Source organism: Lithobates pipiens, unplaced genomic scaffold (genome assembly GCF_037356315.1).
Source record: "Lithobates pipiens isolate NorthernLeopardFrog02 unplaced genomic scaffold, aLitPip1_a1.2 Scaffold_16, whole genome shotgun sequence".
Classification (NCBI taxonomy): Eukaryota; Metazoa; Chordata; class Amphibia; order Anura; family Ranidae; genus Lithobates; species Lithobates pipiens.
Window position 1 is genome coordinate 376,324,348 of NW_027507748.1, and position 243,342 is coordinate 376,567,689.

Here is a 243,342-nt window from a genome sequence, read left to right on the forward strand (position 1 = left end):
ATAGGCAGACAGAAACGAGCATGAGCCTGGTGTGTATTCAGCAGCATCCATCTTACAACTACCACAGCCCCCCCAGATCATATGACTAAAACTGTTAACTGTTTCCTAACATGCAAAAGGAACTAGGCATAACAATTGAACTTGAAGTATAACATAAAGCCTACACATCATTACAAAATACAGTATAAATTGCTCCCTTCTTTTACTCACACTGGCTAATTGACTACTAAATCCCAAAATCACACTGAATGACAGGTAGCCTATATGTACAGAGCAATTGCAATTACCTGACAGATTTTTATTTTATTTTTTTAAGCAAAGCCGTCACTGGGGTGGCAACAGTGGTCATTATAACATGACAAGAGCACTGCCAGTCCTTATATAAGCATCTCATCTGTTTGTAATGTTTGAAAATTTGCCATTGAAAGAAATGTTTTCACATGTGAAAATATGCAAGGTATGACATTTGCCATGCAAGTGATATTATAGCCTTTGTAAGTTTTCTCAGGATCCTATCGTGATCTCAGGATGTTGTACCCTACCACCTTTTTGTTTGTCTTGGTGTGAGGTTCTCTGGTGGTCTTCACTACACTTTTTTTCTGCTGCTTCACTTTCCAATTGACCCCATCACTATAGGCTCTAGTTATACCCCACACTTTCCATTGAGCATATTCATTTTACACAGATTGGAGCTGTTTTCAGGCATTATCATGCAGCTCACCATGGACACTTTCCATCTCTCCCCTCGAGTGTGGTGTTCTCCGCTTTGGCTGCCCGCAGTTCTACACCCCCACAGCTCCCAGCAGGGATATTTCCCAACTTTCCTCAACTATCAGGTTTTAGTATTCCATGACCAACTTTAGAGCTGATATGTAAGTAATTTTGGGGTGTTTGGTTCTCTCCTCCCCCTACATACTTATTTAATTTATTGGTGTAATTTGGATTATGTTTTATAGATACGCATTCTGCACTTGCTTCTGAAGAAATGGAACTTCATCCACAAAACGCATCAAGCTTTTAAATGCAGTTTTTTTATTCAATCATGCGTTTATATTATCAAACTCTTGGAAGTCTATAGAACTGTGCACCAGCACACTCACTCCCCTAGAGAAGGAGGTGTGTGTGGAATGGTACACCTTTCCCACCCAGGAATACTTTAGATAGATCTGAGTCTCTGCAGTCAGATGCATTTCCTGGAAACACACTATGGCTGGATGAAACTTTTTCAAGCAAGTGGAGATCATCATACGTTTAAGTGGGCAGCTTAGCCCCCTAACATTCCAGGACATTACATGTACTTCAGCCATTTGGAACAATAATATCTGGGAACACCAGGGTGCATAAAGACAATACAGGAATTGGTCATCAGGTAAAATAAGGTTAGGTAGCCCCTAGTGGGGAAGTCGGGCCGGCACGGTACAATCTGGGTTTGACCCCAGTTAGAGCTATTTAATGTGAGCCATAAGCTAGATGCATCAAATATGCCATAGTTTGCATGGTAACAGTTCCAGATTCTAATGTGCTCCATACAAAGCCTGTGGATAAAAAGGACTAAACAAACAAAACAAACCTATGTCCAGACCATCAACAGGACAGGCCAATATGATCCAACTTGGAACAAAAACATGTAAGGCACTTTTTCTCTACATCTCACATAGAAAGATCAAATTTTTTCTTGCAACTTCACAAGATAGCTCAAGGTTCACATGTTATTATGTCTCCCAGCAGAACACAGCATAGCATAGGTTTCCCCTCCTATTAAGATCAATCTGTCGTAGGATCAAGAAGATTGGTAACTTATAGAACCAAAAAAGGAGGGGGGGTGGAGAGCACAAGAGAACATAAAGTGAGCTTTCCATATAAAACTTGCAAGTAAACCCAGTGTATCAGGTATTCGGCGTGGTGGCTGCCAGCAACAGTTATCAGATCAATCACCTTCCTCCTCTGCTCCACAGTGATGTAAGGCCTGCTCATTGAGATCCAGCCATAATGCAGCATCTTGGGCTGATTAAAAAAAGTGGGTTTGTCGGTTAGCAATAACTCTCAACTTGGTAGGGTAGTTGCAATGATCTCAGATGCCTTTTTACATCCGAGAACTTAGCCCGGCGTCTCTGCACCTTCACAGAAAAGTCTGGGGAGAAAGGACACCAGGACCCCATTCACCTGGACATTGGCCTTCTCTTTGGCTTGTCTCAGCGCCACTTCCCTGCCCCTGTAATGCAGGAGACGAGGAAGGATGGGCTTGAGGGGGCACCTGGTTGAGGTTGTGCATGCGGTGAGCCTGCTCAACAGTAAAAAACGGGGAAAAAGCCTCTTTTCCAAAGACTTCCAGCAGCCATCCTTCGACAAAGGTGGTGGGGTCCCTCCCCTCAGTTTTCTCCGGCAACACTACAATGCGTATATTGTTCCGTTTCAACCGTCGTGTCGTCTGCTCTGTTATTAGTGTCTTTAGCCAGCTGCTGTGCTACATGGGCCTCCTGAGCAACTGGGGGCAGCTTGTCTTCAACATCGCTCACCCTGCTTTCAGCTGCGGTTGTGCACTCATGGATTTTTTGTGAATCCTGTCTCAGCAGGGGTACATCCTCTCTGTCCCCCAAACTGCTCCTTAAGGGTATTCACTGAAGCCTACTGGGCACTTAAACCCCCTTCCTGCCAGGCCAATTTTCAGCTTTCAGCACTGTCGCACTTTGAATGCAACGCTGTACCCAAATTCACCCTTGCAACCAACTTTGACCTACAGATAAGCCTAGCTGAAGGCTTACTTGTAGGTCCAAGAAATATCTCCTAAACCTATACGGTTTAGGAGATATTTACCCGAAGACAGCCACCACTGTCTACGGTGCATGCCGTAGACAGCGGTGTGCAGGCGCACTGGGCAGGCCGCAGATCGCGGCGATATGCCGCAAGTGTCGGCTCCCGTGCGCATGCGCGGGAATGACGTCATCGATGCTGCGGCGAATCACAGCGCAGGAACAGTGAGACCCGGAAGTCACTCCGGGATCCATGGCAGCGGCGGACATGAAGACGGAGGACCGCTTCGGGGACTTCGCTCTCAGGTAAGTTATTCATAATGAGCTAGTATGCTATCATTATGCCTTTGCCTTGCAGGGTGTGTTTTTTTTTTTATTTATTTTTTAGCCTTTACTTCCTCTTTAATCACTGCTGAGCTTTTTATTTTTTTGCAAAAAAAAAAAGAAAAAATACCGAAATTAAAAAAAAAAAGGTTTCATAGTTTGTTATAAAATGTTGAAAACAGGTAATTTTTCTCCTTCGTTGATGTGCGCTGATGCAGCTGCACTGATAGGCTACACTGATGGACACTGATGAGGCGGCACTGATGAGCACTAATGAGGTGACACTCATCGGCATTGAGAGGTGGCACTGATAGGCCACACTGAAGGGCACTGATGGGCACTGGTAGGTGACACTGATAGGCAGCACTGATCATGGCACTGATGAGGCACTGGGCATTGATTGGCAGCATTGATAGGTGGCACTGGTGTGCAACACTAGGGAGCACTGTGGGCACTGATAGGTAGCACTGGTGGACACAGATAAGGCAGTGGCAGCTCTCTGTGTAAGGGACCGATGTCCCTCTTACTGAAGCCAGTGATCGACTTTTTTTTTTCCTCACACTGTCAGCATTAGGGGAAAAAAAGGTTTAGCGATCTTCTGTTTACATCACATGATCAGCTGACAGCAGATCACTTGGAAAAATGTACACCTTTATTTCTCTAGCGACAAGAAAAACATTTGCCAAGGCAGGGCAACAGTGGCCACTGAGCTTTCGTAAAGAGAGCCAGTGGCACTTTTTTTTTTTTTTATCCAGAAAAAAGTTTATTAACCACTTTCAGACCGGACCAATTTGCTGGTCAAAGACCAGACCACTTTTTGCGATTCGGCACTGCGTCGCTTTAACTGACAATTGCGCGGTCCTGCGACGTGGCTCCCAAACAAAATTGACGTCATTTTTTTCCCACAAATAGAGCTTTCTTTTGGTGGTATTTGATCACCCCTGCGGTTTTTATTTTTTGCGCTATAAACAAAAATAGAGCGACAATTTTGAAAAAAAACGCATTATTTTTTACTTTTTGTTATAATAAATATCCCCCAAAAATATATAAAAAATCATTTTTTTTCCCCTCAGTTTAGGCCGATACGTATTCTTCTACATATTTTTGGTAAAAAAAATCGCAATTAGCGATTATTGATTGGTTTGCGCAAAAGTTATAGCGTTTACAAAATAGGGATAGTTTTATAGCATTTTTATTAATAATTTTTTATTTTATTTTTTTACTAGTAATGGCGGCGATCAGCGATTTTTATTGTGACTGCAACATTGTGGGGGACCCATCGGACATTTTTGACACATTTTTGGGACCATTGTCATTTATACAGTAATCACTGCTATATAAATGCAGTGATTCCTGTGTAAATGACACTGGCAGTGAAGGGGTTAACCAGTGGGTGGCAGTGTAGGGGTTAAGTGTTACTAGGGTGTGTTACTAACTGTGGGGGGGGTTGGGCTTTCATTTAGTGAACACTGATCTCTGCTCCAATCACATGGAGCAGAGATCAGTGTCACTAGTTGCTAGGCAGAATGGAGAAATGTTGTTTACAACGGCACTTCTCCATTCGGCCGCTCCGTGAGACGATCGCGGGGATGCCCGCGGCGATCGAGTCCGCGGGTCCCGCGACCGGACTCACGGGGGTCCCAACCAGCGATGGCAGGGCGGCAAATTCAAAGGGACGTACATGTACGCCCATTTGCCTGCCCGTGCCATTCTGTCGATGTACATCGTCGTGCGCTGGTCGGCAACTGGTTAAAGTAAACATATAAATACATACCAAAGCCACATATATTCAAGCACATGCTCAAGCAACAAGGGCATTAAACTTGCTTAATTCAGCAAACTGCACAATTTTTGATCTCGCCTGCATCATATATTATTTTATACATTTCTTGACCATCTTAGTTATTTCTCCAACCTGTTCCTTAGTCAGGGTCTTACCATCAACAAAGAATTAGCTCAATTGGTCTGGTATTTAGAGACATCAAATGCCCCTGCCCATTAAGCTGCCCATGACCAGATCCACTGGGGCAAGCCCGGTACATCCAGCCACGGTCCCCAGAGTTTATCAAACTTTTGGGGGCAACCCCTGTGTTGATAAATTATTTTTTCTTTCCTAAGTATTTCTCCCACTGCATTTATCCACTCTTTTAGAGCAGGAGGATCTTCTGATATCCAGTGAGGCATTATAAGTTTGCGTGCCAGGTATAAAGATCAGGTTACTGCCACCTTAGCGTTCTCTTGCCATTTTAACTCATTAAGAATGCAATGTTTCCGGTTCGTAGGCATCGAGAGCCGAAACACCCTGTTTATGGTGTCCACCATTCCCCTCCAATAGGGGTGGCGTTTCGGGCACCTCCACAGTAGGTGGATCAGGTCACCATGATCTCTCTTGCACCTGGTACACAGTAGGGTGGGCCTAAGCCTCATAGCATACAGTCTGTGGGGGGTTTAATATACTCGTAGCAGTATATATATATATATGCGTCAATCTTTGTGATACATTCAAGGAGCAAGTATGCACCACCTGTAGAACCTCCTCCCACTGATCTCCATCAATCGGGCCCACATCTCCCTCCCACTTGGCCAGCATTCGCAGGGGATGTTTACCTAGAAAGCTCTGTAGTAACATGCTATAGCATTGCGATATAAAGCCCTTAGTGTTGACAGGTCTTCCAATCAAATTAAACAGTGGGGTTGGTGAAGGGGTCCATTCCGTGGACCTGCTCTGGGCCATTATGGCCTGTTTCAGTTGCATATAATAGAACCGCATGGACTGAGGCAAACCAAAAAGTTTCTGCAGGGTTTCAAATGTATGGAGTTTCCCATTGTGAAAGATCTGTCTGAGATATACCACCCCGTATCTCTTCCACAGCTTTTCATGCTGCAGTTTGGCCAGTTCAGGATATGTATCATTGAGCCAGATTGGACTGTAGTCCGTATATCCTGTCAGCCCCTGCACGTATTTAGTTTTGTTCCAAATTTTTTGGATACGTTTGTAGGTCGGCTGTTTATCTGGTTTGCCAAAGTCCCCTCCAAGGCTGTTGGTACCAAGTCTTTCTTTACTGTGTGTAGTAGTGACACCTTTCTTAAATTATGGCCCTCCTGGTTGGATTACCACCAACAGGTAAGAGTGGAGCTGATTATTGGTGGTGTTACCACAATATTAACCAGAAAATGACCACTCCTCATCTGGGTCCTAAACACTTCCTTAAATTTTCCCCTCCTGACATCCTCTCTGCCTCCGTTTTCCCAACCCACCTTCCCATTTCCTTCATAACCTTGATATTATGACCCTAAGCCCACCATTTTCACTACCACCTCTCCCCTTTTTCTTCGTATTCACAAACTCTTTAAAACTGCTACCTATCTTTATTCATGTTAGGAAATTCCTACCTACCATGCTGTACATACAGACTCCATACACCCACTATGAAACAACCCTAGTGAAAACAACATTTTGAGTTGCAACAGCCTTCTCACAAAATTTTACATATACATTATCCTTTAGTATACTAACACATCTATCTTCTCTATTGAGAACTGTTGAAAAACTAGTCTTTGATCTTTATTTGATTTCTATCCACTGTTTAGTCTACAAGCTACTATAACTTTTATTGAAACACAATAAAACCTTTGTAAAAGAAATCAGAGTAGGCATTTGAAATGAAGACCATTCCACTGTTCCCTCATTGTTCTCTTGGCTTTCACAAAAGTGATTAAAAAAAAGATAATAAATATACCTTAAAGAGGAACTGCAGTCTGCTCACATAATTTCTAATAAAAACATCTTTGCCATTCTGAAGCTTCTCTGCAACCACTTAGCATATTATTTTATATAAACTGTCATTCTGTACTTGTCAAATATGCTGCAGAAATCTCCCTCCACTAAGTCTGGCTGCAATCATTTTAACTGTGGGCAGCTGTAGCTACTGCCCGTTCACTTCCTGGATTTACTCAGAGGCACACCTCCAACTCTGCAACTCTGTGGCCCTCTTATAACTCACCCCCTCCCTTCTTGGCAAACTCTCACCAGAGTGAGAGAGAGCTGTGCATGATGTCATAAGCCTAGGCTAATGACTAGACAATAAACAGGAAGTGAGCTGTATAAGGTATTTACTGTCTGAAAAAAAATGTTTTACTATCCAACGTTAAAACAACAAGGGCAGAATATTTAATAGATGAAAGGTTGAAAAAATTACTGAAGGTCCCCTTTAAACTATAAAAAGAGGCAGTCTAGCAAATGTGTTTTATTTTATTTTATTTAACCTCCCTGGCGGTATGATTATTTCAGAATTTAGGTGCTGAAAGCGGGAACAATTATTTTGCGTGAAAATTTGGCGTTTTATGTTGTAGTCCTGTAATTCTTAGGAATAGCTCACTTAAATCTGTCCAAACCAGAGTCTAGCAGACATCCCGGGTATGATAAAGTTTGAAAAATGAAATCATAAATTATAATAACTATAAATATACCAAATAATATAACAATAATAAAAAATATTCAATAATGTAATCAAATCAAAAACATTGAAATTTGCCCAGTTGCAGAATTGTCACTGTCATTACTTTTCAGTATTTGATGATGGATCTCCCCACAAATCGGTATCGCTCAATTCTGCGAGTGATTCTAATTTATTATCACTGTTTTGTAGCTGGTCTAAAACCATTTTTGATGTAAAGGGACAGTTTTAGTTGCTATGGACAATCTCCAGTTTTCAGGCATAAAGACAAGTTTTTGTATTCTAAAACTGCATGCAGGACACTGGGCAGACCACTAGGGACAAAGGGGATGTGAAATAATTACATACAGCAATGTAATCTGTAAGATTACATTACATACAGTATAATGTGTGTGTTTTATTTTTTGAATTTGGCGCCATTCTCCGTCCCCGTGCGTAGCAACGCTTGCAGGGTGCGGAGCTCTGTGATCTGATACATCCAGCGGAGCGCGGCTCGCTCGTACAGCGGGGGGACATCTCTGGATACAGGGGATAAGGTAAGTAAACTCATCCTGGATCCAGCGATGTGGTCCCGAGTCTGGCTCGGGGTTACTGCTAATGGTACAAAATTTTCACCCCGAGCCAGACTCTGGATTACCGCTAGGGGGGTTAAGCTATAGTTGCACTCTTTCCACAATATACATTTTACTAAGATCTGTTTAATTTGATATTTAAAAAAGGCAGTTTATGACATAGTAGACAATGTTGCCACACAGTATTCATGATAGGTCCCTTCTACAATGTCTCAGAATACTCAATTAAAGTTAACTTTTTTTAATTTAAAATGCATATTGTTAACTAGTTACTTCAACTTCTTGCAACATGTTGTTCTACTTTTCTGGATATCAGGATACAGGAGAAATGTTCCCTATATCAACTTGTAAATTCCAGATTTAACCAGAAGCAAGAGGTTTCTAGATAAGTCATGCCAACTGCCATTCCACTTTGCAATTAGACCACCTCAGTTCCCAGTAAGGGCATTGTGTAATTGCTGTTGAAAAATGTTAACCATGAAGTCCGTCTCCAATAGCAAAGTAAAAGTAAATCAAAGGGAACTCAGAACAGTGTTTTCCAGGTTGTACCTTTACAGTAACAGTGCATCTCCTATCTCTTAGCTCTGAAAAAGAACGTGTCATTGTAGATTGACTTTTACATCTATACACATACTGTATAATTTAAAACTGATTTTATTTTAGTTTAAAAAGAATATTCAAATAATTGATACAAATGCACTTTAACAAACTTTTCATAAATACATTTGTCTATACAATGAATAAAAATATTTGAACAAAAACACACCAAGATCAAATTTCCTAGTAACTGTGACAACATAAGTAGTATGATAAGTCTGACCACACACATGCTTAATTACAAGGAGCTTACAATGCAAACTTTCTAATTTCTGTTATGCTGGCCAAGCATGTGGTTATGGGAGTTTAATACATAATGAATGGGCTCTTAAATAATTCTCAATTCAATGACGTGCGCATTAAATATTCAGTACGTGTCATGCTATCTCTGCATTATTGCCTATTCCGTTTCTTAATAAAAAAAAAAAAAGTTTTGCTACAGCTATTCATAGTAGGGACTTATGCCCCAATCATATTTGTCCAAAACTAAACTTCTCATCCCAAAGCCTGGTTATATGCTGCACATAGGCTGCTGATCGCTGTACAAAAAATCAGCAGTGCAGAAGAGAGTACAGCTTTACTCTCTCTCTCTGCATTATAGGTTATTTCACCTGTGGGTGTGACGAAGGCAAAAGTCACAGCTTGCATACAGTGCACCCCAGTGTTTGTTTTAGAGGTAACTGCAAACATATCTGGGCAACATTGAGTATCTGCTATCACACATTATAGTAAAACTGAGTGTTAAATGTACTGACAGGATCTATTTAAATGTATACCAATATTTTAAATCACTGTGAATGAGTTTTACATAACATCTGAACTTAAAGTAGATCTAAACCCCTCAAATTGTGCCTTATGAAAAAATACTATTTGAACTTCGAGGGTGTTCCAAAAATACAAAAAAAATTGGGATGTCTGGAGTTCTTCCATTCTGACTGTATAAAACACTGTTAAGTTAATGGAACTCTCTTCCCCCCCCCCCCCCCCCCCCCCAGACATTGTATTTGGCATTGCCTTGATTTTAGCCACTTTATGACTTTGTATAAAGCCATTGACTTTGGGTGTTGACATGACTGATCCAACAAATGTTTGCTTGTTCTCTACATTTTTAAGACAGGATGTTTTGTTACTTTGCATTTTGTTGCAGTATCCTATATAGCTGATTATAAAAATCACATTATTTTGTAATACTGTATTTACATATTTTGCCATAAAATAGAGCTAAAAAAAAATAGATCTAAACCTATCATGCCCTATTCTGTAAAAATAAGGTTTTTGTATTTACCATAAAATCCTTTTTTAACTGCATTGCGTGACACAAGGACTAAAAATAATCATAGACAAATGGGTTATCCTGCTGCCTCCAGAAGGTTGGGACACTGGGAAAAAAATGGTAAACCAGCCCACTATAGAACCCCACCTCCAACCATCATGCCTCAGTTTTGTGAGAAAGCAATATATAAGGCCAAGAACTCAGGAGGGCAGGATCCTTGTCCCTCTGACAACTTCAAGAAAAAGATTTTTCGGTAATTGCAAAATCTTAATTTTATTTATTGTACATTGAGGAACACAAACAGAAAAGAATCATAGATATAAGGGATGACAAAAGTGGTCAAACTGAAGGGGGGAGGGACAAAAGCTACTGAGAGATCCAACAGCTTTGAAATAAAAATATACTTAGAAGCAAACAATGCTTAGGTATAGAAGGCTATGTATGAAAAGCCAATCAGAAGGAAAAAGCCACCACGATGGTGAGAACAGCAAGACAGAACCAAGAGCTAAAGAACAGAATAGAAACCTATATCAAGGGAAAGCGCTGATCTAAAAAAACCATGGTCCTGAAACAGGAAATGAAGAATCAAGTAGCAGTCTATGAATTATATAGAGAGTAGTATAGCATCTGAAAAAGCAGACAAATCTAGGCCTGGTCAAATCAAAGGAAATAAAAATGTCAAATAATGAAACTAAGTTTTATAGATCAGTAAAATTATGGCATAAGCCTAGCATGCCTATTTTTTGACTTCATGGAAAAGAGAAAGCTAGATAAAAATCAATGAGAGCTGAAATCTCAGTAGGATATCTCTGAGGAGTAAAACAATTAAAAGGATGGGAAAGGGTAGGAGAATCAATGCTAAAGGAATCTGTGAAGACTAGGAGTGCACCGAATAGGGTTTTTATTTGTGCCGAAACCGATACCGAAAATGAAAAATACTAGAAACACTAGGCCGAAAACAGATACCGAAAGTGACCGATACCTAAACGTATTTTAAAAAAATATATTTTTATACAGGAGATGGTCAGAGACTGGGGACATGGTACAGGAGATGGTCAGAGACCGAGGACATTGTACAGGAGATGGTCAGAGACTCGGGACATGGTACAGGAGATGGTCAGAGACTGGGGAGATGGTACAGGAGTTGGTCAGAGACTGTGGACATGAGATGGTCAGACTGGAGACATGGTACAGGAGATGGTCAGAGACTGGAGACAGGATACAAGAGATCAATTCAGCCTGCCTGTGTCCCCAGTGCAGCCAGCCTGTGAACCCAGTGCAGCCAGCCTGTGTCCCCAGTGCCAGTGCAACCAGCCTGTGTCCCCACTGCAGCCAGCCTGTGTCCCAGCCTGTGCCCTCAGTGCAGCCAGTCTGTGTCCCCATTGCAGCCAGCCCGTGTCCCCACTGCAGCCAGCCTGTGTCCCCAATGCATCCCCATTGCAGCCAGCCCGTGTTCCCACTGCAGCCAGCCCGTGTCCCCACTGCAGCCAGCCCGTGTCCCCAATGCATCCCCATTGCAGTCAGCCCGTGTTCCCACTGCAGCCAGCCCATGTCCCCACTGCAGCCAGCCCGTGTCCCCACTGCAGCTAGCCTGTGTCCCCAGTACATCCCCACTGCAGCCAGCTTGTGTCCCCAGTGCGTCCCCACTGTAGCCAGCCTGTGTCCCCAGTGCGTCCCCACTGTAGCTAGCCTGTGAACCCAGTGCAGCCAGCCTGTGTCCCCAGTGCCAGTGCAACCAGCCTGTGTCCCCACTGCAGCCAGCCTGTGTCCCAGCCTGTGCCCTCAGTGCAGCCAGTCTGTGTCCCCATTGCAGCCAGCCCGTGTCCCCACTGCAGCCAGCCTGTGTCCCCAATGCATCCCCATTGCAGCCAGCCCGTGTTCCCACTGCAGCCAGCCCGTGTCCCCACTGCAGCCAGCCCGTGTCCCCAATGCATCCCCATTGCAGTCAGCCCGTGTTCCCACTGCAGCCAGCCCATGTCCCCACTGCAGCCAGCCCGTGTCCCCACTGCAGCTAGCCTGTGTCCCCAGTACATCCCCACTGCAGCCAGCTTGTGTCCCCAGTGCGTCCCCACTGTAGCCAGCCTGTGTCCCCAGTGCGTCCCCACTGTAGCTAGCCTGTGCCTGTGTCCCCAGTGTGTCCCCACTGCAGCCAGCCTGTGTCCCCAGTGCATCCCCATTGCAGCCAGCCTGTGACCCCAGTGCCAGTGCAGCCATCCTGTGCAGGGGAAGAGAGGAGAGCCGCCGCCACCTGGTTGATTACAGCGCCAGGAACATAACAGCTTTCATTTCAATAGCTGTGTGTTCCCTACCACGTGCCGTCACATACAGCCCCTCCCCCTTTTCTGGGGAACTTTGATAGAAAGGTCACCCGTCCAATCCTGGGATGGGTGATCTGTCTATCAAAGTTCCCGGACAAGGGGGAGGGGCTGCATGTGACGGCGTGTGGCATGAAAGCTGTTATGTTCCTGGCGCTGTAATCAACCAGGCGGCGGTGGCTCTCCTCTCTTCTGCGCTATAGGACACCCCCATGATGGGTGGTACCAGGGGCAGGGGGCGGGGCCCGACCCATTTTTTGGCTCCATTATCAGCCATTTTTCTCTTGGCAAATTGAAGATGCCATTTTCGGCCGATATGTTTCGGCGGCCAAAATTGCGCTGCATCGCTAGTGAAGACAATAGCAAAAAGTAAACAGTTTATTAGACACCAGCAAATTTGCATTGGAATAACAGTATTTGATTACAAAATCTCCTCAGATTTTAGTTGAAACAGTAAGAACTTGAGGACAATGAGGAGGAAGGGGCAGGAATCCTAAAGTTAGCGCTAGGAAAATTCCTGTTCTAGAAAAAGAGAAGAAAGGAGGAATCAATGAGTCTACTGCAAAGAGCACAATACTCAAACAGAATACATTTTACCTTAGTGGAACCCAGAAAGGGCATATGGAATTACACTGTAGCCTTACGTAAATCGTAGAAGGAAAAAACAAGACTTGTCTATTGGATTAGACAAGTACAGGGTAATGATAGATAAAGGCTTATTTGGATTTGAAATTAAATCCATCTATCATGAAAAAATTGTGAAGGGAAGACAATCCCCCTGTGCATAACAAAATCATCTTGAGAGAACAGCGAGGATTTGACAAATGCAGTGCAGGATAGGTCAGATCAAGGAACGACCAAGAAGGCTAAGATAGAACATGAAAGAAACATAGTGGAGGAGAGCAAAAAAAAATAACAAAAAATTCTTTAAGTATATATAGAGTAAAAAAGGGAGGACAGACCACATTAGCCCAATAAAGAATAAGGAAGGACAGCTGGGGAACGGATCCCCATTTGTCTGTTTTCTGTTATCTGCCTGCTCAGCAGGGAGCAGCGGACAGACCCCCCAGCTAAGCAGGCGGAACTTGGGTGGACAACACCTGCTCCAATGGTTTCCTGTGCTTTTTTTTCTTTGTTGTGCTAGTTGGGTTACCAATCTCTACCCCATTGTAACTTAATAGCCTACTAAATAGCCTAACAATTGTCAGAGAAACAGTCAGTTAAGAAGCTGTGCCATAGCTATAATAGCGTTACATAACACAATATGTAAAATGCAACAGAGATGTTATATAGAGTGAACGTGTAGATGCCAGGTTCCAGAAAAGCTGTGGCACTGCTCTAAATGTGGAAAATTGCAGAGACAGGTATCCAACGGATATATTTATTAAGATTGTTTAGCCTCAATACAAGTTCACTTGCAAGGTGAGAGGGCCCACCAGGAGCTGTGCCACTGCTCAAAAAATGGGGAGCAGTCTGCAAACAGGTAGCCCATATACCATTTTTTAAAAGACCATAATGTAAAGTTAAGCACCCACATGCACTGGAACAATAGGCTAGTTAGTGAGTCATCAAAGACTGGGGCACACCAGGCCCTGTGCCATGCCCCTGTACTATAGACTTGGCAACAAATGATTTGTCAGGGACTGGGTCACATCAGTGTAACACAGCTCTAGAGCTGAAAGGTACTCTGTGGCTAACTGACATAATATACAATGGTCTAGAGAGTACAATAGTGAGTTTAGAGCCTGATGGTCACATACCAGGAATCTTTGTCATGTTCATAGTAGCATTCACAAGTGAGTCTTGAAAGACTGGCTTATGCCATGGCTCTGGACCTAGAGTGCACTCAGTGGCTAACCAGCACACGATGTGTGCTTCAAAGGCCAACAGAAAACAATCCAGGTACAACCCAGGAGCACAAATGAGAGTTAATAAGTGTCTAAACAATGACTATCATGTCATGATCACCAGGCATTATTTTAATCAAAACTGCATATTTAAAAAGACTAAAAACAACTTTTGGAATTACAGTAACATGTTACAATTTATATATGAAGATTCAAGGATTGCATTTAAATATACTTTAAATTGCATATTTTAATTTTCAATTTTAATGTTAAATATTGTATTATATTGTTATGACACTTTAGGTTTTAGGCGGTCTGCGGTGAGAAACAACAATCTTTAGAGAAAGCCCACTTATAGTATATTGCTGCAGGCTTTGCACGATCTCTGGAGTAGGTGGATACTGAACAACAACACTGGTGACAGAACAGCTACAAACTAAAAAAAAAAATAAGGCTTTGAATGATAGCTAAAAATGTCATGGAATCTTAGTTTCTGGAAATAAGTATGTTTCACATAGATAATTGCAACTGGTTTTATAAATCTTTGACATTACGTTTTTAGGGGCCATCATAGATATCTTTAAGTACAGATATATATGGGCTAAATAAAATATATAATATGTATGATAAATGCTAGCTTTTCATGGCATTGTCTGTCCAGACTCTGAGCTAAACTGTGTATAATCAGCTAACTGCATGACCTGGGAGGACTACAAGGAAATGCTATAAAGCAGTCTGTAGTTTGACACAGACTTACTTGCTGGTTGTTTCTTAAAATTGCACTTTTTTTTTTTTTATTAATTTCTTACAAAGCAATATTTTTAGATACCCTTTGAGAGCTTTTTTTTCTCTGACTTCCAGACTACATCCTAATCTGACACTATAAACGTATTTAGCTTTACAGCAATTAAGACGATGGTAAGAAAGTGGAGAGACAGAGACTGCCAGGTTCAATCATAGGCTTTTCTGACAGATTCCTGTATAAGATTCAGATCTATATTCATAAAAGAAACAAGCATGTGCTTTCAATTTGCAAATTTAAGGTTTTACCCAATTGTGTTCCTTCATTTTTTTTTAACAATTGTGCTAAGATTGTGAATACTTGTGGATCTCAGGGCTTTAGCTATACTCTTGCACAAGATCAGTTGAAGTTTTTTTTATTTTTGCATCAAAAATTGGATGTCTTAGAATGACATTCTAGTGTCTTAAATCCATGTCTCTTCTTCACTTTTGCTTCCATTATTTTCATCCCATAATTGATTTAGCTGGGAACCAGAAGCTTCCAGGGACAAAGAAATTTCCGAGACTGCTTCATCGGTATCCACATCTCCTGTACTAATACCTGCGCTGTATGATTCACTCTGACTCCTAGCGCTAGAAGGAATTGCTGTGCTGTTTTTGGGGTTTTTAGTTTTCTTTTTTGTCTGTTGATAAGAAACAGGGGTTGGGATCTTGGATGGCTTCTTTTCCGGTCTGTTATCTCGTCGGGGACGGATTTTGGGGCGTAGCTTGAGTTTGTATATTGATGGCACTCTTTCTGGCTTTTTCAGGGATCGTTTTGGCTTGGATGATTGTGGTAACTTTGATACTTCTGGGGTTGCTTCTGCTTTAGGACATTTGGCTGATGAATCCAGGTTATCAGCTGCAGCCTCCAAACTCTTCTTGGCTTCCATTGCTAGTTGTCTTGCTCTCTGAGATGGCAATTGCTTGATTTTCTTTTCCTGGTTCTCTGCAGAGCTCAAATTAGTTTTATCTGTTTTCTGTACCAATAATCCTGGCTTACTTTTCTCTTGACATACTAAATGCTGAACAGTTACATCTGTTTCCACAGCCACAACAGCTTTTGGAGTTATTTTGGAAATCCAGTTTTCCACATCAACCCTATTAAGTTTTAACTGACCTTGAGAAAGTTCTGTGATAACATCATCAAAACTTCCTCCTCCAGACTGCCATTTGGTATTTATATACACTCCACTTCTGGGTATTTCTACTTCCCTATCAGGTGTCTTTAAACTATTTCTTACTGAGACAGAAGATACTGAAGTCCTTTTCATGTTAAAATTGTGAACAGCAACATCACTTGCTATGCTAGATGTAAAGTTATTGCACTTGTTTTCTTGGTTGCTGTTCTCATCAGAATCTTCCTCTAAAGCCTTGATGTTCGATTGGATTTCATCTTCTAGGCTCTGATACAGTTCTTGCTCTTGGTCTGGGCCAATGGGTTTTGGTGTGTACCTGTAATCTCGTTCCATATTATCTGACATAATTGAAGCTTCCAAAGCACTGGTTTGCCTGATCTGCGTTTTCATACTATAGCTGGGGGCCTTGTCCAGTGTTAGACCATTTTTGTTAACATGCATTGTTGGAGTGGACCTACCAGTCAGTATAACCTTGCTTTGCTCATTTTGAGCAGGCACGCTTCTCATTGCTATTAGTTTATTATGAGACATAAAATCGCTTCCTACAGATTTGCTTCTATCTCTGTTTGGAGATTCACCTTGGTAATATCTGCTTGGTGTAGATGGCCTACTATATATAGGCATCGTCTTGACACCATTCAATTCTTGCTTAAATGGCTGACTAAGCTGCTTACTTGGAGACATTGAACGTGTAATAAGTTGTTTAGGTGGTGAAGAAGACTGAGTAAGTTGCTTAGATGGAGAAGAAGGTCGAGAATTAATTTGTTTTGAAGGAGAAGAGGACCGTGTGGCGATTTGTTTAGTGGGAGAGGAAGGTCTTGTAGTAAAATCAGTACTGACCTTGGGTTGGTATTCTGATATTTTGTTTTGCTGATTGTGGAGGGACTTGGAGGGACTTGGTGGTCGTAAAAAGCGAGAAGGTGTTTTAGGTCTTGATTCTTGCTGAATACTGTGCTTTTCTGATGCTGCTTGTGCTCTTACATTTGTAGTATGTATCTGGCTGTGGTAGGAATTTGTCATTGTTCTTTCTTTATGTCCAGGAGCAGGACTCTTCATTATTTGTCTTCTTCTGTGGTTCTCATAGAAGACATCTGAAGAATGAGAGTTTTCATCTTCACTTCCAGTCAGTTGGGACCCAGTGGAAGATGTAGATAGTCGAAGACCATCGTGGGAAGACTGTGGACACAGAAATTGTTGACCAGAATGACCATCTACAGTGAATAGTTGTCTCCTTGATGGGGTTGCAGGTCGTTCATGTCCTCTGGCAATATGAACAAAATCAAAAATTAACAGAGAGAGGTTTATAAACAACATTGCTCTTTGAACTCTTAGTTAAATAAAAGGGTCTAAAATACATAAAGACATCTGTTTGTTCATGTATAAATGCTCAGATCCCCAGTGCATACATTTTTTATACATTGCATGTCCATATATCCCTCCACAGGCTGTAATATATAGCATCTACTTCCATCTATGCCAAAGGCAGAGCAAAATGGAAGCAATTAATAGCATAATGGACAATCTTTTACGAAACACTGAATTAATCATTTGGTGATTGGAGATGATCAGTTGGGATATTTTCACAATTGTACAGTTACACCCAAATCATTTACAGTATATAATATGATAGTACGCCTACTTCTTTGTGTACTTTTAACATTAAAAACTTACAGTATCCATTACATTTTCAATAAATATAAGAAAAATCCAACCAAAGAGCACAATTTAAGTCAATCGATTTAAAAAGTAATATTTATGATGAACTTATAATGATCCTCAAAATGGTAATTTTTTTAGAAGCACATTGGTCTTCACAATCTGATTTACTTAATAAATCATATATTCTAAAGTCGTTTAATAGAATGATGGTGATAAAATACTTAAGAATATTAGAAACCGCTTATCTTACTTCTCCTTTAAGCCAACAGGTATTCTTCATGAAAGTCCAAACGCACAAAAGACTATAATCACAAAGTCAAATAGCTATAGAACAAACGGAAGAAACTCTTCATAAAGTGTTAAGAAAGGTGAACTTGAAAGGGGAATCCTCCCCCTTAATAGAGCCACTGACACACAGGTTAAGATGTACTTTTACAGCAAAAGAAGGACCCTCTAATTACAGAAGGTCACATAAGCCTTAGTACATCCACCATTGATGAGGTCCAAGGAAAACAGCGGCGATGGTGTGCAACCCATAATAGAAGGTCCTATCATAATAGAGGTGGAGAATTCCCCTTTCAAGTTCACCTTAACACTTTTATAAGGAGTTTCTTCCATTTCTTCCATAGACATTTGACTTTGTGATCATAACCTTTTGTGCATTTGGACTTTACAGAAACTCTTTTCAAATTACGGAAGGTCACATAAACTTTAGTACATCCATCATTGGTGAAGTCCAAGGAAATCAGTGGTGATGGTGTGCAACCCATAATAGAGGGTCCTTGTTTTGCAGTAAGAGTACATCTTAACCTGTGTGTTGTGGCTCTCTTAAGGTGAATTCCCCTTTCAAGTTCACCTTTCTTAACACTTTTTATGAGGAGTTTCTTCCATTTGTTCCATAGCCATTTGACTTTGTGATCATAGCCTTTTGTGCATTTGGACCTTATAGAAACTCTTTTCTACACTTTTATGCACATTTTAAACAATGTAAGCGCTTTTAGCGCATCTTATCTTTCTTTGTCATATTTTTGTTGTGTTTTTTTTAATCTCAGAATATTTGTTGCTGCTTTTATATTTATATTTATTTTCAACACAAGCGCAATATTGCTTTACAGTTTTTTGGACATTCTTCATAAAAGCCTTCTATGTAATCCTATTTGCCTTTTTTAATTTTTAAACATATTAAAGTGGAGCTCCACCCTAAACTGAAACTGCTGCTCATGGGATTCCTCCCCCCCCCTCCAGTGTCACAATTGGCACCTTTCAGGGGGAGGGGGAGACAGGATACCTGTCTTTGACAGGTATCCTTTCCCACTTCTGGGAGTCCGGCTGTGGCCGTGACGTCACCGCGGGGCTCCCTCCTCCTCCCCCGGCCGCCTGGCTAATAGGAGAGAGGAGCAGGGCCTCGCGCATGGGCAGTAGGGTTCCCGGCGTGAAGCTGAAAGGCTACACTGCTGGGTTCCCTTCCCCACAATGGTGGCGGCAGCACCCGACAGCTGATGGAAACATCAGCTGCGGTGCCAACATCGAGAGACTGCAGGACAGGTAAGTGTCCATTTATCAAAAGCCAGCAGCTGCAGTATATATAGCTGCTGGCTTTTCATTTTTTTTTTTTTACCGGAACACCACTTTAACTCAGGTTTAATCAATTAAATGGAATAAAAAAAGTAACTTTTGGATCCACACCAATGATATGATACATTATGTGCATTGGTCCACTGTGGTGCATTTATTTCGAATGGCACCTTAATGAACCTTGTTTGCAGCACATGGTAATGCTGTCATGGGCTGTGGTGCTCTGAGTTGGAAAAAAAGAAGGCATTCATGGCTGAAACATGTAAGCTATTTTGAGCCGCTTTTAATGTAGCCTAATAAAGAATTTGGAATGTAATGTACCGAGTTGCTGGTTTATTTCTTCTATGGATTGATGCCTTGGGAGCATACACTCCAGCCATGAGCAGCAGCCCTCAGCAATCTATGTGGTAACAGACCAGTTGAGCTTAGGTAAAGTTTCTTCAGGTGAGAAAAAAAGGTACAGATATGTTTTTCTGTCTGCTCTGATGCATTGGAAACCCATTCAAAATTAATGGATTGCCGAGTGCAATGCCTGTTAACACCTGATATAATGCACATGCTTTTAGCAAAGCACCAGAGTGGACAGCTGTGAATAATGTGCCTGATCTGTGGGTCCCGTTTACACTAGAGCATTTAAGGTGCACCAAAACTGCCAAGGTGTAAACTGGCTAGGAAGTGAAAATATGATCACTAATCTTTGTGCAATCATAAATAATGAAATCCATAATTCAGATGCTAGTTGATGTATTACTATGTTCATTTTTTTGACATGAACATATGCTGCATGTACCTGAATGCAAAACTCCTCTGGAGGTCACTGTGTACATTAGGCGTTCTAAACCCAGGCGATTTATCAACACTTTCAGCGGAGGTAGAAGATGAATGGGTTCTGCCATTGCCAGGTGAGTAGGTCTTCCAGTCTACCGGAGGCAGTGGACTTTGGGAACGGTTTACTATTAGTGTGGTTTGAGTTTTGTTGGGATTGTCAGACCTTCCTGTTAAACGTGCTGTTATCTCATGAACTGGGTGTGCTGGCTTCCGATTGCTGACTGATGCTGAAGCTTGCTTATGAGCTGTAGGAAAAGGAGTTAAAACATTTATTTTGCCATTATTAATTACAAATCTATAAAATGAAATCCATCTCATAGTTTGAAACACTTTTAAACTACTTTCCAAATATAATCTTGAAAAAAACAGTTTTAGTCTCCTGTGAGACATATACCTACATTCCCAATTTGCGTGCTTACACCAGCAGACTTTCTATAAATGTGTGGTAAAGAGATAGTTAACGTCTCACGTCTCACAATAATCCAAAAATAGAAAGCTGCAGACACAATGTCACAAATATCAGGGACAAGTGACATAATAGTAAGAAGGTAATGGACCATGCAGAGACGTGATTGTCTCTCATACCTTTCCTTCAGAATAGAGTCTACTAGCTGGCAGACTTCCAAGAGATACGTGAGTGACAGTGATGGTGTGCATATAAAACTAGGTATTTCAAATGACTAATACTAGAAAGCAGCTAGATGGGCTCACTCAGGCAACCTGTCAGAATTTTATAACCACCACTAAACAATGACCTCGCCTGGGTAATTGATTTGCACATACTTTGACAGGTAATTGCTAGGTCTGTATAACAGATTCATGTTTTTCTTAAATATATTGCCAGGATAAAAAAGTGGCTTCTTTGCCATCAGGATGCATGCTGCAGACTTTTAATGTCATGTCATACTTATATGACATATATAGATATGGGTAAGGCAGGACTATCCATCTACAAACTAGTGAACGATCAATTCTTGCTGGAGATAATACAAATTTATTTGAAAAAAAATTTGATAAATTGATATACAGTACAGACCAAAAGTTTGGACACACCTTCTCATTCAAAGAGTTTTCTTTAGTTTCATGACTATGAAAATTGTAGATTCACACTGAAGGCATCAAAACTATGAATTAACATATGTGGAATTATATACTGAACAAAAAATTGTGAAACAACTGAAAATATGTCTTATATTCTAGGGTCTTCAAAGTAGCCACCTTTTGCTTTGATTACTGCTCCACACACTCTTGGCATTCTTTTGATGAGCTTCAAGAGGTAGTCACTTGAAATGGTTTTCACTTCACAGGTGTGCCCTGTCAGGTTTAATAAGTGGGATTTCAAGCCTTATAAATGGGGTTGGGACCATCAGTTGTATTGTGCAGGAGGTGGATACAGTACACAGCTGATAGTCCTACTGAATAGACTGTTAGCTGCTTTTTTCTTGCCATAATACAAATTCTAAGAAAAACGAGTGGCCATCATTACTTTAAGAAATGAAGGTCAGTCAGTCCGGACAATTGGGAAAACTTTGAAAGTGTTCACAAGTGCAGTGGCAAAAACTATAAAGCGCTACAAAGAAAATGGCTCACATGAGGACCGCCCCAGGAAAGGAAGACCAAGAGTCACCTCTGCTGTGGACGATAAGTTCATCCAAGTCACCAGCCTCAGAAATCGCAGGTTAACAGCAGCTCAGATTAGAGAACAGGTCAATGCCACACAGAGTTCTAGCAGCAGACACATCTCTAGAACAACTGTTAAGAGGAGACACTGTGAATCAGGCCTTCATGGTAAAATAGCTGCTAGGAAACCACTGCTGAGGACAGGCAACAAGCAGAAGAGACTTGTTTGGGCTAAAGAACACAAGGACATTAGACCAGTGGAAATCTGTGCTTTGGTCTGATGAGTCAAAGTTTGAGATCTTTGGTTCCAACCACCGTGTCTTTGTGCGACGCAGAAGAGGTGAACAGATGGACTCTACATGCCTGGTTCCCACCGTGAAGCATGGAGGAGGAGGTGTGATGGTGTGGGGGTGCTTTGCTGGTGACACTGTTGGGGATTTATTCAAAATTTTAGGCATACTGAACCAGCATGGCTACCACATCATCTTGCAGTGGCATGCTATTCCATCCGGTTTGCGTTTAGTTGGACCATTTATTTTTCAACAGGACAATGACCCCAAACACACCTCCAGGCTGTGTAAGGGCTATTTGACCAAGAAGGAGAGTGATGGGGTGCTGCGCCAGAAGACTTGGCCTCCACAGTCACCGGACCTGAACCCAATCGAGATGGTTTGGGGTGAGCTGGACCGCAGAGTAAAGGTAAAAGGACCAACAAGTGCTAAGCATCTCTGGGAACTCCTTCAAGACTGTTGGAAAGCCATTTCAGGTGACTACTTCTTGAAGCTCATCAACAGAATGCCAAGAGTGTGCGGAGCAGTAATCAAAGCAAAAGGTGGCTACTTTGAAGAACCTAGAATATAAGACATATTTTCAGTTGTTTCACACCTTTTTGTTTAGTATATAATTCCACATGTGTTAATTCATAGTTTTGATGCCTTCAGTGTGAATCTACAATTTTCATAAATGAAAATAAAGAAAATTCTTTGAGAAGGTGTGTCCAAACTTTTGGTCTGTACTGTAAATAGTTTTATATAACTATTTTTAGAACCTTTATCAAGTGTTTTGAAAGCAAACATATTTAAGTGGCTATTTATCACTTTAAAAGACTAATGTTGAAAAGATAAGTAGTTGGATTTAATGCTGTAATGATAGCCAAACATGACCACCTGACATATCATCTGTGGCATTCACATTTCTGTCTAAATCTAACAGATATGAGTATTATTAGGCTATTTACTTTTCAATAGAAGTAGCATTTTGCAAGAGATGTTCCCCCAAAGTTTACTAAAGAATACCCAATCATCTGCAAGGGAAAAAAAAAACTGTATTTTTGTTTCCACATAATTGGATGATGGGTGTCAACAGAGCTTCACCTCATTCACTAAACTCGGAAGCAAATTTCTCTCCAAAGTGCAACTTCTCTTGCAAAATAAACAGCCTATTTGCCTTTAGTTAATCAACACCACTGTGTAGAGGAGAAAATATATTATTTCATTAGATCCTCATGCACTACACAATGCAACCCTTGTAAGTTGAGTTTGCCTTTTAGGCCATTTAATATCGAAGTTGGTAGTTGTTGTTCCTGAATCTCAATGGGGGTCCACACATTTCTTTTTAATTTCTATAGAAACTCTGCAAATTATTGCCTCCGTTTGGACACCTTCAAACAGCTTGGTATTCACCAGACCTTCTTGGAAGTGGCAAGAATATTGTGTGGTTCCCAAGATAAGATGTACAGGCACTGATAGGTGCGTGCCAGGAATAGTAGATCAGGCTTGTTCTTATAGGAGAAAGCAGTGTTTTTTTCTGAATACAGTTCTTGGCCACAGTTAGTAGTATTTAATTATGATTAAAGCAGTATTAAACCCAAAAGCAAACTGGTATTATATTGCAGCTTGCCAATGCTTAGATGTGACGGCTGTATTAGTTTCCCTTTTTAGGCTTTCTTTCTTTAATTTGCATCTGGTGATCCAGCCAGTAAGTCTGTTGTTTTTCAAAAGAAAAGCTCTCTTGCTGTAACAAGGATGAGACAGACCATTTAACACTGACAGGGGTGTTTAAGATGATCAGCTTTTATTTATGTAAAACCTTTATCCCAGATGAAAAACAAAACTGTTTTCTGTAACAAATTATAAAGTATTTGAGTTTGGCATCAATTTATTACTGTATTTAAATCTGCCGGTACATCAAACACCCCCTCCCCCCAGATGGACAATGCTGCTGTCAAAATGTGTTCCTTTATCCAGTGTGGTGTCTGTATAATACAAGAGGTGTTCCTGGATAGATCACCAGGTGAAAATTGAGGGAAAAAGCCTAAAAAAGAAACCAAATACAGCTACTACATCTAATGATTATCAAGCCTCAATATATTACATTGTTAGTTTTGGGTTTAATATCACCTTAACATAAATTGTTCTGTAGTATTGAATATGTTTTCCTTCTTATCTAAGCAGCTCCTTCATGTCTAATGAGTTTCAGGAACATATCTAGTATTTAAAGCCACAAGGTTATCTCACCATGTCAGTAACTCACCATGGAGTGTGTCAAGGCAGATGTTGATTGTCAGTGAACATTATGATAAGTGTGAAAAGTGGGGCTGAAGGTGTGAATTGTAAAATTCTAGGGGTATGGGTTTTAAAATGGCATTAAATGTGGATTACAGATGGTGTTAAAGGTTTGAGTTTTAAAATGGTATTAAGTTTGAGATGGATGGCCTCTTCCACGTGACTTGCAAATCAGTTGTCCAAAATGTTCACCTTACTAAACTTGAAAAACCTACAGTAAATGCAGAATTGTTAGATCTTGCAGTTTACCAGTTATTAGATGTGTTCAAGGCTACAGTGGAAGACACTGGTGATACCATTCCAAGCCAATCTGTCTGTAGAAGTTATCCTTGTGCTTGAAATAGGTGGTGTTGGGGCAGCAAGGAACATGCTTAGTCTGACTTAAATTCTGTTTGGTTTTGCATTTCATGGTGATTGGATTAATGGGACTCAGTCACCTGTGTGGATATATGTTCTGGGGTATGTTCTTGACTTTCATTAGAACTGAAGAAGCTACTTGGCTTGGTAGCAAAAGTATTCAACATTACAGAACATGATCAATTGTTGACATGACTACCACTAGCTATACCATGACTTGGATAAGTAAGAACCTTCCCAGACATTCTTGGCCACACATTTTTCTCCTAATCATTAACAAAAACAAGGAATGTCATTTGAGATTACCACCAGTAAAAAAAAGAGACAGGTGATCATAGCAAAGAGGTGTTTCTTAGGATGCCGAAGGTGGTGTACCTAGGGCAGCTTTTCTCAACCCTTTTTCCACAGAAGAACCCTTAAAATACCTTCCAAGTCTCAAGTAACCCCTGCTAGTACCTATTCTATCTGTAGCCCATTGTACATTAGAATGGACAGTAAGTTAATACATAAGAATAAAGAAAAAGATAAGGAATGTGGCATAATTAGTCAGTTTGACACCCAGAACTTTTTAATATGACAAAACTATTTTCAGTAATAATGGAAATTTAGCAAATGATAAAGTCAAGAAGAAAAATGCAGACACAAAAGATGTTAGTGTTCCCTCAAATTGGTGGTCAATAAAGAAGTGCTCAATTAAATTGGTGGTCAGTGGGAAAAGGACTCACATTGATGGTAAGTGGAAGACGGGCCTCCTTACATTGATGGTCAGTGGAAGAAGGATGCTATTGGTGGTCAGTAGGAAAATGACCGTTCACTTACAGATAACTGGAAAGATTATTGGTGTCAGGGGTTTCTAATCTGGAAGGCAGAAATTGATACTTGCTTAAAGAACCCTTGGTAACCTCTAGAGGAATGGGACCCTTGAAGTCCTGATTGAGAAAAGACTGCAAGGCATAATTTTAAATGTTCCCAGAGTTAGTCTTTAACCACTTGCTTACTGGGCACTTAAACCCCCCTTCTGCCCAAACCAATTTTCAGCTTTCAGCGCTGATGCACTTTGAATGACAATTGCACGGCCATCCATAAAACACTGTACCCAAATGACATTTTTATCATTTTTTTCCCACAAATAGAGCTTTCTTTTGGTGGTATTTAATTACAGCTGGGAGTTTTATTTTTGCTAAACAAACAAAAAAAGATGCAAAATAAAAATTCATGTTTTAAATAGTTTGTTATAAAATTTTGCAAACACGTGATTTTTCTCCTTCATTGAAGTGCGCTGATGAGGCGGCACTGGTGGGCACTGATAGGCTGCACTGGTGGGCACTGATAGGCATAGTTAAGGTGGCACGATAGGCACAGATAAGGCAGTACTGATGGGCACAGATAAGGCGGCACTGATGGGCAAAGATGGGCACAGATAAGATGGCACGGATGGGTGGCACTAAGGGGCACTGATAGGTACCACTGATAGATGGGACTGATGGGCACTGATAGGTGGCACTGATGGGCACTGGTAGATGACACTGATGGGTACGGATATGTGGCACTCGGGTGCAGCACCGTTGTTGAGGCAGATTGTGGGCACTGATGGGTGGCACTGTAGGCACTGATGGGTGGCACTGTGGGCACTGATGGGGGCACTTTTTAATTACTGAGGTGGCACTGGCAGGGGGCAGGTGGGCACTTTTAAGCTGGCCGTGATCGGGACTGATGTCCCGATCACGGCCGCCGGTGATCGGCTCTTTTTTTTAGCCGATTACCGGCTCCGTTGTATCACATGATCAGCTGTCATTGGCTGACAGCTGATCATGTGGTAAGGGGTCGGGATCGGTGATCCGTGATCAGGAGAGTCTCATAGACTCGCTGATCACAGAGAGCGCCCCTCAGGGGGCGCGCAGGCCGCTCGTGCACTGGACGACGTCAATAGACGTCGTCCCGACAAAGGAGGTCCGCGCTGTAGCCGTCATTTGGCTATAGCGCGGATCTCTAGTGGTTAAACAGGTGTGGAGTGTAATGACCATACTGATCATTGCTGAAAGTTTTGCATACTACCCTCAGAAATCATCAGTTTGGTTAAAAGAAACAAAATGGTCTTATCTGTTAGGGTGAGTTCACCTTTGTGCTCTTTTTTTTTTTTTTTCTTTTTCTAAATTCCAGCTACCCTATGCACCAATATAGCATTCATGTATTTTTATTTTTTTTTGCAAAAATATCAAAGCTTTCCATTAAATCAGCAGTCACTTACTTTTCTTGTCCTAATCGACTTTTCCATTAGTAATGTCTTCTTCCTGATCAGACTATAGGTCAGTGATGGCGAACTTTGGCACCCCAGATGTTTTGGAACTACATTTCCCATGATGCTCATGCACTCTGCAGTGTAGTTGAGCATCATGGGAAATGTAGTTCCAAAACATCTGGAGTGCCAAGGTTTGCCATCACTGCTATAGGTCATGACACAGGAAGGAGTTGACCAGCTGACCTCATTAGCACACACCCTGCATCATCCACCCTCCCATTCCCAGGTGCACATTTTTAAAGGAAATTCAATCAATCAGTGATCACCCTTCACATTAAATCCACAATCAGATTGCACAGTGTACGGCCATCTTTATACAAGTGCATAGGAGGGAGTGGACACAAACACTCAGCTGTCAAGCCCTGTTCACAACTCTGCATAGTGGGAACTCACGTTCCCACATGCGTCTTTTTTTTTTTTTTTTTGTGAGGGGGAGGTGGTTTGGAGCATTTTTACTCATCACACATAGGGCAGTCTATCCCCTGAATGGGCTGCCCTACACACAGCACACAGCAATCGCCCTAAAGAAGCTTGATGCCCCTTTCACACAACTGCAAATTCAAAGTTGCACGATTTTGACACCATTTTGACGCAATAGAAAGAATGTGTAACTCGCATCAAAGTCAGACCAAAGTATTACAGGGACTACTTTGAAGTCGGTGCAACTTGAAGTCGCACAGATATGAATGGCACTCATTGGAAATCATGGGGTATGACTTGAAATGTGACTTTGCAGTCCCAAGTCACAGGACAAGTCGTACAAGTGTGAAAGGGGTCTTATAACTTTTTTAGAGTGGAGGTTGGTGCGTTTTTACTGCAATTTATGAAATTCAAGGAAATGTGAATGGAGCCTCGTTGTGTTATCGCTCCAATTTTACTTTCAAGCCCCATTCACATCTAGCATAGTGGGAGTGCACATTTTGTGTCTCATTTTTCCTGTGATGCATAGGGCAGCCTGTTCATTTCAATTGGCTGCACTACATGTGGTTAATGGGACAATTTAACATTTTGTGGGGGGGTTTTTACTGTGCGTTTTGCAGCATTTTCCCCTTGTTTTTTCACATGGCAAAATGTGTGTTTGCTTCTTTGTTTTATGTGCCATTAACAATTAATAGCACTGAAAGTGCAACTAGTAATTTTAGATGCAGAAACATGACCATACACTAAGCAATCTGATTGTATATTGTGTATTTAGTGAGAAGCGTGATCACTTGTTGATTGCATTTCATTTAAAAAATGTGCACCTTGGAATGGGACGGTGGATGATGCAGGGTGTGTGCTAATGAGATCAGCTGGTCAACTCCTTCCTGTGCCATGACCTAAAGTCTGATCAGGAAGAATACATTACTAACGGAAACATCTGGAAATGTGGATTAGGACAAGAAAAATAAGTAACTGTAGATTTAATGGAAAGCTTTGATATTTTTGCAAAAAATGTACATGAATGCTAAACTGGTGCATAGGGGAGCTGGAATAAAAAAAATTAAAAAAAAGTATACAAAAAGGTGAACTTATCCTTTAAGGGAAATTCACCTTGCATGTCATCATTCCAAGTTGCTATGGTTTTTAAAGTCAATTTTCTACTGTACATTTTGAAAAGGTTTGTTCAATTTAATTTTAATTAACGCAGTGTTTACTGTAAATATTCATAGCAGCTTTCTTGCGCTGTTTAAGATGTTCTGTTTTGAGAACCCATCAGTCAAGGTATTATTGCATTAACTAGTTAATTGCTTTTGAATATTTTAATGTTAGAGGTGTAAAGCTGGCCATATACTAGGCAATCTGATTTTACAATCTGTTCTAGATCTACTATCAACCATGTTGTACAAGGGCATTTCTGACTGGATACAAATTGAATGGATTGTTTAGGTTTGTACTTATCTTGCATAGTTTTGGTAACTTCAAAGAAGATCGTACAGGGTTTGTACATTCTGTATAATGTATAGCCAGCTTAAAATTCAAGGCAGATAATGACAGTGAACCTACAAGAGAGTTATATCCCTCTATCAAATAGAAAGTACGATAGACTTAAAGTGGTTGTAAACCTCTGAAATGAAAAATGAACAAAGCATACACATGCTTTGATCCAAAGCACCTATTATGATTTCTGTCTGCTCTGCTATTTCTCTACTATTCTGCTTGGCTCACTTCTGGTAGTGTATGCCAACACTAGGCATTCTTTAAAGATGGCCTTTCGTTCCCCCCCCCCAGCACACAGCAGGTGAATGACAGCCTCAGGTGTGCATGTTTCCCCATGAGACTGGGTAGAGGAAGTGAGTTCATTCCCTACACTCAGGCCTCAGATTACACTCAGCTCCCTGCTCTGTGTTGTGCTGTGTGTGTGTGTGTGTCTGTGCTGCGCCTTCTAAAGTTTAGAAATGCTGTGTAAAACCTGGGCTTTAGGAGGCTGTAGAGAAGATAAACAGGTGGATTTTACATAGGAGGATTTATTTAATCTCAGTGTATCACCTGAGGCCAATTACTTCACTGGGTATATGAGAGGGTTTACAACCACATTAACAATTTTCAAATCCTGGCCAGTTCTGACATTTTTCTTATATGTGTGTAGCGCTGGCTCCTGACGAGCAGGCGCTATATGTTTTTCAAAGTAAAATTTTCCTGAAACCACAGTTGGGTTTTGGGGCTAATTTTCTAAATTCATGGTTTCAGTACCAGTCTAGCTGGGTTGCACTGGGTTCTCCTTGACCGCAGGTGTCGCTGTCACCGCCGGCAAGAGTAAGAACGCAGTCTAGCTGGGTGTATTGAATGCCACTGTTCTTTCGGAACCAGCCCAGTGGGAGTGTTCTCCTGCTGTGCATTCTGGGAGGTGGTATTTAAGGTACTGACATGCTTCGGGGTCTGTTCAGGAGAATATTTCTGCCTGTTTGGTTCTGGTCCTCCTGACCAGCCCAATGGCCCTCCTGGCCTGGGGTGCGGAACCATGCACTTCAAGTCTCGGGGCTGGCTAGCCCGAGGCAATGCAACTGCAGGGACAAGCCTGAATGGATTTCAGGGCCTATTGATTCAAAGGTGGTCCGGTGCCATCTCATCTAAGGGAGAGGCCCAGCAACTGGAGAAACCCCAGGGGCGGACTCTTCAGGAGAAGGCCTGTGTGCAAGGCTGGCTTCTCTGAAGGAGCCTGGAGGCTTAGTTGAAGGACACTACATGGATCTACACTCATACGGTATTTCCAGATCGGCTGAGAGATACTGGTACCATATGATAGCTCTTTAAATTTGTCTATGTCCCTCAGTGATGCTCAAGTCTGTGGCAGAGACTTTTTCAAATATTCTACACTCAATTCTGTGGCAGAGACTTTACTCAACACCTTAACGGCTGCTAGGCCTAGTGAGAGGAGGTCTATCCAGGGGTTGTAAAATCCAGCTGTGAAATGGTTGCCATTCTCTGGATTTTTCCTATAAGACTTTTCATTTTTGCAGTCTAAAGTACCTGAACTTACTCCTAACCCTCTACCCTAAACTGAGAGACTCTGTTTCTGTTTGAAATAAATAAGCCAAAATAAGATTCAGTGTCAGTTTCCACATTTCTTTGGGCCATCTACTACAAGAACCCCTAGACGGAGAAGCAGTCAAGAAGGTAACGGTAAGCCCAATAAAACCAGCAGCTCTATCCGGCGGTCAGTGCTACACATGTTAGAATAAGCATTTTGTTGCTAGAAAACTACTTTGAAGCCTCAAACAATAAATGTTTTTTGAAAGCAATGGCCCTGGAGAATAAATTGGTGTTTTCTTGCAATTTTTATCTAGTACGACATTCGTTCAGCTGTTTATCAAACACAAATTTTCCGGAAAAAAAAAAAATTTAAATGCACAAACACAGTAAAATACCCAATTTTATGATCAAATATAAAAGATGATGTTGCACTGAGTACATAGATACCAGACATGTAAAATTATACATGCCCAGGAGATGGTAACAAACAATGGTACCAAAAATCTCCATAGGTGATGATTTAAAAGCCTTTACAAGTTACAAGTTTAGTGTAAAACATGAGCTCTGGTGTTAGAATTATTGCTCTTACTGTAATGTGTGGTGTAATCACCATTTACATATGCATGCAGGATGTCAGTGCACAATTGCATTTGCACATGAGCACGGGGATGGGGCCACTTTATATATTTTAAATTCTATTATTTATTTTATTTAATTATTGTTATTATTATTATTTTTTGCATTGCTTCTTTTTGATATTTTTTATAATCAATTTTATTGCTATCATCAGGGATGAACAACATCTCTGCATGGCCAGTGACAGGTACTCTTTATAAAGAAATCAGGAGAATATCTTTCTCCTGCCCTCCAAGGCAGATCAATTTAATCAGCTGCCTGTCTGGCCAGTACAGGTCAGTAAACAAAAAACAAAACAGGAAGTTACGTAATACATACCACTTCCGGCTTCATGCGTCACAGAGGAAAGGGAGGAACCAATCTTTCTCCCTGTGCGCTGTCTGTAGCCAGCCGACAGCTGCTGCCATGATCCTGGTATTACTACTTGTTCCCAAGGACATATGAGTATGTTCTAGGGACAGGAATTGGCAGTCCACAGCTAAAGCATTACAATAAGGATCCTTATTTTCAATAAAGCAACAGTTATATATTTTAAAATTACAGTGGCATCGCTAAAATAAAGATCCTTTTACTTCTGATAAAGCTTTGTGAATTGAGCCTATTGCCTTTTCTTTTTCACTAACTAGGCACAGGTATAAATAATGCCCTGTTTAAGGATACATACAGAGAGAGGTACAGCGGCAGGGGTCGTGCTTGTCCAAATAATGCTCCAGCGTGTCCCAGCCCCCTCCTACTCTGACCATCACATGGTTACGAAGAATCTATAAAACAGAAACCTGCTTACTAAGAAACGTTTGATAATATCAATGTTGAGTCAATTTTATTAAATACAGTAGATAGGCAAATTATTTCTTTAGCGCCCAGAATATCAGAACAATAACTAACTGAAAACAATAGGCTATTCATGTAACATTTAGCTGCAAATCATATATCTGCCGGTTGGTAACAACATTACAGATTACTAAAAGACTATGGGGTGGTTTACTAAAACTGAAGCGTGCAAAATCGATTGCAGCTCTGCACACAAACCAATCAGCTTACTTCTTTTTTTGTTTGTCAAAGCTTACTTGAACAAGCTGCAGGTAGAAGCCGTTTGGCTACCATGCACAGTTGCACCAGATTTTGCACTCTACAGTTTTAGTAAATCAACCCCTACAGTGAGGGAAAAAAGTATTTCCTGACAGACTCCATGGCAGCAACATGTGGGTTAAGTCCCGCCTCCATTACCCTATAGGACACTACTCCCATAAATCTTTGCTCCCTGCCCATGGCTGTGTTCTTTTTTTGTCCTCCTCCGTAGGACCCATTATGGTCTGTCTACCTGAAGATTGCTCCCACACGGTTCCTTTATTGGTTTGGCCGAATAGCGACTGTGGACTGGATTGTCGCATGGCTCCGCTAAGCCCTAGCTACTAGCGGAGTATGGAGTGGGCACTGGATATAAGCGCTGGAGGAAGCCAGGATCCTAGCCATTGGCAAGCAGGCTGCGCATTTGGTCGAACAGCCCAGCTAAATAGCAGGTGACCTATTTTGCCCTGAAAAGTCCGGTGTGTTTTCCTTACCTTCGGGCCAGAGACAATTGTGTGGGAGCGGTAAGATTGTTCCTCTTTTCCATGGCAGCAGTTTGTTCCTTGCTTGTTCTTCATTTCCCTTCATTTCTCCTGTATGTAAGTTTGTAGTTACAGGCATGGCGGCTGGTTAATCCTGCGTTATAGCCGTCGCTTACTTCCTGTTTTTTCGTTTGTATGATGGTTCTGCTCATGCGCGAGTGCGGCGCAAGAACGAGGCTTGGTTCGCGCATGCGCGATAGCAGAAAATGGCACTAATCGCGCATGCGCAGTGGCGCCGCACATGACGCTTTGATGAGGTCACTAAGTCCTGTTTTAGTCAGTCTGTTATCTTTTCTTATCTATATGTCTCTTCTATCTCTGTCTTGCACTAGCCCATCTAGGTCAGAACAGCAACGCAGCTCTCACAGAGGAAGCGATTCTCCAAAGTCTTACCACCGGCATTCATATTCTAAATCTAAACATCACGGCTCACCCTCAAGATCTGGGCACCGTAGCGAGGATTGATCTTGCTCCTCTACGGCTCATTCCAGCCGTTCAGTTGTCAGTACCTGCTGGGGATGCAGGTTGCAAGTTCCTACTGGGAAATCCCTGTGTGACCCCTGATTTTCCAAAGCCTCTAGTGAGAGAGGGGGTATGGACCAGCAACTAAGATCCCTTGTGGAAAAGGTGAAAGAATCCCTCAAGGGGATTGGGGCCAGTCAGACTCTTGTGCCTCAGTCAGAGTCACCTCAGTCAACAGTGAGGGAGTCGCAAGTTCAAGAGAACGGGGAGTCCTCTCTACCAAGCCACCCTTCCGATGCTGCGTCAGACAGAGAATCTGAGGAAGATAGTCCCTGTGTGGGGTTTGAACTGGGAAGATGAGGTGGCTAATCCTTCCAAACAAAGGAAGTATTTTAAACAACTTAATAAGGAGCGTCTCAACTTTCCATTCCTGTCTGAGCTTGGTGAGATCATTACGGATGAGTGGAGTAAGGTTGAGAAGAAGAATAGTATGCTTTCAAAAGTCTTAAAGTTATATCCCTTTGAGGAAGATGAGGTCAAGTATCTGGAATCGGTTCCGCTAGTGGATGCAGCGGTGATGAGACTAGTAAAGCATGTGACTCTTCCACTGGAAGACACCGTTTCATTCAAGGATGCCTTAGATAGGTGGATTGATACCGATTTAAAGAGAATTTACCTCACTGCTGGTATGGCCTGCAAACCAGCGTTCGCTTTAGCAGCAATGTCCAAGGCCATGGAACTATGGACGGACAGTGTGGATGATACCCTCAGGAACATTTCGGTTGAAGTCGCAAAATGTTCTATCCAGGAGTTACGGCTTGCATCGGCTTTTCTGGGGGAGGCCTCGATTGACATCATCCGCTTGGTGTCTCGGGTTATGCTTTCAGCTGTCACCGCCAAACGTGCTCTTTGTCTCCGTCCCTGGCTGGCTGATCCAGCCTCAAAACAGGTATGGTGCCATATCCCCTTTGAGGGCTCTTCCCTTTTTGGCAATAAATTGGATAATGCCATAACCCGGGCCACTGGCGGGAAATCGGGGTTTCTCCCTCAGGATAGACGCTTAAAAAGCCAGAGAAGATTTTTTCCTAAGAAGCAATATCAGGAGCAGGCCAGGGAGGCCCGTAGCTATAGACCTGGTCGGGAATGTTCCAGGTCATGAAAGTCAAGGCAGTCTTCCTTTAAGAAATCCGCCAAGAGCAGTGCGACAGGAGAGCGTGAACCAACTAAATCTTTGTGAGATTGGGCCCGCTCAGATAGGCCAGGTAGGGGCTCATCTTCTACGTTTTCAGCATGTCTGGGCGGCCTCAATCCAGGACATTTGGACTGTCAGAACGGTCTCTTCAGGCCATTCTTGGACCTTCAGCAGGTCCCCAAGACTCCGGTATGTTCCCACCTCCCTTCTGGCCTCCTGAGGAAAAAAGGCAGATCCTGTTAGCTTACGTGAAATCTTTATTGGCTCAAGGCGCTGCCGTTCCCGTGCCAGATGATCAACGAGGGTTGGGAATTTATTCTCCTCTTTTTATGGTCTAAAAGAAAAACGGAACTTGGGGCCAGTTATAGACCTTACACATCTGAATTGCTTTATCAAAAGGGAGAGGTTCAAGATGGAAACGTTGTCAACAATATATCAATCAGTCCAGTCAGGCGATTGGATGATTTCAATAGACCTAAAGGACGCTTATTTTCATGTCCCTGTGGCAGAAGATTTTCAGCAGTTTCTGCGATTTTCCGTGGGCAAACTACATCTTCAGTTCGTATGTCTCCCGTTCAGGCTTTCAACATCCCCCCCCCCCCCCCGAGTTTTCTCAAAGGTGTTGTTTGCTGTAGTGGCTCTATTGAGAACCAAAGGAATTCATCTTCACCACTATTTGGACGATCTTCTGCTGCTAGCACAAGGGTCAGGTTATCTCCACTCTTCAAGAATTCGGTTGGATCCTGAATCTAGAGAAAAGTCAGTTAATTCCTTCTTAGTCTCTTGTATTCCTGGGAGCCCTCTTCAATACAGTAAAGGGTACCATCTCATTACCCGAAGAGAAGGTGTCGGTAATTCGGGACAGAATTCGTCCGGCTCTCTCAGCCTTCCATCTCCAGGCTCTTCAGTGTCTGAGGATTATCGACACCATGGTGGCCACGATTCCAATGGTGAAGTGGGCCCAATGGAAGATGAGACCTTTCCAAAAAGGGTTTCTTCACCAATGGCTAGGCGCCAAAACTCAGCTTATCCGGATCACATCCTCAATGAGAAGCTCTCTGCCCACGTGGCTTCAGAAGGAGAATCTGTTCAATTGTCATTCCATTCTCCCCATTCTCATGGATAGCAATAACTTCGGAGGCCAGCAACAGGGGCTGGGGCGCCCACTGTTTGACAGAAGTAGCACAAGGCACCTGGGACTTCCCTTCCAGGAGGATGGTGTCGAACGTTCTAGAATTAAGGGCAGCTTTCCGGGCGCTCCTAGCTTTTCATCATCTGATCTCGGGAACCTTGGTTCTACTCAGACTAGACAACACGATGGCAGTGGCATATATAAGGAGACAAGGAGGTACTCAGAGTCTGTCTCTACTTTAGGAGGTAGAGCCAATTATGTCTTGGGCTCAGAAGAACCTGGTCAACATTACAGCAACTTATGTTCCAGGGATGCAGAACGTTCAGGCAGACTTCCTGTCTCGAGTCCGTCTGGACAACAACGAATGGTCCCTTCATGAGGAAGTCTTCAGTTGGATTCTAACGTTGGGGTTCTCCCCATGGGTCGACCTGTTTGCCTCCCCTTGCAACAAGAAGCTGGCAAGGTATTATTCCAGATTTCGGGATCCTCAGGCTTACGGGGTGGATGCACCGACGGAACAAAGGTGGTTCAACAGAGCTTACGCCTTTCCTCCAACTCCTATTATTCTACAGTTCCTGCGGAGACTCAGATCATAAGCAGTAGAAGTGTTGGCTGTAGTACCTTACTGGCCTAACAGGCCATGGTTTCCACTACTAATGCTCCTCAGTGTCTGAGACCCGATTCCCTTACCTCTCAGGCCCGATCTTCTATCCCAGGGCTCGAAGCTACATCCCTGTCCGGCCCATCCATGTCTGAGGGTCTGGTTTTTGAGAGGGGAAGGCTAGAGGCTCTGGGTTGCCCCAAGGAGGTCATTCCTACTCTCATGAGTGCAAGAAGGAAAAGTACCAACCAGGTGTATGAAAGGATTTGGTCTAGATTCACAAGACACATGTCCTCCAGGTTTAGTTCTGACAGTAATCTGACAGTTCAGGATGTTTTGAGTTTCTTACAGTCTGGATTAGACATCTCCTGGATTAGCGCTCTTCGTGTACAAGTGTCTGCGATTTCGGCTTTTTCTGGAGTTTCTTTGGCTAAACATCCCTTGGTTCAGCAATTCTTTAAGGGAGCAATTAGACTTAGACCACAGAGGAAAACTAGATTCCCCAAGTGGGATTTACCGTTGGTTCTTGACTTCTTCTCACAACTGGACAAACCATTTTCAAGCAAAGAATTGTCCCTAATGACATCTTTTTTAGTAGCCATATCTTCGGCAAAGAGAGTCTCTGAAATACAGTCTCTAGGATCAAAGGAGCCTTTCCTCACGTTCTTCCCTGACAGAGTGGTCCTAGTGCCAACGCTAGGATCGAATCCCAAGGTTACGTCAGTCTTCCACGAAAATCAGGATATTACTCTTCCTACCTTTAATTCTGCTGGGAGTCAGGATTCTCATCCTCTTGACATGGGAGTTATTTTGAAGCGATACTTGGAGGCTACAGCTTGTTTCCGGCAATCGGATTACCTTTTTGTTCTTTTCCACGGTAAAAGCAAAGGCCTTAGGGCTTTGGTCAGATCCATCTCCACGTGGGTGGTTCAGGCGATCCAGTGGGCTTATAAAGAGAAGGGTTTGGCTCCTCCTGAGGCGGTTACAGCACATTGCACGAGAAGTCTCTCTACTTCTTGGGCAGCTTCACGTCATGTGGCTCCTGAGGTTATCTGCAAAGCAGCTTCTTGGTCATCCATTCATACATTTATGGCTTATTATTGTGGTGAACCTGCCAGTTTATCTTCTGTTGATTTTGGTTTAAAGGTGCTGTCGGTCAACAGTGTTAAATAAATCTTTGTTCAGCATTTTGTCCACCCGAGTGTGTTTGGCGAGTTATTTCCCACACGTTGCTGCCATGGAGTCTGTCAGGAAAACGGAAAATTCCTATCAAAATACTTACCGTAATTTTCCTTTCCTGATGGACTCCATGGCAGCAGGAGTTCCCTCCCAAAATGGCTGGAGTAGGCTAGTTACTGAACACGGCCATGGGCAGGGAGCAAAGATTTATGGGAGTAGTGTCCTATAGGGTAGTGGAGGCGGGACTTAACCCACACGTTGCTGCCATGGAGTCCATCAGGAAAGGAAAATTACGGTAAGTATTTTGATAGGAATTTTCCGTTTTTATCCCCTGCTGATTTTGTACTTTTGCCACTGACAAAGAAATGATCAGTCTTTAATTTTATTGGTAGGTTTATTTCTAACAGTGAGAGACAGAATAACAACAAAAATATCCACAAAAACACATTTCAAAAAAGTTATAAATTGATTTGCATTTTAATGAGTGAAATAAGTATTTGATCTCCTATTAATCAGCAAGATTTCTGGCTCCCAGGTGTCTTCTATACAGGTAATGAGCTGAGATTAGGATCACTCTCTTAACGGGAGTGCTCCTAATCTCAGCTTGCTACCTGTATAAAAAACATCTGTAAACAGAAGCGATCAATCAATCAGATTCCAATCTCTCCACCATGGCCAAGACCAAAGAGCTGTCCAAGGATGTCAGGGACCAGATTGTAGACCTACACAAGGCTGTAATGGGCGACAAGACCATCGTAAAAGAAGCTTGGTGAGAGGGTGACAATAGTTGGTGAGATTATTCACAAATGGAAGAAACACAAAATAACTGTCAATCTCCCTCGGTCTGGGGGCTCCATGTAGGATCTCACCTTGTGGAGTTTCAATGATCATGGGAATGGTGAGGAATCAGCCCAGAACTATACAGGAGAATCTTGTCAATGATCTCAAGGCAGCTGGGACCATAGGCACCAAGAAAACAATTGGTAACACACTGCATTGTGAGGGACTGAAATCCTGCAGCCCCAAAGTCCCCCTTCTCAGGAAAGCACATGTATAAGCTTATTTGAAGTTTGCTAATGAATATCTGAATGATTCAGAGGAGAATTGGGTGAAAGTGATGTGGTCAAATGAGACCAAAATCAAGCTCTTTGGCATCAATGCAACTCGCCATGTTTGGAGTAGGAGGAATGTTGCCTATGACCCCAAGAATACCATCCCCACTGTCAAACATAAAGGTGTAAACATTATGCTTTGGAAGGAGGGGGTTGTGCTAAGGGGACAGGACAACTTCACTGCATCAAAAGGATGATGTATTCTCAAATCTTGGATGAGAACATCCTTTCAGCCAGGGCATTGAAAAGGGATCCTGGATGGGTATTCCAGCATGATAATGACCCAAAACACAGGGCCAAGGCAACAAAGGAGTGGATCCAGAAGAAGCACATTAAGATCCTGGAGTGGCCTAGCCAGTCTTTAGACCTTAATCCCTTAGAAAATATGTGGAGGGAGCTATGAAATGTCTGACCTCTGTGATTGCCAACGAGGGTTTTGCCACCAAGTCCTAAGTCATATTTTGCAAAGGTGTCAAATACTAATTTCACTCATTAAAATGCAAATCAATTTATAACTTTTTTGAAATGTGTTTTTCTGAATATTTTTGTTGTTATTCTGTCTCTCACTGCTAAAATAAAGCTACCATTAAAATTATAGACTGATAATTTCTTTGTCAGTGGGTAAACGTACAAAATCAGCAGGTTTGGGGGAAGCACTGCTCCCCCCAAAAAAACTAAGGGTCTCACTCTGCAACATGCTGACAGGACACAGGCTTTTCTACTCAGGCTACAGTGGTGTACTTAGCATATATGGCATCTGGATGTTATCCCTTTTTTAACATCTACCCTACAAAAAAGAAAGAAAAATGCAGTAATAAAGTAATACAGTGCGCTGTGCTAAATTGTGGGTGTATCTAATTATTTTTTACACTCATACCCTCCCTCTTATTTACAATAGCACTGGTATATACCTGAGTGCAAGCAGTGCACAGCCATTTGTGTCTAAGAGAGGTTGTATGGGGTTCCTGGGCAGGGGAAAAGTGCCTGCATTTACACTGAATGGGCTCAGCTGCCTCTGTGCAAGAGCCTTAAACAAAAAGTCATAAAACGGTCTGCTGTCTAATACAGTGATGTACAATGTAATGTCCTACTGGTTTACAGTCTACTAACTGAAGATAGTAAAAAAGATCAGTGGACAGTTATGATCTGACTTTTGCATTATAGGGCTTAGTACACCAAAGCTTGCCAGGCACATTATCAACAGCTGTGGAATGGATTGTTTAGTTAGGGGCTCTTGCCCTGGTTTTGGATAAATGTTTGAAAAATTAATGGACATTATGAAATCTGATGGTAACGTGTAGTCAGCTGAAGCTAAAATGCATGTGTGATTTGCCATAGCAATCGTTATCTCCAGAAATACGATTCTTAGGTCCCTCTCCAAAAAACCCAAGTTGGACCCAATGAAATCTTCCATTGGTCTTGGAAAAATAATGAATGTGGGGCTCTCCTTTTCTGTTCTCCATAAAAAGCCTGCATAAAATTTTATGACAATATGGAACATCTCTGTGTGCCATAACCTGCACTTCTGAAGCTCAGGTATTTGTTGCATTCCATACACATAATATTTTACAGAGTTCCATGCAACTAATATTTTTAAGGGCCAATTCATATCAGCAGTGTGTTCCACTGTGAGGAGAACAGGGTGATGCACTAATTACAGAATGCCACAATGTTTAGATTTTTTTTTTAAATGTTTAACTTTGTTGCAATGTCACAAAGTAACATTCTATTCATCTTTATTCACCACAGCATGTTGTGATGCAATGTAGTACGAGTTCATGACTTACCTTTTTAAGGGCAATCCACATGGCTCAGTAGTGCGAACTGAACACATAGGACTCAAGGCAAATTGCCTTGTGTATGTGTTGGGACTGCATTGGACAAGGCTGTCTCGTGCAGCTCAACACATATAGCAGGGATATGCAATTAACGCTCTCCAGCTGTTGCAGAACTACAAGTCCCATGAGGCATAGCATAACTGACAGCCACAAGCATGACACCCAGAGGCATGATGGGACTTGTAGTTTTGCAACAGCTGGAGGTCCGCTAATTGCATATCCCTGACGTATAGTATGAATGGACCCTAAAAGCTGGGGTTTTACTTTACCAAGTGGTCTCACATTGATGGTGACCTAAATTCTGTTGTAAGGCTTCTGTCAAGGTGGAAAGATTAGTTTGTGGGAAAATGTCCAAGCTGCAATCCCAATTTTGCTTACTTCCATTGCAACTGTGGCCTACAACTATGCCCAGGCTGGTATAGTAGTAAATTTCAGCATCATAATTACATAGCCAGTGTAATAGGGCACATAGTCATGTGCAAATGTTGCAGCTATCAGCTATAATATTTTATTATTATGTAGAAAGTATATTGGGCTTAAGTGTCTCACTCTTGTTATTTCTTCCATTCAATGGGCATCTTTCAAAGTAGATGATGGAGGACATCTTGTGGTGGAGAAGAGGTACTTTAGGGCAGTGGTTCTCAACCCTGTCCTCAAGTACCCCCAACAGGCCATCAGAGGCAATGGCTTGATATTTTGGACAGCTATTTTTTCTAAGAGAAATTCCCAAAACACGGCCTGTTGGGGGTACTTGAGGACAGGGTTGTGAACCATTGCTTTAGGGGAAAGCTTTAAGGTGAGTACTTCAGCCTGAGCTGTTTTTCTTTTGTTTGTTTTTTTTCATGTACAGGAGGAGTCTTCTGAGTTGGGTTTTAATAAAATAGAGAGACAACTTTACTTTTCTGAACACAATATCTAAGGTCTCAAGCTACAGCTAAATATATATTTTTGCACACTACATTTAATATACCCATGTACTTACCCTAACGAAAATTAGAGTGTTTGATTCCCCTACTTTGTATTTTCCTTCCGAGACTTTGATCATAGAAAATTGCTCAGGACATGTGCATCTGCTCACCAAATGCTGCACCTGGTGAAAAAATATTGAGTAGATGATACATTTGGGTATAGTAGCAAAATGTCATATCTATTCATCTGGTTCTAATATAACTGTTTAATGTCAAGCGAAAAACATAGACACTAAAACTCTTCAATTAATTACCTTTGTATACAGCAAACAGATGTGAGCAATATTTCAATATCTAATTGTAAACTTTGAGAATCAAATGCAGAAATACATATTAACAAATGTAAAATTGTTATACAGTAGAACTATAGCCTTCCATTAAAAAAATACCCTTTAGCACCTAAAGCCTAACTCTGTGCATAAACTCCCTTTCATCTCTCCCACCTTTCTTACCTATTTTGCCAGTTTTTTAGATTTCCTATCTCGTAAAGCAAATTATACTCACCTGAATCCCCCATCTAGGTCTTTTGCTGATGCGGTTTCATTTTTGAGGACCGCTGATCCAGCACCGCAGATTAACCCTTGATGTCCAGTCCCCTTGACTCCACTCAGGCTGACGTAAATAGTCTTCTGGATCCTAAGAAGATCGTTTTTGTGGACAGCCAATGGGTATTGTCCAGGTAACTCAAGCAGGGATGTAAACATCCTTATGAAGGACCCCATCAGAAAGTAAATAGAGGTGAGAAGCCCCCGGCACTGGAAGATGACGTGACCACAGCTTACGGTAAGTGAAAGGGGGTATTTCAAAAGTGATCAGTGGGAGGGGGCTAAGGGGTTTATTTTATCCCAGAGTTTGCTTCTAATTAAAGTTCATCTGCACTTACAGTTTTCTCTTATTCCCTTTTAAAGTCACACAAGTACCTGTTGATCCTGCCAGTGAAGTCCACCTAATGCAGCTTTCTGTGATAGGGTGTAAATGATGCTGCACTGCTTCAGAGCAGAGTTGCCACTCTAGTAATCTATGTCTGCTTGTACTACATTGGGATGAACAAATGATGCAGGGAATGTGGCTATGAGCGTTGTCACCAGGACCGCTGATAGAAATCATGGGACCCCGTACAGCCTACCTGACGGGGCCCCCTTCAGCTCTGCCCCTGGTCTCTCCTTCAGCCCCACCCCTGGCCAGACCCCGCCTTGAAACAAAGTGCAGGTTTATCTACAAGTGATATTTAATTTTCTCCAGCCAGTTATAAGTTTGATTATCCAAAAGAAATACTGTTTTCAGGTGAGAACAGACCTCTTTAATATGTAATAAAAAAAACATTAATTAATAAATTAAGTGGTATTTTGAAAAAATTAGGGAGATTAAACAAATGAAAAAAAACAGCAAGCCGGGTCTCGTTAAAGATAATTTACTATAGATCGTTCTCAGGTGTTTTTCAAAGTAGGCAACAACTGGGTAAACATAAGTGCGCCAACAGGCCCAAAAACAATAGGAGTCAAACGACCCAAGTTCAGAGTGCTGCTGCAATACTCTTGAAGCCAAAAGCTGCATCAGCAAAAAATTGAACATCAACATGTTAAAACTAAAAAAGTTTGACCAATCACTTCCATGCAAAGGTGGTAATGTCAGCCTCTCATGTGGCCATAAAATGTACAGGTTCACAGCCTGCATATGTACACATATTTATGGCTTTACCCAAAAACAATGTGAATGTTATAAGGAAGTGTCCAACTGCATAAAGTTAACATTGTCCAAAGAAAAATCACTTTTTTTTAAATAGATTGGGCCATAACGCATGTGTTACCTGCAGTGCCACCCATGTCGCCAATGCCATAATGTATAAATGCTGCTGCAGTAGTTGCAGATCTTGAAGCCTCCCCCCCCCCCCAAGAAAGCACACACTTGTGTAATTGTTAGCTGGGCCCCAGGAGTCACTTCTTTCCTGATCCTGCTGCTGCCTGGACTTGAGAGTCCACAAACTATTCCAGTTAGATGGGATGCCTCTGCCGATGTTCTCTGCCTCCGCTGCTTGCCTGAGTCACCTCACTGCTACTTCTGCTACTTCTCACGCCGAGAGTGAGGAATCACTCCACGGCACCAGGGGGACGGCACCACAGAGGACGTGCTGGAAGGGACTTGAGCCAGCATGAGGAGCGAGCACGGAAGAGACATTCTTCCGCACCCGAAATACAAGAAATAGTTCCTCCACTAATCATGCACATAGCTATCAGCAAAAAAAGTACATTAAAGTACTTATCTGTACAGGTTACCCGGGCCCCCCTGCTGGCCGGGCCTGGTACAACAGGGCCAGTTGTACTGGCCTATCAGCAACCCTGATTGTCACCGCTAATTCACAAGCCTCCTGTAGCTTGTCAGTCAGAACCTGTCCACACCCAGTCTTGCCTGCTGCTTTCGGGATTGACAGCACTGCCTGTTGCTGAAACCCTCCCAACTGTGGGCTGCAGTGTCTGGAAGGGAGCATAAGGCCGCGTACACACGGGCGGACTGTCTGACGGACTTGGTCCGCTGAAACGTGTTTCAGTGGACAGTCCGCTCGTGTGTGGGCTTCAGCGGACTTTTTCAGCGGACAGTCTGGCGCACTAAGTCTTTCTGAATTTCCGTAATATTGTCCGTCCAACTTTGGTTTCAGCGGACAGTCCGCTCGTGAGTAGGCAAGTTGGACGGACTAAGTATGGCGCATGCTCAGAAAGGATTTACACGGCCGAAGGTTGCATTGCAGTGTATTGGACGTCGTATTTCTAGTCCCGTCGTACGTGCTGTACACGTCATCGCGCAAGCTTTCAGCGGACTGTCTGTTCATCGTGTGTGGTCAAGTCCGTTCATTCAAAAGTAGGACGGACTGTCTGTCGGATTGTCTGACGGACTTAGTTGGCCAGACAGTCCGCCCGTGTGTACGCGGCCTAAGACACAAATAAAAAATGATTTAGCTCAATCAGGGTAGGAGGAGGACGTTTTTTGGAGGAATTTTTTTGTTACTTTAAAAGGCGTGTGCATCACATGGTAGCTGAATTTGGTACTTGCTTAGATTGTTATATAGGAGATTTTAGTTGTACATAATGCTCAAATTTAGGCAAAAGTCAAATTTAAACTATGCAATGACATAAACTATGCAGTGGCTCATATATCTTGCCCATCAGTGTTACTTGCAAATCCATCCTCCTAGCACAGCCTGCATTTCATTGGTTGAAAGTGAGTGTTTCCTATATCCTGAATCATAGTTTCCTGTTCTAGGGACTTGGACATTTTTACCTCTCCTCCTCACATGATTCAGGATGATAATGGAATATGTAATGCTTACAAACTTTCTCTTCTGAGAGCAGTGCACTGCTGACTAGATGGATGTTTCTTTTATTAATGAGGTGGTGGAGAAAAAAAATACCCACATTCATGAACGGATCTCACCAGAATGCCATGTACTGGAAAATGTAGTCTGATATTATGATTGGATAGTTAATCGAAAGTGATGTACAGCTTACTGCTTTATCCTACCATCAGCGCTGGGATACTAGAAATATCTTGGGTTCACACTCTAGTGATTTGGGAACCAGTGCGATTCCAGCGCCAGTTCCTGCATTGCATCTCCCCTGCAGGCAGTTCACACTGCAGTTCACACTGCAGGGGATGGATCTATACTAAATTAATACATAGTAAACATCTATCTAAGCTAAACCAGGAATGGAACCTTAGGATTCTGAATTCAAATCTCTAGGATAGTAGATGACTAAATTATTTCTACAGTACTTTGCACAATATGGATGTTGTGTGAGATGCAGTAAGTCTGAATAATATAGATTTGTTTATACACTTACATATACTTATTACAGACTCAAAATTTACCAAAGCCATAGGAGGAGTATGACAGCCAGGCAGCTAGTATTTTCAGAACATGAGGTTATCATTTGCAACCTCCATATTTTGGTCATAAGAGGTTTCTTTTAACTCCATAGCCATCTTAACACAGAAGCCTTAGATCCGCTGCCATCTGCAGTCCACCACTGGTTAATACCAAAAGAATTGTATTTGTTGAAGGTGTGACATGAAGAGATACTCGGATTTTTACATGTGACATCATCAGTTGACAAGCTGTTGGCTAGGAGGAATATCCGTTGTGTAGGACCATAGCCTTGGTTACTACAATCAGTACACCACGGACTGGCTACTTAAAAGAAAAACAACGAGCAAAGTTGTTTGCTGCAGGCTGTCACACATCTTCTAGAATGCAAATAAGATACTATCAATATTGAAGTTGCAGAGTGTTGCTAGGGTTAATTAGAAACATAAATTGCCACAACTCTACTCTGCTATTCAGATTTAAGATACTGTATACTCTACATTTTTGTATATTCACTGAGGATAATTAGGACTTTTATATATTTTTTTGTGTCAGCTACAAAGCTGAGCATAGGAAATCAAGAACAATCAGATGTACAAGCATATACTAACAGTCCTCAGAACAGCAAATATTCAGACCACCGTTGGTTGGTAGACATGTGCAAAAGGAAAAAATTTGTTTAGTTTTGTTTCGTTTTAATTCGTTAATTAATTTAGTTTAGTTACATTTGTTAAATTCGTTTTCGGATTTCGTTTAGTTTTCTACTGAATTCGAAAAATCGGTAGCATTCGAAAATATTTCAACTGCAAAAAGTCGCAAAATGTCAAGCACTTTTCTGCAGCAGAGAATTACATTTTGCGACCCGATTTGGGGCCCCGTAACTCGGGGTCACTTGGAGCTAGAAACCCCAAATTTGATATGTTGTAGTGCTAGTTCTACTGCATTTGCATACCAAATTTGGGGTTTCTAGCTTTAAGTGGCCCCAAATTCGGGTTGCAAAATGTAATTTTTCGAATTTCGCTTGAATTCGTTACCCCGTTTCCCCTAAAATAAGACCTAGTGTGATTGTCGGTGATAGCTGCAATATAAGCCCTACCCCCCAAATAAGCCCTAGTTAAAGTCCTTGTAGGTCTTCTTTTCAGGGTTGGGCTTATTTTTGAGGAAACAGGGTAGGGCTTATTTGGGTGGTAGGGCTTATATTACAGCCAACACCGACAATCAGGCTAGGTCTTATTTTAGGGGAAACAGGGTAGCATTGTAATTCGGATGCATCCAAATGTCCGAATAATGAAAATTCGTCCAAATTTCGATTCAGAACGAAATGAAATGCACATGTCTATTGGCTGGCCTTCATAACTATGGGCTACCTTTGCACCACCTTGTAAGTTACCTTGTACTTGGACTACCTGGTAAGCAATCAAATGTCTATGTAATACATATTTTTCATGGAATAAACCTCTCTGTTAGAACAAGTATTCTAGTTTGTATAAATAATTGATGCCCAAGTAGTTGACTTGGACAGGGGACATGTACAGGACCAATATACTTTAGATTGTCACCTGCTGGTTATGCCTTTACTACAGGTAGGTATGTTTACATGAATGATTTTTCTGCACCTTCTGGAACATCTCTTGCATTGCAAAACAACTAGATAACCACAATATCTTTCTCAAGTCTTTAAATATTCTTTCTATGCTTTTCAGCATATGCATATACAGTATATAAATATCTTTTTGTGATGCAAGATTCAGATACACTTGGTCTATTTAGTTAGATTTCTGAAGAAATCTGTCCTTGATAACTGACTTCTTCTAACAACCTAACTTGTAGCAGAATCAGTGGTGGCCTGTCCATTAAGGGCACACAGGCGCTGCCCCCTCTTTCACACCACCCCCCTATATGAGTAATGGATAGATTCATGCATAGCATGAATCTATCCATGGCCGCCGCGGCCACCCCTTATTCATGCGTCCAGCCCCATTCAGGATGCAGGGCGTGTGAATTACATTGGTGGGGGTGTTTTTTTGAAGCACCTGATTAGAGCTATAGGCTCTAATAGGCTTAAAAATAGAGTGGACTCTGAGCACAGAGCATTGCTCTGGTCTGATACCTGTCACCTGATTGGCTGAAAGGACAGGTGATCCTATTGGACACCTAGCAGGAGGAAAGAATAGATGTACGAAGGAAGCATGGAGGACACAGGAGCCTCCGTCTGACCCACAGCTCGCTGCTACCTGACCCACTGTCCATCCCAGAGCTCGCCTCCATCACCCGCTGCCTGACCCGCCACCAAGGTGGGGTAAGTGCTGGTCAGACCATGAGTGGGCAGGCGGGGGTGCTGGTTAAATGCCACCAGGAGTGTCACAGTGGCTGTAATTGGTGGGCACAGTGGCTGCATTTGATGGCACAGTGGCTGCATTTGATGGCACAGTGGCTGCATTTGATGGGCACCGTGGCTGCATTTGATGGGCACAGTGGCTGCATTTGATGGGCACAGTGGCTGCATTTGATGGGCACAGTGGCTGCATTGACAGGCACAGTGACTGCATTTCATGGGCACAGTGGCTACAACTGATGGGTACAGTGGCTACATTTGATGGGCACAGTGGCTGTAATTGATGGCACAGTTGCTGCGTTCGATGGGCACAATGGCTGCAATTGATGGCACAGTGAGGCTGCAATTGATGTTTTTTTCAGTATGTTTCTGAATTTTTCAATTTGTTTGCAGCCCCCCAAATATTTGGAGCACCAGCCGCCACTGATGTTGAGGCAGGGTCTCACACTAATGATGTGTAGCACGATTGGCAGCACACAAGGGGGTTGATTTAATAAAGGCAAATAGGATGTTTTCTTTTATGGGGAAGTTGCACTTTGCAAGGAAATTGGCCCCAGAGCTTGGTGAATGTAGTGACCTTTCATTATGCAAATATAGCCAGGTACTTGGCCAGCTACAGAGACTGGGATGCTGAGTGTTGTGAATCCCTGGGCATTGCTGTGCAGCAAGCTGGGCAGAGTAGGTTGTGTGTGTTTGACCACTTCTCCCCCCCTCCCTCCTGGCTCTACAGAGCGGTGAGCCCATAAGCGTTAAAGAGACTGGCTAATGCAGCTGTCCCTTCCTGCCTCCTTGGAGGATGCAACTGCAAAGAACACTGGAAGGTGTGGTTGATGCTGAACACTGCACTCTGAAATTGAATGTGTCTGTAAACTACTGTATATGTGCCTAGGACAGCTTATAATAGGAGAATAGTTGGGCATATTTTTGAGAAGAACTTGGTCTTGCAGTGTAGAGACTGGAGGAATACAGACCTGTTGCTAGTGAATGTCTGTGTTTACAGAGAGGGAGAGCCCCTGAGAACCTGAGTGTTGAGCCTGTAAAGCTCTGATTGTGAGGACTGAGTTATTCGGGACCGGGTTTCTGAAGACAGAAGACTAACCACCACTAAGGACAAGGTTCGCTGTGTGCCAGAACTAGTGCACGTGTTCAGCTGTGCTTACTACACCACTGTTAGCAGTTTAGTACAACAGAAGACTGCCTATTTACCTAGCAGCCCCCCAAAAAAAATCACTGCATGCAGTCCTAAAGGGTCAGAATTAAGTGAACCACCATACAAATTGGGCCCCACCATTAACCACTTAAGGACAGGCCTATTTTTTACACTTGATGTTTACCAGTTAAAATATTTTTTTTTGGTAGAAAATTACTTAGAACCCCCAAACATTATATATATTTTTTTTTTCAGATACCCTAGAGAATAAAATGTCGGTCGCTGCAATACTTTGTCACACGTATTTACACAGCGGTCTTACAAATGCAATTTTTTGGAAAAATTACACTTTTTAAATAAAAAAATAAGAAATCAGTAAAGTTAGCCCAATTTTTTCTATATTGTGAAAGATAATGTTATGCTGAGTAAATTGATACCCAACATGTCATGTTTCAAAATTGCGCCCGCATGGAATGGCAACATAATTTGACCCTTAAAATTCTCCATAGGTGACGTTTAGAATTTACTACAGGTTACCAGTTTTGAGTTACAAACGAGGTATTTTTCTAGAATTAAATTAAAAAGGATCAAAAATCCTTAGAATTAAAATGAAAGGATTGGATCGTCTCCGCCACTACCGACGGCTCCAGTAAGCGGCGGAGACGACCGGGATGTGACGGGAGGGGGTCACCTCTCTTGTCGCCAGCCGTTAAAAAAAATATCGGGGTTATATTCTGCCATGACAATCGTATTTAACGTCAAAGTAGCAACATATATTGACAGTGGTCAGTCCATAAGTGGTTAACCAATTAAGCTTACAAGTCATACACCAAATACTATACAATTGTCTCACAGGGGTACCCCTTTTTTCAGGAAAATATACACATGCCTATACTCATACTCATACACTGTCTGCTCCCTATTTTATGCAGTTCTTTGGTTATGTTTCTCTTTACCATTACTGCTGATACTATTTGCTTAACCACTTGCTTACTGGGCACTTAAACCCCCCTCAGTCCCAGACCAATTTTCAGCTTTCAGCGCTGATGCACTTTGAGTGACAATTGCGCGGGCATACAACACTGTACCCAAATGAAATTTTTATCATTTTTTTCCCACAAATAGAGCTTTCTTTTGGTGGTATTTAGTTACAGCTCGGAGTTTTATTTTTTGCTAAACAAACAAAAAAAGATGCAAAAAAAAAAAAAAAAAAAATCATGTTTTAATAGTTTGTTATAAAATTTTGCAAACGGGTCATTTTTCTCCTTCATTGAAGTGCGCTGATTAGGCGGCACTGATAGGCTGCATTGGTGGGCACTGATGGGCTGCATTGGTGGGCACTGATGGGCTGCATTGGTGGGCACTGATGGGCTGCACTGGTGGGCACTGATAGGCATAGTTAAGGCGGCACTAATAGGCACAGATAAGGCGGCACCGATGGGCACAGATAAGGCGGCACTGATGGGCAAAGATGGGCACAGATAAGATGGCACGGATGGGTGGCACGGATGGGTGGCACGGATGGGCACTGATAGGTACCACAGATAGATGGGACTGATGGGCACTGATAGGTGGCACTGATAGGTGGCTCTGATAGGTGGCACTGCTGGGCACTGATGGGCGGCACTGCTGGGCACTGATGGGCGGCACTGCTGGGCACTGATGGGCGGCACTGGGGTGCAGCACCTTTGAGGCAGATTGGGTGGCACTGTGGGGTGGCACTGTGGGGTGGCACTGTGGGTGGCACTGTGGGTGGCACTGTGGGTGGCACTGTGGGCACTATGGGCACTGACAGGGGGCACTGACGGGGGGCACTTACTTTTTCTTTTATTTTACTTCAGGATGGCACTGCGGGAGGCAGGTGGGCACAGGCAGGTGGCAGGTGGTCCCTTGTATTGATGGCCGTGATCGGGACTGATGTCCCGATCACGGCCGCCGGTGATCGGCTTTTTTTTTCTCTCCTCGCGCTGTCAGCGCGAGGAGGAATAATAGCCGATTACCGGCTCCGTTCTATCACATGATCAGCTGTCATTGGCTGACAGCTGATCACGTGATAAGGGGTCGGGATCGACCCCTTACACGGATCGGTGATCAGGCGAGTCTCACGGACTCGCCGATCACAGAGCGCGCCGCGCGCGCCCCTCAGGGGGCGCGCAGGCCGCTCGTAACCAGGACGACGTCAATAGACGTAGTCCTGAAAATGTAGGTCCGCGCTAATGCCGTCATTTGGCAATAGCGCGGATCTGAAGTGGTTAATATCGCTGTGGTCTAGATTAACTGCCATATTAAAGCCCAGTATAAGTCAGTTAGTTTATTGCAATCAAATGGACTTCTTTTCCTGTTTATTGCTTATTTATTTAGCCTAGAAATAATATACTCACTTTATTTTAAATCAAGTAGTATCAAGCCTGTTTCCTATGTGCTAATATAGTTGTGGTAGTATACCTGTACTTCAGCTCACCAGGTGTGTCAGAGGGGATGGGGCACTTCACAGAGCCATGGGAGAACAGAGAACCTGCCGTACCAAGCGGCTAATCTGTGGGTGAGCGCTACACAAAGAATACCCAATCATATACAGGGAAAAGTTAAAAACAGCATTTTTGCTTGCACATGATTGGATGATGGAAATTGGCAGAGGTTCATCTCATTCACTAAGCTCTGAGAAAAAATCCTCCTGCAAAGAACAATTTCCCTGCCAAAGTGAACAGACTATTTGCCTTTAGTAAATCAATGCAAATGAATGATTTTTGTTTGCTGGGCCTAAACCACACACAATTTTGTATTAAAGTGGTTGTAAACCCTTACATACTGTATACCCAATGAAGTGACTAGTCTCAGGTGATACACAGAGATTAATTAAATCCTCCTACATAAATTGCACCTGTTAATCCACAGTCTTCTCTTATCTACATCCATTCAAAATCCAGACTTTATCAAGCTTGTCTGAGCGTTCAGAAAAAGGGGCGTAGAGTTGAAGTTTTACTCTGCAGGGCTCAACTTGGAGAGCTCTGAGAGCTGATTGGAGAGAACGAACACACACCCCTTCACACAGGAGCAGAGCTAAGACTGTCAATCAGTTGGAGGTCCCTCCCCTGTCCCCTTTTTTTCTCTTGGTGTCAGGAAAACTTGTCAGAAGTGACTTGGGCTGATAGCAGAAGAACAAAGCAGCAGACAAAAACAATGCTTAGTGTTCTTAATTGAGACATGTACACACTAAAGATGAATATGATTTGTTCATATTTCATGTCTGGGGTTTACAGCCACATTAACATGGAGGCATTACAAAACGAAAAACCAAAGCAGCCAGTAGTACCCCCTACTCCTCATTAGTAGATACATGACTCAGGGCTCATTCCTTCTACTAAGACACAGACAAGGTAAAGTCCTCTCTATTTGTATCAGTGGTTATTAAAGAAAAAACACAAACTTCTAATGCATAGATATCAAGAAACAGTCATATCCACTACAGCCAACACATTGATCCAAAATGTATACTATTTTATATTACAACACATGAATTATACATTTATACCATTTTTTAGTGCAGTTTATTTATTGTGGGTGTTTTTTTATTTGGCTTACCATTTGGTCCAGATTCTTAAAGTCACATAGTTTTTTTTGAGGTTGTGGTTTAGGTAATGGGATTTCGACTGGAGGCAGTTCTAGTTCCTCCCGGATCTCTTCTTCTATCTGCTCCTCCATTTGAATAAGCATGGGGGCACTCATACCGAAGCGCGATGCTCGTCGGGCCAGCTCCAGCAGGCACAGGATAAAGTTTTTCTCATTTTTCCTTAGAACTAGATCCTCTGTCTCAAACATCAGGACTTCTGAAGGAAAGCAACATTGTCATTTTAAGATGTCAACCAATGTGGACAGCTACATACAGTTCTGTCAATTGTCACACAACCAGGGGCATGCGTGGTAGGCAAGTCCAGCTACTTGCACCCCCCCCCCCCCCCCGAAAAAAAACCCTTCAAAATGAATTCAATTCATGCATGTCACTTCCTGGTCTTTGCTCAGGAGGGAGGCTTAGTGGACGGACGTCCATGGAGCTTCTGCTGTCCTTTCCAGGGCCCCCCATTACCACACCGGGCCCGCAGGTGGGATAGCGGAGTCCGGTTAACATAGCGGGGAGGTCTCACAGGGGAGGGCGGCACATTGTGGAAGTGATCATTAGATTAAGAGCCGCTTTTATCACTTCCACATTGAAAGCCGATAGTTGGCTTTACTGAAGTACACACGCTTCCAGCCAGTATGGTGGCTGAGTGTGTTAAAAAACACACTGCTGCAGTGCTGCCTAGTGGTAGCGCAGGCCCTGCACACAACAGCAAAAATATGTTTTATTAAAATTTAACTGAATCCTGTAAGTTGCAATGATTACTTTTTTGGGTAGTTTGGCTCTATGCAATTTTTGTTGTTTAATCAGATATGTTGCCTAATCAAAAGCTGAATTTGCTAAGAAGAAGTAATAAAGCCACACACAAGGAAAATGCTGCTGTAAAGGAGTTGTAAAGGCAGAAGCTTTTTTATCCTCATGCATTGCAAGCATGAAGATAAAAAGCCTTCTGTGTTTAGCAGCCCCCCTAATACTTACCTGAGCCCCATCTCTATCCAGCGATGTCGGCCGTCCGGGACTCCCCTCCTTATTAGCTGAGACACAGCAGCGGCACCAATGGCTCCCTCTGCTGTCATTCAAAGTCAGTTAGCCAATGAGGAGGGAGGGAACCACAGCTCTGTGTCTGAATGGATACATGGAGCTGCAGCTTGACTCAGGTGCCCCCATAGCAAGCTGCTTGCTGTGGGGGCACTCAAAGGGAGGGAGGGGCCAGGAGAGCTGAAAAGGGACCCGAGAAGAGGAGGATCCAGGCTGCTTTGTGCAAAACCACTTTACAGAGCAGGTAAGTATAACATGTTTGTTATTTTTATTTAAAAAAAAAGAGACTTTACAATGACTTTAATATAACATTGAAGGAAGTCATGGGTGTCCTGTGGTTTCACTTAGAGTTTTAGTCAGGCTAAAGACACATTTGTCCTTTAACCTTGGGATAATTTTGGATGAAATGTCAAGGTCTGCTCTCGAAAGCTGTGTACTAACGATCATATTATCGCACGATCGATTCAAAAGCGGTATTTTTCGTCCAATTTTCTGATCATGTGTACTAATGTTAAGAATTTTTCATTTAGCATTCTCTTTGACCTATTACATTAAAGTGGTTTTACACCCTATACAACCACTTTTACCTACAGGTAAGCCTATATTAAGGCCTACCTGTAGGTCCTGGAAATATCTTCTAAACCTCCACGGTTAAGGAGATATTTATGAAAGAGCACAGATTACTACGGCACATGCGCACTTTAGAAAAGGCACAACATGCCCTTTGTAATAGGGGTCATGCCATGGCTGGCAGCTCACACATGCACGGGAGTGACGTTGTGCCACTCTGGCCAGTCTCAGAGCATGAGTTTGCGGCCCCGGAAGGAAGAGGGGTGAAGATGGACGCTGCCTGCTAGTGGGAGCAACGGTGACATCATAGGCTTTGATGTCAGGTAAGTGACACATAATGGGCTACTATGCGATGCATAGTAGCCCATTATGCTTTAGCTTTGCAGGGAAATAAAGAGGAAGTAAAACCCATCTCTTTAGGTTTTTATTGCTGTCCTTGTCCCCACTGATGAGATTTTCTTCCTCTCTTTGTCCTGGTGACCATGGCCAAATACAGAAAGAGAGGGGGAATCCAAACATTTTGAGCTGTGACCAGAGCAAGAGGTGAAGGTAAATCTTTCCAAAGACAGCTGTCAGTGTAGGGACCCTCTTGCTTTGGTGGGCTTTCCTCTCATTTCCTGTTGCAGGACAGGAAGTCCCTACTGTATCCCCCCCACCCCCACAAAATGGCTTTACATACAATTTAAAGATCTATAACACTGTAATGATTCTTTTAAACCAAAAATATAATGTTATTGTTTTAGATTAGTTTTAGTTTGGGATAGGGTGGGAAGGTTTCAATCAAACCTCTGTCAATTGTACTGTGATCTAGGGCCTTGTTAGAGAAATGTTCCTTTAATCACTATCTTGGTGACAACAATATTACCAGACATGAATTGTGGGAAAATCTGCAAGGGAAACAGACAGCAATAAAAAAGCTGTCAGGTTCTGGCCTTTCCCTACTCCCCACATACGTCTTGCACCACCACTTTTACACAAAGAGATGTGCACCCAATTCAGTGCCACATAAATGGTTATTGAGAGCCTTATCCCAATTTTCCCCTATCATTAAATGGTACAGTGCCTTGCGAAAGTATTCGGCCCACTTGAACTTTTCAACCTTTTGCCACATTTCAGGCTTCAAACATAAAGATATAACATTTTAATTTTTTTGTGAAGAATCACCAACAAGTGGGACACAATTGTGAAGTGGAACGAAATCTATTGGATAATTTAAACTTTTTTAGCAAATAAAAAACTGAAAAGTGGTGCGTGCAAAATTATTCGGCCCCTTTACTTTCAGTGCAGCAAACTCACTCCAGAAGTTCAGCGAGGATCTCTGAATGATCCAATGTTGTCCTAAATGACTGATGGTGATAAATAGAATCCACCTGTGTGTAATCAAGTCTCTGTATAAATGCACCTGCTCTGTGATAGTCTCAGGGTTCTGTTGAAAGCGCAGAGAGCATCATGAAGACCAAGGAACACACCAGGCAGGTCCGTAATACTGTTGTGGAGAAGTTTAAATCTGGATTTGGATACAAAAAGATTTCCCAAGCTTTAAACATCCCAAGGAGCACTGTGCAAGCGATCATTTTGAAATGGAAGGAGTATCAGACCACTGCAAATCTACCAAGACCTGGCCGTCCCTCTAAACTTTCAGCTCAGACAAGGAGAAGACTGATCAGAGATGCAGCCAAGAGGCCCATGATCACTCTGGATGAACTGCAGAGAACTACAGCTGAGGTGGGAGAGTCTGTCCATAGGACAACAATCAGTCGTACACTGCACAAATCTGGCCTTTATGGAAGAGTGGCAAGAAGAAAGCCATTTCTAAAAGATATCCATAAAAAGTCTCGTCTAAAGTTTGCCAAAGGCCACCTGGGAGACACACCAAACATGTGGAAGAAGGTGCTCTGGTCAGATGAAACCAAAATCCAACTTTTTACCCACAATGCAAAATGATATGTTTGGCGTAAAAGTAACACAGCTCATCACCCTCAACACACCATCCCCACTGTCAAACATGGTGGTGGCAGCATCATGGTTTGGGCCTGCTTTTCTTCAGCAGGGACAGGGAAGATGGTTAAAATTGAGGGGAAGATGGATGCAGCCAAATACAGGACCATTCTGGATGAAAACCTGTTAGAGTCTGCAAAAGACCTGAAACTGGGATGGAAATTTATCTTCCAACAAGACAATGATCCCAAACATACAGCAAAATCTACAAAGGAATGGTTCACAAATAAACGTATCCAGGTGTTAGAATGGCCAAGTCAAAGTCCAGACCTGAATACAATCGAGAATCTGTGGAAAGAGCTGAAAACTGCTGTTCACAAACGCTCTCCATCCAACCTCACTGAGCTCGAGCTGTTTTGCAAGGAAGAATGGGCAAGAATTTCAGTCTCTCGATGTGCAAAACTGATAGAGACATACCCCAAGCGACTTGCAGCTGTAATCGCAGCAAAAGGTGGCTCTACAAAGTATTAACGCAAGGGGGCCGAATAATTTTGCACGCCCCACTTTTCATTTTTTTATTAGTTAAAAAAGTTTCAAAAATCCAATAGATTTCGTTCCACTTCACAATTGTGTCCCACTTGTTGGTGATTCTTCACAAAAAATAAAAATTTTATATCTTTATGTTTGAAGCCTGAAATGTGGCAAAAGGTTGAAAAGTTCAAGGGGGCCCAATACTTTCGCAAGGCACTGTATAAATTAGCTTTCTTCTTACGATTCACACAAAGGAAAGGTAATTTAAAATCAACCATTTACTTCTAAGGTAACCAAACTGGTGTTTGCCATGGGGGCACTCAACAGGAGGTTAGAGCCAGGAGCTCCAGCCAGGCACCAGAGAAGGGAAGGATCGGTGATACCCTGTGCAAAACCTCTACACAGAGCTGGTAAGTATAACATGTTTGTTATTTTAATCGTTAAAAAAAACAAGACTTTACAATCACTTTAAGGCCCAATTTACCCTTGAAGAAAATAAAAAAAATGCATAGGATGCTTTATGTCCTGTAACCTTATATTTCCCCTCTTTCAAAAACAAGACATTGGGGTTAATTTATGAAAAGGCAAATCCACTCTGCACTACAATCGCACTGCAAGTACACTTGGAAGTGCAGTCGCTTTAGATCTGAGTGGAAGAGCTCAAATGAGGGTAAGCTCTGCTGATTTTATCATCCAATCATGTACAAGTAAAAATGCTGTTTTCCATTTTCCTTGCATGTCCTCCTCAGATCTACAGTGACTGCACTTCCAAGTGCACTTGTAGTGCAAAGTGGATTTGCCTTTAGTAAATAAACCCCATAGTTTTGCATTTTTCCAAGTCCGTTAAGTCTGTAGATCAAATAATTGCAGCCTTTGTAAGTTACCTATAGCCGCATACACACTATCAGTTTTTCTGCTGAGTTTTTCCTTCAGATTTACCAAAACCATGTAGTGCAAGGGCCTGCCTGATTGCATAAAAATTGAAACTCCTAAGGTTTGACCTCATATTATATGGTTTTGGTAAATCTGAAGGAAAAACTCAGCAGAAAAACTGATAGTGTGTATGAGGCTTAAGGAACACTTGAATGTAGTCACACAACTAGTACTATTTACCTTTTATGTCCATTTCCTTCCTGCACCATTGGATGAAGTTGGATACATTATCCCTTGCAAGGAAGGTTCCAGGTTGGGCCATTGCATTGAATGTTACTCCTGTTTTTGGAAGCCGAAGTTTCTTTGCCAATTCAGGGTATTCCACAGCAAAGGCGCAAGCAGTATCCGTCACATTATTGGCGTGGTAACAAATGATAGAGCCGTTTTCCAAGACTTCAAAGAAGTTATCTACATCTATTTCCAGGTTGTAAAGATCCTTCAGCCACTCCGCCAAATCCTCTTTCATGGCATACAGGTACTGTTCACTGGACTTAAAAGGCCGGATGCTCCGCACCACACCCCCATGATAAGATGACATTTTTGTTGTTGTTCTACTTGTTTGAACTGAACTACTGTAGCGAAAATCCAGTTACACCTCTAAGTTTTCCAAAGCGTGATTCTCCATCATCACCATTGTATCCCATATGGCTTCTTTTATAGTGGAGATATGTTATCTGCCATATCTGAAAGAGACCAGCAAATGCTATGAAGATTAAACACACATTTACCACTATCTACTTATCAAACCTCACAGACACAAAGCAAAACAAGTGCTTCAAATCTTCTATTTGAACTAGAGTGAAATACAATGGAAACCTGCAGCTATAGCTTAACTATCCATTGTCAAGCACTGTAAGCAGCTGACTTCTGACAGTTTTAAGAAAAAGATGTATCAGTAATGCACCATTCATCTAATAAGATTTCCATTAATAGTATATCAATATGTAATATATAACCATTTCAAGCAAATTCAGGTTTGCTTTTGTGAAAACAACAATACGCTCAATATTTGTGAAAGGCGCACATTATTATTATTTTTTTTGCTATAACACCTTTCTCTCCTCTATAACCATGTCAGTTATAATATAACACATTGTTCTTTCAATTATATGTACTGCACAAAAATATACCTCATACAGCTTGTTGAGAATTGGCAGAAATTGGCACAAAAATCTCAGAGACAGGAATAGGAACTGGAATAGGAAGGGTATTGTGGTAAGCGATAGGTTAAAACAGCCCCTGCTAAATGCACTTGCACTTGGATCTGGTTATTTCCATATCAAATATTTATATAGACTTTCTGCGTCAAAATAACCAGATTAAAGTGGAACTGTGGGCAAAAGAAAGTATGCCATATCTGATGCAGTCTGTCACTGGCAAGACCGGGCACAGGCTGAAAATGCTACTGTCCAAGGGTGGCTACATTGCTCCTACATAGATAGAGTGGAAGAGTTAGTATAGTACCCTTATGCCCTGTACACAGGGCCGGACTTTCTGACGGAACATGTGCGATCGGATTTTGTTGTTGGAAAATCCGATCGTGTGTGGGCTCCATTGGACTTTTTCCGTTGGAAATTTCCGACGCACAAAGTTTGAGAGCTGGATCTAAAATTTTCCGACAACAAAATCTGATCGTTTAAATTCCAATCGTGTGTAGACAATTCCGACTGACAAAGTGCCACGCAAAAGACAAAGAGCTATTGGCTACTGGCCCATTTATAGTCCCGTCATACGTGTTCTACATCACCACGTTCTGAACGATCGGATTTTCCAACAACTTTGTGCGACTGTGTCTATGCAAGACAAGTTTGGGCCAAAATCCATTGGATTTTGTTGTCGGAATGTCCGACCGTGTGTACAGGGCATTAGGCTGCATTCACACCTGAGAGTAGTGTCTTTGAGCGTTTTTTCATGAGTTTTTTTGTGCGACCATCGCGTTTGTATGCAGCGTTTTTGGGCTTTGGCATTTTTTTATTAGCCAATAGAGAAAATTCTTATCTGTTGCATCACTTGTTGCTAGGTATTTCAGCTTATTTGCCTTTTCTATTAGCTTGTATTTCTTCTTTTATTATTTTTAAAGTGATACTAAAGGTAATTTTTTTTTTTTTAATAACAAACATATCATACTTACCTCCACTTTGCAGCTCGTTTTGCACAGAGTGGCCCCGAACCTCGTCTTCGGCTCTCTTGGCTCCTCCCTGCATCAGATAACCCCCTAGGAGAAGGGCTACCTTGCGAGCGCTCTCCTGAGTCCAGCATTTGGTGTCCACGGCGAATGCAGGACTCGGCTCCGGCAGCCGCATAATTGGATTTGATTGACAGCAGCAGGAGCCAATGGCTGCGACGCTATCAATCTATTCAATCAACAGCCAAGAACCCCCTAGCAGAGAGACGGTGTGCCCGTGGGACAAGTTTGAGGGTTCAGGCAAGTAAAACCGGGGGGGGGGGGCTGGGACCTTTACAACCCCTTTAATTTATTATAATGTTTTCTCACTGCGGTTAGAGTTATTTATTATTATTTTATTTATTTTTATTTTATTTATTATTATATGAATAATAATACATGAATAAATAAATGTAAAATAAATACACAAATAAATAAAAATCATAAGTAAAAAATAAATAAATTCAATAAATTACTACTAATTAAAAATAAATAAATAATTAACCTTAACTTTACCCCTTACCCCTTTAAAAAAAAAACAAAAAAAAAAAAACTAAACACCCTAACCTTAACACAAAATAAATTATTATTAATGTATTTTTTTGGGATGTTTATTGTTGTTAATAATAATAATAATAATGTATTTATTATTTTTTAAGGTTAGAGGTTAATTATTTATTAACCACTTACAGACTGGAAGATTTGGCTGCTTAATGACCAAGCCATCTTTTGCAATATGTCGCTGCATCACTTTAACTGACAATTGCGCGGTCTTGCCACACTGTACCCAAAGAAAATTTACGTTCTTTTTTCCTACAAATAGAGCTTTCTTTTGGTGATCACCTCTGCGGCTTTTATTTTTTGCGACATGAACAAAAAAAGAGCGACAATTTTGAAAAAAAACAATATTTTTAACTTTTTAATATAATATCCCCAAAAATGTTTTTAAAAAACACATTTATTCCTCAGTTTAGGCCAATTTATATTCTACATATTTTTGGTAATAAAATCGCAATAAACGTATATTGATTGGTTTGCGCAAAAGGTATAGCGTCTACGTTTGTAGATTATGGACTATGGGAAAGATTTATGGCATTTTTATTATTTATTTTTTTTTTTTTTACTAGTAATGGCGGCGATATGCGATTTTTAGCAGTATTGCGATGGACAGATCGGACACTTTTGACCCATTTCTGGGACCAGTGACATTTTATACAGCAATCACTGCTATAAAATGCACTGTTTACTGTGTAAATGTCACTGGCGAGGAATGGGTTAACATTAGGGGGCAATCAAGGGGTTAAATGTGTGTTCCCTGGGTGTGTTCTAACTGTGAGGGGATAGGACTGACTAGAGGAAGCGACATATCGTTGTTCCTACTTAGTAGGCCCCACCCCAAAGCATCTTGCCCCAATGTTCATGGGGACAAGAGTCTCTTCTCCACAACCCTAGGCTGTGGTTGTGGGGGTCTGTAGGTGGGGGCTTAGTGTAGTATAATAAAAACATGAGACAGTTTTTGACAAATCCTTTATTAAAAATTACTAATGTCCCCCCAGCGGTAGCTTCAACGTCACTCACAATGTCTTCCTCCGCCATCCGACCAGCACAAAAAAAACTCTCCTCCTCTGATGCTGGCTTCCGCCATCCTGTCAGCTCCAGTGTCTGACAGTTGTTATATAACTTTGGGGCGTGGCCATGTGGTAATGTAACTCACAACACCCCCTTGTGGTGTCACAGACCTGAGCATGATGGGTCCTTGATGTCACAAGGGGGCAGGGTCTCCGTATTACATCCCTGCATTGCCTATGCCCCAAAGTTATATAAGGACTGTCAGACACCGGAGCTGACAAAATGGTGGGAGCCAGCGTTGAAAGAGGAGCTTATTTTTTTCAGTGGATCTGTGGCAGCGGCGGTGGTGGAGGAAGACATTATGACTGACATTGCAGCTACCATGGGGACATTAGTAATTTTTAATAAAGCACTTTTTCAAAACCATTTCATGTTTTTATTACACTACACTGCTTTTTTTGGGGTGAATTGGTAGGGGTACTATGTACCCCATATTCATTTACATGGGGGGCCAGGACCTGGGGCCCCTTTTCTAAAAGGAGGCTTCCAGATTCCGATAAGCCACCCCACCCGCAGACCACCACAACCACAGTCCAGGGTTGTGGGGAAGGGACCCTTGTTCCCATCAACATAGGAACGAGGTGCTATGGGGTGGGGGGGAACAGAGCCCCCCTGCCCCAAAGCACCCACCCCCCATGTTGAGGGCAAGTGGCCTGGTATGGTTCAGGAGGGAGGAGAACGCTCGCCCTCTCCCCTTTCCTGGCCTGCCAGGCTGCATACTCAGATAAGGGTCTGGTATGGATATTGGGGGGACCCCCACACCATTTTTTTCTTATTTTGGCATGGGGTTCCTCTCAAAATCCATTCCAGACGCATGTCACAAATCGGATCAGTTAAGATGCTGATCCGACTTGTATGCGACTTCAGTTAAATTCAATGGGCTGAAATCTGACCCAAGTTGGACTAAAGTGGTGCAGGAAACTTTTAAAAAGTTGGACCAGTTAAGACGTTTCTCATAGGGAACTCTTGATTTTGACATGTCATGCAACTTATGCACTCCAAGTCGGTGCCCTTGTTGGACCAGTATGAACCGGCCCTTAGTTGCCACTCTTGATTAGTGCATAATGCAGGTCGCTCTGCTCTATTAACCTCCTACCACATCAGAAGATTAAGGTAGCTAGAATGGAGGGTCGAGAAGGAAGTTCTAAACTAATGCAGGAGCCAGCAGCACAAAAGACACATTGTATTGCTAGTGGGCAATGTCCCTACTGTTTTTTTTCTGACTAAACTTAGATTTTAAATGGGTTCAGTAATCTCCTGTATAGAAGAGTGTTTATGTGATAATAAATTTGTATTTGTTTTAGACGTGGCTAAATTCCAAAACATGTATTGAAAGTCTACATGGATTAGGAGCTGACAACATGTAGCAAATGGAGATCATGGAGAGTAATTAAGATCATAAATGGGTGATGAATGGTGAACCAAAAATATGAAATAGAACTTCTAGTTTAAAGGGTAAGAAAACTCCCATACAACGTTTTCTTATGCCGCGTACACACGATCAGACTGTCCGGCAGACTTAGCCCGGTGGACAAACCGCCGGACTTTCCGAACGAGCGGACCTGCCCACACACAACCTTTTTTTCCGGCAGACTAGGTCCACCGGACTATGGCAGGAGTCCTCCGTACTTTTGAAATGAACGGACTCGCCCACAGACGGAGGAAGGTCCTTTCATTTTGAACGCAGCTCCAGGTAGACGGGACTAGCGCAGGAGGTCAATGTCGCCGCCTTCAGCGGCGAGATTGACACATCGCTGGCCCAATCACCTGGTATGGACTTAAAGGGGAAGCCCTACGCCGAAAAAACGGCGTGGGGGTTCCCCCCAAGGTCCATATAAGACCCTTATCCGAGCACGCAACCCGGCCGGTCAGGAAAGAGGGTGGGGACGAGCGAGCGCCCCCCCCTCCTGAGCCCTCAACATGGGGGGGTGCTTTGGGAAGGGGGGGCCCTGCGGCAAGGGCTTTGGGAAGGGGGGCCTCTCTCTGGCCGCAATGACAGGGAAGCAGTGTACGGCGACTTATATAGGGACATCGCCGGGTGATGTCCCTGCCCAATATGATGTCACAGTCCCAGAGGATTTTACCCCATACTCATTCACATAGGGTGGGGGGCCGGTATCTAGGGGCCCCCTTATTAAAGGGGGCTCCCGGATTCCGATAAGCCCCTTGCCCGCAGACCCCGACAAACAACGGCCAGGGTTGTCGGGAAGAGGCCCTTGTCCTCATCAACATAGGGACAAGATGCTTTGGGGTGGGGGGGCCGCAGGGCCCCCCTTCCCAAAGCACCCCCCCATGTTGAGGACACGCGGCCTGGTACGGCTTAGGATGGGGGGGGGCTCGCTCGTCCCCACCCCCTTTCCTGACCGGCCAGGCTACATGCTCAGATAAGGGTCTTATATGGACCTGGGGGGGGGACCCCCACGTCGTTTTTCTGGGCTTCCCCTTTAAGTCCATACCAGGTGACGGGGCCAGCGAAGTGTCACTCTCGCCGCCGAAGGCGGCGACATTGACCTCCTTCGCTAGTCCTGTCTACCTGGAGCCACGTTCAAAATGAACGGACTTTCCTCCATGTGTGGGAAAGTCCGTTCATTTCAAAAGTCCAGCGGACTAGCACACAGACGGCCGGATTGTTCGCCAGACTGCGAGTTCTTGAGTCAAAGCTACTTTCTAAGTCCACCGGACTTTTGGGAAAAAAAAGTCAGCCGGAGCCCATACACGGGCAGATTGTCCGGCGGACTCTGGTCCGCTGGATAGTCGGACCGTGTGTACGTGGCATTAGTCTTTTTTATATCCCCAGGGTGTAGCCCACCCCTCCTTCACATAAATAGGTCCGGTAGACGGATAGGAGCCCATCCTCTCCCTTTAAAGCAGGGGTCTCAAACTGGCGGCCCTCCAGCTGTTGCTAAACTACAAGTCCCATGATGCATTGCAAGGCTGACAGTTACAAGCATGACTGCCACAGGCAGAGGCATGATGGGACTTGTAGTTTTGCAACAGCTGGAGGGCCACCAGTTTGAGACCCCTGCTTTAAAGTGTAAACGCTGAAGGTTTTTTACCTTAATGCATTATCTGCATTATAGTAAAAAAAAAATTCTGTTGTCAGTCCCCAACTCCCCAGCCACCCCAACTAATTACCTTAGTCAGATCTTGATCTGGTGATATGCCCAAGAGCAGCGACACTGCAGCGTTCTCCCTCCTAATTGGACTTAGTAAAAGCAGTGGGAGCCAGTGGCTCCTTCTGCTGTCGATCAAATCCAGTGATAAGGAAGCGAGGGGGGGCTGAGCCGCACTGTGTGCATCAGTAGACACACCCAGCCCTGCTTGGGATCGAGCCTGCATGTGTGCCACAAAAGGAAGCGGCTTCCTCTGGAGGCAGACGGAGAAGAGGAGAAGCCAGGAGAAGAGGGGGGCCCTAGAAGAGGAGGATCGGGGTTGCTTTTTGCAAAACCACTGCACGGAGCAGGTAAGTATAACATGTTTGTTATTTTAAAAAAAATAACTTTACAATCACGTTTTGTGTTTAAATAGGATAAAGATAAGGCCACTACATTTTTTTTAAATTGGATGCTTATGTACAGTATTTGTGCAAAACATTTTTTAACATGATAGCAGAGGGAACATTTAAAAGGGGTTATCCATGCATCAGTGGTAATTACCTTACAGACCAGAGCTCCATCAGAGAGAAGTAGATAGTAGTCAGAAACTGAAAATAAGAACTGACTATATCAAAAAACATATCTAAAGTATAACATATAAACATGTATAAACGGTTGAAAGCATGCATTGAGCATCTGTGTAAAATAACACTTGGCTCTGCACAGGCAATAAAACATAACCCCAAAAAAATAGAATTGTTATATATTGCTCCTTGCTAGTCCTTAGATGTAGTGGCTACATCCAATTTATTTCTTAACAAAGCTTTCCCTCATTTTCATGTTGTGATCCTGCCAGTAACACATTTACTGTCCTAGGACAACCCTACTCACGTTGTGCACTGTGTCTATTGAGGAGCAATGTTGTCACTCTAGGCTGCTCTCCTGAGCTGGAGTACAAACACTTTCCCCTCACCGTATCTTTATTACACAGGGGATAGGTTTTGTAGTTCACAGAAGATAGCTGAAGGCTGATAGCATTAAGATTTCAGTTTAGTGCACAAGGACACTGGACAAACTCAACAGGTATTTTCTGTAACTAAAAACAATCTGTATGTACTGGACTGGTAAGCTTCAATTTATTACAGTTTTGTTCTTAAATTTCTTGAGATATAATTGATTTTATTTCTGCTAAGAATATGTAATTCCATAATAATATTACTGTTAGAACATGCAACAAATCCCTCCATAAAGAAATATTGGGTTACAAAACACTTTGCAGTAATTAGTTATCATTTTTTTTGTTACTTTGGTATCTATACCAGCTCACTAAAATACTCTACATGGAAACACAATCACTAAAACTTCATATAAGCTTTAACATGGTAACTTAGTTTTAAAAGTAATTCTTAGTATTCTTAAACCTTCATGTTTTATTTATCCACTTCTCAAGCCTTCATATGACGTCCTTCCGCGATTGCGCCCCTGCCTCAGTGCATGGGCGGCACGCTCTGTGATCGGTCTGTCCTTGGGACACAGCTGATCACAGATCGAGATGAAGGGCCAATCACAGCCCGTTCTTTACCACGTGATCAGCTGTGTCTAATCACAGCTGATCGCAATGTAAACAGAAGCTGTTCATCGGCCTTCCTTTCCTTAAGCTGACAGCGTGAGGAGAGCTGGTAACTGGCTTGTGTAAAAGAGAAACCTGCACTGATGATCAGGGCACTAATTATCAATGTCCTGATTATCAGTGCAGCACCATTAGTGCTGCCATTCTGTGGCCATCAGTGCCTCCTCATCAGTGTTACCTATCAGTGCTGCCTACCAGTGCCCATCAGTGCCACCTATCAGTGCTGCCTACCAGTGCCCATCAGTACCGCCTATCAGTGCAGCCTCATCAGTGTCCATCAGTGCTGCCTAATCAGTGCCCATCAGTGCTGCCCCAACAGTGCCGCCTATCAGTGCCCATCAGTGCCGCCTATTAGTGCCCATCGGTGCAGCCTCATCAGTGCCCATCAGTGCTGCCTCATCAGTGCCCATCCTGCTGCCCCAACAGTGCAGCCTATCAGTGCCCATCAGCACACATCAGAGAATGAGAGAAATTACCTGTTTGCAAAATTTTATAACAAAATATGAAAAACTTTTTTTTTCAAAATTTCAGTCTTTTTTCGTTTATTTAACAAAAATTTAAAACCCAGTGGGTGACTAAATACCACCAAAATAAAGCTCTATTTGTGTGAAAAATTATATAAATTTCATATGGGTACAGTGTAACAATTGTCATTCAAAGTGCGACAGCACTGAAAGCTTAAAATTGGCACAGGCGGGAAGGGGGTAAAGGTTCCCAGTAGGCAAGACCTGGTGATATTGCCATGAAGATCCTTGTTCAGGCACCATTTGCTACGGGCGCTTCTACATTGTCGCCTTGTCACATGGTATCTGATGGAGACTACAGCGGCTGTTTCAACACACATTATGCAGGTTTGGTCAAGTGTTATTACCACTAGAAAACCCACACTGAGAAATGCCATGCAGCCATCTGTGAAGTACATGAATGTAGTCAGGAAGGCTGCAAACAGGCTGCAAGCGATCAGCAGCACTGAAATGCAACCAGGTATGACAACGAGGTAAATAAGTATTTAATTTTAAGGAATGGTACATTTTTTATGATACACAATGCTTTTTTGTATGCACTTTAAGCAAAATATGCCCTAGGTATGGTTCTGGATTAGGGAAACTCTGGGTTCTACTTAAAACCCGGTGCCTTGTTTACCATCCCTAATGTTCCTACAACATTGCAGTGGTTATGTACATAACTAGATGGAATTTTTACTGCATACGGATATGAAATGAAAAGGCTATAAGTGTAAGTATTATAATTTTTTGTTATAGGCGATTTTTACCTACCTCACTTATACGCTTAATGATACATAACATAAAACCTTTTATCTGTATATGAAACAACCAATGTCATGTATCATTAAGTGTATAAGTGAGGTAGGTAAAAATCGCCATAACATTTTACAACAATCTGCTAAGATAGCTAAAGAAAGAACTAAGGGGGTTATTTACTAAAGGAAAATCCACTCTGCACTGCAAGTGCACTTGGAGGTAAAGTCGCTGTAGATCTGAGGGGGAAATGCAAGGAAAATAAAAAACAGCATTTTAGCTTGTACATGATTGGATGATAAAATCAGCAGAGCTTCCCCTCATTTCAGATCCACGCCTTAGATTTAGAGCGACTGCACTTCCAAGTAGTGCAAAGTGGATTTAACTTTTGTAAATAACCCTCTAAGTTTTGTGAAAGTATATTATTAGTTTCCCAATAACTGTTATCAGATTGGCAATACTGTTGCCTTCTCTACCTGTGTGTTTCTGGCTAACACACAAAAAGTACATGCTTTTTATTCTAACAATTGCGAAAACATTATTTTTTTCTAAGGCTGGCTATAAATTATGCAAAGGAAAAAAAAAATTGTATATTTAAAATTTCCTTTGCCTATTTGTATACATTAGGCCCACAATACGTTGCTGAAAACATTTTCAATGTAGAAAAAAAGCTTTACCGCAAACCAGAATTGAACATTCAAATATTAACAAGCAAAAAAAATATCAATTTTTTCATACATGTTAAAGTCCATCAAATTGCTTTATAAAAGTAGGTCAGAAAGCTCTATGTGTGGTTTCCTAAATGAAGACATCCTCTCCCTTTAGAGTACAAACCTGACATCCCTTTGGAGAGACCACCTCCCAGAGTCTTGTCTATTCGAGGTCCCATGTCATCTTTTGTTAGACATGTGGATCGTCATCACGGTGAAAGAGACACAACATACTAAGTCTCCCCATGTAACAAGTAGAGGGGGAAATGCCTATTCTGAAAGAACTGCTTAGTGTTTTGTTTCCTTACCAATAGCTTACACATTTCTCCTTGGTGACAAAAAGCTTGCTACAAACACTCCCTATTAACTCTCATAGTCCCACAGGCTTTACTGTCCGGACTGGGAACAGGTTATTGGCCTAAACAAAGACCGTGTTTTTTAAGTGTAGACATTCCTCTTAATTCTTCCTGCAATATTTCAAATATTAAGTAGTTGATTGCTTTCCCAAACTTTATCAATGAACTCTATCGCAGTTCATTGAAGACATTTATACAATGAGCCTGTAGATTTCTGTATAATGATGTATTTTATTGTATTAAAGGGTATCTATAGTAAAAAACATAGATGAAAAATGCTCCATGCGCACTCGCATTTTTTTTTTAAGTTAAAAAACGCTGGTAATAGCTTTTTGTAGTAGTGTTTTAGGAGCATTAGGCTGGATTCACACCTATGCATTTTTAGTGCTTTTTGCATTTTGCAGATTTGCACTACAGTCCATTTAAAATGGTTTTCTATGGAACACGTTCTGTAGTGCAAATCTGCAAAATGCAAAAAGCACTAAAATGCATAGGTGTGAATCAGGCCTTATTGTTTTATTAGCATTTTTGCAGTTCCTTTAAAAAAAGGGAAAAAAAGCCTGAAAAAATGCTTTTAGTAGCGTTTAGGCTGGATTCACAGCTAGGCATTTTTTGTGCTTTTTGCATTTTGTAGATTTGCACTACAGTCCATTCACCATAGTTTCCTATGGAACACGTTCTGTAGTGCAAATCTGCAAAATGCAAAATGCACTAAAAATGCATAGGTGTGAATCCAGCCTTAGCAGCATTTATGCTGGAAAAACACTCCAAGAAACTATAGCCGAAAGTAGTGTGCATGGACACATAGGACAACACTATTTATCTTTCTAGGAGCAGAAAAATATGCTAATAACAGCTCATAAGTGTTTAAAAAAGACCCTTAAAACACTATTCTTAAAATGCACTGATTCCGGGGGGGTTTTCCAGCCAGAAAGTGCACCTGACAAAAAGGGCTATAAGGCTCGATTCACATATATGCATGTTGCTTTTGAGCATTTTTGCGGTGCTTGCCGCGTTTTTGGATACGTGTTTTTGCCGCGATTTGCGGTGTTTTTTTTTACAGTGTGGCAACCAGCTATATACAGTGTAAAAAAATGTAGTCGCTGTAGATCTGAGGGGGACATGCAAGGAAAATAAAAAACAGCATTTTAGCTTGCACATGATTGGATGATAAAATCAGCAGAGCTTCCCCTCATTTCTGATCTACCCCTCAGATTTACAGCGACTCCACTTCTAAGTGCACTTTCAGTGTAATTTCAAGTGCACTTTGCACTTGTAGTTTGCACTTGTAGTGCAGAGTGGATTTGCCTTTTGTAAATAACCCCCTATGTGTGCGTGGACACATAGAATAACATGCTGGAGAGTTTATTGGCTGCAAAAAAAAAAAAAAAAAATCTGAAGCCAAAAACAGCAGCTGTAAAAATATCCAGTGTGCATGAGGCCTTAGGCTGGATTCACACCTATGCATTTTTAGTGCTTTTTTGCATTTTGCAGATTTTCACTACAGAACGTGTTCCATAGAAAACCATGTTAAATGGACTGTAGTGCAAAATGCAATAAGCACTAAATTGCATAGGTGTGAATCCAGCCTTAGATTTGGATAGAGTTGTAAAGGGTTAGAACCTAAAAAATTACAGTTAGGCTGGATTCACACCTATGCAGTTTTAATGCTTTTTGCATTTTGCAGATTTGCACTACAGAACGTGTTCCATAGGAAACCATGTTAAATGGACTGCAGTGCAAATCTGCAAAATGCACTAAAAAAGCATATACTGTATCCAGTCTAAGGTCTAGTTCACACTTATGCACTTTTTAGCACCTTTTCAGTTTTGCAGAAACACACTACAGTCCATTTAACTTGGTTTTCTATGGATGTAGTTCATTTAGTTCATTTTATGGAAAGGGCCAGGGACTTTTTCTGTCTTTTGGTTCCATAGACTTCAATGGATGAAAAGCTTGTATTGAAAAACGCAAAATGCACTTGGAATATGCAAATTGCAACCTGCATACGTGTGAATCAGGCCTTACTCCAACATTTTTTCATTGTCATCAGAACAGGATATGAGGGGAAAATTACCAGTGAAGACACGTTCTTCAGTTAAAACTGTCTGAGACCTAGTTCACACCTATGCATTTTTTAATACATTTTCAGTTTTGCAGAAACACACTACAGTTCATTTAACATGGTTTCCTATGGGTCACGTTCACGTTTGTGCATTTTATTTTTAGTGCTTTTTGCATTTTGCAGATTTGCACTACAGTACATTTAACATGATTTCCTATGGAACACGTTCTGTAGTGCAAATCTGTAAAATGCAAAAAGCACAAAAAATGCCTAGGTGTGAATCCAGCTTAAGGAACAAAAACCAGAAAAAAAGTCCCTGGCCCTTTCCATAAAATGCACAAACGTGAACGTGACCCATAGGAAACCATGTTAAATGAACTGTAGTGTGTTTCTGCAAAACTGAAAATGCATTAAAAAATGCATAGGTGTGAACTAGGTCTCAGACAGTTTTAACTGAAGAACGTGTCTTCACTGGTAATTTTCCCCTCATATCCTGTTCTGATGACAATGAAAAAATGTTGGAGTAAGGCCTGATTCACACGTATGCAGGTTGCAATTTGCATATTCCAAGTGCATTTTGCATAGGTGTGAATCCAGCCTTAGCCCCTGTACACACGGTCGGAGAATCTGTCGGAATGAGTCTTATCGGACCGTGTCGTCAGATAATCCGACTGTGTGTGGTATGCATCGGACTGATTCCGTCCGAATCTCCATCCGACCCAATTTTCCAACATGTTGGAAATATTTCCCGACCAACTGGGCCGGTCGGACCTAATCCGATCATGTGTAGAGCATTTTCATCGGACCAAGTGCCACGCATGCTCAGATCAAATTCCTACATCAAAGCTATTGGCTACTAGCCTGAATGTAGTCCCAGCGTAACGAAATTACGTCATCACGTTCTGAAAGATCGGATTTTTCGCCAACTTGGCCCGACCGTGTGTATGCAACAGTTTCGGACAAGATCCATCGGACTAAATCCGACGGACAAAATCCAACGTATTTGGTTGGCAAAATCTCCGGCCGTGTGTACAGGGGCTTAGACTTCAACGGATCCAAAACGTGTATTGGAAAACGCAAAATGCACCTGCAATATGCAAACTGCAACCTGCATAGGTGTGAACCAACCCGAAGAGGGGAATTTCTCCTTGGAATACATTTCCTCTCACAGTCTCCAGGACAGTAGCTGAAGTAAAAAATGCAAAACTGAAAAAAAAGAGTTTGGGCTATAGAGCCACACTAAATTCTTTTGTTTCTAGTGAAAAACGCTTTAATGCAAGGAAAAATTTCAACTCACATGATACAGATTTGAAACACAGAGGGATGGATTTACTAAAGGCAAATAGACTGTGCACTTTGTAAGTGCAGTTGCTCTACTCTTCCCCAAAGCTTAGTGAATCTGGTAAAGCGGTGCTAATTTCCATCTTCCAATCATGTGCATGCAAAAGTGCTGTTTTTTTTTTTCTTTCTTAACCACTTCAATACCGTTTTCAGTTTTCATGCCTGTCGTACTTTGAATGTCAATTGCTCAGTCATGCAAAACTGTAGCCATACAAATTTTTTATTACTATACTATGCAAATAAATAATTGTTCTTCATAAATGTATGCCAAAATATATTCTGCTATTGGTGTATATTATTTAGTCTGTATGAAACTATGATATATATCAGGGGTAATGGATTAAAATTTAAGGAGGTCCCGTCGCCAAAATTTTCTTTGGGCCGAGGTCCGAATCTCAAGTCTGTGCTATGACTCAGAAATATTGTAGTAACTGTATATCTATCAAAAACATGAGAAATGTACAATTTCCTTAGCATTTCAACAATATTTATTGTCAAGTTACATCTGGTGATCCCAGATCAAGTTAAATCTGGTGTCCCCATCACAGTGCCCCTTTACATCAGGTGTCCCCATCACAGTGCCCCTTTAAATCAGGTGTCCCCATCACAGTGCCCCTTTACATCAGGTGTCCCCATCACAGTGCCCCTTTACATCAGGTGTCCCCATCACAGTGCCCCTTTACATCAGGTGTCCCCATCACAGTTCCCCTTTACATCAGGTGTCCCCATCACAGTGCCCCTTTACATCAGGTGTCCCCATCACAGTGCCCCTTTACATCAGGTGTCCCCATCACAGTGCCCCTTTACATCAGGTGTCCCCATCACAGTGCCCCTTTACATCAGCTGTCCCCATCACAGTGCCCCTTTACATCAGGTGACCCCATCAGTGCCCCTTTACATCAGGTCTCCCCATCACGTGCCCCTTTACATCATGTGTCCCCATCACAGTGTCCCTTAACATAAAATGTGCACATCAGGATTTCCCTTAACATAAAATAAGTGTCATGCTGATGGGCACATTTTATATTAAGGGGCACTCTGATGGACACAACAAAACGTGCCCCTTAACTTAAAATTTGCCCATCAAAGTGCCCCTTTTAATATAAAATGTACCCATCAGTGTTGCTCTTAAAATAAAATCTGCCCATTAGCGTGCCCCTTAACATGAAATAAGGGTCACACTGATGGGCACCTATTATGTTAGGAGGCATTCTGATGGACAATTTTTATTTTAAGGGGCATGCTGATAGTTATATTTTTAATGTGCACATCGATGGGCATATTTTGTAGGGCACATTTTGTTGTACCCATCAGCGTGCCCCTTAACAAAATATGCCCATCGATGTGCACATTAAAAATATACCCATCAGCGTGCCCCGTAAAATAAAATTTGTCCATCGGATTACCCCTTAACATAAAAGGTGCCCATTAGCGTGACCCTTATTTTATGTTAAGGGGCACGCTGATGGGAAAATTTTATGTTAAAGGGCACTCTGATGGGCACATTTTATTTTAAGGGGCACGCTGATGGGTATATTTTTAATGTGCACATCGATGGGCATATTTTGTTAAGGGGCACCTTAACAAAACATGCCCATCAGTGTGCACATAAAATATACCCATCAGCGTGCCCCTTAAAATAAAATGTGCCCATCAGAGTGTCCTTTAACATAAAATTTTCCCATCAGCGTGCCCCTTACAAAAAAAAGCCCAGCATTGTGCATATTAAAAATATACCAGTGTGCCCCTTAAAATATGCCCAACAGTGTGCACAATTCTTATTTATAGATCACTAATGTGCCCACATACCTTAACCGCAGGAGGGTGGGCACAACTGAAGCTGCCTTGCAATGAGATCCAGGACCCGGGAATCGGGAACAGCGGGCAGCAGGGGGGCGGGGCGCGCACGTGACGTCACACCCCTACTGCCCGTGAGTGTCTCTTCAGCTCCGAGAGACGCGGCCAGGAGCAGGGGGCGGGCGCATGCGCGCAGCGTCACTGGTTGCTGGGGAAACCTGCGGTCCCAGCAAACCAGTGATTGCTGTTGCTTACTACACTGGCGGCATGGCGGTCCGGGCAGAAGCGATGCTCGGTCCAGACTCGGACCGCGGGCCGCCATTTAATGACGGCTGATATATATCATCAAATTGATCAGTCCTGATGTACTGACGGCCTATCATTTCTTGAGGCCCGAAAACACCAGGACAGTACAAATATCCCCCAAATGACCCTTTTTTTTAAAGTAGACAGTCCAAGGTATTTAGTAAGAGGCATGGGGAGTTTTTTGAAGATGTCATTTTTTTGTCATAAGGTTTTGGAAAATGAAGAAATTACATTTTTTTTAATCGATTCATTCAGTTTCCTTTGTTGTGATTAGCTGTGATTGGTCAGAGCTAATCACATGGTACAGATGGGCTGTGATTTGCCCAGTCTGTACCATGTGATCACACTGAACACAGCTAGCAACACAATTGTATACAATGGATGGCTTGAAAGGAAGCCATTCATTGTATACAACTGTCATGTGACCTGCTGTGATTGGTTACAGCAATTACACAGTACTGGCAGTGGGCTGGTACAGTGATCAGTCATCAGATCACGAAGCTGTGCAGCCCCATGTGGGGCATGATCTGGGAGGACATCATATGACATCCACCCAGATCGACGAAAGATTCCTGCCAGCATCATTATGCCATAGGCATATGCCATAGCACCGGTTAAGGTCCATGTTGTTCTAAGTATCATGGTCTAAAATATTTCATGGAAATTTAAGCCCCAAAAGAAAAAATGTATATGCTTTTAGCACTCCTCCTTAAAGGGTGATGCAGAATGATCCTCAAAACAGTGTGGCAGGCTAACAGTTAAACTCTTGGTGTATGGTGAGGTACAAAATATGTTGGGCATCAGTGTTCTTCCTACTCTAATTACTGTAACCTCCTCAACAGTTGCAGGCAGAAGTAATCAACACACTTAGCTTAGGAGAAACCCACAAAGACTCTCTTTGTAGTAGAAAAAAGCAGCTCCACAATCATGTTGGTTTCTGGCAGAGGTTGGCTACTCAGGCGACTCTAATAATATTGCCCTAACCAGAAGCTGATTGAAAAATCTCCTCCTATGTAATATGGAAGGTGTTCACACAGTGAACAGTGCAAAAGAGAATGCTTAAGTACTGTATATGTGTGGACATTGCTTTGAATGTGTGACCAAAGCTATAATAGAGCCTGTTGTCTGCTATGACCTCCCATCATGACTCTCTTATAAGGTACACAGTTTACTGCTCATGAACGTATTACTATTAATGTAGGCATTTTAGCATACCCTTCACAATAATTCACTGACTAAGTCCAGGCCATTTTATTCAGGAAAAGATATAGAAGTTGTATAGCAGGGCACTCTGCTATAGAGGGGGGTCAGTTGTTTCAAGTTTTGTATATTAAACAATTTCTAAGAGCCAAGTTGGCCCTAAACTAAGGCCAACCTGTCCATAAACTTATGAAAATGCCACCACTGGCTTTAAACAGGCTACCTGCACATTGTTGCATATGTACTCAGATAGCTGTTTCAGCCCAGGGAAAACCTGCAACCTAGGGTAATCTGTTTCTCTGACATAGTGAACGTCTAGGTATAAGCCCTCTCAACTATAAGCCCAAGTCTTGATTTCCGTGGGACTGTCATGGGATTTTCACTAAACTCAGGGGTCCCATGGACCCACCTAGTGTCCTGACGCTGAAATGCTTTTTTCGAGACCTGGAATCAGTATCTGACCAGTGCAAACACAGGAGATTGGAGAAAACCTATCCCCCCTTACTGTTTCTGGTCATGTGACAATAGCATCACATGACTCAGAGCCACAAGGGAAGTCTAGGGTAGACTTCTCTTGCTCTGTGGAACCTCACTGATCTGAGGTCTTAAGAGGTATTGATGGAGGCTAATCTGAGGTCTGAAGAGAGGCTGATCGGGGTCCGAAAAGTATTTCAAAGGAGACAGATCTGAGATTTGTAGAGCAGCTGACCTGGGGTCTGTAAATCAGATTAAAGTGGGCTGATCTAAGGTCTGAAAAGTGGCTGATCAGGGGTATGAAAAGTGCCTTAAAGGAGACTGATCTGAGATTTGTAAATGTGCTGAAATGTAGATTCAAGGGGGCTGATCTGAGGTTTAAAGAAGGGGTTATCAGGGTTTGAAAAGGGGTTTACAAGAGAAAAGAGGAAAGAAAATAAAAAAAGTCTCCCATCCACCCATTGCCTACTTTTCCCCCATCTTCCTCACCTAATTTTTCTCACAATCTTTCTTGCTTCCCCCAACCTTCTCCTCAACTCTGAGATCCACCAACACGTATAGCTCTGATCTTATATAATGCTATGCTCCTTCAACTTGCTAAACTCTTGCCAGCCCATGGGAATTTCTACAAACTTAATGCCAGGAGCCTTTATGAGAGAATATCCCTCCATGGCGCCATGCATACACTATGCTGATAATAATATGAGTTTTGCACATTTGCACTGCTCAGCCCACAGTGCCATTGAGAAAGCCTGTTATAGATGCAATGCATCAAGTGGGGTGAGCAGTGTGACATTATCACGTTAGACACACCCAAAGCACCAGCTTGGATTCCCCTACTAACTAGTATCTGTGGCGTGAGTTGTGCATTAATGCTCTTGACTATTTTTAAAGCTTGTAAATGCAACTTTTTTTTTTAAATAAAAACATTAAGGGTTATTTACTAAAGGAAAATCACTGAAAAGTGCACTTGGAAGTAAAGTCGCTGTAGAACCGAGGGGGACATGCAAGGAAAATTTAAAAAAAGCATTTTAGCTTGCACATGATTGGATGATAAAATCACAAGAACTTGCACTTATTTCAGATTTACCCCTTAGATTTAGAGCGACTGCACTTCCAAGTGCACTTTCAGTGCAAAGTGGATTTGCCTTTCGTAAATAACCCCCATTGAGTAGTTTTATGCTATGGAGCTTTCTTTTGATTTATGGTATGCCTTGGATCATATGTAAGGAAGTATTGGATAACAGCTTTTTAAACTTGGATATCTGTAGTCCTGAAAGCAATATATGGAACAAATGCTGTTGGACCGCCTGGGATACCTTCAGGTTTCTTCAGGGGTGCCTTGTCAAAATGTCTAAAAATTGCACAAGAATTGTATACAAGCCAGCAGGTTGTCAAGCCTGCCTTTTAGGTACTCAAAGTAACAGGTTTCCATTGTGAACCATTATGACGTTCCAGCTGCCTAACAACCAATGACATCATCGATTAACAAGGAGGACATAGAGTGCCTGTACAGCATCCTTGTTTGCCCCTCTTCATCAGTACTGGGGTCACTTTAGCTGAGTAAGGGAGAATACTAATCAGTAATAGTGTGCAAATGTGTATTTGCTTCAGAAGGATAAATCAGGTTGGGTGTCCTACATGTGTGGATGTTGCTACGTTATGTAAAACTATTCCTTTTGTGTTTTGTATTTTAGAATGAGGTGCCTCGAAATGCGCATAATTTTAAAGAGTGCCTTGGCTTTAAAAAAGGTTGCGAAACACTGCTATAAAGTGTCACTTCAGTCTGCTAGGGCTGAAGTTGTCACATCCAAGATGATGGCACCCAACAGCAGTCTCCAGGCTTTTGGATGTCTACACAATGGTTACAAATAAGGGACATGCATAAAATATGCTAAATTCACATTTATTATTTTGAGAAGATTTTTGTTGAAATGAATGGTGTGGCGACAGGGTCTGTTAAGGATTCAGATGCCACAGTACGAATTGCATACTTGTCACTTACTGGGTCTAGTGATCAGTTAGTACCCCCAAGCTGACTTATTCTATATCCTAGCTCTCTCTGAACATGTGAGAGTATGCTGGGGCACAGGAACAAATTAATTATCCAACCTAAGGCTAAAGCCGCTACGCAAAACCTAAAAAAGCTCCCTGCTGCCTAGCAAATTCTAATTGCAAGAGGTACAGCAACAATCAGCACTGTGAAGCAAAATAAGCTATTTCAACCAAATCTATTGCTTTGCTGTTGTTCATTCTCATTTCAAGCACAGTCACTGAGGCTACGTGTTATTTAAAAGATAGAGGTTACATTACTGTTACACCATACCATTTACATATTTAGGTTTTTACAAAGGAATACAGATTTAGCTGCATACTTAGTTACAGAAGATATAGTTATATAGTAGAAAAACTATCACATTCCAGAAGGTCACTAATATATAAAGAATAACATACCTCCCAACTTAAGATTTTCATAAAGAAGGATAGCTTGTAGAAGGGATAATGTGGTGTGCTCAGTGTGCCGCAATGAAATGCAGGCATGGCATTGGCTACATTGCACAGAATATTGGGCATGGTTTAAAGGAGTATGGTTAGAAACTACACTGCATACATACCCATCAACCATAACATTATGACCAGCCGCCATGACCTGTCAAGGCATGGACTCCACTAGACCTCTGAAAACCTATGCTGTGGTATCTGGCACCAAGCAGTCAGTAGATTCCTTAAGTTCTGTAAGTTGCTAGGTGGGGCCTCCATGGATTGGACTTGTTTTTCCAGCACATCCCACAGATGCTCGATTGGATTGAGATCTGGAGATTTTGGAGGCCAAGTCAACACTCTGAACTCTCTGTTGTCCTGTATTACTCAAACCATTATTGAATTACTCAGGTGTTCACTTACCCATTGTAGGCATTTTGGCTGTGGACAAGGGTCAACATGGGCACCCTGACCGGTCTGCAGCTATGCAGCCACATATACAACAAATTGCGATGCACTGTGCATTCTGACACCTTTCTATAGGAACCAGTATTAAAGTGATTGTAAATATGCAATAAGGGGGATAGGTTTGCGCTATGGATAAAATAAGAAAAAGATAAACAAGGGGGGGCTGCCGCTACCTAATGTTACCAACCTATCAGGTTGGAATAAAGTTAAAAAGTGATGTTGGTAGTTGTGGCGCTCCACCTGAAAATAGATGGTGTGTGAATAATTCTCTCAGAACCCTAAAAAAATAAAAAAATAAAAATAAAATTATATGTGTATTTTAAAATATAAAGTGATGAGTGCCTAATACAAATCCACAGTGTTAAATCAAACTCCACCATACCATATAAACAGAAACAATATTGACAATAATCTTCATAGCCAACATTTGTTAAAACTATAAAAAAATAAAAGTGCTAGTGCCCAAGTCAAAAAAAGTAAACACTGTCGTATGTGCCAGATTTTATAATAATATGTTATTCAGTGTTTAATGTCCATAAAACCACATTATTAGAAAAAAAACTTCCAAACAGTAATAAAGTGACTATTGCTCAGTGCTTCTTAGATTCTGGAAAAACCGGTGCGATTTTCATGCAGGAATCAAACTTCACACTCACCAGCTCCGGTGCCCCTGCAGGGGTTACAGCGTGATTGTAAAGTCTCCTTTAAAAAAAAATAATAATAAACATGCTATACTTACCTCCTCTGTGCAGTTGGATTTGCACAGAGCAGCCTGGATCCTCCTCTTCTCGGGTCCCTCTTCACTGCCCCTGGTCCCTCCCTCCTATCGTGCACCCTCAGAGTCACCAGCTTGCTACAGGAGGCACTCAACCTGTGTCACAGCTCCGGTTAGCTATTCATACAAAGAGCCCCGGCCCCTCCGGCTCTCTCCCGATTGGCTGACTGAATTTTATTCACAGCTGCGGGAGCCAATGGCATCGCTGCTGTGTCTCAGCCAATAAGGAGGAGAGCTAAGATGGATGGCTAAGACACTCATGGACATTGCTGGAGAGAAATGGGGCTCAGGTAAGTAATTAGGGGATGCTGTGGAGGCTGCTACACACAGAAGGTTTTTTTTTATCTTAATGCATACAATGCATTAAGATAAAAAAAAATCTTCTCACTTTACAACTCCTTTTTCAGCGATTTGAGTTACAGTAGCTCTTCCCTTGGATCAGACTACACGGGCCAGCCTTCGCTCCCCACGTGCATCAAGGCCGCCCATGACTGTGTCACTGGTTCACCGGTTTTCTTTTCTTGGATCACTTTTGGTGGGTCCTAGCCTCTGCAGACCAGGACCATCCCACAAGAGCTACAGTTTTAGAGATGCTCTGACCCAGTCAAAATTGCTGAAATCCTTACATCAGCCCATTTTTGACCATTCTGCTTTCAACACATCAACTTCCGGGACAACATGTTCAATTGCTCCCTAATATATCCGACCCAATTTCAGATGCCATTGTAACAAGATAATCAATGTTATTTTTCTTTACCTGCCAGTGGTCATAATAGTTTGGCTGATCAGTATATTTGCTGCAGTCTTGTACTCCTCTAGGCTACAAACTAACCAGCAACTGTTGAAACAATAAACACTTTAGTAAGGAGTATGTAAAATACAGCACAGCATAAAATTGCGGCAATTAAGATTATGTAACAGTGCTCCTTACATTGCTGGTCAATGTAAGTGAAAAAAATGCCATGGTGTGGTTGGTCAATGGTAAAAATTGAAAAGGCCCCATTAATGGTGATGCTCAGCGTCATTGGTCAGTAAGAGAAAAATGAATTGCTCTGCTGCTAATGGTCATTGAGGGGAATTCGTCCGCGTCGGATCAGAAAGTATATGCAACTCTATCTGAGCTAGCTGGCAGGTTGACACTGCCGCTAGGGATACAATTCATGCCTGAATTTTTTCATCTCAATGTAAGTGTAACTTATGTATCTTTTAATAAAAAGTTGGCTGATTTACACTATGAGGCTTCTCCCTTTTCTTTTATGATCCTTGAATACATGAAGTTCATCTCTGCAAGCATTTGCAAGCATATCAAGACTTGCTATTTGAAATCTCCACACCTGTGATTACTCCTTCACAAGCTCTTCTGATCTCTGTAATAGAGATCCATCTGATCTGGTAAGAGGCCATCCTTTTTTCTTGTGGACAGAGCACTTTATCAATTCTTTTTGAGAAATGGCAGACACGGAGTGGAATATAGTTACAAATTGATTCGTTATACACATTTGATGTATGGACTTGTTTATGGACTTGAGTTTAATATACATATTTTTTTAGCACATTTGGAATTTTTTTGCACAATGCATGTTTTACTGTTTTTTTCACTATTGATGAATTAGAGTATATTAATATATATTATTTGTTTGAGCACTCGTTATAGAAGTGATTGTATCAATTTATTCACCTACATTGCTTGTTGTTGTATATCATCACATGCGTTCATTCATTTGAACAAACAGCGCACCATTAGTAATTTTTGTTAGTGGGGGGAGAATGCTTGCCATTATTGGTCACAGGGAAGAAAAACACCTAGTTTCATTGGTCAGTTGGAAAAAAGTGCCTTGCATCATCGGTCACTGGGAGAAGAATGCCCAGCATCATTGGTCAGTGGAAAAAAAATGCTTGCTTTATTGGTTGGCGGAGGAAAAAATGGCCCAAAATTAGTTAGAGGAAAATTCGATTTGGCATCAACAATAGTAAAAAAAAATGCCCTGGTGTTAGAAGGACGTCAGAATCACAGTTAATTTGTCACAACAGTAGACCGTGTCTACACACTGTCATTCAGAAAAAATATTTGAAATTCACTGCTATAAGCAAGTATAGTATGTAAAAAATAAAAAAAATCCTGATCAACTCCCCAGAATGGTACAGTGTTACCATGGTAACACTGTATTGCTCTGGTCACAGTATGTAAAAACAAAGTATAAAAAAAAAAGAAAAAAAGAAAAACATATTTTTAAAAATTAAAAAAATAATTACATTTTAATTTTTTTTTTAATATACTGTCACTAGTTATTGTCCCTGGCCACCACACTAGTTATTTGATTATGCTGTATTGCACTGGTGACAGTATGTAAAAAATTCTATGGAAAAAAAAATATTTTTTTCTTCATTTTCTAAAAAAAGTGAAAAAAAAATGCGCCATGCCTCTTACTAACTACCTCAGACTGTCTACTGTCCTGGTGTTTTCGAGCCTCAAGAAAGTACATAGGCTGTCAGTACATCAGGATTGATCATTTTTTTTAAATATATACTGTATACCATAGTTTGTAGATGCTATAACTTTCCTAAAGACTAAATAATATACACTGATTTGGGTTATTATTTACTTGCAAAATTTTATAACAGAAACAAAGAAAAAAGTTTTTTTTTTTTTCAAAATGTTTGGTCTTTTTTGTTTATTTAACAAAAAATAAAAAGCCCAGTGATGATGCCACAAAAAGAAAGCTGTATTTGTACGAAAAACAATGATAGAAATTTCATATGGGTACAGTGTTGCATGACCACGTAATTGTCATTCGACAGCACTGAATGCTGAAAATTGGCATGGGCAGGAAGCAGGGCCGGACTGGCCTTCCGGGATACTGGGACATTTCCCCATAGGCCACCTGCCCTGGGGCCTCTGTGGGCTAAGCTGTGGCTGCAGCGCAATGCTCCGCTCTCTCCTCCTCCTCCACATGTCTGTCACACACAGCGGATCTTGGAGCTGAGTGTGAAAAGTTTGGCCACAATGTGACAAAAGTCCGGCCCTCCTCCTAGATCAGCTGGTCTAGATCATGGTCAGGCTGCAATGAGGGCATGGTAAGGCTGCAATTATGGGCACGGTTAGGCTGCAATTATGGGCATGTTCAGGCTGCAATTATGGGCACGGTCAGGCTGCAATTGTGGGCTCGGTCAGGCTTCAATGATGGGCACGGTCAGGCTGCAATTATGGGCACGGTCAGGCTGCAATTGTGGGCACGGTCAGGCTACAATGATGGGCACGGTCAGGCTGCTATTATGGGCAAGGTCAGGCTGCAATGATGGGCATGGTGAGGCTGCAATTATGGGCAGAGTCAGGCTGCAATGAGGGCACGGTGAGGCTGTTTTGATGGGCACAGTGAGGCTGCATTGATGGGCAGTGAGGCTGCATTGATGGGCAGTGAGGCTGCATTGATGGGTACAGTGAGGCTGCATTGATGGGTAAAGTGAGGCTGCATTGATTGGCACAGTGAGGCCTCTTGGCTGCTTCTCCGTATTAATGCTCCCCTTGCCCGACCTGTCAGTTTAGGTGGATGGCCATGTCTTGGTAGGTTTGTAACTGTGCAACTCTGTGACTGTATCATTCCAGAAGTGGAATAGTGTGAATTATTCCTTTGGTTACGGAATCACACTGTCTCCTTCAAGAATCATCCAGTTTAGCTCTTTGCCCCAGGTGACTTGGGGTATTTTCAGGTGCTTATAGGGAGTGTTTATATTGGGGGAGGGAGGGATCTACCCCACTGCATGATTCACCCCTTTATTAATGTCTTTGAATTCTTGATATAACCTTTGGGGAGTTTTTTCCATGGGAGGTTTTACCCCTTGGGGATCCTCGCCTGTTATTTTATCAGGGAGTTTGGATATCTATGTTGGTATTTTTTGTAATTTTGCTCTTTTCTTAGTGAATAGACATTTGTAGAATAACTCTTTAGGGTGTGTGTTTATATAATTCCGTTTTTTTATTTTTTATTGTTTTTAGGTTTGTAATTGTGCCATACTCTTTCCATTTTTGGATGATGGATTGAACAGTGCTCTGTGAGATGTTCAAAGCTTGGGATATTTTTTCATAACCTAACCCTGCTTTAAACTTTTCCACAACTTTTATCCCTGACCTGTCTGGGGTGTTCCTTGGCCTTTATGATGCTTTTTGTTCACTAAGGTTCTCTAACAAACCTATGAGGGCTTCACAGAACAGCTGTATTAATACTGAGATTAAATTACACACAGGTGGACTCTAGTTACTAATTAGGTGACTTCTGAAGACAATTGGTTCCTGTCAGAAACCATGAAATCGGGCAGAGACAGAAGTACAGTTAAACCACACTTGTTTAATAATAAAAGTAAACAAGAACAAACGTAGTCAAAACATAGCCAAAGTTCAGTAATCGGAATGGATAGTCAGCCAAGCCAGAAGTCAGGGATCAAGGTAGAGAAACAGTAATCAGGATCTGGAGCCAGAAGGGATGTCAGCAAAGCAAATCTTAAAACAGGAACGCAGGAGATCGTCACTGTGACTTTGACCAAGGCGAAGGCAGAGATCCTCTGGACTGGACGGCTTAAGTAGGCAGGACTGACAAGCAGGATATCATTAACAGCTGAGTAACTGTGGAGAGAGATGGGAGCTAGCAATTAGCTGACATCTGAGCGGTCAGCTCAGAGAAGGAAGGGCTGAGCCCAGCCCTGACAATTCGGCTAGATTTTAGTTAGGGGTATCACAGTAAAGGGGACTGAATACAAATACACACCACACTTTTCAATATTTATTTGTAAAAAATGTTGCAAACCATTTAAAATTTTCCTTCCACTTCATATTTATGTGCCACTTTGTGTTGGCCTATCACATAAAATCCCAATAAAATACATTTACGTTTTTGGTTGTAACATGACAAAATGTGGAAAATTTCAAGGGGTGTGAATACTTTTTCAAGGCATTGTATATACACTATCCTCACATTCATAGCTGACCCAAATGAATCATGTTCAACCCATGGTTTTAAACACAGCACAGACACAATTACATCAGCTGTGTACAAAAGCCCATAACCAACACCAAAACTCCAAAACATAAGAAATTGGAAAAAGACGGATTTTTACATCACCTAAGAATTACGCATATTGGTCGAATGATTTTTGAAGGGTTCAAAATTATTACATTTCTCTACCTGTACAGTAGTGAAAGAGTGTATTTGTTGGAAAGAATGCCAGCTATTTCTGCTGCTGATCCAATGCCAAACACCTAAGCATAAGAAATGTAGCATAGCAGACTAATTCAAACATAACAGTCATTGTGCTCAGGTGATTATTTATTCTGCAGTATGACAGTACAGAAGCCACAAAGGAAGCAAAGACATTGCTTGGGGTTTAAAGTTTCAATCCATCTTTCATCACCAATAGGCAACATTCTTATGACTGCTGCTGCCACTCAATTCTTATCTCTGGGTGTGTTTTGCCAACAACTTGATGTATGTGCATAATAGACCTCAAATATATACCCCTCAATCACCAGAGCAACCTTCATGTTTCTGACAGGTATATATGCTTCCTCCCAGAATATACATCTTTTTTATGGACAGATGTATTACCAGTTTTTCTAATGACCAAAGGCCTAGATAGTTACCTTACTGTTGTATATATTCTGAAATGATAAAACCAGTGCTTTTTTTTCTCAGACAATAGGTGCAGGAACTCCCCTTTTCCGAGTCACCCCTTTTCCCCGCCCCTACCCACCTCCGAGCACCGTCCCTTGGTTCCATCCCTTAACCCACCTCCCAGTACCACCTCTTTTAGACAATACAGAACCAAGTATTCTTTTGTGGTGCTAAGTTATTTGTATGGAATTTGGTAATGATATCAAGAAAAGCAGTAAATTAGATACCCTTTAGCCAGCAACAATAGATCCCCCTAACAACAATGCACCACCCACTACAAAATCTGCCGCCCCCCTGTAACAATAGACTTCCGGCAGCATCAACAGGTCTCCGCACAGCCAGCATTAATAGACTCTCTGGCAGCCATCAACAATAGACCCCCTCCCCCAACAGTAGATCGCCTTCAGCAACAACTGACCCCCCCAGCAACATACGACCCACCCCTAGCAACAATAGGTCCCCCACCAGCAACAATAGACCTCCCTGCAAAAATAGATCCCCTCCAGCTAGGATAGATCCCCCAGCAGTGAGCATCAATACTCTGCAGGACACCCCAGCACCCCTTCCCATTACATACAGACAGTCCTGGAGGTGCCGGAACTGCATTCCCCCACGTTCCCACTGAAAAAAAGCCCTGGATAAAACATATAATAAGTGCACTTTTTGCATAACGCAGAGGAGCATAGTCATGGAAAAAGTGTCCTCCTTTCACTGACTTTCTTCCTTTCAATCTTATGTTGAAATACAGTGTAAAAGAATTTATTTGCATACATTGTTTGTGTAAGATTAAGAATAACTGCATTTGTAATAACAGATCAGTGAGAGTGGGGTACAGGCACTATTTTCAGATGGCTGCAAATCAACAGATAAAGCTGTTTTATTTTTTTTCTTGTAGGTGTGTAACAGAAAAAATAAATCATAGACATCTCATACATGACAGTCAATGACATGGTATAAGAATCACATCAGAGAGGCAGGAAAATTCTGCGTGCCAATCAGTAAGCAGTCACAATGAGCAGCCGTCGTAAAGAGAAGTAGTAAACATGTAGAAGTCAAACAGTTTGTCAAAGATATCATTATATGAACCATAGGTGCCTTCCAGGGTGACATATCAGGGACTAATCCTAATTACCTAAAAAAAACTTCCCTAACTCCTGGAAGAGACCACTCAGTCATGGGGGGGGAATCAAATGCAGGGCATCCATCTGAAGCCTGTGTACTGCAATTTTCTTTGATTGGAGAGAAGAAAGAGGGGAGAGCAAAGAGGAAGAAGGGGAATGAGCAAAGAGAAGAAAAGAGGGTAAGAGAAAAGAACAAAAAAAAGGGGGGGGGGGAGTAGGGGAGGGAGGAAGGAAACAGATCACCTCCAGGGAGTACAGGGAACCCGTACCAGTGAAACAGGTTGTACCTACTATAAGTGGCACAGGTTAGGAATATTGGAGGAATTTGTCAGAAAAGCAGTAAAGGTCCCTCTGCTTATTCCCACAGAATGGAAGTCAGGTTTTCCATCTGCTCAAGGTCATCTACTTGTGCAAGCCATTGGGCACTGTTCCAATGGATTGTTGTTTCCACATACAAGGGATGTAGTCCCGAACTGCATTAAGATGCTTGAGAAGGGCATTATGATACCATTTTCTAGGTAAGGGGGTCAAATTAAGTAGAACCGCAGCTGGATCGTCCTGCAGGGAGTTGGAGTCCCGGCTACCAAAAGGACTGCAACTTGGGCATTCCGAGAAAATATGCAGGATGCGATCCGTGTGTAGTCCACAGAGCTAGCATCTGTCCAATTGCTGGGGGAACAATTTAGCTAGAACTGTTGGGGTCCTGTACTAGTACGTGAGTATTTTATAGGTAATCTCCTGATATTTACTGTAGAGATGACTTATGTGCAAAGAAAAGTATACACTCTTTTTGAGGTTCAGAAAAGGTGACTCGCAGATCCCTTTCCTTTTTTGCCAGGTAAAGCCGGTCTGATGTAAATCGGGGATGCTTCGTTTTACTTTCAATAGATTTTTATTTTCAAAGCAGACCAAAGTAATTATTTCGGGCCGACAAATTGTCGGCCCGAAATAAGGGCAGAAATACAATAACATTAACATGTTTGAATAAAACAAGGAATCAGCAACAGGAGCCTTGTTGGATTAAGATAGCAACACAGTGGATTTAATGACTCTACCCCTAGCTAGTGGGCACAGTGGTGGTAGGAACTTTGACTAAGAATATTAGTGGTCAAGAGGGTCATACCCGCCCCGGGCACCCCTGATGGGATCTTTATGTGCCCCGGTCAGGCCCCCCCAGCCCCACTGCCCCCCACCCTTAGTTGAAGTAGGACGTGGAAAAGTGCCAAAGGTGGCTCTTGCTCAGCTCAGGAGTGGAGTCACTTACGTTACCAAGCTTTCTATGTTGCCAACTGGGCTCTATAACAATGTGAAAGAACCCTTAACTCAAACCGAACCAACAAGGGTGAACGATAAAGAAGGGAAGAAGAAATAAAGAGGGGGGGAAAGAAGAGAGGGAAAGGACAGGGAGCCCGTGCCTTACTTTAGCCGGAGGTTTGAGGATCTTTGGCTGTTTACATGCCTTAGTGATGGTTAGTTTAGCCCCCAGGAGCATAAAGTGAATCAACATTTGATTAGGCTTGGAGATATGTGGAATATGGGCATTTAGGAGGGCAACAGATGCCAACCAGGGGACTGAGCACTCAGTGACCTTGTACATAAGGTTAAAGATTTTCTTCTAGATTGTTCTGATTCTGGGGCATTCCCACCAGACGTGCACCATCGAGCCCAGTAGTTGGAAACCCCTGAAGAAACTGGGATCTGCTGTAGGGTACATGGTTGCAAGCCTGGTGGGAGTCAAATATAATTGCATGAGTACTTTTAAATTTGCTTCCATCAGCGATGTGTTCAGGATTCCACGGAAAGCTTTAGAGCAAGCCGCCTGCCAGGTCTCCAGATCCCACTCGAGTTGGAGGTTGCCTCCCAAGCTGCCATGTACGTAGATTTTTCTGTCGGTCGGGTGAGTGACGAGTAGATGACTGATATGCCTCCCCTTTGCCCCATGGCCTGCCCACACCAGAGCTCATAGTCCATGAATTTTGGAGGGAGAGGTTTTTCAGCCCAGATTTTGCATAGAAAGTGTGAGATCTGTCCAAATCTGAATTTTTCATAATCTAGGTTGTTAATACAGTGACCTAGGGTGAATGGGCCCCTAGCTGTGAAGTAGTGTCCTATGTGGTACAGGCCTCTGTCAAGCCACCATCTGAAGGCTTTAATGTCCATTCTGGGAGGAAAATTTGGGTTGTGAAATATGTGGGCTCGGTGATGCTTCATTTTAAGGTAATAGCCAGTTAAGCACTGCATTTGAACATCAGAAATGTTGATAAGCAATGGGGAATTTTGAGAGATACTTTTTGCCCATTAATAGCTGTCTCATTAGTTTATTCTGATGGGTGTAGAAAGAAGTGTCAAGAGAAGCACATTTCCACGACAGGTATTTTGATATGAATCCTTGTTGGCATCCTTCAAGTATAGTTCATTTCAAAAAACAGTCAAAGTTCCAAGGTCATGCATAACTTTTATTGATGCCTTTGTGTTGATAAAAAGGTTTGTGTATATGGCCTGTCACTGTGATGGGAGTCATCAGCCTCAGATTTATGGCAAAGTCTAATGCAAAACATTTTGACAAATAAAAGGCAAATATATTTGTGAACATAATGTGCTTCAAGTGGAAGTAAACCTTTTTTTTTTTTTACAGTTGTACTTACAGGTAGGCCTATGATCGTGCTTACTTGTAGATATTGTGAATATCTCCTAAACTGTCATCCACACTGCATGCAGCCGGTGAAGTCACTGGCGCATGCGCTCTGAAGGGATAGCATAGCCGCGCCGTCCCTTTAGAGCTCCGCAGTCTGCATGCATGGTAGTGTCATCGTGGCGTGACGAATCAGACGGCCGGAGGACGTGAACCCAGAAGGAAGACCAGGTGAAGATGGAAGCGCCTTCAGGGGTGCCACTGGAAGGCTTCTTTCTAAGGTAAGTATTTCATAATGTGCTAGTATGCAATGCATACTAGCACATTATGTAATTGTCTTACAGGGTTTAAAAAAGAAAAATTTGGTTTATTACCTCTTTTATCCATTTTTTGGACTTTGTTCCAGAAAGGCTGAAGCAGAATTCTTGCGCACAGGCAAAACGTAAATAAGGATGACCACATAAAGAAGACTTTTTTTTTATGTGATGTGAGTATTCACTGTTGGATTGCCTGGGTTTGCAGGTGACACTGGAAGAAAGAGGAGACCATAATACCCCATATCTAATTTAGCTGTGGGGGAAAAAAATGATTGCCCAAAAATATCTGACAAAAAAATGGTTTTCCTTGAAATAGGTCAGCAGTAGATGCTAATTATGGCAAGTAATTCTCAGAACTGGGATCTCAGCACTGTTAAGGCCCATACACACGATCAGACTTTTTGACAACAAACATGCAAATTAGCTGTTTTGGAGCAACATCCGACCGTGTGTACGCTCCATCGGACAAACTTTTTTGGTTTTCATCGGACTTTTGTTGGCTGTGCGAACGGACAAACTTTCTGGCAACAAAAGTCTGATGGAGCAAAGTCTGATCGTGTGTACAGAAAACCATAGGACTTTTGTACAAAGTACAAACAGGCATGCTCAGAACCAATGCAAAAGATCAGCCAACAATACAGAAGTTGACCAAAGGTGGCGGTAAAGAGCAGAAAAACCACGTGATTTGGTGAAAGTTGGCTGAAAAAGTCCTGCCGTGTGTATGCAATACAAGTTCAGGGCTGACGCCCTTTGTACAAAAATCCAAGGGAAAGTTTGTACAAAGTCCTATCGTGTGTATGAGGCTTTACATGTTATGAAGCTGTTATCATAATAATATGACAGCAATATGCTGCATGGCAGGTTAAGGCAGTGTTAGGAAGATTTTTTCAAAGTCCAAGGTTAGGGGTTAAATGAAAGTGTAAAGACCCGTACACACGATCGAACTTTTTGACAACAAACATGCAAATTAGCTGTTTTGGAGCAACATCCGACCGTGTGTACGCTCCATCGGACAAACTTTTTCCGTTTTCATCTGACTTTTGTTGGCTGTGCGAACGGACAAACTTTTTGACAACATAAGTCCTATGGAACAAAGTCTGATCGTGTGTACGCAAAACCATCTGACTTTTGTACAAGGTACAAACACGCATGCTCCGGACCAATGCAAAAGATCAGACAACAATACAGAAGTTGACCAAAGGTGGCGCTGGAGTAATTGAACGTCCTCATTTGAAGTGTTATCAGTACGTTGAAAAGTCACTACGTTCGTGTTTGTTGCCTAAAAAGTCAGATCGTGTGTATGCAATACAAACTTGTGGACTACGCCCTTTGTACAAAAGTCCACGGGAAAGTTTGTACAAAGTCCGATCGTGTGTATGAGGCTTTAGAATAAATGGAAGTTAGGGTTTACAGGTCTCTGTTTAAAGCCCCATACACACAATAGGACTTTGTACAAACTTTCCCTTGGATTTTTGTACAAAGGGCGTCGGCCCTAAACTTGTATTGCATACACACAGCAGGACTTTTTCAGCCAACTTTCACCAAATCGCCTGGTTTTTCTTCTTTTTACTGCCACCTTTGCTCAACTTCTGTATTGTTGTCTGATCTTTTGCATTGGTTCTGAGCATGCCTGTTTGTACTTTGTACAAAAGTCCTATGGTTTTCTGTACACACGATCAGACTTTGCTCCATCGGACTTTTGTTGCCAGAAAGTTTGTCCATTCGCACAGCCAACAAAAGTCTGATGAAAACCAAAAAAGTTTGTCCGATGGAGCATACACACAGTCGGATGTTGCTCCAAAACAGCTAATTTGCATGTTTGTTGTCAAAAAGTCTGATCGTGTGTATGGGCCTTTAAGCCTCATACACACGATAGGACTTTGTACAAACTTTCCCTTGGATTTTTGTACAAAGGGCGTCGGCCGTGAACTTGTATTGCATACACACGGCAGGACTTTTTCAGCCAACTTTCACCAAATCACGTGGTTTTTCTGCTCTTTACCGCCACCTTTGGTCAACTTCTGTATTGTTGTCTGATCTTTTGCATTGGTTCGTAGCATGCCTGTTTGTACTTTGTACAAAAGTCCTATGGTTTTCTGTACACACGATCAGACTTTGCTCCATCAGACTTTTGTTCCCAGAAAGTTTGTCCGTTCGCACAGCCAACAAAAGTCCGATGAAAACCAAAAAAGTTTGTCCGATGGAGCGTACACACGGTAGGATGTTGCTCCAAAACAGCTAATTTGCATGTTTGTTGTCAAAAAGTCTGATCTTGTGTATGGGCCTTTAGGATTTCTTTTCTTTTTTTTTTCAAAGATTGCATTTTATTGGATTTTACAAGTAGCAAAAGAGATAACATGTACCATAAACTGTTGAAGCAAGTATACTATGCAGTAGATTTCCCAGAGCATTTCAGAACATGCATTTAAGACAAGAAAGTACCCAACTGGTGTAAATTAGTGCCAAATGAACGTATATGTGTGTATTTTACCAAAATTACAAAACATTTTCTTTCTGGTGCTCTCAATAGTGTGGGCACTATTTTAAAATCAGCATGGTTACATTTATGATTGTGGTGTAAAAAGCACACAAATTTGAAACCCACAAGATGCGGGAACACAGTGAATGAGTGGACTGCATACAGTGTGAAAAATGTAAGTAGATGTGAATGGTGATGATTCCCACTTAAAAATCAAGCCAGGGGTGAAATTTTGGTACGTGAAATACGAGTGCCTTTTTGCCATAAAACTAAAAGGGGACTCTTATTCCTTTCTCTGAGAAATCTTTCAATTGACATCCTAATGGAGTGAAAATATTTGCAAGCGATAGCTTTTCCAAGACATATTCATTGATGATAGTTACTTACAAGGTAAAAATACCATCCCAATCTTTTCCCTGTATGGATGGAGTATCCAGCTGCCATTGCATTTTAACTTTCTAAAAAATACTGTAAAGGAGTAGCATTGGGATATATATTTAGCACAGTCATTCCTGGCTGGAAGATGTTCTATTTGGAAAGTTTGCAGGAGTAACCCCTGTGGACCAAATTGTACAGCAATTGTGTGTCTGAGTTGGAAATAGGCAAAAAAAAAAATTGTGTAACTTAAAATCAGTTTTGAGTTCTTGAAACTGAAACCCCACAAACTTGTTGCATTCTCCAAACCCTTTTTGAATAATTTTTGCAATATGGCGGGGCACCATACCCTGCTGAAAGAGACCACTGCCATCAGGTAATACTGTTTTCATTAAGTTGTGTACTTGGTCAGCAACAATGTTTGGGCAGACACTAGATGTCCCCACATGAATAGCAGGACTAAAGGTTTCCCGGCAAGTCATTGCCCAAAGCAACACACGGCCTCTGATAGCTTGCCTTCTTCCCATACTGCATTCTGATACCATCTCTTCTCCAGGTAGGCAGTGCACCCGGCCATGTAAAATGAAATGTGATTTATCAGACCAGGCCACCTTCTTCCATTGCTCTGTGGTCCAGTTCTGATTGAAGGTGCTTTTGGCTGTGGATATAGGTCAGCATGGGCACCCTGACCGGTCTGCAGCTACGCAGCCCCAAACACACCAAACTGCAATGCCAAATTTTTCTTCTTTCAGCACATCAACTTCATGGACAACATGTTTACTTGCTGCCTAATAAATCCCACCTATTTTCAGATGCCATTGTAAGGTTTAAAGGTAGTTAAGACCAAGAAGGGATTTAGTCCCTTAGCCTTTGTATTAAAGAAGATAAATTGTTATCAACATATGTATTTAGAAGTGAATGAATTACATTTCCTAAATACCAAAATTTAAGTACAATTTTTAGCAGTAAGGTGGGTCTATGCTAATTGTTGATTGGGTCCTGAAATCCTCCCAAACCTGTCTATAATTGAGTAGTCAACAATACTTAGAAACCTGCTAAATACAGCAGCACGTTATCTGCATAGAGAGATAGAGGGATACTCTCTCTTCTAGGTTACATATCTGAAATTGCTTAAACATTCTGATTCCTTCTAAGCAGTTCAGAAAGCATTTCTATCACAATAGCAAACAACAGAAGTGTTCCTCTATATATTGAAGTGTTCAGTGATTTGATTATTTATAGTTGGTATCAAAGCTGAATTTTCGTAAAAATTGCAAACAGATAAGGCCATTCTAGAAAATCGAATGGCACTGGAAGGGACCTGTATATTAGTGAATAGGCTGTGGACTGCCTTGGTATGAATCCAGTTAGGTCTGAGTTCATTATGTTGGAAATTTTTTGCAAGAATTTTGACATCCACAATAATCAAGGATATTGACCTAGAGGCTTCACAAGATTTAGGGTCTTTCTTTGTCTTTGGGATTATCAAAGTCTCCTTAACCACTTCAGCCCCAGAAGGTTTACACCCCTTCATGACCAGGCCATTTTTGGGGATATGACATTAACTGACAATTGTGCGGTCATGCGACACCGTATCCAAATAAAATTGATGTCCTTTTTTTCCCCCACAAATAGAGCTTTCTTTTGGAGGCATTTAATCACCTCTGTGGTTTTTATTTTTTACACTATAACCAAAAATTGACTAACAAAAAAAAAAAACTTACTAGTAATGTCAGCGATCAGCAATTTTTAGCGAGACTGCGACATTGCGGCGGATAAATCAGGCACTAAGTGGAGCTTTTTGGGGACCAGTGACACTAATACAGTGATCGGTGCTAAAAAAAAATATGCACTGACACTGTACTAATGACACTAGCAGGGAAGGAGTTAACATCAGGGGTGATTAAAGGTTTAAGAGTGCTCCTAGGGAGTGCTTTCTAATTGTGGGGGGAATATTTGAAGGACCTATTTCTTCCTCAGTTATAAGAGGATCAAGCAGGGAAGCTTGTTGTGGAGACAATGTAGGGGCTCAATGTCCTCTAAGTAATGAGCTAATATCACTTTAGTGAAGGACGCCTAGATTGGTATAAAGTATTGTAGAACCTGAAAAAAGGTTTGCGTAATAATGATGCAGGTCAACCTGCAGGGTCTTTTAATGACCATAGATATTGGCGATAGAAATAGGAGTGTATTCAGTTCTGGAGAGATATGCCAGTAGTTCAAAATTAAGTGATGAAGGATTCTTAATGTATTCTAATTCTAAGTCTGTGACTTTTCCAAGTCCACCAGTTTCAATGTGACGATTAATCTAACCTGCTTAACCACTTCCGTTGTTTGTCTACAAAGGGTTGCCTTGAAAGCTTACCACTTGATATTAGGATTAGGTTTAGTGATTACTAAAGGCAAAACATTTACATCAAGTGGATTGGAACACCTATCAGATTTTTATTGCTGCACACTAGGGAGAATCTCCCTCTTGAATTGACCAGGTGACCCTTGTTATCATAGAAAGAAAATATAACATTTTGAGTGGCCATCAGAAACAGCAATGTAGGGAAAAATGGGGAAAAGTGTTCTGGAGACCCTGGTGAATATCAGGGATTTCCCTAATTTTGGAAGGATTTCTTCTCACTTACTGTTCTGGCTATGGTACAGGAAGCAAAGGGAAATCTCCCCAATGGGGAACAGAGGCAGAAAAAAAAAAAAGTAACAGCTTTAAAATGGTGTTTCGGGATAAAAAAAAAAAAAATGAAAGCCAGCAGATACACATACTGCAACTGCTGGCTTTTAATAAATGGACACTTAACTGCCCTGCAGTCCCTTGATGTTGGCACCGCAGCTGATGTTTCCATCAGCTGTCGGGTGCTGCCACCGCAATTGCGGGTAAGGGAACCCAGCAGTGTAGCCTTTCAGCTTCACGTTGGAAACCCTACTGCGCAAGGCCTCACTCCTCTCTCCTATTAGCCCAGCGGCCTAGGGAGGAGGAGGAGGGAGCCCCGCGGTGACGTCACGGCCAGACTCTCGGAAGTTGTAAAGCATACCTGTCAAAGACAGGTATCCTGTCCCCCGAAAAGTGACAATTGTGACACCGGAGGGGGGAGGAATCCGATGAGCGGAAGTTCCACTTTAGGGTGGAACTCCGCTTTAAGTATTCATTAGTGGAGGTACAGTGGTTAGCATAAGCCGCACTTTGTACACTAACAGTTCTCAAAATGTTTGAGATCTGTCTTCAACTTGTCTTAAATTTTAATGTACAGTGTCTTGCAAAAGTATTCACCCCCCCCCCCGTCCGTCCCGTTCCCCCCCCGGCATCTTTTGTGTTTTGTTGCCTCACAACCTGGAATTAACATGGATTGTTTGAGGATTTGCATCATTTAACCACTTGCCGACCGCCGCACGACGATATACGTCGACAGAATGGCACGGGCAGGCATATGGGCGTACCTGTACGTCCCTGCCTTCCCGCGGGTGGGGGGCCCGATCGGGCCCCCCCCCCCGGTGCCTGCGTATTAGTTCGGGAGCGATCCGGGATGAGGGGGCGGCCATTCATTCATGGCCACCCCCTCGCGATCGCTCCTGACGAATGGAAATGCTCCGTGACATCACTTCCTCTCCTGTAATGTAAACACAGGCAGAGGAAGTGATGTAATCTCTCCTCCGTGTCGGTATTTTTCGTTCCGGCACCGAGGAGAGAGGATCGGTGAGTTGCACCAACACGACACTACACAGTAGAACATGCCAGGCACACTCACACCCCCCCTTCACCCCCCGATCACCCCCCCCAATTACCCCTGCCCCCCCCAGTCACAGTGACACCAATTGCATTTTTTTTTTTTTTTTTTGCATTGGTGTCATTTGTGACTGTAATAACTGTTAGGGCAGTTAGGGTTAGCCCCCTTTAGTTCTAATGTACCCCCCTAACCCCCCCAATAAAGGTTTAACCCCGTGATCACCCCCCGTCGCCAGTGTCACTAAGGCTGGGTTCACATTGCAGCGGTTTATGAGAACGGATGTGATTCGCACCGTACTGCAGTGCAAATCACATCCGATCTCTGTGCGATTCGAGTTCAGCCATACAGATAGTATGGCTGAATTCGCGCCGCACCCGCCGCAAATTCGCACGGGACCCTTTTTTTGGTCTGCAGCAGAATCGGATCGCATGGGTGTTCACACCATGTGATCCGAGTTTGCAGATCGCACTGCGATATGCGAACTGATCTGGGGGTGTCATTAACATTTCACTGACACTCCCAGCAGTTCGCATAGGGCAGTGTGAACTGCCGCCGGGAGGCATGCGATGCGGGAACCCGCCGCGGATTCGTGGCGTTCCCGCATCGCTCCAGTGTGAACCCAGCCTAATAAGCGATCGTTTTTCTGATCGCTGTATTAGTGTCACAGGTGACGCTAGTTAGGCAGGTAGGTATTTAGGTTCGCCGCAGCTTTTTATAGCGCCAGGGACCCCCATATACTACCGCATAAAGCCCCCTGATTGCCCCCTAGTTAACCCTTTCACCAGTGATCACCATATAACTGTTACAGGTGACGCTGGTTGGTTAGTTATTTTTTTATAGTTTCAGGGCACCCGCCATTTATTACCTAGTCTCACTAGTGTACCCCTAAATTTAGGGGTGTCTACTTTCCAAAATGGGGTCATTTGGGGGGGGTTTGTGCCATCTTGGCATTTTATGGCCTTCAAAACTGTAACGCCCTTAGAAAGCCTGAAGGCGGTGCTTGGCTTTCGGGGCCCCGTACGCAGGTAGGCTCCCAAAAAGTCCCACGTATGTGGTATCCCCGTACTCAGGAGAAGCAGCAGAATTTATTTTGGGGTGTAATTTCACATATGCCCATGGCATGCGTGAGCAATATATCATTTAGTGACAACTTTGTGAAAAAAATAAAAATAAATAAAGTTTGTAATATTCCCGCAACTTGTGGCAAAATATAAAATTTTCCATGGACTCAACATGCCTCTCAGCAAATAGCTTGGGGGTGTCTACTTTCTAAAATGGGGTCATTTGTGGGGGTTTTGTGCCATCTTGGCATTTTATGGCCTTCAAAACTGTAATAGGTAGTGAGAAGTGAAATCAAATATTTACGCCCTTAGAAAGCCTGAAGGCGGTGCTTGGTTTTCGGGGCCCCGTACGCGGCTAGGCTCCCCAAAAGTCCCACATATGTGGTATCCCTGTACTCAGGAGAAGCAGCAGAATTTATTTTGGGGTGTCATTTCACATATGCCCATAGCATGTGTGAGCAATATATAATTTAGTGACAACTTTGTGAAAAAAAAAAAAAATAAATAAAAGTTTGTAATTTTCCCGCAATTTGTGGCAAAATATAAAATATTCTATGGACTCAACATGCCTCTCAGCAAATAGCTTGGGGTGTCTACTTTCTAAAATGGGGTCATTTGTGGGGGTTTTGTGCCATCTTGGCATTTTATGGCCTTCAAAACTGTAATAGGTAGTGAGAAGTGAAATCAAAAATTTACGCCCTTAGAAAGCCTGAAGGCGGTGCTTGGTTTTCGGGGCCCCGTACGCGGCTAGGCTCAAAAAAAGTCCCACATATGTGGTATCCCCGTACTCAGGAGAAGCAGCAGAATTTATTTTGGGGTGTCATTTCACATATGCCCATAGCATGTGTGAGCAATATATCATTTAGTGACAACTTTGTGTAAAGAAAAAAAAATTTTTTTTTTGTCATTATTCAATCGCTTGAGGCAAAAAAATAAAATATTCAATGGGCTCAACATGCCTCTTATCAATTTCCTTAGGGGGTCTACTTTCCAAAATGGGGTCATTTGGGGGGGGGTTTGTACTGCCCTGCCATTTTAGCACCTCAAGAAATGAGATAGGCAGTCGTAAACTAAAAGCTGCGTAAATTCCAGAAAACGTACCTTAGTTTGTAGATGTGACAACTTTTGCGCAAACCAATAAATATACAGTTATTGACTTTTTTTTTACCAAAGACATGTGGCTGAATACATTTTGGCCTAAATGTATGACTAAAATTGAGTTTATTGGATTTTTCTAATAACAAAAATTAGAAAATATCATTTTTTTTCAAAATTTGCGGTCTTTTTACGTTTATATCGCAAAAAATAAAAATCGCAGAGTCAGTCAAATACCTTTAAAAGAAAGCTCTATTTGTGGGAAGAAAAGGACGCAAATTTTGTTTGGGTACAACATTGCATGACCGCGCAATTACCAGTTAAAGCAGCGCAGTGCCAAATTGTAAAAAGACCTCTGGTCATTGACCAGCAAAATGGTCCGGTCTGAAAGTGGTTAATTTACAGAACATGCCCACAACTTTGAAGATGATTTTTTTTTTTAAGCAAACAACAAAATAACAGAAAAAGTCAATGTGCATAACTATTCACCCCCTTAAAGTCAATACATTTCACCTTATGCAGCTATCACAGCTCCAAGTCACTTTGGATAAGTCTCTATGAGCTTGCCACATCTTACCACTGTGATTTTTGCCCATTCCTCCTTGCAAAACTGCTCCAGCTCCTTCAAGTTGAGGTCTTTAAGTCTGACCACAGATTTTCTATTGGATTGAGTTCTGGGCTTTAACTAGTTTTGCTCAAGAATATCCCTGTATTTAGCACCATCCATCTTTCCCTCAATTCTGACCAGTTTCCCGGTCCCGACTGCTGAAAAACATCATCACAGCATGATGCTGCCACCACCATGTTTCACTGTGGGGATGGTGTTCTTTGGGTGATATGTTGGGTTTGCGCCAGACATAGCGTTTTCTTTGATGACCAAAAAGTAAAATTTTTGTCTCATCAGACTGGAGCACCTTCCTCCATACATTTTGTGAGTCTCCCACATGCCTTTTCGCAAACTCAAAACGTGGCATTTTCTTTTTTTGCTGAAAGTAATTGCTTTCTTTTGGTCACTCTGCCATAAAGCCCAACTCTATGAAGCGTACAGCTTATTGTCATCCTATGTACAGATACTCCAGTGTCTGCTGTGCAACTCTGCAGCTCCTCCAGGGTTACTTTAGGTCTCTGTGCTGCCTCTCTGATTAATGCCCTCCTTGCCCAGTCTGTGAGTTTTGGTGTGCGGCCATCGCAGGATTGCTGTTGTGCCATGTTCTTTCCATTTGGTTATGATAGATTTCATGGTGCTCCTAGAGATCATCAAAGATTTGGATATTTTTTTTTTTATAACCTAACCCTGACTTGTACTTCTCAACAACATTTTCCCTTATTTGTTTGAAGAGTTCCTTGGTCTTTATGGCAGTGTCTGGTTGGTGCAGTTGCACACAAGTGGACATCATTTCACTAATTATGTGACTTCTGAAGGTAATTGGTTGCACCAGAGCTTTTTTATGGGCTTTATAACAAAGGGGGTGAATACATACGCACATGCTAAGTATCCGTTTTTTATTTTGAAAAATAGTTTTATGTGTATATGTTTCTAATTTTACTTCACCAACTTAGACTATTGTGTTCTAATCCATCACATATAATTCGGATTACAAATATTGAACTAAAGGCTGTGATGTAACAAAATAGGTAAAAAGCCAAGGGGAGCGAATACTTTTGCAAGGCACTATAAAGCATTAGAGTGTTGCTGAGAGGGGTGAATAAGGAGCACAGAAAGTACCTTTCCAGGACAAAATGCTGGCTTAGGTTAACTTCAGTTCAATCAAGACATCTGTAAAGGCCTAGGTAAATGATGTAATGATATCATATAACATGGGAAATCTTCCCAATAGGGCACTGATAGAAAAAAAAAGAAAAAAAGAAGCATGGTGTGAGTTAAAAAACACCATTTAAACTGCCTTTGGTTCCAAATTAAAGTAGGAACGTGTATTAACATCTGTCTGAAATTATTTTGGTGTCTGCATCCTTTTAAAGAAGAGTTTGCATAGCTTTCTGCCACATCTTGCACTAGAATTTGAGAGAGGAAGTGAAAGAAAAGTACTCAAAAGGGTTTCAGTCAATAAAAATGCCTGAAAGACAACAAAACCCTTCCAAGCACTACTTTGGCTTTGACACACGATAATGGACAACTGTTGCACAACTGTCACATGTATAACATTCAGGTGAGACTTTATGTGACTTTTGAGGGTTTTCATTGCAGTCAAGCTGCATGAAAGTCAGACAAAAGTCGTGCAGGAACCTTTTTTAAGTTGCACATATTTTAATGGTTGTCATTGTGTCCAAAGTCACGTGACAAGTCACACAACAAGTTGCACAAGTGTGAATGGAGCCTAAATCAATATGCAGACTCTAGCATATGCCTTAATGGTAATCTGTCCAACAGTTTGACAGTGATCACTAACACATTTTAAACCTCCGTTATTGGAAATGAACAGAACCTGAAAAGAACATATCACTTTTTATGTGTATTCTCAAAAGGAGATATTTGTAGCAGACAGTTTATCTGGCCATTTATGGACACCCTATAGGTACCTTAACTATGCACTTATAGGTAGCAATCACCAGGACCTGTTAAGTTTGTTGGAGGCAGATCTGAAAACTATAATTTACCTTAGCCAATTACTATTAACTCACACAACTCAAACCTGATCGATAAGGTGTCAGTGCATTAACAATTACCTGTCTGGAAGCAATAAGTATAAAAGCACAAGGATTATAATACCTGTAAATTAAACATTGACAAAGGTAATGTCAATATTTTGCCCTCAGATGTTCTATGGTTCAAAGGGAGAGAAGCCTATACTTGCCTTTTACTGAGCAGGTAAATCTCTATGCTGCACTCAACAAACAACTGTTATTTAAGAAATGAGATTGGCTCCTTAAAGGTTTCAGGCCTTTATAGGTAAGGTTTACTCAAGAACATAAAAACATGCCACTTTAAGTCAATATTTGTATGGGGTGATCACTGCGTGACAATTATTTACACATAGTGCACTGTGATGAATTACCAGGTATTAAATATCCTTCCTTGTCTCCTGCTAATATATGATTGACTTAGAAGGTAGCACATTTGTTTATCTTAGACAATGGGATGGTTTTCTAATCAAAGTACCACCCTGTATATGTGGATAGACAGTGTGCATCTTTCGGCCACCATAAACATGTTTCTATTGCATGATCCAGCAGAGACTACTTTAGAGTTACTGAATCCAATGCACATTTTGTTGGGGTATAGAAAAAAGTTTGTTTTTAGGAAAATGGAATTCATAAATTCAGTAACTGTACTTTTTTAAGATTCATAGATTTCAGAACCAGTAGGGCCAATTTACACAACACCAAATGTAAAATCTAGATCTGATGTGATTTCCAGCAAAGTAGAAAGCATTCTTTTGTGAATCTCTAATTCTGTGCTAAAGCTGCTTCAGTCCTTAACTGCATTATTCTCTACTAAGCCTCTTATATTTCACAATAAATCAAGCAGATAAAAATATAATACCGGTACTCATTTTGTTTTATGTCAATTAAGGTAGTGTGATTGTGGTCTAAAATTGACCAAACAGTGGTTGCAATTGTGATTGCATGTAAAAGATTTCACTACACTTCAAACATATCAAAAACACAGTGTTTCAAACAACTTCCGGTTGAAATACCAAAAGGACCCAACTTTTACTTAAGTTTTGGGGGATAAAGCATGTAAACATTGGAGAGGCAGTGATATAAAAAAAAGGGTATTGTAGCAGGAGTGGATTTGTGAATCAGAGTATTTGCATCCACTTGGTCTCAATATTGACATTGATTTAAGCTGTTTTATAACTGATTAACTTTTAATGTAGGAACAGTAGATATTAAGTGTGAGTTTAATAAATTCATTTTTTCTGGGGAATTTTTTTTATGGTATGTATATATATATATTCTAATTATTTTTATATTTGATACATTATATTTTACTATTAAATATATATTTTTTTAGTCATTATGCATTTTTGAGTAATTCAAATTAATTGGAGATAATTATTAGGTACTTGTCCCATCACAGTAAATTTGTGAAATGGCTGTTTATATGAGCCAACAGCGTCAAGTAAACAATTATATAGGTGCCATAGGCAGCGAACATGACATTGCTTGATATGCTTATTGATGGACCAGATTGTACCAACTGACCCTTTGCCTGCCCCCTTCTAATGTTTATTACCCCAGGGAAGAAAGGGAATTTTTGCCTTGGGTTGGGGACAGACACAACCAACTGGCCATTTCATATTAGGAAGTTTCTTGTGAACTAAAAAAAGTGTGCTGCACAAAGCATGACTGGAAGTAATTGATGGCGGTTTTGAAATATGGATTTGATCTTCAATGATATGATGTATTCTAAAACATCTTTTTAATATATATGCTAAAAAGGGGGGTTGTGAGAGAAGACTTGTAACTGAAAAGAGCTGAAAAAGATTGCTGCACTGTGAAAGTTATTAGAACTTACCCAAATAAATAATTAAATAAAATATGCCTTCATCACACATATTTTAGGAATTCAGCTTCCACAATAGATTATACAGTTTTCTATTACTGATACTAGAAAAGAGCATGGTGCTATAGATTTCTCAGCATAAAGTGTATACTTTTTTTTTACATATTTTTGTGACACCTTATTATTATGTAATATAAGCTTAAAAAATATAATTCTAAAAACGTGCTTCTTTTTATAAATTAAAAAACAATATTCCATTTCAACCTCAAAAATTACAATGATAATATTAAAATTTTATTGCAATCAGATGTCAAGAAGGTTGACAGTTGAGCCAAGATAAGTCTTGCACCCACTTCCCAGAAGCAGTAACTTTCAGTGTGTCCTGGTCAAATTTCCAGTATTTTTCACCTTTAAAAAAATAAACAGAGCCATTTGGATGAGTCAGTGCTGCATTAGCAATGAGAGGAACACCTTTCCAGTCCTGTATGCTGCGTGGATAGTAGGGCTCCACCATCATAGATTCCTCATTGATCACATAGTACTTTTCTCCTTTAAAAATAATTAAATGTCCAAGTGGTGGAAAATATAAGGCTGTGTCAGGATGTCGTGGGAAACCATTTTCACTACACTTTTGAGGAAAACCAGCCTCTAGTCTAGAACCTTTGTATCTCCAGCATCTCCCACCTGCAAAAAAAAAAAAATGCAAAAAATAAAAATAAAAAAAAGAATAGGTTATACTCCGCACAATACTGCTCCAGTTTTGGACCTAAATAATCACATATTAAAGGGACTTTGTCACAAAAAAAATACCTGTCTCAGAAGTCTCACATAGCAGGAGCAATAACCTAAAGTCACAGGTTGTATACAGGCTCGTTCACGCCATCAAATTAAAAAAACGCATAGTTGTTTAATGTGCTGCATTAAAATTGAATTCAACACAAGATACTTTTTATGTTCAATCTGATTTTGTTAAAGGATTTTTACATAAAGAACAAAGGAATTAACACAAAGTATAAATAAAAATGGTCGAACTACAAAAAATACAATTATGTTACAAATAGAGATAAATAATCAAACATATATGCATACCATGGGACTAGAGTGGGTAGTGTACAATAATGATGCTAGCACAGTTGGGGAGAGACAAGCTAAAAACATGGTCTCTAAGCTGAATACAAGAGGGAAAGAAGAAGGTAGGGAATACAACCCAGATGAGGCATCCAGAAATAGTATAGAATAGTTGAGGGCTTACTGCTGCCCTGAAAGGTAGTCTGTAAGTTCAGAGGAGTCCCTATTCCGGGAGAGCTATATCTGATGTCATTCTTCATAGGTGCCAACTTCCTGTGCCAGGAGTGACTATGCTTTCAATACAGTCACAGTATGCTTTTAAGAGCATGTTACATGCACGTCTACACTTTTTAAAATACCTCCCTGTAAACATGTGAAATCATGCACATGTAACTGAAAGAACACCAATTAAGCCCACGTATATAAGGTGATGATGCAGCATGGTGCCTGCGCCCCGGAAGAAGTCCTTGGTGACGAAACACCTAGGAATGAGCGACATGCTTGCATCATCGCATACCGGAAATGACGCAATTTCTACTAGCCGGCAAGTTTACTTGTTCATTGTGCAATCTTGTTTTATCTATGCGAGTGATATTTTTTAAATGAAATAAACACTTTTAAGGGTTTTACTCTATTCGATTCCTATATTTCTTTCATGTCACTGTTGATGTCTGAGAGAATGGTCTGGAGTATATAGTGTATCATCCATGCCTGTGGTGTGTTTGCAAAGGAACCTTTCAGAATACCAGCAAACTTCCATCCTTCAGATTGTAAGTAAATAAATATGATCTCACTTTTTTGGGGGATACTGTCCACCAAGAATCTTAGAAAATTAAGGTGCGTGGCTCTCAGGAGTGATTGAAATGATCCATGTAGCCGTAGCCAGACTATGGGCATTTAAATATTTCCATGTTCTTAAAGAGGAACTTCAGTTTGTTTCTTAAGTCAGCAGCTACAAATAAAATAGATGCTGACTTTTAAATATCAGGAACTTACCAGTGCCTGGGACCCAGCACTGTCTGCAGCTGGTTTGTCTTACTGCTGCAGGTACCCGGCGCTGCCATCTTGGATATGGGAGCTGGCTGTGGCTTCCAAAAGAACAACAGACGGCTCCCCCAGGGCATGCACAAGCTCTTACGAAACTTTGGGATTGGTCCTGCAGCCTCCTGGGACATGAGACATGAGCATTTAAAACCTGAAAGATGTTCTATTCCTGCTCTACTCTAGAATCTAGAATGTACTTTTTATTTATTGTAGGTGGTTGTAAAAGGTACATTTAAAAAAATAAAATAAAAATTCTATACTTACTGTACCTGCTCTGTGCTATAGAATTGCACAGAGCAGCCCCAAACCTCCTCTTCTTGTGTCCCCCACCAGCGCTCCTGGCTTCCCCTCTATGTCCAGTGCCAAGGGGAAGCCACTTCCCATTTACCTCCTTCATGACGGGCCATTTTTTGCTATTCAGCACTGTGCTACTTTTACTGGCAATTGCCAAAATGTATTATCTTTTAATTACATAGTTAGTCTGGCTGAAAAAAATAAAAAAGGACACGAAAAGTCCACCAGTTCAACCAATATGGGGGGGGGGGGGGGGATTATACAATCCTATAATTCTATAAACACAGTCCTAGACTTACAGTTGATCTAGAGGAAGGCAAAAAGCCCAATAAAGCATGATCCAATTGGCTCCTGATCCCCCAAGAGGCAATAGGATATTCCCTGGATTAACTTTACCTGTAAAAAAAGAATCCAGGCCTTTTTAAAAACAATCTACTGAGCTGGCCTGAACCAGCTCTTGGGGAAGTTTATTCCACATGTTCACAGCTCTCGCTGTGAAGAAGCCTTTCTGTCTTTTCCTCTAGATGTATAACTGCTACATGTTTTTGTTAAAAAAAATAAAATTAAAAATTAAAAATCCCAATAAGTGTATATTAATTGGTTTGTGTTAAAGTTATAGCATCTACCAACTATGGTATCTTGAAAAAGTATTCCTACCCCTTGAAATTATCCACATTTTGTCATGTTACAACCAAAAACATAAATGCATTTTATTGGGATTTTTATGTGATAGACCAACACAAAGTGGCACATAATTGTGAAGTGAAAGGAAAATGATAAATGTTTTTCAACAAGTGTGGCATGCATTTGTATTCAGTCCCCTTTACTTTGATATTCCTAACTAAAATCTAGTGCAACCAAATGCCTTCAGAAGTCACCCAATTAAGATTCCACCTGTGTATAATTTAATCTTAGTACAAATACAGTTCTGCAAAGCCCTCAGAAGTTTGTTAGAGAACCTTAGTGAACAAACAGCATCATGAAGGCCAAGAAACACACCAGACAGCTCAGTGATAAAGTTGTGGAGAAGTTTAAAGCAGGCTTAGGTTATAATAAAAAAAATATCCCAAGCTTTGAACATCTCACAGAGCACTGTTCAATCCATCATCCAAAAATGGAAAGAGTATGGCACAACTGCAAACCTACCAAGACATGGCCGTCCACCTAAAATGATAGGCCGGGGCAAGGCGAATATTAATCAGAGAAGCAGCCAAGAGGACCATGGTAACTCTGAAGGAGCTGCAGCGATCCACAGTTCAGGGGGGAGAATCTGTCCACAGGATAACTCTAAGCCCCTGTACACACGGTCGGAGATTCTGCCAACCAAATCCGTCGGATTTTGTTCGTCAGATTTAGTCTGACGGATTGTGTCCGAAACTGTTGCATACACACGGTCGGACTAAGTTGTCGAAAAATCCGATCTTTCAGAACGTGATGACGTAATTTCGTTACGATGGGACTACATTCAGGCTAGTAGCCAATAGCTTTGATGTAGGAATTTGATCTGAGCATGCGTGGCACTTGGTCCGATCAAAATTCGCTACACATGATCGGAGTATGTCCGATCGAACCAGTTGGTCGGGAAATATTTCCAACATGTTGGAAAATTGGGTCCGACGGATATTCGGACGGAATCAGTCCGATGCATACCACACACAGTCGGATTATCCGACGACGCGGTCCGATAGGACACATTCCGACGGATTCTCCGACCGTGTGTACAAGGGCTTAGTCGTGCACTCCACAAATCTTGCCTTTAAGGAAGAGTTGCAAGAAGAATGCCATTGTTGAAAGAAAGCCATAAGAAGCCCTGTTTGCAGTTTGCGAGGAGCCATGTGGGGTACACAGCAAACATGTGAAATAAGGTGATCTGGTCAGATGAGACCAAAATGTAACTTTTTGGCCTAAAAGCAAAATGTTGTGTAGAGGAAAACTAACACTGCACATCACAGTGAATACACCATCCCCACCATGAAACATAATAGTGGCTGCATCATGTTGTGGGGATGCTTTTCTTCCGCAGGGACAGGGAAGCTAGTCAGAGTTTATGGGAAAATAGAATGGAGCCAAATGCAGGGCAATCTTAGAAGAAAACCTGTTAAAGTCTGCAAAAGACTTGAGACTGGGGCGGAGGGCTTCCAGCAAGACAACGACCCTAAACATACAGCCAGGGCTACAATGAAATGGTTTAGATCAAAGTATATTCATGTGTTAGAATGTCCCAGCCAAAGTCCAGACCTAAATCCAATTGAGAATCTGCTGTTCACAGACACTCTCTATCCAATCTGACAGAGCTTGAGCTATTTTGCAAAGCAAAATGGGCAAAAACGTCACGCTTTAGATGTGCAAAGCTGGTAGAATCATACCCAGAAAGACTTGCAGCTGCAACTGCAGTGAAAGGTGGTTCTACAAAGTATTGACTCAGGGGGGCTGAATACAAATGCATGCCACACTTTTCACGTATTTATTTGTAAAATATTTTGAAAAACATCAATTTCTTTCCACTTCACTGTTATTTGCCACTGTGTCAGTAGTGTGTTTAGGCTGCCCTAGGCTGCCCTAGGCTTGACTAAACTTGTGCACCCCCTAATTTAAATATGACCCACCCCTTCCTGTTTAAGACCTGCCATGTCATCTGTAAACCACACCCCTTCCTCTTTAGCCTCCACATTTTCTTCTTAGAGCTCCACCTCTTCCTTTCTGTACATTAAAAGTGGGTACCAAGTGCCTACTTGTAAGCTCCTTGAGGGCAGGGACTGATGCAAATGTACAATGCAGGTCTCAAAATTTCAAGTCCTGAGCCACTAGCCAGGCCTGAAGAGTAAAGACCCGTACACGATACCAAAATCAGAAGTAAAATTTAGTTGAACGATCTGCCGATTTTTGGATCTTAAGTATGGTGTTTGATAGCCGATTCTGTTTTCTTGACAGACAAAAGCTGATTGTGCAGACTATACGTCCGATTTAGTACGGTTTTCGTCACATTACGTCACTTCTGTGATGGTGAGTAACCTCTTTACTTTTGACATGGGACTGACAGGCAACGAAAAAACAGACAATCGGTCATCCGAAAAATCTGATTGTGTGTAAGTGGCTTTGCTCGCCACCAATTGCTCCACCCAAACCCTACCCTGCTCCGCTCCTAAGTCTTTAACTTCAACTTTAACAATATTAACAGAAGGCATATATATCAATGCACCAGACCCTAGTACAGTGAGAAAAAAAAAAAAAAAGAAAATAAGTATCTGGAATGCATCCGGAAATGCATTAAAAACAGAAATGCAGAAACGCATCCGAAACTGATCTTGAGTGCGTTCAGATGAAGTCCAGTGCATTTTTAATCTGCATCAAATACACATACACAGCGTTTTCCATGGATTCCTAGAAATAAAATAAATGAATTGATGGACGGGGCAGGAGGCATAGTTGACCTCCACTGCACAGGTGTGAGGTGGGTGTGGCCTGAATTGTAATGAAGTCAGTATTTGCATAGTACATGTGCTGCAGGCGAGGGCATAAGAAGCAGACACAGCTCACAATTATTCACAGCTGACAATTATTCAGCCTGTCACTATCATGTAAGGTTCCAGTACAAAGATCCCCAAGACAACCTGTCACTTCTTCCCAAATATATAACCCTGCCCACAAAATGTCTTCCACCACTAGGCGTACATTGAACAGGTGCCCTTTGCTGACAGCTGACACACCCAATCACTGCCCCCCAACCCCACTCCTCCAACCAAAACCATGGTTGGACACGCTGACATGATTTATATACAGATCACCACACGGCCAATAGCAGCATGTCTGCTCTCTCCTCATTCCACTGACACGGGATGACGTCTGCGCAAACACCTGAGACATGGAGTGGGGAAGGGCTCGGACTGGTGAGGAAGAGGGCAGTATGCCTGTGGCCAATTACTGGAACTTGGAGGGAAGGAGGTGGGAGTTTGGATGGCACTCCCACTTGTCTCTACTGTGCGTAATACCGTGCACGCATTTGGAGGGTAAAATACGAGTTTTAGAGCGGGCTGTATGTGTGTGTGAGGCGGGACTCGGGAGGACGGGTTGGGGGGACTTTTTTTCATGCAGGGGAGTGGCTTTTTTGCCGCCCCCCCCCCCCCCCCCCCGCAAAGTGCCGCTCTAGGCCTGGGCCTTGTCGGCCTAGGCCATGACACAGCACTGCTTTGTGTTGGTCTATCACATTAAATCCCAATAAAATACATTCAAATTTTTGGTTGTAACATGACAAAATGTGAAAAATTGTAAGGGGAATGAATACTTTTTCAAGGCACCGTATATACTGGAGCTAAAGCTATAGATAATGTACTGTAATGGCGGTGATCAGCGGCTTATAGTGGGACTGTGATAGGGTGGCAGGAAATCAGACACCATCTGGGAGGGTCACTAATTGACACTGGCATCACTAGTGACAGTGATAATGTTGTACACTGACACTGTACTAATTTCACCGTCTGGGAAGGGATTAACGTCTAGGGGCAATCAAGGGGTTCACTGCCTAACAATGTGTAATATGCGCTGCTTTTACTTTCCTTTTCAGGGGGAGGAAACTAGATCACGCTTTCTATGCACAGACAGTTGTGCGTTTGTAGAACTCTGTGTGATTGGACACAGCCGATCAGCTGACTTCAGCCAAAATCACTGACTGAATTCAGCTGCTAAACTCGTCACACACATACGCACTGCCGAACCTGGAAGAAAGGACTGCTGTACAGGTACGTGATCGCGCTTGCACCTGCCGGCTATTCGCAGTATATTTACTGTGAGTTTTTGGCAGGTGGTTAATTGAAAATCCGCCCTAGTAGGAAATGATTTGTAGCTTTCACTGCTGGTATTACATCTCAAAATCTAGAACAGAAATACCAAGCGTACATATCTCCCTCTTTTGGTCTGATGTACAGGCCTTTAAAAAAAAAAAAAAAAAGTACTATTTAACTATTAAAAGTGTTTTACTGCGTTAATCCTTTTATCCAACCTCTAAAATATTGCTTTTGTTAATTTCAAGAGCCAGTATGAAAGGAAACAAAAAAAAAAAAAACACTACTTGTGGGTTTACCAATGACTTTTATGTATTAAATTCCCCCCTTTTTTTTTATATTAATGTAATGTTTTTATTATAGAGAAACTATGTGAACTACAACAAAACCAGAAATAGGGCACACAGTGGGGACAAACATTAAGTTAACACAAAATGCAGAGATTATAAAAAATGAATAACAGATATAAAAGTGTTAAAATAAACTTTGGAGGGGTATTCAAACAAATCCTTAGGTCTGTTCAGGTAAGTTGTCCGTTCCAGTTCCAGAGAGTACTCTCATGGTTGACGGATTACATGTAAGGTAAACCATAAAAATTGGCAGCATAAAATAAACCTACTTTAATGTAGGAGTGGGGAGAAAAAAAAAAAATCAAAATCCCACTTAGCAAACCTTGTAGCTACTACAATAAACACATGCCTTATTTTCCCCCCTACCACTGAAGTCATCTTGACATAAATAATGTAACTGGAGTATATCTACCTATTTGGCAGCTCATACAGCAGGCAGTAAGCAGCCCAGGTCTAAGAATTCAACAGATGTGCTCATTTTTTGCTAGTGGCAAAACAACCTGGTTATTAGTTCCTGGTGACTGCAACAACAGCATCATTTTCTCAGGGCAAGTAGTTTTGATAATTAGCTCTGGTTTCCTTGACATTTTAATGTTTTGCTCACTGTGTGACAGCACTCCTTTCACTGTAAGTGGCCAAAGTATTTAAGGTATGGTGTAATGCCATCAAGAAATACTTGTATTTTTTCAGGGTAAAAAGTGGGATTAGGAACACCGCGTACATGTCAACACTGCCTACCGCAGATGCAGAAATCTGCTCCTGGAGATGGCCCTGCCTAAGAATCCTGATCGAGTTCACAATAAACTTCTATATGATTGTTACATTTTATTCTAATGCATCTATTAGCAAAGATCATCAGGATTATTCCTTTTTATTTTTCTGCAATTTTCCTTTCCTTACTGGTAAATATTGGCTGCCTTCTCCTTCAAATGTAAGACTGGCCTCACACCTATGTGTTGCGGTAATGTGTGGTACCATACACAATGATGTGCGTTGTGGTGCCATCTATTAAGCATAGCATTCTATGAATAAGTACAGTAACCTGCTATGCACCCATGCTTTGTGGGGTGCCGCAGAGACACTTTGTCTGATGCCATGTGTGGCATCCTATTTTAAATGAATGGACTGCCTTAAAGCTGAACTCCGAGCAAAAACTTTTTTCTATGTCCTTGTTGCCCATCTACCTTCACCAACTAGGGCATCCATCTTCTTTTGAGCTCAGTAGTTCGTCTGTTATAGCTTGCCGATTTTACAGAAAAAAACGTTAATCCCCAGGGGTTTCCTGTTTGAAAGGCCGGTGGCTGCTATTCCTCCTGTACTCTCAGCCACTTGGCACTTCCCATTTGTAGTTCTATCTACAGCAAGCAGGGATATATTTCCATCCCCGCTTGCTATAGTGGGCGGAGGGGTCTCAGACCCCGGTCTGTACCACCCGTAGAGGTGGTGTCCTACTCCTCCTCCTCTCCCTGCCAGCACTGCTACCAACATCTCCCCGCCGCCACCCTCCCACCCGTCTCTGCTGTAGGGAACACTAGGAGAGTGGGACCGATGACAGAGAGCGGCAATCTCCCGGTGTGACAGATTTTGTAGGTGTAACTCCAGCCTTGTACAGTCCTTCCTCCTGGACCAGCATTGGACCTGCGTGCTGTATATCACAATGCTGGTCCAGGAGGTGGGACTTTACAATGGCTGGAGTTTCACTGACAAGATCTGTCACACCAGGAGATCGCCTTTCTGTGTCATCAGGCTGGCTCTCCTAATGATCCCTGCTGCACGGGTGGGCAAAGATACGCTGCATGGGTGGGCACAGATGGGTGCACATATGTTGTGCTGAGGGGCACAAATATGCTGCACAGATACGCTACGCTAACTGGCACAGACACTGATGGGCACAGAGGAGGCTGCACTAAGGCAGCACTGATGGGTACTGAGGTGGCACTGATTAGGCTGCCCTTATGGGCTCTGATAAGCTGCACTGATGAGGCTGCATTGATATGCTGCACTGAGGCGGCACGCCACTGATAAGCTGCACTGATGGGCACTGAGGCAGCACTGATGAGGCTGCACTTATGGGCACTGATAAGATGCACAGATGAGGCAGCCCTGACGGGTAATGATAAACTGCACTGAGGCTGCACTGATAGGCAATGAAGCTGCCCTGATACGCCACTGATGAGGCTGCACTGATACGCCACTAATTAAGCTACACTGATATGCCACTAATGAGGCTGCACTGATTAGCAGTGGAGACCGTCTACTGCCTTACTGACACTTTTCACTGCCAAATATGTGTAGGGGGGTTTCCACCATCCCTGCAAAGTTTCCTTTTTTGTGTTTTATTTCTATCCTGATGTGTATTATATGTGACGTTACATATCACAGAGACTGGTATTATTGAAGTTTATTGAGATTTCCATACATTAGAGGTTTCTACCATTATTGTGTTATTGATTAGTAAGTTAGAGCTGCAATTTTTTTTTCTTCTCATGCTGACATTTACTTGTACCACATGCTGATGTAAAGCAGCATGGCACAACTCTTTCTGTGGTTCAGCTAGGGATGTGCTCATATACACCATACAAGCACTGATTGCGATTAGAAAGATCTCAAAGCTACAGCAGGAGGATGATATAATTTTAATACTGAATTACAGCAGAGTACAGCGAGTATAATATATAATTATGGATGTATGTCTACAGTTGGGGAATGATTACATAAAGCAAGTAAGGGCAATATGTTTATCTCCTGTTTTGGCTGGAGGTGGAGAGCACAAACACGCTTTGCATTTATAAGTCTGTAACCTACATATCCTGCTGTGTGTAAGGCCGCGTACACACGCGCGGACTGTTCGCCCAACTTTGTCCGTCCAACAGTTTCGGCAAACAGTCCGCTCAAACTTAGCATGGACGGACATGGCCACACACGACGGACGAACAGTTTGCTGAAACCGTGCGCGATGACGTGAACGGCACGTACGACGGGACGAAAAATACGACGTCCTATACACTGCATTATAGCTTTCGGCGTGAAAATCCTTTCTGAGCATGCGCGCAACTTTGTTTGACGAACAAGCCTACACACGAGCGGACTGTTCGCTGAAACAAGGTTTCAGCGGACAGTTTTACGGAATTTCCGAAAAACCTTGTCCGTCCAACTGTCCGCTGAAACTGTCCGCTGAAAGCCCACACACGAGCGGACTGTCCGCCCAAACACTGTTCAGCGGACAAAGTTGGACGAACAGTCCGCCCGTGTGTACGCGGCCTTACTGAGTAATATGGCTGGCTGCAGAATGAGAGGGTGTGATTTATGTGGGCTTGGACCCTTCTACCTCCATTTTCACCCAAGTTTATATAGACATGTCCTGCTTATGCAGACTACTGGATATCTCTGCCACATATCCCTGGGGGTTGCAGAAGTATAGATGCACAGCTGGAGCAGACCTGGAGGTGCATCATCGGGTAGGCTACAAGACCTGGAAAGACACAATGGCCCCTGATGACATAATAAGGGAAGATGTCAGAAAGGGTACTTGGCCTGTAGCAGCTGATTTCATCAGCACAATGCTTAATTTACTGAGCAGGCAAGTATGTTTCCAGAATACAACCCTGTGTAGTCAGGTGCTTGGTTAAAGACAGAGAGCAGTTTAGGACACTGTGCTTCAATGCTCTCTGTGCTCCCAATGAACTTCAGCTGAAAGGGTTAACACTACCTCACCTTCATCCACCAGGGGGGAGCTGACAAGCAGAAGGCATTCACGTGACTTGTAGGTTGGCAGCATGGAATCATGGTATATGTAGTGGAGGGGAAGAATCATACTATGGGAGTCAATGGACTATAGAACTACAATTCCCAATGACGGCTGGATAGAAAGAAACACTATTTTCACAGGCTGAATACTGAGGAATTTCCTCTTTGCCGTGTGGAGACTGAGGTGTGCACATCAACTTCATACAAGCCTGCAGCCTTGTGCTGAGGACCGGAGTGATTTCAGGAAGATCAAAAAATGAGCTGTCATCTGAACAGCGGGACCTCTGTTGCTGTATCATCGTGACTGGTGTGAGGACACTGCTGGTATTAACCTTTTTCTGCTAGCACAAACTGACCACATAGGGACTGTCCATCTAACTGGCAGCATTATTTACTGCATGCAGGTTCTACTGGAACTGTATCCATGTGCACCATCGTAAAGACTGGGCCCCAACTTCACAAGAACTTTGTCTGTTGTCCATAGCAAGAGCTACCACTTTAGCATACCTTACATTTCATAGCTAACGTTCATATAGAGTACACTCTAAAGTGAATGTAGCCTACTGTTTACATGGTATCATGGCGGTTACTGTTCTTTAGACCAGTGGTCATCAACCCTGTCCTCAAGGCCCACTAACAGGCCAGGTTTGCAAGATAACTGAAATACATCACAGGTGATATCATTTGCTGCTCAGTGATTGCAGTATTCTAGTCTAAATCTCCCCAAGATAATACATAAAACCTGGCCTGTTAGTGGGCTCTGAAGACAGGGGTGATGACCACTGCTTTAGACCATTGCTTATTGCCGATTTTCTAGATTACCAGGTTTCTCCTTATTTAGCTGCATAGAACTCTATTCTATGCTGCTATAGTATAGGTATATAGTAAAACAAAATTGCCTAGTAAACAACGATTGATCTACTACTTTACTTACTCATTTATGTGCATACTGCAGCTAGTAAACTGGCACCCTGATACCCTGCACATAACTAAAGTTCAATATCAAAACTGCAACCCATGACAATATATTGGGTTCATTTATGTTTGCTCTTTGATAATGAACCTTATTTATAGGCAGGGTATCTGTTTCTGTGCTTTTGTGCTCCCAGCAGCAGTGTAGTACCCATTTGCTTAGCCTGGTGTGTCAGGGGCTAAGGTTGCTCTCAGAGCCCAGGCAGAAAAAAAGAGAACCCAATCTACCAAGTGGCTCCTGTGGGGGGTAGTGCTACATCTGCATAACAGGTTAGAGGGGATTAAATAAACAGAGAGTGGAAGTCACTCTTTAAATGGAAGTTTTGGGGATAGCACCTACAGTAGTGCATTAGTAACCTGAAACAAGCATCAGGATGGGAGTTCAAAAGCCGCATGCTTGCTCCAGTTTAACTACTTAGACACGTCAGGGTCATGATAACAATCATGGAGCTTACACCTTAAATAACAAATCAAAGATGGCAGCTCCCAGAGTTTCATCCCCACAAGTTTACAGAGGTGACTCTTTTGGGTCACTTTTGTAACCATCACACTGTACAGCCTGGAGAATGATACCACACAACTAAATGCAACCTTTGTTTATACTGGTCAAAGTAACATGTTTGATTCACAGAAAGCACAGTACGCAGCCTCACTTTCCGCATGCTACCCCATTGTTTTGATCCTTTGCAAGAGCACCCTAGATTCCTCTTAAAGTTTCAATTACATATTACACACCCCAAAGGATTCTCCCCCCATTCACATATGACATAGTTGGGCATAGCAATTAGTTGCTTAAGCAAAAGTCAGTGTGTTCCCCTTCTCCAGAAAGAGTGGTAGAGAGTGAATAGAAGAAGGATGCTGAAAGTGCCTCCCATAATGTGAATCTGTTACTGTGGTGCGTAGTTGCAAATGCAGGTACACTTTAGGTTAATATTTGAAGCACAGCATGTAAACTGTATGTCAGTCTAAATACCACATTCAAATACATATTGGCACCTGCAAAACTAAATATTATAGTATTTTTTTACCACTTCACTGAGCTTCTAAGTTTCACCTGGTGATCCTCTCAGTCTGTAATTCAAGGCTTCCTGCAACCGAAAGCCCTGTATATAGGGCTTCCGGCTGCAGCGTGACAATACTCAACCACTGCCTTGCAATGTAGCAGTAGTGCTGTCATCCTTCCAGTGGCCTCTTACTTTAACACTATGAGCAGCCATGACAAAGTACAGCATGCCTGTATTCTAACCTTGGCAGTGTATAACATTCTGTCAGTCACTTCTAGGCACACCTCCAGTGCCACTTGCTTCCTATTGCTGCAGGTAATACAGATAGGCCAAAGGCCTTAACCACCTGCCACTCTCTGCCTTCAATGGACAGTTCCCAAAGACTGCCAGCTAGGGACCAGAACTCATCAGTAACCTCAATGGACGTGATGTGCTGCTGCAGCCTAATACCCACCCTCCGCCTTGACCGTTCAGAAGCCATGGTCACATGACTGCAGAAAAAATATTAAATAAAAAGGTATTTTAGGTATCATTTCTGTAACTTGAAGGCTCATGCCGCGTACACACGACTGGACTTTCCGGCAGACTAGGTCCGACGAAATCAGTCCGTCAGGAAGTCTGATCATGTGTGAGCTAATCTGATCATTTTTCATTTAAAAAAACCGACGGACCTAGAAATAGAACATGTTTCAAATCTGTCCGATGGACTCAATTCCTATCGGGAAAACCGTTCTTCTGTATGCTGGTCCGACTGACCAAATACGATGCAAGGGAAGCTATCGGCCACTGGCTATTGAGCTCCCTTTTTTAGTCCAGTCTTACATCATCACGTTCAAAACTAACATAATTTCGAACAGACTTAGTCAGTTCATGGGTGGCCAAGTCCGTTCGTTCAGAAGTCTGTCGGAACCGTCGTTGAAAAGTTTGTCGAGAAGACCGCTGGACCTAGTCTGCTGGAAAGTATGGGCGTGTGTACGTGGCATCAGACCGCTTACTATAGAAATAAATTACATCCTGTGCGTTTCAAAAACTCAAGTTTTACATCCAATATTGAATGCAAAAAAGCATACTGTGATATAATTTTGCAAAAGTTAAGATGGGTCTGTTGTGTGACAATGTCCTCTGATAGGGGAAATAACTGAGCCAGGTACTCGCAATACTAAGTGGTGTGTCTGGAAATTAATTAAAACGTTACCAGCTCTGGAACACATGGTTACTGAACTGCAGCCTTCATCATAAGTTCTCACCTTTAAAAAAATAAAATTTGCCATCTGATCCTGACACTGCTGCAGCTTCAACAAATGCTGGAAGTCTCTTCCACCTCTGTTGAGTGAGCTGAGGCCCTGAGACATTTCCATTCAAAGTCACCATCCAGTAGTGTCGGCCTTTGAAGACGAACAATGTTTGTTTCAAATCTGTAAAATCAGAAAAAATTATTTTAGTGTCAGTGAAGTTTTAGTGTAGTGAAAACACAAGATTAAAGCACAGCTATAGTCAAAATGTAAAATCATATATTAATTCCACATTGTATTTTAAATTATTTCTCGCCAACTCCTGTTTCTCCAAATGATCTTGAAGTTTGTAAACCTACTTTGTGAAGATTCATCCCTGAATACATAGGGCCCTAAACAGCGGATATCACTTGGTACAGCATTCAGCCCCACCCAGCACAGCCTGTCATAGACTTTGTCAGGCTGCCTGCAGCAGAGCTAAATGATGTACCTGTCCCTCCTGCATGCACTGAAATGCAATACAGCTGGAAAGCCCCATGTGCAAGGGGCCCAATAACAGTTCTTTCCATAAACATTTTGAGAGAATTAATGCATTTAAGCGGTTGTATACATGCATAAAAAAATAAAAACCTGTAAGGCAAAGGCATATTGAGCTACTATGCACCCCATACTAGCTCATTATGAAATACCTTAGAACGAGGTGTTAGCAACTCATCCTGGGCACCGCCGAGGGAGCCGACATTTCCCCCTCCGCGTGTCTTCCTGTTCATGGCTCCGGCGCTGTGAGTGGCCGGAGCCGCAATGACGTCACTACCGTGCATGTGCGGGAGTCTTCCTTCTGCCAAGGTCCGGTGTTTCATCAGATTTGGCGACTCATCAGAATTTGTAACGGAAGTGACGTTCGCACCCATCTTACTGCAAACCAAACTCCGCCACAGTAAGGATACATTGAGAAGGGGCAAGTGGACATCGTGTTACACCCACCAGAGTTTTGCATTTCACAGTTCTTTTTACAGTAAAATGGAGCATATATGGTGAAATATAGTATTGAGAAAACCGACAGACTGTTTACATGTTGAATTATAGAAGCAGCGGTGTTCTGTCATATTAGAAAACCTGTGACATCAGCAGGTTTGCTGCTGCTTTTAAAATTCAACATTTAAACAGTCCGTCAGATTTCTAAATACTGTATTTTACCTTATAAGCTTTGTTTACTGTTCAAAACAACTGAAACGCAAAACTCACTGTATCCTTACTGTGGAGGAGTGCGGGGTGTAGCAAGATGGTGGCGAGGGAACGCCACTTCCATTGCAAATTCTGATGGGTCGCCAAATCTGACGGAACACTGGCAGTGTCCGCCGGAAGTTCGCAGCGCATGATGTCAGCAGCTGCATGCAAAGTGAATATCTCCTAAACCATACAGGTTTAGGAGATATTCATTTAACCTACAGGCAAGTAAGGTTTATAATAGGCTTACCTGTAGGTAAAAATAAAAAAAGGGATATCAAGCATAATGTACTGTCTTTTAACTGTAGTTTTATTGCATGCTTCTAATCTTGTGTAAGTTTTAATTATAAAAGAATGAAATCTCTGCCTGCTTATAATTAGAGAAGTTCTTACCCCAAGTGACAGCATCAAACATGGACTGGCAGTAATATGGTTTGACTGCACCATCTGTGACTCCTTTCTTTTCTTCACTCCACTCTTCAAACCTGGTGAACTGTTTCCCAGGCAGCTGCACCAGCCTGCCACTTGAGGGCGCCCCTGTCACACAAGCACAATGATGATGATAAAGCCATTTCACTGAGTATTTTTGTATATTTATTTTGCAGTGTAAAAAATGGCTAGTAACAAAAGCTTAACATTAAATTTGTTCTAATTCATGAGATCTATTTTTAATCACCGTCTTTTTTTCCCCTTCTAGCTGCAGATTTCTAATATTTTATTTATATTTTGAATGTATTTAAAATGGTAAATTCTAAAGCTTAGTAGTTAGCACTTCTGCCTTGCACCATTGCGGTGCTTGTTTCAAATCCCAACCTGGACACCGTCTGCTTGGAGCGTGCATATTCTCCCTGTGTTTGCGCCAGTCTCCTCTGGGTACACAGGTTTCCTCCCACACTCAAAACATGCAGGTAGGTTAATTGGATTCTCTCTAAATGGGCCCTAGTATGTGAATGTATGTATGCTAGATATATATATATATATATATATATATATATATATATATCCCTTATAAGCAGGTGACTAAATCTACATTTTGTAAATCTCTGTGAAAATGAAGGGTGCCATTTAAAACACTTGAAATAAATAAATTGGAAAAAAAAAGTCAGTGATGTATCATCTATGGGTGCAAGGTGCTCACTGCACACTGGCCCACTGTGTTCTGACCCACACTGCACCCATAGGTGATCTTGTCCCCGGTTGGAACTTCTTGCAGCAGGTGACATTTCAGTCAGGGCTGATCTGTGCGTCGGTGGGAGCAATTACAAGCACCGATCTCCTATGTATGGCTTTCAATGTAGCTGCTGAAAGCCGCTTCTGCTTCTCTCCCTCCCTAGAATTTCGGCCGCTTCATTGAAAACCATACAGAGAGATTGATGCTAGTAACTGCCTTGCCCCCACACCCCACACCAATCACCCGGCTGTCCATCGGATTGCCCTTCCTTTCTAAACCCCCCCCCCCCCCCTCATATCGCTGCTAGCTTCCCTCCTCTCCTTTCCCACTGGGAATGTGTCAGGATGGAGAGTGGAGGAAGGGGCCTGCAAACATGTAATTTACCGGCCCTTCCTTTTCTGAATGAGCAGAGTCAGTGATCATGGACTCTGTCCATTAATAACTGAAGCACCCTAAATTGTGTTTACGATGCTTAGGTTTATGAATGAACAGGAGCTTTCTGTGTCCTGTTCATTCATCTACAGTGCTAATTCTGCAGAGAAAGGGATTGGGGAATCTCTGTCTGACACTCTACTGATGCTGTCCAGTAAAGCCCCCCAAATCATTGTGAAAAAATACAAAAATTGAAAAAAATATTTAAAAAATAAAATTATAAAAAATTCTGACACTGTCCATTGCTCTACTGACACCATCCACTGGCCCCCAAAAAGCATTTTAAAAAAATAAATAAAAATAAAAAACTACTGACACCATCCACTGCCCTACTGACACCATCCTGCACATACTGCCCACCGCCATACACTCTGCACTCTTCTCCTGTACATACTATCTGCCACCAAGGATGAGCTCAGGCGCATTCACAACTCCACGTGCCACAAATAATAATTCCATGTGTTAGTAGATTTTTCTGTGCTGTATTATTTATGAAATGATTTATTTATATTATTAATGTCTTATGGGACGGTCAGAGCTGTGTATCTCCTAAGGCCAAGTACAAAGGGGGCATTCTCACACTCCTTACTACTTTTTACATTAATTTTAATTTCAAGGAGAATATTGTGTGAAAATTGCAATATCACGGTTTGCAAAAGCAAGACTGTGCCACAGTAGGCAGCAGTGAATTGGTGGTGGGGAAGCATCACATACGGAGTCCTTAAATTCCAAAAGAAAGGAGACGACAGGCAGTCGGCTCTGCAGCATCTACCTGTAACTGATATGTCAGATTTGGCCAGACTAGACTTCTTTCTTACACTGTTTTATGTAGGTTACAATAACACGTTGTGTATACATTTTTGGATATGTCCATTATTTTTAATTTACATTCTTTGGCACCCTAACATGCATACACTCCAAAACACATCTGAACCCCATCTCATTATGCTGGCTTGCATTATGTTGGAAAAAAACACCTCAGGTGCCTTTTTTTGGTTTGACCATCAATAAAAAGCATTAATGCACATTAGCGCATGTGCAAGAGTGGGTCCTAAGGCTGGATTCACACTTATGCATTTTTTGTGCTTTTTGAATATTGCAGATTTGCTCTACAGAACGTTTTCCATAGGAAACTATGTTAAATGGGCTGTAGTGCAAATCTGCAAAATGGAAAAAGCACTAAAACTGCATAGGTGTGAATCCAGCCTAAAGTCACAAAAGAAATGAACAGGGCATAATACTAGAGACAATTCAAAAAGCAAAAATAATATAAGGCAGTTTACTAATTCTTCAATGTCATGGCTGCATTCATTTTCTTTTTTTTGGCTTTATTCTTTTATTTTCACCTGGTAAAATCTGTAATTTTTCAAGCCCCATTAGCATACTAATCTGTCCAGCAAATAAGGGCCCTTTCACACTGATGCGCTTTTGATGCTTTCATATTGACTTACAATGGAAGGTGCCCTTTTGGTGTGCTTTTGAAAAACTGCACCAAAGATACAGCTTGCAGGACTTTCGAAAGCGCAAGGCACCCGCAGTGTGAACAGTTACATACGATTTAATAGGAAACATTTTTCCAGTGGTTTTTTTAACCCTGGAAAAGTGCAGCAAATGTGTTCCAGTGTGCAAGAGGCTTTAGAGGTTTGAGACAAACTATTTAACACTGACAGAGGTGCTTACAATAGTCAGCTTTTATGTGAAAAATTTATACCAGCAGGAAAAAACAACAATTGCCGCAGCTGTTAAAAAAGTGTTGTCTGTTTGACTTTAATTTGTCATAAGACAGAATACAAATTAGGAAAGTGATGTACGTGAATGTATTGTATTCGAGCATGCGTGATCTTGGTCACTCGATTTTTTTCTTACAAATAATGCACTAATTGCATGAAAAATCGCCCATTCAGTTGTCTTCCAATAAATATTTTTGTGCTTGTCCTATTAGATATTTTTGCATGAACTGTCGCGACCGGCTCTCAAAAGCTGTGTTCTAATGAATAGATTATCAGATGATCGCTCCAATTGCGTTTTTATTGCGCCTGATTTTCTCATCGTGTGTACAAGACATAGGACAAGAAATGTGTTACTGGCCAGATCGCCAAGTGAAAATAAAGGAAAAGCAAAAGGAAAACAAAAAAAATGGATAAAAAAGCCACCACATTTAAAGTGGTTGTAAACCCTCTGGGACCACTTTAACCTACAGGTAAGCCTAGATTAAGGTTTACCTGTAGGTGCAAGGAATATCTCCTTAACCTACACAGTTAAGGAGATATTTTACAAAAACCGGGCACCGATGTCTACGGCGAATGCACGCCGTAGATAACGGCGCAGGCGCACTGAGCATGCCGTTAGTGAAGGCTAACATGCCATCACTGACTGCTCCTGCACGCATGTGCCGGAGTGACATCATCGTTGCTCCGGCCACTCACAGCGACGGAGCAGTGATACCCGGAAGGAAAATGGACACTTCATGGAAGAGGGGACAGCGGTGACATCGCTGGCTCCTGTGTCAGGTAAGTGACACATAACGGGCTACTATGCGATGTGTTATTGTGAAATGTAGAGTGTTACTAAACCCAGGCCACTGCATTGACTATATCTGGTCTCCCACAGTATACAGAAAATGGAAATGCAATTATTTTAGTAAATATAAACTGATAAATACCTTTTCTCATCAGCAGTATATAGCAGTCTTGTGATTTCTATCAGTTCCTGGTGAAGCTTGTAGGAGGAGATTTCATACTGCACTGAGCTATCCTATGAGGCTGCAGGGCTCCTGACCCTCTGTCTGGACATGTCTGGACAGTGCCAATTGGCCCTGTGCAGATCACATGCACTCTCCAAAGAAAAAGAAAAACCTTTCTAGCAATACACACCAAACTGAGCATGTGCAGCCTGACTCCAAAGGCTCTGTCTCATCCAGACTTGTCCAGGGAGACAGTGCAGGGAGGGGAGGATCTGTGTATAATAGATCAAGCAGCCTTTTTTCACAATGCTGAGGATTAACCCCTTAGGTTCCACAGTGAGGATCCAAAGTTTGGGCACCCCAGGTAAAAATGTGTATTAATGTGCATAACGAAGCCAAGGAAAGATGGAAAAATCTCCAAATGGCATCAAATTACAGATTAGACATTCTTATAATATGTCAAAAAAAGTTAGATTTTATTTCCATCATTTACACTTTCAAAATTACAGGAAAAACAAAAAAATGCCGTCTGCAAAAGTTTGAATTTATAGCATGCACTGCCCCCTTTGCAAAGCTGAGACCTGCCAGTGTCATGGATTGTTCTCAATCATCGTCTGGGAAGACCAGGTGATGTCAATCTCAAAGGTTTTAAATGGCCAGACTCATCTGACCTTGCCCCAACAATCAGCACCATGGGTTCTTCTAAGCAGTTGTCTAGAAAACTGAAACTGAAAATAGTTGACGCTCACAAAGCTGGAGAAGGCTATGAGAAGATAGCAAAGCGTTTTCAAATGTCAATATCCTCTGTTCGGAATGTAATTAAGAAATGGCAGTCATCAGGAACAGTGGAAGTTAAAGCAAGATCTGGAAGACCAAGAAAAATATCAGACAGAACAGCTCCCAGGATTGTGAGAAAAGCAAAAAAAAAAAAAAACACGTTTGACTGCACGATCCCTCCAGAAAGATCTGGCAGACACTGGAGTTGTAGTACACTATTCCACTATAAAGAGATAACTGTACAAATATGGTCTTCATGGAAGAGTAATCAGAAGAAAACCTCTTCTACGTCCTCAACACAAAAATCTGCGTTTGAACTTTGCAAATGAACATATAGACAAGCCTGAGGCATTTTGGAAACAAGTTCTGTGGACCGATGAGGTTAAAATAGAACTTTTTGGCCGGAATGAGCAAAGGTATGTTTGGAGAAGAAAGGGCACAGAATTTAATGAAAAGAACTTCTGTCCAACTGTTAAGCATGCGGGTGGATCAATCATGCTTTGGGGTTGTACTGCAGCCAGTGGCACAGGGAACATTTCACGAGTAGAAGGAAAAATGGATTCAATAAAATTTCAGCAAATTTTGGATGGTAACTTGATGCCATCTGTGAAAAAGCTGAAGTTAAAGAGAGGATGGCTTCTACAAATGGATAATGATCCTAAACACACCTCAAAATCCATGGGGGATTACATCAAGAGGCGTAAACTGAAGGTTTTGCCATGGCCTTCACAATCTCCTGACCTCAACATTATTGAAAATCTATGGATAGACCTTAAAAGAGCAGTGCGTGACAGACAGCCCAGAAATCTCAAAGAACTGGAATACTTTTGTAAGGAAGAATGGGCAAAGATACCTCAAACAAGAATTGGCTGGCTACAAAAAGCGTTTACAAGATGTGATACTTGCCAAAGGGGGCAGTACAAGATATTAACTCTGCAGGGTGCCCAAACGTTTGCAGACGCCATTTTTTTGTTTTCTGTAATTTTGAAAGTGTAAATGATGGAAATAAAATCTAACTTTTTTTGACATATTATAAGAATGTCCAATCTGTAATTTGATGCCATTTGGGAGATTTTTCCATCTTTTCTTGGCTTCGTTATGCACATTAATACACATTTTTACCTGGGGTGCCCAAACTTTCGATCCCCACTGTATAACAAGCATGCTTTACTGCATATACAGACTGATTTTACTCTTGTGCGTTTAATAACACTTTAATGTTACATCTTAAAATAACTTGGTATAACTTTTTTTTGAGTCTCAAAATGTTACTACATATCTCACAAGCCACCAGTTGTATTTTATTTTTTGTTGCACTGCCAGCAAAAACAGAAGCTACTCACAGCCACCAACCAAGTTATATATTAAAGTAAGATCCATGTCAGGCATATTTGTCGAAGAAAATTACCATAGAGATTTTGGATGGCAAAGATATCATCAAAATTCAGCACATATTCTCTGCCTAATTTTTTGTAGTATGGAGACATGAGGGCATTTTTGAAGGGTGAATGCGGAAGCCCAAGCGTGTGCCCAATTTCATGTGCCAAGACAACAAACAGATTTCTGCCCTTCCCATTCAATGACCAGTGTTCAGCATTGTCAAAGTGTGCTTCTCCTCTTCTTGGAAAAAAAGCATGAGCCAAAGCACCACCTGCCAGAAGACATAAGACAGTTAGTACAAAGAATGTGTCCTGACAATAAGCAATGCTAGATCAAACATACCTTTAATTTAAAGAATATAGGGTAGGATTGCCACCTGTCCAAGATTCATCTGCACAGTCCAGGTTTGGAATCATGTGTCTGGGTTTCAGTCTGCCTGAACCCCAGACATATTATTCAGACTGGGCTGTGGCTCCCCAAGTAACTGAGATGGTTACACAAAAATATGTTGCTGTCTGGGAGCTGGGGACCGCTGTCTGGGGGCAGGTTTGGTATTACTGGGGGCGGGGGGGGGGGGGGGGCAATGAGGTCAACAAGAGCAGTTTGGCCATTATGCTGCATTATCGCTCTTCTTGGGGCACCCAAAGGTGTTCCAGGTCTTTTATAATCTTATAATGTATACTACGAAAACAAAAATATGCCCTGTGCTGCTAAAGTGTTCGGGTTTGGCTTGAAGAAAATGTGGCAACCCTAATATAGGGTTAGGAAGCTTTGTAAAAATATTTAAAAAGGAGTATAAAGGACAACTTAAATGTCTTTTAGTGCATTTTTCTTTTAATGAATCCCCCACTATCTAGGTGCAGTGCCAGGTAAAATACTTCCCTTCCTCCACAATTCAGCAATTTACACTGTGCAGTGTTATCCAGTGCCGCATAGTCTTTCCCACAAGAACCTGTTCCTCTTCTTACTGTGCCTATGCATCATAGACTCATTCTCTCCTATGGATAAGCTGTATTATGCTGGACAGCTGGAGGCCACACAGCAAAGATCTCAGAAACAGGTAGGAGGAAGGGTGAGCATATTACCAGGCAGGCTGCAATCAGAAGAAGTGGGGAGAATAATTGAAATATAACTGCACTTAACCACTTCAATACCTATTCTGGCACTTCTCTGCTACATGTAAAAATCATCTTTTTGCTAGAAAATTACTCAGAACCCCCAAACATTACATATGTTTTTTAGCAGACACCTTAGGGAATAAAATGGCGGTCATTGCAATGGTATTTGCGCAATAATTTTTCAAGACGCCTTTTTTGGGGGTTTTGGGTTTCATGAATTAAAAAATAACAAAACAGTAACGTTTTTTGTATAATGTGAAAGATGTTACACTGAGTAAATAGATACCTAATATGTCACGCTTTAAAATTGCGCACACTCAAGAAATGGCGTCAAACTTCGGTACTTAAAAATCTCCATAGGCGACATTTTGAAAATTTCTACAGGATACCGGTTTAGAGATACAGAGAGATCTAGTACAAGTATTGTTGCACGCGCTCCAACGCACGCGGCGATACCTCACATGTGTGGTTTGAATGGCGTTTACATATGTAGATGGGACTTACATGTGCGCTCACTTCTGAACGCAAGCTACTGGGTCAGGGACATTTTCAATTTTATTTTTTATTTTACTTAATTTTTTTTATTTTTGCACTTTTTATTCACATTTCTTTTTTTTTTTATCACTTTTATTTCTTATTACAAGGAATGTAAACATCCCTTGTAATAGGAATGGTGTGTGACAGGTCCTCTTTATGGAGAGATACTTCCAGGAACCGAGGCGTGACATCATAACGTCGCGCCCGGGCCTTGGATGGTTATAGAGATGACTGGTGACCATCTGGTCACCGGAAATCTCTATCTTCATCATACGGCGCCGGCCGATTTTTTCTCCAGACCCAGATGGCACGGGACAGCCTGGAGAAGCACCAGGTGGCGGGGGGCTGTGACATCATAAGGGGTGGGTCACTGGGTGATGTCACGTGGTGACCCCACCCCTTATGTCACAGCCCTGCCCCCTTGTCCCTATATAAGTCGCCACACAACGCGTCCCTGCCAGAAGAGCTAGTAAAAGAGCAGAAGATATCGGAGGAGTCCAGCAAGAAGACCCCCCCAAGACGGAAGACCACTTATTAAAGGGGGCTCCTGGATTCCGATAAGCCCCCGCCCACAGACCCCGACAACCAACGGCCAGGGTTGTCGGGAAGAGGCCCTTGTCCTCATCAACATGGGGACAAGGTGCTTTTGGGGTGGGTACATACATACATACACACACTTTTATATATATATATATATATATATATATATACATACATACATACATACATACATACATACATACATACACACACACACACACACACTCTCCTGTGCTAAAGGATAAATGAAAAGGAATAAATATGTGCAAAAAAATGTATTTAAATAGTGTAAAAACTAAACTTGATGGGTTTCTGCTCTTAAAGGTGACTGTGCCTTTAAATGTGAAAATCCATGTAAGAGTGCTACCCAACCTTAACCAACACAGCTACTATTGTGTAACCAAATTCCAACTAATAAATAAAATACAGTCCACGTAAAGTTCATATGTTTATTACTGATACAAGTGCCTAGCTTCCTATATAAAATATATATTCCCAATCAATGTTCATGTTAATTTTTATTTACATTTATGTAAAAATTTATTGTCCATGTAAAGCTATATGACAACAGCCAACCTAAGAATTTAGACTATGGATAGATTTCTTATCTAGCCACTAGATGGTGCTATTAACATGGGTTTGTTTTAGAAAGATAATATTAAAGGGTAACTCCAGATTCGTAGGGAAAAAAAATAGCAAAAAAAAAATAATATAGCTTATATAATTGCAACACTAAGCATTTTTGTAATTGAATGTTATTAAAAATGACCTTTCCTTTTCAGTTTGCAGTCAATGTAAATTTTTGCAGAATACTTTGTGATATGGCCACCTGGAGTTTTCTGTATACAGAATGTGTACTGGCCACTCCCCAGAAGCACCATTTCCTGCTTGTGTGATTGGCTCACCAATTTTTCCAGAAGTCTGCCTAAGATACAAGTCAGATTTCAGGCATCCCTTGGAAACAAAAATGTCATTTTTTGGAGAGGTACTTTGAATAGGAACACGTCTAAAGGGATGCAGGCCCAGCAGATTTCCTCATTAGTGCCCAGTAGCTCCACACCTGACAGTTAATTATGAAACCACTCCCATTAGACCTACTCAGAACAGAGACACAGAGAAATACACACTGATTTTTTCAGAATAATAAAAGGTAGGAATCTGCAACAAAGTTTGTTATAATCCTTGCAATGTACATTAGATAACACAGAGGGGAATGTTTTTTTTCTCAACAAAAGTGGAGTTACGCTTTACTTAAAACTTGAATTATACTGGCTAGATCCCTTATATAGCCACTAGATGGTGCTAATAACAAGGGTTCCTTGAGAAAGACATTAACCAAAACTTGAATCATAATTTAAAGTTATTTAATTTATTCATTACCCCTTTAATTTTAAATATTTTTTCATTTAAATATAATTCAGCTTCCTTAGACATTTATTAATCACCAAATTTACGAGAAGCCTAGACCAGGGTGTTCCAAGATGGAGGATTATAGGCGAGATGAGGTTTGGTACACCTTTAAGAATAGATACAGGAAGAGGATATTTTCATGGGAGTCCATACCATCTGGTGAGTGACACAGGAGGAGAGCACGGATTGCACAGCACAAATTGTTTCATCACTTGGCACTTTCATTTTGCACAATGAGAATCTGCACTATGAAGATTGTGGAAACATATGAACTTTATTTAATGCATTATTGTTATTTATTGAACTGTATTTGATTTATTAGTTGGAATTTGGTTACACAATGTCAAGTTACTGTTCGTATATGCTCAGATTATAACTGTGACTGGCACTGGTTAAAGTGGAACTTAACTGAATCTGAGCACCACAAACATAAAATGCTATTTAATTCATTTTTAATATTCACAGCAAACTCGCCCATCTATCCATGTCTCAATGCTTTATTTTGTAGAGAAATCGCTGTAAAAACATCCCCCTCTAGCATGTCAAGCCATGGCCATCTTGCGTAAGGGCAGATGATTCATGTAGCATTTACTTCCTGGTCCTGGAATCGATCTGCCTTTAGCTCAGGCATGCATGCAGGGGTTGCAGGAGAAAGCTCCTCCTCCCCTCCTCCAGATGAAAGAAAAAATGTCCAAAATGATTTCTGGGATGTATGACATTATGTTGGCCTAGGCTAGAAACCAACTACATGATTGTTAAAAAAAAAAAAGTATAAATAATGTATTTCCGATCTTTTTATTAGCATAAGGATTAAAAATAGTTCATGTTGATTGAGAGAGTTTAGATCTGTTTTCAATGATGGAACTTTCAATAAAGCTGTGGCCTTGCCCTTTCCATCTTAATCTGTCTATGTGTCATCTTTGGGCAAGGGTACTCATTAAAACACAGTTATGGATTCAGGCCTATGCTTCTCAGCAGTCAAGATCTACAGTTAGCTTTTATGAGTTTGTTCCTATTGTTAAAGTCAACAAAATACATCCAGCCTGCGTGTAGAGGAAATGTGAATTTAGGAAGGCAGCCATTCCTCTAATAGTGGCTATATATGTGTTTCAAATTTTATTATCCGAACGATGTGCAATTTTATCAAAATGATTTAATCTGCAAAAATCAAATAGTCACAGCTTCCCTTCTGATCAATTTAAAAACAGATTTGATCAAACGGAGTTGAATGGCAAGGACAAAAAATTCTTGATAATTTTCCATCAATTGTTAGCATGTAGATGAATCCGATTGTATTTCAGATTATGAGATTGCATGGTGGAAACAGACATGCAATCACTAAGTTAGGATTGGATCTTCCAAATATCGATTCAAATACATTTTCCAATGTGCAGCATATCAATTGAATGGGTCATACACTATGAAATATTCCTATCAGGAGGGATGGATCGGAAAATAAATCTATTTATATTGAAGCCTAGATGACCACAATTAAAGACAGGATCAACCTACACTAAAACTCACTGTGTACTTGAAGTAGGGAGTCTGGGTCGTCTGTTGTGAAATAGTTTCTAGATTAATATATCTCTGTGTGTTTCAATAACAAAGCTTACAACAGTGAATGGTTTAGCACCTGGTCCATCAAATGCATGCCTAGCTCCATCATTGTGCTCTCCATCGAAGAAAGCCAGACGAATGTTTGCTGGGCCACTTGTAACCTCAGAGAAGGTCAGCGAGGAGACATTACTCCACAATTCAAACGCTGCTTTAACTGCCTGCCTCACCTGATGCTGAGACAGGTACCATGGCCAGTTCACAATCTGATAGGTCAGCTGATGTTTGTACCATTTACCTGGAACAAGAAACAAAAAACACATTCATACTCTATTTTTCTGTAAATGGGATATACAGATCAGAAACGATAATTGCATTGATGTTTTATGAAAAAAAATATACATGAAAATGGCAAATTTATTTCATGGCAGCACTGATAAAAAAAAAAAAAAAATAACGTCAAATTTACATTTAATGACCATAGCAACCAGTTCAAATGCAAGTTTTCTAACCTGCATGAGAAAATAAACCAAGAATGTTATGGGCCGCTATGTATAATATCCTTTTTTTATGTCACAAACTTATTGCACAACTCCCTTTAGATTTAAACTCAAGATACACACACACATAATATAAATAAATATATAAATAAATAAAATGTCACTGCCTAAAATGACGGTCTAGGCCAGATTTTGCAGGAAACAGGCACACTAATGATGCAGGTGTGTCCTGGGTTTATGTTACAGGTAAGTGGCCCTACCCTCTCCAGGGGGTCAGTGTGTGAAGGGAGCTGTTACTGTCAAGGTAAGAACAAAGGCCCAAGCCTGTGAGGATGTAGCAGCTGGAAACTGCAGGAGAAACAGTCAGAGGTACAGCATTTTGTGTACAAGCACTGGGACCGTGTTTGGCGGCCTGGAGGACCAAGGTAGGAGGCCTGAGCAGTGAAGCTGCAAAGAGAGCCAGGAGGCTGAATGCTCTGTTGTGTTGCATTGATGGTGAGAACCCCCTCCTTGGGAAACAATTCAAGTGTGAACTTTTTGCTTTGTTTTAAATAAAAGCCGGCAGAATAATCCCCAAAATGTATTTTTGGTGTAGAGTAAGCTCACTGGTGCTATGAATGACTTACAAATTCCACAACTTGTAAAACACACACACACACACACACACACACACACACACACACACACACACACACACACACACACACACACAGTGCTGTGAAAAAGTATTTGCTCCTTCCCAATTTTGTATTTATTTGCATATTTGTCACACTTGATTCAGATCACACTAAATGCAGTTTTAAATGACCAACACAGCATTTCATAAAAAGAACATCATACCAACAGTCAAACATGGTGGTGGTGGTGTGATGGTCTGGGGCTGCTTTGCAGCTTCAAGACCTGGACCACTTACCATAATTGATGAAGCCATGAATTGAATTCTGCACTCTACCAAAAAATCCTGAAGGAGAACGTCCAGCCATTAGTGCATTACCTCAAACTCAAAGCGCACTTGGGTTATGCAACATGACAATGATCCAAAACACACCAGCAAGTCCGCCTCTGAATGGCTCAAAAAAAAACTCAAGGTTTTGGAGTGGCCTAGTCAAAGTCTGGACTTAAAGCGGAGGTCCACCCTAAAGTAGACCTTCCGCTCATTGGAATCCTCCCCCCCTCCGGCGCCACAATTGGCACCTTTCAGGGGGGAGGGGGGTGCAGGTACCTGTACAGTACAGGTATCTGCACCCACTTCCGGGATGGCTCTCTGCGGAAAGGCGGCGTAGATTACGCCCCTTTCCGAAAGTCCCCTGCTGGGAAACACAAAGATCCCAGAGGCAGCGGGTCCATCCTTATTGCGCAGCGCGACTCGCGCATGCGCAGTAGGGAACTGAGAAATGAAGCCGAAAGGCTCCACTTCCTGATTCCCATACCCAAGATGGCGGCGGCAGCACCCGAGAGACGATCGAGAGATCGGCTTCGGGTGCCGACATCGCGGGCGCGCTGGACAGGTAAGTGTCACTATTTTAAAAGTCAGCAGCTGCAGTATTTGTAGCTGCTGGCTTTTAAAAAAAAAAAAAAAAACGCGGACGCCCGGCGGACTCCCGCTTTAAATCTGATAGGATGCTGTGGAATGACCTTTAACAGACTATCCATGCTCAAAAACCCTCCAATGTGGCTGAAATAAACCAATCCTGCAAAGAAGAGCGGGCCCAAATTCCTCAACAGCAATGTGAAACGCTCATTGCTAGTTATCGCAAACACTTGACAGCAGTTGTTGCCGCCAAGGGTGGCACAACCAGTTATTAGGTTTAGGGGGGCTATTACTTTTTCACATAGGGCCAGTGCCAGGGAAATGGGCATAGTAGAACTGGCAATAGTGCCAGTACTGGTAATAGACACTTCCGGCGCAATGATGCTCTTGCGCCAATGCGCATGGAAAACAGGCATACACAGATTCTTGGCGGCGCTAATGTGCAACCGCACATGCGCAACAGTGCTAATTGGAGAACGTGCATGCGCAATAGGTGCACATAAGTTTCTCCTGTAAAAAGTTAATCTTATCTTATTTTAAATTGTAAAGGGGGTTATTATGCTGTAGTAAGGTTACCAGATTTTCAAAATGAAATCCAAAGACACCCCTGACCACATCCACCTTTAACCACACACCTCAAAATCATGCCCTCGTTTGTGGGCAGACCCACAAATCCATGTCCCCATTTTTAAAGTCCCTCAAGCAAATTAGTAACAAGAGGCAGATATTCAAGATATAAAGACAAACAGATTTCTAATAAGAGGAACCAAGATATGCAAGCATAGTTAGGAGGGTCACCTTGAAGATACTAAGAAAAATCATAAAGGGCTCCAGCGACTCCATTTTGGGTTGAAGTCTGCACAGTGCAACTGATGAGTTGGCCTTTTCATAGTACAATGTGTACACTAAATTGCCAAGTATCAGGCTCTGTTTGAACAGACGCCTCAAAAAGGGGACTGCACTTGGGAATTGGGGACGTATTGTAATCAAATGCTGTAGGGAGGTCATGGATCTCTTGCAATTATTATTTTGTTAATTATATTAACTCTATTTATTACCCTGTCTTCACTAAAAATATTAAACTTAAAAAAAAAAACATTTTTTATTGCTCAATAAAAAGCTCTGTACTTTATTTAGCTGTCTAGCCGATAGCCACAGGATGTCCTTATGGGATAAAATGCAGGTTTATAAATACATAGGCATGACAAGTCATGCAGTTTAGATCTGAATCTGTTGATTATGCTAGCAATGCTCAAACCCTTATTATTTATCTTAATCACAATCACCATCACTGCACCGATGAAGTGAAATTAACACCCTAGTGTGTAACTTCAAAGTGACACGAAACTGAAGCCATGAAAAAGACTTGAGAAGACTGATAATTACAAGTGGTGAGAACTTGGCAGGGGAGGGTCAATAAGGAACATCTTAATAAATGGGTCATCTACATGTTGCCTGAGGAAACATCCACCGAAAGCCTGTCTAGAAGCAAAGCGTGCTAAGACAGGTGTGTTCTATCACAGAAACAAAGTTGCATCAGAAGGCTCAGTGACTCATTATCATATTGAGACAGTTTGTCACTACTCATCTGATGTATCATTACCTGCAGACAGTTATAGTCTGCATTCCTCACCAGCCAAACCCTACACACGCCAAGCAACAGAGGAAATGCGTGTCCTGTTAATGATTTGTTAAATTGTTTTGTATAACTTGCAGGACAGAATGTTACCTGAATTATGATATTCGTTCCAGCTTACACTTTAAAACTAAATAAAATGATACGAGATAAACAATTCTGCCACTTACGACCAGGCCAATTTTTCAATGTTTTTTATTTTTTACAATTACCTGTACAACATGAATATATCAATAGACTCCTCTGAATGTACTGTAAGTATCAAGATGCAATGAAATCATGGGCACAATTGTATTGCTGGTCTAATCATTTACAGATTAGCAGTGTCAAACTAAAGACTAACAAACGCGGCTAAACGGACGTTTTTAAATGCTGGTTTCTAGCTGTCAAGTTAAATCGTTCAGGAGAGGTCGAACAACGCCCCGTGTACTTGAAGACTTAAAAAACAATTTTATCAATTTGTTAATATATAGCAACTGTAGTGCAAAACAAAAAGACACTGAAGCTTCCTAAACTCACTCTGGAAACTTGGAAAGATCCATATGAAAAATGAGTAAACGTCCCCAAGGTCCAATACACAGTGATCCTGAACTATGCCTTCCCATTTTAAGTTCACAACTTCATACATCAAAAACATTCTGTCCTAATTCTAAGGCAGGACATACATTATACAATTTTCTTATTCAATTATCTTTAGATTTACATTCAACTATGTAGTGAAAGGCCCTGCCCGATTGCATACAAATTGAAAGTGTTTAGGTCTGACCTCATATTATATGGTTTTGGTAAATCTAAAGGAAAGCTGTATAATGTATGGCCAGCCTTAGGCTGGATTTACACTATTGCCATTTTCCCGCATCCAATTCACATAGCAGGAGATTGTGACCGGCTCTCTATGGAGATGGTTCACACATCTCCGGAGCTGCTCCGATGCGTATTTCACAGGAATCCTGTGCGTCTTTTGGCCCATTTCATGTCCACATTTATCCCAAAATGCAGGCTGAAATCTGACCTGATTCGGTGAATAGAGATACACCGGACTCCCGCTGTGAGCTGCTACATGTTCTAGTGTAAACCCAGCCTTAGTCTGGCTGTAATGCACACAGAGCAGGGGTCAGAACTGCAGCACACTTCACATGACCCAGGAATGCACCTGTATGCTGACTACACGTCTGCTCATTTCTGCTGCACTGCTCCGATGTGGTGCTTGCATTTTTTGCCCATCTCATCATGAAAGTAAATAGGTGCTATTCTATATTTAATGTGTGCAGATCATGAGAAAATTAAATGGGCATCTACCCATGTCTGCAAACTGGCACATGAAGTATATCACATGGCTGAAGCTTCTGAGTGGTGTTTGCAAGCTGGTAATTACGCATGTAATACACATCCTGTCTTGTGAGAAGTATATTGTGAGGTGCTGCTAGAGAAGGGAAGGTAACTGCAATGGTGAAATTATTTTTTTTGGCCACAATTAGACACAGTAGACCTGTACCTTTGGTACACAAGGGGAGATAGTCGATCTAAGACATTATATGACTGATTATCAGTGCAGCTCCAACAGTGCCCAGCAGTGATGCCAGTCAGTGCCCATCAGTGATGCCAATCAAATTCCAAAAAAAAAGCCAATAAGTGCTACCCATTTGTTTTGATAGGTTCCCTGCTCACACTTTTGCTCAGATCACTTAGGCAATCCAAGAGGAAGTTTGGTTCCCCCTCCCCTCATTGCCTGTGTCCTTCTAGACATGTCACTGGTCCCAGAAGGCTATGGGACCATTTCCAAAGCGCTGTGCAGCTGGTGCGAGCGCAGTGTGAAGCCACAAGGAGTCACAGCCAGCTCACCGTACTAAACATGTCCGCACCAGGGACCCAAAAGTATTTGTAGCTGCTTTTTAGAATGAAGAACCTCTTTAACTTCCCATATAAATGCTGGGGATGCTGTGTTCACTGCAATCATCCACCTATAGGCAAGTGAACATTTTTTGCTCCTTTAGTAAACCAACCAGACTATGCACTTCACTGTAGTTCTGTATGCAAGGGACAATGTTGCACAACAGCCTGGAAAGAAGTCAAGATTGTCAAGAAACACAATAGAAGTGCATACTATGTGTTTACCTGTCAAATACTCTAACATAGCATTAGGCTGAGTAATCTCAGACTAGGAGTGTGCAACCTCTGAATCCCTTTGCACACACCAATAATTAGTACCCATTAATCACTCAAACCCCTGCAATCCTTTCAGCTCTTCAGATAAAATTCCCAGCATTTTTTGAGTGTTCTCAGCCTAAGCCTTGGGGTTTGCTCTCTTCAGGTTTGGACAAGATGTTTCTATGATGAAAGCAGGTTGTTGAAAGCCAGCGTAGCATAATCAGCTGACTTACAAACCTCAAATGCTTCAACTTGCTATTACACTGTTGAAGTTGCAAAAAAAGTAAACAAAGTATGTACATCGCTATGGAGTTGAAATGAACTAATACGCCTAAAAAAAAAAGAAAAAAAATAAAAATCCTAGCAACCTTGTTCACTAGTTGTAGGGGTGTATAGGGAGTAGCTAATCTTGAGGTCAAGGGGCCAAAACATAACTATTCCTCTACCTACTTAAAAGCTAATTGAGTTTTGCCTATTCTCTGACGTTTTAACCTTAGTAGGGTTTTAGGTTTCTCAGCAAGCAGGTATTTATACACCACTTCATTAAACCTCAACTCTAGGCAGAAATAAAAAAAACATACCTTAATGCATTCTTATTACATCTTTAAAGCGGAGCTCCACCCAAAAGGGGAAGTTCCGTTTTAAGCCTCCCCCCTCCTCTTTCAGTAATGGAACTTTTGAGGAGGGGGGGAGCTTGTACCCAGTTTTGACAGGTACCTGTACCCACTTCTGCTCCAGTCACCTAGGCGATCAGAAACTGAAGTTCTACTCCCCCCAAGAAGTCTTCTAGGACACGTGACAGGTCCCAGAAGACTACGGGACCATTCACAATGAGCAGCTTGACTCATGCATGCGCAGTAGGCACCCAGCTGTGAAGCTGCAATCTGTCACAGCCAGGTTCCCACACTTAAAGCTGAGCTCCACCCAAAAGGGGAAGTTCTGCTTTAAGCACTCCTCCCCCCTCCTATGCCACATTTAGCATGTAATTTTTTTTGGGGGGGGGGCGGGTACCTAGTTTTGAGAGGTGCTAGGTCCCGATTCCACTCAAATTGCCTAGGCGATCTGAGCGGAAGTTATCCTTTCCCCCTCCCTCCTCTCTGCAATCATCTGGCACACATCTCAGGTCCCAGAAGATTACCCGTCCATTTAGAAGGCGCAGTGCAACTCGTGCATGCACAGTGCGTACCCAGCTGTGAAGCCGCAAGCTCTCACAGCCGGGTGTCTACAGCTGTAATGCCAGCGCTGGTGAGAGGAGGGGGAGAGAATCGAGGGTTTGGGCAGCCACGTTGCTGAATCCTGAGAAAGGTGAGTGTGTGTTTATTAAAAGTCAGCTGCTATACTTTTTGTAGCAGCTGACTTTTAATAGACACAAAAACTACTGGAGCACTGCTTTAACCACTTGCCGACCGCCGCACGACGATATACGTCGGCAGAATGGCACGGGCAGGCATATGGGCGTATATATAAGTCCCTGCCTGCCCGCGGGTGGGGGGCCCGATCGGGCCCCCCCCCGGTGCCTGCGGCGGTCGGCATTCCTTCGAGAGCGATCCGGGATGAGGGGGCGGCCATTCATTCATGGCCACCCCCTCGCGATCGCTCTCGACGAATGGAAATCCCCCGTGACATCACTTCCTCTCCTGTAATGTAAACACAGGAGAGGAAGTGATGTATTCTCTCCTCTGTGTCGGTATTTTTCGTTCCGACACGGAGGAGAGCGGATCGGTGAGTTGCACTAACACTCTACACACACAGTAGAACATGCCAGGCACACTCACACCCCCCCTTTACCCCCCGATCACCCCCCCAATTACCCCTGCCCCCCAGTCACAGTGACACCAATGTCATTTTTTTTTTTTTTTTGCATTGGTGTCATTTGTGACTGTAATAACTGTTAGGGCAGTTAGAGTTAGCCCCCTTTAGTTCTAATGTACCCCCCTAACCCCCCCAATAAAGGTTTAACCCCGTGATCACCCCCCGTCGCCAGTGTCACTAAGTCAGGGTTCACATTGCAGCGGTTTATGAGAACGAATGTGATTCGCACCGCACTGCAGTGCAAATCACATCCGATCTCTGTGCGATTCGAGTTCAGCCATTCGCCGCACCCGCCGCACCCGCTGCAAATTCGCACGGGACCCTTTTTTTGGCCCGCAGCAGAATCGGATCGCATGGGTGTTCACACCATGCGATCCGAGTTTGCAGATCGCACTGCGATATGCGAACTGATCTGGGGGTGTCAGTAACATTTCACTGACACTCCCAGCAGTTCGCATAGGGCAGTGTGAACTGCCGCCGGGAGGCATGCGATGCGGGAACCCGCCGCGGATTCGCGGCGTTTCCGCATCGCTCCAGTGTGAATCCAGCCTAATAAGCGATCATTTTTCTGATCGCCGTATTAGTGTCACAGGTGACGCTAGTTAGGCAGGTAGGTATTTAGGTTCGCCGCAGCTTTTTATAGCGCCAGGGACCCCCATATACTACCGCATAAAGCCCCCTGATTGCCCCCTAGTTAACCCTTTCACCTGTGATCACCATATAACTGTTACAGGTGACGCTGGTTGGTTAGTTATTTTTTTATAGTTTCAGGGCACCCGCCATTTATTACCTAATAAAGGTTTAACCCCCTGATCACCCGGCGGGTGTCATTTGTGACTAATAACTGTTAGGGCAGTTAGGGTTAGCCCCCTTTAGTTCTAAGGTACCCCCCTAACCCCCCCAATAAAGGTTTAACCCCGTGATCACCCCCCGTCGCCAGTGTCACTAAGGCTGGGTTCACATTGCAGCGGTTTGAGAACGGATGTGATTCGCACCGCACTGCAGTGCAAATCACATCCGATCTCTGTGCAATTCGAGTTCAGCCATTCGCCGCACCCGCCGCACCCGCCACACCCGCCGCACCCGCCGCAAATTCGCACGGGACCCTTTTTTTGGCCCGCAGCAGAATCGGATCGCATAGGTGTTCACACCATGCGATCCGAGTTTGCAGATCGCACTGCGATATGCGAACTGATCTGGGGGTGTCAGTAACATTTCACTGACACTCCCAGCAGTTCGCATAGGGCAGTGTGAACTGCCGCCGGGAGGCATGCGATGCGGGAACCCGCCGCGCATTTGTGGCGTTCCCGCATCGCTCCAGTGTGAACCCAGCCTAATAAGCGATCGTTTTTCTGATCGCTGTATTAGTGTCACAGGTGACGCTAGTTAGGCAGGTAGGTATTTAGGTTCGCCGCAGCTTTTTATAGTGCCAGGGACCCCCATATACTACCGCATAAAGCCCCCTGATTGCCCCCTAGTTAACCCTTTCACCAGTGATCACCATATAACTGTTACAGGTGACGCTGGTTGGTTAGTTATTTTTTTATAGTTTCAGGGCACCCGCCATTTATTACCTAGTCTCACTAGTGTACCCCTAAATTTAGGGGTGTCTACTTTCCAAAATGGGGTCATTTGGGGGGGGTTTGTGCCATCTTGGCATTTTATGGCCTTCAAAACTGTAACGCCCTTAGAAAGCCTGAAGGCGGTGCTTGGTTTCGGGGCCCCGTACGCGGCTAGGCTCCCAAAAAGTCCCACATATGTGGTATCCCCGTACTCAGGAGAAGCAGCAGAATTTATTTTGGGGTGTCATTTCACATATGCCCATGGCATGCGTGAGCAATATATCATTTAGTGACAACTTTGTGAAAAAAAAAAAAAAAAAAAAAAAGTTTGTAATTTTCCCGCAACTTGTGGCAAAATATAAAATATTCCATGGACTCAACATGCCTCTCAGCAAATAGCTTGGGGTGTCTACTTTCTAAAATGGGGTCATTTGTGGGGGTTTTGTGCCATCTTGGCATTTTATGGCCTTCAAAACTGTAATAGGTAGTGAGAAGTGAACTCAAAAATTTACGCCCTTAGAAAGCCTGAAGGCGGTGCTTGGTTTTCGGGGCCCCGTACGCGGCTAGGCTCCCAAAAAGTCCCACATATGTGGTATCCCCGTACTCAGGAGAAGCAGCAGAATTTATTTTGGGGTGTCATTTCACATATGCCCATGGCATGTGTGAGCAATATATCATTTAGTGACAACTTTGTGAAAAAAAAAAAAAAAAGTTTGTAATTTTCCCGCAACTTGTGGCAAAATATAAAATATTCCATGAACTCAACATGCCTCTCAGCAAATAGCTTGGGGTGTCTACTTTCTAAAATGGGGTCATTTGTGGGGGTTTTGTGCCATCTTGGCATTTTATGGCCTTCAAAACTGTAATAGGTAGTGAGAAGTGAACTCAAAAATTTACGCCCTTAGAAAGCCTGAAGGCGGTGCTTGGTTTTCGGGGCCCCGTACGCGGCTAGGCTCCCAAAAAGTCCCACATATGTGGTATCCCCGTACTCAGGAGAAGCAGCAGAATTTATTTTGGGGTGTCATTTCACATACGCCCATAGCATGTGTGAGCAATATATCATTTAGTGACAACTTTGTGTAAAAAAAAATAAATAATTTTTTTTTTGTCATTATTCAATCGCTTGAGGCAAAAAAATAAAATATTCAATGGGCTCAACATGCCTCTTATCAATTTCCTTAGGGGGTCTACTTTCCAAAATGGGGTCATTTGGGGGGGTTTTGTACTGCCCTGCCATTTTAGCACCTCAAGAAATGAGATAGGCAGTCGTAAACTAAAAGCTGCGTAAATTCCAGAAAACGTACCTTAGTTTGTAGATGTGACAACTTTTGCGCAAACCAATAAATATACAATTATTGACTTTTTTTTTACCAAAGACATGTGGCTGAATACATTTTGGCCTAAATGTATGACTAAAATTGAGTTTATTGGATTTTTCTAATAACAAAAAGTAGAAAATATCATTTTTTTTAAAAATTTGCGGTCTTTTTACGTTTATATCGCAAAAAATAAAAATCGCAGAGGCAATCAAATACCATCAAAAGAAAGCTCTATTTGTGGGAAGAAAAGGACGCAAATTTTGTTTGGGTACAACATTGCATGACCGCGCAATTACCAGTTAAAGCAGCGCAGTGCCAAAGTGTAAAAAGACCTCTGGTCATTTACCAGCAAAATGGTCCGGTCTGAAAGTGGTTAAGATGCCTGTGCAGAAGACAGAAGATGAGATGTCAGAACAGGTGGGGTGAGCCCATCGCTGGACCGTGGGACAGGTGAATGGGTGTTTAGTAAAAGTCCGCAGCTACACTTTTTACCTGCTGACTTTTGTTTTACACAGGAGACTGGAGCTACTCTTTAAATGTATTTTTAAATGTAAACATTGTAGCTGAATTTCAATTTATGTCAGCCTCTGGCAGTAGACGGACTAGAGAAAGGAGAAACAGCTGAGGGAGCCAATCAGTTGTAAAAAGGAAGGAGGAATATTCCTGCACTGCCCATGTTAACAGGGATAAAAATCCTAGTTGCAGAAAACAGATGTTGCGCTCTAGGTATTGGTTAAAATAATAATAGTGAATACATAATGAAGCACATATCGAATAGAATCCTAAGTGGTAATCATACAGAACTAGAAAATAGCCAATAAATGGATAAATATAAAGTGCAAGTGATACAAGTGACAGTAGTGAAAACTCTGAGTAAACTAATATTAAGATGATGGAAAAGTCCACATAGGTAATTCCTGGAGCTTCCCCCTTTTGTCTTATATCTACTGCCAAGTTATACAGAGGAAAACCCCTTACTGGCCTATGGCAGGAACCCGGACTATCTTGGTCATCTGTATACTTTCTCAAATTGTTACCTTATGGCGGTAAGGTAAGGTACCACCTTACACAAAGGTGTAATTACACTGAAGAATTTCATCATCAAGTCAACAAGTCACTAATAATATTTTTCTTTGGATCTGCACAAACTGTTATTTTGGAGCAGCACGTCACTAGTGATGGACGAACTTCCGACGGGACGTTTCGCGAAAGCGAAATGCGAACGGACCCAAACGTTCGCGAAACCGAACGTTCGCCGCGGGCCCCATTGACTTCAATGGGAGGCGAACTTTGCAAACCTTCATGTCGAATTTGCGGCCACGTGGTAATTATTAGGGGGTAAAACGTAGTCCCACCATCTGGACAATGACATAATACATGTATGAGGTGAATTTGGGATCGATAACTACAAGCATTTTTATTTTATTTGGGAAATTGTTCTAACAATTCAGGACTATGGAGCTAATGAAGGCAATGGAGGAGAGGGAAGGTCAGGGACCAGGGTAGGCAAAGAAGAGGGTGCAGGAGATGATCACCAGCAGCGTGACATACCGGAATGACACATGCACCGTGATAGAGGCATCTGACAGCAGCACCGTAATACAGAGCACTGACAGCAGCACCGTGACATACAGCGCTGACAGCAGCACCGTGACATACAGCGCTGACAGCAGCACCGTGACATACAGCGCTGACAGCAGCACCGTGACATACAGCGCTGACAGCAGCACCGTGACATACAGCGCTGACAGCAGCACCGTGACATACAGCGCTGACAGCAGCACCGTGACATACAGCGCTGACAGCAGCACCGTGACATACAGCACTGACAGCAGCACCGTAAGCAGCCCCAGGAGGAAGTCAGCACAGCACAGGGATGGTGTGATCCCCTCATAATAAGAACCCCCAGGAGGAAGTCAGCACAGCACAGGGATAGTGTGATCCCTTCATAATAAGAACCCCCAGGAGGAAGTCAGCACAGCACAGGGATATCATAAGCAGCCCCAGTAGAAATATGACACCGCTCAACCTCTTCAAAGAGGAGGGTAGGGGCATATAGTACGGTGTGCTTTTTTGGGTCAAGGAAGTGAGCCAAATGAATTAAGAAGGTCTGTGTGCTCGATTAAAAAAATAGTTTATAGACATATACATGGTCTACTGGTCACATGTGTTGAATTCCTCCGAGATCCATGCCTCATTCATTTTTAGAAATGTGAGGTAGTTAACACTGTCGTGAGCTAGGCGAGTACGCTTATCGGTCACAATCCCCCCTGCTGCGCTGAACGTCCTTTCGGACAGGACACTGGATGAGGGGCAAGCCAACAGTTCGATTGCAAATTGGGCAAGCTCTGGCCAGAGGTCAAGCCTGCCCACCCAGTAGTCTAGGGGTTCATCACTCCTCAGAGCGTCCACATCGGCCGTTAACCCAATGTAGTCGGACACCTGACGGTCTAGGCGTTCCCTGATGCTGGATCCGGATGACACCTGTCGATGGGTCGGCTGAAAGAATGACCTCATATCCGAAGTCACCAACACATCTTCAAACCGGCCTCTTCTTGCAGGCGCTGTTGGATTGGTACCCGCAAATCCTTCTCTGGGAGTGGGAATTGCTCCTCTGCCAGCGCACGCAAAAGCAGAATGCAGCATTTCTCGAAGCAAGGCCTGGAAGTGCTGCATTCTGACAGCCCTCTGCGATGGCGGTAACATTTCCGCCATTTTGTGTTTGTACCGGGGGTCTAAGTACGTTGCCACCCAGTACTGGTCCTTGACCCTCATGCTTTTTATACGGGGGTCCCTATTAAAACACTGGAGCATGAAGGCCCCCATTTGCACTAAAGTGGAAGCGGTGTGGTGGCCTGGCTCCTGCTCATCATCCAGGATAATGTCGTCCTCTTCATTCTCCTCTCCCCATCCTCGCACAACAGGGATCCCAGAAAGGTTTAAAGCATGCTCTTCTTGCTCCTGCTCATCCGCCCCGGCACCATCCTCCTCTGACTCCTCATCAGACTCCTGTTGTTGACTTGTCTCAGATAGAGTAGCCCCCCCTGGGAATTCATCCAGCATTGCGACTTCCTCATCTTCCCGCTCCTGCTCCTCCACAGCCTGATCAATGACACGACGCAATGCACGCTCCAGAAAGAAGGCATAAGGTACCATGTCACTGATGGCGCCATGGCTGCGACTGACCAGTTTGGTGATCTCCTCAAATGGCCGCAGAAGTCTGCATGTGTCGCGCATGAGCAGCCACTGGCGCGGTGAAAAAAAACCCAGCTCCCCAGAACCGTTTCTTTCGCAGAGTTCATACAGGTAGACGTTAACTGCACGTTTCTGCTGGAGCAGCCTATCAAGCATATAGAAGGTTGAGTTCCATCGCGTCGGGCAATCGCAAATAAGACGTCTGACCGGCAGATGGTGTCGCCGCTGAATGTCAGCAAGGCGAGCCATGGCCGTGTAAGATCTTCTGAAATGGGCCGAGATTTTCCTTGCCTGCCGCAAGATGTCCTGGACCCCAGGGTATTTGACAAGGAATCGCTGCACGACCAAGTTTAAGACGTGTGCCATGCACGGCACGTGCGTGATTTTGCCCTGTTTCAATGCGCTAAGCAGATTGGCACCGTTGTCACACACCACTTTACCAACTGTCAAATTGAGCGGTGTTAGCCACTCATCTGCCTGTGAACGCAAAGCTGAAAGGAGTGCCGGGCCAGTGTGGCTCTTTGCTTCCAGGCACAACAGACGCAGCACGGCATGGCAACGTCTCACCTGGCATGTGGAATAGGTTCTGGGGAGCTTGGGCGGTGCAGCGGAAGAGACGCTAGCAGCGGAAAAGGAGGAGGCAGCTGAGGAGGAGAGGGAGGAGGATGGAGTAGGAGGAGGAGAAGAAGAGTCAGGCCTGCATGCAATCCGTGGCGGTAAAACCAAATCTACACGGGTGCCACGGGTTACATGCTTGACGGCCGTCAGAAGGTTCACCCAGTGGGCAGTAAAACTGATATACCTTCCCTGCCCGTGTTTGCTAGACCACGTGTCTGTGGTCAGATGTATCTTGGCACCGACACTGTGTGCCAGAGATACATTCACTTGCCGCTGAACATGGCCATATAGCTCTGGGATGCCCTTCTCTGAGAAATACTTCCTTCCTGGGACCTTCCATTGTGGTGTTCCAATGGCCACAAATTTGCGAAAGGCCTCCGAGTCCACCAGTTTATATGGCAGTAGTTGGCGGGCTATGAGTTCTGACAAGCCAGCCGCCAACCGTTGGGCAAGAGGGTTATCCGGCGTCATCATTTTTTTACGCTCAAACATTAGGCCCACGGAAGCCTGCCTTTTTGCAGAAAAATGTGAGCTTGGCGTGATGGAAGGTGGAGTGGAGGACAATTGTGAGGAGAGAGGAGAAGGAGAAGTAGAAGACGAGGCTGGACGGTGAGAGCCTGCAGTGTGGCTTTGTGTGTTCCGTTGCTCCCACTGGGCTCGGTGATGGCTGCTCATGTGCCTTCTTAAGGCGGTCGTCCCTAGGTGAGTATTGGGCTTACCGCGACTAACGCGTTGACTGCAAAGATTGCAGATGGCAACGCTATTGTCAGCAGCGGACACGTTAAAAAAAGCCCACACTGCGGAGCCATGTGCCGGTGTCCTGGGAGCGCCAGATGTGACCGTACATGGTCGATGACTCGCTCCTGATACATTTGCAGTCTGCTTTGTCCCTCCTGTGCAATGTAAGTTATTCCTGCTTCTCCTCCCTATCTGCTGGTCCATATCTCCCTCTGAACTCCCCTCCTCTTCCTCTCTTGTGGGCACCCACGTGACATCACTAGACACGTCATCATCAACGTCACCTTCCCCACCGCTATAAGTAGAGATCTCGGAGTAGGCAGCAACACCGGGGACCAACCTCCTCCTTGGGCTGATCTGGGTACTGTCGTCAGACTGCTGAGTAGCGCTTGTTGCTACCTCCTCTTCCTGATCCAATACCAAGAGTGGCTGCGCATCAGAAATGTCCTCTTGATATGGATCGGAAAATAATTCCAGTGACTCAAGCGGAAGGTATGTGGTGGTGGTGGTGGTGGTCGTGTTGTTGGTGGTAGTGTCTTTGGGGGTGCACATAGCAGAGAGTGAAGAAGAGGGTGCAGATCGAGAGGATGAGGAGGGTGCAGAAGAGTAAGGCTGAGCGAGCCACTCAACCAAGTCTGGTGCATCCTTTAAAGTAATTGAACGCACCTTCTGCAACTTCCCACTTTGGCTCAAGCCTGTTGCTCCTGCCCTACCCCTACCACCCCTGCGGAAGGGCCTGCCTCTTCCTCTGCCTGTCATTTTTTAAATGACCCTGTGACAAAACTCTTAGTCCCTATACCGATGAAGGACTGCTGCAGTATAGGGCAGCAGTCAGCAGTGGTGCACGTCAACCCTATCTATTGTGGACCGATAGCGGTCCTTACAGAACAGCAGACTGTACCGCACTCAAGCCTATGTACCGTAGCACCCTATACCAAGTTACCAGTCCTTATAAGAACTTTTGTGGACCAAGCAGGTTGTGTATTAGTGTTTAGCAGACTGTACGTCAGTCCCTATACCGCTGAAGGACTGCTGCAGTATAGGGCAGCGGTCAGCAGTGGTGCACGTCAACCCTATCTATTGTGGACCGATAGCGGTCCTTACAGAACAGCAGACTGTACCGCACTCAAGCCTATGTACCGTAGCACCCTATACCAAGTTACCAGTCCTTATAAGAACTTTTGTGGAACAAGCAGGTTGTGTGTTAGTGATTAGCAGACTGTACGTCAGTCCCTATACCGCTGAAGGACTGCTGCAGTATAGGTGAGCGGTCAGCAGTGGTGCACGTCAACCCTATCTATTGTGGACCTATAGCGGTCCTTACAGAACAGCAGACTGTACCGCACTCAAGCCTATGTACCGTAGCACCCTATACCAAGTTACCAGTCCTTATAAGAACTTTTGTGGACCAAGCAGGTTGTGTATTAGTGTTTAGCAGACTGTACGTCAGTCCCTATACCGCTGAAGGACTGCTGCAGTATAGGGCAGCGGTCAGCAGTGGTGCACGTCAACCCTATCTATTGTGGACCGATAGCGGTCCTTACAGAACAGCAGACTGTACCGCACTCAAGCCTATGTACCGTAGCACCCTATACCAAGTTACCAGTCCTTATAAGAACTTTTGTGGAACAAGCAGGTTGTGTGTTAGTGATTAGCAGACTGTACGTCAGTCCCTATACCGCTGAAGGACTGCTGCAGTATAGGTGAGCGGTCAGCAGTGGTGCACGTCAACCCTATCTATTGTGGACCTATAGCGGTCCTTACAGAACAGCAGACTGTACCGCACTCAAGCCTATGTACCGTAGCACCCTATACCAAGTTACCAGTTCTTATAAGAACTTTTGTGGACCAAGCAGGTTGTGTATTAGTGTTTAGCAGACTGTACGTCAGTCCCTATACCGCTGAAGGACTGCTGCAGTATAGGGCAGCGGTCAGCAGTGGTGCACGTCAACCCTATCTATTGTGGACCGATAGCGGTCCTTACAGAACAGCAGACTGTACCGCACTCAAGCCTATGTACCGTAGCACCCTATACCAAGTTACCAGTCCTTATAAGAACTTTTGTGGAACAAGCAGGTTGTGTGTTAGTGATTAGCAGACTGTACGTCAGTCCCTATACCGCTGAAGGACTGCTGCAGTATAGGGCAGCGGTCAGCAGTGGTGCACGTCAACCCTATCTATTGTGGACCGATAGCGGTCCTTACAGAACAGCAGACTGTACCGCACTCAAGCCTATGTACCGTAGCACCCTATACCAAGTTACCAGTCCTTATAAGAACTTTTGTGGAACAAGTGAGTTGTGAATGTTTAGCAGACTGCAGCAGAAGGGCAGCAGTCAAGTATAATATCCTTTCTATATTTGGAAGAAAGAATATTATACATGTACAAGCCTATTACTGTACCACTGATACCAGTCCTGAAAAGAACCTTTGTGGAACTAATAATAACAGCAAGTCTTTAAAATTACCCTCACTGCCTGACAACACTGCTTCCTTCCTGTCCCTATACAAATTGGCAAAAAAAGAGAACGATTAGTGGTTACTGGAACAGCTCTTTTGTGGACCTTGATAGTAACAGCTAATGATGATGATGATGATGATGATGATGAAAGACTAATCTGGCTGTCCCTGTAGCATACACCGTCCTTTCCCTTTCTCTAAACTAACAAAAGACACTCAGGCTGCTGCAAGAATCAGCAGCACAGCAAACCTATCAACACCTAACACCTATACCAGTCCTGAAAAGAACTTTTGTGTACCAAATAGCTAGTGGTTTATCTCTCCCTACTCCACACAGGAACCTGTCCCTATCGTAACAGAAGAAAGAATGTAAAATGGCCACCGGATCGGGTGTATTTATAGGTTAGGGGGAATGTCCAAGTGTCCATGTGCTGTCATGTCTCAATTGGCTGTCCTGTATCACATGATAAACGTGTCACCAAAGGTTAAAGTTCTTGTATACATTAAACACGTAAGTCCGCCGCGGCGAACGACGGAAAAAGGCGTTCGAACGTGCGGACCGCGAATGTCGGAAATTCGCCGCGAAACGACCGCCGGGCGAAACGTTCGTCCATCACTACACGTCACTACTCCAGTTCACTCTTATATGGACTTGCTTTATACTACTAGCACTTTAATATTCATTTGAACAATTACCTATGTGGACTCTTCCATCATCTTAATATTAGTATACAGTTTTTTTCACTATTGTCACTTGCATCACTTGCACTTTGTATTTATCTATTAATTGGCTATTTTCTAGTACTGTAGGATTACCACTTAGGATTCTATTCTATATGTGCTTCATCATTTATTCACAATTATTATTTTAACCAATAACTAGAGCGCAACATCACTCATTGATTTTTAGCCAATCAATTGTGCTGCAGTGCAATTAGCATGCTTATAGAAGGAAAGAACAAAGCGATAGACAGATGAGCATATTTATCAGTCTGTAGCCTCTCAGTTATCTTTCCAGTCCCAGGCTAGGGAAAGGAGAAGACCTCTAAGTACTAAGTAAAGCTTAACGTAAACATTCTCCCTTGCTGAGGGGCTGAGCCTGTACTGCATGGGTTTACCTGCTTGTTTATGTCTAGGTGCCTTATAAAGTACTGCTCCTGCAGGCTCTCCTGTGCTGCTAGTGTCCCCATAGCCTCTTCTCCCCTGCACGGTGGTGTTCTAAGGGACCATAGCAATGCATTGGACATGAGAATGCCAAGGAATGGTCCACTGCTGTACCATGTAAGTAAAGCTGCTTTTCTGTCTCCTAGACAAAGCATTTAAAGTATAACCAAAAAAAATAATTTTGCGAGGGATTTTGGAGAGGGATTAGAACATCTGATGGATTTTTATTGTGGTACGTGTACCCATTAGGGTCCGGTTTACTGTAATCACTAAAAGCGAAAGAAAATAGGATTTTTATAACAGCTTACCTGTAAAATCCTTTCCTTTTCTTGGAGTACATCACGGGACACAGAGCCATGGTAATAACTATATGGGTAATTAGACCACCTTTAGGTGGTGGACACTGGCATGCCCCAGAACAGGAAGTTCACTCCTATATAACCCCTCCCATTACTGGAAGTACCACAGTTTTGTAGCCAAGCAATACACGTGCAACCAAAGAGGGGAAGGACCTCTGTGTCCCGTGATGTACTCCAAGAAAAGGATTGTACAGGTAAGCTTTTATAAAAATCCTATTTTCTTTATTGTAAATCACGGGACACAGAGCCATGGTAATAACTATATGGGATGTCTCAGAGCAATGCTATCTGAGGTGAGGGAGACACAAACAAAAGACAGGGCGCCATCAGACTTGAGGACCTATATGCAGCCTGCAGCACACTGCGCCCAAATCCTCATGCCTTTTTACATCCACCTGATAGAATCTAGTGAATGTATGGACTGAAGACCAAGTTGCGGCCTTGCAGATTTGAGCCATGGAGGCATGGTGATGCACTGCCCACAAAGCACTAACAGCCCTGTTAGTGTGCCCTTTGATTTGAAAAGGTGGAATCTTCCTCTTCAAACCATAAGCTTTAACAATTACTTGCTGAATCCACTTACAAATAGTAGACTTAGCGGCTGCCTGTCCTTTCCTAGGACCTTCAGGCAGCACAAACAAATCATTAGTTTTTTTCGAATCTGAGCAGTCGCTTTCAAGTAGACTTTGACTGCTCTCACTACATTCAGCGAATGCAGTGACTTTTCCTCCGTAGAACAAGGTTCTGGAAAAAATGAAGGTAGAAAAATATCCTGGTTTAGATGAAAACTTGACATTACCTTCAGTAGAAAGTTAGGATGAGGACACAATACTACCTTATCCTTGTGAATAATTAAATATGGCTCTTTACAAGAAAGAGCAGCCAACTCTGATACCCTTCTTGCAGAAAATATGGCTACCAGAACAACTAGCTTCCTTGTCAAAAGGACCAAGGGAATATGACGTATCGGCTCAAAAGGCTGTTTATGTAATACTGACAGAACTAAATTCAAGTCCCAAGGGTTCAGGGGTGGCTTAACTGGTAGATTAAGCCGCATTACCCAGTGTAAAAAGTTATCAACCAAAGAATGCAAAGCAAGTGGCCGTTGAAACAATACCGATAAGTCCGAGACCTGGCCTTTGATAGTACTCAAGGCTAGCTTCATCTCTAACCCTATTTGCAGAAAGGCAAGGATTTTACCTGTGACATACTTTCTGGGATACCAACCCCTGGATTCACAACAGGAAACATATGCCTTCCAGCTTCTCTAATATATAACTCTGGAGGCTGGATTTCTTGCATTAATCAAAGTAGATACAACTGATCCTGAAGCCCACACTTCCTCAGAATGTGGGTTTCAATAGCCAAACCGTTAAATTTAGTGCTTGTAAGGTAGGATGGAATACAGCAAGAGCAGGTCTAGACGTGGTGGAAGGGTCCATATCACCATCTTTACGATCTTTGCATACCAAGAGCTTCTGGGCCACAAGAACCACCGACTTCCTTTCCTGGTTGATCCTGCGAAGAAGTCGTGGAAGCAGCAGAATAGGAGGGAATGCATAAATAATTGAAAACAGATCCCACGGGGTCAGCAAGGCATCTGTCCCGCATGCTAGAGGATACCTTTTCCTGACACAAAGTTGTCAATCTTTTTGTTGAACCTGGATGCGAATATGTCTATGTCTGGGATCCCCTATCTCTGGCATATTCCCAGGAAGCTATCAGGGTGAAGGGACCTTTCCCCCGGGAACAACTGCTGGCGACTCAAGTAGTCCACCTGCCAATTTTCTATTCCTGGAATGAAGACTGCTGATAGGCAAGGAACGTAAACTTCTTTGCTCTGACGACCCGGACCAGCTCCTTTGTGGCAAAAATACTCTTTTCTGGTCTGCATCTATGATCAGACCCAAGTATTCTAGCCTTCTTAATGGTTTTAAGGAAGATTTCTCTAGGTTAAGAACCCAACCTAGGCTTTCCATGTAGTCGACTGTGGTGACCACGCTTTTGTCTAAAGAAGCTACTGACCTGTCTATCAAGAGTCAGTCGTCTAGGTATGCAATAACCGTTATACCTTGAGCCCTTAGTCTGGCCAGAGGAGAGACCAGAACTTTTGTGAACACCCCGGGGTGCAGTTGCTAGACCGAAAGGCAAAGCTACGAACTGAAAATTTAGTTTTTATTTTTTCTACCTCGAAACGTAGACATTTTTGATGGGTGAGGAAACTAGGCACATGCAGGTATGCATCCTTCATGTCAATTGACGCCAGCTGCTCTCCTTGCAGGATAGAGACTACTGACCTGATTGATTCCATGCGAAACGAGCGGATATTTAGGAATTGGTTCAGATCCTTGAGATCTAGCATGGGTCTGATATCCCAATTTGGTTTTGGCACCATGAAGAGGTTTGAATAAAACCCCAACCCCTGCTCTTCCATGGGAACCACCATGATCACAATTTGAGACAAAAGCCGGTCTAACGTTTGAATGAGGCTTCTTTTTCTCTGGATCTTTAATGACATTTGACCTCAGAAAACGAGGAGACGGAAACTCCCAGAACTCTAGTTTGTAACCCAGAGCTACTGTGGAGAGCACTCATCTGTCCCAAAATTCTTCTTGCCAGACCCTTGAGAACTGCAAAAGTATTCCCCCTACTTGCGCGAGCGGGTGTGACTCTTCATAAAGAGGTCTTAGCATTCTGCTTTGTAGGTTTCCTTCCCCAGGACTTCTTCTGTCCCTGGGGTTGACCCTGAGTTTTACCCTTTAAACCTGACGGCAGAGGCCGTCGCCCGTTCACTGTGAAAAGGAAAACCAGCCAGGAGTTTTTGTTCATGACGTTTCGGCTGAGCAATTTTTCAACCATAAGATCCTACGCATATGCACAAGTACAAGCATCAGGCTTGAAGCCTGAAGGATAGAATCTCAAATAGCGTCAATAGCAAAACATAATGCCCCTGGTAGCTCGGCTAAATCCCGTGCCTGTTGATCAGGGATGACCTTGAGCACCTGTCTCAACTGGTCCTTCAGGGATTGACATACACCTATTGCCGCCACAGCAGGTTGAGTTACCGTTCCTACCAAAGAAAATTAGCTTTTTAACAGGAATTCCAATCTTTTAATCGGTTGGATCCTTAAACATTTGACCATTGTCTTCTGGACAAGTTACATTTTTATTCACAGAGGAAGTAGCCACATTGATTGCCGGCATATTCCACTTTTTTGTGAATTTTTCCTCCATAGGATAAAGTGTAGAGAACGTTTAAGGAGGGAGAAAATGCTTATCTGGGTGATCCCACTCAGAATACATCAGCAATGGGTGAACAGGAAAAGCATGCATAGCTTTAGGGAACCCAAAGAAGAAGTGTTTTTTCAGCTGACTCATTTAAGGGTAGCTTAAATGTGGAGTGAACCATTTCTGTCAGAAAATGTACAAGCAATTTTTAAATTTGTACAAGCAGATTGTGAAGCCGAAAAAAAGGCTCTTCTATAATTGATTCCTCGGAAGAGAAGTCAGCCTCCTCATGGTCCCCTGAGGGGGCCTCATCCTCCCCTGCCCACCGATCCTCTGCTTGAGGGTCCTAGGCGGTAGCTAGGAACCCATTGCATTTTCTCCCATGCTGGGAAGATGTGATTAAACCAGTCAGTCAATCTTTCCTCCAGCCCCACCAAAGCTGAGGAGAAAACATCCTCAGTAATTTAGACAGGGGCTGAAGTCTTGGAAACAGTTGCAACACCTAACAAACCCGATGGCTCACACTGATCAGCTACCTCTGGATCTTCGGGGGGGGGGGGGGGGGTGGCATTGCTGGGGTGAGACTAGAATCCTCAGAGCCTAAAAGTTATACCTTTGGTCCCATCTTTGAGGAATGTGTACGTCCCCTTCTTGAATGCATAGTCCTAAGCACAAATGCAGAGGTACTTTACAAGTAAAAACGCACCCACTGCCGAGCAATAGTTCAGTAATTGTTACCGTTATTATGCGCTCAGCCTGATCTGGAGTAGATGTGCCTGTGTCCCACACTCACATGCCCAGGTCTGCTTCCCTCCGTTAGTCCAAATGAGACTGACAATGAAGCTTTTTTATAAGCTAATCCGCCCTGCGCTGTGACGCCCATACCGCCACGCTAAGCCACGCCCCCTTACTTCCTCATTGCCCCCCCTTTTTTTAAGTGATTCCCGCCCTCAGGCAGGCCTCCGATCCGTTTGGATCGGCGTGGGGGGTGGGTGGAGGAGGAGAGCATGGGGGAAGAGGCGAGCCGCCCCTGCAGAGGGTGGTGGAGGGGGGAGCAGACCACTGCAAACTGCCAGACCATACAGCGTCCCCCCTGCCTGCTCCTGGAGAGAGGAGAAAAAAAAGCATTCCCAGCTGGAGAAAATTCAGCTAAATCCCCCCTCCAACCTTTTACCGGTGGCTAGGACAGATAGCTGGAGGAAGCCATGCAGCTTCTGCTGACAAAGAGCGAGATCTGAAAGCATGGAAACAGGTGCGTGCTCTTTACAGCCCCCCGTGGTGACTTTAGGCATGACCACATTTACTGTATAGGAGAAATCCAAAAGGATATATTTTTTTTTAATTCCTTAGAAATCTCCACTTACCTTATCCCGCCACAGACTTCTGTGGTACAACCAAACAGACCCAATCTTCGCCCATCACGACGGGCTCCGTTAAAAAAACTTTCAAGGACTGGAGTCCCTTTTTAATCGGGGTTTCAGTGCCCTGGACCTGTATAGCACCCTGTCAGTAAGCTTTATGGCACTGCAATCTGACCAAAGCACTGAATCCCAGGGTCCAGCTCTCAAAAGAGAAGCGCTACAGGCAAAACCTTGTTTCTTCCGCTGCGAGGCCCAACACCTAAGACACTGGTGAAAAAACTGAGGTACGCCCAGTAATGGGAGGAGTTATATAGGGAGTGAACTTCCTGTCTTAGTCCTTGTACACACGGTCAGACATTCTGACAACCAAATCCGTTGGATTTTGTCCGACGGATTTTGTCCAAAACTGTTGCATACAAACGGTTGGACAAAGTTGTCGGAAAATCCGATTGTACATAACGTGATGACGTTATTTCGTTACGACGGGACTACGTTCAGGCTAGTAGCCAATAGCTTTGGTCTAGGAATTTGATCTGAGCATGCGTGGCACTTTGTCCGTCGGAGTAGGCTACACACGATCGAAGTATGTCCGATTGGAGCATTTTGTCGGAAAATTTTACCGGCAAGTTGGAAAACTTGGTCCGACGGATATTCCGACGGAAACAGTCCGATGGAGACCACACACAGTCGGAATATCCGACAAAACGGTCCGATAGGACACATTCCGTCGGAATCTCCGACCGTGTGTACAAGGGCTAAGTGCAAGCCAGTGTCCATCATCTAAAGGTGGCCTATATACCCATATAGTTATTAACATGGCTGTGTGTCCTGTGATGTACGATAAAGAAAATCACAAATTTTGGGTTGTCACCAGAGCAGGAATAGAGGGTAAGCCTTTCAATGGGGACTCATCTTGGTGGTACTGGTGGCAACCAGGGATTCCCTCAAATTGGAAGTATTTCCTCTCACTTTGGACAGCTGGGACAGGAAGTAAATTAAATCTACTCAATGGGAATGTATATGACAAAATAACCCTCCTATACTCAATCTAAAATGAAAAAAAAAAAGTTTTGCCTTTAGTCCTACTTCAGCCCTTACAGTGTAGACACAGTTCCACTGCAAGGAATGGCTTTAGGTTTCCTGGAGTTAGGCTTTAACTACGTAAATATAGACATTAACAGGGAATGGGGGATTGGGGAGAAAAATAAATATGAGTAAGAGAACCTTCACATAAAAGACCTCAAAAGAAAATTTGTGGGTTCAGTTGGACTTTTTTGGCATAAAAAAAGTTGTCAACACAACCAATATATTCAAGAGGAATTTTTTCCTATTTATTATTAAGACAAAAATATAAACAAAAAATAAAAATTATTTTTATAAACACAAAAAAATTATTTCCTCCTTATAACTACACATTTGAGACCTAATTGACATCCTATCAGCGGTAGTAAAGTCCACTCAAAATTTCCAAAGAGGAAAAAACGAAATACATATTTATATAAATATAGAATTGAGGATATCAACCATACAGTCGACAATTACATATATTCTGGTGCTCCAGCAATATATGTAATTGTCGACTGTATGGTTGATATCCTCAATTCTATATTTATATAAATATGTATTTTGTTTTTTCCTCTTTGGAAATTTTGAGTGGACTTTACTACCTCTGATAGGATGTCAATTAGGTCTCAAATGTGTAGTTATAAGGAGGAAATAATTAATTTTTTTGTGTTTATAAAAATAATTTTTATTTTTTGTTTATATTTTTGTCTTAATAATAAATAGGAAAAAATTCCTCTTGAATATATTGGTTGTGTTGACAACTTGTTTTATGCCAAAAAAGTCCAACTGAAACCACAAATTTTCTTTTGAGGTCTTTTATGTGAAGGTTCTTTTACTCATATTTTTTATTTTTCTCCCCAATCCACCATTCCCTGTTAATGTCTATATTTACAAAGTGATAACCAGGACATGGCATTCTGTTTAATTTTTCTAGTGTATCCACAGACACCACCCTGTGACAGATACACATTTTTTCATTTAAATACTTAGGCTTTAACTACGGCATAGAAAAAACACAGGCATCCTGTCCTGGTAGACAACAATGTGTCATGGGGTAGAGCTTTGTAAATCTTAAAACTGGAAGGAGAGAAATATAAATCCTTTGGCAGTTAAAACACTCCACATATGTGTATTTCATGTGTGTATTAAGAGGTTTGCCTGGAGTTCCACTTTAAAGCAAGCAACTCAAGGTTTAAATGAAGGTTTCTGTAAGACATAGGAAGGTTTCTGTAAGACATAGGAATCTGCCCCTGGTACATTTTACATCAGGACCCTGTAGCATTTATTTATGCCTCACCATTACAAGGAACCTGTAAGAACAGAAATAAGTTACTGGTTCAGAGTAAACTTGAGGAATAGGCTACATTCAAATGCTAGTTTATGTGTAGCCTGGGGGCGGCCACAGGCAATTAGTAGATTCTAGTCATAAATGCTGTTGCACACACTGGATGTAAACAGCTGCAGCTGTCAGTGACGGCCATTAGATTTGTACTCTGCACAAATCATTGGCACACGCCTGCTGCTGTTTGCATGTAAATCGCTCATCCGAGAGGTTCCATGTGAATATTGAACCTGGACACAACCAGTGTATGTCCAGGGTCAGTGCTTCTTCTGAGTTATGGTCACACATAAACTGGCTGCAAGTAATTGGCCAGATTGCATGCAGCACACCTCTATTATATACAACCAACAATAGAGTATATTTAGTGTGCTTAAATTCCATCCAGAGTGGATCAATCTGTTTGTACAATAGATTTAAATATATAAAACTCCTTGCCTACCTTACCAGCTGAGCACATGTTCCATATATACAATGGCTGCTACTAGCAGCTACTCCCCCCCCCCCCCCCCCCCCCCCAGGCTTGCCAACCACAGCATGGTGGACCATGGGCCAACCAGCTTCACATAAGGCACAGATTAGATTTCGACTCAACAAGCTATTCTTTGGTAGCTACTTCCTACAAACTTTTCAGATTTCTTGATATGTATTATATTTACCACATTACACGCATCTTTATTTTTGCAGTGCTCAGTCAAGCTAAGTTAAACCCTGCCCTCATGCAACCTTGCCCTATCTGAAGCCAATTTGCACATGGTCCAGCCATAATGTGGTTGGTAAATCTTGGGAGCAGGGTGGAATATCACTCCCGAAACAGACATTGTATATACTGTATGAAACTCAGCTGGAAAGCTAGAAAGGAGGTTCTTGAGTAAGGGGATTCCTTCACCCCCCTAAATGTTGGTTTTTCTTCCTACTCTTGTTTTTCACCAGGGTCTGGTTCAGCTATCCTTCTCATTATTCCATTTTGGGTACTCAGTTCCTGTATGTATTTGTGAACATCAGCCGCTTTAGGACTTAAGTGGTACTCCCTATACCTACTGTATATACAATGCATGTTTTTTTTTTGTTGGTATTAACAGTGGAGAAAAAACCTATGCTGTATCATGCTTGATGACATACTTGAATATTTGGATAGGTCGCTCCATACTCAGCAGTCTTATCACACTATATTGTATCATTATGTTTTGGTATATGAAGATTCTTTATGTATATGTTTCTTTTTTAGAATTAATCCTCCTCTAAATCATACTCCTGAAGAAGCGGTTACCTGAGAAACATGTAGAGTTCTTTACTGAGAAGAGATCAGTGTCAAATCCCCCAAGGGTGTCGATATGCCCATCCCTCTCCAGTCCACCTCAGAGGAATGTATTTGTCTAGGGTGGTCTCCTGTTATGGGTTACCCCATGTATGCTGTATGTTTACCCTTTTAGGGGATTTTTAATTAAATTGTTTTCAATAAATTTGTATATTTTTTAACAAATTGTTTGAGCATTGTAATTCTATACCATATCATAAAAGTCCAAGATTGTCTCAAATTTCCTAGCGGTTTCTGTACACTTGAATATTTGTACATATTGTAGAATTATATATATATATATATATATATATATATATATATATATATATATATATATATATAGTATATGTCTAATACAATGTTATTGCTAAAGCATTTGTGTTATATAGTATACTTACTCAACAAATTGTACTAGCAGACTGTATGCTGCATCCAGACAGTTTGCATCTTAACGAAACAAACTATCTACACACGAAATCAGAGTGAATACAGCATGCCAAGAAGGCACTCAGAGGAAGGAGCAGGCAGTACTGGCAGAAAAAAACACCTAAGAGAAGAGCAGCAGGACTGCCTTTAATCTTAAATAGCACCTTAAAGCTACTGGATCAGAATGACCGCCAGCAACAAGCATTTAAAAGGGCTAACCCTGTGTTGTTGATTTACTAAAGGCAAATCCACTTTGCACTGCAAGTGCACTTGGAAGTGCAGTCGCTTTAGATCTCAGGGGTAGATCTGAAATGAGGGGAAGCTCTGCTTATTTTATCATCCAATCATGTGCAAGAAAAAAAATGCTGTTTTTTCTTTTCCTTGCATGACCCCCTCAGATCTACAGTGACTTCAAAGTGCACTTGCAGTGCAAAGTGAATTTGCCTTTAGTAAATAAACCCCAGTATTTTCTGAATGCTTTTTTTTTTTTTTTTTAAGGAAACTGGAGTACCGATTCTCCCCTTGTCTGCTTAAGTTTGTAATAGATTGTATATGCTTATAATTTTTTAGCGTTATGTGGCTGTCTATGGAAATTGCTGCTACATTGGTATATAGCAAGGGGAAAAACGAAACAAAAAAACATAGGCATAGGGACCACCATATTGCTGTTCTCTATAGCCAGCCTGTAGAAGAACATATCGGTCAAAGCTACCCCGTTTCCCCGAAAATAAGACCTAGTGTGATTGTCGGTGATGGCTGCAATACAAGCCCTACCCCCAAATAAGCCCTACCCTGTTTCCCCCGAAAATAAGCCCTACCCTAAAAATAAGACCTACAAGGACTTTAACTAGGGCTCATTGGGGGATAGGGCTTATATTGCAGCCATCACCGACAATCACACTAGGTCTTATTTTCGGGGAAACAGGGTATCTCTGGTACGAGAGCTCTGACAAAATCATGGCTGCTGTTGGGAAGGATCATCACCTGAGCAAGTAGCTGTATTCTGGCTACCCAGCCTTGTCCAGCAGCTGTCAGCCTCTCATTGAGTTTGACTGGCTGCTGGCAGTGGGTCTGGGTGGCACACATGTGCCCTCCTCCCACGACTAAACACCGGAGCCCCATTCATTGGGGCCAAATACCCAGTGTGAATGGGACCTTCTGTTTGGTTAAATCATTTACACCAAGAAATGTGGGTGGGTCAATTTCTCTAAGCAAAGCCCCAGATATCAGAAAAACCCCAACAGGAATTCCAGTACTTCATCACTTTATTTAAAAATAAAGATTATAAAATACGTTTTTGCAGGACAAAACACTAACTTTTCACTTTTCCTAAAATCTACATTGGCATTAGATGTTCAGAGTATGAGTCAAGCAGGTATCAAAGAAAGAAGCAACGCCTTTCATAAACTCAATTTATGTTCTAATACCGGTAGGTGTATGATTAGATCCACCCTTTTACATGAAGCACACATACAATATACTTTAATATTTTGCTGGCAAACATAATGTAAAGCGACGCTGTCACTCTGCCAATCCAGTTTTAATTGTTCATTGTTTTTTATAGCCCCAAGTAGCAGGATTGTTCATGCCGAATGTGCAGCAACATGTTGTAACCATCTGAATATTTGGCTACATCTGGAGGATAGATAGAAACAGCTATTTGAAGCTACCCATTAATTAATGATTGCTTTGACATTTGATCCTTGGGTCGCTAAGAGTCACCCTATAACAACAGCTCACTCAGTTTAAAGCCCTGAACTGCCCATGGGACAGGTTTATACCAATCTGTTTCCTGGTATGGACTATAGGTGACCTATAGAATTTTCTTGCCTTTAAATTGCCCTTCATTACTTCCAGCTGCCCAGATTACAAATGTTAATTTACCAGCTAAGGTTCTATTACTTTTCTGCATCATATTGTGAAAGATAAAAACATTTTATTACAATTAAAGTGCTAGAGCATTTTAAGAGTATTATAATTGGCATGTCATGAATACTGGTTTACCAGTTAGTAAACTATTGACTCAGTAAAACTGGGGTTAACATTGGAGTGTTGCCTAGAAGATTATGTCTGCAGTTGGCACATTTCTATTAGGGATAGATAAGCAAAGCAAGTTACGTTAGTTCATACCTCAATACGCATTATAAAGCTTGTGACAGAAAAGCACTGTATATTTGTATTACACTGCTTTGATATTCATTGTCAATTGCACCCCATCTCACATCTACAGTACAGTGCAACGCATCTGCACTATAATGCAGTGCAATACACAGGTGCCAATTCTCTGTGCATTACACTGAGAGAAAGTTAGAACTAGAACAGACAGAATCTGTAGCAGCTGTTCATGTCAAAATAATCAGCTTCTATATTTCAGCCCTCGATTACTGTGGGGGATTGGGTTTGAAATTGTGCGAGTTCAGCAGAACTCGCACTATTTCAAATCCACATTTCATAGCAATATACTGTACATTGCTGCTAAAAGCAAATAAATTATATATTTGGCTGAAGAGGGTATGAGATCATTGCAAAGGAAGCGGTATGCTGTTCCCTACTGTGAAAGATCCCTATGCATAAGAGTATGCCCTGATCCACCGAATTCCCTAAAGACACGGTTGGAATTCAACCTATGACCCAGAAGGTTCCTAGAAGTATTCTCATATACCTAAGTGTATATATATAAAAATCCATTGGAACCTGTAATTAAAATTTTAATGAGAAAAAATAAAATAAATGCAGTTTAAAACTCATTTAACTTTGTGACTTTCCCAGAAGTAAAATTGACAGAAATAAACTTTGGGGCTTGGCTATCAATCCAATGAGAGATACTGCACATCTGACATGAGTTACTATCATTTTAGACCAATTCTTAATCCATATGAACATTTATAGGATATCTCAGAGGAAACTGTGTAGGCTCTTATGTTCTGGAGAAGACTGGTGAATTAATTAGCGCTATGTTGTTCAGCATACTGGAATGTGATGTAAACTTGTCTGGAAAGGTCAGAATGTCACCATGTCTGAATTTGGGATTTTCTGCTTCTCATTTTTCATTACATAAATGGTGAAATGGAAAAATGGAAGAATTGTTGAAACAGGCAAAAAGGTCACTGAAAATAGGAATGTTGATTTTTTTTTTTTTATCTAGTCCATGAAGGTCATTTTAATCAGACATGCTTTAGGGACAATGGCCACATAGAATGCCAGTAGGGTAGTGTCTCAGTTGTGGTTCTTGGAATTGAAATCTGGAGTTGCATATTTTTAAACCATTGTAAAAGACATATTGTTAAATGTTTTTACAAGACAGAACATGGAGGCTGAAAGCATAATTTGTCAGAGAACTCTTTCATAGCCAGTAGCTATATTGTCTATATCTCTGTACATACAGCTGAATATTGGGCGATATTGACCGGTTCCATAGAAACCGGCCTACATTTAAGCCCATGTGCACGGCAGCTGCTCGGACAGAAGCCGGCTAAACAAAAATTACATTTTTATTACTTACAAAGGTACACTATCTATATCAGTGATCGGTAACTTGTGATCTGCCTGACTTTTTCTGCTCATCAGCTATCCTTATGGGTGGCATATTTTATTTGTGGCCCAAGACAATTCCTCTTCTTTCAATGCAGCCCAGGAAAGTCAAATGGTTGGACACTCCTTTTAAATCAACCAGGTTTATTGCGATTTACAGTGCATACATGTTACAGATTACATTTACAAAAATGCTACAGATCCTCAAATAACAATTGTATAACCATCTCAAATCTTCAATGTCACATCACGTTTTATGCATGAAATAAATAAAGCAAAAAGGTACCTTGTGTCAGTGGTTTGGGTTACTTCACTACCCAGGGGCCGAAGGATCTACTTGTCATTTACATTACTATGTATTATGCATAAACCGGCTATGAACAAGTGCTAGACTCCTGCAGCCACCTGTCCCAGATTTTGTAGTATTTCTCAGGACATCCCCTATTGGTGTATATAAATTTTTTGTAGGGGAGGGTGTTGTTTATTTCTACTTTCCATTCTGCAATGCTCGGGGGATAAGTCCTCATCCATTTCCGAGCTAATGTCTTTCGTGCTGTGAATAACGTCTCGTGTAGAAATGTCTTCATGTACCTGTCGGTCGAGTCTGGCAAGAGTCCTAAAAGGCACATTTTTGGGTCCAGCGTGGCTGGAGAGCCCATTTTGTCATGGAGGAATCTTACTATCTGTGTCCATAGTCCCTGTACTTTGGGGCATGACCACAGTAAGTGAATGTTCCTGTCTCCCTTCCACACATTTGGCACAAAGTGGACTGGGAGCCTCTGTACCTGGCAACCCTGAGGGGGGTAAGGTACGCTTGATGGAGTATGTAAATTTGGGTCTATGGTTGGACACTCCTGATGTACAGTAATATTGTGTATTCTTGTCCCATATTGTATTTATTATATATATGTATATAATAACTCACTTTTTGTTGCATAGCGTTTTCTGCGATGGTTTACATAAAGTGGTCTATTAAACAGCCACTTTGTTTCATTGTCATCTTTCATTCCACATCGTGGTACGTGCATCTGATGTACTGTAGCTTCATCCAAGTGTCCAGAGACTGGTAGGTGAGATGATCGCTGGAAGTCACTGTAAGATATCAATGCAATTAACTGTTAAAATGAACAAGTAACTACGTGGTCTGCATTTGTGTTAGGTGTTGATGCTAGTGTTTTTTGCTCAAGCATAACAAAGCTATAAGAAATCGAACATTACACATGGAAAAGCTTTGAATTCTAGGACAATCTTTAAACAAAATATAATTTACCTATTGTGCTTATCGCACACCAGCAAGTAAAGTTTGGATAGTTAGTTGACCAGATTTTGTCAGGTAAGGTTACACACACGCATAACAAGCATAACCCTTCACATTTTTGTAAATATTTTATTATATATGTTTTCATGTGACAATACTGGAGACATGACACTTTGCTACAATGTAAAGTAGTGAGTGTACAGCTTGTATAACAGTGTAAATTTGCTGTCCCCTCAAAATACCTCAACACACAGCCATTAATGTCTAAACCGCTGGCAACTAAAGCGAGTACACCCCTAGATGAATATGTACAAATTAGGCCCAATTAGCCATTTTCCATCCCCGATATCATGTGACTCATTAGTGTTACAAGGTCTCAGATGTGAATGGGGAGCAGGGGTGTTAAATTTGGCGTTAATTGCTCTCACTCTCTCATACTGGTCACTGGAAGTTCAATATGGCACCTCATGGCAAAGGACTCTCTGAGGATCTGAAAAAAAGAATTGTTGCTCTCCATAAAGATGGCCTAGGCTATAAGAAGACTGCCAAGACACAAACTGAGCTCCAGCATGGTGGCCAAGACCATACAGCAGTTTAACAGGACAGGTTCCACTTAAAACAGGCCTCGCCATTGTCGACCAAAGAAGCTGAGTGCACATGCTCAGCATCATTTCCAGAGGTTGTCTTTGGGAAATAGAAATATTGCTGCAGAGGTTGAAGGGGTGGGGGTCAGCCTGTCAGTGCTCAGACCATACACATGAAATTGGTCTGCATGGCTGTCATCCCAGAAGGATGCCTCTTCTAAAGATGATGCACAACAAAGCCTGCAAACAGTTTGCTAAAGACAAGCAGACTAAGGACATGGATTACTGGAACCATGTCCTGTGGTCTGATGAGACCAAGATAAACTTATTTGGTTCAGATGGTGTCAAAGGTGTGTGGCTGCAACCAGGTGAGGAGTACAAAAACAAGTGTGCCTTGCCTACATTCAATCATGGTGGTGGGAGTGTCATGGTCTGGGACTGCATGAGTGCTGCTGGCACTGAGGGGCTACAGTTCATAGAGGGTACCATGAATGCCAACATGTACTGTGACATACTGAAGCAGAGCATGATCCCCTTCCTTCGGAGACTGGGCCACATAGCAGTATTTCAATATGATAATGACCCCAAACACACCTCCAAGATGACCACTGCCTTGCTAAAGAAGCTGAGGGTAAAGGTGATTGGACTGGCCAAACATGTCTCCAGACCTAAACCCTATTGAGCATCTGTTTTGGGCATCCTCAAATGGAAGGTGGAGGAGCTCAAGCTCTCTAACATCCACCAGCTCCGTGATATTGTCATGGAGGAGTGGAAGAGGACTCCAGTGGCAACCTGTGAAGTTCTGGTGAACTCCATGCTCAAGATGGTTAAGGCAATGCTGGAAAATAATGGTGGTCACACAAAATATTGACACTTTGGGCCCAATTTTTGGACTTTTGTTGCCAGTGGTTTAGACATTAATGGCTGTGTAATAGCTATAAATTATCCTCGCGCCACAATGTTTAAACAAATAAAGAAAAAAGTTATGGTTGCAGCAAAACACTGACAGGGGCTCAAACCCTCCCCTAGATAGATATGCTGTATGTATGTTAAATGGTGTTGCGCTCCACACAAAAAAAACAAATAAATTTATAGATATATATCTTAATATATAATACACAAATAATTATGAAATAGCTGCATGTGACTGATTAAACTAGCAGTTCCAAAAAGTGAATAAGTGCCATCTAAGTAGTATCCAATCACATACAATATGACGGTTGGATCCTTTTAGACTAAAGTGCATCCAGTGACAGTAAACAGTAAAGTGCATCCAGTGCCCATAAAGATGACAAAACTAAAATGTTTGTGATAAAAATCCAAAATTATGATTCAATCCATAAAGTGCATCAAGTGAAAAGAAAAATAAAAAATATAAAAATTATAAAAAAAAATAAAAAAAAAATAAATTATGTATAAATAAATATTAGCAAAACAATAAATAATCAATATCCAATAGAGTGCAATAAAATAATTAGTATCCAATAGCGGTGGCAATGTCTCTTTCTATAACAAAAACATTAGTCCGTATTTAGACATGCACTATGTGAATTCACTCTGTGTCATAAGCATATAATGACTCCGTGACCACAAAACAAAACTCCACCGGTGATCTCGTGAATCTTCAAACAATCGGTGTCCACACACTAGGTGCAATGACTACCTTACCTCAACACAAACACAAAATTGTCTACAGTGTCTTTATATTCTATAGCATTAACAGTACCATTCAAGAGAAACACCAAAACCTAATCATTTGGTGGAGTGTCTACAAACGTCAACAGTCTACAATCTTTTGGCACATGACTTTTCATCTTAGGATGTGTTAGAAAAGTGTACGTAGTCAAAAGCATGCTAAAACTATACTATTGTAATGTTCAGGGGTTGTTTAGCTCAGGGTAGCGCTCACGCCAGTTGTGCCGTTTAAAGGGCTTGTTGGCACACTTTTATTAAGGAAAGAATATCCTCTGTTAACGACGCAGGGGTTTCCACCACCAAATGTAAAGCAAAGCACGTCACCTGGCTCTCATTAGCAGCACCAGTGCTCAGGCTTTGTGCCTAGGTCCTCCTGACCATGTAACAGTGTCCCTGGATTCACGTACAACCACTGTAACTTTGTTAACACTTTCTTATCCAGCTTCCCTGCTGCTCCTGCCCACAGGCTTGGGGCCTCTGTCTACTCTATCACAGGCTGCACCATGATGCAGACATGCATGCTTGTGGCTCCTTCCTTGCACCCACATGGACTCTGCAGGAGGATGGAGCCCAGAACCCTGGTTCTGATTCTACAAGAAGACACACACACAGGCGCAATCTCCTGGCTTTTCCAAAAACCTGGCCTCAGGATTGGGGATTTCCTCCCACCCAGGTCACCATGAAAGCTCCAGGTCCCAAATGGGATTTTACCAACTTAGGAAACTTAAAAAACAGTTTCCTTCAATTTAAAACAATCATGCTGGTCACACCATCCATGCAATTATAACAGTTTTTGGTTTAAATGTTAACAGCCTAGCCAACACACTACATCTGCAAGCTCTACTGAGAATTCAGGTTCCCCTACTCCCTCCAATCAAATCTTAAAATCGGGTTGCTTCACCAACAGCATGTATGCCCAGGCTACCCTTTAGTTTTTTTTCTATGCCATTTCTCATTGTGGAAGGATTTCTGTCTCACAGTGTTATTTTTGTCCATCAGTGCAGTGGAATAAAATTTCCTGAAGACCTTCTAATTGGGGGCCCAACGGACAGCAAATGTGTCACAATCTTTTCTTGACAGCAGGAAACACAAAATTTCCCCATCTGGTTAAAGCTGTCACATGGCCGTCATTTCTCTTCACTATGTACATGTAGGAGACAGATGTAGGGGCATAATAGCCTGTGGATACCCATGGCTTTTTCTCCTATAAAAAACAGCATCTTGCCAATAGCCTGAAATAGCTGGGCAGTACCATATCAAGCTGATAAAATTAGGATGGTTAATGTTGCAATCGAGCAAATTGAATTGATTCGCCTTCCAAAATTCGCTGATGATAGCATGTTTAGTGTGCAACAAGCTCTTTTGAAGGGTTCACCAAGTAACTTCAGATGTGAAATTTAGTAGAGTCGCCCATTTAGAGATGGGGGGGAGGGGAATCAGGGTATGTATCCTGAGGCTACACAGAAAGGGACTGATAAATCTATGTCCTCAGTTACTTTCAGCAGGGGAAGGGGGCCCTTTAAAGGTAGGCTGTTTGAGGCCCCATGATTTCTAACAGCAGCCCAGCTAACAAGGGCAAAAAAAAAAAAAAAATGGTAGTATTCCAAGGATAATGTGCTCAGAAGGTTGTATGCATTGAGAATTTCATAGAAGTGTAGTAAACAAGTCTGCCAGGCAGAGAAATACATATTTTCTCCTACATCCCTTGGCAGTTATCAAATCTTCATGTGGCCGAGTCTCTTCCCTCGCACACAGCTGGTCAAAGAATGCCCCTTTATTGTGCCAAATTAATGGCAGCTGTTCTTTGCCCTAGGCTAAACTCTATATATACACACACAATGCAAAATATTCAATAAATAAAATGCACACTTTAGGACCAGCACATGATCTTCCCTTTAGAAACAGATTCGAAATTTAATGAACGATGAGTATACTGTATTTACAATTAGAAACATTAGTTCTTGTATTTTTTGAATAAATCTGCCATCTTTTGCCTAGGGATTATGGTCATAAAGGTAATAAGGGGAAACACAAATTTGCATTACTTGATCCCTCAGGCTGAGACTTCTCCAAGATGTTGAATGGATCAATATGTTTAATGGCCATTGGACACCTGTGCAGCCAATCAGAAGTATTTATTTTCAAGTCATTAATTGCTACATATCACAACCCTGCCTCTTGTTACACACAGATGAAATACCAAGAACTAGAAAAATCGTCAAGAGGCGTCAGAACAGAAAGAAGCAAATGTTACTTAATTGTATCTAACGCGTAAGCTCTTTTGTTTATTTTAGGAAAGTTAAGGGTACAGTTTGGAACCCCCGTCAGGTTTTCGATAAAGGGTTTATTTAAAAAAAACTTTCAAATGAATACCGCTTGTATCCCCACTGAGAAAATTTCTCCCAAATTCCTGTCCCTGTGTTTCAGTGTGCAATTAAAGGGTGACGGAAGTAAAGGAAAAATGTCTCCAATGGGCACACAAGTGGCGAATAAATTAACGAACAGTTACTAATCATTCCTCATTCCATTAAAATATGTTTTGCCTGGAGCTGGGATTTAACAGGAAAAATAAGAGCCCTAATTTTAATCCTTATTGGGTAGTGTTGCTTGCTGGTTACTGTTTAAACAAGCAAGAGCTGTCTAGCTGTTACACATGCACAAGATTGCTGAAAGTGGAGACAATTTAGTGAATAGGGGAATTCCAAATCACTAGATAGTTTATTAATAAGATTATAAAAGATTAGGTTAGTCATAACACCCCCACTGCAGACCTTAACATGGCTTAACCAAGAGTCCTGAGCAAGAAAATAAAGTGCAGATGCAAGTTTTCTACAGGTTAGATGGAATGTGGAAAAGTAGTAGGAGTGATTGGCAGAGATCAAGCACAGGTGAAAAATTGCAGCAGTGACATGTTAAAATAATTTATAGACTAAGAAAAAAAAAATAAGAAAAAAATTCGTATGCAGCACTGAATCTTAGAGTCAGAACTGATTACTGTAAACCATGTGTACTCCCTTTTCACAAGCCCCCAGTAAAAGGCATTTGATGGCATCAAACATCAGGAAATAACCAAATGTATATAATTTTGACATATGTAAAGAATATATTTTAAATGTATATTAATAAAAAAGTCATGCTGAATTATTTTTTATATTTTCACCCTAAAAGGAAAACGGTCAGGGGATGATATTGAATGTAACCACAGTACCAAAACAAGACAGTATTTCCAAAAGACTTGGGACCAGAACTGAATGAACCCATATTCTAGCAAATCACGAAATGGAAAATTTTAGACTTCAATAAAGTGATCATAATGTACTGTAGCTTTAGCTGTAGAGTTTAATATTCCAAAATACGTAATATTTCATTATTTTTGCTGTCTGTCCTGCTAAGGTGAAGATTCCCCTTCACTTCCTGTCTTGGAGACAACAGAAAGTTAGAGGAAATCTCCCCACAAGTAGGGGAATGTCTATCTTAGATGGTTGTCACCAGAACATGTTTTCCAATTGGAAGATTTCCCTTCACCTTTTGGAGGAAAAAAAAAAAACAAAAAAAAAAAAAACACCCACCTCTATAAAATGTAGTCTTTCCCCTTATTTTCACCCAGTAAATAAGAGGAGCAAATTACCCCAGCAGGAACACAGCAATAAAACTTAGCAGGGGGTTTAACTTTTCCCCACTGTATCCATAAGATTTTTTTTCACATACATTTTATATGTTTACCTGTATAAAAATGCATTTGGTGATAGATCATTCTAAAATGTTTTTGTGCAGTCAAAGGTCTTGTTGCAAGAATAGCTAAAAATGTCCTTATGACTATACTGCTGACTACTTTCAGAACTCTGTACTATCTAATGGCCTGTGCTAGGCCTATTATAGTAAATCATCAGTGAATGTAAAAAAAAACAAAAAAAAACACAGTATGTGGTTGATTTGCTACACTGACTGTCAAAACTACCCCTCCCTGACCTCGGCTTATTTGTATAACCTCACGTGGGGCTTTAATCTAAAAAAAAAAAATTCAGCATCCAAATAGCAGGAAGATACTTGTACATTCTCTAGAACAAAAGAAGGTGGGATAACGAAATAACAAAGTTTTTAACTTCATTGTGATAAATGCAGTAGACCATTGAGGGTGTTAGGCAAAGTTGAAGGCTTATCTGAGTAGACATGTACTAGCAAATATCTATTCATACAGCACATTTGGCAGAAGGAATGCAATAATGATGGTCAATACCTGGTTTGTAAAAAAAAAAAAAGAGCATTAAGAAAGACAGTAAAATTAGATTATAGATAAAAAGGACACTAAACATAAGTTACAAGTAGTTTTATGTAAAAGTATCATATATATATGGATAAAATGTGTAGGTTTTCGGGAACATAAAATATTTACAAACATATAAGGGGTGTACTTACTTACTGAGATACTGTATTATATCTTTTCATGTGGCAACACTGAAGATATGACACTTTGCTACAATGTAAAGTAGTGAGTGTACAGCTTGTATAACAGTGTCAATTTGCTATCCCCTCAAAATAGATCAACACACAGTCATTAATGTCTAAACTGCTGGCAACAAAAGGGAGTACACCCCTAAGTGAAAATGTCCAAATTAAGCCCAATTAGCCATTTTCCCTCCCAGGTGTCATGTGACTCAGTGTCAAAAGGTCTCAGGTGTGAATGGGGAGCAGGTATGTTAAAATTTGGTGTTTTTGCTCTCACTCTCTCATACTGGTCACTGGAAGTTCAACATACCCACTGATAATGGGGTACTTTGATGCAGTAACTGGGCTTAGCACTATATGACCATATAGTGTGACTGAATCCCCATATTTTTTTTATATGTTCAGGTGTTTTTAAATAGCCTTGCAGGATTTAAGTGTAATTTTTGTATGAGTGCACTATAAACAATTTTGTTTTGTTTCCAGTCTTATAGCTGCACCATCTTGAATGTAAATGCATTTTTAGGGCACCTCATGGCAAAGAACTTTGAGGATCTGAAAAAAAGAATTGTTGCTCTACTGTCACGAATGTCGCATCTACCTCAATGCCGGTGGCCAGACACTATAGCTAGCTACCATGTGCTTCACCTATAGCAGCCCCCTTTCCTTTAAGGCAAGCAGGCCTACCGGTACTTGGTTGCCCCTAGGATTTATACAATGATATATATATAGTGCCTGGCCACCACACCAGGGCAGATGCGAACAGAGAAAACAACAGACTACTTGCAGTTTAGCAGACAGATAGTGTGGTTGTATGACAGTCCATGTAAAAGGCATGCTGAGTTCAGGGAATAGTCCAATATCCGATCCAGGTCATACACAGGGAAATCCAACAGCAAAGCATGGCAGACAAATGGAAGGCTTGATCAGGAACAATACAGGTAACTCTGTCTCTATCACAAGCAAGGGATAGAGTGTTCAGTTTGCTTATATAACTTGACTGACCAGATCAATCACCTCACAGGTGAACAGGGGGACTGCAACAGTCACCTCCCAGATGCTGGAATGAGGAGCAGGAGCACTAAGTGATCCTGACATCTACATAAAGATGGCCTAGGCTATAAAATGATTGCCAAGACCCTGAAACTGATCTGCAGTACAGTGGCCAAGACCATACTGTGGTTTAACAGGACAGGTTCCACTCACAACAGGCCTTGCCATGGTTGACCAAAGAAGTTGAGTGCAACTACTTAGCATCATATCCAGAAGTTGTCTGAGAAATAGACGTATGAGTGCTGCCAGCATTGCTGCAGAGGATGAAGGGATGGTGAAGGGATCAGCCTGTCAGTGCTCAGACCATACGCCACACTGCATCAAATTGGTCTGCATGGCTATCCTCCCAGAAGGAAGCCTCTTCTAAAGATGATGCATAAGAAAGCCCACAAAACAGTTTACTGAAGACAAGCAGACTAAGGACATGGATTACTGGAACCATGTCCTATGGTCTGAGGAGACCAAGATAAACTTATTTGGTTCAGATGGTGTCAAGCGTGTGTGGCGGCAACCAGTTGAGGAGTACAAAGACAAATGTGTCTTGCCTACAGTCAAGCATGGTGGTGGGAGTGTCATGGTCTAGGGCTACATGAGTGCTGCCAGCACTGCGGAGCTACAGTTCATTGAGGGAACCATGAATGCCAACATGTACTGTGACATACTGAAGCAGAGCATGATCCCCCTTCCCTTTGGAGACTGGGCCGCAGTCCAGTATTGCAATATTCCAACAGGATAACACAAACACACCTCCAAGATGACCAGTGCCTTGCTAAAGAAGCTGAGGGTAAAGGTGATGGACTGGCCTAGCATGTCTCCAGACCTAAACCCTATTAAGCATCTGTGGGGCATCCTCAAATGGAAGGTGGAAGAGCGCAAGGTCTCTAACGTCCACAAGCTCCGTGATGTCGTCATGGAGGAGTGGAAGAGGACTCCGGTGGCAAACTGTGAAACTCCATGCCCAAGAGGGTTAAGGCAGTGCTGGAAAAGAATGGTGACCACACAAAATATTGACACTTTGGGCCCAATTTGGACATTTTCAGTTAGGAGTGTACTCACTTTTGTTGCCAGCAGTTTAGACATTAATGGCTGTGTGGGGAGTTATTTTGGGACATTTACACTGTTAGACAAGATGTACACTCACTACTTTACATTGTAGCAAAGTGTCATCACATGAAAAAATATAATAAAATATATACAAACATGTAAATATTTTGTGAGATACTATATATACACATAATTTTCATGCAGACAATTATATTAATAAGGGTTTGTGAATTATATTGGCACGTCTCACAAAGGTAATTTTTAATATTGGGTTCTAACCTAGAATTTGGGGAAAAGAGAATCTGTAAGTAAGATTATAAAGCCATTGTGCTTTTCTAGGTTACAAAATTGAATGTAGTTTATTGTATGCACAGGTGACTTCTAAAGAGTAGATAGACACACACATTATTATATATATATATATATATATATATATATATATATATATATACACACACACACACACATACATATATATACTGTACACCCACACACTGTATACATATTATACAAGAGTATATAATCAAAGCGGTCATAGATTGATTGCTTGGAAAGCAACTTATGAGCAAAGAATTTTAGGTGGTAAGTGATGAAAGTGTAATCCTAATAAAACTCATTACAGCTACATTCATTTGGCAGTTTGCTGCATTCAAAGGTAGCTAAAGGCTGCTTCTGGATATACACAAAACTAGCCAATTCACTGCCATTAGTTTGTGTGTGGCCAAAAAACTCCACAGAAATACTGATTCTGCATGCATACTGTCTGCTTTCAGGGTCAGTCGGCTCGGTTTGCATGCAACTACTCAGATGAGCAGTTTCATATGAACATCAGTAGCACCAGCCATTGACTTGTACAAGATACAAATCAGACAGCAGCTGCTGGTTGAGCACAGCATGCGCAAGCAGTGTTTACAATGGTTGGCAAGAATCTACAAATTTTTGGTGGCAGTGGCCACCCCTGGCTACTAATAAACTGCTATATGAATGTAATCTAAAGTCAACAGTAACCAGCTGAAGGACTAAGACTTGTTTTCCCATATAACTTTATTTAGGTCAGTATGAATGCTTTATGCATATATGATCAATCTCTCATTACCTTACTGCCACTGCAAACTTTGCTGCATTGTAGTCCCTTCGTTCTTCTTTAAGATAGCCATATTTGAGAAGATAAGTCTATAAAGTAAAGAAAAAAAAATATATACAAATTGAAATTAAAATTATGGCACAGAACAAAACACAGAAACAAACAGGAGTGATTAACATTTATAAAAAAACTATAGAGAGATATAAAATATACAAATTTATATATATTTTATACACACACACACATACACAGAGGATATAAAAAGTCTGTTAAAATGTCAGGTTTCTGTGATGTAAAAAAATGAAACAAACATAAATAAATAATTTTGGAACTTTTTCCACCTTTATTGTGACTTATAAAATGTACAACTTAGTTGAACAAAAAACTGAAGTCTTTTAGTGGAGGGAAGTAAAAATAAAAATAATATGGTTGCATAAGTGTGCACATACTTAACCACTTGCCTACTAGGCACTTAAACCCCCTTCCTGCCCAGACCAATTTTCAGCTTTCGGTGCTCTCACACTTTGAATGACAATTGCTCAGTCATGTAACACTGTACCGAAATTAATTTTTTGTCCTTTTTTTTCTCACAAATAGAGCTTTCTTTTGGTGGTAGTTGATCACCTGTGGGTTTTTTTATTTTTTTTGCGCTACAAATGAAAAAAAGACCAAAATTTTTGAAAAAAAACGCATTTTTCTTTGTTTCTGTGATAAAATTTTGCAAATTATTAATTTTTCTTCATAAATTTTGGCCACAATTTATACTACTATATATCTTTTGTAAAAATAACCCAAATTAGTGGATCTTATTTGGTCTTTGTGTAAGTTAGAGAGTCTACAAGCTGTGGTGCGAATCATACAAAATTGATCACATCTGATGTACTGGTGGCCTATCTCGTTTCTTGCGACCCGAACAAGTCAGGAAAGTACAAATACCCCCCAAATGACCCCTTTTTTGAAAGTAGACATTCCAAGGTATTTAGTAAGAGGCGTGGTGAGCTTTTTAATGTTGTAATTTCTTCCCACAATTCTTTGCAAAATGAAGATTTTTTATTTTAGTTTATTCTTTTCCACAAAATTGTCATTGTAATAGGTTATTTCTCTCACTTGGCATGTGTATACCACAAATAATGCCCCAAAATAAATTATGCTACTCCTCCTGAGTATTATGATACCACATGTGTGGGACTTTTTCACAGCCTGGCCACATAGGGAGGCCCAACATGCAGGGAGCACCATCACGTGTTCTAGGAGCATAAATTACACATCTAACTTGTTGACTACCTATTACACTTTTGAAGGCCCTGGAGCACCAGGACAATGACACTGACGTGGCACTGATGACAGATGGCACTGATGCATGGCACTGATGACAGATACCACTAATACGTGGCACTGATGACACATGACACTGATGACAGATGGCACTGATACCTGGCATTGATGACACTGATAACAGGTGGCACGTGACACTGATACGTGGCACTGATGACAGATGACACCGATACGTGGCACTGATGACAGATGGCACTAATATGTGGCACTGATATGGCAATTATGACAGATGACACTATGTAGCACTGATGACACATGGCACTGATGACAGATGGCACTGGGGACAGGTGGCAGATGGCACTGATAGGTGGCAGTGGGGGCAGATGGGCACTTTATTTGTTTATTTTTATTTTTTTCACTAACCGCTGCAACCGCTGTCTGTGTGAGGGGAGCCGGCGATGAGAGATGATCTCATATGTTTACATATGAGATCACCTCTCATTGGACACGCCGATTGTGCTGTAAACGGCCGCTGTGATTGGCCGTTTACAGCGATCTGTGATTGGCTGTGTCCAAGGGACACGGCCAGCACAGAACTTCCCCAATGCGTGCCTGCAGCGGCGCGCAGAGGGGAAGTAAACAGGAGGACGTCCAGGGACGCCCTCCCAGCAGTTAGAGTCCGCGTTGGAGCCGTCTTTTGACTATAGCGCGGGCGTAAAGTGGTTAAACTAATACTTTGTTGAAGCACCTTTTGATTTTATTACAGCACTCAGTCTTTTTGGGTATAAGTCTATCAGCATGGCACATCTTGACTTGCCAATATTTGCCCATTCAATATTTGCAAAAACATTCCAACTCTGTCAGATTGTGAGGACATCTCCTATGCACACCCCACAGATTTTCAATCAGATTCAGGTCTGGGCTCTGGCTAGGCCATTCCAAACTTGAATCTTTTTCTGGTGAAGCCATTCCTATGTTGATTTGGCTGTATGCTTTGGGTCCTTGTTATGTTGAAAGATGAAGTTCTTCTTCATGTTCAGCTTTCTAGCAGAAGCCTGAAGGTTTTGTGCCAATATTGACTGGTGTTTGAAACTGTCCATAATTCCCTCTACCTTGACTAAGGCCCCTGCTCCAGCTGAAGAAAAACAGCCCCAAAGCCTGATGCTGCCACCACCATGCTTCACTGTGGGTATGGTGTTCTTTTGGTGATGTGCAGTGTTGTTTTTGCGCCAAACATAATTTTGGAATTATGGCCAAAAAGTTCAACCTTGGTTTCATCAGACCATAACATTTTTCCCATATGCTTTTGGTTGACTTCAGACGTGTTTTTGCAAAATTTAGCTGGGCTTGGATGTTGTTCTTCATAAGAAAAGGCTTCCATCTTGCCTCTGCAGCCCATAGCCCAGACATATGGAGAATAAGGGAGATTGTTGTCACATGTACCACACAGCCAGTACTTGCCAGATATTCCTGCAGCTGTAGGATGCGACTAAGAAAATGTCAGGAAAGACCTACCAGAACAGCTGAACTTTATTTGGGGTTAATCGGAGGCACTTTAAATGATGGCAGGTGTGTACTAAATTCTATTTAACATGAGTTTGAAAGTAATTGCTAAATTTGGAACACAGCTACAGCCTCAGTCATAGGAAGGTGTGCACACTTATGTAACCACATTATTTAAGTTTTTTATTTTTACTCCCCCACCCCCCCCCCCCCCCTGTAAAATATTTTAGTTTTTCAATTGAGTTGTACAGTTTATAGTTCACATTAAAAGGTGGAAAAAGTTCTGAAATGCTGATTTTCTTTGTCTCATTTCTTTACATCACAGAAACCTGACATTTTAACAGGGGTGTGTTAACTTTATAAAATCCGAAATTCAGCCTGTGTGTATGCCAGCCGGTCTGACAGAAGCTGACCGGCTCCCGTTCAGCCAATGGCTGAGAGCGCTGATCGGAGTGCCTTCCCACAACAGCTCAGAGGGGGGAGGTCACTGTACTAACATTGGATTGCAAGTACAGCGGCTCCGACCAGAGCTGACAGGTTTTATTTGTTGTTCAACCTGCTGGGTAAATAACTCATAGTGTGTACCTGGCTTTACTCTTGACTGATTTATTACTTCTACTGGAAGTCTTTTCCAACTTGAACTTTCCTGAAGCTTATTTACACCTTTGATGTATTTAAATATTTCAATCATGTCTCCCTTCTTTACTCCAGACTGTACATAATAAAATTCCTGAAGTCTCTTCTCCTATCCCTCAGACCGGCTCTTTAAGATGTTGCAGTGGGCGCGCACCTGCAGCGTGTGCCCGGGCCCGATGCAATTACCGCTGCGCACCCACGATAGCTTGTGACAGAGCGAGAACTGGGATCTGTGTGTGTAAACACACAAATCCCGGTTCTGTCAGGGGAGAGGAGAGAGATCGTCTGTTCCTACTAAGTAGGAACAGCGATCTCTCTCCTCCTCTAATCATCCACATTCCCTCCACGGTTAAAACACACATGAGGGAACACAGTTAACCCCATGATCACCCCCTAGTGTTAACCCCTTGTCTGCCAGTGACATTTATACAGTAATCAGTGACTAGTTTTAGCTCTGATCGCTGTATAAATGTCACTGGTCCCAAAAAAGCGTCAAAAGTGTCCGATGTGTCTGCCGCAATGTTGCAGTCCCGATTAAAAAAAATAAAAAAAAGTTGCAGATCACCACCATTACTAGTAAAAAAAAATATATTATATATATATTTTATAATAAAAATGCCATAAATCTATCTTCCTATTTTGTAGATGCTAGAACTTTTGTGCAAATTATATGCATATTGCAATTTTTTTACCAAAAATATATATTGGCCTAAACTGATGAAGAAATAAGTTTAAAAAAAAATTGGGGATATTATAGCAAAAAGTACAAAATACTGTATTCTTTTCAAAATTGTCACGCTTTTTGTTTATAGCACAAAAAATAAAAAACGCAGAAGTGATCCAATACCACCAAAAGAAAGCTCTATTTGTGGGGAAAAAAGGACATCAATTTTGCACTACCGCGCAATTGTCAATTAAAGCGGCACAGTGTGGTATCGCAAAAAAATGGCCTGGTCTGAAAGGGGGCAAATCCTTCTGGGGCTGAAGTGGTTAAAAAACAAAATTAAAGTATTTGAGTTTTCAAGTTTGTTCTGATTAAAAAAAAAAAAGTGGGATTTCAATATACTGCATCTCTGCTGTGTGCATCCTTAAATATTTGATTTCAGCCTTTCTGGAATAACTTAGGCTTCAATGGCCCACATTAGTGTCATTCATTTGTTCATCACTAACTGAAGTTTGCAGTGTAGGCAAATACCTTCTCTTTTAGTATGTGTGGCTGCCATCTTTTTTTAAAGTGTATAGGCAAAACAATTTTTTTTATGATTTTGGGTGGTGTGAGGAAGGGTTAGACCCTCTTGTCAAGTTTTGTGTTGTATCTTTGTCCCACTGGGGAGATTCACTAAAGTAAATGTTGCCCTGGTGACTAATGGTACTGAGACAGAGTAGGGGAAATCCACATTTTACAGCTGTCCTCAAAGCAAAAGGTAAGGGTACATCTTTCAGTTGGCATACCTGTTCCAGGGACAGCCTCTCACTTTGGGAGATTTCCCATTAAAATGATGCCCTTTTTGTGTCTTTGAAAAAAGGTAAAGAGAACATTTCCCAATGTGTGCAAATGGCAAATAAACTGGCAAGGGTTTTTAATCCTTCCCTACTCCATCCAAAACCAAAAAAAATGGCTATATATACACACTATGGGGGAATTATCAAAGAGTGGTGCAAGCATAATGCTTGTACCACTCTTCATAGCATAAAAATGAAACAAGTTTATCTGCTTAGTTAATGTGGTGCACACCACCCCCAACAGTTTCATGAAATTTAGTACATTTCCTGGTTTACATCTAAAACCAGACTCTGCAGGAGACAACTGAAAAGGTAGAGGAAAGTTTGCAGAACACAACTGCCACTTCTATGAAATTGAATAGAAAAGCATTCTTGAAGAGCTAAAATGATTTGATATAGTAAAGTAAATTCAGATGTAAAGAACGGTTTCAAGCAGAAGGAATAAAACAAATCCCACTGTGAAATTTCCCTTTGTGCTTTGAATAAGAACTGTGCACCTTCACACTGTCAGGGCTGGGCTCAGTCCTTCCTTCTCTGAGCTGGCCGTTCAGCTGTCAGCTAATTGCCAGCCCCCATCTCTCCACAGTTACTCAGCTGTTGATGATATCCTGCTCGTCAGTCCTGCCTACTTAAGCCGTCCAGTCCAGAGGAGCTCTGCCTTCACCCTGGTCACATCACAGAAACTATCTCCTGTTCAAGGAGATGTTCAAGACTTGCTTTACTGACATCCCTTCTGGCTCCAGATCCTGCTTCTGTTCCACTACATTGATTCCTGACTTCTGGCTTGGCTGACTATCCGTTCTGGTTACTGAACTTTGTTTTGACTACGTTTGTTCTTTTTACTTTTATTATTAAACAAGTGTGATTTAACTGTGCTTCCGTTTTGGCCTGATTTCATGGTTTCTGGACGGACACACACACATACTATAAGAACAGTTACCAACCATTACCAAAAATTACCAGTGTGTCCATGCAGGCAAAAGAACGAGCCCTAAGAATTACATTCAGCATTTAGTATTATATATGTTATACATATTCTGAGCTTGCACAATACAGCTTCTCCTTTTCTGAGAATTACACCTGACCAGTAGGGATGAGCTTCGTGTTCGAGTCGAACGTAAATTCGACTCGAACATTGGCAGTTCGTCCGTTCGGCTAAATCCGAACTCTTGGTCCGTTCGCGTCAAAATTCATATGGCGCGCACGGACCGCACTGCGATGGCGCAGTGCATTGCTGGCTCATGATTGGCCAAGCATGCACTGTGACCCCGCATGCTTGGCCAATCGCAGCGCCAGCACCGAGGAGAGCCATAATTGGCCACAGGCATCCTGCCTGTGGCCAATCATAGCTCAGGCTGTGTAGTGCACGCCCCACACTATATAAGGCCGCCTTTGAGGCGGCCTCGTGTAGTGTGTTGGCATCTGAAGCAGTGGGTGTTCTGTGTACCTTCAACACAGTACACACCGATTGTTTTTGGCTGATTTCCTATCTTGCTGTTGTGTAGTGGTTATTGTCTGTGCCCTGACCGCAGTATACACCACTACACTATATTCACCTCACCTATATAGCTAGCTAGTGATCTATCTTTAACCACTTAACAACCGCCCATTGCCGATTAACGGCTTCAGGGCGGTTGTTTAACTCTGAGAGGCCGTTAATTAACGGCCTCCCAGAATTCTGCTCTCGCGCGCCCCCCGGGGCGCGCACTCGAGAGCATCCGTGACCGCCGGGTCCACAGGACCCGGCGCATCACGGATCACGGTAAACGGCCGCTCGTCGCGGCCGTTTACCACGTGATCGCTCCATCAAATGACGGAGTGATCACTTGTAAACAAACCGGCGTCATGTTATTACGCCGGTTCCTCCCTCCCCTCTCTGTACCGATCGGTACAGCGGAGGGGAAAGAGATCGGTGTCAGCAGCGATGTGGGCTGCATCTGCAGTGCCCACATCGCTGCTCACCGAATTTAACCCCTCAATTCCCTGCCAATACTCTGCAATACCAGTGCATACTCTGCAGTACCCTGCCATTACTCTGCAGTACCCCCCATTACTCTGCAGTACCCTGCCATTACTCTGCAGTACCCTGCCATTACTCTGCAGTACCCTGCCATTACTCTGCAGTACCCCCCAATACTCTGCAGTGCCCGCCATTACTCTGCAGTACCCCGCCATTACTCTGCAGTGCAGTACCCTGCCATTACTCTGCAGTACCCCGCCATTACTCTGCAGTGCAGTACCCTGCCATTACTCTGGAGTACCCCCCAATACTCTGCAGTACCCTGCCATTACTCTGTAGTACTCCCCAATACTCTGCAGTACCCTGCTATTACTCTGTAGTACCCCGCCAATACCCGCCAATACTCTGCAATACCCTGCCATAAATTGCCATACCCAGCCATACTCGGAGATACCCAGCCATACTCGGTGATACCCTGAAATACCCACCCCTCACCGCCCTCCGGTGCTTCTACCAACTCGCCAGTACGATCAAAGAATCTTTTTTTTATTTTTTATTTCAGGCTTCCCAGCCTAGAGGTGAGATGTGGGGTCATATTGACCCCCAGATTTCACTGTAAAGAGGACCTGTCACCCCATATTCCTATTACAAGGGATGTTTACATTCCTTGTAATAGGAATAAAAGTGATCAAAAATATATTTTTGGGGAAAAAAATGTCAAACTAAAATAAAGTAAAATGAACAATAAAAAATAAAATAAATTAAAGCGCCCATGTCCCCATGTGCTCGCATGCAGAAGCGAACGCATGCGTAAGCCCCGCCCACATATGAAAACGGTGTTCAAACCACACATGTGAGGTATCGCCGAGAACGTTAGAGCGAGAGCAATAATTCTAGTCCTAGACCTCCTCTGCAACTCAAAACATGTAACCAGTAAAAAAAAAAATTATGAAGAAAAAATTACTAATCTGCTAAATTTTATAACAGAAACAAAGAAAAATTCATTTTTTCGCAGAATTTCCGGTCTTTTTTCTTTTATAGCACACAAAATAAAAAACTGAGAGGTGATTAAATACCACCAAAAGAAAGCTCTATTTGTGTGAAAAAAAGGACAAACATTTCATATAGGTCCAGTGTTGCATGACTGAGTAATTGTCATTCAAAATGTGAGAGCACCAAAAGCTGAAAATTGGTCTGGTTATTAAGGGTGTTTAAGTGCCCAGTGGTCAAGTGGTTAATAATAGAGCTTGCAGTCAGTAGTGTTAGGAGATAGTGCGTGCTGTCTGCGTGCTCTGTACCCAGTACATACCGCTATAATATAGGGCAGGCCCCTACTTTCAAACATCCAACTTACAAACATCTCCTACTTGCAAACGCAAGGAGACAGCAGCAAGTGAGATGAAAAAAGACGGATGGCAAAACAAATTACACAGGGGTGATAACCCTTCCCTATGTTTTCCAAAAAGCTTAAAAATCGTTTTTTTGACTGGAGCTACACTTTAAAAATGTACCAGTTGAAAATTACAAACAGATTCAACTTAACACAACAAACCTACACAGTCCCTGTCTTGTTTGCACCGCCTGTATACTGCTGTTCTGAGTATATAGGGCCTGGGGGCCACACGCATTTCCTTTTTTTAATATGGGTACAGGGTTCCCCTTAATATGCGTACAAGACCCAAATAGGCTGGTAATGGGCAGGGAGGGCTACCCATGCCATTTTTCTCAATGATTTTCAACCATATTGCAGGAACCAGATATAACATTAAAACCGCAAGCAGTTTTAAATGGCGTTATTTCCGTTTAATGTCATTTGGTGCAGGGACTGTTCTAAACACGGGAAACACGTGGCACTTCACAGGCATACTACAGACACCACCCAGGCACCATATTTAAAGGAATATTTCACTTTTTTTTTCACTTTAATCGTCATTAAAATCAGTGCTCCCGCCAAAACGGCCGTTTTTAAAACTTTTTTTTGCATTGACCCATGTCCCCTGAGGCAGGAGGCAGGTCCCCAAACCCTTTTTAGGACAGTATCTTGCATATTAGCCGTTAAAATTAGCACTTTCCATTTCGAACGTTCGAGTCCCATAGACTTCAATGGGGTTCTAACGTTCGTAACGAATGTGGGGGCCGTTCGCAAGTTCTGGTGCGAACCGAACCGGGGGGTGTTCGGCTCATCCCTACTGACCAGTGCTGGGACAAGATCACCCAAGGTGATGATGCCAAAGTACATCCTCTCTTCCTGAGCTGAGGGGGAGAGTACTGCATATATAGACATACCTAAGGGTGGTAGGATAATGTCAGACAAGAGCAGGGGACAGAAACCACAGTTCTATTAGAAGAAGTAGCTTATACAGTCCAAAACACACATTGCAGAAAAACATTACACTTGTGCTGCACATATCTTATTAGTAGCGAGTTACATTTTACACTAAAAGCACGTCAGACAGAGAACAGCACATGGAGTTATGCCCCGTACACACAATCGGAAATTCTGCCAGCAAAAGACCGATGAAAACTTTTGGGCGCAAAATGCGACCGTGTGTATGCTCCATTGGACTTTTGCTGGCTGAATTCCAGCCAGCAAAAGATTGAGAGCATGTTCTCAATTTTTCGGTCGGAAAAAGTTCTGATCGGAAATTCCGATCGTCTGTAGCAATTCCAACATGCAAAATTCCTACGCATGCTCGGAAACAATTTAATGCATGCTAGGAATCATTGAACTTCATTTTCTAGGCTCGTTGTAGTGTTGTACGTCACCACGTTCTTGACGGTTGAAAGTTCAGCGAACTTTTGTGTGACCGTGTGTATGCAAGCCAAGCTTGAGTGGAATTCCATCAGAAAAAACATCCAAGATTTTTCTGACAGAAAATCTGCTCATGTGTATGGGGCATAACTCTCCCACTGAAAACCGCAGATTCTGTAACACCCAATATGAGGAATGGTAGACACTGCAGGTGGCCATTGCCCAGAGCTGTCCCGTAACCCACCCTAATTATAATCTGCTGCTTGCATGTATTAGAGAACATCAGCTATGGAATATTGTTTACTCTAAAATGCCTTTGTTTACACCAGCATCATTGTATCATCTCAGCATACTACAAATTGGCAACAGTTTGTGGGACCGTAACCAATCCATTCTTAAACCATACAAAAGTAATACATCATAATTCATGCAAATACTTATTAGATGGGAAATTACCTAATTTCATTCACATCGATAGTCACGATATATTCTAATCACATTTGTAAAAGGTCTCAAAACAGCAATAGGTGGATAAATCACATCTTCATTAATTAATCTGACTTGTAAAACTCAAGCACACAACCCTTTGTCTAACAGAAACACCAACATTTATTCCTATTGGTTGAATTGTATTGAGATTGTGGAGCCACATAAAACATAAATTGAGTATTGGACTATTTTATCATTCTGGATTATATACTAAAGCTCAGAATGTTTTATTATGGACCTTCTGACCTTAAAAAGTATGTAAGCCCATTTTCATATTCCTGATATATGCCTGCTGTACCATGTACTTGTATGAAAAAGTATCCTGTTCTCTTCGTATTGCTTCCTTTGTGTGAAATCTCTGGTGTTCCTGCCAGTCGCTCTGCTTTCCTGTCAAAAACTGACCACGCTAAGTAGGAGAACACAATGTGGTCAGTTTTCTAGCTATGCTCTCCTCCAAAGATCATAATTGTCCTGACACATCTCACCTGCACAGCCTTTCACTGAGAAGCTCTCCTCCCCCAGCTCTTATGCTGCTGAGAACAGAGGGAATGTGATCACTTCTAAAAAAAATAAAAAAAATAAATAATTCTAAAGGGAGGAAAACATGTATTTATATAATTTTTTTTAATAGCTATACACACACGTCTTGCCTTTCATTTCTATATTACACTGAATGGGTTGTTTTACAAGGTGATCATTTACAATCACTTTAACTCTTGATAAGAACAATGCAAAAATAACGAATGATCTGAAAAGTATACTGTGGGTATCAATAACATGTATTATGATTGTGGAGCTTTGTATTATGCTCTGAAGATACTGTTATTTAATAAAATGAGAAGATTGAGTGCAGAAAATGTGTGGCCTACTACAGATTTGTGAAAAAAAAAGTGCGTGTGTGTGTGTGTGTGTGTGTGTGTGTGTGTGTGTGTGTGTGTGTGTGTGTTAGATTATTATATATATACATATACACACACATACACACACACACACACACACACACACATAATTTGTGTGTATAGTATGTCTCACTTTGTTTACGTGTATCACTTAGACAGGATTTGCCAAGATAACCTATTCACTTAACAGATCAAGACAATAGGAATAAGAATTTCACACTTGTCAGAGCTGTCTCATTATGTCTAGTGCCAACTTACAGTGAAATTGCTACAAGCCTTTTGCCATTTTCCAGGATACTGGCAGAGACAGGGAAATGAGGATTTTCCTGCAATATGAATAGGCAGCCAAGAAACAGACTAATGTATTTTGTTAGCTTTTGTTTTCTGCAAGAAATTAAATAAAGAATGAGTTTCCTCAGCAGGATGCCATGTCAGGCCCGTGTGGTTGTCACATGTGGATATTGTCTTCTGTTGCTACCAAACAAATACAGTTTAAACCCAACTTCTGTACTACTTAAAGCTGTAGTAAACCCGCTGAAATTTTTTTTTTCAGACCTGTAAGGGAAAAAGCATAATGAGCTAGTATGCACCGTATCAATAAAAAATAAGAATGTTCTATAGAGCTTCTAGACTACTGAATTCTGTAGATGGTTCTTTACCTTATTAACCTGTCTGGAACATTTACCCCTTACCCCCCCCCCCTTCATGACCAAGCCATTTTTGTGATATTGGTTACTTTAACTGACAATTGCGTGGTCATGCAACACTGTACCCCAAAAAAAGTATGTCCTTTTCCCCCCTCACAAATAGAGCTTTCTTTTGGTGGCATTTGGTTACCTCTGCATTTTTTTTTATAAACAAATGACAATTTTGAAAAGAAAATAACAATATAGTTTACTTTCTGCTATAAAATCTATCCAATAAAAAAAAAAAGAAAAAGGGAAAATCAAATTTCTTCATAAAATTTAGGCAAATATGTATTCTACTACATATTTTTGGAAAATAAATCCCAATAATCGTATATTAATTGGTTTGCACAAAAGTTCCATCGTCTACAAACAAATGGGATATTTTTATTTATTTATTTTTTACTAATAATGGCGGGGATCAGCAACTTATAGCAGAACTGCGATATTGCAGCAGACAGTCTGATACTTATGACACTTTTTGGGGACCAGTGACACTAATACAGTGATCAGTGCTAAAAATACGCTCTGTCACTGTACTAACGACACTGGCTGGGAAGGGGGGTTAACATCAGGGGCGATCAAAGGGTTAACTGCGTGCCTAAGCCGTGTTTTACTATACAGGGACACAAATTCCATCCTTTCCCTCCTGACAGAATGGTGATCTGCCTTGTTTACATAGGCAGAGTGCCGTTCTGCCACATGATCGGCCGGTGCCAGAGAGCTTTGGGTGCCGCGCACCCACCGATCTTCCGCGTGCCTCCTGCTCGGAAGTGTCAGATCATGTACACATGATCTGACACACAGACCTGAAGTGGTTAAACATGTCCATTACAGGGTTTATACAGAATAGTATGGAATATAAAGCAATTCCGTTAATGTATCACAGCCATCCATAGACTGACTTTTAGCAGGTAACTTTAGACTGATAAATAATGTTTATCACTAGACCGATGAATAATCTTTGTATACATACTTTATATAGCGTAAGAAATTAGCTCAGTAGCGGGGTGTGCAAGACCCCCTGGATGGGTCACAGCACAGTGAAGTATGCACAGACAAGACAGCAGGATCTTTGTGAAAGCAAAAACTGTGGTTTATTTACACGTCTGTGGTTACAGTGCAGGCATCAAAACAGGTAAAATAAAACAGAAAATAAACCCTTGCCACTTTCTGCATCTAACTACAAAAACACAGGAACCTAACAACTTGTTCTGCCATAGCCTACCACTGCTCAGACACCTGCTGGTCACATAGAAATAAACAGAGGATTTTAGTCACAGACTTAGCCCAGGTTCACACTGACAGCGGGAATGAAATTGTGCGAGTTCATTTTCCTTGCCACATGTCATTCCTGACTTTGGGGCGATTTCAGAGACATCTGTGTGGGTTGCTGCAAAGATGTCAATGGAAATCGCACCCCGAAGTCGCCAAAAGTAGTACAGAAACGACTTTTGGGAATCGATGCGGCATTGCATCAATTCGGATGGTGCTATTGCCACCATTTGGCATGCGGTTTGACATGCCAAATCACTCCAATGTGAACAAGGGTACAATTTTGCCATTCAGAGGTATTGCTGCTCCCCAGTCTGCCCATGCACTGAGATCTGGTTCCAGGATGGAGCCCCTTGTTGAAGCAACCTGGGAGTTTTATAGAGCCCCGAGTGCTTTATCTGTTACACCTAAGTTTGTGTACCCCCATTAAGCCCAAACAGGCTCATTACACAGCACAAACCCAAAAGCAATCAGTGTACAGCATGAACCTGGGACAAATATATCTCCCATCCTGGACAGAACTCAGAGATTTTCCTGGCTTATTATCACAATAATGACCTCATGTTTTCTTTAGTCTTCACCTGTTAATCCTGCACATAACAAACTTTCTATCCTAGGGTAACATGGCTCACACATTATACTGTATCTATGGAGGAGCAGTGTTATCACTCTAGAACAGAAAGTGTGGTAGCTTTTTTAGCCATCTCCTCCAACAGCTGGGGATGCCTTGTAGGCTAAAATGCCCAGCCTTGTTAGAGTTATACAAGATAGTTGACTGGAGGAAGGTGGCACAAGATTCTTCATCTAGGAGGTGCCAAAAGTGTAATTCCAGCACTGGTATCTGGTTGGAATTAAACAGCATTGCAAGGATATGGGGAAATCCAAACCAATCTGGGGCAACTATACAAATGAAACAGTATGTTGATGTCTCTATCAGATGCAGATCAAATGCACCGGTGTCTGTGTAATACCGGAGTGAGATCAACAGGTGCTCAATAAACAGAGCTTCATGATAAAGCACGATCTATAGCAGTGATGGCGAACCTTGGCACCCCAGATGTTTTGGAACTACATTTCCCATGATGCTCGATTACACTGCAGAGTGCATGAGCATCATGGGAAATGTAGTTCCAAAACATCTGGAGTGCCAAGGTTCGCCATCACTGATCTATAGGATCCATGGTGGACAATACCTTTCAGAATTCTGTATGCAAGCAGCTACATTAACCACCTAATCTACGCGCCATTGGAGCAATATTTCTAAAGCACTATATAAACTCTATGGAGATTTAAGCAGTGATGTTGCTTTTTTTCTGTAATAGAAAATAGTGTAGTGCCCCCCGGGTCTACTGGGAGCAGAACGGTACCCCCAGATGCAGGGAGGGAGCTTACATTCACCCCAAGGCTGAGTCCATGGCTTTAATGGGAAGTTGAACAGAATTTAGGCACCAATCACTTTACGTATTTTTCAATGCTTTAAATGAAAACTTGAGAAAAGTAGGAGAGATGTTTAGGAGAGGTTTCAGACACACTTTTTAGCAGATCACTTACAGACTCCTTGAATCCAAAGGACAAAAACAGCTTTCTTTTAGAAGATCTTGGATACCTGGATAGGTCTCTCATACAGACCTAGCAACCAGTAGAATATCTGGACAAGCCTCTCTGACAGACTTCGCAGCCAATAGAACTCCTGGATAAGTCTCTCTCACAGACTTAGCAGCCAGGAGCTAGTTACCTTGTTTAGCCTGTAGAACAGCTTGACAGTACCAGAACCTTTAAGCCGAACCCAGAGACCTAGATATAGCTGCGTCCTCCAAACGATTCACCAGGCCCTCCTGAGAGACCAGCCTTCATCCTGGCTCTCTCCAGCAATGGTCCTCCCCTGGATCTCCTCAGCTTGGCTTGGCTTCTTCCACACAGGCAAGACAGCCTAAGGACCCCATCGGGATTAGTAGGCCCCAGACAGGCTTCTGGGCCTACTGCATAACTTGTAGCAGCACATCCTCAGGCCAGAAGGGCCCTGAGGTAATGACCGACTAAGAGCACATGGCATCTGTCCCACAAATACCCCTTCCCAGAATGCACAGTGGCCAGGCACCTCTTATTGGGCTGTTTCTGGAAAAATAATATTCATTACAGCGCAACCTAGTTGTAATTCTCACACTGTCCTGTGGTACCAGTGACATCTACTGGGAACAGTGGGAAATGCACAACAAGTTTAGAACAGAACCAAATATACAATCAAATCTGAGCTTTTTTACAGCTCAGTCAAAAACAATGTACACCCAATTTTAGGGAGAGGGGGCTACAAGTGTATTTTGCATTTGGTAAGGCATTCCATTTTAATAGGCTGCCAAGACAATGTGCAGGAAGTTTTTTTTAATGCAGTGCACCACAATGCACAAACGATTCCCCCTGGAACTATCCAAAATGAATGACACCACACCACACATCATGCATTGCAGTACAACACGTTTGACCATGGGTAAAGGCTATGCATAGTTGTAAACCCAGCCTTAGGGCCCCTTCGCATCTGCCTGTGTTGCAGTGTATTATTGCATGCAGGTTAACATGCCGTATTTGATGCATTCATTTGTTAATGAGCTGCCAATTCAAGGCAACATAAAAAAAAGTTCTACATTACTAGAAAGAATGGTATTGCATGGCTACAGGGTAACCTAAACCCATCTGGTGCAAGTTAAATTGCCTGACTGCCAATCAGTATGGATAGTGCAGTGGCTAAGTGCTTAGCACTTCTGCCTAGCAGCGATAGGGTAGTCAGTTTGGATCCCAACTGCGGTGCTACCTGCCTGGAGTTCACATGTTCTTCCTGTGCCAGCATGGGTTTCCTCTCACACTCCAGAGGCACGCTGGTAGATTAATTGGCCTTAGTATGTATATGTATGAATGTGAATTAAAGTGATTGTAAAGGTAAAATAAAAAAATAAATAAAAAAAATAACATACATATCATACTTACCTCCACCGTGCAGCTCCTTTTGCACAGAGTGGCCCGAACCTGCTCTTCTGGGGTCCCCCGGTGGCTCTAGCGGCTCCTCCCCACATCTGATAACCCCCTTGGAGAAGCGCTTCCCCGAGGAGGTTACCTTGTGGGCGTGCTCCCAAGTCCAGCATTTGGCATCCATAGAGGCTGAATGCAGGGCTCAGCCTGACCCCCCCCCCCCCCGTCCCGGCACCTGCGTCATTGTATAGATTGATACCAGTGCAGCCATTGGCTCCTGCTGCTGTCAATCAAATTGAATCAAGAGCCGAGAACCCCTGGCAGAGAGAGAGCATGTCTCCCCATTGGGTCAAGTTCGAGGGTTCAGGTAAGTAAATGGGGGGGGGGGGGTCAGTCACTGAAAGTTTTTTTTTTTTCACCTTAATGCATAGGATGCATTAAGGTGAAAAAAAAACACAAACCTTTACAACCCCTTTAAGGACCTTAGATTGTAAGCTCCTTGAGGACAGGGCCTGCTGTGAATGTACAATACATATGTAAAGCGCTGCGTAAATTGATGGTGCCATATAAGTAACTGTAATAATAAATATACTAAGCTGTTTAGCCAGGAAATCATATTTATTTATATTTCTGCTTCACAGTACTTTGAACCACTGCACTAAGATCTTGTCATACAGACTGTAGACTACAACATCCTTCATTATATCATGTGTCAAGAATGGTTTGTGCAATGCAATTTTTCATTTAAACACTGATCTTTGATGGCCTTTGCAAAAAAAAAAAAAGTTAGGTTTTTCACTGTCGGTTTAAAATGAACCGTAATTTGCTTTGGCTACAGTGTCTTCCCCTTTGTGTGTACCCTGTTCTTGGCAAATATTTGAAACGTTTCACTTGCCAAAAGATTGGTGATGGTTTCCTACAACAGGAGCCAGGTTCAGCCCAAGACGTGCAAAATAAGGCTGTGCACATATAAGTAATGGATACTACAGAGCACCCAGGGCATTCAGTTGTTTTGCCAGTTGTAACATTACTGCTGCAACAACAACATTCAGTTTAGGACACATTTAAAAAATGTAAATTGGGATTTTTTGGTTTCTATGAATAATCCATATAATACATGAAATGGAAAGTCATGTCATATAGTTGTCATATAGTACCTTTAATAAATAAATAAATTGGTGTATTCAAATTTAAAGGTGCCAATTAAAAAAGGTTGACTGGGCCATGAAAGAAAAAAAAAAAAAATAGATCCACAAATCTTTGCACTATGACATTAGTTTGTTCTTCATAGTCTCTATGCAATGTGCAGTTCCTTCTTATGTGCATAAACTGACCCTTTGGAATAGCCATCTTCCATTTAGGGTGGTGGTAGCTTTTCACTGGAATGTAGCCATTCCAGTCTGGATTTTTAAAATATGTTTTAGTACTAAGCGTGTCACCACTTTTGAAGATATGCAAATCCAGAATGTCTGTGTTGTCTATGGGCGTTAACTGTGAAATTGGTGCCATATGTGGCAAATAAATTGTTCAGGGTAGTCTTCGTGCCTTGCCATGATATCATCTATATACCTGCGGCATAACCGGAGGTCTGGCCATGTGTTGCCTTATATCACTTCATCCTCCCACTTATTGAGGAAAATGTTTGCAACACTATGGGCATACATAGCCCCCATGGACACACCTTTAGATTGATTGTAGTGCTGACCCCCATACCAGAAATTATTATTAGTCATAGCAAGTTCCAGGCCTTGGGAGTATAAATTGTTTTTGTTTACATTTTTTAATTTGTGTAACTGTTCAATGCCCATTTTACTGCATTTATAGCATCTTCCTGTGGAATATTGGTATACAGGGACTCCATGTCTACTGTAGCCAGAATAGTAGTTTCATCCATTTTCATATTTGCTAGACTATTTAGAACATCCTTGCTGTCTTTTAAATAAGAAGGGCTTATTCCTGCCAAAAGGTTGGAGGAAGATCAATGTATCAATGTACTCTCCCAACCTCGAGAATACAGAATTAATTCCACTCAGGATTTGCCTACCCGGTGGTTTATTAACATTTTTGTGTATTTTTGGTACTTGATAAAGTACCGGCATACTTGGGGCATCCGGAATTAGATTTTTTTTCTTTTAAGGATGTTATTACCACTTTCTCTATTTACCAAGTCCTATAACATTATTTTCAAGTTTTTAGTAGGATTACTATTAATCTTTTTAAAAGAACTCTCATCGCTAAGAATACGTTCCATCTCTGTGTCATAATTATTTTATTTAAAATAACAATACCTCCCCCTTTGTCTGCTGGGTAGACCACTATGTTTTTCCTTTTCTCAATGGTTCCAATTCCCTCCCAGATTTTTTTGTCTTTAGAATCTCTCTGTATAGGGATTTTCCTTATGTCCTCCTCTACCATCTTTTTCTTTTTGTGTGATCTGCCCCCTCTGCATCCCAGTTTGTGTTGTGCGGTGCGCTTCGGTTCATATATGCTCCCAATAGGTTGGTGGATTGAGGGTGTGGGAGTAGGGTTTGTATGGTTCTTTCAACTCCCTCTACCCCCCCCCCCCCACTGTGGGTCTCTTGTGTAATTGTTATTGTTTTCACCTCTGCCTCTCCCGCTACCCCTCCAAGGCTTTGTATAGGATGGCAGGTCTCTAAAGGTATTAGGTGACTGGTATTGCGCATTTTGTAGAGGTTTATATCTGTTATGAGTAGAGATGGGATAATGTGGTGAATTGACCCACCCCATGGGGAATGGTTTGGGTTTGGGCTAAGGAGTATGTATGTATGTACGTATGTGCGTTTGCTGTCTGGGATCTGGAGAAACTGTCCTTTATAACTTGGATGTTCCTAGTTCCTACTGGGTTACCCTTAGTAGCTGAATTTATATTTTCTTGCCATTTGTAGATGTTTTATTGCCATAATCTTTAGAATCCCTAGTGTAGTTTAATTTCTTTATTTTGGTGTAATTTTCTATTTTTTTTTTACTGCCCCTTGCAGTCTCCATTCCCTCTCTTGGTACTCTGCTAAGTTCATAAAGGGGGACAAACCCTTTTATTTCAACTATTTTTTGTTCAATATGTTTTAATTTACATTTTCTCCCATGTATAATAATCCCTAGCAATTTTTGCTCGCATTGGCTGAAAAACTCCAGCCACTCCTCTGTGAGATGTTGTTCAACATCCCATCATTTGGACCCAAGTACCATCTGAGGCTTCTTGGTGTGATCTTGTTACCGATAAACTGTTTCAGTGTGACAATGGAACCAGGTACGTATCTGTTTATCCATGGAGAATTTAAGCGGTTTAAACCACTGATCCTAATTAGTATGTTGGGAGTGGTCAGCATTTTTGAAAAAAAATCTCCCACATCAATAGTCCTACTCCCCACATAGTTGAATATGTCCATGATAATTATAAGTGAGCACTGGGAGGATGAAGTGATATACGGAAATACATGGCCAGACCTGCAGTTATACCACTAGTATATAGATGATATCATGGCAAGGCACGGAGACTCTCCTGAACAAATTTATTTGCCACATCAATGACAACATATATGGCATGAAATTCACTGTTGATGCCCATAGCTAAAACACAGATTTTCTGGATTTGCATATCTTCAAAAAGTTGTGACACGCTTAGTACCAAAAAAAAAAAACACACACGACACGAATGGCTGCATTCCAGTGATAAATGGAAGATGGCTATTTCAAAGGGTCAGTTTATTCACATAAGAAGAAACTGCACATTACATAGAGCAGTGTTTCTCAACTCCAGTCTTCAAGGCACCCCAACAGGTCATGTTTTCAGGATTTCCCTCAGATGAAATGGCTGTGGTAATTACTAAGGCAGTGAAACTGATCAAATCACCTGTGCAAAATAATGGAAATCCTGAAAACATGACCTGTTGGGGTGCCTTGAGGACTGGAGTTGAGAAACACTGACATAGAGACTATGAAGAACAACTAATGTCTTAGTGCAAAGATTTGTGGATAAAGGGTACCCTTATGGCAACTTACTGGAAGTGAGGGACACAGCAGGAAGAATGTAGAGAAGTACACAATTAGAAACTAAAGGGAAAGAGAAAAAGGCTTGTGATGTTACATTCATTACAGGCTTTAACAAACAATACAAACAACTGGAAAAGTATAAAGAAATACCGGCCAATTTTGCAATTTTAAAACAAAATTTTACCAACTAGATCTTTCATCTATCGTAAAGCCCCAGTCTTGAGAAATAAAGTTGTTAAAAAAAATATACCCGACCCCACCTAAACAACAGCAAGTCCCTATGTTCAACTTAGGTTTTTTCAGGTGTGATAGATGTGGTCCCTGTAGAAACACCCAACCAACACCTAGAAAAAGAAAATCATTTATGTCCCAAACATTTAAACAGTACCCCATAGAGAATTTTATCACCCGTGGCACTAAGAATGTTACATATGTTTTGGAATGTACCTGTGGGTACCAATATGTTGGGAGTACTTCCAGAACACTATCTAAGCATGTTGGTGAGCATATTACTAACATACGGAAAGGATTTCCCAAACAGTGTCTCAAACCATTTCAGACTAGCACATAACAAAAATCCAGCTGAATTATCTTTTTATGCTATTGACACCATTAATAGACACTGGAGAGGTGCCAATATGACCAAATATTCCAATATGAACTGCCCAGTCTAGTATGTGGTTCACCTCCTTCAGAGCTGAACAACTCCTGGTACCGCCTTGGTGGTTTATATAGGCCACTGCAGTGGCATTGTCAGACTGAACCCTGTTTGGGGCTTCAGGAATGCCCTAACGTCCAGGAGTGCAGGGCCAGATATACTGCCCGTAATTCCAGGGCGTTGACCAGCAGGATCTGTTCTGTCCCTGACTATTTACCCTGAGCTGTGAGCCCTTCTAGGGTCACTCCCCAGCTTGAGAGACTGGCATCTGTAGTCAGTACTCTCCAAGTTACTGGGAGAAAGGATTTTCCCTTTCACAGGTTCTGATCCTGCAACTACCAGTTTAAACTTAAGTGTGCCCGAGGAGATAAGCACATTGGATAATCCAGGGGTTTTCCTCTTCTGGTCCAGGCCTGCAAAATGTCTTGTTGTAAAGGCCTGGAATGGAACCGGGCATAGGGCACTGCCTCAGAGGATACCATCCTCCCTAGAATACTCATACAGAGCGGAATGGAGGGTTGTCTGGTGCCCCTTATCTGATGCACGTGAACCTTCAGGGCACAGATCCTTACGGGTGGCAAGAATATTCTTGCTTTAATTGTATCTAGGATCAGACCTAAATACTTTAGACTTTTAGCTGGTTTCAAGGCTGACTTTTCGCCATTTATGATCCAGCCTAAGCTTTTCAAAAAATGCACTGTACATGTTTTTGTAAACAAAGCATTCCCCATTCTGCCTAGTGAAAGGACAGTGATCTACTGCTCTCGGTCATCGAGAGCAGCAATCACTGTCCTGTGCGTTCAAGCCCAGCCCCCTCACAGTTAGAATCATTCCCTAGGACAAACTTCACCCCTTCACTGCCAGTGTAATCTACACAGTAATCAATGCATTTTTATAGCACTAATTGCTGTATAAATAACAATGGTCCCAAAATAGTGTCAAAAATGGCCGATGTGTCCGTCATAACGTCGCAGTCATGATATTAAAAAAAAACCCAGATCGCCACCATTACCAACAAAAAATAAATAAATAATAATAAAAATGCCATAAAAAAAAAAAAAAACAAAAAAAAAAAAACTATCCCCTATTTTGTAGGCACTATAAATTTTGCGCAAACCAATCAATATACACTTATTGCAATTTTTTTAACAAAAATATGTAGAAGAATACATATCGGCCTAAACTGAGGAAAGAAAAGTTTTTTTTTATATTTTTGGGTGATATTACAAAAAGCAAAAAGTAAAAAAAAATTAGCTTTTTTTTTCCAAAATTTTTTTTTGTTTATATATAAAAAAAAATAAAAAAAATCGCAGAGATGATTAAATTCTACCAAAGGGAAGCTAGATTTGTGGGACAAAAAGGACGTCAATTTTGTTTGGGTACAACATCACATGACCGCGCAATTGTTAGTTAAAGCAACGCAGTGTCCAATCGCAAAAAATGGCCCAGTCATTGAGCAGCCAAACCCTCCGGAGCTGAAGTGGTTATTGTACTAGATGATGTAGTGCCTGAAGCAATAAGCTTCTTTTTGGAGGATCTGAGGGAACGATGAATCTTGAAAACCTGAAGGGTTCCCCCCCCCCCCCCCGCAACTCTAGCTTGTGACAGTGAGATATAATTAAAGTGTTCCACTCATTCTGAATTATTCTCCAAATGTCCGCAAAGTGCAGCAGCCTTCCCCCCACTCAATGGAGTAGGGGAGTCCCCTCAAAAAGAGAGCTTGGTTTAGAAGAATCTTGGAACCAGACCTTTTCTGGTCCTTTGGCTTGCCCCTGGCCCTAGCGCCCTGTTGGCGGCAGAACTGCCTTGACGCTGAGACATTGGAGGAGGAAGCAGTCCCTGAGGTTTTAAAAACGGGGATGTCTGGTGCTTTTCTTCACAGGAAGTAGATAATTCTTCCCTCCGGAGATCTTCTGGATATATTTGTCCAAATGATCACCAAATAAACGTTCCCCATGAAAAAGGCAAACCTGACAATAACTTTTTAAAAGGAAGCTCGGCTGACCAGTTTTTAAGCCATAAGAGTCTGCGCATATGTACAGACAAGAGAGCCAAACAAGAAACCTGCTGTATTGAATTCTTTAAGGCGTCAATAGCAAAATATGGCACTCGAGAAATATCTTTCTTATTTTCAGGCAGATCATCCTCCTGATTAGGCCTATCGGGCCATTTGACCTGATCCTTTACGGACTGGCAGATACCAATTGCTGCAACAGCTGGCTAGCTGAACAGAATAGCTGAACTAGCCAAAGAAAAGGAAGCCTTTAATAATGACTCCAATGTCTTGTCAGCAGGGTCTTTCAAGCCAAAACCAAATTTTTCATCCATGGGATATAAAAAGGGAAAACCTCTTTAGGAGGAACAAAAATCATGTCAGGATGCTCCCAATCAGCATACGCCGCCTGTTTCAGGGGGGCAAGCCTGTGCAGCCTTACATCCCTGGACCCTCAGGGATCCCAAAGAAGACCAGGGGGGCTCAGTCACCTCTGCAAGAGGCAACTTAAAGGCAGAACGAACCATTTCGGTCAGCTTCTGCGACTGAGGGGCAATCAACAACCAGATATCTTCTTGTCCAGATTGCTTGGAAGCAGACTCATTTGCTGGGCCCTTCACAGAATCCTGATCTTTTAGCTCTTCCCCATCCTCAACCCATTCCTGTTCCAAACTAGTAGGCTCCAGGGAGGGGGATCTGTCACGCTTCCTGCTACCCTGCGGGATGGAGGCAATCATACCAGCAATCCAGTGCTCTAGCCCAGCTAGGGCCGAGGACAGTTCATCCTTAGTGATAAAGGGTGAAGCAGCAGTGTTGACTGTAGGCACAATACCAGATAGTCGCAGGGCTCAGATTTCCCGGAAGGATCTGGTCTTTCAGGGGATACAACGCTAGGGATATGACTAGGTTCCTCATGGACTACTGGTGACATAGGTGTGCCCTTCCCTGTAGTGTTATTCCCGCTTCTTTTTTTTGAAGACAAAAAGAGTACTTGGGTGTAGTATTAAAACACCTCAGAAGAGAAACCCCTTAATAAGGCAACTCACGTGACCCGGGTAAGGAAAAAAAAATGAATTGCTGCAAGGGTCTGTTCAGAGCATGTCCCACAGCTGCTTTCTGGAAGCACAGCGTGCTTGGCCTATACAGTTTAAATAAGCTGGATGTGCACTGGTACGTTCTGTGCACGCATGCGAATACACGCGAGTGGTCCCAGCAAATGGGCGTGGCTGTATTCACTTATAATGCAAATCCTCATATGGCCAGATAAAAGGCTACTGCGTATGTTGCGCCATGGCCGCTAAACTGCTAACAGAGCAATGAGCATAGCAGCACTCTTATAAATGCATGTGCACCCTGTTGAATCAAGGCGAAATGGCGCACAGTCGTGAGCCATCATACAGGTAAAGAACAGCCAGACACAAGCAAAAAGAGTACACTTTGCAAAAACCCACAGCTAGCCCAAAATTCTCCCATATGGTCAACAGACACAGGTGTCCAGCCTCTAGCTAGCTTGACTGATTGTTACAAATTACTGGGACACCCCACAATAATAAGTAAAGGGGTTTCACTTAACCATCCAGGCGCAGGGCAGCTTAGAAACTAAGAGCCCAATCTTCACCCTTCATGGCGGGTTCCTGTCACTTGAGGACCTTTAAGGACTGGGTACCCTTTTTTATATTTAGGGTCAACTCCCTTGGACCTGTACAGCACCCTGCAGGAATGCCTTAGTGCTGTAGTGTCCAGGATACCACCTCGCAGGGTCCAGCGCCTGAAGGCCACATTACAGGCAAAATCTCACAGGATCTTGAGTCTTCTTTGCGAGGCTCGTGTACCATTTATCTAAGCATATAAGCCCGTGTCAAATGGATCCAATCAGTCAACTCCCTTGATTCATTTAAGAACTGTTTGTGGGACTAAAGACCTGGAGCTCAAATAAAGTGTGTCATCCACCTTGCAGGCACTGGTCTACCAGTGTCCATTCACCTGATGGAGTATAACCCAGTAGGTAATATTAGCCTGACTGTATCCCATGAAAAGAAAAATGAATCAAAGTGAAAAAATGATGCAGCAGGCTAGTCCATTTTGCTGAAATTTCATGCAGAAACTCAAAAAGTTATTGAGTAGTTTGTTTCACCTCGTGTGCTTGTATGCATTTCTGAAAACATTGGGGCATGCTCCTAAGGAGACAACTGATGGTGTCCTGGGGTATTTGCTCCCAGATCTAGACCAGGGCATTACGGAGCTCCTGAACAGACTGAGGTGCAACCTGGTGGTGTCACATGCAACGAAACATAATGTCCCAGAGGTGTTCTATTGGATTTAGGTCAGACGAGCGTGAGGGCCAATCAATGGTATCAATTCCTTCATCTTCCAGGAACTGGCTGCATACTCTTGACGCATTGTCATACACCAGGAGGAACCCAGGGCCCATTGCACCAGTGTAGGGTCTGACAACGGGTCCAAGGATTTCATCCCGATACCTAAAGGCAGACAGGGTGCCATAGTCTAGCCTTTATGCCTCCCCAGACCATTGTTGAACCAGTCATGCCGAACGTTGTTACAGGCAGCATAACGTTCTCCGCGGCTTCTCCAGACCTTTTCACGTCTGTCACGTGCTCAGGGTGGAACTGCTCTCATCTGTGAAAATCACAGGGCATCAGTGGCAGACCAGCCAATTCTGGTGTTCAGTGGAAAATGCCAATAGGGCTCCAAAGTGTCAGGCAGTGAGCACAGGGCCCACAAGAGAACATTGGGCCCTCATCATGGATAGCTGCACTGATAAAACCACCTATGTTATGAAAAATATCTGTAAAAGCAACAAACTATGCAACTAGCAACTATATTTAAGCATGAGCACATGTGAAACGAGTTAGATCTTCTCACTCCCTCTTGTTGTGCCAAGTTTGTTGTTTTATGGATTTTTTAATTCAGTCTTATTTTATTCAATAGAGAAATCAAGAAAGACAGATATTATCTTAAAGTGGTTCTGCACCTAAAAAAAAAAAAAAAAAAATATTAAAAGCCAGCAGCTACTAATATTGCAGCTGCTTACTTTTAATAAAATCACACTTACCTGTCCCAGGGTCCAGCGATGTCGGCGGCAGATGACGAGCGATCGCTCGTCTCGCTGCTGCCCCCGCCGCCATCCTCTGTCAGGGAATCGGGAAGTGAAGCATCGCGGCTTCACTGCCTGGTTCCCTACTGCGCATGCGCGAGTCGCGCTGCGCGTCTCTTCTGGTCCCCCGCTGTGTCCTGGGAACTGTGTGTTTCCCAGAACACAACGGGGGGGGGGCGGGGAAGTGGGTGCAGATACCTGGATTATCCAGGTAACTGCACCCCCCTCCCCCCTGAAAGGTGCCGATTGTGGCACCGGAGGGGGGGAGGGGTCAGATTAGCGGAACTTCCTCTTTAGGGTGAAGAACCGCTTTAAACATTACAAACAGTGATAATATGGGCCAACAATGGGCATCGTGTGTGTCACAACAAAAACATGTCTAGGTTACAGATAAAAGGATTAAAAGCATTTATATAAAGCCTACCAGAGACCTTTTGTGATAGCAATCCCTGTGAAAAAAAAAAAAAAGTATAAATTAAAGTAACCATCCTCATTTCAGTTAACGGGATCATAGATGCCCCGTACGTAGTGTATCAGAAGAGATTATATAAAAATCTGTGCTTTTATGGATTTTTTTTTTTTTATAATAAAAGGTTGTTATGGCAGCATAGACAGACAGGTTTTTTTCTTCTATACATTCTGCATAGAATTGAGAAAAATATTCAAAATTCTTTAAAGATCTGGTAAATAAAAAAACACAATACACTTTACATAAAATTACAACAGAATGTACAATGCTTTACAATATAAGGGATATTTGGTATTGTATTTAGGACTGGTATATTATCTTTTAAATTCACTGGAAGCATGGGAAAAAATCCCCAGGTCTCAGGAACATCAAATACCAGTTTATTGTACTTTTACATGCATATATGAGTTATAGCAACATGTTTATGTATAAACCAAGAAGAATCAGGGCATACTGGTCCCTTATAGAAGCAATATTCTTTTTACATTTTTATGCACATGAACAGCACAGCTGTAGTCTCAGAAACCCACCATCAGTACAGCGATTGTACTTTCTATCATAAAACAAAATGATTCATCCTACTAAAACTAACTCAAAAGAATACAATACAATACATAGGGTATGAAGCGGGATGTATCCTGTTAAGCTGAAGATTTATACCTACTAAAAAAATATATAAATAAATAAAAAACACCACTATTCAATGGAGGAGGTTTCCTATACAGAGAGGGACATAGAAAACTTCTGAAAGTTCCAGGTCTTTATCAAGCAACTAAAAATCCAGGCTTTATATTAGGTTGTATGCTAGCATTTTTTTTGGGGAGCTCATAACCATATCCATAAAAGATGAAGATCAATGTTTATAGTCCTGGAGAAAAAGAATGGTATCCTCTTTAATGCCTAACCTCAGGGGGGGAATTAGTGTTTGTAGATCTTACAGCTTATTCAGTTTGCACCATGCATGCTGCTTTCCTTTACAGACATAAGAAATTAAAGTTCCAGCTGGCAGTGCAGGATCCTGGAACTACGGCCAGTTATTCAGGACATGAAAGGCTTCCTGCTGTATGAGCCCTATACAATGAGAGGACACATCAGGACTGAGGAGCATTGTAGCTCAGCATGCACAACCCACTCTGCACAAACATGCAAGGAAACTTTTCCCACAAAGGCCGCTACCAGTCTTCATTCTCAAAATATTTAAAATTAATAGTTTCTTAATAAAACCTATGAAGATCGAAATTTGGGTGCTTTTAATTACTTATTTTTCAAGGTGCAGACACCTAGAATGTCATAGTGATCCTGGCTTCAATGCTAAGGGAATCGCTGACCTGCAAGTATGTATGAAAGGTGGTTTAATGCTCTTTAGACTTTAGGCCCCATGCACACTGAGCATTTAGCCCTGATACATGGGATTCCAGTGTTTAGCTGCAGTTGGAAGGCACAGGTTCGTTGTCCAGCCCCGCTTTTGGCAGCCTATCAAATTCTATAGGAGTCTGACAGCTTCTGCAACTAGACAGTGGTATAGGTGTGCTCACAGGGTGTGCCAGGTGTGCCTGGTCACACTCTAATCACCCAGTGTGGTGCAGATTCCCTGTTTAGACCCTTGATATTTCACCAAAGACCGCTGACAGGGTGCCTTAAAAAAAATAAAAACACCTATGCTCAGTGGTACTTCCATTTAGTGCAATATGTGCTCATTCAATGTAGGCATTCGTCGCTGGGCCCATACTGCCCTAAATGTAAATAGCACTAGGTGCACTGCCCAGCTGCTCATACAGTTTTACAGATGCTGGCAGAGGGAGGCTGGATGGCGCACCTGTGTCCTCTGCTCATGGCTATAAACATCAGAACCCCATGCAACATCAGTATGCATGAGTCCTTACTGGCTTTAGGTTTGTTAGAAACTTGCTAAATAGTTTACTTACAAGCTATACATAGAAGGAGATCTCTCTCTCTCTCTCTCTCTCTCTCTCTCTCTCTCTCTCTCTCTCTCTCTCTCTCTCTCTCTCTCTCTCTCTCTCTCTCTCTCTCTCTCTCTCTCTCTCTCTCTCTCTCTCTCTCTCTCTCTCTCTCTCTCTCTCTCTCTCTCTCTCTCTCTCTCTCTCTCTCTCTCTCTCTCTCTCTCCTCTCTCTCTCTCTCTCTCTCTTCTCTCTCTCTCTCTCTCTCTCTCTCGATTTGACTTTTCTCTTAGGCAGATACACAGCTTGGTCAGCTACCACACTTCCCTGCCACACCGATAGTGCCTGCATATCCAAAAATGTTCTGGGATGCCTAGAAAAGCACTGTGTACCTGCTTATTCCACTTTGGGGTTGATTTACTAAAACTGGAGAGTGCAAAATTTGGTTTGGATGTAGGTGATAGCCAATTGGCCTCTAACTTCAGCTTGTTCAATTAAGCTTTGACCAAAATACATGGAAGCTATGCACTCTCAGTAGCACATCGTGGGTTTTCAGCTCCCGGGGCAAGGCAATTAATTTGTGCCCACTAACCTGTGGACTTTTAGATACCCCCCTTCCCCAATCACACACCCCCCAGATACACCCCCCCTCTGCTCACACCCCCTCCCCATACTTCCCAGATTCCTCCACGCAGATTACGTCTCCAGATCCCCCACCCTGATCATACCTCTAGATCCCTCCATTTTGATCACACCCCCAGAACCCCCCATCCTCCCTCCACTCTGATAACCTCCTCGGATACCCCCCATCACAAACACACACACACACACAATCCCCCCACATCTCGGTGGTCCTGGAGCACCAGGGACAGGAGGGTTAGCTGTGTTCCACACAGTAAAAATATATTTTTGGATTGTAAACTCGAACGAGCAGGAACCTCCGATTCCTCCTGTATTGAACTGTATTGTAACTGTACTGTTTGCACTAAAGTTGTAAATAACTGCACAAACTGTTGGCGCTATTTAAGTCCTGTATAATTATAATAATAATAATAATAATAATATCTCCGGCAGGATTTCCAGTGGCAGCTGCATCAGCCAGCGAGGAGCCTCCTCCACCCTGACCTCCTAGTCAGCCGGTACCCTGGCCTAACCCTCTCTCCACCTACACAGCGCGTCGCTCACAGCCAGCACACACCTGGGATCGTGATCCACCCACCCCTCTGCCCTCTCTGCATACTTAAATTTGTTCTTAACGTTTTCTCAGTGACAGCCGCTAAACTAAAACTTGCATGTTGCACCCCTCTCCTACCGGGCACAGCGTAGAGGTTTTAGTTTGCCTTCTCCCTTATGGTGGCTCTGGCCCTGTCTGTGCCCCTCTAAATGTTGCGTCCGGGCAACCGCACAGGCTGCACCCCACGCTACGCCATTGACTCCACTGTCGAAGAAGTCATTCTGCACTAAAATATACAGGTGATTTTTTTCAAAAAGCCGTTTATGATATTGTGTAAGCTATGGTGTAATTTCATAATGCAGCCTCCAACTCCTGTATTCTACATAAATACCTACACCTATGTCTTTGCAACTGGTATCATATGTATATAAACTGGGTAATTAAAATGTCCTATTACATAATAAATCAACAGAAACAGATTAAGCAAACTCGCTGTTTAAGTGTAATGTAGCATTTGGCTTTTTATATGAGGTTATATACAAACGAGGCATACATAGATTCTTGCTTTCACATAATCAAGTCTTGGGAAAACATATGATATCATTTGCCCATAAAAGGAGCCTAAATTAATCATGGTAAATTCACTTGAACATTACAGCATTTAAATCATTATTCTTGGCTGCTCTTCTAGTATAAATCATCTGTGCGCCAACTAAAAGCATACACCGCATGCAGCTGTAATTTTTATAAGATATGAGACAGAAATCTGGCAAGGCAGGAATGGGGGATCTAAAAAATTAGAATCAGTACCCATACGCATATCTTCCAAACACACTGGGTATGAAAGGGCAATCTGACAAAACCCTGCATATGCTGAAAAGAAAATGAGTGGGTTGCCTTTGCTATCCTCCTTCACAAAATTAGTTACCTGGCCGTGTCTGACTTTCTAAATCACAAAATAATCCCAGTGAAGAGCACGTAACCTTCTTCATCGCTCTGGGTCAGGGACACAGACAGTATGGAAGCTATTAACCAACAGGCAGCTAACATTTTCAGAAGGAAATCAGCAATGGCAGCCTATTTCTCGCAGTACAGGTTTCCTTGAAGGCATGGACAACATACAATAGATCTTACAAGCTGCCACTCTACCTGGTTATTAATTGGTCAGGACTGCTGTATGTGATAAAGAGCAGATTAAGTGGTTATAAAGGCAAAAGTTTTACCTTAATGCATTCTCTGTAATAAGTTAAAAAAACTTTCAAAAAGGTATCCCCCCCCCCATGAGCCCGACCTCAATAAAAGCACTGTGTCAGTCTGCAGCAGCTCCCCTCCCCCACATGAGTGCCGCCAAACGAATTACAAAGAGGCCACCAGAAAAAATGAGGATCCAAGATCATCAACAGAAGGTGTGGGGCCGCTCTGAAAACCACAGCACATAACTTTTTTTTTTTTTTTTAAAGTAATAAAGAATTTGTAACAACCACTTTACCCTCTTGGCGCTGGTCGCATGTAAATGTAGCCCTGGCTCCTGAAGAGCACGCACTGTGTGTTTTTCACTATTTAAAGTTCCTAAAACCGCAGTTTGGTTTTGGGCTTAATTATACCAAATTATGGTTTCAGTACCAGTTTAGCTGGATTGCACTGTGTTCTGCTTGGCCACAGGTGGCGCTGTCATCACTGGCAAGTGTGAGAACGCAGTCCAGCTGGGCGCATTGAGTGACACTTTTTCTTGGAACCAGCCCAGTGGGAGTGTCATCTTCCTGTGCATTCTGGGAGAGGGTACTTAAGGTACTGACATCACGTGCTTCTGGGTTCCGGTCCAGAAAATATTTCTGTCTGTTTGGTCCTGGTCCTCCTGACCAGCCTCCATGGCCCTCATGGCCTGGGGTGCAGATCCATCCAATTCCGAGTCTCGGGCTGGCTAGCCCGAGGCAAAGTAACTGGAAGGAGGATTCAAAGGTGGTCCGGTTCCATCTCATCTGTGGAGAGGCCCAGCAACTGAGGAAGCAACCAGAAGAGGACTCTTTTGGAGAAGGCCACGCATAAGACTGGCTTCTCAGAAAGAGCCTGGAGGCTTAGTTGAAAGACACCAAGTGAATCTAGACTCGTACGGTATCGCCGGACCGGCTGCAAGATACTTGTACCGTATGAGGGCTCTCTAAATTTGTCTACATCCTTCAGTTACTACAAGTGTTCTACAACAAGTCTGTGGTAGAGGCTTTATTCACAAACATTCTACATCCAAGTCTGTGGCAGAGGCTTTGCTTTATCTGAACACTCTATCGGCTCTTCCGCTTAGTGAGAGGAGGTCTATCCGGTAGCTGTGAGAATCCAGTTGTGAGTGGCTATTCTCTAGATTTCTATAGTGAGAGACTTTCTATTTTGAGCAGATACAAGAGTACCTGAACTTTCTACCTAAACCCTCTAAGCCTTATTGAGAGACTGTGTTTTTTCTACTCTTTTTTTAAAATAAAAATCCCAAAAGCGCAGTGTCAGTTTCTACAATTCTTTGGGCCATCTACCTCGGGAAACCTCTGGATTTACACGAGGTCAAGAAGTTAAACGGTAAGCCCAACAAAATCAGCCGCTCCTTCAGGGGTCAGTGCTACATAAATATGCGGCCTCTCAGCAGGTGGTCCTTGGTGCCGAGCAACCACATAGTTGCGTGCAATATTGCAAAAACAGCTGTTGAGAGTGCGCATCCTGGGCACTCCCTCCACAGTTACCGGCACCTAACGGAAAGCTCCTGATCACAAGCAAATTTCGGATAATGTGACCGCCATGATATCCAATCACAGCGATCACATGATCTTAAACCCTACCATGCCGAGTCCAAGGGCTTAATGAGTTTAGCTGCCACAAATGCTTTTACCATTGATTGGCTCATAAAAGAACTAAAGGAAATATTTAGGTATAGCAGCGGACATTACTGAATAGATTTTGAAGTTGTAGGCTACAAGACTGACACCTTTAGGGTTCTTTCACACTTGTGACACATCGTCGGCTACATGCTTGCTCTGGGTTAGTGAAAACAATGCAGGAATTCACCGCTATCAGCTTCTCATACACTTTGACAGGCTGCCGGCAACGAGGCCAGACAGTGCACCTAAACCCTCCGGCTAAAACCAGAGCCCCATTCACCAGGACTAAAAGCCCTGTGTGCATGGGACCTTATAGGTGATAAAAGTATAAACAATATAAACCAAAAATATGTTTCTCGCCTAAAAATATATATGAATGGATATGATGTAAATGGACTACATCCGTTTATGTCCACAAATATGAAAAAAGGATATTTTTTTCTGCAGACAAATTGACTGGGATGTAAAACGGACGTACGATAGCTTATACCCGCTTACCGGTGGACATATATTGTGATTCATTCTGGATTTGTCTGAAAAACTAAGATGGAGCCAGACTGTACACACCATGTGAAAGGGCATCCCTGCTTCGCTTTTACTAACCCAGAGCAAACATTTATTCAATGATGTTTCACAAGTTAAAATCAGTCATTGGAATATATACCTAGACATGTGTACTTCTAGCTTGACAGGATATTAGATTAAATTAGATTAGATTAAATCTATTTGATATGCCAAAATAACAAGAAAGCTGATTTACTGTAGGTACAACATCTCTTCTTATACCAGAATACAGAAAGCGTTGAATTGTATCTTAGACTGAAATGTTTTCTGAATGGCGGTACTCTTAAAGCCAAACCCTCTGCAGAAAAAATATAATTCCTTTCAATGGGGCTGTGCCCGCACTGAAAGGGGGTTAATAGCTCATTTTGTCCGAGGGAGAGGAGAAACCAGTTTACTTACTGGATACTCCGCTCCACCAGCAGATGACGCACCCCCATGATCTACCTGTGGACTGTCCCTTGGTATTCTCCTCCAGAGCACAGCTATAGACACTGCTCTGGTCTTATGGATGTCAAGATCCTAGAATGCTAGAGAACAAGGTTGCAAAATCTGCAGGGACAGGTTTAGGTGTGGGGAGTAGGGATGAGCCGAACACCCCCCGGTTCGGTTCGCACCAGAACTTGCGAACGACCCCCGCGTTCGGTACGAACGTTAGAACCCCATTGAAGTCTATGGGACTCGAACGTTCGAATTGGAAAATGCTAATTTTAACGGCTAATATGCAAGATAGTGTGCTAAAAAGGGTTTGGCGACCTGCCTCTTGCCTCAGGGGACATGGGTCACTGCAAAAAAAAGTTTTAAAAACTACCGTTTTGGCGGGAGCACTGATTTTAATGACGATTAAAGTGAAAAAAAAAAGTGAAATATTCCTTTAAATATGGTGCCTGGGGGGTGTCTGTAGTATGCCTGTGAAGTGCCACGTGTTTCCCGTGTTTAGAACAGTCCCTGCACAAAATGACATTAAACGGAAATAACACCATTTAAAACTGCTTGCGCTTTTAATGTTATATCTGGTTCCTGCAATATGGTTGAAAATCATTCAGAAAAATGGCATGGGTAGCCCTCCCTGCCCATTACCAGCCTATTTGGGTCTTGTACACATATTAAGGGGAACCCCGTACCCATATTAAAAAAAGGAAATGCGTGTGGCCCCAGGCCCTATATACTCAGAACAGCAGTATACAGGCGGTGCAAACAAGACTGGGACTGTGTAGGTTTGTTGTGTTAAGTTGAATCTGTTTGTCATTTTCAACCGGTACATTTTTAAAGTGTAGCTCCAGTCAAAAAAAATATCTTTAAGCTTTTTGGAAAACATAGGGAAGGGTTATCACCCCTGTATAATTTGTTTTGTCGTCCATCTTTTTTCATCTCACTTGCTGCTGTCTCCTCGCGTTTGCAAGTAGGAGATGTTTGTAAGTTGGATGTTTGAAAGTAGGGGCCTGCCCTATATTATAGCGGTATGTACTGGGTACAGAGCACGCAGACAGCACGCACTATCTCCTAACACTACTGACTGCAAGCTCTATTATTAACCACTTGTTAGCCCAATGTTTGCATAAAGTGAAAGATGAAGTTACGCTGAGTAAATAGATATCAAACATGTCACTCTTCAAAATTGCACATGCCCGTGGAATGGCGCCAAACGTCGCTACTTAAAAAATCCCCATAGGCGACGCTTTAAATATTTTTTTACTGGTTACATGTTTTGAGTTGCAGAGGAGGTCTAGGACTAGAATTATTGCTCTCGCTCTAACATTCTCGGCGATACCTCACATGTGTGGCACATGCGAGCACATGGGGACATGGGCGCTTTAATTTTTATTTTATTTTTTTATTGTTCATTTTACTTTATTTATTTTAGTTTGACATTTTTTTTCCCAAAAATATATTTTTGATCACTTTTATTCCTATTACAAGAAATGTAAACATCCCTTGTAATAGGAATATGGGGTGACAGGTCCTCTTTACAGTGAAATCTGGGGGTCAATATGACCCCACATCTCACCTCTAGGCTGGGAAGCCTGAAATAAAAAATTAAAAAAAAGATTCTGGCTTTGATCGTACTGGCGAGTTGGTAGAAGCACCGGAGGGCGGTGAGGGATGGGGGGCGTCTATGGCTGGGTACTTCAGGGTATCACCGAGTATGGCTGGGTATCTCTGAGTATGGCTGGGTATGGCAATTTATGGCAGGGTATTACAGAGTATTGGTGGGGTATTGGCGGGGTACTACAGAGTAATAGCAGGGTACTGCAGAGTATTGGGGGTACTGCAGAGTAATGGCGGGTACTGCAGAGTATTGGGGGGTACTTCAGAGTAATGGGGGGTACTGCAGAGTAATGGCGGGGTACTGCAGAGTAATGGCGGGGTACTGCAAAGTAATGGCAGGGTACTGCACTGCAGAGTAATGGCAGGGTACTGCACTGCAGAGTAATGGCGGGGTACTGCACTGCAGAGTAATGGCGGGGTACTGCACTGCAGAGTAATGGCGGGGTACTGCAGAGTAATGGAGGGGTACTGCAGAGTAATGGCAGGGTACTGCAGAGTATGCACTGGTATTGCAGAGTATTGGCAGGGAATTGAGGGGTTAAATTCGGTGAGCAGCGATGTGGGCACTGCAGATGCAGCCCACATCGCTGCTGACACCGATCTCTTTCCCCTCCGCTGTACCGATCGGTACAGAAAGGGGAGGGAGGAACAGGCGTCATAACATGACGCCGGTTTGTTTCCAAGTGATCACTCCGTCATTTGACGGAGCAATCACGTGGTAAACGGCCGCTATGAGCGGCCGTTTACCGTGATGCGCCGGGTCCTATGGACCCGGCGGTCATGGATGCTCTCGAGTGCGCACACCTCGGGGCACGCGAGAGCAGAATTCTGGGAGGCCGTTAATTAACGGCCTCTCTGAGTTAAACAACCGCCCTGAAGCCGTTAATCGGCAATGGGCAGTTGTTAAGTGGTTAAAGCTAGATCACTAGCTATATAGGTGAGGTGAATATAGTGGTGTATACTGCAGTCAGGGCACAGACAACAACCACTACACAGCAGCAAGATAGGAAATCAGCCAAAAACGATTGGTGTGTACTGTGTTGAAGGTACACAGAACACCCACTGCTTCAGATGCAAAGTAACACACTACAGGAGGCGGCCTTAAAGGCGGCCTTATATAGTGTGGGGCGTGCACTACACAGTCTGAGCTATGATTGGCCACAGGCATCCTGCCTGTGGCCAATCATGGCTCTCCTCGCTGCCGGCGCTGCGATTGGCCAAGCATGCGGGGTCACAGTGCATGCTTGGCCAATCATCGGGCAGCAATGCACTGCGCCAACGCAGTGCATTGTGGTCCGCGCGCGCGTCACTCGAATTTTGACGCGAACGGCCAAAACGTTCGGAATTCGCCGAACGCACGAACAGCCAATGTTCGAGTCGAACGTACGTTCGACTCGAACACGAAGCTCATCCCTAGTGGGGAGATACAGGAGGATCATTTAAATATACATTTCACTTCATCATTCCCCTGGGCATAAATGAGCAAGTAACCCTTGCAGTGCAGGCAATTTTTTTTTTTTTATTTACCTGGAACTCGGCTTTAAAGAAAAAAAAAAATAGAAAAGAGATTTCATTGAAGAAAAAAAAAAAAAAAAAAAACATTTATACTTCTATACTTACCTTCAATATGGAGCTACCCCTTGCAGTTCTCCTTTTCCAGCACTATGAGTCTTTAATCTTCCACACTGATTAGCAGCCAGCATCATTCAACCCACTTCATTCCTAGACTGTTAAGGACCCACCACCAGCCTAAGACTGGATATAGTAAAGTGGGAGTAGAAGATCGATGCACTCATCGGTCACTCTGCTATCTCTTCCTCTAATAATTCTCCTTGTGCTGCTGCTTCCTCTCCCACTGAGTTCTGCTGTACAGAGATTGTTTGCAATCCAAAACATACATGTAATAATGAATACAGAACTGTATTCATTTTTGTTTGCATTAAATACAAGAGAAGAGCCACTGTTAGACCCTTTGTCATAAATGTACAGTCTTTACCACTTTGTTTGCCATGTACCACCTTATTATTTCAGGATGCTTGTATTTGTTGGATCATAAAATGCTGGGTGGTAGAAACGATTAGCAAGAGCAAGTTAGGGCATAGAAACTTCTTAAAGGCAGAACTCCAGCCAAAAATACCAGATAAAAATGATTAGCCCATTGCAGGATACCGTAAAAAAAACATTTTGCTGCAATATTAACCTTTAATCTAGAAAGTTTCCTCCGCTGCAATTTTTATGCCGCTAGATGTCCTCAGTCTGATGGCCAGTATCATTCAACCTATTTACTCTGAGCCAAGGACCGACCCGAACCTGCCACTGGACAGTGAAAGAAGAAGCAGCACAGTGATGAGCTCATCTCTGTGTTTGAGAACACTCCAGTTTTGCTATACAGAGACTGCAATAGGCTGATATCTGGTCAAATTCAAGTACACGGCTTACATGGAAAAATAGTTTAATGCAATGACATGTTGTCGATTAATGTGTCTTATTTTAATCTGATTTTAGTTCAGCTTTAACAATCTTTCTTATATCTTATATAGAATTGTGAAAAATGTTTTTAAGGTCTATCCATTAAATTTAGCAATTTAAACATTGTTTAAAGATCAGTTTCCTTTACAACAGTTTCATTTTTCACGCACTAATATTTGTGATTTAGCTATAATACTGTGTAACTTTCTTTATAGATAAATCCACAGTTATTCAAAGCATATCCTCAGCACATACTGCAAATTCCTCAGTGCATCTGTTGACAAATGCATCGCACATATATGTGAGAAAAGACCCATTGTATGTTTTTTGTTAGTTCATCACTTTAAGATCACATCAAAATTTAACTGCAAGCAGTTGTGCAATGCATTTAGCTATAGGTCATGATCAACTGTACTGTATCAAATCAGCTTGCCTTTCAAAATAGGCAAAAAAACTAACGAAATATGATGTGCTCTGTGGACTCACCCAGGGGGCACTTGCTTTTTCTTAGCCCTCCCCATCATCGATGGCCAAATCTCCAGGAAAATGCTATAGTAGAGATCATCAGCGACAGATCACACACCCTATAAAGTAAAGTGGCCTCAGCCCAGAAGGCTGAGGCTAATTTACTAAAGAGGTTCATAATCTTCAAACAAAAATTGTGTGAATATTTAATCTTGTCTTGTAGATTCTTGTTAATCTATTTCATCTGTATGTGATTTGGTATTAACAAGTGAACAGGAATCTGCTTTTACCACGATTAAATTATTGAAATTAATAATTTACACAATTTATTGTGTGAAGGTTCTCAATTTCGTAAGTAAATCAGCCCTAGCTACTCCATGTGCCATACTAGATTTCCCTCTGTGTTTTCTACACTTCAGTTTGTATAAGAGCAATGTTCACAGCAAGCTTTTACCAAGCAAACCTTTTTCGAGCAGCTTTGTTGCAGGTTCAATTCTGATATTTCTGGTTTATTGCAGTGTGCTAATGCATGTTGTGTTGGATTAAGGCAGCATATTCATCTGAATGGGCTACTTTTATTTTTATTTTTTTTTAAAGCCTGTGGCGTGCAAAACACACCCAAAAACTTCCACCCGGTGCCCAAAAAAGTGCACACAAAAACATGCAACGGGTGTACGACTGTCCTCCACTAGGAAGGACCTTACACTGATCCCCCAGGGCGTTAGGCTCCAGACGGGGACTGAGGTACCTTACATGGCCCATCTGGCCAAAACCAGACGACCACCTTTCTCCGGAAGGTCTGACGAAACAGACCCACCCAGGTACTTGGGTAGGGGCTCTCTACCCAGAGAGAGAGGGCGAACCAAGCCAGAAGGCCTATGTCCACCCTCCCACAAGACTTTCAGGGTTGGCCCGAGGACCGACACCCTACTCACCATACATGCAGTGACAAACACAAAACGTGACACACAACACACATAAAAATAAAGTGGGGAAGGGATAGTGAAGAGGAGAGTGAAAAGAGTGGCCATTGTGTAACACAATGACCAGGCCCTCCGGCCAGGAATCAAAAGTTCCTCTGGTCCTAGCCAAAAGGCCCGGCCCTAGAGGCAGATGTGAAAAGGCATGTTTTATGGTGAGGTGGCCATGGTGCCAAACATCAAAGTGATAAATCACAGTTAAAGTAAGGCACCCTGAACTGCTACTTCAGGGGGCACATCACCACAGGCTTTTCAAAAGCACCCCTGACCCCACCAACCCAGACCACAGCAGCCCCCACCCCAGCCAGAAAGGCATGGAGATCCAGGAGCTTAGTGAGAGCCCTTTGCCATCAGGCCTCACCCTCGCTCCCATCACTCCTACCTAATTACATTCGGGAAGTAACGACCGTTCCCCCGGTGGGAGAAAGGGGAACCAGCGTTCCCTCCCGAAAAACTGACCGGAGCTAGAGCTGCTCCAATCCAGGCCAGAAGGCCAGGGACCCCTCCACTGGCGCCGACCAGTGGTTCTCCATCCTCATCAGAAGGTTTCCCTTTCAGCTATGAACCGCTCCAGGTTACCTTCACGCCAACAGGTTTTGCATAGCAACCGCCACCCCTGCTCCACCTCGTCGTAGAGCAGGGACGGAAGCAAGCGCCACCTCCTGGCAACTGATAAGAACAGATACTACACTTGATCTTAGCCAAAAGGCAGAGGAAGTGATGGGCTACTGGGGCACACAACTGGATGGGCTCGGAGCGCAGTGCTCTATGCCCCAAGCTCACCCTTTTTTGAAGCCTATTAGAGCCTCTGGCTCTAATCATGTGCTCCAAAAAAAAAAACACCCCACTATTGGAATCCATGTGTCTGGCATCCTGCATGTAGATCAGGGGGCTGGATGCATGGATGGAGGGGGGGGGGGCACCACTGGTGTAAAAAGAGTCATATGAGCTGGTAGATTAATACATTATCTGTAGAGGATCTGATGTCACCTCCAAATCTCCACATATGATCACCAAGGCATCACATCCAGTGACATAAGATCATGGGTCTTCAAACTAAGGCCCTCCAGTTGTTAAGGAACTACAATTCCCATCATGCCTAGTCATGTCTGTGAATGTCAGTTTTACAATGCCTCATGGGATGTGTCGTTTCGCAACAGCTGGAGGGCCGTAGTTTGAGGATCTCTGCATAAGATACTCAGCCGTGACAAAAAAAAAGAGGATCTGGAAGGCTCATATAGTGTAAAACCATATGTATACTTTTATTAAAAAAAAAAAAAACTAACCACTCACAATAATTAAAAACAACAAGTACTTAATAGTAAAAAATACCAATCACGGGATTTGATCTGACCAATTCCGGGTTACAGCATGTGGTGTGACGTCACAAGCTTAAGCTTCGCCCTACGCGTTTTGTCACATTTAATGTTATTGGGGAGCGGAAAATTATATAAATCACGCTTGGGTACAGTGTTGCATGATCACACAATTACCAGTTAAAATGGCATACTGCTAAATAGCAAAAAAAAATCGCCTGGTCCTAAAGAGGGTAAAACCTTCCAGAGCTGAGGTGGTTAAAAATTTTCAGCTGGAGTCTGGCTTTTATTTGTTAGTGTATCTAAATCTTCTAGTACATCTAACACTCCCCCCAGAATGACAATGCTGTTGTCCAAACGTGTCTCTGTTGCTTCTTCATTCAGAGTGTAGGCATTCTAATAAAGGACTTGTATTAAATCGCCAGATCACCAGATAAAAACAGGAGAGGACAAAGCCTAAAAAGAAAACTAATGCAGATATCACATCTAATGATTGGTACTCTGCAATAATGTTACATTTTTGTTTTTTGGTTTAATACCACTTTAAATCCAAAATAAGAAATCTGTAGGCCACAATTGGTGGCCTCTCCTGAAAACGTTGATTGCCTGGCTGTTATGCTTATCTTATGGATTTACCATTTTTTTGGAGTCACTGACCTGCAACCAGATTCAACTTTCACTCGCTGAATGCTTATCAGGGGGACGTGAATCAGTGTAGTGAAGACAAAGACAACCAGCAATTTTTGAAGATGGTCAACAACAACATCCTACATATTTCCCCTAGTGTAGGCTTCCTTTAAAATGAAATTGCTTTAAGAACGGGGCTAAGAAATATTTGGTATATAAACACTTGTACATAAAAAAATAAAATAAAATAAAAAGACATTATGCTTGCAAATATTATATTGTAACATTGTATAAAATCTATAGGGTATATGGGCAGATTGGAGCAGGGGTATGAGCACAATTCCTTACCTGTGCAGTGTGTACAGCCTCCTCATTGGTCTGATTGATAGAGGAGCACAAAGTAATGACAACAAAGAAGAGTAGGAAGGTAATTCCAGCTTTCATTCTCAAACTGACCGATCGATTCAGAGCCACTTCAGTGTGTTTAGAATACGACCATCACTCCTGTAGCAGACACTGGTCCAATGTTTAAATAAGCACGCTAGATTGATGTTAGCACATTAACTGGCGGCATCCTTAACCACCTTATCTGCAATCGAAGTGGCGCTATTATTTGTACTCATTCCTGGACATGTTCTAGTGTTATGGCCATTTAAATCCATTTCTGAATTTAATCTTGCGTGTGTCCTGGAATGTGTACATTTTTTTTTTTTTTTTATGGTAAAAGCTGGACTTCTTTAGCACAGGCTATCGGAAAAGCAGCATATTTTTTATCATTATCAGTAAGTCCAGCATGATAATGCAGTCCTCTGTCCAGCAGAAGGGCAAGGCGGTGAGCAGTCCAACAGCTGTGATGGGAACACATCCAGTTGTGGAGTTGTGTTCTCTCAGAAGTGGGATATGCAGCTACACATCCTTCACTGATTACAGGGATTCAGGCACCTCCCAGGCAAGCAGGAGGAGCCCATGTGAAAGCAGCATTGCTAATCAACTGCAGTCTGGGAACAGTCACAGGAAACTCACTTGTTTCTATACTGCTCATAGAATGAATCATTTTAAAGATTCTTAACCCTCCAACGCCCTGGGAATCAGCTTAGCTAAACTGCAGATCCTACCCAAACAATAATCTGCAAAATGTTTTCACATAAAAAAAAATAGTAGTTTATAATAGTCCAATTTTAGTGCTAGTTAGAGACCACAGAAAAAGAAAAAAAAGAATCTTGGCTACATTGTTCATTGTAAATAAACAGCAGAATAAAACCTGTATTTTGCTTACTAGGGATGAGCTAATAGGGGTTATTTACGAAAGGCAAATCCACTTTGCACTACAAGTGCACTTGGAAGTAAAGTCGCTGTAGATCTGAGGAGGATATGCAAGGAAAAAAAAAAAAACAGCATTTTAGCTTGTACATGATTGGATGATAAAATCAGCAGAGCTTCCACTCATTTCACATCTACCCCTTAGATTTACAGCGAGTACACTTGTAGCGCAAAGTGGATTTGCCTTTCGTAAATAATCTCCACTGTGTCTTTGTTCAGTTCACCTGGGAATTCATCAAACACATCACAGTCCAAAACTTCAAAACTGATTTTTTTTTTTTCGAGTATTTTTATGAGAATTTTAATAGAACATAAAGGTCTTCTGCTCTTTTGCTGGGTCTTCTCCCTCTGTTCTTCTTCCAATGTTGACTCAACGTGATCTCCCGGGGTGAAATGCTGGGTCCGCCATGTGCAATGACTTATATTGGCATGGAGCGGGGCCACCAGATGATGTAAGTTAAAGGCCACGCCCTTTGTGACGTTGTCACCCAGGGTATGATGGGGTGACTTATGTCATTGGATGATGTACCCCATACTCATTCACCTAGGGTGGGGGGGGGGGGGCGCAGACCCCGACAACCACCAGGCAAGGGTTGTCGGGAAGAGGCCCTTGTCCTCATCAACATGGGGACAAGGTGCTTTGGGGTGGGGGGGGTGCAGGGGCAAAGCACTAAACCCCCCCATGTTAAGGCATATGGCCTGGTATGGTCCAGGGGGGGGGCACTCGCTCGTCCCCAGCTCTCCTGACCTGCCAGGCTACGTGCTCGGATAAGGATCTGATATGGATCTTGGGGGAAACTTACGCAAAATTTCTTCAAGATTCTCAGCACACAAGTCGCACCGCAAGTCAGATCATCTGGATCCGACTTCTGGTGCGACTTCTATTTAAATCAATGGGCTCCCATAGGGAACCATTGATTTTGAATAACGCTGGACCAGGTATAATGCTGCGTATACAACGTTAAGTCTCGTTAAATGTTTAACACCTTTTACTGGCGTTTTGCCTTGGTGGGCATGAGGCCAAAGGCTAACATGGAGAGGTGTTTTTAAGCTGTGAAAAACACTCATAAAAGTGGCTGTAAAAACGTCCGTGGGTATGAGGCCTAAACATGTAACCTGTAAAAAAATTTAAAGCGTCGCCTATGGAGATTTTTAAGTATCGAAGTTTGGTGCCATTCCATGAGTGTGCGCAATTTTAAAGCGTGACATGTTAGATATCTTTTTACTTGGCGTAATATCATCTTTCACATTACGCAAAAAAAAAAAATCGGGCTATTGTTAGTGTTTTTTTTTTTTATATTCATGAAACACTATTGTCCACAAAACCACAAAACGCATTTGAAAAATTACTGCGCAAATACCGTGTAACATAAAAAGTTGCATCAACCACTATTTTATTCCCTATGGTGTCTGCAAAAAAATAAATATATATATATATATATATATATATATATAAAATGTGGGGGAGTAATTTTCTAGCAAAAAAAATAATTATGATTTTTACATGTAGGGGAGAAGTGTCAGAACTGGCCTGGGTGGCAAGTGGTTAATTACCATAATTAACCACTTTCAGACCGGACCATTTTGCTGGTCAATGACCAGAGGTCTTTTTACATATCAAAGGCCCGAGGACCTACACCCTACTAATCAAACATATAATATATGATTAAGCTTGATTAAAACAGTACCTTTTCAGCAGGCAGTAGATTCTCATTCTCCCTGTTAACTGTGTGAGAAAAACATGGGATTATGGGTACATTTTATACCCATAAAACCATGCTTTTTTTCTTCTAGTTAAGAGGGTTGGGCTGGAAGGGAGCATGTGTCTTTTAGACACATTCCTCTTCTATGACACTGCAGTGAGAGAACAGCCTCCACTGCAGCATTTTTATTGGACAGCTTGTTCCAATGGTGCTTTACCATTGGTCCAAGGCTCCAAGCTGTTTAGCTCAGTGCTTCTGACAAGAAGTCAGAGGCACTGTGAGCTCATCCCCTCAGTCTGCTACAAACAGCGTGTGCCACCTTGTATTTAAACTGGCCTCTCTGTGTGTAGTATCTCACAGGCTGAACAAGAAGTCCTGTATCCCTGGAACTATAGGTGACAGGAGCCCTGAATTTTGATCAGTGGTGGGGCAGGACTTCAGCCACCTACCCACCAGTGACCCCAGGTTGCCACACTAAGACGCTGTTGGACAAGTAGCTGTACACACAGGCCAAAAGTCTGCCAGTTTCTACTGCAATGGCTGATTTTGGTCAATATTCAGCCTGTGTGTATGGGGCTTCAGGCTTATGTTGGTGGTAGCAGCTACAGCTGGGACATTGTTTATGTTTTCACAGCAAGCTGCTCACCTCCCATAGTGATGTGTCCCTCCTAGGTGCCCAGGACCATAATGGCAGGTATCAGGATGGAGACTTTCGGGATTTGAGAGGTCATTTGTTCACTGACCTCCCCTGTGAGGAATGACACTGGAGGTAATCAGCTCTGATCAATTCTGGACTCAGCAGACATGTGCACTACTAAAATAATAGTTAAAGCGGTAGTAAACCCGCAGATTTTTTTTTAAACCTGTAAGGCAAAAGGCATAATGAGCTAAATGCTTACCTTAGAACCAGGCATTGGCAAATGATCTCGGTCCACGCCGAGGGAGCTGACATTTTCCCTCGGCGTGTTTTCCGGGTGTCGCCAGAGCTGCGATTTCGTCACTCCCACGCATGCGCGCAGGAGTTTTCTTCCCGAGAAGGTCCGGTGTCTGCCGGACCTTTCAGCTGGGAAATGTGCTGCTGAAGTCAGTGGCTGCATGCAAGGGGAATATCATATATATATATATATATATATATATATATATATATATTATTTTTACCTACAGGTAAGCCTTATTATAGGATTATCTGTAGGTCAAAGTAAGAAAAAAATAAAAAAAATAAAAAAAAATAAAAACTTTACTACCGCTTTAATAATTTAACTATAACAGAAAATACGACAAACAAAATTACCTGAATGTAATAGATTTTTTAAACTCGTAGGTTGAATAATTTTACATTCTTTCGGGATTCATTCTTTCTGAAAATTTATTTTCCTATGCATTAGTCAAAAGATTCTTTCATTAGTTCAGGTGCTTCTGAATGAACGAATATGCCAATTTTTGTCCAAAAACAAATTTGTAATGAAACGAGATGCACATGTCTAGGACTCAGCAGCAGTAGCTTCAAAAGAGTGCAGAGGTGCCCTAGGGGGTCTAATAGACCCTTGATGTCTCCTTAACCACTTGGGATCCGCGCTATTGCCAAATGACGGCATTAGCGCGGACCTACATTTCTGGGACTACGTCTATTGACGTCGTCCCGTGTACGAGCGGCCTGTGCGCCCCCTGAGGGGCGCGCGCGGCGCGCTCTGTGATCGGCGAGTCCATGAGACTCGCCTGATCACCGATCCGTGCAAGGGGTCGATCCCGACCCCTTATCACGTGATCAGCTGTCAGCCAATGACAGCTGATCATGTGATAGAACGGAGCCGGTAATCGGCTATTATTCCTCCTCGCGCTGACAGCGCGAGGAGAAAAAAAAAAAGCCGATCCCCGGCGGCCGTGATCGGGACATCAGTCCCGATCACGGCCAGCAATACAAGGGACCACCTGCCACCTGCCAGTGCCCACCTGCCTCCCGCAGTGCCATCCTGAATAAAAGTAAGTGCCCCCCGTCAGTGCCCACAGTGCCACCCACAGTGCCACCCACAGTGCCACCCACAGTGCCCACAATCTGCCTCAAAGGTTCTGCACCCCAGTGCCGCCCATCAGTGCCCAGCAGTGCCGCCCATCAGTGCCCAGCAGTGCCGCCCATCAGTGCCCAGCAGTGCCACCTATCAGAGCCACCTATCAGTGCCACCTATCAGTGCCCATCAGTCCCATCTATCTGTGGTACCTATCAGTGCCCACCCGTGCCCATCCGTGCCACCCATCCGTGCCACTTATCCGTGCCACCCATGCGTGCCATCTTATCTGTGCCCATCTTTGCCCATCAGTGCCGCCTTATCTGTGCCCATCGGTGCCGCCTTATCTGTGCCTATTAGTGCCGCCTTAACTATGCCTATCAGTGCCCACCAGTGCAGCCTATCAGTGCCCACCAATGCAGCCTATCAGTGCCCACCAATGCAGCCCATCAGTGCCCACCAATGCAGCCTATCAGTGCCGCCTAATCAGCGCACTTCAATGAAGGAGAAAAATGACCCGTTTGCAAAATTTTATAACAAACTATTAAAACATGATTTTTTTTTTTTTTTTTTTGCATTTTTTTTGTTTGTTTAGCAAAAAATAAAACTCCGAGCTGTAACTAAATACCACCAAAAGAAAGCTCTATTTGTGGGAAAAAAATGATAAAAATTTCATTTGGGTACAGTGTTGTATGCCCGCGCAATTGTCATTCAAAGTGCATCAGCGCTGAAAGCTGAAAATTGGTCTGGGACTGAGGGGGGTTTAAGTGCCCAGTAAGCAAGTGGTTAAAGAGAACCTATCACATAGGGGGATTATTCAGGAAGTAGCTGGATTTACACCTGGAAAACGACTCCTTCATTGGGTACTGCTGAGTGAAACACTTATGCCGCATACACACGACCGTTTTTTCCATCAGAATAAACTCTGATGATCTTTCCGACGGAGTTCCACTGAAACGGACTTGCCTACACATGATCACACCAAAGTCCGTTCATTTAGAACGCGATGACATACGACGGGACTAGAAAAAGGAAGTTCAATAGCCAGTAGCCAATAGCTGCCCTTGCGTCATTTTTGGTCCGTTGGAATAGCATACAGACAAATGGTTTTCCCGATAGGAATTGATTTTGTCTGAAAGATTTAAAATATGTTATATTTCTAGGTTCGTCAGAATTTTTGAAAAAAAAAAACTCTGATGAAGCCCACACACGATCGGAATATCGATGAAATTATTCCATCTGACTTTTTCTGCTAGAAAGTACGACCGTGTCTACACGGTATTAGGAGTCAAAAACATCTTCTCCATGTGAGCCCAATAGGCGTACATCACTTCCTGCAATGAAGATGCACTGAAAAAAATTTGGTGATATTTTCCAGTCACCAGGACCCAAAACCAGTGACCTTGGTTGAAGTAGATTCGTGGTAGTCTTAAATTGGTTCTGACCACATCTGCTAAAAAAAGACGTGAGACAGGTCAGGACCCTGAGCCTATTCCTGAGAGGATTTTCCCTTAGGCTCAGTTCACACCTATGCAGTTTGCTTTTGATAGTTTCTGCAGTACTTTCTTGTTGTGCGTTTTGCATTTTTGCACACACATATTTACCGCAATTTACCGCCACGATTTAGCGTTTGGAATTTTTTATCTTTTTTTTTTGGCTTATTTGTTGTTAGGATTACAAAACTCAAAATCACTGCAAAAATGCACTAATTCTTTTCTGCAGCTTCTTCATTGAAATCTATGGAACCAAAATAGCAAAAAAAGTTTTGCGTTTAAAAAAGTCCTTGCACTTTCCAAAATTGTGGTGGCTGAAAAAAAGCATAGATGTGTTATTTACGAAAGGCAAATCCACTTTGCACTGAAAGTGCACTTGGAAGTGCAGTCGTTCTAAATCTAAGGGGTGGATCTGAAATGATTGGAAGCTCTGCTGATTTTATCATCCAATCATGTGCAAGCTAAAATGCTGTCTTTTATTTTCCTTGCGTGTCCCCCTCAGATCTACAGTGACTTTACTTCCAAGTGCACTTGTAGTGCAAAGTGGAGTTTCCTTTAGTAAATAACCCCCAAGATCTTTATTAAATACCATTGGAATGTTCAGTGTCATTCGAACTGAGGGATAGAAAACACAGAAACCAAATGCTAACAGGCATAGGTTCATGCAGCCTATTGCATTAAGGTGTGCACCCTAAAGCTCAAACACACATGCGTGTCAGTGTGTGTGTATACACTATATTACAAAAAGTATTGTGACGCCTGCCTTTACACTTTGCAGCTATAACAGCTTCAACTCTTCTGGGAAGGCTGTCCACAAGGTTTAGTGTGTGTCTCTGGAAATGTTTGACCATTCTTCCAGAAGCGCATTTGTGAGGTCAGACACTGATGTTGGATAAGAAGACCTGGCTTGCAGTCTTTGCTCTTATTCATCCCAAAGATGTTCTATTAGGTTGAGGTCAGGACTTTTTGCAGGCCAGTCAAGTTGCTCCACCCCAAACTCACTCATACATGTCTTTATGGACCTTGCTTTGTGCACTGGTCCAAATCATTTGGTGGAGGGGGGATTATGGTGTGGGGTTGTTCAGAGTTTAGGATTGGCCCCTTAGTTCCAGTGAAGGGAACGCTTAAGGCAACAGCATACCAAGACATTTTGGACAATTTCATGCTCCCAACTTTGTGGGAACAGTTTGGGGATGGCCCCTTCCTGTTCCAACATGACTGCGAACCAGTGAACAAAGCAAGGTACATAAATACATGGATGAGTGAGTTTGGGATGGAGTAACTTGACTGACCTGCACAGAGTCCTGACCTCAACTAGATAGTACACCTTTGGGATGAATTAGAATGGAGACTATGAGCCAGGCATTCTCATCCTACGGACTAAGACTAGGATGCCATGTTCATTTGTGTATAGAGGCAGGTGTCACAATACTTTTGACAATATAGTGCGTGTCTGTGTGTATATATAGGTATCGCTGGCTCCTGACGAGCATGCGTTATATGTTTTTCAAAGTTAAATCTCCTAAAACCACAGTTGGGTTTTGGGGCTAATTTTACAAAATTTATGGTTTCAGTACCAGTCTGGCTGGGTTGCACTGGGTTATCCTTGACCGCAGGTGTCGCTGTCACCGCCGGCAAGGTTGAGAACGCAGTCTAGCTGGGTGTATTGAATGCCATGTTTATTTCGGAACCACCCCTGTGGGAGTGTTTTCCTTCTGTGCATTCTGGGAGGTGGTATTTAACCACTTCAGCCTCGGACCAATAAACACCTTAAGGACCAGAGGTCTTTTTACAATTTTGCACTGCGCTGCTTTAACTGGTAATTGCGCAGTCATGCAATATTGCACCCAAACGAAATTTGCGTCCTTTTCTTCCCACAAATAGAGCTTTCTTTTGATGGTATTTGATTGCCTCTGCGATTTTTATTTTTTGCAATATAAATGGAAAAAGGGCGAAAATTTTGAAAAAAAATGATATTTTCTTCTTTTTGTTATAAGAAAAATCGAATAAACTAAATTTTAGTCATACATTGAGGGCAAAATTTATTCAGCCACATGTCTTTAGTAAAAAAAATGTCAATAAGCGTATATTTTTTGGTTTGCGCAAAAGTTATAGCGTCTACAAACTAGAATACATTTTCTGGAATTTACACAGCTTTTAATTTATGACTGCCTATCTCATTTCTTGAGGTGCTAAAATGGCAGGGCAGTACAAAACCCCCCAAATGACCCCATTTTGGAAAGTAGACACCCCAAGGAAACTGCTGATGGGTATGTTGAGCCCATTGAATATTTATTTTTTTGTCCTAAGGGATTGAATAATGACAAAAAAAAAAAAAAAATTTACAAAAAGTTGTCACTAAATGATATATTGCTCACACATGCCATAGTTATATGTGGAATTGAACCCCAAAATATATTTTACTTCTCCCGAGTACGGGGATACCACATGTGTGGGACTTTTTGGGAGTCTAGTCGCGCACGGCACCCCGAAAACCAATCACCACCTTCAGGATTTCTAAGGGTGCAAATTTTTGATTTCACCCCTCACTACCTATCACAGTTTCGAAGGCCATAAAATGCCAAAATAGCACAAAACCCCCCAAAATGACGCCATTTTGGAAAGTAGACACCCCAAGCTATTTACTGAGAGGCATGTTGAGTCCATGGAATATTTTATATTTTGCCACAAGTTGCGGGAATATTACAAACTTTTTTTTTTTGCACAAAGTTGTCACTAAATGATATATTGCTCACACATGCTATGGGCATATGTGAAATGACACCCCAAAATACATTCTGCTGCTTCTCCTGAGTACAGGGATACCACATGTGTGGGACTTTTTGGGAGCCTAGCCGCGTACGGGACCCCGAAATCCAAGCACCGCCTTCAGGATTTCTAAGGGCATAATTTTTTTATTTTACTCCTCACTACCTATCACTACCTATCACAGTTTTGACGGCCATAAAATGCCAAGATGGCACAAAACCCCCCCAAATGACCCCATTTTGGAAAGTAGACACCCCAAGCTATTTGCCGAGGGCCATCTTGAGACTATTGAATATTTTTTTTTTTTGTCCCAAGGGATTGAATAATGACAAAAAATAAAAATAAAATTTTTTTTTACAAAAAGTTGTCACTAAATGATATATTGCTCACACATGCCATGGTTATATGTGGAATTGCACCCCAAAATATATTCAGCTACTTCTCCCGAGTATGGGGATACCACATGTGTGGGACTTTTTGGGAGTCTAGTCGCGTACGGCACCCCGAAAACCAATCACCACCTTCAGGATTTCTAAGGGTGCAAATTTTTGATTTCACCCCTCACTACCTATCACAGTTTCGAAGGCCATAAAATGCCAAAATAGCACAAAACCCCCCCAAATTACCCCATTTTGGAAAGTAGACACCCCAAGCTATTTACTGAGAGTCATGTTGTCTGAACGAAAAAAAAGAGATTGATCGGTGGGTATGCCCACCATTAGATACCTCCCTTCATCCACCCACTTCTAATGATGGACATACATGCACCATTTATATATGCCGAAGCATGGGGGCATCCTCCCGCAAAAAAGTTATGCCGCGTACATACGTTCAAACTTTTCCATGGGCAAGCCCTCCGTCGGAATTTTGACCGTATGTACGCGGCATTAGGAGCAAAATCGCTCCTCCACCCCTTATGCCCCCATGCTTCGGCATATATGCTCTTTTTTAACTGTGGTGGTGAAATCACCTCCTACAGCGTTGGAGTCGCGGCTTTATGTATCGTGGGAGCAAACGCTGTTGCTGTCAAGATAAATAAATCCGCGCTGCAGCTGAATGGCGTACCTGCTAAGCAAATTATGGTTAACGTTAAAACAAAGTAACATCACAGGAAAGCCTTACCATACCATACCTGCAAAGCAAATGCCCAAAAAAACTGTAAAAAATAAAACATTTTTTAACACAACCTGTGCCTAAAATATATATATGCCGAAGCATGGGGGCATCCTCCCGCAAAAAAGTTATGCCGCGTACATACGTTCAAACTTTTCCACGGGCAAGCCCTCCGTCGGAATTTTGACCGTATGTACGCGGCATTAGGAGCAAAATCGCTCCTCCACCCCTTATGCCCCCATGCTTCGGCATATATGCTCTTTTTTAACTGTGGTGGTGAAATCACCGCCTACAGCACTGGAGTCACGGCTTTATGTATCGTGGGAGCAAACGCTGTTGCTGTCAAGATGGTTTCCAATCTCTGGCAAGAGACGGCAACTGGGGATTAGCGGCGATGTGTTGACCAGCATATAAATTGGTTTGGTCCACAATAGATCTATAGAGATCTTCCGTGAAATACAGAGAATAAAAATCGAGTGGCGTAAAATCATCTGTATCCACCTGAATACCGGGTTGGGCAGTGAATGGGGGAAGTACTGGTGCTGCAGAAGTGGTGGGCACCCAATCAGGATTGGCGAATTCTGCAGGAAGGGCACTATGGGAACGACGGGCCTGTCTTCGTCTTCTTGGTGGCAGCGGGACACTACTTGTGCTTGCCACCTCGCCAGCTTGAACTGCACTTATGGGACTCGCCACGTCACCATGTGATACTGCAGTGCTGGATGTACGTCCAGGGTGTACTAGGCCGCTGGTGCTTGCCAGTTCACCAAAAGGATGAGCGGCGCTAGTACTGGCTCTATACTCCATACGAGGGACTTGCGGTTCCTGCACCTCAACAACATCAGAAAATCGGGGTCGGGTACGCCTGACGTTAGCAGGGACCTCTTCTTCGTCGTCAGAGCTATCTGACATGGAGGCGCTGTCCTCTACAGGTTCGTATTCTGAGCCTGAATCTGACAGATCAGTGTCTTCCTCTTCACTATCTGTCATGCTCAGAAACGTGTAGGCCTCTTCACTAGTGTACCTTCGCTTTGCCATTTTGGGCTCTAAATTTAGGGGTACAGTAGTGAGACTCACAGGTAAAAAAGCACCTAGCCTGTCAGCGACTGTATAAAACGCTACAAAAAAAACTGTTAGCGATCGCAGGGATCAGGCCTGACTCTGCGAACGCTGCAGTTATGTGTGTTGTGTTTTGTAAGTGACAGTGATCGATCGATACTGCACTTGGGTGGGCTGGGCTGGGCTGGGCAGAGGGGCAAAACGCAGGTGCTAGCAGGTATCTGGATTGATCCTGCTAACAATGCGTTTTTTTAGAACCCTAAATTGCTGGGCACGCTAGTATAGATCTGATCAGATCAGATATTGATCTGTTCAGATTCTATACCACTAAGGGAGGTGTATGCTTTGCGCGTGGGTGTTAGCGGTACTGGCACTAACCTAGCACTGCCTGGGGCGACGCAGACCCTTTCTGACCCTAAAACCAAATTTATATCACCCGCCGGGTGATCAGGGGGTTAAACCTTTATTAGGTAATAAATGGCGGGTGCCCTGATGCTATAAAAAGCGAACTACCTAACCAGCGTCACCCGTAACACTTATACGGTGATCACTGGTGAAAAGGTTAACTAAGGGCAATCAGGGGTTAAAACCTTTATTGGGTATTTATATGGGGGTACCTGAAGCTTTATAAAAACCTGACGGGGAACCTAAATAACTAAATAACTAACTGGCTAACCAGCGTCACCAGTGACACTTATGCAGCGATCGCTGGTGAAAGGGTTAACACTAGGGGCAATCAAAGGGTTAAAACCTTTATTAGGTTATATATCGGGGTACCTAACGCTATAAAAACCTGGCGTTGAACCTAAAAAAAAACTAGCTTCCTAGCGGGACCAGTGACACTATTGCAGCGATCAGAAAAACGATCGCTTAGTGACACTGGTAAAAGGGGGTGAAAGGGTTAACTGGGAGGGCAATCAAGGGGTTAAACCTTTATTAGGGGGGGGTAGGGGGCTACCCTGGACCTAAAGGGGCCTAACACTAGCTGCCCTGACACTTTTTACAGTCACAACTGACACTAAATGTAGTGATCAATAAATAAATGAACACTGCATTAGTGACACTGTGACTGGGGGGGGCGGGGGGCCGATCGGGGGGGTGATCGGGGGGTGACTGGGGTGAAATGTGTGCCTATGTGTACCTATGTGTCAGTGGACTGTTGGTGCACTTACTTGAATGTCTTCACTCCTCGCTGTCCGGTTCAAAAAGACCGCCACGAGGAGTGTGACATCACTTCCTCCTCCTGTGTTTACATTTTCACAGGGGAGGAAGTTCGTCACTGGCCAGGAGCGATCGAGAGGGGATGGCCAGAAACCAACGGCCATCCCCTCATCGCGGATCGCTCCGGCACTGAAAGGGACCGCCGTATCTAGCGGGAGGGGGTCCGATCGGACCCCCCACCCGCTGGAAGGCAGGCACGTACATCTACGTGATTGTGCCTGCCTGTGCCATTCTGATGACGTATAATGGCAATACGGCGGTCCTTAAGTGGTTAAGGTGCTGAGATCACGGGCTTAGGGGTTTTCTGTTCCGGAGATTGTTTTCTGTCTGTCTATTTCTGGTCCTCCTGACCAGCCCCCATGGCCCTCCTGGCCTGGGGTGCGGAACCAAGCATTTACAAGTCTCGGGGCTGGCTAGCCCGAGGCGACGCAACTGCAGGGACAGGCCTGAATGGATATTGGGTCCTATTGATTCAAAGGTGGTCAGGTGCCGTCTCATCTAAGGGAGAGGCCCAGCAACTGGAGAAGCATCCAGGGGAGGACTCTTCAGGAGAAGGCCGTGCGCAAGGCTGGCTTCTCTGAAGGAGCTTGGAGGCTTAGTTGAAGGACACTTCATGGATCTACACTCATATGGTATTGCCGGATCGGCTGAGAGATACTGGTACCGTATGATAGCTCTTTAAATTTGTCTATGTCCCTCAGTTACATTCAAGTCTGTGGCAGAGACTTTTCTCAAGTATTCTACATTCAAGTCTGTGGCAGAGACTTTGCTTAACACTCCACCAGCTGCTAGGCCTAGTGAGAGCAGGTCTATCCGGGCGTTGTAAAATCCAGCTGTGAAATGGTTATTCTCTGGATTTCTTCTATAAGAGACTTGTCATTTTTGCAGTCCAAAGTACCTGAACTTAAACTTAACCCTCTACCCTAAACTAAGAGACTCTGTTTATACTTCAAATAAATAACCCAAAAGAAGATTCAGTGTCAATTTCCACATTTCTTTGGGCCATTTACCATGGGAAACCCTAGACAGAGAAGCAGTCAAGAAGGTAACGGTAAGCCCAATAAAACCAGCAGTTCCTTCTGGGGTCAGTGCTACATGTGGGGGCTCGAGTTCGGTATTTACCATTACCCCTCACAACTAAAAAGAGCTGTCCACGTGGAATCTAAATGGTAGAGGGTTATGTTTTTGGACTGCTCCATTTTTTGCAAGGAATGATTGATGGCCACTGTTGTCGCGTAAACTGTGGGCAGAGTTGGAAAAAGTCTGCGAGTTGCATGACCGGAGGAACCAGTGGGAGGAGTCTTGCCTGTTTCTTTTCCCTGCACGAGGCACCGCGTGAGTGTGTCGTAGGAGAAAGAGGAAAGAGGTTGCGTTTCTTTGCGAAAGAAAATGTTCCGAGTGCCAGGAACATCGTCCATCATGGGACCCAGGATGCCTTCTGTGGGGAATCCCACAAGTGTGAGACTGCCTGGGACTTTGCTAACCAATACAGGAATTCGCCTGAGACCGCAGGGGCGTTTTGTACTGTACACGACTGGAGAAGTCGAGGCATTGGGAATGCTCTGCAACAAGTGCGAGGGACTGGTTACAAGTCTCCGGCCATTTGCCCGTTGTTTGCAGTGTGGAGAATACTTGTTCTAAGTGGAGCAACCCACCATACCATCTCGGGCGTACCGCATGGACTGGGCCATGGGCGTTGCCACGAGGAGTTTACTGTCTACGCTCCTGTGGCAAGGCCTACAACTTCTATGCTGATTACTACAACCAGTGTCCCAGACAGGCATGTACTGGCCATCGGGACTACCGGGAGTTTCCCGGTGGGCCGATGGCTCAGTGGGCCTGTTTCAGTGACAGAAATGCCTTCCTTTTTTTGTGTAGTGGGTACCTGCGGCCCCGCATCTTACTCTGGCCGCCACATAGCTGACACAGGCACAAATTTTGTCTCTCAAGTGAGATTTCCAAACTGGTTGCTAGCCACCTGCCGCCTAGCGTGTAGCAACCAGTGACGTCAGACACAGAAGGAGGCTGAGACGGCCCAGCATTCACAGCCGAGCAGGGTTTAAGTTTCTCCTCCTCCGCGCCGAGTGCTTAGCTCCACCCACCTCCTCCTCTGCTCCGGGTAGGGTTGCCACCTGCCCAGGATTCACCTGGACAGTTCGGGTTTGGGTTCATGTGTCCGGGTTTCAGACTGTCTGAAACCCGGACACATTATTTAGACTGGACTATGGCTTTTCAGCAGGATTGCTGGCAGTGGGTGTCTCAGCTGAGAGTGTCTGTTACACTCTTTCACAGCCCCTAAAGCCAGCACTAACAACCCCCCCCCCCCCAAACACATACAGATGGGAGAGGAGAGAGGGCTCGATCTGCACCTCTTCCACCCCATCCCTACCCCTCTGTGTCTGCTCACACTCCAATCCCCGGCGCTGTGCCTCAGAAAGGGAAAGTGGGAGCCGTAAATTTGAAGTCCAGCAGCCTCAGATCCATCTGGTGCTGACTGCTAAGGGGTGAGTGGGTTCACCATCCATCCATCTCTGTCTGTGACTGAAGTCTCCCCCCTTCTCTCTCTTGCCTCTGAGTAAGTACAGTAAGGCAAATTAGGGTTCTCAGAGCACCCCTTACATCAGAGTTCCCCTTTACACCAGCGGTCATAGTGTTTCCCCTTACATTAGAGTCCTCTTCGTACATCAGAGTTCTCAGTGTTCACCCTTAAATCAGGGCTCCCAGTGCATCCCTTATGTTAGAAGCCCCAGAGGTCTCCCTTACATCAGAGTCTGCAGAGTCCCCCCTTACAGTGAAAGGGAACTCTGCGAGTTCAGATGTAAAAGGGGAACTCTGTGGACTCTGATGTAAAGGGGGACTCTTGTTATTAACTTCATATGATTAGAAATGTTATTTAGTAGCAAAATATATGTATAGTTTATACAAAAAATTGCTCTGCACCACAAAAGTGTTCGGGTTTGACTTGAAGAAAGGGTGGCAACCCTAGCTCCGGGGTCATGCTCTTAGAGAGGAAGTGCTGTGTGTGATCCTCTTCTTCTGCTGCCCGTGCCCAACTTTTCTGCACTGCCTGAGTGTTGTCTGAGGGACCCCCTTCCTATGCCTGTGTCCCCACTGCTCGTTTCCCTGCTATCTGTTGCTGTTCGGGATCTGCAGGCAGCTGCCACTATGTCAGGTGACATCAGGCATACCCATTCTAGCTCCCGAACTACAGCACAGTTTTGACCAATGGGGGAAACAAGCAAAAAGCAGCAGGAAATATGACAAGTGAGCCTGAGGGTACATCAGCAACACCAGATCAAAGTACAAGGTAATGGATCAGCAAAAAGTGTGAAGATCAGTTTTAGTGGTAATCTCTGTAACATTAAACAAAACTAGATTTGAATGAAAGCTGGGAACCCATAGGGGTTAACTTTGTAACAGTGCAGTCACTCTCCATAGTGACTGAAGGGGTTCTTTTCTAGAGTCTGGCAGCTTCTCTCTCCCCTTATCTTAGTTTGCAAGTTTTGCTGTATTGCTGCTTCAATTTGGGGCTCTGGTGTGGCTGATCTGAGTGTCCGGAATCATTGCCTGAGGGTCAGTAATCAGGATGTGTTTGAAATGTGGAGAGATAACATTATTTTATCATATAGTAGAGCCGCAGTATCTTATGCCATTGATAAGAAACACATGGGGACTCTAGTCAAGTCACAAGTAGCATTGCCTGGGTCTCTATGGATGTCCTATATGTTTAAACCATTTATTTCTCCAATGATCTATTAGGGCTCAGTTCACACTGCTGCGATGTGGGAACCTTGCAAATCCACTGAAGGTTCCCGCATCGCATGTTCCAGGCGGCAGTTCACACTGCCCTATGCCAACTGCCGGGAGTGTCAATTATAGTTAATGACACCCCCAAAACAGTTCACAAATCGCAGTACGATCTGCAAACTCGGACAGGAATCGGATCACATGGGTGTGAACACCCATGTGATCCGATTCTGCTGCGGACAAAAAAGGGTTCTGTGCAAATTCGATGCAAATTCAGCCATACAATCTTTTTGGCTGAAATCGCATTGCACAGATATCGCATGTGATTTTCACTGCAGTGCGGTGTGAATCACATCCGATCTCTGACATCGCAGCAGTGTGATCTGGCCCTTACTCCATGCTCTCATGTTAGGTTGCGGTAAATTGATATAAGGAATAAAGTATCTGCTTTGTACTGACAGGTCTAATAAGAGCAGTATTAGGATGCACTCATTTTCTTTTCCTCAGACCATGTACACTGCATGAGAGCACCTCTGTATATGCCCAGTGATGGGTGATATGTACATTATATTGATGGATTGCTGCTAAACTCATTCTTGGTGGATGCAGAAGGATATTTCTGTGGAGCTTTTCAGGGAGACTTCTATTCGTGATATTTAATATATCATTATTTAAAGAGGAAGTAAACCCTAATGGGTTTACTTCCTTTTTCATTCCCTGCAAAGGCAAAGCATAATGGACTACTATGCATCGCATAGTAGTCCATTATGTGGCACTTACCTGACACAGGAGCCAGCGATGTCACCGCTGTCCCCTGTAGTCCGGCGCATCCATCTTTTCGGTGGGGTCTCGCAGCTCCGCCGTTGTCATTCGGTGGAGCCTCGATGACGTCACTCCCGCGCATGTGCACGAGAGCCGACACGCGCGGCAGCTCCGTTGTTGGAAATGCCACGCTCAGTGCGCCTGCGCGCCGCTGTCTACGGCGCATGCGCCGTAGACAGCGGTGCCTGTCTTCGGGCAAATATCTCCTAAACCGTATAGGTTTAGGAAATATTTCTTGGACCTACAGGTAAGCCTTAATCTAGGCTTACCTGTAGGTCAAAGTGGTTTGTAAGGGTTTACAACCACTTTAAGGTATAGGCATTGAGATTTATAGCAGCTCAATGAGGTCCACACATTATAGGGAGTGCAGTTTGACAATGCTGCCAATTTGTAATGGTGAAGGGTGAAGGCCTTATTCATTTAGCTTAGATCTAGAATGGCTTGCTATAGTTACAGTTTAGCCATATTTTGCCCTTGTGTATGGCCACATTTTTATCCAAGTTTTTTCTTTTCCACATTCCTGCACTATATACACTATATTTTCCAGTATGTCACTGGATTTCAAGTACTTATACCATGAAAAATTATCATTGCCCCCCCACAGTTTTGACTGTGGTATCTTATGTACCCATATATATTGTTCCTAGAGTCACCACTGTGTACTGCCTATAATAGAAATAAAGTAGAACGGCTAATGGACAGTGAAGGGGGAGGGGGGGGGGCTTGGGTGGCTATCAGGGTTGGCCATGTCTGGCCGGCATGAGAGAGACCTGTCATCTGCAATGCCCATCGCCTCACTTCATAGTGCGCAACCTGGCTCAGCCTCAGCACTGCTGCATTGCTGAAAGGCAGCCAATGGTTGTGCAGCAAAACCGGTTTCTAAAATTCCAGCCAATGAGGATGTAGCAATATTCCTGTATGATGTTAGCTCTCCCACTTCACTTGTTCACTTGTTTTTGTGCGTGTTTGCAAAATTAAAGTGGGCCAATCAGGATGAAGTCCAGGGCCAAATTTTTGTCCCAGTCCAGCCCTGGTCCCAGAGGGAGATGCTGTCACCACCGTTACCGAAGGAGCCACTCCGGTTGTCATGGACACTACCCAGAGCTTGCCCAGGTCGGAACGAGGGAAGGAGATTGCTCCCAGGGAATCTGCTGCAGATATGGGTGAGAATTCTGGGGAAATTGTGTTAACTGGGACTGTATGTAATTAGCGTATTTTTCGGACTATAAGACGCACTTTTTTCCCCCAGAAATATGGGGGGAAATGTGCCTGCGTCTTATGGTGCGAATATACGATTGGCACCGCCCCCCTGTTGCGTTCCAGAGCGCTCCGCGGCCTCGGCCTTAGGAAAGGCTGCAGCTTTGACTTAGCTCCAGATCGACAGCCATCTTGGTGCACCCGTCGGCCGTATTCTTTCCTGGCTGTGGCTTTGTTTGTACTGGGGCAGAGATAACTGCAGTCATCATTCCTGTGCAGGGTGCTGGTACACAGAGGTGGGGTCCAGTGCTCAGCACTCACTGCCACTCTAAATGTTGGGTGCTACATCACTCCTTTCTGTGCTGAGTGCTGGAACACAGAGAGAGGTACCAGTACCCAGATGCTACTCTGCATGTTGGGCACCCTACAGTATTGCAGCTGTCCCCAGGGCTCCAGTCAAGTGACATAAGTCAGGATAGTGCAATAATTCCATAGTTGTGTTGTGCATCTATGAAGTCATTGTAGGTGGAGAATTTACTTTAATAAACGGGCAAGGCATTCAGTTAAAAGAGGTGTGGTTCAACAATAGACATATCATTAACGTCTTACCATTCTTTAATTATACATATATCAGGGTTAAAATAAAATGAAAAATTCAAACTGTGCCAGGTCCTGGTATATATTCAGCTTAATTCCAATAAAATGAAACTATGTCAATCAATATTATGAAGATGTACAGACATGCACAGATAAAACAAAAAAAAATAAGCCTTGGTGCGTTTTGCGCAAAGCAGTTAATTGTAAGAAAATTACAATCAAGCAAGACAAACAAGGGAGTTAGTTTTGGAAATTTGCTGAAAAACAACAAAACACTGGTACAAACATCAAACATGTAAACACTGATCCCAAGGTTCTGAAAAGAAGACTGCAGACATTAACTACACAAACAATCATTCTGTACAGCAAAGAAATGGTGGGAAATAGTTATATAAAGAAAGTAACAACTATAATGGTGCAAATGGACAGTTGTAAAAAGTATACACAGGACTGCCATTAAAAATCATAGGGCCCCATCCAACATGACAGGGCCACAGATACCCCTAGCATTGTAACCTCTTTACATCTTTATACATCCAACCAGGGCTTTTTTCTCAAACAATAGGTGCTGGAACTCAACCACGACCACCCCCAAAACCCCTCCACCCACACCCTCCAACTCACATCAAATAGTGGGTGTGGTCAGTCAAATTTCACGAAAAGTTCCCCCTGAAAAAAAGCCCTGTATCCAACACACACACAGGCCCTGACGCAGCAAAGCAGCCCCAAACCATGATGCCCCCACCACATTTCACAGTTGGAATGAGGTTTTGATGTTGGTGTGCTGTGCCTCTTTTTCTCCGCACATATTGTTCTGTGTTTCTTCCAAACAACTCAACTTTAGTTTCATCTGTCCACAGAATATTTTGCCAGTAGTGCTGTGAAACATCCAGGTGCTCTTGTGCAAACTGTAAATGTGTAGCAATGTTTCTTTTGGACAGCAGTGGCTTCCTCTCTGTGGTATCCTCCCATGAAATCCATTCTTGTTTAGTGTTTTATGTATTGTAGATTCACTAACAGGGATGTTAGCATATGCCAGAGACTTTTGTAAGTCATTAGCTGACACTCTAGGATTCTTCTTCACCTCATTCAGCAGTCTGTGCTGTGCTCTTGCAGTCATCTTTACAGGACGCCCACTCCTAGGGAGAGTAGCAGCAGTGCTGAACTTTCTCCATTTATAGTCTTACTGTGGACTGATGAACAGCAAGGCTTTTGGAGATACTTTTATAACCCTTTCCAGCTTTATGCAAGTCAACAATTCCTAATCGTAGGTCTTCTTAGAGCTCTTTTGTGCGAGGCATCATTCACATCAGGCAATGCTTCTTGTGAAAGCAAACCCAGAACTGGTGTGTGTTTTCTATAGCTGTAACCAATACCTCCAATCTCATCTCATTGATAGGACATCAGTTGGCTGACACCTCACTCCAATTAGCTCTTGGAGATCTCATTAGTCTAGGGCAGTGATTGCGAACCTTGGCACCCCATATGTTTTGAAACTACATTTCCCATGATGCTCAACTACACTGCAGAGTGCATGAGCATCATAGGAAATGTAGTTTAAAAACATCTGGGGTGCCAAGGTTCGCCATCACTGGTCTAGGGGTTCACATACTTCCACCTGCACTAAGAATGTTTACATGGTGTGTTCAATAAAAACATGGTAAGATTTAATTCTTTGTGTGTTATTAGTTTAAACAGACTGTGATTGTCTATTGTTGTGACTTAGATGAAGATCAGATCACATTTTATGACCAATTTGTGCAGAAATCCATATCATTCCAAAAGGGTTCACATACTTTTTATTCCAACTGTATATGTATTAGGCTTGTGCAATTCGTTTCGTAATGAATCGAAATTCGGCCGAATTTTTTGTCAGAATTTTTGTCAGAATAAAAAAAAATAACAAATTACAACGAATACGAAAGAAATTATAGCAGATATAACGAATAAATTCGACTTGATTTGGTAATTCTTTAACCACTTGCTTACTGGGCACTTAAACCCCCCTCAGTCCCAGACCAATTTTCAGCTTTCAGCGCTGATGCACTTTGAATGACAATTGCACGGGCATACAACACTGTACCCAAATTAAATTTTTATCATTTTTTTCCCACAAATAGAGCTTTCTTTTAGTGGTATTTAATCACAGCTCGGAGTTTTATTTTTTGCTAAACAAACAAAAAAAGATGCAAAAAAAAAAAAAAAATCATGTTTAATAGTTTGTTATAAAATTTTGCAAACGGGTCATTTTTCTCCTTCATTGAAGTGCGCTGATTAGGCGGCACTGGTGGGCACTGATGGGCTGCATTGGTGGGCACTGATAGGCTGCATTGGTGGGCACTGATAGGCTGCACTGGTGGGCACTGATAGGCATAGTTAAGGCGGCACTAATAGGCACAGATAAGGCGGCACCGATGGGCACAGATAAGGCGGCACTGATGGGCAAAGATGGGCACAGATAAGATGGCACAGATAAGGTGGCACGGATGGGCACTGATAGGTACCACTGATAGATGGGACTGATGGGCACTGATAGGTGGCTCTGCTGGGCGGCACTGCTGGGCACTGGTAGATGACACTGATGGGCACGGATATGTGGCACTGGGGTGCAGCACCTTTGAGGCAGATTGTGGGCACTGCTGGGTGGCACTGTGGGTGGCACTGATGGGGGGCACTTTTTTCTTCATGTGGCACTGCAGGGGGCAGGTGGGCACTAGCAGGGCTGGCCGTGATCGGGACTGATGTCCCGATCACGGCCGCCGGTGATCGCCTATTTTTTTTCTCCTCGCGCTCTCAGCGCGAGGAGGAATAATAGCCGATTACCGGCTCCGTTATATCACATGATCAGCTGTCATTGGCTGACAGCTGATCACGTGATAAGGGGTCGGGATCGACCCCTTGCACGGATCGGTGATCAGGCGAGTCTCATGGACTCGCCGATCACAGAGCGCGCGCGCGCGCTCCCCTCAGGGGGCGCGCAGGCCGCTCGTGCACGGGACGACGTCAATAGACATAGTCCCGTAAAAGGAGATCCACGCTGTAGCCGTCAATTGACTATAGCGCGGATCTCAAGTGGTTAAAGATCTAATGAAACAAAAGGTCAGCTCAAAGTAAATCTTACAGTCCAATCAGCTGATTAATTTTGTGCTGGAGGTTGGATTACTGGCAAAGTGCATTCCTGAGAACTGAGTTAGAAGAGTGTTGTATTGTATTTGAACCGAGGAGAAGAGATATTGTCATTGTGTGTGTTAAAAAATTCAATAAACAAACGACTTTACAAACTACGAATCATTATCACGAATACATATCCATACATAAATATCGAATTTCAATGAATAGAACGAAATTATAGCGCATATAACGAATGAATTTGACATGATTAGAGATTCAGTATAATGAATAATAACAAATATAACAGAACGAAATTATGTATTTTACGAATGACAACGAACCAAAACTAAACAAAATTTTCCGTTGTGCACAAGTCTAATATATATATATATATCTATATATATATATAAAACATAAATCTCTAAAGCATAATAACATATAAACACTATAAATAAAGTGCTCGTGCTCCGTGATATTGCACTCAGTCCTCAATGAGGTTATTAAACTAAACAACAGTCCATATATATGAAAATAAAGTGCTCGTGCTCTGTGACTTTCAGTTAGTGCCGGTTCACACTTGTGCGATGCCAGACATCGCATGTAATTTGCAGTGCCACTGCTGTTCACATTACATCGATGTCTGTGTGGCACAATGTCAGCCATACAGATAGTATGGCTGATATTGCACCGCATTCGGTCACTTGCTACTTCCAATAATAACCCAGCTCAGAGGTCACTATATTCTGCAGTGTTAATTTTGGCAGCAAATTTAGTTTTCATTTTAATCTTTGGACTAAAATGGCATTTTAGTTTTAGTCCCATTTTAGTCTTCTGCAATTGTTTTTGTTGTGTTTAGTCTACTAAATCTCCATGAAATGTTAGTCGACTAAAATGTCCTATGTAAAATCTCTAGTACATTTTAGTTGACTAAAACTCATTTTAGTCGTCTAAAATCGAATGGGTGTAATTAAATTGTAATGCATTAGCTAACATTTCTCTACAATTTCCAAACACATTATATATTGCTGGAGTGGGAAATCTAATATGTTATTATTTATGGTATTGAGGTATGAACATTCATTACAGACCAGTGTTAATTTTAAAGTCAAATTTCAATTTAATTTTAGTCTTTTGACTAAAATCCCATTTTAGTTTTAGTCGCATTTTAGTCATCTCAATTGTTTTAGTTTTAGTCCTATTTCAGTCGGCTAAAATAGTATTCATTTAGTCGATTAAAATGTTTTAGTAATTTTAGTTGACTAAATTAACCCTGATGTTGAGAGACTCTCCTCATATACATCACATGCGGGAAATGACATAGCATGCAATAGCGTTATTACATTAAAAAAATTTAAATTGCAAACAGAACTCCACATATATACAACTCACATTTCAAATAAATAAAAATCGCCTCTAAAGTGCTATAGTGCTGAAGGGTGATAGAGTCACCTGTGGTCCGGTTCTGCAGCTCCTCTTACCAGTTTCATCATAGTCTCGTGACTTCCTCTGGGAATAAGTGAAAAAGTATTCCCAGAGGAAGTCACGAGACTGTGACCAAATCCGGTAGGAGGAGCAAGATCGGCCTAACGAGAGAGGTACCAGGAAGTGTTGCAGAGCTGCCTTAGGACAAGGGGAACATCGTGTAAACCGGGGCTGCAGAACCGGACCACAATGACTCTATCACCCCTCAGCACTATAGCACTTTAACTGCTTGCTGACTGCCGTCATTATACTGCGGCAGGTCGGCACGATCCTGTGAACCGTCGTAGCTATATGTCGGCTTGCGGGATCGGAATAGCAGACACGCACCCGCTGCACAGCAGGGGTGCCGATGCTCGTGCGATCGCGAGCACGAGGGACAGAATGCTCTGTTCTGAGAGGAGTGACAGATTGTGTGTTCCTATTAGCTAGGAACCACGATCTGTCACTTCCTCTAGGCAGTCCACTTCCTCTTCAGTTAGAATCACCTCCCAGGGAACACAAATAACCCCTTGATCACTCCCTGGTGTTAACCTCTTCACTTCCAGTGACATTTTACAGTATCAATGCATTTTTATAGCACCAATCACTGTATAAATGGCAATGGTCCCAGTCACGATAAAAATCGCAGATCACCGCCATTACTAGAAAAGAAAATGATAATAAAAATGCTATAAATCTATCCCCTATTTTGTATTTGCTATAACTTTTGCGCAAACCAATCAATATATGCTTATTGCGATTTTTTTTACCAAAAATATGTAGAAGAATACATATCAGCCTAAACTGATAAAAAAATAGCTTTTTTTAAAAAAAAAAATTGGATATTTATTACAGCAAAAAATACAAAATATTGTGTTCTTTTCAAAATTGTCACTCTTTTTTTGTTTATAGCAAAAAAAAATAAAAACCGCAGAGGTGATCAAATAACACCAACAGAAAGCTCTATTTGTGGGAAAAAAGCATGTCAATTTTATGTGGGTGCAGCGTCGCACAACCGCGCAATTGCCAGTTAAAATAATGCAGTGGCGAATCACAAAAAGTGGCCCGGTCATTCAGCAGCCAAATCTTCCAGGGCTGAAGTGATTAACCTCTTGAAATCCGCGCTATAGCGGAATGACGGCTACAGCGCGGACCTCCTTTGCCGGGACTACATCTATTGACGTTGTCCAATGAGACTCGCCTGATCACCGATCCGAGCAAGGGGTCGATCCCGACCCCTTACCACGTGATCAGCTGTCAGCCAATGACAGCTGATCATGTGACAAAACAGAGCCGGTAATCGGCTATTTTTCCTCCTCGCGCTGACAGTCCGAGGAGAGAAAAAAAAGCCGATCACCGGCGGCCGGGATCGGGACATCAGTCCCGATCACAGTCAGTGTATCAGTGCCCACCTGCCAGTAACCCCCAGAGCATTAATAAAGTGCCACCCAGCAGTGCCCATAATGCCACCCAGCAGTGCCATTCATCAGTGCCCACAGTGCCATACATCAGTACCCACAGTGCCACCTATCAGTGCCCACAATCTGTCTCAACAACATTGCTGCACCTCAGTGCCACATATCTGTGCCCATCAGTGTCATCTACCAGTGCCCATCAGAGTCACCTATCAGTCCCATCTATCAGTGGTACCTTTCAGTGCCCCTTAGTGCCACCCATCCGTGCCACCTATCAGTGCCGCCTTATCTGTGCCCATCAGTACTGCCTTATCTGTGCCCATCGGTGCCACCTTATCTGTGCCTATCAGTGTCACCTTAACTGTGCCTATTAGTGCCCACCAGTGCCGCCCACCAGTGCCGCCTCATCAGCGCATTTCAATGAAGGAGAAAAATTACCTGTTTGCAAAATTTTATAACAAACTATTAAACATGATTTTTTATTTTGCATTTTTTTTTGTTTGTTTAGCAAAAAATAAAACTCCCAGCTGTAATTAAATACTACCAAAAGAAAGCTCTATTTGTGGGAAAGAAATTATAAAAATTTAATTTGGGTACAGTGTTGTATGGCCGCGCAATTGTCATTCAAAGTGCATCAGCGCTGAAAGCTGAAAATTGGTCTGGGCAGGAGGGGGGTTTAAGTGCCCAGTAAGCAAGTGGTTAAAGGTGATTTTTATTTATTTGAAATGTGAGTTATATATATGTGGAGTTCTGTTTGAGATTAAAAATGTTTAAACGTTATCATGCTATTGCATGTCTCTGTCATTTCCCACATGTGATGTATATGAGGAGAGTCTCTGAACATACCAGGAGAAAATAGTGACCTCTGAGATGGGTTATTATTGGAAGAAGCAGGTGGCCTCTGTTACATACAAGTGTCCCATAAACCTGCATAGGATAAAGGAAGCAAAGAAGAATCTCTGCAGGCTATTGCTATAGATTGCAGGCTTATTTTTTTAAGCCCCTAAGGTAAGGGTACACCCGGTGGGGGTTGTGTGTGCACAACACATGAAGACACAATTATCACATGGTTGATGTTATTATGGACTTTTGCTGTTTCGTTTAAACACTCATCAAGGATTAATTGAAAGTCACGGAGCACGAGCACTTTATTTTCATATATATGGACTGTTGTTGTTTAGTTTAGGCTGCTTTCACACTGGGGCAGTATTCAGGCGTTACAGCGCTAAAAATAGCGCCTGTGTAACGCCTGAAAAAAACCAGCCCCTTTAACTCCAGTGTGAAAGCCGGAGGGCTTTCACACTGGAGCGATGCGCTGGCAGGACGGTGAAAAAAGTCCTGCTAGCCGCATCTTTGCAGCGGTGAAGGAGCGGTGTATTCACCGCTCCTAAACCGCTCCTACCCATTGAAATCAATGGGACACCGCGGCAATACCGCCGGCAAAGCGCCGCTGCAGCCGCGCTTTGCGGGCGGGTTTAACCTCTTTTCGGCCGCTAGCGGGGGTTAAAACCACCCCGCTAGCGCCCGCACACCGCCGCTAAAACGACGGTAAAGCGCCGCTAAAAATAGCGGCGCTTTACCGCTGACGCTGCTCCCGCCCCAGTGTGAAAGCAGCCTTAATAACCTCATTGAGGACAGAGTGCAATATCACAGAGCACATGCACTTTATTTATAATGTTTATATGTTATATGTTATATGTTATATGTTATATGTTATATATATATATATATATATATATATATATATATATATATATATATATATATATATATAGTGTTTACTGGATTCATATAGTTATATAGTATTGTTTCCATATTTATCAGCGCTGCACAGTGTGTTATATAGATTGCATTATCACCATCTGGGAAAGTGTGGGCAGCTGATTATAGTTATATCACCTGTGTTTATTTCAGGTTCATTTAGGCTAATGCCTCATACACATGATCAAACAATCCGGTGTGTGTGACTATTTTTACCCAAAAAGGGAAAAGTCCATTCATTTCAAAAGTACGGCGGACTAGCACACACACGGCCATACTGTCCGCCAAAATGCGAGTCCGGCGGACAGATTGGAGTGCAAAAATGCTTTCTTAGTCCGCCGGACTCGCATTTTGGCGGACAGTACGGCCGTGTGTGTGCTAGTCCGCCGTACTTTTGATATAAATGGACTTTTCCCGCCCGGAGAAAAGTCTGCTCATTTTGAGCGTGTCTCCAGGTAGCCGGGGCCAGCGAAGGAGGCGTCGCTGGCCCCGTCACCTGGTATGGACTTAAAGGGGAATCCCTACGCTGAAAAATCGGCGTGGGGTCCCACCCCCCAGGTCCATATTAGTCCCTTATCCGAGCACGCTACCCGGCCGGCCAGGAAAGGGGGTGGGGACGAGCGAGTGCCCCCCCCCTCCTGAGCCGTACCAGGTTGCGTGCCCTCAACATGGGGGGTGCCTTGGGGAAGGGGGGGCCGCGCAGCCCCCTCACCTCAAAGCACCTTGTCCCCATGTTGATGAGGACAAGGGCCTCTTCCCGACAACCCTGGCCATTGGTTGTCGGGGTCTGCGGTCGGGGGGCTTATTGGAATCCGGGAGCCCCCTTTTAATAAGGGGGCCCCCACCCTATGTGAATGAGTATGGGGTACAATGTACCCCTACCCATTCACCTGTGGAAAAAAAAGTAAAAAAAAAAACAACACACAAGGGTTAAAATAGTTTATTGCACAGCTCCGGGGGTCTTCTCGCGGGCCTCCTCCGCTATCTTCTGCTCTTTTGCTAGCTCTTTCACTAGCGGAGGAGCCCGGCTTTCTTCTTCGCCCGCCGCCCTCTTCTTCCGACTTTGGGGGTCTTGTCCCCCTCTTCGGGTTCTTCTTGCCGGGCCACCGCGCCTTCTTCTAGCTCTTTTACAAGCAGTCTTCTGTCGCCGCCTTCTGGAGATGTTGCCTCGTCGCTGTCTCCGGTCACAATGGCAGGGACGCGGCGCACGGCGACTTATATAGGGACATCGCCGGATGATGTCCCCGCCCATTATGATGTCACAGTCCCAGCATCCTCTGGGACTGTGACATCATAATGGGCGGGGACATCATCCGGCGATGTCCCTATATAAGACGCCGTGCGCCGCGTCCCTGCCATTGTGACCGGAAACAGCGACGAGGCAACATCTCCAGAAGAGAAGAACAGAAGACGGCGTCGGCAACAGAAGACGAACCGAAGAGGGGGACAAGACCCCGGAAGACGAGGGCGGCGGCGAAGAAGAAAGCCGGGCTCCTCCGCTAGTGAAAGAGCTGGTAAAAGAGCAGAAGATAGCGGAGGAGTCCGGCAAGAAGACCCCCGAAGACGGAAGAAGACCCCCGGAGCTGTGCAATAAACTATTTTAACCCTTGTGTGTTGTTGTTTTTTTTTTTTACAGGTGAATGGGTAGGGGTACATTGTACCCCATACTCATTCACATAGGGTGGGGGGCCAGGATCCGGGGGCCCCCTTATTAAAAGGGGCTCCCGGATTCCGATAAGCCCCCCACCCGCAGACCCCGACAACCAACGGCCAGGCCCCCCCTTCCCCAAGGCACCCTCCCATGTCGATGGCACGCGGCCTGGTAGGGCTCAGGAAGGGGGGGGGTGCTCGCTCGTCCCCACCCCCTTTCCGGGCCGGCTGGGTAGCGTGCTCAGATAAGGGTCTGATATGGACCTGGGGGGGACCCCCACACCGATTTTATGGCGTAGGGATTCCCCTTTAAGTCCATACCAGGTGACAGGGCCAGCGGCTACCTGGAGACGTTGTTGGCGAGTCCGTTCATTTCAAAAGTATGGCAGATAGTCCGGCGGACTTAGTACGCCGTATTAGACAGCCGCAAAAATGCCGTGTGTGGGCAGGTAGCTCGTTCGGAAAGTCCGCCAGACTAAGTCCGCCGGATAGTCTGCTACGTGTGTACGCGCCATTAGTGTGGCAGCTCACAAGGCTTTTACCCATTGTTTCCATCACTGTAGCCCCTTTACACTGCAGATATCCCCCAGCACTAAGACCCCACTACACCCCAGCACTGTGACCCCTCACACCCCATATTTTTCCATCAGCACTCTGATATCTCTACACCCCAGCACTGTGCTCCCCTCCACAATCCATATATGTACTAGCACTCTGAACCATCTACACCCCAGCACTGTGACCCCCCTACACCTACATACCCCCCCCCCAGCACTCTGACCCTACTACACCCCAGATACCTCCACCACTGTAGCCCCTTTATACCCCAGATATTCCCCTCAGCACTCTGACATCTCTACAACCCAGATATGCACTAGAACTCTGACCCACCTACATCCCAGCACTGTGACCCCCCTACACCCCAGATATCCCCCCAGCACTGTGACCCCTCCCCTACACCCAGAAACCCCCATCACTGTAACCCCCTTTACATCTCAGATATTCCCCCACACACTGACCCCTCTACAAATCAGCACTGTGTTCCCCCCTCACACTCCCCAGATATGCACCAGTACTTTTACATTTCTACACTCCAGCACTGTGACCCACCTACACCCCAGATATTCCCTCAGGAATCTGATCCCTCTACACCCCAACTACCCCATCACTGTAAGCCCTCTACACCCAAGATATCTCCCAGCACTCTGACCCCTCTACACTCCAGCACTGTGACCCACCTACAACCCAGATATCCCCCTAGGACTCTGACCTCTCTATGCCCCAGCTACCTTATCACTGTAACCCCTTGACACTGCATAATTCCTTCCAGGACTCTGACCCCTCTCTGCACCCAAAATATCCCCCCAGCACTGTTACCATATGCACTCTAGATTAGATACCCCTTGTACTGTAACCCCACTACATTCCTGATACCCCCTACACTGTGACCTCTATACATTCTTGATACCCCATACTGTGACCCCTCTACACCCGATACCTCTAGCACTATGGCCACCCAAGATACCCCCAGCAATGCTACTCCCTATACATCCTATACACCCCAGATCCCCCCTCAACACTAGGCTTCCACATACATCACTGATATCCCCCACCACCATTATCCCATTCATACAATACCACCCCCAGGGGGCGGTCCTACTGGCTATAACCCCCTCACTCCGCTTCCAGCAGCTCAGTTCATCAAAACGCAGTAACAACATAAATAGGAGGGGTGGGTGATGTGTCCGTCAATGAACTTCAGATTTTACGGTGAGTACAAAAATCCTATTTTCTCTTTCTTTCATTGACGGACACAACACCTTTAATCTTGACCTTAGGGATGTCCCCAAGCAGTGTAAAAAACAAGGGGTGGGAACAGAAAGAAATAAACTCCACCCATAACAACAAGAACTCCTCAACAGAGGAGTTGCAACCTTAAACGGCCACCTGCAAAACCTTGCGGCCGAAGCATGCATCCGCAGATGCACTTACATCAACCTTGTAAAATTTAGTGAAAGTGTGAACAGATGACCAGGTTGTCACCTTACCCACCTGGAAAACGAACGCTTGATGTCAGAAAGCCCAGGAGGCACCAATTGCCCTGGTAGAATGTGCCGTGACAGGAAAGGGGGGTGCAAGAGTCATAAGCCTGAACCACGATTTGTCTGATCCACCTAGAAAAGGTGGACTACGAGACCGTCAGCCACTTCTTCGGACCAGCCATCAATACGAACAGGGAATCCGACCTCCAAAAAGGAGCTGTAGCAGACGAATACACCCGCAGAGCCCGGACCACGTTCAAAGAATGTAAAGCAACCTCTTTGGCATGTGACGGCCGAAGACATAAAGACAGAAGCACAATGTGCTCATTTAGATGAAAAGCCGAAACAACCTTTGGAAGAAACGAAGGCTGTGGGCGCAGCACCGCCTTATCCTTGTGGAGGACCAAGTAGGGAGACTTGCATGACAAGGCCGCCAACTCAGAAACCCGCCTTGCAGATGTAATAGCCACTAGAAAGATTGCTTTCTGAGTGTCAACAAGGGGATCTCCCTAATGTTTTCAAACAGCGGTTTCTGAAGCAGCGAGAGCACTAGATTCAAATATCACGGAGCCAGTGGAGGTCGAACTCCCTAATCAAACGTACTCACCAATGAATGAGTCGCCAAAAGTCGCTGAAAAAAGCTGATATCTGCTCCTTAATGGTGCTTAATGCAAATTTCTGATCCACTACTCGCTGAAAAAACA

General features: G+C 42.7%; 2 protein-coding genes and 1 non-coding gene across 5 annotated transcripts; all 3 read right to left on the bottom strand.

The window, feature by feature from the left end:
- Nucleotides 1-12,364: 12,364 nt before the first annotated feature.
- Nucleotides 12,365-67,886, bottom strand: GAS2L2 (growth arrest specific 2 like 2). Of its 2 annotated transcripts, none has more exons than XM_077482171.1 (7): nt 67,718-67,886; nt 57,287-57,789; nt 52,063-52,304; nt 41,154-41,261; nt 31,710-31,806; nt 20,079-20,361; nt 12,365-17,315 (listed from the first exon to the last, which is right to left on the bottom strand). In XM_077482171.1, the coding sequence occupies exons 2-7, from the start codon at nt 57,642-57,644 to the stop codon at nt 15,341-15,343; spliced, it is 3,063 nt and encodes a 1,020-aa protein (XP_077338297.1). In that variant the 5' UTR covers nt 57,645-57,789; nt 67,718-67,886; the 3' UTR covers nt 12,365-15,340. The 2 variants fall into 2 exon arrangements, with proteins under 2 accessions (XP_077338297.1, XP_077338296.1); XM_077482170.1 differs by having other exon boundaries at nt 52,063-52,307.
- Nucleotides 67,887-102,070: 34,184 nt separating this feature from the next.
- MMP28 (matrix metallopeptidase 28) lies at nt 102,071-213,091 on the bottom strand. Of its 2 annotated transcripts, XM_077482172.1 has the most exons (8): nt 212,503-213,089; nt 171,581-171,657; nt 161,333-161,499; nt 129,196-129,414; nt 123,986-124,228; nt 117,908-118,051; nt 116,303-116,470; nt 102,071-102,482 (listed from the first exon to the last, which is right to left on the bottom strand). In XM_077482172.1, the coding sequence occupies exons 1-8, from the start codon at nt 212,596-212,598 to the stop codon at nt 102,109-102,111; spliced, it is 1,488 nt and encodes a 495-aa protein (XP_077338298.1). In that variant the 5' UTR covers nt 212,599-213,089; the 3' UTR covers nt 102,071-102,108. The 2 variants fall into 2 exon arrangements, with proteins under 2 accessions (XP_077338298.1, XP_077338299.1); XM_077482173.1 differs by lacking the exon at nt 171,581-171,657 and having other exon boundaries at nt 212,503-213,091.
- On the bottom strand, nt 210,752-210,933 carry LOC143986400 (U2 spliceosomal RNA). The gene has a single exon (XR_013276507.1). It is a non-coding gene; the product is annotated as a U2 spliceosomal RNA (small nuclear RNA).
- Nucleotides 213,092-243,342: the final 30,251 nt, after the last annotated feature.

What these genes read in the sequence shown, in the direction of transcription:
- GAS2L2 (XM_077482170.1), bottom strand. Translation starts at nt 57,644, where the DNA reads ATGTCATCTTATCATGGGGGTGTGGTGCGGAGCATCCGGCCTTTTAAG. An exon ending in ACACTCTAATTTTCGTTAGG is followed by an intron (nt 31,807 to 41,153) that starts GTAAGTACATGG and finishes TCTGTTTTATAG; the next exon opens with ATTCTTCGTAACCATGTGAT. An exon ending in CTGCCGCTGTACCTCTCTCT is followed by an intron (nt 20,362 to 31,709) that starts GTATGTATCCTT and finishes CTTTTCCTACAG; the next exon opens with CTCATAAGCAAGCTTCAGCA.
- MMP28 (XM_077482172.1), bottom strand. Translation starts at nt 212,598, where the DNA reads ATGAAAGCTGGAATTACCTTCCTACTCTTCTTTGTTGTCATTACTTTG. An exon ending in AAAACGCTATGCAACAAAAA is followed by an intron (nt 129,415 to 161,332) that starts GTGAGTTATTAT and finishes TTCTTGTTCCAG; the next exon opens with GTAAATGGTACAAACATCAG. An exon ending in TGCCATCCAAAATCTCTATG is followed by an intron (nt 118,052 to 123,985) that starts GTAATTTTCTTC and finishes CTTGTGTGACAG; the next exon opens with GGGCGCCCTCAAGTGGCAGG.